General features: G+C 48.5%; 14 protein-coding genes, 2 long non-coding RNA genes, 5 other non-coding genes and 1 pseudogene across 46 annotated transcripts; 12 read left to right on the top strand and 10 right to left on the bottom strand.

Annotated features, from left to right (window-relative positions):
* Positions 1-2,481: 2,481 nt before the first annotated feature.
* On the bottom strand, positions 2,482-34,288 carry Adamtsl2 (ADAMTS like 2). Of its 3 annotated transcripts, none has more exons than XM_060389745.1 (19): positions 34,079-34,288; positions 32,224-32,314; positions 31,502-31,644; positions 30,755-30,830; positions 29,523-29,625; positions 28,688-28,833; positions 28,438-28,561; positions 25,647-25,727; positions 23,168-23,343; positions 19,126-19,483; positions 17,146-17,518; positions 12,657-12,754; positions 9,713-9,839; positions 8,546-8,657; positions 8,308-8,463; positions 7,592-7,762; positions 6,715-6,891; positions 3,958-4,102; positions 2,482-3,187 (listed from the first exon to the last, which is right to left on the bottom strand). In XM_060389745.1, exons 2-19 carry the CDS (start codon positions 32,311-32,313, stop codon positions 3,069-3,071), a joined length of 2,775 nt encoding a protein of 924 aa, XP_060245728.1. In that variant the 5' UTR covers position 32,314; positions 34,079-34,288; the 3' UTR covers positions 2,482-3,068. The 3 variants fall into 3 exon arrangements, with proteins under 3 accessions (XP_060245728.1, XP_021507621.1, XP_060245727.1); XM_021651946.2 differs by having other exon boundaries at positions 8,546-8,759; positions 34,079-34,287; XM_060389744.1 differs by having other exon boundaries at positions 8,546-8,759; positions 34,084-34,287.
* A 7,109-nt stretch (positions 34,289-41,397) lies between these two features.
* Mymk (myomaker, myoblast fusion factor) lies at positions 41,398-50,648 on the top strand. Its single transcript, XM_021651913.2, has 5 exons — positions 41,398-41,677; positions 46,135-46,249; positions 47,251-47,399; positions 49,778-49,894; positions 50,302-50,648. Exons 1-5 carry the CDS (start codon positions 41,543-41,545, stop codon positions 50,449-50,451), a joined length of 666 nt encoding a protein of 221 aa, XP_021507588.1. The 5' UTR covers positions 41,398-41,542; the 3' UTR covers positions 50,452-50,648.
* Positions 50,649-77,809: 27,161 nt separating this feature from the next.
* Cacfd1 (calcium channel flower domain containing 1) lies at positions 77,810-98,884 on the bottom strand. Of its 5 annotated transcripts, none has more exons than XM_060389743.1 (6): positions 98,675-98,884; positions 96,112-96,184; positions 94,754-94,879; positions 91,835-91,942; positions 91,320-91,411; positions 77,810-77,828 (listed from the first exon to the last, which is right to left on the bottom strand). In XM_060389743.1, exons 1-5 carry the CDS (start codon positions 98,871-98,873, stop codon positions 91,321-91,323), a joined length of 597 nt encoding a protein of 198 aa, XP_060245726.1. In that variant the 5' UTR covers positions 98,874-98,884; the 3' UTR covers positions 77,810-77,828; position 91,320. The 5 variants fall into 5 exon arrangements, with proteins under 5 accessions (XP_060245726.1, XP_060245725.1, XP_060245724.1 ...); XM_060389742.1 differs by lacking the exon at positions 77,810-77,828 and adding an exon at positions 78,644-79,519; XM_060389741.1 differs by lacking the exon at positions 77,810-77,828 and adding an exon at positions 89,565-90,949.
* On the top strand, positions 81,740-89,299 carry Slc2a6 (solute carrier family 2 member 6). 5 transcript variants are annotated; one of them, XM_060389735.1, is made up of 10 exons: positions 81,748-82,847; positions 83,355-83,517; positions 84,466-84,672; positions 85,197-85,313; positions 85,761-85,984; positions 86,223-86,370; positions 86,952-87,060; positions 87,361-87,546; positions 87,763-87,908; positions 88,595-89,299. In XM_060389735.1, the coding sequence occupies exons 1-10, from the start codon at positions 82,435-82,437 to the stop codon at positions 88,748-88,750; spliced, it is 1,869 nt and encodes a 622-aa protein (XP_060245718.1). In that variant the 5' UTR covers positions 81,748-82,434; the 3' UTR covers positions 88,751-89,299. The 5 variants fall into 5 exon arrangements, with proteins under 5 accessions (XP_060245721.1, XP_060245718.1, XP_060245720.1 ...); XM_060389737.1 differs by having other exon boundaries at positions 81,750-82,847; positions 85,218-85,313; XM_060389736.1 differs by having other exon boundaries at positions 81,751-82,847; positions 85,761-85,973; positions 86,218-86,370.
* Positions 98,885-98,895: 11 nt separating the features above from the next.
* LOC132655853 (uncharacterized) lies at positions 98,896-99,861 on the top strand. Its single transcript, XR_009593753.1, has 2 exons — positions 98,896-99,123; positions 99,674-99,861. It is a non-coding gene; the product is annotated as an uncharacterized LOC132655853 (long non-coding RNA).
* On the bottom strand, positions 99,149-128,880 carry Adamts13 (ADAM metallopeptidase with thrombospondin type 1 motif 13). 6 transcript variants are annotated; one of them, XM_060389731.1, is made up of 31 exons: positions 128,706-128,880; positions 128,374-128,443; positions 126,468-126,616; positions 124,076-124,159; positions 123,728-123,852; positions 123,463-123,609; positions 120,817-120,963; positions 120,236-120,398; positions 118,824-118,928; positions 118,426-118,467; positions 117,931-118,082; positions 117,764-117,827; positions 115,619-115,745; positions 114,353-114,501; positions 113,880-114,000; positions 113,139-113,219; positions 112,213-112,394; positions 111,224-111,359; positions 111,014-111,143; positions 110,232-110,417; positions 108,949-109,141; positions 107,962-108,082; positions 106,882-107,011; positions 106,623-106,802; positions 105,429-105,611; positions 104,117-104,321; positions 103,133-103,445; positions 102,286-102,432; positions 101,811-101,987; positions 100,118-100,302; positions 99,149-99,577 (listed from the first exon to the last, which is right to left on the bottom strand). In XM_060389731.1, the coding sequence occupies exons 1-31, from the start codon at positions 128,820-128,822 to the stop codon at positions 99,386-99,388; spliced, it is 4,503 nt and encodes a 1,500-aa protein (XP_060245714.1). In that variant the 5' UTR covers positions 128,823-128,880; the 3' UTR covers positions 99,149-99,385. The 6 variants fall into 6 exon arrangements, 5 of the variants coding, with proteins under 5 accessions (XP_060245714.1, XP_021507617.1, XP_060245716.1 ...); XM_021651942.2 differs by lacking the exon at positions 118,426-118,467; XM_060389732.1 differs by lacking the exon at positions 99,149-99,577 and having other exon boundaries at positions 100,166-100,302; positions 101,774-101,987.
* LOC132655854 (uncharacterized) lies at positions 128,756-131,661 on the top strand. The gene is made up of 2 exons (XR_009593754.1): positions 128,756-128,875; positions 129,672-131,661. It is a non-coding gene; the product is annotated as an uncharacterized LOC132655854 (long non-coding RNA).
* A 3,463-nt stretch (positions 131,662-135,124) lies between these two features.
* Rexo4 (REX4 homolog, 3'-5' exonuclease) lies at positions 135,125-146,720 on the top strand. The gene is made up of 8 exons (XM_021651941.2): positions 135,125-135,652; positions 137,669-138,012; positions 139,830-139,967; positions 140,166-140,359; positions 141,730-141,818; positions 143,895-143,969; positions 144,911-144,985; positions 145,734-146,720. Exons 1-8 carry the CDS (start codon positions 135,455-135,457, stop codon positions 145,851-145,853), a joined length of 1,233 nt encoding a protein of 410 aa, XP_021507616.1. The 5' UTR covers positions 135,125-135,454; the 3' UTR covers positions 145,854-146,720.
* Positions 146,721-146,803: 83 nt separating this feature from the next.
* Stkld1 (serine/threonine kinase like domain containing 1) lies at positions 146,804-165,612 on the bottom strand. Of its 6 annotated transcripts, XM_021651922.2 has the most exons (19): positions 165,360-165,610; positions 164,098-164,184; positions 161,972-162,016; positions 159,813-159,887; positions 158,691-158,795; positions 156,745-156,815; positions 156,011-156,126; positions 154,648-154,766; positions 154,279-154,442; positions 153,616-153,746; positions 152,988-153,071; positions 151,189-151,305; positions 150,234-150,374; positions 149,725-149,853; positions 148,769-148,897; positions 148,566-148,694; positions 147,523-147,663; positions 147,285-147,364; positions 146,804-147,054 (listed from the first exon to the last, which is right to left on the bottom strand). In XM_021651922.2, exons 1-19 carry the CDS (start codon positions 165,372-165,374, stop codon positions 146,908-146,910), a joined length of 2,025 nt encoding a protein of 674 aa, XP_021507597.1. In that variant the 5' UTR covers positions 165,375-165,610; the 3' UTR covers positions 146,804-146,907. The 6 variants fall into 6 exon arrangements, with proteins under 6 accessions (XP_021507597.1, XP_060245708.1, XP_060245707.1 ...); XM_060389725.1 differs by lacking the exon at positions 148,769-148,897 and having other exon boundaries at positions 165,360-165,612; XM_060389724.1 differs by lacking the exon at positions 158,691-158,795.
* Positions 165,613-165,990: 378 nt separating this feature from the next.
* Surf4 (surfeit 4) lies at positions 165,991-179,007 on the top strand. Its single transcript, XM_021651936.2, has 6 exons — positions 165,991-166,164; positions 172,453-172,639; positions 173,674-173,750; positions 174,339-174,382; positions 174,794-174,980; positions 176,906-179,007. The coding sequence occupies exons 1-6, from the start codon at positions 166,117-166,119 to the stop codon at positions 177,170-177,172; spliced, it is 810 nt and encodes a 269-aa protein (XP_021507611.1). The 5' UTR covers positions 165,991-166,116; the 3' UTR covers positions 177,173-179,007.
* Positions 178,876-182,835, bottom strand: Surf2 (surfeit 2). Of its 3 annotated transcripts, none has more exons than XM_021651938.2 (6): positions 182,707-182,835; positions 182,486-182,640; positions 181,668-181,771; positions 180,155-180,337; positions 179,849-180,012; positions 178,876-179,360 (listed from the first exon to the last, which is right to left on the bottom strand). In XM_021651938.2, the coding sequence occupies exons 1-6, from the start codon at positions 182,782-182,784 to the stop codon at positions 179,274-179,276; spliced, it is 771 nt and encodes a 256-aa protein (XP_021507613.1). In that variant the 5' UTR covers positions 182,785-182,835; the 3' UTR covers positions 178,876-179,273. The 3 variants fall into 3 exon arrangements, with proteins under 3 accessions (XP_021507613.1, XP_021507614.1, XP_060245713.1); XM_021651939.2 differs by having other exon boundaries at positions 178,876-179,357; XM_060389730.1 differs by lacking the exons at positions 182,486-182,640; positions 182,707-182,835 and having other exon boundaries at positions 180,155-180,345.
* On the top strand, positions 182,783-185,575 carry LOC110557508 (surfeit locus protein 1). Of its 4 annotated transcripts, none has more exons than XM_060389729.1 (9): positions 182,783-182,953; positions 183,140-183,191; positions 183,418-183,551; positions 183,631-183,713; positions 184,343-184,531; positions 184,830-184,866; positions 184,948-185,110; positions 185,283-185,364; positions 185,447-185,575. In XM_060389729.1, exons 1-9 carry the CDS (start codon positions 182,783-182,785, stop codon positions 185,511-185,513), a joined length of 978 nt encoding a protein of 325 aa, XP_060245712.1. In that variant the 3' UTR covers positions 185,514-185,575. The 4 variants fall into 4 exon arrangements, with proteins under 4 accessions (XP_060245712.1, XP_021507608.1, XP_021507609.1 ...); XM_021651933.2 differs by having other exon boundaries at positions 184,794-184,866; XM_021651935.2 differs by lacking the exon at positions 183,140-183,191 and having other exon boundaries at positions 182,847-182,953; positions 184,794-184,866.
* An 85-nt stretch (positions 185,576-185,660) lies between these two features.
* Positions 185,661-188,365, bottom strand: Rpl7a (ribosomal protein L7a). Its single transcript, XM_021651937.2, has 8 exons — positions 188,342-188,365; positions 188,015-188,135; positions 187,475-187,624; positions 186,802-186,942; positions 186,539-186,618; positions 186,172-186,302; positions 185,927-185,996; positions 185,661-185,811 (listed from the first exon to the last, which is right to left on the bottom strand). Exons 1-8 carry the CDS (start codon positions 188,342-188,344, stop codon positions 185,707-185,709), a joined length of 801 nt encoding a protein of 266 aa, XP_021507612.1. The 5' UTR covers positions 188,345-188,365; the 3' UTR covers positions 185,661-185,706.
* Positions 186,063-186,129, bottom strand: LOC132656091 (small nucleolar RNA SNORD36). The gene has a single exon (XR_009594033.1). It is a non-coding gene; the product is annotated as a small nucleolar RNA SNORD36 (small nucleolar RNA).
* Positions 186,369-186,440, bottom strand: LOC132656090 (small nucleolar RNA SNORD36). The gene has a single exon (XR_009594032.1). It is a non-coding gene; the product is annotated as a small nucleolar RNA SNORD36 (small nucleolar RNA).
* On the bottom strand, positions 186,688-186,762 carry LOC132656089 (small nucleolar RNA SNORD36). The gene has a single exon (XR_009594031.1). It is a non-coding gene; the product is annotated as a small nucleolar RNA SNORD36 (small nucleolar RNA).
* On the bottom strand, positions 187,705-187,778 carry LOC132656092 (small nucleolar RNA SNORD24). Its single transcript, XR_009594034.1, has one exon. It is a non-coding gene; the product is annotated as a small nucleolar RNA SNORD24 (small nucleolar RNA).
* A 120-nt stretch (positions 188,366-188,485) lies between the features above and the next one.
* On the top strand, positions 188,486-193,972 carry Med22 (mediator complex subunit 22). Its single transcript, XM_021651943.2, has 5 exons — positions 188,486-188,640; positions 188,754-188,884; positions 190,103-190,183; positions 190,884-191,092; positions 193,220-193,972. The coding sequence occupies exons 2-5, from the start codon at positions 188,762-188,764 to the stop codon at positions 193,407-193,409; spliced, it is 603 nt and encodes a 200-aa protein (XP_021507618.1). The 5' UTR covers positions 188,486-188,640; positions 188,754-188,761; the 3' UTR covers positions 193,410-193,972.
* A 767-nt stretch (positions 193,973-194,739) lies between these two features.
* Positions 194,740-205,381, top strand: Surf6 (surfeit 6). The gene is made up of 5 exons (XM_021651945.2): positions 194,740-194,967; positions 197,487-197,687; positions 198,044-198,132; positions 198,843-199,043; positions 199,209-205,381. Exons 1-5 carry the CDS (start codon positions 194,874-194,876, stop codon positions 199,686-199,688), a joined length of 1,065 nt encoding a protein of 354 aa, XP_021507620.1. The 5' UTR covers positions 194,740-194,873; the 3' UTR covers positions 199,689-205,381.
* Positions 205,382-220,620: 15,239 nt separating this feature from the next.
* Positions 220,621-220,750, top strand: LOC132656131 (small nucleolar RNA SNORA17). Its single transcript, XR_009594069.1, has one exon. It is a non-coding gene; the product is annotated as a small nucleolar RNA SNORA17 (small nucleolar RNA).
* A 13,347-nt stretch (positions 220,751-234,097) lies between these two features.
* On the top strand, positions 234,098-234,268 carry LOC132656137 (small nucleolar RNA SNORA17; annotated as a pseudogene).
* A 25,407-nt stretch (positions 234,269-259,675) lies between these two features.
* On the top strand, positions 259,676-262,139 carry LOC132655967 (histo-blood group ABO system transferase 2). Its single transcript, XM_060390521.1, has 2 exons — positions 259,676-259,839; positions 261,010-262,139. Exons 1-2 carry the CDS (start codon positions 259,676-259,678, stop codon positions 261,695-261,697), a joined length of 852 nt encoding a protein of 283 aa, XP_060246504.1. The 3' UTR covers positions 261,698-262,139.
* The last annotated feature ends 11,530 nt before the right edge of the window (positions 262,140-273,669 follow it).

Genomic DNA, 273,669 nt, shown 5'->3' with positions numbered 1-273,669 from the left:
GGTGTTCTTGGATGCTTGCTCTGTCCCAATCTGCTTTCTCTGGGAGAAGAGGCATAGGCACAGAGAACACAGCTCTGGGAGGGATGACACTAAAGCTTACACATCTGGCACTTATCCCTAAACCCAGTCAACCAGCAGACATCCAGTGAGGTTGCGGGGGCACTGGAGGTGGCCCAGCTATGCGCTACGGGTCTGAGACTTCGACTTGCCATGACTTTTAGGCAGGCCACCCTATCCATGTGCGTGCCTCCCCGTACAAGCAGTTTGGGTATGGGGGGCTGGCTGCAGAAAACCCTTTGAACTCTGGCCCTCAGTGGGAGCTGAGGTCCCTGGGGAGAAGCCCAGCTATAGACCATATACTTCCTGTTTCTTGCTTGGAATAAGGCCACAGGCCCAGCCAGGCAGGGCTTGTTGCCCCGGTGTGGAAGCCTCCTTTCTACCCATGCTGCTCCAAGTCCTCATCTGGCTGAGGAATTGGTGCCCCAAGCCCAGGACCCTAGCCATCAGGAGTACAGTTCTCTGCTCTGAAAGAGGCACCATTCTTGGCAGCAGAGCCTCAAGAGCCCTTTCCCCTTGGGGGCCTCTTTCATCCCCAGGCCCAGCCGTGGAGCTCCAGAGGGGAGAAGTGCCCCCGTGAAGGTGCCTTCCTATAGGACAGTGGCCACCCCCGAGCCAGATACCACAGCAGGGCCCTCCACTCTTTCTACAGGCAGCTGAACCATGCAAGTGAGGTTCAGCTGTCTTTGGCATTCTGAAGTTTTTCTCCTTTTCTTTTTCCTGCCTCAGTCTGGTCTTGCTAACAGAATCCATCCTTGGAATCACAGAAATCCTCAGCCTACCCTTTTCCCATCTAATTCCTTTGTCCCGTTCTGCCCCATGACATCTGTCCCTTGCATTGCTTGGGGTATGGGTGAGGTAGGGAGGGGTTCTCTGGGCTGTTCTGTCTTTTCCTTCTACCCCCACTTTCTTTTTTACCTTCACCATCTCTGTATAGATCCATAGACATCTTCAAAGTGAATTAAGCATCCACCTCTACCACTCACTCAACACCGCCATGGGACCTGCCAGGGACCCACACAGCACCCTGAAAAGAGTAAAAGCCAATAAATTTGTTTTCCCACAGCATGGTGTGTGGCTGCTTATCTATCCGACTTACTGGGCACCTTCAGGCACAGACCCTCCCTGGAACAAGACAGAGTCCACCTCAAGCTGCTGAACTCCAGCTATACCCGGAGGGGCTGGGAGCAGCTCTCAGGCGGGGGTGGGGTGGGGAGGTATCAGAACAAGCCGCCTTTGTTTTCCAGTGCCCTCAGTAGCTTTCATAATCACTGTTAACCAATCTGGAGAAGAGGCTGAATATGATGGGCTATGTTGCTTGAGGACAAGTGGCTGACTGTCCCTGAGCGTGCATCAGTGTAGCGGGTACTCACCTCAGAAACTAGCCACTCTGGTGGCATGCTTGACGCAGAGCCTGGCATAGGTAGGTGCATAAGAAAGGAGCGTGGGATGAAGTGAGAGGAGGAGATAAGGAAGGGAAGGAGCCTGGAAGAGAGTGGAGGGACTCAGGTGTGGCAGAGGCCCCAGCTCTTGAGACACAAGGACACTGCTCTATCTGAGCCCAGCTGGTGAGCTAAAGTACAACCATCTCCCAAACGGCTAACTTCTGGATTTGAGGGACTAAAATAAGATCTCCAGAGACAGCTGTTCTGATTCAGCCCTTGTGTACAGGCATGCACAGAAGCAACAATGCCCTGGGCTGTGTCACTGCCTCAGTTTCCCCCCAAACACTAAGCCCTTCAGGAACAGAGCTTTTTGGGCAGACTGACCCCAAAGCACAGGAGACAGCCACCAGGCTCCCTACTACTCGTCTCCAAAGGACTCCTCCAGGGTGCTGAGACTGACCGATGGTGGCCATCTCAGATTCAGCCCTATCCTCCCTGCCCTCCTGGGCGCTGTGTGCACATGTGTGTGGGGGTGCATGTGTGTGGGTGTGCGTATGAGTGCTGTTTTCTTTTCCATTCTCTTTCACCCTCCCAGTAGCCCCTTGTATGTCTGCACCCACAAGAAGCCCCCTTGATGTGGGAAGCTAGGTACGTGGCCCTGAGGATGGTCCTTGAGAGCAGTAGATGGCCTTACATGACACCTTGGTGGCCCTGTCCTGTATCTTCTAGCCTTCCTGTTCCCTCTGCTCCTCCAGCATCTCTACAGCCCTGAGTTCCATCCTGGCCGTGAGCTCCAGACCCGGGTCAGCTTAAATGGCTGGAGATTCATGCTGTTTCTACTTCAGCACTGTCCTGCTGCCCACAGTATCTCTCCTTGTGCACTCCCTGCTCTTCTGGTTGCCTTTTGTCTACTTTCTATAACCGACTGTCTTTTTCCTATCCATCCCTGCACCTGCTGTCCAGCAAAGGACCCTGTACAGCCTCAAAGCTCCTGAAACGCCCACCATTTCTTCCCAAAGTGACTGAAACCCCAGCGTGCTGCCATAAATACAGCCACTTTATTAAAATGCACCAGTGAGTAATGAGGATGCTGGCAGGGACACCACAGGAACAAGGGTCGTCCCTCCCACCTAGCACAGGAACACCAAGAGGGGAGACACAGTGGCGCTAATGTCTTAGGAAGTCTTAGGAAGGGGTACCTTCAATAATTCAAGACACAGGGCAGCCTGCACTCCTCAGATGACCCAAGGCCCCTCCTCACCCAAGGCAGCCAAAGAAGAGAGACTCTCTCCTTCCTGGGTCATCTGCAAGTCACCTTGAGAGAGTTCTGCCACCTCAGAGAAGGGCCTGGAAAATTGGGCAGGTACTGCCTACTCTGATTTCTGGACTCTGGGCCCTCTAGGGTGGACATAGACACAGGATCCTGTCTTCCTGCAGCAGGATGGCTCCACCTGAGAAGGGGCCTGTAGGCACTGGAGGCTTTCTCCTGAGGCAGAGACAAGGCCACAGTTCTTTCTTGTCAGTTATGCTTCTGTGTCACATCTTCACAGCCCAAATGCCCTGGAGGGTGGGTGTCCAAAGAGAGCCCCAGGCTGGAGTGCTCATGTCTCAGGGCTACAGCACCAGCTAGGAATGAGGAGGCCTGCAGGAGCGACAGCAGGCTTTGCTGTAGTACCAGTGGCCACAGAGGTTCACTTTGATGGCCAGTGCGCAGTTGGTGCCCGGCTGGTCCTGGCAGCTATCATCTGGGGATGGGACACAGTACAAGAAGAAAGGATGAAATGCCAGAAGACTAAAGGAGAACAGCTCCCAGGGTTCCCAACTCTTGCCATACTATCTTCCCAAAGGCAGAATCTCACTAAGGGCAGCCCAGCAGACACACTATGAACAGGTAAGCAGAAAAACCCTGCAGGCTTTGTCCAGGGCCCAGCTACTATAGATCGCCAGTCCTGTGTCTCAGCTGCCCCTTTCCTAAACCAAATCCCTCTCCAGGAAAGTATGGATCTAAGTGATTTGATCTGATCACCTGAGGGATAAAACCCTAGGATTTGGGGGTCTCCAATCCCCTCTAAAGTCCAAACACCTCCAGGGCCCAGGAGTTCCTCTCTCTTTGTCTCAGTATTACCAAAGTAGAATTCACCTTCTACATTTGGCATCCACTTTGGAGACCAGATCTTGTTTGTCTGTCTTTCCAGGTTCCCAAGCTAGAGACCATGCCTGAGACCTCCCTGCCTCCTGGGAGTTAGTACCTAATGCGCAGACCAGCTCATCTTGGTCCCTGTCCCACAGCTTCCTCCACCACATTTCAGGTCAGAGCTTTTTCCAAGACATAGGTCTCTGCGTGGGCTCCTTGAAGCCCAGCTAGTCCTCCCTCTTCAGAGAAGACCTCTCCTGTAGGCACATCTGTGTCTCTCTAGCTGTTTCCCAACAGATGCCTGTTAGTCCTCTAGACCTTGGCTCTGCCCACAACTCCTCTAGCCAGTCCCTGCCCTGTGCCCAGCCTCTCCCTTCTCACCTGGGGGCTCTGTGGGACATGGCTGCAGGTCACAGGCTTGTCTGCCAACAGGCTTTACCAGAGGGTCACATCCGCGGACAATGTCGGTTCCCTGGTAACATCTCACGTCTCGCATCCTCACACCTACCCCACAGGTCTTGGTGCACTGGTGTGGAACAGATAGACAGACAGACAAATAGGTGCATAACAAGGCTTTCCATAGCGACAGAGACAGGAAATCTCGTCGCTCAGCACTCTCCCTTCTGCACCCTAGCCATCCACAGGCTGGCCAGGACACAGCAGCTCCTTAGAACCTAAAGCCTGAGCTGGGGTTGAGTAGAGGTAAGTGGGAGAAAGGCACTGTCTGGCTTCTCTGCCTCAGTTCTCCCAGCTTCACAGTGAGGGGGTGGCCCCTCCTGTGACCTTCTGGGTGCTCAGGTTCCATCTGTCCCAAATTAGTGACACAGAGAGTTTGCCATCGGCCAATCAATGCAACTTCCAGAGCCATCACTCTGAGTCCAGATGTTCCCCTCAGAAAGCCTGAGCTACCCAGAATACCAGGGACATCTGCTGACCCCAATTACCCTGCTATCCCCCTGCCAAGATCCTGCAGGCAGTGGTTCCTGATGTGGTGGCCCCACATCACCCAGGCATGCCTGGGACCTGAGGTATGGGGAGGCCCCTGCCCCAGGCTCACCCCTAGTCTGGTTACCAGACACAGAGGAGCTGATGAAGGCTGGCAGAAGGCCACCCGCCTGCTCACCCGCCCTGAGAAGAGAGGCTGGCTTGGCACAGGCACAGAGGACACTCTGCCTTTGCAGATGCCCCTGAAGTTATTAAGTGGACTCCTGACAGGTCCTGCTCCTCTGGTGCCTGCTCCTCTGTCTCTATAGAGTGCATGGAACACAACATTAGGATAAACAAACACTGAGCTGATGTGTCATGAGGGGGCGGCCACAGAGAAGGGCACTGTCCCAGCCAGGGCCGCAGAGGACAGACTCCCACAGGTCTACCACTCGAATGTTCCAGGCTGCTCCTGCTAGCTCCTCAGGGCAATATGGGAAGCACCCCTCCCTCGTGGCTGCTTTGGGGATCCTCCTTATTCCTTCTCCTTCCCTACCATTGTCCCACACAGTCCCAGACTTACTAGGCTCTGGCTACACAGCTACCCTGAGGCCAGCGTTCTTCTTAAAGTACGTGAGTCGTTGGGCGCCCTAGACCACAGCTAGACCTCCAGATATGCTCAGCCAGTTCAGAGAAGGCCTTCATTCCAGAGACACCTGTGTGTGTCTCTGTGCCTGCTTCCCCTAAGGATGCTTACTGGCCCTCAAGCTCTGCCATGCACCCTCTAGGCAATCACAGCCCTACTTCCCTTCCTTCTTAACTTGGGGATGCTATTCATTAATGGGCACTACAGTGTGTGTGTGTGTGTGTGCGTGTGTGTGTGTGTTTCTGTGTGTACAGAAGAACCCTGGAGCTGAGACAGGCAGCTGCTGGAGCCTCACCCCACAGAGCCCTTGGACTTTGAAGTCTTGGATTTGTAGCCCACTCATCCCAGCAGCTGAGCCTGGGGGGACCTACGTATTAGAATCTTGACCATTATAGAACACCAACTCCACATTGTCCCTAAGCATCCAGAGTTAACCCAAAGCCACAGGCAGCTGGAGACCCTGGGCGGTCCAGCCTGGCCACATGAGTCCTTTCCTCAGCCTGCCCAGGAATGCTTAAAAATGGCTCTGAGTTCCTCATGTCCTTATGCAGGACAGACTGTCCCTTGCTATGGGCAGACATGGAGGAGGAAATAGTATGTAGATATTGATGTGAATTAATAAAAGCTGTCATCTAGGTGTGACTGCCTCTGTGATGTTATGATGCCTCGGGGTGCTGACAAGCCCCCGACTCTCAGGCTTGTGAAGGACTCTCAGGCAGGGTGAAGAGAACCTGAGGTTCAGTCACTGCTCTGCCAATCAGAGGCTACACAGGGAGCCCCTCCCACCCTGCTACTCACTTCCTCTCTGCCTGCTAATCACTAGCCTGTGAGCTGAGGCTACCCACACCTCAGGCTCCCTGCCCTGGGCTCCTGGGCCTCATGTCTAACACACTTCAAACTCTGCCCCCAGGTTGGAAAGCTCTCTCAGCTTCAGTTTCTTTCTCTTCATAAATGCCAATTGAAAAAGAGATCTGGGGACAAGTGCTGGGCTATAGCTGCCCTCAGTGACCTCTGTGACAATGAGTGAGGGCTCTGTTTTTGTTTCAGAGATGAGAGCTCTATCCAGCCTAACATGCTAAGGAGTCTGTAGAAGTGAACAGGGCTCAGGGCTGTGCCAGGACAGTTTGCTGCTCTGCCCACTGATTCAGCGTCCTAACCTAGGTCTCACATCTTGCCCCTGTATGCCCAAGCCTCATGTTCGTGCTTTCGCCATGCCTCAGGCAATCCTACCCTCTGTGTCCACCAGGGATTTGGGCAGCACTGTGGAGTGCACCAAATGCACTGTGGCGTACTTTCTGCCACACACACCATTAACAAGCCACTTAAGCAGGAAGTGACCAGGCCCAGGCAGGCCACGAAGAGTTGCAGAGACACCAAGGTAAGATCAGAAATGCTTCTGGCAGCTCTCTACCAGCTCATCTGTGAGGATCCAGGGACAAGCACCCTGGCTGACTGAGGCTTAGAGGAAGGCTTGACAGACATGGGCCAAGATGGATGTTCTGTGGTAGGATCAGAGCCCAGGCCTGGTTTAAAGCAGCCTCGCCAGAGCTTGTTGGGTGCTTGCTTACCTCTGACCAAGGGCTGGTGTACCACTTGAAGCAAGGTCTCTCGAAGCATGTGCTCTCCTCAGGGGGCTTTCTGGCTAACCCACACTCAGGGCCACTGCGCATCTGAGGCTTCCCATTGGCCAGCTCCATGCAGAGGACCAACCGCTTTTTCACACCACGCCCACAGGTAGTGTTGCACTAAGAGGGGCCAGACAAGATGGATCAGTGACCAGAAGGCCAGGGGAACCAGAACCCTGACCACAGTACCTCTGGTGGTAAAGGTTTGGTCAATGATATTTGGGAGAAAATATAAGCACTTTCAGCTGGAGGATTGGCTGAGAATTCTTCGGTAACCATTTGGCCCCATCCAGATTTGATCAAAAGCAATTAGGCCCCAAACCATCTGTTTTGAAACAAATTGGCTAATGTAATTTGGCCAAGGATGATCAAGCCAAAATCAATTGAAAGCAATTTGGCTCAAGATTATTTAGTTAACAGTGGCTGCCTGAAACCATTGACTGAGAGCAACTGTCTGACATGGCAAGTTGATGACAATGACAGGTTGAGAGAGAAGACAAACAGGTGATGATAGCAAAAGGTCATGAAGGTCCCCACGGGCTGGAAGTGCGTGTGACCAATACACCCTGCCTCTGGCTTTGTGTCTACCAGAACAAGGCCCCGTAAGAAGGCAAAGAGGACCTGCAGATACCACTGAGGGGGGAGACAAGAAGTGGTTTTACTTTCTTTTTGGCTTTTTTCCAAATTAATTGTAAGTCAAATGTTCTTCTTAGGGTGTTACGGATTTATCGTCGTGACCAGCCATTGACACTCAGGCAAATTCTCCCCCATTCCCTTTGTGATCCATAAGGAGGCCCTATGCAGGCTCCTGGGTACTCACCCGTTCCCAGTCCTGAGCCAGCCAGTGTGCTGGGCAGTTCTTGTCCCCACAGGGGTGGATGGCCAGAGGCTTTGTCTCCACCTGGCACTGAGACTCGGGGACCACACGTCCGTCACTGGTCTTACAGTACACGTGCCGGATAGTGCGGCCCTGCCCACAGCTTCCACTGCACTGCAAGAGAAAACAGCAGGGGACGTGCTGCAAGCCCCGACCTGCATCATCCCCAAACGAGAGAAACAGCATCCAGGGCAGTGTGTGGAAGCAGTTGCCACAGTAACCACTTTTTAAATAACCTTTTGTTGTTGTTGTTGCTCTAATTACAGAAATAACATGCTCAGTGCAAAACACACACAGAGGAAAGCGCAGCTCAAAAGGTCATCTAGGCCCACCATCAGAAAGGACCCTACCTTGCATATCAGTAGCTCTGTTCCAGATAAGAGAGACAGATGGAGACAGACACAGGGAGGGAAAACAGGCAGAGAGAGAGACAGAGAAGGACAGAGACAGAAGAGATGGAGTCAGGAGGGATGGTGATGTCCACTCTTGTCTCTGGACAGGGGTTTGAGTTCCTAAAAGACTGGAAGGGAGGTCATTTTACTCCTCTTCTCTTGCCTTTACTCCAGATAAATTAAAAAAAAAAAAAAAACAGACATAGAAAAGCAGTCCTCAGGGTCAGGGTCCCATCACCAGCCCCACACCCTGAACCTGCGCCTCACCGGTCCCCAGTCTGAGACAGTCCACTGGCGGTCACAGGGAGGCCCTGTGCAGTTCTTCTCTCCCACAGGCCTGGTGCTGGGGTCGCACAGCTCCTCGTCCTCTGAGCAGCGGATGTCCCTGGTCACAACACTGCGCTCCCCACACTTGGCTGTGCACTGTGAGGAAGCCAGGGTGCGAAGCATCATGAGGCGTCCACTCTCAGGCCCCGGCCGCCACCCCGGCGCGTTCCATGCTCACCTCTGACCACTCAGACATCTCCCACTGTGGCCCACAGGCCGGGTTGCGGCACGTCTTGCGCTCCTCGGGCCGTACAGCCTCCGTGGCTTCACACAGGTCACTGTACACGGAGCTGTCAAAGCCAGGGGACAGCATCTTCCAGCAGCGCACGATGCGAAACTGATGGCCCTCGCCACAGGTGCGTGAGCACTCACTCCAGCTGCTGGTCTCCCACCTGCCTCAGGAGCGAGGACAGCCCTCAGTGGCCCCAAATCACACAGGCCAAACCAGACTGGAAGGAGGTGAGACCCACCAGTGGGGACTGTGCCCATCATAACTTGCGTTAGATGAACTAAGTGAAATGTTGGGGGAATATCCTGCAAGTGTCCATGGCCTTCAGGAACCTGTCACTGTCACCCTCACCCCCAGGCCTTCTTCCTTTGTCCTTTCTGTCCTCTGCTCCCATGCCTTTCCCACTTGCCACTCTTCAGGTTCACTCCAGTGTCCTAGAGCCCTAGCCCAGGCCTCACTTGCCCTGCTGGGTGACATAGGTGACTGTGACCCCTCTGGATTCTGATTCTTCAAAGGCAAACGTGGAAATGAAGCAAAGGTGTGTGTCTAGCTCTATACCCAGAGAAGGGCCTGTCCAGTGCGCAGGATGACCACCCATCTCTACCTCCTCTACTGAGTGGGATTAAAAAAGAATGGAGTCCTCCATGCAGGTCCTCTGAGAAGATGAGTGCAGGTCAGCTGGCTCTGTGTTCTTTTGCTCCAGAAAGGGACAAATGCCCAGATGTAGTAGCCGGAAGTAAAAAGGGAATGCAACCATGCCAGGGATCAAGAAACACATGGCTTCCTGGAAATAACACCCAAATTCTGACTGCCTTGAGGACAAGATAAGAGACATGGGGTTTAGGAAGATAGGTTCTACTCACATCCCTGGGAAGCAATCCTTCTTAGTTTATAAAGATCCTAATTGCACAGCACAACCTTGCTAAGATGGCCATCTAGTGCAGAGACTAATGTGGAAAGTAACTATGGTAGAAAGTGTTTAGTGACCGTCCCATGTACCCGGCTATGCTCCCCACACACAGCCCCAGAGCTCAGCTCACACAGAGCCCTAATGTGAGCACACACACGCGCACACACACTCATTCTGACACCCAGTTGGTGCTCAGGGACAGGTACCTGGGCTGGCACTCCCTCCCAGCGCAGAACTCGTGGACAGGCTCAGGACGAGTCAGGGCATCACAGTAGCTGTCATCCACTTCAACACCGTCATAGCGAACACACATGGCATATGTGGACATGACTCCTAGATTGAGGGCAAGGGAAGGGTCTGTAAACTGTGTGGCTAACAGTGAGGACCTTGTACACCTGCAGGTCGGGGAGCCTTGTGATCTTGGATGGGTCACATAATCACTCAGAGAGTTGCTTCTTGGGTTAGGGATGGTAAAAGCCTGGAGTTGGGGGTCGGGAAGCTCTGTGAGCTGGAGTCTCTTTCTTTGCCCAGCCCCTCTATCCCAGCCCAGGCATCTAGCTCACCTGCCGCAAACCCAGGTGGGCCTTACAGAGGCAGAGTTGGATACTACCAGGTACCCTGATATTTACCTGTCTGATGAACCCCATTCGTGGCAGATGAGTGTGCAGGTGGGTTGAAAATACTAAACCATTGCAGTAATGCCCTGCCCCCAGACATTAGACTACGTGCCCCAGCTCTTCTTCAAGGTGCCCAACCAGCACCTTCCAAATGCCTTGACTTGTCTGTGCGGCTTTTTCTGAGATTCTTGAATTTTAAAACACCAAGGAGATAGAGACGGACACACACACACACACACACACACACACACACACACACACACGACCAGCCTTCTCTTAACCATATGGATTCCCTGTCCACACATCCTCTCCTTCCGCCCTGGGCCTACTTTGTACACCTAACAGCAAGCCTGCATGTGTGCTCTCTAAATTGTGAGCACCCCCTACTCTGGAGCACTGTGTTCCAGGATTGAGCTTTGCCAAGAAGGCCAGTATGGAGCTGTATGCGAAAGAAGCTCCTGAGGTTTTCAGTGTTTCTACCTTGCCAGGGGTGTCTGAGTGGGCCTCTAGTGCTTAAAACCCTGGCCCTGGACGGAACCATGGAGTCTGGGAAGAAACCATGCATGTGTTTTGTTTTGTTTGTTTTCCATGAGGGCCAAGCCAGGCTGCAATTACTGCTTCCTCCCCTGCCAGCACTGGGCTGTGCGGCCTTCAGCCTGCTGGAGGAGGCAGCAGCTTCCTGGCCAGGTCTACTTGGAACATTTCAGGCCTCCAAGACACTAGCTCGGGGACCCAGGGACATGCAGACAGGGTGGGGACTTGTGCAGCTGCCCAAAGTACCTGGTTATGTATTGGCTTGTCGTCATGGAATGGGAACACACAGAAGAAAATCTAAATCCCACCTAGCAGGACCACCACATTTGTTATGGCCCCAGATTGCTCATTTCCAGAAAGACTGCAAGATCAAAATGTCACTTTTCTGAGAACCTTTTCCCTACACCTGTCTTGAATGAGGAGCCTCTCAAAATTTCCTAACCACAGATCCCTTGCCTTGTATTTTGAGCCCTGATACAGGAAACAGACAAGACCAGATGTCCATCCTCAGTAATGATCCTACCAACTCCCTTTGCTCCTGAGAAACTTTGCTGTGCCCCAGGGGACTGAGCGACAGTCTGGAAGCCATCCCCTGAGACCCAAGCCAAGTCCAAGACCACCTGACAACACTGCTGTTCCAAAAAACAAACCCGACATCCTCTGCGTGGCTGTGGTTTCAGGGTGCAGAGAAGGCAGGCCCTGCAACACAGCACAGTCTCAAGAACAGATCGTAGCATGAGGGAAGGGGGAGAGAAGTGGGTGCACCCATGACTCTCGACAGAACAGCTGCAGACATTGTATCCGCAGCTGGCCAAGCCCACACACCTAGCCTCGCCTCTTCAGCAAGGTTGCAGTCGTGCACATCAAACTTAAGCCCTGAGGACAGCTCTAGGCCAGTAGGTGCTGAGGCAGTGAGGTGTTCAGTGTGGACCCTCCTCTTTCCTTTCTGCCAGTGTCACTCAGCCTCCTGAGCTGACAGGGGCTTCTCTCCTTTTGACGTCTTTGTCTAAGACAGAGCTCATCCCTTCCTCAGACCTGTACTATTTCCTTTCTTTCTATGTCCTCTGCACTGTGACCACATAGGACAGGCATCCTCTCTGTCCTAGCCACCATCTGAGTGTTAAAAGACATTGGTGTCATGTCTCCCTGGGGACATCACCTATCAGGGCTCATTCATCAGGTCCCTTGTGACTATGGCTGCTTCAACCCGGAAATATCTCAAGTGATGCCACCTCCCCAGCCTCCAGAGAGTTTACACAGTCAGAACACACACAACGTCCCACAGCCAGAATGGCTAGGAGAATCTGTAGCATGTCCATACCCAGCTTCAACAGGCTCTGGGAAGCTGAGGCCGCAGCACCTGCCATAAAGTTTGGTTCCATCAATCCATCCCTATGAAAGACAGGTCATGGGGCTACTATGTCTGGCCTAGGGCCAGCTTCAGCCTGGCCTCAGAACCCCACAGCAGAGCTGTAGCAATGGTGCTCACTGGCTGAGTTTGGACCAGGCAGATGGCTTCTTTCCATTTATCCCACAAGCACCTTTGCCATGGTACATTCTAGTCACAGGTAGAAATCAGTAGCAATTTCCTGAGAGCCTGAGGTGTGACACAGTAGGCAGTAGGCCTCAAATGCTCCCTAAGCTGTCTGTGTGCTTCCAAATTGTTAGGAAACAGGGCAGCATTGTGTGTTTGGGGGCAGGGACAGCATGGGCAGAACCTCAAAGGTGGAAAGTTCCCATCTTTAGTTTGAAGAGCCCTTCTCCTGAGAATAATTAGGGCTCACCAAAGGAGCCTGGACCTGACTGTCATCCAGCATGCCATAGGAACATGATACTTTTGTGACCCTCAGCTCCTGCCATCCCATCCTACCTCCAAGATCAAGAAGCCAGGCAAGCTTCCTGGGGTGGCTTGGGATGGCAAGTGAATGAATGGGTGAGTCTCCAGCTAAACCCCAGTCATTGTAAAGGTGACTCAGAGAAGGTGGCCCAGGCTCGGTACCTGTGGTGCATGTGGCACTGCAGGGCTCATGGGATGAGAGCTTCCACCGATACATGTCAGCCGGGCTCACACCTTGCTTGCGTGCCTTGGGTCTGGTCCTGAAACACAGTCAAACAAAGAGTATAGTGAGAAAGCTGGATGCTTCTAGGCTTCGCTATCAGGTGGCTGGGTCCCCCTGTGATGCTCCTTAAAGACACGCTTTCTTGGGCTCCAGCCAGTTCCCTCCATGAAGACCAGGATTCCCACCCTCTGGAACAGAAAGGGAGACATACATGTTGGCACTGAGCGGACACGAGCATTTCCCATTTCAGAAACTGAACAGACTGCATGGAGGCAGCTAGTTCCTTCAGAGGTGCACTGAACAACAAGGGTCTCACCAACATTGCAGCTGCTCCTTCAACACTCACAGGGTTCTCACTAGGCCAGCAGATTCCTACTTCCCACCTGAGAAGGAATCTCAGAAGGCACTTAGGGGCTGTTCATAGTTTTTCCCGGCTGCCTCCCTCAGCTGGGGTTCTGGTGAATGGGGACACCAGCCATTCAGCTTCCAATTTTCAAACTCACAAAGCCCAGCTGCAGGAGGGAGAGGGGTCTAGTCCCACACTGCAGCTCAGGTCAGTGATGGCTGCACAGGCCAGCTGACGGGAAGAGGCATGCTGGGGGCCGGCCAGCTAACAGCTCTGATTCTTGGCCAGAACTCTGGTGGCCACAGCCAAGTATTGTTAGGACTGTTAGCTTCTTTGAACCAGCCTCAACACCCGCTGTGCAGGCTATTTGGGACTCTGCAGGGGGAGGAAGTGGCCGCTGCACTTACCTCTACCCTAGGTCTGCTTCAAGACCTAGCCACTCAAATAAGAACACAGCCCCTGAGTCTCATGGCACCCTGAGCCAAGAGGAGCAGTTGAGGAGGCAAGCCCATCACAGCAGCTCCCTAAGGCTGCATAGCCTGGCTCCACTTTCCTCAGAACTAAGAGGAGCTAGCTAAGGGCTTCACAGAACTTAAATGGACCAGTCTCTTCCCTGGGGACCACAGTCACTGGAAGATTGTGGGTGTTATGGGCCATTACATTCTAAAAGTCATTCTGGCTGAGTTTATGGTAGAGACATCTGTCAGGACTGTTAGTCAAATGGGTGAGAATTGCGTCTGTGTTTTGCTCTGATTGGCTCATGTTTCCCAAGAGAGTGCTTTGGGGATGAATGCTGTCCCTGATAGCACGTCATGCTCTGAGAACCCAGGAAATGATCTACCAACAGGAGCCTCAGCCATGAGTTTATTGATGTGAGTCCATGAATTCTCAAGAGAGGGTGGCTGCAGAAAGGAGGGAGACTAGGGCTTGGGCAACCTCTCCTGGGGCTCAAACCAACCCTTGAGCTGGGTTCTATTCAGGGGAAGCTCTGCCCTCCTCCATGGTTATAAGCAAAACTTTAACATGGGGCAGGCGAGGCACCTCAAAGCAAAGAATCCTTTTCCGAGTTAGTTAGTTTGGGACCACTTAGAGCACCAAGTAAGGGTAAGCCAAACCTCTCGGGGGGAAGGATTGGGGAGAAGAACCAGTCCCCAAGGCTTAACCCAGACAACATCGGAGCCGTTGTGCCCCCCACCTTCAGCAGCCTTGAATTCCTCCCCAGAACAGAAAGAGAGAAGATGCGCTTGGTGTAGAAGCCTCCATCTTTATATAGTTACACACTTCCCAGCCACAGCCTGCATGACTCATCCTCCACTCAAGAGCTAGCCGCCAGGTTCAAAATAACCCTTTGGATTTTAAGCCCTAAAGGTATTTATGGAAGGGACTGTCTACACCCACTCTCCAGCACGTGTGGGGTGCTGGGTGCTGCTTCAATGGCAGTGCAGCATCTCTCAGGTTTTTTGGTTTGTTGTTGTTGTTGTTTTGTTTTTTCTGGAAGGTACACCAAGAAGCACCACACCCTGGAAACCATCACTGCTCCAATATGGAAGCGCCCTGCCCTCAGCTGCGATGGTTTCCAAGATACCGGTGGCCACTGTTTTTGGGTTTTTGCCCAATGCCTGGCGGGACACAGGCTCCTGAAATCCCCAGAGAGCAGAAGCTCTGAAATGACTGTGTTTGTTTATAAATGAACCAGAAATTCTCTTCCTACCCCCTTCCAGGCTTCAGAGAGGGATGTGTGCCTCTGCATCCCAGACGCCTGTTCCCAAAGCATCTGGTGACAGCCCCTCCCGGGATTGTTTGAAGCCTCTCTAGAAGATGAAAATAGCCCTTCCTTTCTGGGCTGCCCCTTTGATTTCACCCGCTCCCAGAGCAGACTCGACTTCCTGTGTTTGGACAACACGCCGAGATGTGGCTATTTCGGCTTGGTAGTTTCCCCCACGGCCTCCCTCAGTCCATTATCTTCCCAGACCATCTTTGGTCCCCACCAGCAGCATCCTTTGATGGCAGCCGGTTGGGCATCTCACTGAGCTGCACTTTTCTGAGTGCTGACAATCTGTTCTAATGACTGACTTTGGGAATCTAGTATGTCCCACAGGGATGGGGGCAGGGTTAGAACAGACACTTTGAAACATGGCTTAAGGATTCTGGACCATGGGGATTCCAGTGGGACACACAGCATCCATTCAGAATGAGCCAAACCTCTCAGAGGGAAAAACAAAACCTAAACCTTGATCCAGACAACATGGAGATGGTAGATTGGGTCCTACCCTGCTCTCAATAGCTTGTGTATGACTTTGGCCTGGTGGCACTGCTGAGCCACCAGCTAGGCCTCTGACAGACAGGGAAACTGAGATCTAGAAGAGAACTGAGATATACCCAATTCCCATGGGGTGTCCTGCTCTTTCACAAATACCACACAGTCACCCACATGACCCATGTCACAGCCAAAAAAAAGGAGAAGGCCTTTCTTTGTGATACCTGATAAACCTACATAGAGCACCACGTTGGGGTCACCACTTGAGCTGTGGGTCCTGGGAGGTTCTTCCCCCAAGCCTTGGAGGCTCAGTGACTGGGAGCATCTATACCTAGAGCCTTTGCCATGCATCATATAAGAATGTACTTTCATCCCTGTTGTCCCACAGGAAGATACAGAGAGAGGCAGCAGCGCAGAGTGACTGGCTGGACCACAAAGCAGGTACACTGCCTGTGACTTCCCTCAAACTTCGATCCTGTGCCCCTAGGATAAAATCCATCACTCATTGCCAGCCACTGGGGTTCCCCAAAGTAGGCAGCGGCCCTTAGAAGCTTTGATAGTTTCAAAGTCGTCTTAAGTGGCTAGCCATGTGTAGCCCTGGAATGAGAACAAGAATCCCATCTAGCCAGAGCTCATCAGCAGAATCCCTGGTGTGCACCCCAACCCGTGGGTTTCAGAAGACAGTCTGAGAGAAGAGGAAGCACCAGATCTTCCAGCTTTACTACTCTCAGACCCTAGAGATATGGAAGAGGTAACCTAAACTCTGTCACCTTAAGGGTGACTGTCAGATATTTCATCAACCCCATTCCAACCTCCTTTATCTAGCTAGAGTTCAGCTCGAGGTTTTGAGCAGATTCCCAGAAAACAAAACAAAAGTCAATGGACTGGTTCCTATCTTTCAGTCCCCATCCACCACCAGAGGCTAAAAATTCTGGTCCTAACTATTTCCACAAGCCTTGATGCACACCCAGGCACCTGAGAAATAATGTTAGTCACTGGATAGGTTCTCCAGTACTGGTATGGAAGGGCCAGGGTCACCTGCTCCCAAACAACACTAGTCCAGAAAGGCTGAGACCTCAGGCCCTTCTAGGCTCGTCTTGGCTGGCCGGGCATCATCAGGCCCTCCGCTAGTGGGTTTCCAGCCTCACTCTCACAGCAGGTGTCTCCCGCCCTGATTCTATAGGCACCCCAGCCACAGCAGCTGTCCGCTTGCAGCTCACTGCAGAGGCCCACTACACTAGCAGCTGCAGTCTACTTCTTACTTTGATTCAGAGTCTCCCTATGAGAGGAGGGACCCCAGATTATTCTATCATCTCTTTGATTGGGGTGAAGGCTGCTGTTCAGGATCTGCGTTCACCTGAGGGGCTGCATAGAGAACCCACCTTTAGCCTCATAGCCATATCTCAAAGGCTGTCCAGACACAGAACCCAGGATCCCAAATCCTTAGGCTCTGTGAGTTGAACATGGCTTCCCTTTCTGAACTTCCCAGGAGCCCAACGATAAGGGTAGTTGTAATCACTCCCTGATCTATGCATTAAAATGCTGAGCCCATCCCAGCACCAGGAGGCTGTTAGCAACATACCTCCAGCATGCTTCAACTCACGGTCAGCACCATGAGTAGAATCAATCATAGCTGGGGACATTTAGACCCATGAACCTACCTTTTAGAAAGATATGTTACAGTTCAGGACCATAACATAGTGTCAGGGTCACTCACCTATTCTCCCCCACTTACCTCTAGGTCCCTGTACCTTCTGTCCAGATCCCCTGTAATTCCTCCTATTCTGGAGGGCACTAAGGTAGGGCAAAGGGAAGTACCTCTTACCTAGCCTTGTGAGTCCTGTTCCCAGCCAAGGTGGGGAAGCTGGCACTGGTGTTGGGGAATGGGGCCTCAGAGGAGGTATTGTTGATCCTGTCACTGCTCAGCCCCAGGTAAGAACCATTGATCAAGTAGGCTGCAGGCCCTTCATTTTCCTCATAATCCACATAGAGGCTCTCAGCTGGGGAGCTTCTGGGGGAGCCCTGGGCAAAGATGCTATTCATGGTCTCGTTGAGAGAGAACTCTTCTGAGTCAGAGCCTGTGCCCAAGAGCTGATCGGAGATGGCGTTGGCTGAGAGGAGCTCCTGGGAGGTGAAATGGGCATCAGCCTCCTGATCATCCTTGTCCCCTGAGAGAGCTATCCCAGTGGCATTGTGGTCTGCAGAGAGACAGATGTTTTAACAGCCATGACTGCTATCGTGTTGATCTTTGTTGCCCCTCCTCCTTCTCCACATTCCTGTGTGTGAGACAGGTGAGTTACATAACAGGGATGACTTCATGGGGTAGGGAAAAAACAGGAACCCCCAGGTTCTACTCCATTAGACACAGTTGGCCAACACCATCAAGTGATAGGAAACCCAGTGGTCACTGTAGATGGTTGGGCAGTTGCTCCCAGAGCCCAGACTCAGCTGGAAGCTCAGCATAGGATCTGGTTTTGGAAAGAGGATCTTTATAGGCTCATGAAATGATATAACATGGATTTAGGGTGAGTTTTAAATGACTAGTGTCTGGCTAGGAAGAGAGAGCACAAACACATAAACCACAAGAGGTCCAGCACAGGAAAGAAGTGTATGTGAGCCAACACAGCAGAGCCACCAACAACATCCATTTATTGGGGCCCGGTGCTATCCAAGTGCTCCACAGGGCCGAAGAGCTGCCCTTGGCTTCCAGTTCCACCTGGTGGAAGAGTTAGCAGATCACCTCCTCTCTCTAATGGTATATGTTTCTCCTTCCGCAAATGTGGGGTCTACATCCTAAGAGTCATATAGTGAAGAGCTGAAATTTTTGACAAAGAATTTCATACTGGCTAAGTCTGATGATGCACAACTTTAATCTCAGCACAGGGGAGGCAGAGGCAGATGTAGCTCTATGAAACAGACCAGCCTGGTCTACATAACAAGTTTTAGTGAGATCCTGTCTCACAGGAGGAAGAGAAGGAAAGGGAAGAAGAGGAGGAGGAGGAGGAAGAATTGCATTGATATTAAACTGATTTTGACAGCTGATTTTGATTGTGGACTTGACAGGATCTAGAGACACCAAGGAGACAAACGTCTGCACTTGTCTATGAGGAATTGTCTAGATTGTGTTGGCTGAGGAGGGAAGACCCACCAGAGCTGTGGGCAGCACCATCCCATGTAAAGGAGACAGTGAACACCAGCTTCCAACCTCTCTGCTTCCTGACCACGGATACAATATGACCAGTTGCCTCAAACTCCTGCCACCATGCTGGACTGTAGCTCCTGGAATTGTGAGCCAAAACAAAACCTTCCTTCCTTCCTTCCTTCCTTCCTTCCTTCCTTCCTTCCTTCCTTCCTTCCTTCCTGAGGTTGCTTTTCTCAGGTATTCTGTCACAGCAACAAGACAAGTAACTAATCCACTGATGTATGTGTCCTGTCCCATGTTACCTTGCCATGACTTGGTGTCATTGCTATCCACAGCACACGCTGCTTCTAGCACTGTGGGTCAGCTCCAGTAATCAGTGGTACATGGAGGATAGCTTGGGTTCTGTACAAACACCACTGCATACAGTGATTTGAGAAGCTGATAATTTTGGTGTCCAGGAGGATCTTATAGTCAATCAGCAAATATTGAGCTATGAGTGTATACCTCAGACTTCACACCGTGTCTGCCAGAGAGAATGTGCAAGCAACTGGAAATTCTCCCCAGCCTCTTCTGCAGACACCAAAGGGGAACAGCACTTCTCACTTGAAGCCTCTGCCCTGGGGAGCCAGGACCTTTCCCACACCCACTGTTCCTCTTTCTCACCTTGGAAGCCCTTGCCCCTGGGAGGTCCCTCACAGACCCCACCACTGGCTCGCTTGCACACCTCGTTGGTCTCCTGGCCTCTGTTCAGTCCCAGCTCCATCTCAGGGGCTGGAGGCTGAAACAGCTGGTTGTCCAGGCCCAGCCTCTCTGAGGAGGCCTGGCGGTAGAGTGAGCCATTGTGCTGCATGAAGCCCAGCAGCCTGGCACTGTCCAGCTCCTGCCTCTCCGTGCTCTCCGTGCTCTCCGAGCCTGGTTCGGAGAAGCTGTAATAGACAGGCTGCAGGTGGTGCACGTGTGGGGGCTGCAGCAGCGTGTACTCAAAGGTGATGGAGGGGCTTTTGCCATTCTGGTTCCACACCTGGGAAAGGAAAAGAAGTTAGCTTCTTCCCTCATGCCTACGTTAGCACCAAAAGCCCCTTGAGACCCAGGGGCCCTGGTTACAGTTGAGTCTTTTCCAGGGAATCACACTTGATCCAAGAATGTGGTCTCATGAGAATGTACTACGGCAGCTGTGCCCAGAGACTACGAAATTGAGGCACACCAGAAGGGGCAGGGGGGCAGGTCACCTTGGGAGCTGGGAACTGGGGACACACTGCATGTCACTGCCATCACAGGCCAGGAATCCTAATAGCACTGGTCTCATTGCATCTACCAGGACTTCTAGGGCAGCTGATGAGGAACTAAAATCCAGACCACACCTCATTCAGGACAGCACTGGAGGGTCAGCTGGTCACAGAGTTCCTGGGCCTCTGCAGAGACCACAAGCCAGTGTGACCTCTCCCTTAGACAGACTTCAAAGGCTTTGTTCAGAGTCACCACCCTAAGATCTGGAAGCTGACAGTAGTGGATTTGGCAGCAGCATTTACTGCTCGTGGGGCCATAGAGCTGCCTGACTGGAGCACAGAGCACACCAAGGCCCCGGAAGAGTGGCAATGAACGAACCACAGAAAGCTAAGCAGTGCCAAGACAAGTCATAGTGAGACAACAAAGAAGGGGTGGCCACCACTGGGACGACAGCTCAAGGATAGCTAGGGAAAGGAGCAGGGACTATGGAAGGCACTTCACTAGAACAAGGTAGCAAAGGCAGCCAACACCACTTCAGGATAACCAGATGGCTGCAGGTGTGGTCAAGAAATTTTGATGCCTAAAGCTTCAGGGCAAAAAAGGCAGAAGAGAGAGAGAGAATGAGCCCAGGTCAGCGTCTCACCAGATAGATGTAAGCTAGGCCAGTGAGGCCTATTGCATAAAGAGATTTGGGAAAAGATACCTGGAAATGGTGACATCTCAATGGTCCTGCATGGTCTAGGACTGGGAAAGGACTGTCCTTCCCTCAGCAGCTAATACTGCCTTTGGAAAGCTGGCGTGAAAGCTTCTCTTTCTAACTTTGGCCTTTCTCTGGGCCTCATTTGGCCTCCTGACCACCAGATCAACAGCTTTGGTAAAGTCATACCCATCTCCCCTAGAGGACAGAGGATGGTTGGTCCCAGGCCTTCAGGACATCACGGGCCCCCTAGGCGTACTCTTACACTCTGGAATAACAGCTGGCCTGCTAAGAGAGAGTGGAGTGAATGAGGCCCACACTGAGCACAATTGCAAGAGGGTTAATTCAAAAGCAGGCAATTCACTCCATGACCACTTCTACCAGAAAGCCCCAGAACATACTATTCACTAGGGGGTGGCTAAGAGACACCAGTGTCATTTGGAAGGACAATGTGGGACACTCTGACATGACAGAGCTGGTGGCGAGGGGTGATGACAAATTCTGGACTCCCTGAATTAGTAAAGGTGAGTAACAGAAAATAGTAACAAAGGGCCTGGGTAGATGGCTCAGCAGGTAAGCACACTTGCTGTGTAAGCATGAGGATATGAGTTCAAAACTCTAACACCCTTGTAAACCGCTGGGTACTTGTACAACACCACTGTTGGGGTGCAGATACAGGCAGATCTCTGGAGCTCCAGACCCAGTGAGAGATCCTATCTTAAGAGAGCAGGGTAATGAGGAAGGCATCTGAAGTCTTCCTGTGGCCTCCCCGTGCATTCATGAGTCTTCCTCTCCCTCTCCTTCTCCACTCTCTGTCTCTGTCTCTGTCTCCCTCCCCCCCACACTCCAATCACAAGGCAGATTTCAGTATCTCAGTGGCAGTCAGTAAGAGTGACAAGACACAGAGACGCAGGTAACAGAAAGGAAAGCACCACACACACACACACCTTGGGAATAGCTTGAGGAGAAGGAGGCAGAAGAAGCTGTCCAAGCAAGGGTATGACCCTTTCCTCCATTTCTTGAACCAATTTCTAGACCTAGTATCCACTGAATGAGGGAGGAACCTACAGTTCTCTCCTAAAGGAACAACTGTCTACTTTCTCAACTGTTGCCTGTAAAGAAGTTTTGACATTCCAAGAGTCATGTCTGAGTTGTCATTGTTAACTGTGGACTGTACCCACCAGTGATTGCTGTCCTCAGAGCAAGCACTTGAGTAAGTAGTGACCAGAGGGGTGGCCCAGGTCTGGCCAGCAATGTGTCCCACTGGGTTTCTCACCCACAAATGTATAAATGATGGTCACAGCCCTCTATTGACAGTGCTAAGTGAACACCTCTGACATATCCAAGAGAGAAAATCTGAGATACCATTGTCTCCTGGGGTATCACAGATGGCAGTGCCGTGAGTCATGACCTCAAGGACAAAGGAGCAGAAAACACACACATTCAGTCCCACAGCTCATATTTCCCTGACAGTAATAAAATGACTACAGTGATCTGTCATCAGTGGGTATTGTAAACCCAGCCAAGTAGTGGGCCTTACTGAGGTCTGTACAGATGTGGTGATTCTCTAGAGCATGTCAACATGGCCCGGGGGTGAGCACATTGGGCTCAGATGTGGTAAATAGTCTCCTCCAAGAGCAGTTTTCATCTACCTGGGTAGACCATAGCATATGTACACATCTTTGATCCAGTTACCCTGCAATTCAAAACAACAGGACCATTCTGTCGTATAGGACACTTGCTGGTACTGCAGCTTGGAGCCTCTACGTTGAGCAGAAATCCTTGAGGTGGCTCATTCCACAGGCAGTAACCTGAGCCTAGGCTACACAGCAGGTAACTTAAAATGTTTCCTATGCTGTGTGGAACAAAGCAGAGAAGGCTCTGTGTAGACCCAGTTGGGACATACAGTCTGCCTCAGAAACAGCAGACATGCCTGTGTGGGTGGGGTGTGGAATGTGTCATGGAATTTCTGCATGTCCTAGAGATATCTCCAGCACAGCAGGGAAGCAGACAATTGGCCCATGCCCAGACAGACCTGCCTTCGCTCTCCTGCAACTTACAGGTAAATGACTGCATAAACCTTTCTAGGTTCTGTACCTCCAATGTGGGGCCACAGAGCCCTTTGTGATGAGATCCAGAAGTCTGAAGACAGATGGCAGGTCTTAGACAAGGTCAGAACTGCTCATCTTGATGGCCCTGATTTCAAAGGACAGTCACTCTGTATATCCATGAATCTAGGGTGAGAAGCCACAGTGGCTTGCATTTCTTGAGGCCAGCATGGAAAAACACTAGTCACACAACAGGTCCAAACTCTGCCCTGCCTGCTGTGCAGAGCCCTGAGACTCCAGTGGGGAAGGGGCCACAAGCAATATGAGCAGCAGAGGTAGTATGAACCCAGAGAACTTAAAGTCCCAACTGAAGAAGGGCAGTGGCTCCAGCCTGTCCTTAGCTTCCCATGAGGTTCCAAAAGATCACAGAATGGGCTGACATAGAACAGAGGAACTGAATGAATGAATGGCCAAATGGATGAATGAATGAGAGAAGTAAGCAAATGAATGAATAGATGAATTAATAAATCAGTGGTTCTGAACTAAAATCTGAGTGAGTGAATGAGAAAGCAAACAGTGAATAGATGAATGAACAACCTCCCCCCCCCACTACCACTCTAGCCTGCAGCAATACAGCTGTGTGTTCAAGGCCCCCAAGCCCCCACCTGTAGCTGGATTCTGGAAAGCCAGTGCCCACGACCCCAACTGTCTTTGAAGCCTATGGCACACACACCATGACATTCAGGCCCTGGTTGGTGGGCCCCTGTGCCACAATGTACTCGATGCCAGTCTCATAGACATCCATGGGCCGGCGGTACTTGACCACTGTACCAGCAATGTTGAAGTTCTTGGGGCTGTCCACCTTGTAGTTGCCATTGAAGAAGTAGAAACCAGCTTCATCTGCAAGAGCTGAAAGAGGAAAAAAAATCACTGAGTCACATGGGCTAGATGGGCTGAGCAGAAAGGAGAGACACAGGCAGGAGCCAGCAAACATGCTCCAAGAATGGTGGTCAGTCTTGTCCTCCCTCTCCAAAATGACCCAAAGACAGGAAATTCAATGTCACAGGGAATCAGACAGACACCGTGCCTGGGGCCAGCATGTGGCCCTGGCCAGTGAGGGCCTAAGAGACACAAACACACTTTCCTATCAGTCTAAAACAAACAACCACAGGCCTGTCTGGGTGGCTGGGAGAGCCAACAGGGAAGGCTGGCCCTGCCCTTCTGGCTGCCTCAGATGGGCCAAAGGGATTGTAAGGTAATGAACTAGAACCATGGCCAAGTGGCCAGTCTGGGCCAGGAGGGTCTGCAGCCGTGAACAACAGGTACCAGCCAGATACTAGACTAGACTGTACAACCTGACTGTGACACTGGTTGTGGTACCAACTCCAGTTTCCACAGAAAGGGACCTCAGTGCCTCATCCAGGGCCCACAGTGAGGGACACTGTAGCCTGGCCTGGCCAGTGTGGAGTGCTCTCCAGAAGGCTTTTCCTGGGACCACGCGAAGCCTGTCCATCCCTGCTCTCCTTATTACAAACTATGGCATTCAGAGGTCTGATTTCACTGTCACCTAATTAACCTGTCCATCCTGCTGAGATTAACACATACTAGGGAAGCCATCAGGCATGAGCAGGGTCTGGATACACTGTATCACCATTTCCCTCAGCCAGGTAGGACTGGCCACTTTCAGGACATGGCTGTAGGCAATTGAAAGCCAGGATCAGAGAGGAATATGCCCACAACACCCAACAGCCCATTTCCCAGCTGCCCAGGGGCTAAACGCTGCCTTGGAAGCTGGCCTTTCCTGAAGCTAAGGGGGCTAAGCAAAAGCCTTCAGAGCTCAGCTGAGGACTAGGGAAGAAAGGGAGGAGGCAGTCTCAGCACTGGGGGACATTCTGTCTTCTAGAGGGTGTCCTTAAAGCCAGTTCCAGGAATTGGCCTGCCAGAGAAGCGAATGCAGTTTCCAAAGGCCCTGATGCAATCCAAGCAGAGGAGCCGGGGCAATTAATTTATTATCAGACAGACGCAACAAGCAGGACGTGTCTGAAAAATACCCTTAACGTAATAATGTCAGAACATAGCGTCAAGTCCAAGTCCGGCTGGGGCCTGGTTGTCCCGACTCAACTTCCAGATCTGTGCCCAGGGTTCAGCTCAAGGCCCTCATCCAAAACCTGTTTCCTGACAGCGAGGACCTTCCTTCCTGCGGCTTTCCCGGCCCTTGGTATTTCCAGTGTCTGCTTCAAGAATGAGAACTTTGCAGCCAGCTCAGAAAACACAACGTCTCCTGGCCTCCTTGCAGCCCTAGTGAGCTAGCAGACAGCAGAGCCACCGGCCTGGCTGGAGGCCTTGCTCTCCATGCTCAGCCCACAGATGTCCCCAGCAGTGTGGGCCTGGGGCCAGCCATGTGCAAACTTGCTGGGGTTGGGCCTTCAAATGCCCTGAGAACCTGGCGGGGGACAGGAGAGCCTGGTGCCGAGCTCAGCCTGAGGAGCTTCAGCACACACCTCCCCTTTTCTACATCCCTGGGGCGGAGCTCAGGCCTGTTCACCTACCTGAGGTTTGGGGAGGGAAGACGTGGATGATGGGACTCTGTCAAGACTGAGGCTGATCATTTTGGAGAACTGCTCCTTAACACAGCTTGAAACCTGTCTCTGTCCCATACAGGACAAAGCCAAGGGCAGGATGGCTCAGGTACTGGTACCTGTCCATATGGAGTTTCAGCCACCAGGTCATGTCAACTCTCCAGCTCCACACACGACCCATGCGAAGACTGTCATCAATATGGGGCCTCACATCTGTGCAACATCTCCAGAATATCTAAGAAAGCCACTTCTGCTCTAGAGTACCACCTCCATAGGAAACTGGGCATGGTCAAAACTACAGATAGACCTGTGATCAAATCCTTCCTCAGCAACTCATAACCATGACTGGTTACCCACCTCTCAGCTCTGGGACTCACTCCTCAAATAGATGGATTCTTTGTGGGTCAGGCTCTCTACTGATGGGGAACTCGCTGCCTGATGTCATACCCTTTCTCTTGTCCAGCACCTCTAAGGGCAATGTCCTTCCACACAGGGTGAAGGCAGAGTCTCCCTCCTGCACAGCTGGTTGCATCTGTTCCTTGCCACCTGGCTTGTCTCACGCCCCCAAAAAGAGGTCAAATGTCAGGTGCCCTGCTCCATTCGTACACGGGCCTCTCGGTTCTACCTACGCACCTAGCACATCTGCTGACTTCTTCCTCTCCACGATCTGGATGTCTCGGGCACCAGCCGGGATATGGGTCACCAAAGAGTAACCTGTGGGCACAGGGACATCTGTGAGCAAGGCCAGGGAGGGCAGGACACAGAGGGAGCTGACATTTCCCCCCTGCAAGGCCCCTCTTGGGTGTTAGTACTGCCTCTGAGCCCTGGATGGGAAGGGGCCCCTGCCTAGGGGTTGCCTCAGCCGTAGGTATGTGCTCTCACCTGGCCCTGATGAACTTCTCATGTCATCCTGAGGAAGCCGAGCCTCTTCCAGGGCCCTTGCACCAAGGCCATTGGCCTGCCCCAGCACTGCCCACCCACAAAGGAACACAGTGGACTACAGGGACATTAAACATGCTGAAGTCCACAGACTTAGATCATACCCTGCTTTATCACTTAAGAGAACTTGGGCCTCAGTTTTCTCATCTAGTCCAGAGACATCACCAATACCAACACTATGCAGACACATGATCTTTGTCTAGTTCCATTTCATCGTAACATCTTGCTGATAGTCAAGGCTTCATGCATCCACACAGAGAGCCTCAAATGGAAGCCAACCACCTTACAAGGGCTGTAAGAGGGCACCACCAGCCGGCTCAGACCCCACAATCCAGGCCTTGATCTAGTGGGGAGGCAGCCACAGACAACTTTAACAGAGAGCAGGAGTGGGTCAGGAGACAAAGTGCTACCAGCTGCCAGTGGAGGGGACCCTGGCAGAAAAAAAGTTAATAAAAACAGAGCTATCTCCTGGCAGAAGAAAGCAGTCTCAGGACAGGTTTTGGTAGAGTTGGTGTCATGTAATCCAGAAGAAGCTGACCCTCTTTCAGGGCCCTTGCCTACCCGCACCCTTGCCCACAAAGATCACTGGCCTGTCCCAGCCCTGCCCCAAGGGACACAGTGGACCACAGGGACTGTAGTTCTTCCCTGAATTCCCCCTTTGAAGGCTACAGAGTCTACACTCAAGCCACCCAGAATAGAGGTCCCTGCCTTGGCCCTGGCTTCACCCTCACCTTACAGGCCCTTGAAGAGCCTGCCCTGACAATGTCTCCCATTGGGCTTCTTGGGAACCAGGGGAGCCCAAGGAGCTCTGATTTGTAGCACTGAACTATTTATGTGATGCTCACTGCCCCATCCATGTGGTATCTCTAGGTTTAAAGTAGGAAAGAGGCTCATGATAGCAGAGCCAGAAGACAAACTTACTAATTGAGGCCTAAATGATTGATTACTTTTCTGAGACAGGGTCTCTCTCTATGTGAGCCCGGCTGGCCTAGAATTTTCTATGTAAATCATGACAGTGATCCTCCTGCCTCTGCCTTCCAAGTGCTGGGATTACAGGCATGTGCCACCACACCTGGATTTTAATTTTTAAGTTAGCAGGTGGTTCACAAGACTCCTGAGCAGTTAACACTTGACCCCCATGAGCTTCAGGATATGGCCCAGCCTTGAACATGGTTGGGGAGCACAAACCTGTCAGGGCAGATGGAGCTCTGTAGCTAGGCCCCAGAGCCCAGCTGCCCAGGTTGAGACCCAGGGCCTTAGAATCTCAGGCATTTTAAACCTTTGCCCCCTCTGCGGGTTTGGGCAGCAGTAGCAGCAACTGCCTCATAGCAATGTCCCCAGATCTGAATGAGTTATGCTGGCCAGACCTGGCTCTGCGCCTCTTTGGGAAACACTCAGCCGTATTAAGGGGATCATTTTCACGTTAGCCCCAGCCTTCCCAGAGGGAGCTCCACTAGGAGCACAGGCCCTGTCTGATGGGTACTGCTACAGCCTGTGGCATCTGATATGAACTGAGCCCAGAAGAGGCACTCCCTGACCTCTGACCTCCAACTCTATCTCGGTCCCAAGTCCAGCAGCAAGTTGTGCAGGCAGGTGTGTGGACAAAAGGAGGGACAAGCCAAGTAGCCTATCTTCATCACATGCCCTCTTTAGCAGGCCTCCAAACCTGAGAGAGACACTTAGCATACCAATTCACCCTATACACAAGCAGCTGCTGTGGCCACCCCTCCTTTGTTAATCTCATCCCTAGGCCATATATCTGTGCTTCATTCTTGGTGGCCTCCTGCAAGGACTCTTGGAGCCCACACTAACCCAGTGATCGCTCCTCATGTGGGGGCAACCAAGACTTCTTGGCCTCCTGGGCTCTCTAGTCATCTCAATAGGACTCCCTTGCCTCCCTGAAAGAAGATGAGCAGGCATTTCCCACACTAGGCCTCAGTTTCCCCATGCTGAGTGGATTTCGAGTTGCCCTCCTCTGTAATAACTTAGTTTAGCTCCATGCACACTTCCTGGGACATAGCAATGCATTTGGTCGAGCACTGGCCAAATGCACTGACAAGGGATGCATGCAGGTCTGTCTAATGCACATATCCCAAACGCAAGGGTCAGGCTAGAGCCAGATGCAAACACAAGGTCAATAAATACAACACTAGAGAGGGAGGTCTCAGTTTGGGCCCAGAATCCAGCATGTTCAGGGTCAAGTCTCACTCCAAGACTCATGCCTCAGTTTCCCTCTTCCCAGCATTCAGCCCTCCGTGAAGGCTGCCTCAAAGGTCAAATGTGATCCCAACGCTAAGCGTCCTCTCGTGTACAAGGATGGTAAAGACCCCCTTCTCTGTGCCACTACGAAGGAGGCTTTTAGCCCTCTGCCTGGGCCTGGGCAGAGAACGAGAGGACCCAGAAGAGGAAGCAGCTGATTTTGGACACCTACCTGTCACGTGGGAGGCAGGGGTATACCCACTCACGCAGCTACACCCTCCCTTACCAAGATGATTGTTGCCCTTTCGGTAGTTGCCTGTCACGTGGGTACAGCTGCTCCCGTCCCCCTGGCAGACACCGCACTTGTCCAGCGTGTGAGTAGAGAAGAGCACTCCATCACAGCCAATGGGCTGCAGAAAGCAATGAGAGAGGCTGCTGAGAGGGCTCTGTGGCTGGCCCAGGGGCAGCACCGCCTCTGACGGGCGGGTGGCCAGCACAGTGAGAACGGCCATACTTTTGGTGCAATGTTTAACAACCTCACATTTTCCAGACACGCAAACTCCTCTCAGGTCGGTGAGCTTGCAGGAAGTGCCATCTCGGGCAGGCACCATGAGCTGCCGCTGGCCATCCACAGTGGTGCAGTGCAGATCGCAGGGCTTACTGGAGATATGGACATAGTCATCTGGGGGTGAGGTAGAGGGTCTTAGGGGAGGGGGTGCTCGATCTGCCCCTCCTACTGAGATACCTCCCTTCCCATTAAATAAATGGGGAAACTGAGGCTTGAAAAGACAGGACCTGACAAAGCATTGATAGAAGAAATGAAGTGAGGCACAGGCTCTCTGGCCCAGTTCAAGCTCTGAATTCCAAATTTTGCCTCCTTGTGAGAAGGCCTCCCTCTGAGATCCACACAAGGGTTTTCCATGATAGAGGGACTGGACACCTCAGGACTTCCATTGGGTTGGGGGAGAATAGAGCATTTACACTGTGCCTGAACAATTTGTTTTTTTCTCCCCGAGGGGAGAGGGAAGGAGGTAGAAAGGTGGGGAAGGAAAGGCAAGCATGCCCCTGGTCCGAAGGGACTTTGGCCATTCCTCATTTGGGGTTGTCTGCGCTGGTTCCTGTGCAAGCCCTGGAGACAGTGGGAGAGTCATGACCTTGGAGGGCAGCCCTGCAGGAAACTCAGCTCTATAATCTGTCCCTGTGATGTCACAGGTCATGGGAGAAGGAGAGGACAACCTCCCAGCCCTCTTCTAGAGAAGTGGGGTCTGCTCCAAACTCTAAATGACCACCATAGCCTTCAACAGGACCTGGCTCTAAGCCTCAGTTTCCCCACATGCCCACCCATAAAGCTTAATCCTGAGGCTCAGGTACCTGGGTAGAGGGGCTTCCACTGGTAGGCCTGGCCATCATACACACGGGAGTTGAAGGAGACACACTGCTCTTCACGGAAGCTCCTCCCATCCGGTGGACACTCCTGGAAGAAGAAAGCAGGCAGGCTCCAGGAGGGGCTGAGCAGGAAGTGGCTACAACCAGATGACCCTGGAGGGCCATATGCCATGTCACCACCCACTGCTCCTGGTCTCACTCCATCCCCCTCATTTTCAACTACTCAGAATGGAGCAGTGACTCTTCTTCCGACAGCACTGGGTACCAACCTCCCTCTTACTCTGGATATGACCCTTTACCGCTCTGACCTTCTCAGCCATACTGTGTGGAATGGATGGTTCTGCCCACACCCACATCTTCTGACAGACCTTGTCAGCATGTTTACGTCTCCACATATGTGCACACATCCCCAGATAGCCTACGATAATCCAGTGCATTCAGTGGCTACACATAGGGACTGAACCGGAAGGAGGGGACTCTATAACAGAACCTTGGGAGGTACAGGAGGCAACTGCCCATGCTGGAACTGGAGTCCAAACTGGCTTAGAGTCTGTCTCCTTCAGGAACTCACGGATGTCCACAGAATCCTACACCATGACTAGCTTCGGCCACTACCTTTCCTTCAGCTCTGATGCCCCACACATGTGACCACACAGACTTCGAGCAGCTCAGCCAGGCAAGCCAAGTAAGACTGGGAGAGCTGGCACCCCACCACTACACCATGGTGGCCCTTGGAAAGGCAGCTAGGTTTCAGACTGCCTTTGGTGCCACAGAGAGCACGCCCCACGACCCACACAGCCAGTGCCTCTCCCCAAGCCTCTGCCACCTTAGTGTCCAGCCAAGGCCAATGAACGGTGCACACCTGAGAGCTGGGGCAAGAGAGGCCCGCGGTGGCTGCAGCAAGACTGCCTTGTGGGTGGAAAGAGCTGTTGTGGCTGCCTGCTGTGCAGATGTCCAAGGCAGAGTGGGAATATGATAGGAGACCCCAGCTTCTGAAGCTGTGCTTAGACTTCCAGAAACAGGTAGGAGCCCTAACCCTCCTAACACCCCCAGCATGCAGGGGCCAGAACATGCAGTATCTAATGCCTGAAGGACTCAGTGTGAGCCCGGAAGTCAGTCAGCCTACTCTGGACTCTCCCTGAAGGACAGTGCCAACATAGGATGTCTGTGGTCCAGGGGCAACAGCAGGGCCTCAGGGCTGCAACAGCTGGCCTCACCTGCACTCTGCAGAGCTGGTACCGTTTGGATGTGCCCACACAGGTCCTGTTCCCTGTGCCTGGAACAGACTTCCTCCTGGTGGGAAAATGTGGTACTGAGCCAGGGCTGGAGCAACAGCCATGGGTCCTGAAACCTGCTCTGCCATGTTCTAGCCTCCAGTAGCTTCCCTGACTCCCTAGGATGACATCTGATTCCCTTCTCTATTCCCAGCATCAATAGAGTTGCACTGTACAGAACCAATAGGTAATAACCATGTTTGCAAACACCTGCACTAACATGCAAATACATGTGGTGTCACGTGTGCCCAGAAACATGAGCTAGCTTCATCATGCTTTCCACATAATGCCACAAATGAAACTGATGTTCAGAGAGGTTAAGTGACCTGTTCAAAGTCACACAATTTAGAAGTAGCAGAGGCAAGACTTGAACCCAGGTCCCTCTGAGAGTAAAGGCTCTTAACACCTTGCCTGTCTTGTGCTCTTTTCTGCTTCTGTAGCTCATGCCTCAGAAGTAAAGGGGTCTCACTCCTCAGTGGCAGAGCCCTAAAAGCAGACCTTGTTTTCCGACATTTCCTCTCTGGCACCCCAGAACACTGTTGCCAAGGATTTGTCAGAAGCCCTCTGCCCAGTGGAGGCCAATGGGGAAAGAGGTCTGTGCACATCAAATGCAAGCTCAGGAGAAAAGCCACCAGGTCACCAGCCAGGCTGCCCCTCCCCACCCACCCTTAGAAGTTTGGACAAACTCACCTCTGTTGGAGGCAGTGGCGCTCCTGGGATGTCACCCCGCCCCCACAGCTGCGGGAACATGCTGTCCACTTGGTCCACTCCCCCCACCAGTAAGCAGTGGCATCAGCACCTCCCTCCAGGCTGTTGGATGTGGGACTGTTGTCCTGGGTGAAAAGCCCCCCGATAGTGAGCAGAAGGCTCAACCACAACACAGAAGAAACCTACTTTCTGAAGATGCAGGGTACCACTGGCAGCTGAGGGGAAAAGAAGATGGTGCAGCTTCCTAAAGGGCTGCTGGTGTGTTTCTCAGATGGGGAGAACTCACTGGTGACCACGTGTGCCCCCCCCCCCCATCTTACGGGCTGAGAATCTTGGAATTCGGCCAGCATATCTAGCCTGTCAGGCTTTCTCACTCATAGCCCACACTTCACTTGCATCTGCAGGCTCACTCACACATACCTCCTGTCCTCATGCCTTCCTCTAGGCCCTTGCTGGAAAGAGAGACACCAGACACACCTCACTCTCTGGTCAGGGACTCTGGCCAGGTAAAGGGCTAGCCTGACTGGTTCTCTGAACTAGTTTCTGGAGCCAAAGGGAACACCAGGACCCCTGGCCATGTGCCCGCCTTTACTACACCACCCTCCAAAGTCAGCCCACTTGAGAGTGAGGTCAACGCCTGTCTGAGAACCCAGGGGAGGTGCAAGGCGGGGACAATGACGACTGGACAATGGCATGTTACTCACCGAGGCCTCAGTAGATGCTGTACCCCCAGCCACAACTGCCATGGCCAGCAGAGACCAAGCCCAGTGTGAATGTTGCCATCTGCCGTCCATCCTACAAAGCAAGACCCCATCACTGCCAGGCCAGGCTCTGAGGGATAAGCCCTCAGGGTTCTCCCAGCACTCTGAGTGGTAAGGTTATCTGGGATCCTATGGCAGTGGCTGGCATCTGAGAGGGACGGAACCATCTATCTGGGCTCAGTAAGCAGCTTGGTAAATGATTACAGATGTCTGCCCTGCTTAGGCACAAAGGCATGGTATAAGTGCCAAGTCTGAGCCACCCTTCATCTGAGGGCTTCTGCCAAGCTTTGCCCCTGGAGAATGGCTGAGAACAGAGACAGCTGAGGAGGTTGGAGGCCCAGCCTTGTAGAGAGGTCAGTGTGAGGAGAGATATGAACCAGTCTCAGCCATTGCCTTGGCCAGAGCACCTTGGGAGTTTTGCCTCCTTAGCATGGCCACCTGAGAGAATGACCTCCCCCTAGAGTTCATGAGCTCTAAAAAGGGTTCTCTCCTTTTTCCTCCCTGCCTTTGCTTGTCACTGCCCCGCCCCCATGGTCCTCAGGTAATGGCAGCCTTCCTTTCTCAGAGGGTTACTCTCAAAGCCAGGTATCCAGCAATCTGGTCCTAAGGTGGGGCACAATTCAGAAGTATGGGCCGTACTCTCTTGAGAGAACATGAAAGTCAGGGAGGTGCAGAAGGAGATACAGCCTATGCCTGTTTGTAAATGGCCCAGGACCCCCACTCCTGATCCCTCCCAACAAACCAGCCCCTCAAACCTAAACACCCACCGAGGGTTAAGATGAATCAAATCAAGGACAGCTTCTAGCCCCATTCTCCTAACTCTCAGAACTGGTCCCCTAAGCCAGCGTAAGCCCTGTCTTAGAAGGGAAGCTAATGGCCTCTATCCAGAGCTTCTTTCAGGTAGGTTCATCTGCCAGTGAGTTTAGACAATGGGTTTCAGAAAACATCAAGCCCGGAGGGAAGAGTCAATTTGCCCATAGCCACGCAGCAAGGCAGCCTCCTGCACCCACACCACAGAGCAAACACAAGGCTCAACCCAGAACCCCGTAATTCCACAGGAAGAAAGTCTGGAAACTGCCTGCACCCTGGAAGCCTTGATGCCGACTGTACTTCTATCATTCTCTCTCTCCCTCCTTCTTTTCTCCCTCCTTCTCTCTCTTTTCATCCTTCTTTCCCCAAGTAGCTGCAGGTGTGTGGGAACAAGGCCAGCAACATCCTTACACCCAGCTGCACCCAGACAGACTTCTTGCAATGACACTGTAGATCTTGAAATGGGGCTCTTCATCCTCAAGACCCCTCTATCTCACAAGCTTCCCTACCCCATCTGTCCGATCCTCCCCTGCAGGACTCCATCTACATCCCATTTCTACTCCAGCAGAGTCCCCATCCCATACAGTCCCATTGGCTTCCATGGTTCCCCAGTTCCTGCCGCCGCCAAAGACAGGTGCCCAGTCAGCCTCACACTTGGTTTTCATTAAGGCTCCCAGACACTGCTGGATTCCAGCCAAGTTCAGCTCAAACAGGATCCATCTCTCCCTAGGGTCCAAACCCTTCAACAGGCCCACAGCATGGGTTTGCAGCGCAGACAGCAACTGCTAGTACCAAGGCTGTAGCCTCAGGGCCACCCTGCCACTGTGTGGGACAGGTTGCTCCCCCTTTCTCTGTGGTTGAACACCCCTTACCATGAGCGAGGACATCCCCCAGCCCCATTCTAAACTGCTGGCTGGCCTGGAATGAGCTACATCTCACACCTCCCAGAGACCACAGCATGAGCCAGGACGAGTATGTGGGGGCCTACCTCACCCAGGGTCAGCAGGTTGTCCTCCCAGAAAAAGGAGTGAGAGCTAGCTGCCAGGTGCACCGTGGAGGAAGGTGAGTGCAGAGATGTGCGGGCTCTGCCTGTCTCTGGTCCTGCTTCCCCAGCTGCCTCCCTCTCCCACTTCAAAGAGCGTTCAAGGGAGGGGGTTCCCAGGAGGGGCGCTCAGCCCAGTGGCTGCTCTGTGGCCGCAGCTGCCTTTATAGCTGTCAGGCAGACGGGGAGGAACTCACACTTCCCACCGCCGCTCCCCCGCCCAGCCTGCTGGCGGCTGGCCGGGCGCACACTTTAACCCGCTCTGCGCCTCTGGAGCGCCGCCAGGCTGTCCAGCTGCCTGCTGGCTGCTGCCGCCACAGTCCAGGAGCACTAAGTGAGCCAGAGACTGGTTTGCCTGGGTCCACAGTGCCTGACCCTAATGAATCAACTACCCTGAGGTCATGTGGAGGGAGGTTGGCAGTGGTGGAGCAGAACTCTGGCCCCACCCATCTAACTTCAGCTTCCAGAGGGGTCTGGAAACCCTGGTGTGCAGGCTGCCAGCTCCTGTTCAGAGGGAAGACACAGAGGTCTGGACATTACATGTGTCCAGGCCACCCTCTGTCCTTGGAAAACAGACCTAAACAACTGAGGGACTAAGGGGCAACTGGAGAGAAACAACCAGTGGCTCCAGGGAGAGGAAGAGGTGGCTACAGCCTGCTGACCTGGGAGGATCAGGTTGAGGGGAGGCATGGGGTATTCTGCAGATGTTTGGTACCAGCCTGGCTGGACCCCACAGAAGCTGGGCAGCTACTGGCAAGCAAGATGGACTCCAGGGCTCTGGTCTTCTCCACCTTCTGAGGTGGAGCCGAAGGGCACACAGCTTCAGCCTATCTATGAATTCCAGCAGACTTTGGATTCTGGGGTGTCTGCTCTGACATATCCACCTCTGCAGAGCACCTCATTCTGGAAAACAGGCACCTTTAAAGGGCAAGTGATTACTGAAACAACATCTCATAAGATGGCTGAGCCATTTCATCCATGCCCTTGTCTCCACAATACATATGTTCAGCCCTATAATGGGGAGTGGAAGTCCTCTTCCTGTCTGTGTCCCTCCCTCCCTCCTGCCCCCTCTGTGTTAGATGGTGAGCTCCTTCAGCTGCCTCTTTTGTGCTGCTAAGAGTTGTACCCTAGGGAAGCACTGTGTCTGAGCACCACAGTCCAGAAGCAACGCAACCAGTGAAAACAACAAAGACCCAGCCTTGGCGTGAGGCTTCTGCTGGATGGCAAGCATCTTCATTATCTGTACTTTAAGGTGAGAAATTGAGGCTGGGAAATGGAGTGACCTGTCTTAAGGCCACACTTCAAAGCTGTGACAAATATGGGTTTCAGTGCTCCTCTGTCACATACCTTCTTCTGCCTGGTTATTCAAAGGTGCTGGCTGGCTCTTCCGTCTTAGACCCTGATATGGGGCTGGGGGTTGGGTCTCACTTTCCCCGTGTCCAGTAGCAACTGACCTTAGGGTATTCAGTTTCTGCTCTTTGTCACCCTGACCTCCCCTGACCCTTACTCAGGCCCACACTGCCCCCTGGAGCCAGTGAACTGAAGCACAGACATTCTGTAACCTGCCATACACTACACACACATGAACACACATTTGGGTAGGATCTCACTCACACACACAGATCAGATCTCCCTTATTAGCTGGGCATGGTGGTGCATGCCTTTAATCCTAGCATTTGGGAAGGCAGAGGGAGGTGGATCTCTGTGAGTTTGAGGCCAGCCAGGTTTACAAAGTGAGTCCAGGACAGCCTGGACTACACAGAGAAACCCTGTCTCAAAAAACAAAACCAACAAAAGAAAACAAAAAACAGATCTCCTTCATTTTAAAGCCTCTGCCACTGTTCTCCTCCACTCTGGCTGACTACCAGGCTCTGTACACCCTGGAACAGACCCAAGCTCTCCTGGCACTTCAGGCTCCCACATGCCCCAGTGCCAAGGTGACTAACAGTTTCCCTTGGGAGGGACCCCACAGCCAACTGTCACAACCACCCAGCGTCATCCCTTGGCCTGGCAATGCACAGGCCATAGCCTGGCCCCTTGGAAGACAGACGTGTGGAGGCAGTTTTGCTGGTTTTGTGATCCCCACCAGTGTGTGACCCTCTAGGCCCTGGCATTAGCTATCCTTTCATTTCCCCACACCTTACTCTTAGGAACTTTCATATTTAAGACTCAAGACACCCTGTCAGCCATGACATAACTTCCTGGTCCACAATGGGCTGAGGATTAGAGAGAGAGAAACAGATCCAAAGACACCACCCCAACCAGATTCCTCCCCTACACAGTGATACCCTCTACACTCGGAGGGTTTCCTTGCACCATGAGGGTGGATACTCAACTGTCAAGTCCCCTGAGCTGAAGAAGTATAGCATTAAACAAGTGATGATGTGTCAAGAGAAAAATACTGATAAGGAGCAAGTGCTGTCCTGCTTTCTGAATGGGGACATTTTGTACTGAGTCCCATGTAGCCCAGGAGCCACTGTGTCCCTGTTCCTCACTCAATCCATCAAGCTTCGGGAGCCTGAGGTATCCTAGAGTCACCGAAGGAGCCAGAGGCTCCAGGCCTCTGGTCTGGTCCTGTCTGATTCTTCCCCACATGCTCAGACAGCCCCCCACCACCAACATGCTCTTCTGGAGCTTCTTTTTCTGGGAAGCTCCCCACTAGGATCCATAACTTTATTTGGCTGGAATGGCCTCTCTGACTTGAGGTTGGGACTCCCTTGGAGGTTCAGCTAAATGCTGAAGGATGGACATTCTTGAGTCATTGCTCCACCCACTGCAGGCTGCCCAGGAAGTGGGTAGACTCCTGGGTGAGCAGAGGTTGACATGTAGTATGTTCTGAGCTAGACCACAAAGCAGACTTCTGGGTTTCCCACCTATGTAATTCAGGAATGCTGGTTTTTCCCACTTATCTCATTCAGGAATACTGGCTTTTCTGTGAAGCTCACACATGAAGCTCAAACTGAGGAACCCAGGCCTGTGGCTAGGCAAGACTCCTCAGGTTACTGTCTGAGTGCCTCGAGAAAGGTGGGTTTCTTTGTCCTCAAATCTAATCAAGGAGAGGATTAGAAACCTTAGTGTAGCTGGAAGTGAGCTGTTGCTGGCACTGAATAAACAGAACGCAGAGGGGCTGGACACCAAGGCTACTGCTAGCCAGGGAATGTTGGTACTGCAGCCTCCTGGGATAGCACAGCTTGCCCGTGGTTGTTCAAGACACACCAGCAAAAGCCAGAGACAGTGGACCTCCAAATTCAGGAGAAGGTCATCCCCAAAGGGCCCATGGTCATCCCCACAGACTCCTCTACCACTAGCCTGTATTCTCTAATTCAGAGATGAAGAGACATGTGATAAGGAATGACAAAAAGTAAAGTTTGATTAGGCCTTTTTGGTAGTTAGGAGTTTTGAGGTCAAATGTGAATGATTGAAAGTGGCTTTGGAACAGCTTTTTCAATTGAACTCTAGAAGCTTGAGTGCTATAGTAAAACTTAGAGTTAGACTTTTTTAGGGAAGATTTACACAGACATGTTCATGTTCCTGGGTACACAGAAGACCCAGGCTGTGGCTGTCTCCTCTGGCCACATGCAGTGGATGTCATTTGACAGACAGTCTGTGGGGTAGGTAACAGCAGGGAATCTGGAGTTCAAACCCACCCCTGCTCCATCACCCAGGTCCAGAAGGTGGCAGTTCTTCTCAGGGTGAAGCAATGATGGAGCAGATGACACAGTACTTAGTGGAGGGCTGGCCTACACTGAGCCCTCAGCCCTTTGCAGTTGTCAGCAGAAGCTCATGGGGCCATAAAGCAGCTCTGACCTCCATGCTAGGAGTGGCAGGCCTTTGCATGGCCTTCTAGCAGTGTTAAGGAGCTGGGGTATTTTGCTTGTGCTGCCAATTATAATCCCTGTGTTACGCACAGACAGAGCCCCAAATGCCTGCCTAGGCACAGACCTCAAAGCAAAGAATTAGAGAGATTTAAAACCTGTTCCTTTCCTCCAGGTAACTTCAGTAGATCCCAGACAGGAACAAGGCCTCTGTGCTCTGGAGTGACCCACTACTATGGGTTGGGTGTTCAAAATTTGGAAGAGGCCAATACAGCAGCTGGCAAGGCACTCCTGGGCTGGGCAGACAGACAGCTGTCCTGAAGGCTGAGAGCTCAGCATTCCATGCATGTCAGCACCTCTATAAAATCCAGCCACTCCCTCAGCCGAGGGGCTAGGGAAAGGGGAACCAAATTGTCAGTCCTCTAGGCTTTATGGCCTAGAGGCTAAACCTTACATGATTCCACTGGGGCTATGCCACCTGCTGGGCAGAGAAGAGATGCCACCTGGGACCCTTGGCCACTGAAACCATGTCATTCCAAGAGCTCACTGGGTCCACTCATGAACCAAGACACGAAGACAACAGCTCTGCCCCCTCTCATCTTACAGGACAAATGAGAGGAAGTGGCAGGACCAGGGAGTCTGATATGGTTGGGTAACCTTGAATGAGTTTTTGCTCTTCCCTCAGCCTCAGTTCCCTCATAAAATGGAAAAGACAGAGGTTTTCACTTGCTGGTTGCCAAGAGATCCATGAGGCACAGCACAAAGACAGCTTGGCCAATGGCTAGCCCTGGATGGACCTTGTGTGTATATGCAATTTTCAAGACCCATGTGCATATTCAGTGCCATGGAGAAACAGCCACATTCTGGACCAGGCTCCTGTTCTTCAGGACACTCATGGTTTGGGGGCACAGCTCTTGGGGTCTGTTGGGCAAAGCACAGAGCAGGTAGGGGACTGGTAGGTGGGGATTTCAAAGGTAGGAAGGACCAGGATAGCTAGCTCCTACATCTGTTGGCCTTGAAACTGCCCAGGTGGACTTGTGGCACCTTCCCTGTGTCTCCAAGGAAATGCCTCCTTCCAGGACAGCTCTCTGCCTTTTCTACTCTACTTACTCCAACCCCAGCCCCTGGGCAAATCATTTCTCCTGCTCTGGAGAGACCCAAGGGTCATTTCAGTCCTGTTCAAGACTGGATGCCTTCTCCAGAGTCAGCTGGTCTGGGGCCAGGCGGCCAGGCTGGGACGGGAGCCACACACATCCGCCCCCTCGGGGGCAGCTTGCAGTCCAGCCTGTATATGGGGCTTCTCCTGCTACCCCAGGCCCAGCCACCTGTCTCCTTGCTTTTGGATGCCCCCTCCTCAGCCCCTTCCTTTTTAATGGCTATAACATATGTACAGCCCCACTTCTTTTTCTCCCTCTCTTCCTGAAGCTTACAGCCTGGCTTGGAGTTCATAGCTGCAACACACATGCACATACCCACACATGCACACACACAGCTGTGGAATGTTTTCCTGCTTCTGGGGTTTATGGCTCTTGGGCATGTGCTCCTTGCCACCTCCCCAAGTACCTGACATCTAGTCTCCTGCTCCCCTTTTGAACACGTTTGGACTGTGGAGCAGTGAGAGGAGAAGTGAGAGTCATGAGAGAGCCCACCTGAGTTGCTCAGGGAAAACCATGGACCTCCCCAGCCCCCATCACCAGCGTTCATATAGCAAGGACTGGTTTTCCCATTTAGAAAGGGAACTGGCCCCTAGAAAGCCAGACTGAAATCAGCCCCACCTCCTTGGATTTTCATTCATTCTTTTAACAGCCATTCATTCCTCTGGTATTTTTTTGAAGACCCACAAAATACTAGGTTGGACTATGGCAGGGAGCCAGGCAGACAGATCTAACCTAAGCAGTTCAACACAAGCATCTCTATCAGAATGGTGAGTGCTGGGATAGGAAGGATGTGGAGTCGGGGGACCAGCCAGGGGAACAGCGAAGAGACCCCTTGGCTCCCTAACTGTCAAACACAGAAGGCTGCACCTCAGACACGCCATCCAGGCTGGGAGTGAACCAGGCCTTAGCTGGAACAGCAGGGAACAGGAAGGGCTGTCCTGAAGCTGCAGCCGGGCAGAAGCTGCTTCTGAGACTACATGTGCAAGGGTTGGGGTGCATGGCTAGGAGAAGCTTGGGCATCTTGTGAGTAGCCACGCTTCCTGCAGGGGCTGAGAGAACACTGGAAAAGTCCCATATTTCATTGTGAGCAGGAGAAATGGGCCTCAGCCAACTTCAGACAAGGTGCTTCCAGAAAGGGATGTGGGAGCTGACAGTTAAACAGGGACGGAACAGCCAGGCCTCACAGAGTAGGGAAGCCCACAACCTCTCCTGGAGGAAGCCTCGGAGTCTGCTACACCCCAAGGTCTAGGTGCCAGGAGGAGGGAAGTGGGGGATAGCCTTCTGACCCAGCCAGCCACCAGAGAAACTGGGCGTAACATGCCCAGAATAATAGCATGGACAGATGTCAGGGTCACTGTGCAGGTGAAAGAGGAACCAGCCCTGAGGAGTGACACTGTGTGATCTGCCACTAAGTTCCAATGACGCCAGACCCAGGCAGAAATCAGTAATGATTGATGGCTGTCTCCAGCGGGGAGTGGAGAACAGCTTACCAGAAAGGGCATAAAGGAATGGCCCATCCCAGAGCACTGGGAGTGAGCACTGAGGGTTACGCAGGTGTGCGCACCTGCCAGAACCCTTCAGGCTGTGGGTTTAAACCCTGCCCACAAGGACAGATGGCAATAGAAGCCGATCAGAAATCGACAGGAGAAAGAGTTGGCCTGAGAAGCTCAGACCACACACCCATTGTTCCTTGGCCGGGGGCTGAGGGGTCCTTGCCAGACAACTTCCTAAGACATTTTGCAACAGGAGAAGGTGATTTCCTGGAGTCAGGCCAAGGAGCTGTTGTTAAAAGAGGGAAGAAGAGCTTAACAGCCAGACAACAGCTTTAGAATGAAGAGGGGTCCTGTCTGCTAACTTACGGTAAGAAACAATGTAACCAATCAGAGAAGGCTGTGGGTAATCAGTTCCGAGTAAAAAGGGCCTGTGAAAGGGGACACTTATCTACAGGTCCTCTGAGTGTTGAGAATTGGCTAAACTTTTAAGTTTTCTCACCTCATGTGCCCCTTTGATGTATGACCCAAATAGGAGCACCCTTGACATGTTCACCCCGGGACAAGGACCCCGAGAGTAAATAACCAGAAGATGGGGGGGTCCCATTCATATGGAATTGCTCCCAGGATTATTACCTCCGAAAGAAGAAATACTGCTTGCTTTCTTGGGGGAATTCCTCTGGGAGAGAGAGAGAGAGAGAGAGAGAGAGAGAGAGGGAGGAGAGACTATCAGAGGCAAGTACATACCACATGGTACATCAGCTGTTGGACCTTCTCCATGTGTCACTGGACACATGCTGGCTCAGAGCACTTAAGCCCTCCTTGTGGGCACTGCCACAGCTGCAGTCAGGGCCGCTGAAGAAGCAAAGAAGTGGGCTTTTTCTTCTTGCCCTGGAGACCGAGGAGGCCTTCTGCACCTTCTCCCAGCCAGTGCCTTCCTCCTGGTCCATGGGGACAGTTGTAGCCAAACTGCTCCTGCCCACCCTCAGCAGCCTGGCCTTCCTCCCCACCGTGAGCATTGCTGCCAAGAGGCGCTTCTACATGGAGGCCATGGTCTATGTGTTCACCATGTTCTTCGTGGCGGTAAGCGAGGGGCCTAGGAGGGAGGCCTCACGGGCAGGGCCACCACCACTGTCAGAGAGAGAGAGGGGTGACAGAGAGAGAGCCCGCATGGAGGGGGGCGTTCCTGGTGACTGGACAGAGGGCTCCTGGAGTCTGTCTTCCTCTATGGACCTCAGTTTCTCCATCTGTGCCAGGAATTTGAGGCAGGGGTGGAGATGGTGGCTGACACTTGTGACTGAAGCTAAGCCCATGACAGTCCTGTGTGAGTTAAAGACAAGCTTTGTGCTCCCTCCACCCTCCTTTATACCAACTTTGTCTCATGAGTTGCTGAGCTGGAGAGGACAGGGGGTTAGTGAGCAAGCCCAGGAATGGACCCACTAGGCTCAGAGAAGGTAGAGGGTCTGGGTGGATCTGACTCTAGAACTTGGGACTACCCCATTGAGGGGAGCCGGCCTCTCTCTCTCTTTCTGAGTCCTCTCTCTTCCTGTTATGTGTCTGGATGGCTGCCTCTTAGTTCCCTCTCCCCTCTGTTCCCAGGCAACAGTCCTGGGGTGAGTCTTCTGTCTTTCAGGGGCATGTCTGGCACTGGGCCAGCTTTACTAAAGCCTTGTGTGTGGGCCTCTGCTTCTCCTCACCCCCATCATGTCTCTCTCCCTCTGCATCTCTCCCTGGTTCTGTATCTAATTCTCTCCCTGCCTCTGTCTTTTCCTTCTTTCTGCCCGTATCCAGCTCTTTTGATTTCTAGAGTTACACCCTGTGGGGTTTAGTAGCTCTTCTCCTTGGCCTGCTCTTCTCTGGTTTCTTCTCCTGACCCTCTCTGTCTCTACCTATCTGTCTGTCTCTTTATCTACCTATCCATCCAACTTGGTTTTGTCTCTCTTACCTATTTCATCATCTATCTAATTATATATTTATCTATCATCTATTCATTTACATTTTTCTTGTTCTATGTATCTATCCATCATCTATCTAGCCTCTATTATCTGTTACCAACCATCTCTTCCTATCCATTCATTTACCCATTTATTCTCTCTCTGTCCTATCATCCTCCACTCACTATGCTCCTAAGTCCTTCTGAGTACTCACACTGCCCCTCACTGCTCTCCTCCAACCAGAGGGTCACACCATCTTTTTTACTGTTCTGTAAGCTTTCTTTCTCTCTCCTCACACCTCTCCCTCACTAGTGTGTATGGTGTGTGACCCCCACATTGATGGGATACATGCCCAAGGTTGGCAAGTACCATGTTAGCCAAGCTTTTAGAAAACAGTATCCTGTCCCTAGGCCTGCCCTTTCTGCAGCAGGTCTCAGTCGGCAAGAGCATAGAGTATGTGAGGGTATCCAGCTGCCTCTCAGTGAGTTGAGGCCACGAGCTTATACGTATGTGCTCATATACCACCCCATATCCTGGGTCAGCTGGCATGATTTCCTAGTGGTGGGAGAAGCCACTAGGATATGTGGGCTGAGAAGAGTGGGGGAGGGGTTGGCATGCTTCTACCTCCTGGTTGTGGTGGTCCTATGGGTAACAGTGTGTTTCTCCAAGGAACTGGAGACTCTAGGGCTCTGAGTTCACTTTAGGAGAAGAGAATATTAGGCCAATGACAAGCCACAAGGTAGAAACCAGGGTGAGGTTAGACTCAGCATCACCCATAAGCCTAGGGTAGTGATTTTCATTTGCTAGAAGAGGAAACTGAAGTCTCAGAAAGGCTAGGTCATCAGTGTCACCATGAACACAACTCTGAGATCTTGGTCTACCCACAATACTTTGTCCCATATTTGTTCTTTATGAGACCTGGCCAAGGTCAGAGCCAAGATGAGACTCAAAGGTCAAGGACAGAAGCCAGGGTCTTGTCCCCAAGGTCCCTGTTAGATATAGCCCAGCAAACCACAGGCCCCAGTTAGGTCACTTCTGCCTGCCTGGGTTTGGGCTCGCCTACAGCTGTTTCTGCACTGGCCTTGGAAGCTCAGCCTGACCCACCCCACCCAGAGTGGCAGGGCCAGCTGTCTCTTATGACAAATGTCCTCTGGCCTCAAAGCCACAGTCTGTTCCTCACAGAGTTCAGCCTTCCACCTGGCTCCTCTAGAACCCTGCATGACAACTCCCACTTGCATGTGTGGTGATGTGGAATATAAGAAGAATGACTCTTGGTGTCACTTACCCAAGAGTGGGCCTGATTTACTCCAAAGAGTTCTGCTCACTCCTGCTCTAATCTGACAGTCATCTAGTCTAAAAGCAGGGTCTATAATCAAAGGATTTTGGACAACAGTATCCTATCTGTATGCAGAACAGCACAACAACAAGGTAAAAGAATGAGGGATCTGAGCCTCACAGGGAGATAGCTGTTTCTCTGGCCCTATAGACTCAACAGCTCACAAATCCACAGTCACATGTTTTCAGCCTTTACCCACATGTTGCTTTCAACATGTTTCCAGTGCCTTGCTGTTTCTAACACGCGGTCTTAGACCTATCCGGTCACCACATCTCACCCAAACGTGTATTGTTCTAAGTCAGGGGCACGAAAAAGTCACAAAGGGGAAATAGAGCATATACAATAATCAAAGTGTATGCATGCATCTGAGCCTGCAGGACTCAGTTACAATAGAAATTCAAACTGTAATAGGATTGATTTAAAGGTTTCTCTCAGAGGTGAGCTAATGCCAATCAGGGCGAGTCCATTGTTCTAAATTACCTGAAAGCACATATTAACTTGGCTTCAGGTTGGGTGAAAGTTTAATTACTAAAGGCAAACTTTAAACAGCGTTTCTCAGAAAAATCATTCCTGCAGTGTGGGGCTCTGTGCCACACACGGCTATCATTAGGTTCCCCCTGGAAGCCCTACAGAACAGGTGCTCATACTCCACTGGACAAAGGAGGCCCTGAGAGACAAGCCTGTAACTTGGTTAGAGGCTTGGATCTCCAGCCATACCCATCCTAGCCCATCCTAGCCCAGCCCCAATTGGCCAGATCCACCACCTCTGAGGAGAGAGGGTACCAATCACACTGCCTTGCCCTGCCTCCTTGAGCAGGAGATGCCCCAGGAAGTTCACAGTCACACAGGCTTTGAAAGAACGTCGGGGCCTGAGAGCAGTTAGATCCCCATTGTAAAACCCGCTTCTCTCTGCTCCTCTGGCCGGCACACACAGGCAAGTACTCTGTGTCACAATCAGGCCTAGTGAGGCTCTTCTGTTCCTCATGAGGGGAGGCATGGATGTTTCCCGGAATCTCACGGCAAATAAGTTTTGCTCATTCATGGGCCCTATACAATAGAAGGAAGCACAAATGCTACAAATGGAGGGCTCAGGTTGGCATGAGTGATATGGTTCTGTGAGGACCCAAAAGGTAGGATCCCCTCACAGAGCTGAGTCTTGTTCTTTCTCCTCTTGAGTGAGTACCTTGATCTGGCCCAACCTAAAGCTTGTCTTTCCTTGAACTGAATAGTCAGAGCTCATACCTGGTTGGTTAACCTCCTCTTGGCCAACGTCCCTTTAAAAAGGTGCAGTATCCAAATCTCAAGACAGCATCAAACCTCTGAGTGGGGCTGACCCAACACAGAGGCTAGACCACCTCATCCGTTCCCGTGGTTGCTCTTTATTGATTGACAGACAGTCCTTGCAACTGTGATCAGCAGGAGGTCCCTAAGCTTCTAAATCGGCTCTACGTGCTTGACTGACACATTCATCATCCAGGGTCTCCAGCACCCGCCCCCCATGGTGCCCCTGCTGCCTCCAAACAAGGCTGCTTTCCAGCTTGCCTGCTCCCTCCTGCTGAGCTGGGCTTACCAAGAGCCGATTGTGCTGGCTCCCGGGCTTGTTTGTGCCAGTCGCACTTGTCAAAATAATTATGTCATGTAATTAAATATTACTTAAAATGATGAAATGTGAAGCAAAGGGATAGTGAGTCGTTTTCTGTAAGAAATAAGTTGACTGCCTGGAAATACTTCATATAGAACCTTTTGCTTAAAAGCAAATCTGTTCAGGTACAAGTGGGGAACATGCCTGCTAGAGTATGGGGGAGAGAACGAGGGTATCAGGATCAGCACCTGCTTCAGGGAGCCTAAGGTCTTCCTTTTTTATGTTTTAATTGAAGAGACAGGGGTCCAGGATAAGAGGTTCACATGCAAAAATTGACAACGGAACATGTGTGCACTTCCAGTCAGCCCAGGGGCAAGAGGTGTATTTTAGAATTCCCCCTCAGCAGGCTTCATCTGAGTGACTACCAGCCTTGGACCAGTGGTAAGAGAGTCTGAAAGTGAGATTTACAAAGTCTTTTGGACTCCCTGGTAGACTAACCTGTTTAATCTCCACAAGACCTAGCAAGGAGAGTATACAGTCATATGTCCTGATACTATGGGGAGCCTGAGGCGCAAAGCCATTAAGGTCTCACAGCTAGTGAGGGACCTGAGGTTTGGGACCAGTTTCCACCCACCTCTGGGCAGCACTGATGCCCACTGCCTGATGACCTCATGTGATTTCCCTGCAGTTCTCCCATGCCTGCGAGGGGCCTGGCTTGTCTATGCTGTGCTTCATGCGCCGTGACATCCTGGAGTACTTCAGCATCTATGGGACAGCCCTGAGCATATGGGTCTCACTGATGGGTAAGTGGTCATCTCTACCAGTAGGTGGGGGATTTTCCCTCCTTTCTTCTTTGAAGAGTTTAATCTACTAAAAGACACATGAACATTTCTCAGATGTCTGCACTCTCACTTTTCCCATTCTTAAGTGACTCCTGTAATAAACACCTGTGACACCTAAAATGCAAAGACATACAAGGAAAGGGCAAAGGTATCCCCACCTTGGCCCTATGGAGACCACTGCTGCCTGCAGTTCAGGGACTTAGCCTCCCGGAGTGTCCTCCAGGCTCATGGAAGCATTTGCTGTCATGGGTCATCTCAGCTCTGGGTTTTAGGAAAGTAGACCATTCAAAATCCTCATCTTGGACCTGGTGTACAGCCCAGTGTTAGAACACTTGCCTAGTGAGCAATAGGCCCTTGGTTCCATCTTCAGCACTCCAAAACATGAAAGATAAAAAAGGAAGGAAGGAAAGAAGGGATGGAAGAAAGAAGAAATTGGGAAGCATAATGGAAAAAAGGAAGGAAAGAAAGAAAGAAGGAAGGAAGGAAGAAAGGAAGGAAGGAAAGGAAAGGAAAGGAAAGGAAAGGAAAGGAAAGGAAAGGAAAGGAAAGGAAAGGAAAGGAAAGGAAAGGAAAGGAAAGGAAAGGAAAGGAAAGGAAAGGAAAGGAAAGGAAAGGAAAGGAAAGGAAAGGAAAGGAAAGGAAACACCCTCAACCTTGTTTCTTGTGGATGCTGTCACAGGTGGTCCACGTTACCTGAGGGTCCCTCCTGAGACTTAGCCCTATGCACCACTCACTAGTCTTAATACTTTTGTCCCAAGATTCCCAGGAAATACTGATCACTCAATCTACTGTTTAATTTCACCCACCCTGCTCCAGGGAAGCAGCATTCCCATTTCCTTCAAATAACCAAAATCCAGACCTTGTGGAGACCAAGCTGGGCCTTGAGGTCCTGAGAACATCCCAATGAGTTCCCAAGGGTGGAGAGAAGGGAAGCTGCTCACCATTCCTGTGCTTCTCCCCAGCACTGGCCGACTTCGATGAACCCCAGAGATCAACCTTCACAATGCTTGGTGTCCTTACCATCGCCGTGCGGACTTTCCATGACCGCTGGGGCTATGGTGTGTACTCCGGCCCCATAGGTACAGCCATCCTCATCATTACTGTAAAGTGGGTAAGTACTGTGTGTATCTCAGCTGACAGGGCCCTGGGAACCTCAGTTCTCCCCTGACCTTGTGTTTCTCCTATATGAGGTCCTATACCTCCTATTCTTACATGCAGGTGAACTAACATAAGAATTGGCCAGTCACCTAGAATCCTTAAAGAACAGTGACTCATGTTGGAGCCCATGCCCTGCTGGCTCATCGGTAATTACTGGTCCTGGGTAAAACCAAAACTTCTTTTCTCTTGACCTCTGCCTTGTGTCCAAATACCCATACAGAATGCTTCTAAGAACAGGCACAGACATGGTTTTTAATGTATCCAGAGATGAGGAGACCATTCATCATTTTGACCATCATTGTCAGTCTTTCCATCCACATAATTTTCACCATTATCAGCAATATGGTTCTAAGAGACAACGGCTACTTACAGATACAACTTTAGTCTGGAGAGCAGCTAGATTAATCTGGAGAGCCTGTCTGAAGGAGGCCAGCTTTGGACATGGTAGGTGGACCTAGGGACTGTAGAGGCATTAGGAGCCCATATGGCAGAGTAGGTACCAAGCACCAGGCTCTGCCTTACTCATGTAACACCATTTGGGATCTTGGGGTTCCCCTAAAGAGCAGCAGCAGTGCAGATCAGGGCAGGCAGCACTTCAGGGGGATCCAATCCATCAGCAGCAAAGTAGGGACAGGTAAAATCAGGCAGGAAGCTTCCAAGTCCTACTTCTGTGGGCCCTGAGGAACTCAGGTTTATTCTGATTTCAAGATAAGAATGAAGCTAACATGAACAGGAGGCTCCTCAGCCAAACCTGGAGCCCGAATAGGCAGTGGGGGCTGCACTTGGCTTCAGGGAGATGAAAACTTCCATCTCACTCTAATTTGAGGAGCCGAAGCTGGCCCCAGCTGACCCTGGAGGCCAGGGCCCCTTTGTAGCAGAGGTGTTGGGGTTCTGCATGGCTAATTACCAAGCTGGAATGCGCAAACACAAAGGCTTCCTCTGATACCAGCCTCTTTGTCCTGTCCATGGCCCATTTGCTGCTCTTAAATGGATCTGGATCTGACTAATTTTTTTTTTTTTTAAGACAGGGTACCACTTTGCATTTCTGGCTGGCCTCCAACTCATGAAGCTCTGCCTGCCTCTGCCTCCTGAGTGCTGGGATTGAAGCTCAGCATGCCTGTCCTGACTAGATTTTAATTAGCCAGGATGGCATACATGTGCTAGTACCCCCTCAACAAATGCCAAGCTTAGGTCTCTGGTGGGAATAGGAGTGAGAGAGGCTGCAGCCACCCACATCTGGGGCATAGATCCCATAACCACAGGATATGCAGGTGGTTTGGACTTACTTTTTAGAAGGGGTTGCAATTCCGTCCCATGTCTCACCCTTTGGGGGAAGAAGTATGAAAACAACACTTGGGAAGAAGAAGCTGAGTGGAATGAAAAATAGGGGTTCCCAGGGCAAGGCAAAGTCCATGGGTGATCTTCGCTATTCTTCCTTTCTCTGGGGTCCCACTGTTAAAATTGAGAGACTGATCATCACTGCCACCTCCACTCATTGGCTGCACCTATAACACTGACACCATTCACTGAGCCCCCAACTCCTGTTAGGAATGCCAGCTACAGAATACTGAAAACAGCACTGTATCATCCCTCATTTGGTGGCAAAGTCGGCTCTGACCAACACAGGTCAGGACTGCTGTCCTGTGCCCACAGTTTATACCTGACAATGGGATGTGTAATGGTCTACCCTGCTGAAACCTGAACAATCCTGAGTTTAAAATACCTTTGGGCCCAAGGGTCTGCACTGCAGGGAGGAACCACGGGCACCCCATCTCTTCCATGTAACTCCCCATCTTATCAAGCTTGAGCACACACTAGACCCTCATGTAAGACATCAGGGCCTGAGAAATCAGGGTTAATGGAAGAAGACCCCTTAGCTGGTAAAGCTGATCATATTTGCCACTGAAGTCCCAAAGACCACCGCACAAACCGCCTAGAGAGAAGTGCAGGGCTCACAAGTGCCAAATATCCTTTCCCTGCTAACAGTCTCCATGGCTGTCCTCTCTGGCTGGGAGACAGGAGTGCGTCAACGGCCTTGCTACTTCCCCAGTAAGGGCAGTGGAGGACCCAGGGAAAACTGGTCCAGAGATTCCCAGCCCTATCACTCAGCAAAGCTCTCTCTACCAGTTTTGCTTTCTGTGTTGATGGGCAGGGGAGGGAGGTGGTGGTGGTGGCAGGCTCTGCAGAACTCCACGGAGGTACTCAGGTATACAGAGGAATAGGGATGATAGAAGATGGTAGAAGACGGCAGTGGGATTGTGCCCAGACAACTCATGGATGGATCATTAACTGTATTCTGAGAACTTTGATGTTCCCATCTTGCCCCTGCAGCTGAAAAAGATGAAGGAGAAGAAGGGCCTATATCCCGACAAGAGCATCTACACCCAGCAGATAGGCCCCGGCCTCTGCTTTGGGGCACTGGCCCTGATGCTTCGCTTCTTCTTTGAGGTACCAGGCCTGTGGGGAGTGGATCAAGTCCTCCAGAGCCCTCTGGAAATGGCTCAACTCAATGGGGAGGATAGCAGGCTATTCTCACAGGGAGGCTCTAAGGCATGAGTTCCATTCTGTTGAAGATGGTGCTCTCCATCTCCAGTGTACCAGCATCACAGCCTGTGTGGAGGGTCACAGGGAGTCAAGTCAGGCCCTGACTTTAGAAAGCCTGCACCCAAGATGCATGCCCTGGAAAGGACTAGGGCCTGGCGCCCAGCACCTGGGAGACAACAGACAGAGGAAGGCAGAGAGTCTTTCTCAGCCATATTCTCAGGGTGGGGTGGCTGGCAGAGGCACCAGATGGCTAGCAGGACTTAGTTTAGGAAAAGGGTTGAGGCCCCAGACTGACTCATTCTCCTCCACAGGAATGGGATTATACCTACGTTCACAGCTTCTACCACTGTGCCCTGGCCATGTCCTTTGTCCTGCTGCTGCCCAAGGTCAACAAGAAGGCTGGGAATGCAGGGCCCCCCGCCAAGCTGACCTTCTCCACCCTCTGCTGCACTTGTGTCTGACTACAGCCCCCTGTTCCAGGCCCCTGCCTTCCTGTCTGGCAGCCCTGCTGTCTCTCCCAAGATACTTTCTATGCTTTCCCATGTGGTGTGTCAATGAGAACTGGTCTCCTCTCCACCCTAAGAGACCAGCTGGCCTGCTGATCTCTGCTAAATGCTGCTTAGGGACCCACCGACTGTATTCACCAGTAGCTTCACTCTGTTGCAGAAAAAAAAAGAAAAATTCTCCTCCAAGGCCTCATAACCGCATGTGTACCTGGCAAAGCTCTAGGCCAGTAGATACTGGCCACAACTCCCAACCCAGCAGCATTCACAGCAGGGATTATCTGTTTCCCAGGCACTGCATGCCAGGACGGCCTGCTTTCTCTAAGAAACTGCTATTGCCATTTCTACCCCTCGTCCAGGCTCTGAAAGCTCCCCATTTAGGAAGCTGAAGCCAGGGGAATCAGCTCTGGCCTGGACCCAAGCTTTCATGCCCCTGCCTGGGTCTCATCACTTCTGCAGGTTTCAGATCAAGCTATTCCCCGCAAACTCCTGATCAGCCACTAGTCATTAGCCACACAGAACACCTTACATACATCCTGGTTCCTAGAACAAATCTGTGTGCTCTCCTGGTCTTGGGAGATCACCTGAGTTCAGAGTAGGCAGCTGGCCTAAGGCCAGGTGCTGGTAGGCACAGAGCTGAATACTGGCCTGGGTACCTGGGCTGGAGGTGGGGTACACTGCTGGTCTTTACTCAACATTGGCCCGAAGCTTACTCTGAGGTCCTGAAGGAAAAGTGGGTGCAAGCAATACCCCTGAGCCAGGCCTTACTGGGCCTATGCCATGGTGTGGGCAGTCCTGTTGGTGACAGCCTGGGGGTCAGGGCATGGCAGGGCATGGCAGTCACAACAGCAGCTTTCAGACATCACCTCACAAGTCTAAATCTCCACAACACCCCCAGCTATCCGCTTTCCCAAGGACCTAAGGCTTCCCAGATGTCAGCAGGAAGTTACCTACACCTGTCTGGGATTTGTTTATGTTTCCAGATGGTACCACTTCAAGGGAGCAGCTACCCATATGCAGCCCCCGCCCAGCAGACAGCCGACAATCTTTCCTCAGTCACCTCCTGGACTTTTTTTTTTTTTTTTTTTTTTTGACAGGGTTTCTCTGTGTAGTCTTGGCTGTCCCTGGACTCACTTTGTAGACCAGATTGCCTTGTACTCACAGAGATCTGCTTGCCTCTGCCTCCCCGAGTGCTGGGATTACTGGCATATGCCACTGTACCTGGCTCCTCCTGTACCTTTTAAGGAAGCCAGCTTCACCACTTGGCTTGAATGGTCCTCTCTTCCCAGCTGACCCCTCAGCCAAGCCTTCTGGATGCCTACCACAACAATTTAGATCATCCACAACTCTCTTTATCTCAGGCATCTTCACCTTCCATGCCCCACCACTCTAGGCCCTGGTGGTACCCATAGGCCTCATCCCATTTCTGGCCTTGGAGATTTTTAATGATAGAGCCGCCCATAATGTCACAGGGCACCTCAGAATGTTCAAACCTGGCTCCTGAAAACTAGATCTGACCTATCAGGCAAGGAAGCCAAGACCACACAGTCTGGACTCTGGGGCTCCTTTAAAGAGAAGAGAGAAGCAGAGGGCTGGAAAGATGGCTCAGTGGTTGAGAGTGCTTACTGCCCTTACGGAGGATCCAGGTTCAGTTCCCAGCACCCAGCTGGCAGCTCACAAAGATCTGTAACTTCTAGACGATCTGATCAGATCTGTATTCTAGCCTCCAAGGGGCCAGGCACATATGTGGAGCGTACATGTACTTGGAAGCAAACACACACACACACACACACACACACACACACACACACACATTAAAAATAAATAAATCTAAAAACATAAATAAAGTAAAAGAAAACCCAGAGGGGGAAGAAAAGGGACAGAGTGGGGACAAAGGCACTAAGATAAGAAGGCCTCTTTCACCTTCCTGCTACACCCTTCATCTGGTCTTCAGTCAATGCAGGCACATATCATCCAGGCATATATAAACACACACCCATCAGTGAAATATCCATATATACACGTATCGCATGAGCTCACACACCAGGAAGTCACAGGGTGTCCTGGAGCCAAGTCTTTCCTGGGTCATCACTTTCTTCCAGAGGACAGACTGCTGAATCAGAGCTGGATGTCCCAAGTGAGACAGGCCAGGTGAGACCTCTGAGGCCCACCCAGAAGTAGGTGTCTTCAGGGTGTCCCCAGCCTATCACTTCTCTGTCTTAGCCCACCCCCAGCAAGCAACCCTGCCTCCAGCTCTGCAGCTACTCTTGGAAAATTGGAGGGAGCAAGATGCCCTAGAGCAGGGAGGGGCCACACTCAAAGGCTCTCCCTGGTGGTGCTGCTGGTTTATGAGAGCCTTCTGGGCACCCGGCCGAGTCCGTAAGTCACAGAAGATTAGGAGGCACACTCCAGCTCTCAGTCTGTGCCTCTAAGGTTCCAGAAGTAGCCTTGCCCTCCGAAGCACCTCAGCTCCCATCGTTGCTGTTTGGGGTCCTGGACACAGCACTGAGCTCATTTGCAGATAAGGACACTGAGAACCAGGGATGCTAATACAAGACAGGGGCTAAAGATCTAGCAACAGCACCCCGGGCTTCCCCAGTCTCTCCAACTGTGACCTCCTCCAAGAGCTACATTGACATCTTGGGAGCCAACCTGGATCAGGAGGGGAAAACTGGAAGAGGTGAGCCACCATGCTCCCCAGTGGCCACTGGTGCTTTAAAACTAGCAAGTTGACAATGACTTTGTGCACTGGTGCCGTCCAGCCCAGGGCCTCTGTGTCCTTGGAATTTGGGAGTCATGGCATGAGGAGCCAAAGAGGGCTTCAAGGTCATCCTGCCGCTTAAGGCTCTGGACAGAACTTCCTCTCCTATCTCTCATAATGGGAGATCCAAATCATACGTACAGACACCCCTATCTGTAGAGTGCTTAGAAAAGACATTCTGGGTGCCCCTAGGAGCTGAGGAGCCATACTGCCTGGGGGAGTCTGCTGTATGAGTACAGGGCCCCGTCTTGGGGCAGGCGATCATGTGTACAGTGGTTGTTGGTAAGCCAAGTCAGGACTGTAGGTAGCACTTCAGGTTGAGATAGCCATGTGCAGGACTTCAGATGCCAGGGTGTGTCCGAATGCCGGGTACGTGGTAGAAAATTAGACCACACACACACACACACACACACACACACAGCCAAAGGCGTGGTAGGGGACCCTCTGTCTTAGCGATAGTGAGGGTGAAATGGACACAAAGCACAAACTGAGTAGGCAAAGTCTTAATGGGGGCATTCAGAGGGAGGAGAGGGGAGAAGCGCTGAGAGATATCAAGCTGCCCCTGACAAAGAAAGAGAAATTTTTCTCTATGTGCAGGAGTGGGCTAACCTAGGCAAGCGACAGATTCCGGGCGCGACTTGCAGAAGAACACCCAGCTTGTATCTGAGGAACACCCAGCATGTACCCTCCAGAGCACATGCTGTTCTTTGAAGAGAGTTAAGAAGTAGGCTGATGTGGAAAAGTGTTAGGAAATTAAGAAGAATCAGAAGGAAGAGGGCTAGGCAGATGGGCATGGGATATAGAGCAATCCAGGCAGGTTGGGAGTCAGCCCTCGCTCTGCAACACTTGTTATGTAGTAAGAGCGGGCTGCTGTGGCTGCTGAGGAAAGGCTGGTAGCCTTCCCTGAGTTAACACCTGGGCCCTCCACCTTCACTTGGTTCCTGTTCGTGTCCTAACTCCAGCACACTTACAGAAGACATACTTCAACACAAAATCTAATGCTGTACGTTGTTAACTCAGTTTGAACCTAGTGTTGTATGTTCTCGCTCCTCACCCACACCCGCTCCCGAAGCCTGTTTCTAAGTTCCCTGAATGTTCATGTTTGAGAAATCACAAGTTAAGACAAGGGGCAGAAGCAGAGAGTCTGGGACTCCCAGATCTGGCTGGGGCTTCCCTGACAGGATATGGTTGGAAGGGTGGGCCCTCCTCCCAGTCTGTCACTTCTAAATCTGGGAAGATGAGTGAGCACAGAACCGTCATAGCTGTCCTGGGCCTGGGCATGGGCATGACCACATTCATCCCAGTGTCCAGAGCACATGCGCCTTGGCCTTGGTCCCACTGTTAAGTGTGCACATATACCCTCCTGGCACATGCACTTGGGGCCCACTCAGAAGGAGAGTGTGCCCTACCTTGGACAGCAAGGCAAATGGAGAGGGATAGTGTAAACATTTACAGCAAGATAGACACAACAGTCCATTGTAGCAGCAGCCTGGCTTCCCCCAGCAGGGGAGAGGCAGTTGGGGCGCAGGAGAGCGCCTGGGCGCCCGCCAGGACCTGCACGCAGAGGTGTTTTTGTCTGAGGCAGTCTGCGTGCTGCCGCCTGCCTCTGTCAGTCTGCTACTGAAATTTCCTGTCTCTGTTATTCTCTTCTTCAGGAAGAGATCTGAAACCCAAAACTTTTATTGCTCCTTTAAAAGGGCTTTACGGCTCCCCACCCGCTCCACAGACTGTCCTGCTTGAAGAGCTGGTATTGTAGTTAGGGGCAGCATGCTGGGCACTGGGTCTCTGTGGGCAGGCCAACCACAGGGTCTTGGCTGAGGAGGCCCAGAAGGAAAGAGGAGAGGGAGGAGCTGAGGAGCTAGAGTGGCCCAGGGCAGCTGGAACGGGCTCTATGCACCATGTGTCCATCCTGCTGGCTGGTGAGCTGGGTAGGCACATGCGGGGGACCCAGGACCACATACATCACATGCCCCAATACCTCGGCTGACCTCAGCCCTTTCCTACCTCTGCTTATTTAACCTTAAAAATAGGACAGCAGCTTCAGCTCAGCCTGCTGTTCTTTGAAGAGAGTTAAGAAATAGGCTGATGTGGAAAAGTGTTAGGAAATTAAGAAGAATCAGAAGGAAGAGGGCTAGGCAGATGGACATGGGATATAGAGCAATCCAGGCAGGTTGGGAGTCAGCCCTCCCTCTGCAACCTCAAGCAAGCATCATAGGTCCTCTTAGCCTCAGTTTTCACATTTTAGCAGAATTTGACACATTTAAATCTTCTCAAGATTAAATGAGACAGGTAGGGGCTGGGAAAGGGTTCAGTGGGCTCAAGTGCAGTGTTTTCTCCATTTTTAGGATTTTTTTTTTTTTACTTTTTATTTGTGTATGTGCATGTGCATGTGTGTGTGGTGAGAGAGAGAGATTGAAAGAGAGAGAGAGGTGAGAGTGTAGGCACACAAATGCCACAGCACATGTGTAGAGATCAGAGGACAACTTTTGGGAGTTGGTTCCAGGGATTTCGGAAATTGAACTTAGGCCATTGGGCTCTCAGGGCAAGCGCTTTTACCCACTGGTCCATTTTGCAGTCCCAACACAATATTTTTAATGACTCTCTACAATGTTTTAATATCTGAGAGTGTGCGCACACGCGAGAGTACATCACTGCAGGTCATTTGGAGGTCAGAGGACGACCTCAGGTGTCGTCCTTGCTTCTACCTTGCTTGAGACGGGGCCTTTTTGTTCGTTGCTCTCCGGCCTGTGAACTCCCAGGGTTTCTCCAATCTCTACCTGATACAGTCTTACTGTGGGAGTGCTGGTCTTGCAGACAGGCACCATGTCCAGCCTTACAGTGAGCTCTGGGGATCTGGATTCAGGTACAGCAAGCACTTTGCCCACTCAGCCATCTCCATCATCCTTTAATGATGCTTTTCAGTGGTGACCATCAGCTTTTTTTTTTTTTTTTTTTATGCTCAGTGCTCCCTTGGGATTATGCATTTGAATACCGGGCCTCCAGCTGGTGGCACTGTTTAGGGGGTTTAGGAGGCAGGATTTGAGAGTGTTTAGTGACACCCTGCTTTCAGCTGCTCCCTCTGCTTTCCGTTTACTCCCTTCTCCTGCCACCATGCCTGCCACTTGCTACCCTGCCTCCACCTCATGATGCTGGATCCCCATCCCTCTGGAACCATGAGACAAAAAAACTTCTCTCTTCCTTAGGTTGCCTTTGGTCAAGGTGTTTTGTTTTGTTTTGTTTTATCACAGTGACAGAAAAGTAACTAATACAGTTGTCAAAGACCAAAATAGGGCTTGTTTATTTGTTTTAGAATTAAATAAAGGATTTTTCTTACTGGGGATCACCCCAGTAGAGCTGCCAAACGTCTCACTCCCAAGAAAGCAACATGCTCTAAATTAAGAATTGCAGACTGCGTAACTCAGGAGGGCATCTTGGAAGAGGCACGTTTGGGACTAAAGCTAGAAAAGCAAAATGACAGGTGGATGAGCTTTGGTCATGGGCTGTTCTGGGGATAGTGAATGGACTTGGTCCCAGGGTCTGAAATTTCAGGGGGCTTCTGACCTGAATGAAGACATGGACAAAGGTGGCTAGAAAGAGGTGTGGTGAGATGCGGCCAAGCAAAAAGAAGCTTGTGAGGGCAGAGAGGAAGTGAGAGCAAGAAGGCTTGCTGGCTACCCTCTGACCTGTCTATGGTGCCGAGCCCAGAGGGTCCCTAGTTGGTGATGACCCACACGGAGTCTCTCAGCTTTGGCCCCAGCCTGCCAGGACTGCCATGTACTGAGAACATTGTCGAGGCCAGTTGTTCCCAAAGCTTGTGGGGACAACTTGCTTTACAAAGCATTATGTCCATTGTCTCGTTAGTGTCTTGCTTCCCTGAACCTTTCATGGAATGGGAGGAAGAGGGAAGGGGTAGCTTATTCAACACAGAGCAGATTACAGCACTTGTCTCCCCACCAGGCCAGGGGACACCTGAAACTCGGGGATGTCTAGAAGCATGGTTGTTATGAGGACATCACCTCTAGCAACGGGGTCCCATGCTTCAGAGTGACATGTCAGGCTTAGATGATTGGGTGGTGGGAAGATAGATTCTCACCTCAGCCTTGATTAGGGTACATTTCTGCCTATGAGATGAGTCCACTCTCAGCAAATGAGCCACTGATGGCAGAGGCCATGCCTTTGGCCCATCTTGACCTCTGCACTCCCTAGCAGCAGAATGGAGACAGCGCTGAAGTGTCCACTCTGCAGCCCCCAGCACCTCCAGCAGTAGCACCTGCTATTTCTGCCAGGGCCACCCAATGAGACAGTGGAGGTACAGGGGCCAACTACCACCCCCCCCCAAAGAACATCCAGAGAATTCATCCTAACTCTGGGCCAGGCACACATGGAACATCGTGTTGCTGTCACCAAATTCTCCAGATGCGTTTTGTTGTAAACTCCACTTCTCCAACCAGCACGCATTGTGGGACATAGAAAGGATAGGGGCTCTGGCTATCCACAAGACAGCCTCTTTTGTAGGAGTTGGCGGCAAATAGCACCCCACATTCAGAGTCAAGCAGGCAGCCTGGCAAAGGCAGGAAGTTGCAAGGGGAAAAGAAATAAGCATGACACCTGGTCGGCCGGGTTGGGCCTCCCTTTCCTTTCCTGTCCCTTCCTTTTGATTCCTTTTCCTCCCAGGCGCTGAGCCTCCCTCACCTTCATTGGGTTTTGTTTTCCTAACAGTTTGGACAACTGAAGACTGATGGCCCTGGTCACAGCTGGAGCCAGGCTACTGGGTAGCTATGGCTACATCTGGAAGATGTTCTTTCGTGTGTGCACACACGCGCGCACGCGCACACACGCACACACACACACACACACACACGCACACACGCACACACACACACACGCACACACGCACACACACACACACACGCACACACACACACGCCAACAGCAGTGTCAGCCACAGAAGAGCAGCTGATAAGCACTGCCACAGCTCCAGACTCTCCTGGGAAGCAATGGCTTCAGACTAAGCTACTGGAGCCATTGACAGGAGGAGAGAGCAGGTTATCACTCTGCCTCCAAGCAGCCAGAAATCATAGGACAGGAGGGACAGAAGACACCCATACCACAGCATAACTTGGAGGACCTGGAGGTCTGGCTCATCACTCCTACAGACACATTAGGCCCCAGGAACCACACCCTGCCCTTCATCACAGTCACTCCACAGTGAACTACACTCCTGAGGGGACTCATTTCTGTAACCTTATTACGCATCTCAGCCATCACAGCTGTCCCATTTTGGTGTACCTGAGACAGTACCCTGAAAGAGCCACAAGTGTCCCTAGTTGGAGAGCATTTGTGGTCCTGTCCCTTGCCCTGGAACCCTGTTCTGGTAACACATGGAAGACATTGCTGTGACTGCAAGCTGCTGTGCATTGCTGGCTGGAGGGGGAGAAGTTGGTTGTTAGGTCCATGCCATTGTCTGGGGAATGACCTCTCCCTGCTGGACAGTGGCCCCCTCTGGCCTGGTACATGTCGGGCAGCATCCTGCAAAATCACAACTGCATAAACCAGAAAATGAACAATGAAGCCGAAGTGACCGTGGGCACATGCAACTACGGCCAGCACAAGCTCTCACCAGGCCTGTGAAGTGAGGGTGTGAGCTGTGTGGATGGTGCCGCTCGTGTCACTCAGCTCCCTAAGGGACTGTGTGGCCCTTATTTAAATGTCACTGCAATGTCTTCTTGTTTAACTTTCAGAAAAGGGGGTTTCTGAGATATTTTACCAATGTCGGTTATCACTCACTTCCAACCAGGACTTAGGGCTGAGAAGTGTCTCCAACAAGCCAGTCTCTCAAAACAGGTAACTTGCCTGAGACCCACAGGTTGACTCTCTTAAATGCCAGTGTGATACCAAGAAATGTTTGTTCTTCACACTGAAGATTTCTTGGGGGGAGGGGGGCATGTACATGCCTTATGAGGGTAGGTGCCCACAGAGGCCAGATAAGGTGTCATATTCATCCCCTGGAGCTGGAGTTATAGGCAGTTGTGTGCCCCATGATTTGGGTAATGGGGACTGAACTCACATCCTTTGGAAGAGCAGTATTGGCTCTTAACCCTAAGCTATCTCACTGGCCCCTCTGAAGATGTATGACCTCATGCATGCTAGTGTGTCTGTATGTGTGTGTGCGTGTGTATCGCTGAGTGTAAATGCCTACAGAGCCAGAAAAGGGTGTCAATTCCCACAGAGCTGTAGTTGCAACAGTTATGAACTGACTAACATGGGTGCTGAGAGCTAAATTCAGAGCCCTGTGAGAGCAGTCTGTGTTCTCAACCACTGAACCATCTCTCTTGCACCATCTTAACTGTGAAGCCTTCCCTCTAGCCCCTGTCTCTACGCTCCGGATGAGATTCTCTCATCAAGCTTTTTGTTTGTGTTGCATAAATCTTCTATATTCTCTTTATGAAAATGCTTGTTTCCTGTCAGTGACTGGGGAATGGTTTAAGACCCCCTTTTCTTGAAAAGAGACCCTTTAAAACAAAGGATGCCAGGTGTGGTGGCACTTGGGAGGTAGAATCAGTAAGATCTCTGTGAGCACAGGCCAACCTGGTCTCCACAGTGAGTTCAGGACAGCCAGGGCTACATAGAGAAACCCTGTCTCACAAAACCAAGCAAGGTGGAGAGGGCTGTGAGGCGCCACGCAAGCCTGAGCACCTGGGTTCAGGCCTCAGAAACCATTCAAAGGTGGAAGGGAGAGAACTAACTACACAGAGTTGTCCTCTGACTACCACACACAGAAGGCACACACAGGCATGCATGTGAGTACACACACACACACCACCACCAACACCAACAACAACAAAAGTAAGGTGGAGAGCCATAAAGGAAGACAATGTGGAATGCTGACTCCACACTCTCACACACTCACTCACCTGTGCACACACACTAAAAATCATTTTTAAAGAAGCAAAGACTCCTCAACTTTTACTTCACACCAAACTGTAAAATTAACTTTAAAAACTAGAACCTTCTATATGACAACACAGAGAAGAGCTTTGTAACATTAGGTTAAACAAAGAGCCCTCAACAGGATACCAAGTGTGACCTATGGTAAAATAATAATAATTATTATTAATATTAACTAATAATAATTAACTAATCTACCATGATTTAAAATGTTTTGTCCTTCAAAATACATTCTAACAAGTTTTTTTTTTTAACTTTTAAAACGTTTTAAAATTTTGTGTGTATGTGTCTGCCTTAGAATTTCCACTGCTGAGATAAAACACCATGACCACAAGCAACTTTGGAAGAAAAGAGTTTATTTCAGCTTACAGCTTGTAGTCCAACATAAAGGGAAGTCAAGGCAAAAACTAGAGGCAGGAACCTAGACACAAAGTCCATGTAGGAACACTGCTAACTGGCTTACTCCCCATGTCTTTCGAAGCCTGTTTTCTTATAAACCCCAGCAACACCTGCCCAGAAGTGGCAACACCCACAATGGGCTGGGCCCTCCCACATCAATCACTAATCAAGACAATGTTCTACAGGCTTGTCCTAGGGCCAGTCTACTGGGGACATTTTTCAACTGAGGTGCCCTCTTTTCAAATGACTCCAGCTTGTGCCAAGAAGACACCTTCAGGACCACAGAGGACAACTTTCAGGAGTTGGACCCAAAGGTTGAATTCCACTCATCAGGATTGGCAGTAGATGCTTTTGCCCACTGAGACAGCCATTTTGCTGTCCTTTACTTAAGATAGAAGAAGAAAAGGAAGAAGAAAAAGAAGGAAGAGAAAAGACAAGCACCAGAGAAAAACATGTATTCGACACACGAGTTCTATGCAGAACTCATAAGTGAATTCTCAAAAATAACAGCGAAAGATATAATAAAAATCAATTTTAAAATGGGCAAAATGTCCCAGAGGCTAACAAATGGCCCAAGGTATACATACATAGTAAAGAGCTTTCACTTTGTTCTTATGGTACTGCGGATGGAACCCAGAGCCACTCACATGCCAGGTGAGCACTCGGCCACTGAGCTACATCTCAGCTCCAGCACCCTTAGTCAGTGTGGACAGCACTGAGATGCGGTTTCACTGACACGAGTTATTTTTATGTGTTCATGTTTGTATGAGTAGGTGGTGCTCATGCCTATGTCTGTGTGTGCTCCAAGAGGCCATTGGCAGGTATTGGGTGTCCTCTACCGTTCCCTGTTCGTTTGTTTAAGAGAGGCTCTCTCTCTGAACCGGTAGCTCACCCATTCAGCTAGCCCGGCTGCCAGTGAGCTCTAGGTGTGCCGCCTCCACCTAGCCGGTGGGCTTATAGACCCCCACAGCACCCAAGCTTACACAGGTGCTGGGGACTGAACTCACATCCACGCAGCTCCCCAGCTCCTCTGTGATGAACATCTTTCTGTCGACCTTGTTAAGCCCCACGTGAAATGTTTGTTGATAGTGTCTGGAGCAATTGGCCAAGCAGAGCTTTGCTCTTGATTCATCCTACCACACGCCCTGACCTTTCGGTCTGAGGCCACCTCCCTCCTGTTTCCTGTTCTCCTGTAAAATGCCCCCCATGGAGGATTGTGGGAGACTTTGATCTTTTCCTTCCCTTGCTAGTCCTTACCCTTTTCTTGGATATCGACTTCTGGGCTCTCAGCACTTTGCAGTGCTTCCACTTTTACGGCTCCCACAGTTGCTACTGAGAAGTTAACTCTGTGAGCTTGTTTGAACGTCAGTGATAGAGTTCTTGCCTTGCTTGTGAAAAGCCCCGGGTTCTGTTTGAAATAATATCTGGGGATTGATCTTCAAAGCTGCCTCAAGGCAGCTTAGGTCCAGCTGCAAATGAACAGAAAACACCGGACCTTGCTAACACCCGCCTCTGGGAATGCAGGTATGAATAAACGCTACAGTTTTATGCAGTGTGGGGGGGCGGGATTGAACCCAGGATATCGTGTGTACTAGACAAGCCAAATCCCCAATTTTTGTCTTTATCTTACAACTCATTGAGTCCCAGTTTTTGTCTAAACTGTTGCTAGGATTGTCTTTAAAGTTTTTCGTTTTAAGTGTCATGTTTGTTTTTTTTATTATCTATCTGTCTGTCTGTCTATCTATCAATCTATTTTATTCATACGTGTACTCCACAGTGTATGTGGAGGCAGAGGACAACTTTCAGGTTCTTACTTTCCATCATTCGGTGCCCCAAGGATCGACCTCCAGTTAGCAGGCTTGGTAGCTGATGCCTCCACCCACTGAGCCATCTAACTGGCTCTATTTCTTGGACAAAATATATGCATCTCAGTTCCTGGTTCTGGTATTTCTAACATCTGAAGTTCAGCTAACTGAACCTTACCACCTGGTGTTTCTGCAGCTGTCAATCTTGATTACCTTATTTCCTCATGAATCCATTGAGTTTTAACAATGAAATTGTTTGCTGTGATACTTGGTAGTAATTGTGGGGTTTTTTAATTTTGTTTTTGATTTTTGTTAGTTTAGGCTTGAGGTGAAAGAAGATTCCTTTAGGAATGCTTGTATTTACTTCTGACAAATGATTGGGGTGCTTCGAAGGTAGGAACCCTAGCATCCTTTCTTTTAGATGTTTCAGAATAATTGAGGAAATGTAAATTCAGGCTATGCACACATACAATCACACACACACACACATACAGAGAAACATACACAACATACACACATACCCAGACAAACATACCACACACACACAGCACCCACACATACCACATACACATACACATAAATATTGCATACACAAACACCTCCACAGACACATACACACACACACATAGACTACACATACATAAGCACACGCACGTAGACCACACACATACTACACACACATACACACCTGAGGATCTGCTTATTAACCCAGAGCGAGGTTTCTTCCTCCTCTCCACAGCACCAGCCCTTGAGGCGGGCAGGGTCTATGCAGCACTCAAGGGCAGATGGATTGTGTTGTTTACCTAGACAGTAAGGTGCAGCACCGATGGAGGTGGCTCCACCACACTCCCCAACATGACCAAGCCCTGCATTTTGCCCTTTATACTTAGCCCCAAATATAGCAAAGACAAATCAGCAAAACCATGATGTTCTAATGTATATGTGAGAGTGAGTTTGGATTCTCTAGCTTCCATGAGAAAAACCTATTCCCAAGAGTAAACACAGGCCAGCTCTGAGCCCATCCCAACATGCCAGTGACAACTAGCTTAGCCACAATCTAGTCCACATGGCTACTGTCCACCGACCCCCAGACTCACCCACTGCTCTCTTTGGGGGCATGACCACTGAGCTTCCTTCTCCACATTCCTTTCTCCCCATTTCACCCTTCCTGGCCAGGGCAAGGCAGAACCAAGTATGCTGGGAACCTTTTATTCAATCTGAATGTTTCTCAGTTTTAGTGAAAGAGCTTGTATTTTGCTGTTTTGGCCAGGGAGGTAGATGCTGGGCTGTATAAGTGTTTTCCCTGCGTGCATGTATGTGTGCTACTTGCCTGCCAGCTGGGTCCTCTAAAACCAGGGTTAAGGATGGTTGTGAGCCATAGTGTTGGTGCTGGGAATTAAACCTAGATCCTCTGAAAGAAATGCAAGTAAGCCATCTCTCCAGCCCTCCACTGGGGTTTTCATTAGGGAGCCTTGGGTGGAATCCCTAAGGATAGCCATCAAGGGGGCAGATGTATATCACATTTGAAGGGCAGGATACTTCCTCTCAGTGGTTGTACCCTGAGCCCCTATAAGGCTCTTAATTTTCTATATTAATAGAAATTTTCTGGTCTTATTTCATAATCATATTTTATTAGTTCTTTGAGAATTTTATACAAAGCATTAGATAATATTTTACACACACACACACCATACACATAATTCCTCCCAGATCCACCCTCACCTTTCTTCCCTACCCACTCAACTTTGTAAACCCATTGTGTAAACATAAACCCCATTTGTATTTCCAACTACTCTCAGGATTAGAGGATTTTCTCTCTTATTTTATAGATGAAGAAACAGAGGCATGGGGCATTCTCTAATTCACTACAAGCCAGAAATGATTGGTTCAGACCTCAGAAGCCAGGCATCCTGACCCTGAGGTCTTTAGTACTGTCTACCATCCTCAAATGAGTGAGTACTGAGCCAATTGGTTCAGTCATTCTCCTGGAGGACCATCTGCATGTGGCAGCAACACTCCTTGCTATGCTTACATGCCCATGGTAGTGGACACAGGGTTGAACGGAAGGCTCCGAGGAGAAGAAGCTGCTGTTGGAACACATAGCAGTGTTCCTGGGGACCCATTGGCTACCCAGCCCGATTCTCAAGGTGGGTCCCCTCTACTAAGTCCCTGGAGACAGCCACATGGAAACCCAAAGCCCAGAGATGGCTGACTTGTGGAGGTCTGCAGCCCAGCCAAAGACTTTTCCTCTTGCCTGAAGAGAGATGCTACAAGCAAGACTCGGGGAAAATCTCTGGCCGAAAGACCCTTCTCTGTAAGCAGGAAGGATGAAGGTCACAGTGGTTTTTCTCTGTTGTAACTCGAGAGGGTAGAGACAGAGAGTGGCAGGCCTTTGATTGGCTTCATAGGCCTGAGTACCATCAAATAGAGCTGTGGACACAACTTCTGAGCCACCAGTGCTATTCCCTAAACTCTAAGCCAAAAGGTCTCAGCCTCTGTCCTGTTACTCAAGGGTCATAGCCCCCACAAAAGGGCCGGCACCTGTGGTGGGGGACTCCTTGGTCAGCAGAGCTGCTAAAGGAGACATAGAACTTTCCCACTGTCATTCAGGGAACAGCTGGGCACAGCTGCATGCAAGTACACTGCTCCAGCCCTGCCTGGAACACAGGGTCAGACACCATTCCCTTCACGGGCCCCACTCCAGCCAGCCAGGCCAGGGGACGGCGTGTCCTCAGGCTTGCCTGGCCCCATCCCAGTTTCACAAAGCAGTCCCCCAGCCTGTGGTGGGAGGACAGTTTTATCCCAGTTAGAGGAACGTGCATGCTTTTCTCTGAGGTCCTCCCAAACTGGATCTGACTGCAAAGCAGGATCAGGGTGCTGGCCTTCTCCCAAAGGGGCCGGGGGATAGCTGGGGAGGGCTTGGAAGTAGCTAGAAGTCTCACTGTGGGAATTTAAGAAAGTGGTCAAGCTGTCCCTGAATCCTGAACATGTTCCATAAAGCCCAGCCTTCTGCTTATGAGCCAGGGCTTGAGGAAGCTGCCCTCCCACCCATACCACCAGGAGACCCCAAACAACCATCCACTCTCAGCTCCTGATCCCTTCTCAGAAACTTCCGTGCAGCTCTCTGCTGGCCTCCTCAGGCCTGGATGGCGGCTCCTAGGGGTAGAATCCTCATTGGTTCCTGTTGCCGTGTCAAATACCATGACAAAAAGCAACTTGGGGAGGAAAGGGTTTATTTGACTTACAGCTTCCAGCCCATCATCATGGGAAGCCAAGGCAGGTGGAACCTGAAGGTGGGAATTGAAGCAGAGACCACGAAAGGATACAATTTACTGGCTTGCTCCACATGGCTCACCCAGTGACGTTTCTTACACTGCCCAGGCCCTGTGGCCCACATGGCTGGGCCCTCCTGCATCTATTAACAATCAAGAAAATGCCCACAGACATGCCCACAGGCCAGTCTGATGGAGGCAATTCTTCAGTTGAGGTTTTTTTTCTTCCAGGGTATGTCTAAGTTTGTTTCAAGTTCACAAAAGTGAACAGGACAGGCAGCTTCACCCACTCTGGCCTTCAGATTTCATGGCCTACCCTCCACTCAGGCGTCATGTACTCTCAACCCTCTCTCTTTCTTCTCTTCTTTCTCTCTTCTCTCTCTCTCTCTCTTTCTTTGTGGTCTGTCCATCTGTCTACATATGTGTGCAAACACAATAATCCTCACCTGATCACCTACACACACATACCTCTTGCTGTTGAAATTTTAAAGGCTCAAATGCTCCCACCCTCTTCCACCCACCCCCAGATTGCCTTGTGCAAACCCTTCCCTCTGCTATCACCCATCTCAGGAGGTGTCTCTCCACCTTGCAGAACCCTAAAAACCAGTACCCAGGGTCACAGACTCAGTTTCCCCTCCAGCTCCTCAACCCTGAGCTAGCAATCTCAGAAAACGATAGGTCAAGAACATCCAGGTCAGCTAGGCATAGTGGCACACGCCTTTAATCCTAGCACTAGGAAGGCAGAAGTGGACAGATCTCTGTGAGGTAGAGGCCAACCTGGCCTTCAAAGCAAGTTCCAGCACAGCCCAGGTTACACAGAGAAACCCTGTCTGGGGGAAAAAAAAAGAAGAAGGAGAAAGAAGAAAGAAAGAAAGAAAGAAAGAAAGAAAGAAAGAAAGAAAGAAAGAAAGAAAGAAAGGAAGGAAGGAAGGAAGGAAGGAAGGAAGGAAGGAAGGAAGGAAGGAAGGAAGGAAGGAAGGAAGGAGAAAGAAAGAAAGAAAGAAAGAAAGAAAGAAAGAAAGAAAGAAAGAAAGAAAGAAAGAAAGAAAGAAAGAAAGAAAGAAAGAGGAAATTCAGGTCTTTGTTATTTGTGTTTTTATTTTGTGTGTGCAGGCGTACTTGCCATAGCATGTAAAGGACAAAGATTAGCCCTGGATGTCTTCCTCTTTTGCTCACCACCTCATCTTTTTTCTTAAACAAGGCCCCTCACTTGACCTAGAGCTCCCAGCAAGCATCTGCTCTGCAGCAGTGAGGTTACAAACACTCCTGAACCCAGCTTATGCATGGAGTGGATCCATACTCAGGTCTTCAAGCTTCTACAGCAAGCCCTGCATCTGCTGAGTCATCCCCACAACCCACTGTCCAGGTTATGTCGTTACTTTAAATTTTGCTTCCAACTTGCAAGCAACACAGAGGTCAGTGATGATTCAGGATGAGTTCGGAAACTTGCACAGTCACCCATGTGTGGTGGAAGACTTCAGGCACACTGATAAGCCAACTATTGCAACAGTCTGCTGACCCTCATGTCTGTCTCTTTGGTCATTGCTGTTCCCAATCCACTATAGGAAATAGCCCACCCAACTTCTGACATGGCCCTTCGTGGTGGGTTGGGCTGCTACCCGATTCCACAGTTGAGGCTTTTAAAAGGCAGGGAAGTTCCCTGTTGTGTCCAAGGTCAATGGAAAGTGACTAGAGCTCCGACAGCAGGCTCTAACGCCCTTTGTCCTGACCACCACAATCCTCCTGGTGCATACCAGTGTCTATTCTAGCACCATCCCTAAAACACCCTGTGTCTCTGCAATGCTATCTCCTATGAGAACCCACCTAAGCAGCCACACATGCTTGCTTCACATCTGTCCCCTTCCAGACCACCCGATCAGCCGGAGCAAGACAAGCAGACAGGAGTTCCCAGGAGGGGGCCTGTCTTGCAGGGATGCATGCCCTGTACTGAGGCCAGCCAGCCGCCACCACACCCCAGGAATTCTTCCAGGAGGCCTGGCTGCTGCTCACCAGCGACTGGAGGAGTCAAGGGTTTCAGCTCCCGCTGGGGGGAAGGCCAAGTCAGCTGCAGCTGGGCTTCCCAGAGGCCAGGGGCTGGTTCCAGGCCATCAACTCTGCACTGGGCCAGCCAGCTTTGGGGGTGGGATGGGGGAGGAGAACTCAGGCAGATGCCAGTCCTGAGCACCAGTGTAGCATCATACGGGTTAGCTGGAGCGCTGGATCCTGGGGTTAGGGACCCCAGATATCCAATTGAGTTCCTCCTACACTTTTAAAAGGCCTCTTGGTACAGGGGCTAACCTTCATCTGAGAGCCTACATGTCCTGGGGTATCAGTTACCCAGAGGAGTGTGTGAGGCTTGCTACACTTAGATCTAGGAGAGAGGGAGCCCTTGTACATTCCAAGTACAGCTGGGATGGATTTTCAAGCCAGTGTACCAGTGAGCTGCAGGCTACTCCATGTAGCCTCTGCAGTCCAGCCCTTAGGGCCTGGAGGCCTTAATGTAGATATGTTGTCTAGACTTCTAAACAGGAGGGACGGACAAGAGCCTAGGATGGGAGGGGCAGTGTGGAGAGGGACCTATAGTACTACCTAGAGAGAAGAGGAAAGCAAGAGAGAGAAGTGGAAGAGCCTGGCCCCTCCTGCCTGGGTGCTGAGCCTGGGAGCACCAGTATCTCAGTGGCCCCTGCACATGCCAGCTGCAGAGCTCCAGGCTCAACACAGCAGCACCCCCTGCTGGCCACAACTCCTGCACAGAGCCTGCGTTGCACAGAATGTGCTACACATGCCTAAAACTCAACAGGCCCTGCACACTAAGACGCCCTTGATGGGCATGACTCTTCCTTGGCAGTAAAAGGTACCCTGTGATTTTTCTCTCCATCTGTATCTAGATTAAGAGAACTCAAGAAAACAGAGAAAGCCACAGCAGTGTCTGCATGGGAGAGTCTCTGTGACGTGCTCCTCAGTGTGGCCAGCCCGTCTTTGATACTAGGATAGTGTATTCACGTGGATGCCACTCACACAGTACCCTAGGAGACTGTGGCTGAAGGAAGAGTGCCAGGCAGCTGTGTATGCAAGCTGTTGGCTTGGTGGATGAAGGGCTGGGCTATGTCCACCGTCAAGGCAGGATTCCCAGCTTTCCAGCCCCTCTCAACACTGCTTACAGTGAGGTCTATAACTGGAAAGAGGGGACAGAAAAAGGCAAGAAGATCAGATGGAAAGGGGTGCCAGTATGGAGTGCACCCATGAGGCCAAATTCAACAAATGTTCAACAGTATGTGTACTGCAATCTAGGCTATTTAGGACCTGGACCAGCCTGGTAGTGCCATCCAGTGATGCTAAAAACTCTGTCCCAACTCCAGTGCTCCCACTAGCCCAGTGTGTCAGGTCACAGAGCAGTTCCCAGTCTCCCAGAGCCCAGATTAGAGGTGTTGAGGGTGCTGACTGAGGGGTCCCCATAGAATGACAGGGGCCCTCAGGGAAGTCTTCCCTCCCACCACTAGCCAGGAAGAATGTGCTGTACTTTTAGACCGTGGCATTTGCCCCACCACCCCCAGCAGTCCCACCAGGTGAAAGCAGGCAATGGAATCCAGCAGTGTAAACACTGAGAAGGATATGTCTGTTGCTCATCTCAGTTTGCTGCTAAGAGGGAAGCTGCCTGGGTCCTGGGTAAGGAAAATACCCAGAGGCACATCCTTGCTGGGTTCTGGAGCTTTCCAGCACCCAGCTAGTTCACTCTCAGTGGGGTCAATCCTACTCATAGGCCTTATCTCCTAAAGCAAGCCCTGGCCTTCCTGCTAAACCTCCAGGAAGGTGGCCAGATCCTGGGTATCCCAGGGTCCTCTGCTGTAGGTGGGAGGCAATGCCTCCTGCTGGTACAGGACAAAGGAGAGAGGAGTGACAGGGTGGGGTAGAGGCAGACAGGTCATACAACAGTGATAAAGAAACAGACCTCAGATGCCCTGAACATCTCCATCTCATCAACCACACATAGTCCATCCCAGGGGAGCTAGTGCGTCCACCTCTCTTCCCCTGAGGTGCCCTCAGGCCTCCCAGCAGAACATTTTTTGGCATAATCTAAACTGTCGGCAAAACAAGATGAAAATTTAGTAATTGCTTTTGGCTAGGAGTCCACAGGCCAGCTCCAGCCAAAAATAACTCAAAGGAAGTATCCCAGGCCACCTGTGGCCCCAGGGGCTCCATCTGGGCTCAGTCTGAATAAGGAGCAGGTGGGGTCTTGGCCTGACCCTGACATTAGCTGATCAGGACAGCAGAGGAGAGGCGGAATACTAAGGAAAGGGGGCAGGGCAGAGCAGTAGGGCTGTTGCTTAGCCCACTTCCGGCCAGAAATATCCGGCCATCCAAAAACTGTAATGTCATTCTTGAGCAAGAAAAGCAGCTGCTTTGCTACTTAGCAGCTGTGAAGAGTTGGCAGTGCCCAGGAAAGGCTGTTAACTGAGGCTACAAGGAGGTGGGTGCCAGGCAGGCAGACAAGTACTTAGTAGCTTTGCCCCTTTTGGGACTTCAGGCTTGGCCAGTCTCATCTTATAGATAAGGAAATTGAGGGGGAAGAGCACACTGTGAGGACTCAAGCCTGGATCACTGGGGAGGAACCCCTGGAATAAACAGGAGCTGCCCCTGGGGTCCCAGATACGATAATGGATGGGGCAGCGGAGGGGACAGAACCTGTTCCTTCTTCCTGCCCCTCTGCATGATGTCTCTAAGACTTAAGGCAGGAGTGTCCAATGTGGAGGGGGTATACAGGTAAAAAGAAGGATCTCCCAGGACAGGGCTCCCAAGCAAGTGTCTGCCTCTCAAGGATGAACATAGTCACTCACCCCTCGCCACCTGCTTCTGCCCAGTTGCCCATCTACAGTGCTGATCCCTTATCCTTCCCTATCTGTCACCCCCATCCCTATCTCCCCAGAGCCTGTGATCTTACAGCACAAGGAACTGATCTCACAGGGGATAAAGAGGATAGAAAAAGATGGAGGCTGGCCCAGGGCCCTGGAGCCGTAGATGGTGCTTGGTGGCATATGTGGATGACCTGGCACTGCTCACCACCTCCACAAAGAAGGTCTTGGCTTCCTACCCTGGGCTGTCCTCCTTTTCCCCGTCTTTCTCCTCTCAGATGACTGCTGGCCCATCTAGAGAGGCAGCCAGGCAGTAGCATAATCAGACTGTCCTGAGAGCCACCTCTGCCTGCCTCTGAAGACAGTGACACTATTTCACCCCCTTCCCTCTGGGTGCACAAATGATGGGGGGGTTACCCAGATCTGGAGAACACGACATGCAACTTAGAGTGTTCAAGCCCTTTATCTCAAGTAAGAAGGAAGCGAACAGCCCTAGTTTATCAGATAGAAAGCCCAAGATGTTTCCATCAAGGGCTAGAGCCAACCCTGCCCCAGAGCCAAGACTCCACTTCATAACTAGAAAAGGCCACAGCATATTCAGTGTCCACCTGCCTTCAGCTACCCTTCTTAACAACAGAAGCTGGACGTGGTGGCACATGCCTTTAATTCCAGCACTCAGGGAGGCAGAGGCAAGCTGATTGCCAGGCAAGGCCAGGCTGGTCTACAAAGCAAGTCCAAGACAGCCAAGGCTACACAGAGAACACCTCCCCCGGCAAAACAAACAAAAAACAAACCAACAACAGAAATCCACTTCTACCCCAAGGAGACACTGGCCTTGCCCCTCTGTGAGCCCTTGAATTCTCCCTGTAAATGTCCACCTGTGTTAGACCTGGCTGGTAGACAGTTCAGCTCTATACTCCGCTCCTAAAGAGAGTTACACATGCCCCTCCCCCTCCCCCATCCTACACCGCTTTTCTGCCCCTGCTGCTGCCACCATAGAAACACCACATGGATAAAGGCAGACACATGCATAGGTATCCACACGTGCACAGAAATGTGGGTGTGTACAGACACACTGTTACATCAACACCCTCTCTCTTCAGGCTTCTGGAGGATGACTCCAACAAGCCCTACTCTTGGACTCTCTGACACACCTGGTAAAGTCCCCGAGCCCATCCTGTCACCCTTTGTAACAGCCAGCTCACCAGAAGCACATATTTTCGTAACCTCAGGCATCTGGCTGCCTTGTGCTCCCTGGAAGAGCCGGAGGGAGGAGACAGGCAGGAAAAAAACCTGAGGCAGAACCACAATGTTTACAGAATGGGCCGCTGAATTATACAAAACAATATTTTCCCTGCAGATGCAATTTCTTCCTGGCCTGCACTCTCCCCAGGTACTTGTGCTGATCGGCTGGGCATGTGAGAATCCAGGAACAAGGCCAGATGGAGTGAGCTGGCCACTGGAAACGAGGAAACCACAAGGCATTTTCACGAGTCCTGTTCAACAATGCATGCACATGCCCTGGCCTGCACGCTTAGCTTGTTGGCGTTGGACCTGTGAGCAGAGCCTGGATTTCAGGCAGGCAAGCCGGGAAGAGCTTTGCCCACTGCCCAGCTCTCCCGAGCCTCCCCGAAGCCTGAAATCTTCATGACTTCCAGGATGATGCTGATACAAATGCCTGAAGTTTGCTCAGTGACCTCAGGCATCGAGAGAAAGGACATTCATGCTCGAGCTCCGCACCTGATCATCTCTCTATGTGGGTGGGAGAAGGTGCCAAGAGAGATGAGGGGATTGTGATCACACCTGACAGAAAGTGACAACTACCTTCACCCAAGGGCCCAGGACAGAAAACCTAGAGAACAGGAGGAAACGGGTATCTCTCTTCTCCAACAGGGATAGAGGTGAGAGAAAAAGACCAGAGGCTCCAGGAGCCATACTTGATGCTCTGTCATTTCTCACACTCAGAGCCTCACTGTGGCAGTCTGGCCCATTGTAGTCCCTTGAGAGTTCCATTTCTCTCTTTCCCTCTACTGCCCTCCTCAGCATACCAGCTCCTATCCTGCTGGTGGAAAGGCATCACCCAGCTCCCAGCCTTTGCCCTCAGTCTACCACCTGAAGTGCCTAACCGCACTGCTTCAGGGGCTACACATATACCCCTCTAAAACTCTCTGAGGCCTCCTAAATCCCCTGTCCACTTTTCACCTTGCTTGGGCAGACAGGACCCAAGTGTTGGACTAAGGCTGCTGTCATGCTCACCAGAGGAGTTTGTCCCCAGTGGGGTACACAGCCATGTGCTTTATGTTCCCAGGAGCAGCACTCTCCGCTGGGCCCCTGGCATGGCCAAAGAATTGTTCAGAAAACACACCTCAGCACTCCCCCTTGCAACTAGCCCCTCCACTCCTGCTTCCACGAATCCACCAAGACTCTGAGTTCCTTGAAGGAAAGCCAGCATCTGGGGAACAAGAACATCCCACAGTCTAAGACATCCCTCCTGGTGATACCAGCCAGTCCATAGGAGCCCCGGATTACTACTCCAGTCTCTGAAAACTTTAGTAAACCCTTGTCCAGGCTTGGTGAAGCGTGATCCTGTGGGATGTGGATACCTGCAAGGTTCTTGAGGTATGTTTGTACCACAGTCTTGCCCTTGAGACCCAACCAGCATATTCCCTACCTGAAGATCATCATGCCTGAGAGAAAAGTCCATGGGACTCAACTGAAGGCAGTGTCCTGAGAAGGGAACCACCAGCAATCCCCTTCACACAGACCTCAAGACAGAGAACTGCCTCTCTCTCTCTCTCTAGTGGCTTTTTACAACAATCACAGAGACTGAGATGGGGAGCAGACATAAGTAGCAAATGTCAAAACAGTTCTCACTGGGCAATGGAATCCATGCTCAGCCAAAACCCTCAAAATTTCATGCCTACAAAGAAAAAAGAAGAGAAAGAAAAGAAATGTCCATCCCTGGAACACCCCAAAGGGAACATCTATGCAGGTGCGATAGATCTGCATGCTTTGACCACCAGGTGGCAGCTGAGACCAGTGCATCTTTTGGAGGTGGCTCCTTTGCGCCCCCCCCCCCCCGCCCCTCCATCCTATCAATCTTCTGGGTGAGTGCTGTAGAGTCAGGGGCTATTGTACTGGGAGAGGATATATCACAGAGATGACCCACAGAGAAATCCACCCACTGGGCATCTTCTTCAAAACATCCAGAAGGCACTACCATCACACCTTGAAAAGTGGGAAACTAAGGCCTAAAGTGGAGACGTTGACTACACAATTAGCCTCACTCATTGACACAAGTGCTTGGAGTCATTCAGCTTTTATCTGAAGCCTTCAGCAAGGCTTTCCAAAGGTAGGGAACACAACTAAAGCCAGGCATCAAGAAGAGTGGACCAGGTGAACATGAGCTGCCTAAACATAGTGGTCCAGCTGTGTTCCAGGCTGTATGCGCCCCCCAACACCCCAAAGGAGTCTCCCTAGACAGGTTCACACAACATTGAGTGCATTGTCCTAGAGTGGGACTAGAAGCCCAGCTGTCCTTCTGCCCTCCACTCAGGAAACCACTTAGTAGGAAGCTTGGCAAAGTGGAAGGAGGTTTGGCAGGGTGGCCATGCCAACCAGAATGATATCAGGAGGAACAATAGGATGAGGGCTGCGGCCAGGGTGACAGAGGGCACCAAGTCTGAAGCCTCTGTCTCATGTATGTCATCACCAGGAGCATCTCCAGGGGCATCAGGAGCCCCAGACAGCTGGGTGTCAGAGACCTTCTCCTCTGGGGGTCCAGGGCGGCCCATCTGTGGGAAGGAGGAAGGGTGAGGGGTGGGACCTCTTCTGCATTTGCGAGCTCACCACTTGTTCTCTGTCCAACTCCCTGGTTGGAATTACAGACCAGAGTGGCCACTAGATACCCCACCCAGCCCTGGCAGTGACCCTGTACTCCTGTTTTCTCCTTTGTAAGGGGGCTATTGAAGGGCCCTGGGAAGGCAAGGGTCAGGTGAGCCTCCTTCCCCATCACCACTGGCTTCAATTCACCCTCCATACCTCCCCTTGAAATGCTGGAGAACTTAGCCCCAGAGTCACAGTCCCGGAATGCCACTCTGCCAGTTCCCAGGGCACTTAGAGGCTGTCAGGCTGGTCTGGAAGGAGCTGGGTGAAGCCTGGGAAGGAGATACACTTCATCCCACCAACTGACCCCCACCTACAGGTGAAGTGGCTTCCAGCTTACATCCACCCTACAGACGGGAAACCAGAGGCTCAGCCAGCAGGGAGGCTCCTACGAGGCTCCAAGCATCTACAAAGGCAATTGTGGCCGCCTCAGACTTGGATTATATCAGGTAGCTTCCAGGCAACCAGTCTTAAGAGCCCCTTTTCAGGGCAGGGAAAGACTTGAGATCTTGTGTGCTGGAAGCAGGAGGAGGTGTTTCCATTCTGAGATCTATCTCAAGCTGGGTCCCCACGTTCCTCCCTCACCTGCATGGTCCCTGTGTGGCATCTACCTTTTAGGAGTACAACCCTTAGAGTAGTTACCTTCAAGCCACAGGGGTCTCATATCCTGGGGGAGTTTGTCCCTGTACCACCTCCTCTGAGCGGTTCCAGTTGAGGCCTTTGTTCAGCAGTACCCACCTATGGATAGGGGCAGCATGCCTGGGGAAGAACTAGATAGAGCTGGGCTGTAGAAAACTGAGAGAACCAGCCAAGTGCTACGCCTCCACCCGTGTGGGTGTGTCCACAGAGAGGGGCAGCTAGCAACTCAGAGGAGGGCTGGGGCCCCTCCCAGGCCAGCCTTTATCCATTGCCTGTAACCCAGAGGCTTATACCGGGGAGTGGCAGGTTCAGGAAAAGGAGATTGTGAGTTCAAGTCAGCAAGGGGCTTCCAGATGCTGTAGTGCCCAGTGCTGTGCAGGACGCAGGGTAAGCAGAGGGGTAAAGACCTTCACACATAACCAGAGGCTAGGTCCCCAGACATCTAAGTCAGACACAAGCAAGAGAATGCAGCAAGCCCCCAGCAAGAGGGGAACGCAGCCTTAAAGATCCTTGCGGAGGTCAATAACCTTCAAAATAGATGTTCATCAAATTGTTCAGTTAAAGAAATGAAGTGTTGGGGCTGGAGAGATGGCTCAGAGGTTAAGAGCCCTGGATGTTCTTCCAAAAGTCCTGAGATCAATTCCCAGAAAACATAGGGTGGCCCATAATCATCTAAATTGAGATCTGGTGCCCACTTCTGGCCTACAGGCACACATGCAGGCAGAATATTGTATAAGAAATAAATCTCTTTAAAAATTAAATGAAGTGTTGCGGGGGGAGGGAGGTGCACGCCTTTAATCCCAGCACTCAGGAGGCAGAGGCAGGTGGATCTTTGTGAGTTTGAGGCCAGCCTGGTGTGCAGACTAAGTTCCAGGACAGCCAAGGCTCTTACACAGAGAAACCCTCTCTTGAAGAAACAAAAACAAAACAAAACAAACAAACAAACAAAAAAACCAACTCCCCCCCCAAAAAAAATGAAGTGTTAGCTGGGTAGTGATGGTGGCTGTGGTGGCAATGGCATCGGTGGCAAGTAATCCCAGCAATTCAGGAGGCAGAGGCCAGACTGGTCTACAGAGTGAGTTCCAGGACAGCCGAAGCTACACAGAAAAACCCTGTCTCAAAAAACAAACAAACAAAAAGTGTTGAAGCCACACAAATACCCACAACAGAAGGCCATTAGAAAATCAAGGTTTATTACTCAGCAGAGGCAGGACAGAGCCTGGGGCCCCTTACCAGCTTCCTGTTCTTTTCAATCCAGAAACACCTGTCCACTTAAAGGAACCGCTACACCACAAGCAAAAGGAACAAACCTCAAAACCACAGCACAGAAATGTGCACTTTCCCCCTTTCCCCACCCCACCCACAAGAAGCCTGAGCCAATGGGCACTGGACTGCTGCAAGCCTGGAAAGCCTGATCTGAATCACAGCATACAGCCTACGGGAGGGGCAGTAAGAGGAGAGAGCAGCCACCCGAAAGAACCTTCTGGGCAGTAGTGATGTGTGTCTTAGCTAGAGGCCTCTCCAAATTGTCAGAACCCATGAGTAGATAGACTGAACATGATACACCTTAATAGGGTTGGGGTTTGGGGGGTTAGTTTGGTTTGGTTTGAAACAGGGTTTTACTACATAGCCCTAGCTAACCTAGAACTCTCTATGTAGACCAGACTAGAGTCAAACTCCAAAGATCTGCCTGCCTCTGCCTGCCTCTGCCTCCCAAGTGCTGAGATTAAAGGCGTGCCCCACCATACCTTAAATCGTAGGCAGTTTAGAATGCCATTTCTCTATCCAGAGCCAAAGACAAAATCACAACCCATTCCTTTTTCTTTTTCCCTAGATCTTACTATTTTGACCAAAACAAATAAATACATAAATAAATATATAAAATCATGTAACCAAGTAGATTGAAAAAAAAAAGGAATCTAAGGGCAGTAAGATGACTCAGTGGGTTAAGACACCCGCTGCCACGCCTGATGACTTGAGTTCAGTTCTGAGGACCAACATAATGAATGGCGAGAACTGATTCCCACATTGTCTTCTGATCTCTACTCTCTGTCACACACACACACACACACACACACACACACACACACAAACATACACATCAAATAAATGTAATAATAAATAAATAGATCTATAAACTATCCCTGCTTGACCAGAAAAAAATAGTTTTCCTGTAGTAGAACACTGAATCCTGGTCCCTTAATCCACCTCCTTTTCACACCACATTTTCATTCTTAAAAATAATCAAGGGCTGGAGAGATGGCTCAGAGGTTAAGAGCACTGGCTGTTTCTTTAAAGGGTCCTGAGTTCAATTCCCAGCAACCACATGGTGGCTCACAACCACCTATAATGAGATCTTAGTGCTCTCTTCTGGCCTGCAGGTGTACATGCAGACAGAACACTGTATACATAATAAATAAATAAATAAATACATAAATAAATTTAAAAAAATAATCAAGATACTTCTCCATCCTTAAAACCGGAGTGTTGTCTGAGTAACAGAAGGTGGAGTGCAAGCTGACTGCAAGGAACCAGCCTCAATGACCAAGCCTACTAACGTCTTGACTTTTAATAGCTTCGTAACAGACCCCCTCAAGATGTAGACACTAAAATCACATAGGCGACCAGTGCTGAGTTGATCTGGCTACTTCAGGCTGAAACAGGGTGGAAGGGTTTATGTCTTCAGTGTTGCTGGACTTCAGCCCTTGGAGGAAGATCAGGGGACCCAGATAGATAGAGTTGGGTTCTCTGATCTACCCCTGAGGGTAGATCAGCTCTAAAAAAGAAGGGAAAAAATTAAGGAGGCAGCTAATTACACAGCTCCAGGGACAAATAGAACTGTACAATATTACAATAGAACCTGTTTTGAACTTTCCAGAGAACTAGGGACTTCAAGAGCAATGAAGATGCTATTTAATTCTCACAGATTTATCCATAGGCTGAGTGATCTAAGAAATAAGGGAGGTCCATAGCTTTGATGAGATCTTAGGAGATCAAATCCAGGGATAATTTTAATGGCCAGCATTGGGCTATTGCTGAGTGAGTACCAGTTAAAAGCCCATAACAGAGGAATTTAATGATCTGGGGGTAAAGTGCTACTCAGAGACAAGGCCAAAGAAATGCACTGGAGTCCTTTAATCTGCTTATAGCTGGAGTGGCTGCGATCATCCCACCTATCTTAGTAGCCTGTAATCAGGATGTGTTAAAAACACACAGAAAGGCTGTCACTGGAGTGCCACTAGTGGTCATCTTCAAGAGTCAAAGGCCAGTGTCCTCAACACAAGTGAAGAACTGACTAGAGGGGGTGCTATCAAGGAGAGAACTTAAAAGTTTACCCATGGACTAAAAAGATTACCCAGTGGTTAAAAGCACAAGCTGCTCTTCCAGAGGACCCTGGTTCAATTCCTAGCACCTATCTGTAACTCCTGCCTTAGGGAATTTGAAGCATTTTCTAACCTCCATGGGCACCAAGCATGCATATGGTGCACTGACATGCATGCAAGAAAAGACCCATATACAAATAAATAAATTTAAATAAACAAATGTACCTAAAACAAACATGATGCCTGGCCTGCAAGCCCAGCACTTGGGGGAGGGGCATATCTTAGTCAGGGTTTCTATTACTGTGATGAAACACCATGACCAGAGAGCAAGCTGAGGATGAAAAGGTTTATTTGGCTTATACTTCAGAATCACTGTTCATCACTGAAGGAAGTCAGGATAGGAACTCAAACAGGGAAGGAATCCGGAGGCAGGGCCTGATGTAGAAGCCACGGAGGGGTGCTGCTCACTGGTTTGCTCATCACAGCTTGCTCAGCCTGCTTTCTTACAGAACCCAGGACCACCTGCTCCATCGCAGTACCACCCACAATGGGCTGAGTCCTCCCCCATCGATCACTAATTAAGAAAATGCCTTCCAGCTGGGCAGAGTGGTGCCTGCCTGTAATCACGGCACTCAGGGAATCTAAAGCAGTTGGATCTCTGTGAGTTCCAGGCCAGCCTGGTCTACAAAACAAGTCCAGGGCAGCCAAGGCTACACTGAGAAACCCTGTCTCAAAACAAAACCCCACCGCCAACAAATTGCCTTACAGGGTTGTGTACAGCTGGATCTTTTAAAGGCTTTTTCTCAGTTGAGGCTTCTTCCTCTCTGATGACTCTAGCTTGTAACATAAAACTAGCCAGCACAGGAAGGCAAGCGTGATGATCAGCCATGCTTGGCCTTGACAATGGAGTGACTTCAGCCCAGCCTGAGTGACAGGAAACTGGGGGTGGGGGTTGAAAAGGTAGATCAGAGGCCAACTGGAGGCCTGGGCAGGGGCAATGTTTGGCCATGTACTGTCCCTTCCAGCCTCCCGATGGGTATAGCGTCTATCTGCCAGCTTGTTTTCTCAAGAGGAGCCCCTGGCCATCTCATGTTGCCTGTTTTTGCTCCATCTTGCTCCAATAGCTTTAGTTTCCTCTTGTCTCCTTAGAAAACAGAATTTGTTTAGTTATTTTATGTGTATAGTCACCCTAGGTTTACATACATACACACATATGCCCATGGGCCAGCTAGCCTGAAACACATCCTGAAGAAAAAAAAAAAAAGGAAACTTGCTGCCCTTGTCCCATGCAGAAGGAACAGCTAGAAAATATCACGGGAAGTACAGTCACAAAGGTACTGAGTCAGGTTAGAATGGGTATAGTAGGAGCCAAGAGGACGATGAGAGCAAAAGGAAGCGACTGGAGGTGAGTCCTACTGAAAGTGGGAAAGTGAGGGAGATTCCAGAGCCAGCAAGACTGCTAGAGTAGAGGAAGTTGTAAGCAGAGAGCAGAAGAGAGTTCCATGGTCTCAAGGGAAAGGAGTCCCCACCTTGCCATGATAGAAAAGGAGATCTGATCTCAGCTAGTGGGAACAAAAAAAAAAAAAAAAATGTCACCAGAACTTGCTTTAGATTTGTCCTGGATCCCAATCCTTGGTTTTACAAACTATCAATGGGGCAGGAGCCACTGAAAAAAAGAGCAAGAAGGGGTAGTGGTGCCCCATTTGTGACCTTGCTCTCATCTTAGGAACATATGAAGAAAGTGGATAGAGATGACCCTTTTCATGTTGGTGAGGCAGTCAGGTCCTCATAAATAAAGCTACTAAAAGCACTTAACTGTGACTTAAAGTCTTAGCTTCCTTGAAATCTTCTGAATTAGAAAAGCACTTGGCCAGTGAGCTAGATGGTTCAGTGAATAAAGACACTTGCTGGGAAGCCTGAGGGTCTGAGTTTAATCCCTCGGACCTATGTGGTAGAAAAAAAAGAGCCAATAATTGCAAGTTATCCACTGACCTTCACATGTTCTCTCTCTCTCCCTCTCTCCCTCCCTCCCTCCAGATATCCTGAGGCCTGGAATAAGGCACATGGTCAAGGCAGCACAGTGCCTCCATCTTTTGTCATGGGACAGGCTCCAGCTGCTCTGTTGCTCCCCTCCCTTCCCCTGAATTTGAGCCAGGATCACTCTTGCTTATGGTGGATGAGGGGAAGAAGAAGGCATCCCAGTGAGTCAGGAAGAGGGAAGAGGAAGTTAACTGCTTCACCCGCCTACATCACATCTGCAGCCACTGACCACATAGGAGCATGGGGGAAAAAATGGTTAGAAACAGGGAGCTTGCCTTGCCAGTAGAATACACAAACCTGCTTTGTCCACTCAGTGGAAGGAGAGAAATTGAGCGAGCGAGTACACGCGCGCGCACGCGAACACATGCAACATAAAGAGAGAAGAGTTCGGAGAACAACTTGGAGGTACGTAGTTGGTTCTCTCCTTCCACCCTTTGGGTCCTAGGGGTTGAACTCGGGTTGTCTGGTGTAGCAGCAGGCATCTTTATCCACTGAACCATTCATGAGCCCAGGACAAAGCAGGTTACTGGCAAGGCAACCTTCCTGTCTCTAACCATTTTTCCCCGTGCTCCTATGTGGTCAGTGGCTGCAGATGTGATGTAGGTGGGTGAAACCTTTAACTTCCTCTTCCCTCTTCCTGACTCACTGGGATACCTTCTTCTTCCCCTTGTCCACCATAACCAAGAGTGCTCCTGGCTCAAATTTAGGGGAAGGGAGGGGAGCAGCAGAGAAGCTGGAGCCTGTCCCAAATTGGCACTATAGGTTGGGTGCTGAGACTTTGTCTCAAAACTTTTTTTTAATTTTTCTTTTTAAGGAGCAACTAGGATACTTCCAGGATACATTGCCAGGATACATGCCAGGATACATGAAGTGGGGTTCAAAACTGATTATGTGAGAGATATCCTCAAAGACCACCAAGTTTTCTAGTGTCTGACTACCTACCTAATCACAGGTACTCGGTGGCCCTGGGACTGGAGGTACTGAGGAGGTTTGCGCAGTACTGAGGTACTGTGCTCTCAACTCCTGAGCCACCTCTCCAGCCACCAAAATAAAAATTTTAAAATATATATTCTTGAGCCGGGTGCAGTGGCACATGCCTGTAATCCCAGCACTCTGGGAGGGAGAGGAAGGTTCTGTGAGTTTGAGACCAGCCTGGTCTACAAAGGGAGTTCAGGACAGCCAAGGCCATATAGAGAAACCCTGTCTCAGAAAACATTCTCTCACACACACATTCTTGAGTTTGGATTTGGAGTGGACCACCACTGAAAATTCACCTCCCCCCCCCCCCCCCCAAGCAACAGACTTGCAAAGGAGACACGGGAAGGAAAGAAGAGGTCTGGCCAAGATGGGTGGTTTTCTGGCCTCTACTGCCCTCTGTGCAGTGTTTCTATTGTGGTGAAGGGGAACTGAGACTTCCACAACGCCCTTTACTGTTTTAATAGTCTAGTCACAACGGGTCAGCGTATAAATGTGAACAGGAAGTGAGTCCACTCCTACCTCTGAAGAAGTCCAAAGACAGAAATGGGCAGCTTGCCTGTGGCTTTCCCCACCCCCTAGAATGGACTTCCAGAGAAGTTTCTGTTACGATTTTTCTTTGTTTTGTCATTGTTATACCATTTACTGGAATGATTTTTAATAGTCCCAAGGTATTTTAATAACCAGGAAATTCCAAAGGTCAGAAATGTTGCTCAGGGATAGGTTGCTTGTCTATCTCTGGGTTCTGTCCCCAGCTATAGGTGAGACACCCCAGGGCACCTGGTGGAGTTGCCCCTGTCTCTGCTCAGGCCTCTTCCCACCTACTTCACCCACCTAAAGCTGCCCAGGTTCAACTCGGGTCAAGAGGCAAGAAGTGAGGTAGCAGCTGTAGAAGTGACATCTATGACACAGGAGAGAGCACAGAATAAAGCCTAGCAAGTGAAACAGGAAAAAAAAATTCGCCGTTCGACCTTGACAAGCTTAGACCCTCCATAAAGCCGGAACCAGACACGAAGCAGTCCACGCTCTTGACAGCCTGGCAAAATGGAGCTCAACGGACTTAGCCGTTGGGTCCCAGGCCCCTGCAGGCACAGGTGCCTGCTCCGGCCGCCAGCTGTGGGCCCTGCCCTTGGAGCGGGTTTCCCCGGCAGAACCCGGGGCCTCAGGGCACAAGCGGACGGGCGCGCCCCAGAGCCAGACCGCATCCAGCATCCGAGGCGTGCGGTCGTCCCATTGGACAGCACAGCCCTGCAGGGCCTCCCTACAGCCAATCGAAGCCCTAGGGCGGAGCTTTGCTTGCGCTTGGGGCTCCGGCGGATGCTTCAGTGCTGCGGTGGAGTCCAGCTGTACCGGCTGTCCGCACCGGCCATGCAGCAGCCTCTGCTAGGAGCCGAGGGTCCGGACTATGACACCTTTCCCGAGGCGCCCCCATCGCCGGGAGAGAGGACGCGGGCCGGGTGAGAGTCGCAGGGCGTGGGGTTGGGAGGTTGGGAAGGCCCTACCTCCAAGCAGGTTGGAGATCTTGGGCCACAACTGACTTCTGGTGAGTGGCCACCAAGAGTCATCTGACTCTTTCTTACCGCATGCTCACAAGTCCTATTTAAAGGGTTAGTCCACCATAGAGAAGAGAGCCTCCAAAGGAATACTGGGTGGGGTCCCCACCTGTCACAGATAAAGGCCAACATGAAGAGGAGGAGGGTCTTGCCTAAGATTACAGAGCAAGCTTTGATCATCACAGCAGGAGGCAGGACCCCACCCCTAGCTGACACCGTGGGGATTTCCCAAAGCTTGCTGCTCAGGCCTCAAGGAGTTAACGACTTGACTGGCCCTGGACCCAGGCTTCTCTCCCTGTTATCTGCTGAGCTGGATGGCCACGGGACTCAGGGAAGGCAGCAGTCTGGGTACCCAGGGTCCATTTAGAAGACTTGACCCTGGTCCTTTGGTTCCACCCCATCCCCCACCAGGGCCTTGCAAAACAGAAGGGTGTTCCTGGCCACCTTTGCTGCTGTACTGGGCAATTTCAGCTTTGGGTATGCCCTGGTCTACACATCCCCTGTCATCCCTGTGCTGAAGCAATCTTCTGACCCAGCACTACACCTGAACAAAATCCAGGCATCATGGTTTGGGGTGAGGCCTGTTCTCTAAGTCAGATGGGGTAGTGGGAGGGGAGCATGGACTCACTCAGACTGTTTACCACAGAGAACTAAGATCACCTAGCCTTGGAACCTCCCCTAGAGCTCCCTCACACACTCCTGTCTGCTAGTGGTGAAGACAAGACCCATGAGGAAGAGACATCCTACGGAGTTGTGGGGAATGGCTGATGCGAATATTAACCTATCCTATACCCAAAGCCAGGCTGACATCCTCTGGGTGCCTGGAGGCTGTGTAGCTTTAGAATATCAGCAGACCCTGAGTTAGACTGCGACTTGACAACCGAGCTAGAAAGAGGTTGGGTTTCCCGAGCGTTTCAAGTGGGGTGGGCGTATGCAGGGCACACGCAGCATGTACTGAGCATACGCCAGACACTTTGTGAGACATTTTCATCCTGGGGGTCAACCGTGTTCTCCCCATAACACGGCTATGAAACTGAGGCTTATACAGGCCTCTGTGTCCTGTTCCCACTGTTCATGAGTAACAGAGTCCAGGGAAATCCCTTATTCTACAGCAACTCCAATGACCCCAAAATCTTAAGGTCTCAGGACTTCAAGTCACAGGGTTCTCTTGGGTAGTGTGGGTGCCATGGAAAATGCCTTTAATCTCAGCACTTAGGAGGCTGAAGCAGGATGATCAAGTTTTTAGGCCTCCTTGGGCTAAAACAACAAAACAAACAAACAAAACCACGAGATACTGCTGGACAGAGCCACTGTGGACAGGTGGCCCTACTGCACCTCTAGAGCAGAATAGTAGTCATGGCACCCTTAACATATAGTTGTCCACAGGGTGCTGTGCACCTCTACCGACAGGGAGTTCTCTGCCAACGAGTGCCTGGTGCCTGGGGCAGCTCTAGGGAATTAACTCTAGGCTTTGATGGTGTGAGAGCACTTAAAGCTGGTACGTCTTCTTGCACCCCTGCAGTCCGTGTTCACCTTGGGTGCTGCAGCCGGGGGCCTCAGTGCTATGTTACTCAATGACCTCCTGGGCCGGAAGCTCAGCATCATGTTCTCAGCTGTCCCCTCAGCCATTGGCTATGCACTCATGGCCGGTGCCCATGGCCTCTGGATGCTCCTGTTGGGGAGGACATTGACAGGCTTTGCTGGAGGACTCACTGCTGCCTGCATCCCGGTAAGGCCAGATATCTCCACGGCCTCAGGGCCCTTCTGGGCCACCCCTACCTTGCCCAGGAAACCTCAGCTCCCTCCACCAAAGCAGCTGACATCATTGTCACCAAAAACTTCCAACCCTGTGCTTTGACTTCTGTTTAGTGCATTGCTCAACTGAAGAAAATCTGTATTGAGCAAGGGATGTGAAGGGAAGTTCCTGTCTTCCACCCCCCCCCCCCCAGCCCCAACTGCTTACCTCATGCAGTACTCCCTACACACACCTATTCTCTGGCCAAGCCCAGAAGGAAAAGGGGGTCACTAGGAGAAATACAGGCACTCTGCCAGCCCCAAGTCTGAATACCCTAGGCTTGGTTGGGTTCCCCCAATCCATATCCATCAGAGCTGAGTACTTCTGCATATGTCTCTGCTAGGGAAGGGAAGGTCAGAGGCATGGTCAGCATAAGACCCCTCGTCCCCTCTCTAGGCTCCCAAGTCCCTCTCTCACCCCAGTGGGCCCAAGAACATGCATTCCCACTAAAGTCGCAGGTTGGGGCATGTACCTTGCAGGTGTACGTGTCTGAGATTGCACCCCCTGGTGTTCGTGGGGCCCTGGGGGCCACACCGCAGCTCATGGCCGTGTTTGGATCCCTGTCTCTCTATGCCCTCGGCAAGTATCATCCTGTACTTCAGCATTCAGGTTTTGGAGATGGGGGGAATGGAACTTTCCCTTGAGGAAGCCAGTACTGACCAGCAAGACACCTGGCTTCCTAGACCCCACGGGAACCACCTCTGAGGCCTGTCCTGCTGCAGTAGCCTCAGACTGCCCTCCCACAGCTCAGGGATGTCTTGTATCCTGTCAGTTTATGAGGGAAGCCTATCAAGGAGTTTGCCTGCCTGGGCGATGGGGGTGAGAGCCCCAGGCTCAGCCTTCCCAATACTTTCCCAATATATTGAGACCATTTAAGGATCTCACAGTAGCACCAGGATCCAGACAATCCTTGCAGCCCCTCATTGCCTCTACTACAGAGACTTGGGCAATCAGGGAAAGCTAGGCTGGGAGAGTAATGAGGTTACTCAGAGGCCCCAGCCCCTCACTGAAGCCTCTCTCACCCAGGTCTTCTGCTGCCTTGGCGATGGCTTGCTGTGGCCGGGGAGGGGCCTGTGCTCGTCATGATCCTGCTGCTTAGCTTCATGCCCAACTCACCTCGCTTCCTGCTCTCAAAGGGCCGGGATGAGGAAGCCCTGCAGGCCTTGACCTGGCTGCGAGCTGACTCTGAGGTCCATTGGGAGTTTGAACAGATCCAGGACAACGTGCGGAGACAGGTGCAGCATAGGTGGGACTGGCTGAGCATGCTCTGTGTGGCCTTGAACATTCACTAGGCCTCTTTGGTCCTTGGTTGCCTTTCCTCAAACAAGAGTGGTGTTAGTATGCAGAGCCCATGCATTCTCTGTTGGCCCAGCCTCTCTTGGAAGAGAGGAGGCCTGCCCTAGACCCACAGGTGCCAAGACAGGGTGGCCAGGTCTGGAGAGCCTGGCACAGCCCCTCAGCAGCAGCTTTGTGTTCCAGAGTAGCCGAGTGTCATGGGCAGAGGCCCGGGACCCCCGTGTGTACCGGCCTATTCTCATCGCAGTCCTGATGCGCTTTCTGCAGCAGCTGACAGGCATCACACCCATCCTCGTGTACCTACAGACCATCTTCGACAGCACGGCCGTGGTGCTGGTGAGAACCCACTTGGCCAGCACTGCCCAGAGTCCTGAGGCTGCTGGGGAGAATACAGGCAGGGCAGCCAGAAAGTTAGGTGGCTGAGAGCTACACAGCGCTGATTCGCACCCTGCCTCATTACATTTTTCTCAAGTGAAGCTTAAGTGTTTTTAAAAAACATACAGAAAAACAAGGGAAAAAATTTAACAGAATATGGAACTCTTGGGACCATGGCCCCAGGCTCAGATCCCACAGGGGGGACCTGTGAGGTCTCTAGGAGCCCAATTCCACCCCAGGTTCTTCCTGCAATGAGGTTTGGAGATGAGAATGACTCAGGTCTACCATTATTGTCTAACCAGAGTCTGTGCCCAGTAGGACCAGGAGTAGGCATAGTAGATAAATAGATATGCCCCTGCTGGGAAACCCCACAGTAAAGGGTGGGATGCAGAGAAAGTACCTAGGGCTCAGTACTTATCATAGCTCATGGCAAAAAAGGATAGTGACCCTGGACTTAGGGCTGAGTGCCCTGAAGTACATTAGTTCAGGGTAGGACACAGAACATGGAGCCAGGTCTCTCAGCCCAGTGTCCTGCCCTACAGCCCTCCCAGGAGGATGCAGCCATAGTTGGTGCTGTGAGGCTCCTGTCTGTGCTGATTGCTGCTGTCACCATGGACCTGGCTGGCCGTAAAGTCCTGCTGTATGTGTCAGGTGAGTGTTCCCAGTTTGATGTGTGCCTCTTACTCCTACAGCCACTGTATGAACCACAATTTCTGGGCCATACCCAAGCCTCTCTAGCACATGGTCCAGGACATAGCAAATGGCAGCTGTACAGACAAAAGCAAAAAGCCCACCCACCCAGCTTAGAGGTGTGGCACGAGACCCTGAGCTTGCTATTCTGTGTTGTGGGGAGGGGGTGGTTGCCCTTTCACAAGGTAGCCTTGCCACCCAGAAAGAGGTGCTATGGGGCCTGGAAAGGACCTCAAGCTTGAGGTGCCCATGTGTCCACAGCATCCATCATGTTTGTTGCCAACCTGACGCTGGGACTGTATGCCCAATTTGGCCCGAAGCCTCTGACCCCCAACAGCACTGTGAGCCTGGAGATTGTGACCCTGGAGGCCACAGAACAGCCCACAGCCACAGCCTTCAATTATCTCACTCTGATACCCCTGCTGGCCACCATGCTCTTCATTATGGGTAGGAGGACCCTGGCAGTGGGGACAGTGCTGGGGTGGGCTGTTGGGAGCTGGAGGGGAGGTGGGCAGAAACACAAGGGAAGGGTTTTGTTACTGTCCTGGTTTGCCTAAGCAGTCAGGGAACCAGAGAAGAGGGCCTTTTTGCAACCCGGCAAACAGGCAAGACAGCCTGAGGGTTCCCAGGGCCTGAGCCCAACTGCTCCCCTCTTCTGGGCAGGCTATGCCATGGGCTGGGGGCCCATCACCTGGCTCCTCATGTCTGAGGTTCTGCCCCTGCGTGCCCGTGGTGTGGCCTCAGGGCTCTGCGTGCTGGTCAGCTGGCTTACAGCCTTCATCCTCACTAAGTACTTCCTGCTGGCAGTGGTGAGTGTCTGAACCCAGGACTCCCAGCAAAGTTCCTCCATTAGCATTTTCCCTTCAGCAACCCAGAGAGAGGGGCACCAGCCTTTTATGGGCTAAGAATGGCCAAGTGATAACACAACCAAGGCTATTATAAGAAACAGGAACACTGGGTGGGGGTGGGGTTTGGAGGAATCAGATTACCCCTTAGGCCCAGAGCTCTGCCCATAGCACCCCTTTACCTGCTTTGTTCCTTAACCAACTAGATGCTAGGCCTCTCTAGTATAACCCTGATACCTGACTCTAGCATGGTGTGAAGTCCATCCTAAGCATAGCTCCCAGCCCTGCAACCCAGCAGGCCCTGAAAACACCTGAATGCTGGCCAGCTCCACACTACCAGGGAAATCCAGCTAGGTCGATATAAGGCAGAGCCTGCTCTGCCCATTCAGTGGTCAAGGTTGAGAGGAGGGTTGACACAACCTGCTGCCTACCAGATCCTGTAGGCAGCCCGGAGCTTGGGTGTGGGGGTACCTAAGAGTGGAGTCTCCAACAGGATGGCTGAGGAGCAGCTTGGGAATAGTAGGGAAGGCTGGGAGGTTTCAGAGCAGAGCCAGACGAAGGCTCCACAACTCTAATACTAGCTGAACCCATGAAATTATGGCTGAGGGTTGTGTCTGCTCAGTGACTCCTTCCCCAACTCCCTACTGCAGAATGCCTTCGGCCTCCAGGTGCCTTTCTTCTTCTTCTCGGCCATCTGCCTGCTCAGCCTGCTCTTCACAGGCTGCTGTGTGCCTGAGACCAGGGGCCGCTCGCTGGAGCAGATTGAGGCCTTCTTCCATACCCAAAGGATGTCCTTCAGGCCCTAGTCAGGGGCTTGCCTGTAAGGGGCCAAACCACCCGAGCTGCCTATGCACTGGCCTCAGATTCACATCTGCAACAGGAGCAGCAGCGTCCCTGCCATCAGCCAGAGCACAGGACCAGCCAGAGCACAGGACCAGCCAGAGCACACTTCTGTTCACCAACTGTGGGCTGGTGGGCCCCAGCAGACAACCTGCTATAATACCTCAGCTGAGACCCACAGGGGGAAGAGGCAGGCCAGCCCCAGGCTGTGCCCAGGAAAAGGTTGTTGGGACCTCGGGCCTAGTTCTTCCTATATGCAGGGCCATGATGAAGACAGAAAACAGGAATGGAGGTGGCAAAGTAATTCCGTACAGGGACTTTGTCATATTCTGTTCTGATCAATCGGCTATAAGGAGGACAGGGTCCTATGCCCATAAGGGTCTGGGTACCTTGGGAACACCAGACTTGCAAAGGCCAGAGCACAGGACCCAGGCCAACCTTGGATACCTCTAGTTTGCAAACTGTTCACTGTTTTTAAAAATAAAGTAGTGGGGCCTGAAGCCTCAGGGAAGAAAGGGGAGTGGGATCTACTCCAGGAAGAAGCTCCCTACCCCAGGAGCCAGGCTACCCCAAACCTGGCCCAGACTGCCAGGGCACTTTGGATGTTACAACAGTGCAGAGAAAACAGTAGCTACTGTGGGGCTGAGTGCCAGCTCGCCCTCTACAGATAGGCTCTTTTCTTCAAGACCCTGTGAGCAGGCTCAGGCCAGGCTAGGCCCAGCTGGCATAGACAGGGTCTTTCTGTAGTTACAGGCACTGAAGACAGATAAACTACACATACCAACTACAACCTTGCTTTACTCCAAGGGTAACCCAACCAACCAACAAACCAGGGTGGTGGCAAAGAGAACCACAGAAGACACCCAGACACAGACAAGAATGGGGCTGGTCAGTGCCCATTCTCAGAGGCAAAGCAATGGGCTCCAGAGCCATTGTGCCACAGACCTGCCAAGAACCTCAGGACATAAGTGACCACCCCACACTGGTCTATATCTGAGGGCCTCTACCTTTACATCCCACCCTAGCCTGCCTAGCACAAAATGGACTTCCCTAGTAGGATACAATCTTACTATACATGTAGCCATTGAGTTCCATTGCCAGGGGCAGGAAGCCTGGACAGAAGTGACTTGAGTCTCCTGCTTACACAAGTAACCAGAGGAGCAGGTGGGGCCTTTACTCCTCCTGGGAGGTAGACAGGTCTTACTGTGAACACAGGCCCTGACACACACAATCACACACAGCCCTTGAAGCCCACCTGTCTTGAGAAAAACAGCCTCTGATAAACTGTGAAGGCACCTGTCCCACCAAGCCAGCTACACTATGACATTGGTTCAGCATGGCCAAGCTCTCTGGAGAACTGCTGCTATCCCCAAGGCCCATAGATCAAAGAGCCTCTATCCCAGAATATCCACTACTCCTTATGTGAAACACTAATGAGCTAAAGATCCCCTAGAAATGTGACAACTTCAGGCCTGAGTTCCATAGAGCAGGCCCAGCCGAAGGTCTAGCAGAGGAGGGAGGCAGGGCTCAGAATTCTCCCTATCATCTTCAGCCAGGCCACCAAATGTGCCTAATGGCCCATTTAACCAGCTACTAGTGCCAATATCACCGGACAGTAGGAAAAGATAGCAGTGAACAGGAAGGATAGGAGACAGCCAGGGCATGTCCCTGGAGCTCTCCTCCATCACAGTAGCTCTCCATGCCCTAGCCATGCAGGCATACTCTCTGTGGTCTGGTACCTGAGAAGGGGCCAGCTCTGTATGAGAGGTAGCCCTAGCTCTGCCCAGCTTTACAAAGGCTGCCAGGGGCAGGTTGGGAGGAATACCTGAGGTCAATCCCTACTAATAGGGAGCCTGCCAACCCTGACAAGGAGGGTCCCTGTGCAGGCTAGCAGAAGTACACATCCCCAATACCACACACACACACACACACATACACTTCCTAGCACTGGGACCACGGAACATCCATCCAGCCCTCTGGCTACTGCCAAGGCTGTTCTTCTGGCCAGGAAGCTGCATCCTGGGAGTGGCATGGATTCTCAAAAGACCAAGCATCTCTCCTCCTGTTGGCAGTAGCTGCCCTCAGGACACTGTTGTACTCATTCTCTGCTCTGAGGACAGGTGCATGGAACAGAACTGTAGTCCCAACTGCCAGCACGCTTGGACCTAAAAAGGATGAAGCCTGAAATGGCAGGAGCCTGGATGATCAGCCTCTTAATCAAGTGAGGACCAATGTGTTCAAGGGAGGCTGCTCTTAGGTCTGGGAAGGGTCACTAGCACAGAAATCTGCACCATAGGCTGACGGGAGTGAGTTCATCCCATTCATATCCTACGGCCCAGGCCTTCAGTACTAGTGGGGCAAGAGCTCCAGGTTTAGTAGGTCCAGAGAACAGGGTAGGCACAGGAAGACTCGAGGCATGGAGACTTGCAGGGACTCCTCTCCCAGGCCATTTCACAGAGTTGATACTCAGCCTTCTGCAGAATTCACATAGAACCCAATGGCGGTAGGCAATGAGGATAGGCGGCTGTGCCTCACCTCACAGCTCTCCCTCCAGAGTCTCAGCCAGCTTCTCCTCGTCTGCCTGCTGCCTCTGCTGCTGGATCCGAGCATAAGAAATGGCATCACCCCTGGAGAGAGAAAAGGAGGTATTCCATAGGCACAGTCCTCCCACCACCAATTCCCAGGCTGAAACCCAGGTGTGGTGTATAGTCAGATTCTCCCAGGACTGTGCTCCCCAAAGGCCACTGTCTAAGGGGCAGAGGCCTTGATACTCTGAGAAGGACACGTGTTGCCTGGCGCTGACTGAGCTAGGGAAGAGATGGCAGCTGTCTGCACTGTCTGGTGCCATACCTCACTGTGTACAACCCAAGCAAGAGGGACCACCTAGGTTATCCCTCATTGCTTGCCTCTCTTCCTGAGATTATGGATAAGTCACTTGTGGCCATTACGTAACAACTAGACAAAGGGCCCCACTTAGACCTTCCCCACATGAGATGGGGTAGCAGGGGCAACAGAGGAGGCCCCACCCTGGGACTGAAATGCAGACGCACTTTTTGCCCAGGGCAGACAGTCCGTACAGCACCCCGGTGGCAAAGGCGATGGCGTTGCCCAGCAGTGTGGTCAGGGTCAGGCTCATGACGATGGGGACGATGGCCATCCTAGGAGAAAACAGAGGTCAAAGGTGCATCCCACCCCATGCTGCCCCTGTGTTCTCCTCAAACACCCCTAAAAATCCCATCTATTCCGGGGACAGAGTCCAAAGCCATATCAGGTCTTTGTGGCAAAATCTGTGAGCCACACAGGGTTAAGTAGCAAAGATCTGGGTAAATGTCCCCATTATCCATGAAAACGGTGAGGCTAGACCCAGAGTGTCTGGGGTATAGTCCATCTGTGACCAAGTTATCCTCATAAGGCTCTACTCTGCTGTACAGTGGGGTCGAACCTGACATCAAGGTGAGGGCTGCTGGCCACTTACCTCACAACCACATCACAAGCACTGAGTGAATACTCTCATCAGTACAGCCAGCCTGGGCCAGCTGTGTTTCAACAAGCAGAGTGTGGGCCATCTCACACTCTGGGGAACACTGGACCCAGATGGGTATGGGGCTTCAGTGGCAGCCTTGCGCCACCTGGTGGTGGGTCCATTCAGCCCTAAGAACTTCTAAAGCGCAATCTTGAGGGATGGGATTTTCCAACATGAGGTGAATCCCAGAAATGCTGACCCAGGAAGATACTGGAGCCTGTAGCCCAGACCTCAGTCCAGTCACTTCTGGAAAGGGGGCTCACCAGGCAGGCAGAAGATACTCAAAGCCACCTGTTCCCCTTGGACTTCCGGTGTAGACGTCACTGAGGCAGAAGTGCTTCAAAGGGCGGAGGGTCCTCGGCTTGGGCGGTTGTGCTTGCGGCACTCAGCAGACACTGACTAGAGTGCTGAGCCCCAAGCGTTATGGGCTACCTTCTAAGATATCATCCCAAGTCACAATGCCCAGGATCAGGGCTTTAAGCATGGTGAAGGTTGGCGGCAGCTGTGTTTGGTAGGTGAGGTATGCTACCATGTTTTCAACAGAATACTGGTCTTACCAAAATGGAAACCTGCCATAAGTTGAGGATCCTCTATAATAAAATAATAGAAATCGCAAGAGAAAAGACCACAGCAGGAAAAACATTAACATTAAAGGCAAATGACAGGGTGGAAAAATCAGAATGGGAAACGTAACGAAGAAATCTGAGGTCTTTAATACTGAAAACACACAGCCTGAAAGTCAAAAATTAAGGCGCTCAAAAGAGTGGACCAGAAACCTTTTAAGAAATAAAATGAATGTGAATACACAGGAGCATGTATTACTTCTTAGACAATGAGTATAACATAGCTCTAGGCATCTGGGTGCTCTTGAGAAAGCAACTGACTCATGCGTGTTCAGAGCTTTTGAATGATCATAACCTTTGGCCTGGTAATTCCACACCTAGAAACATGCCCTAAGGATGTCATCATGGTAGTTCTGGCAGACAGATAGTAAACAAGACTTGATCGATATCAACTCACAAATTAAGACAAAGGCTCTGAATAAATGTGCTTAACATTATCATTAAAAGGAATGTCATAGTTTTTTGATTCCATAGCAAGTCATAAAAGCAGGTACAAACTTATGTATAACAGTTATAAGCATGTTGAAGGTGAGCTTCGAAAGTGTCTGGATTCAGACTGGAGGGACACATGCCAACAAATGGATAGGTAGTGAGGTCTGGAGTGATCATTTTCTACTTTACACGTGACTTTTGATAAGCATACACTACTGTCAGCATCATGACAACACATCTTAAAAATCCAAAAAGTCATATATGGTGACTAATGCCCTTAATTCCAGCACTCTAGAGGCAGAGATAGATAAACCTGTGGGTTCAAGGGCAGCTAGGTCTACATAATGAGACCATCTCAAATACAAAGGGAAAAGAAAAGGAAAGACGTGAGGAGATGGCTTGGTGGTAAAGTGCCTGCCGCACAGCCGCAAGGGCCTGCTGGGATCCCCATACAAACCCCAGTCCTTTGGGGCTGGTGAAGTAGAAACAGGAGGACTCCTAGAGCTCACTGGCCGGGCAGTCTGGCCAAATCTTGAGCTCCAGGTTCAGTGAGAGACCCTGTCTTTAAAAATAAGTAGAAATGAATGGGGAAAGTACCTGCTGTCTACATCCAATATTTTCCACACACATGTGCACCCACACGTATGCATGCATGCACACATGCACGTGTGCACATCACACCATGCTACACTGATTAGAACTGTTTGATCCTATGAGCCCTTGAGATTTAGACATATGAGAAAAGTGCCAGCAAGCACATACTCATTGTGTATTCTCACTGTAAAAGCCACCAAGCCCCTACCAAACATAGGTCTAACCTGATCATAAATATAATACTAGTGATTGTGATACATACTTCTGCCTAGCAGGGCTCTCATGCAAATACCCTTCTTTAGAGGCTCCACATATTAAGTTTACCTCAGAAGTGGTACAGTCTATGTATGCCATACTACACTTGTCAGAAATAAAGGAGAAAACATGTATTTAGAGGAAAATGATGTTTTTTGCTCTGCAGTCACCTGTCTTGACCTCTCCTCCTCAAGGCTAGCTACACTCCTCTCAAGGCTTCACAGTGCCCACACAGATCTACTACGACCTGTCTGGAAGCTCCCAAGCGAAAGAGCGAAACCCAGCTGCCTCCCTGTTCCTCCATGTATGTACTTTGTGTGGCCGTAGCTGCCACCTGAGCTCCAGGAGGTAGATACTGAGCCCCATTCTTTAGCAGTTGTTCTTGCATTGGCCAGTGGATGTATCCACAGCTATATAATAGATGCTTCTGCAGAAGAAAAGACCTCAACCTTTTCCTGCCCCATCCACCTCACCAACATCTGCTTTAACCAGTAGGATTTTTGAAGAACTATGCCATAGGCCCCCGCCCAGTAGCCCCTCACCCGCAGTAGAAGACAGCTTTCTGCCAGGAGCGCAGCCGGTCCACCTTCTCAGCTACTGTGTTTGCAAACTCCACAAACTGGCAGCAGAAGGGCGCCTCACACAACAACAGGATAAAGGCATTCATGCTGCAAGGGCAAAGGCAGAAAGGATGATAGTTGATAACCTGGGGCCCTCCACTTCTGCAAACACCTAGATACTATAGGGTACCAGTTTCTGTCAACACCCCACCCCACCCCACCCCATCCCACCTAATTGCCCAAGCATCCTGGAGGAAGAGCCTGGTGTCTGATCTCTTTATCCTTCCAACTGTAATATGAAGCACTAAGACCCGCTGCCTCGGTGTTATCTTGAGCCAGTGGCATGTTCATCCATAAAAGCTAGCCACACTACCAGTCAGTAGTACTATCACCATAGTCACTAACACTGCCATCGAGGGCTGGGTAGGCCTCACAGTCGCTGAGACCTGGGAGCATGTGGATCAAGCAGATAGATGCTCATGCTGGCAGCCTTCACTCAGTAGCCTTCAATCCTTGTCCAGCTGCTGGGAGCAACTAAGCTGTTGGTGCTGAAGACCTTTGCTCCCACAGGTGTGTAATGGTCATGAACAGACAACTGGGCCTTTGCCAGGCCCCACATCTATCTGGGAGGAAAGTGCCATTGACAGTCTGATTAACAGACACAGCTCTTGTAACTCTAACCACTGCCCATGTCCCCATCACCCACTGCCAGTCTTCCAGATACCAGCTCACTATTCCCCTAATCTGTACACAGCTTCTATACAGTGCCCATCCTTGCTGCCTTGGGCCAGCACAGGCTCTTGTACACATCACCACAAGACCCAAATCATCCTGGTCTGAAGCCTAGGGCAGGACCTCTACCTTGCCCCAGATGTGTACCCGCTGTGGCCACTAGCACATACTTATGTACAATGCTTCCCATGCGCCTAGAACAGCCCTCACTCTGGCCCCTTTCCCTGGGATCCAGCTGCGCAGGAAGAGGGTGCCAAGAACCTCACCTGTGGATGCTATAGCCACCAGTTTCACCTGCATCTGACCCGCTAACTCTAGCCCCACTAACTGCCTCGAAGCTGACCACCCTCCTCTCTTCCTCTTAGACCCTCAACTCTGACCTTACGCAACATGGCACTGAAGCTCCCAGAGGGAAAGACCCATTGTAGCAGATAAGGAGTCTATAGTGTATGGCTGGGTAGATGCTTAGCAACTGTGCCTGTGACCTTGTACCCAATAAAGGCTCAGGTGGCTGTGAGCAAACCTAAATGTGGTAGAGCAGGAAGAGGGATGAGACCTGTATCACAGGCCTCAAACCCCAGCAGGGGAGGACATTGACAGCTACTCACATCATCCATACACCAGCTGCGATGTTCAGAGGGTGGATAGTGACACAATTGAAGAGTCCAGAGATGGCACAGGCTTCAAAACAAAAGACATGGGCAGGAGTTAGCAAAGTACAAGGCAGGGCTCATAGAAGGCTGAGTTGACACTGAGAACTCATGGGTCTTCCTGTAGATGATCAGTATTTGGGCTTTCCTCAGCAACACCATCACCTGAGACAGCTGAGAATAAAACTCAGTCAGTCTACTTCTGAACCTCGAATCTAGCTACTTTCACATTTGGGGGACTGTAACAGCAACACCCTTCTCAAACCTAAGGCTCTGATGGGCCAGCCTTTGGTTCCTAGCTATTATCAAAAACCCCTTGAGAGGTCAGGCCTGTTCTGCCTTCAGTGAGAATCTCAGCAAGGGCAGCCTTGCTGAGATTTATTGTTTGTTGTTTATGCTTGCTTGGTTAGGGTTTTTTTTTTTTTTTGTTTTTTTGTTTTTTTTCTTTGAGATAGAGCCCTGCTCTATAGCCAAACTGACCTTAAACACTATGTTGCTTCCTCAGCCTCCTGGGGGCTGGGATTACAGGCATGTGTCACTACGACTACAGCTTGGATTTGGGTCAGGACAGGGATGTGTCTCAGGATACACTGATGGGCACCAGGTAAGAGCCGAATGGCACATCTAAAACCAGCCACAGGACCCTGGGCACGTTAGTTTTCTTAGCTCATTTTCTCTCCTACACATGGGCATGGTATGTCCCAATACTAGAACAGAAAATGACAGTGTGCGCTCTTCTTCCCCAGACTGCACTCCAGTGTGGAGCCTGAAGCTCCTCCCTTCTGACTGCACCTTGAGGATGTAGTCTGCCTCACCCACCCACAGCCTGAAGCTGGCTTCACCTGGAAGTCCCTCACCAGGAACTCTGGGAGCCTCTGAGGACATTCCCGGGAGCTGCCCAGCCTGGCAGGACATAAGCCCGGTTATCACCAGGGAGGGGCAGAGTGTTGGTCCTCTGAGGCTGCAATTAGCACCAACTCATTAAACTTGCAGCAGGCCTCCGGCACCTGATCCCTCCAGTGGGCCTGGAATTCCACCATTTTCCACTTTCCCGTGTTACACTACGCAAATGGAAGCTGATGCAGGAGAATGGACCAAGTGACCCACTCTGAGTGGCACAGCTTCTATGCCACAAAGCCCCCTTCTCTAACAAAGAACTCAAAGCAACACTCATCCGCATGTGGCTCTGGCAACAAAGAGTGCAGGGCCACAGAAGAGAGGGGCTATCTACCTCCTCCTGTGTGGAGCTATGCCAGGTCTCCCCTGAGAGGCCTGCACTGCTGCCATCAGCATTCATCTCCAGCTCTACTCTACCCACACGTCCCACACAGCCAGCTTCGGGAGGACCAGGTCACAGCCCCGACAAACGGGAGTCCTCTGACAACCAGGGACATCCATCCACTTGGAGTGCTAACGCTCACATCATCCATTAAATGGAGATGTCACCATACAATCCTTTCTTCTTCATAGCTATTGTCTACAGATACCTTTAGGACCAGAATAAATCCCCCCAAGATCCTTTCCTCCAAGAGAGGATAACCCTATGCCAAAGTAACCCATTAAGCCACACCTCCTGTCAAAACCCCTACTGAGTTTCTAAAGCAAACACACTTTTTTCCTTCCCCCCTATGATATGCCAGTGTTCAAATCCTTGATGCCCCCAAATCTGCAGGCTCAAAGAACAATTCAAGTTAGTGCCACAAGTCTCCCCTAAGGTTTCAACCCAGCAGGACGGTTGGGGAGGCCTTCTGGAGTTGCACCCACCTTAGGAAGCACAAGACTGGGTGGGATTTCCAAGGTCAATCTAGAAGTCACCTGGGTCACTGATTGCATGACCAAGATGGAGGGAGGGTGGCAGCCTCCAAGGTAGGGAGTAGGTGGGTCTGCCCTATCCACACAGTTCCTGCTCCTGTACAAGTTAGTTAATGGGATCCTCGGACCTTCATTTCCTGAGACCAGCACTCCCCTGGGTTTACAGGAATTCACAATGAAAGGGACAGACAGGATCTAGCAAACGCATTCGTTTCAAAGGTCTTGTTTGGAAGGCCAGCAACATAGCTGCACTTAAGAGGCCGACCTGCCTTCCTCTTTACCTTTTGAAGCTCGAGCCAGGAAAGCTTGCTGGTGAGGCACCGGGCCGTTTGGACAGCAAGAAACCGAGTAGAAGCTGTCCCTCCACCCACTGCCCAGCCATCCTGAGGGGCCATGTAGCCTCTTGCACCATCTGACCCTCAAGCAAACTTCCTAGCCTGTGGAGACCCGTCCCCGCCCACACTTATGAACAAGCTTTTGTCCAAGGCTGAGGATTTGGTAGTCCCACCCCAGCCCAGCTGAGCATCACCAGGCCGAGGAGGGGTAGGGGAGGGACAGACACGAGTCCTTCGTGAGTCTCGGCGCCTCTAGACAAGGGCAGGACGGCTCGGCTGTGGCCATCGAGCTCCAGGAGGCAGAACGCAGGCCTGAAGCTGGGAGCCATGACAACCCCGGGGACGCCCGCTCCCCGGACTGGGTACTCACACACCGCCCCTAACACGCCCGCCAGGCGGCACAGCCAGCGGTACCACCATGTCATGCCCTCCTCCTGTGCCGGCGGAGCTGGACTGGCGGGCGCTCCGGCGGCGCCCAAGCCGCTCATGCTGGAGGCTGCGCGCAGCTCCGGGCGCGCACAAAGGGACGTGGCCACCCGCGCTCGGCCTTGTGGGAGAGGAGGTGATTAGCATAGGGGCGGACCAGCAGGCCACAGCGGAAGGGGTGGGGGTCGGAGGGGGGGGGCCTGTCTACATTAGCATAAGGGGCGTGTTTACGATTCGTTAGGTGCCCCTCGCTAGCCGAGGTCCAGCCGGTGCGTGCTTCCGCACTGGCTTTTTCTCTTTCCGAGATTGGAAGACGTCGTCTAGAAGTGTCGAAAGCCCTGCTCAGACGGCCAGGAACTCCACCTTGCAGTAGAATGAGCTTTCAAGTCAGGCTAAGGTAGGTTATGGGAGGAAAACAGCAGTCAGGTTTCCTGTATCTTTTATTAGCAACAGGGGAGTGGGAGGGCGAGGGGAACAGATGCTGGGGCTGCTTTTCCGATCTTCACCTCCCAGTCCAGCCCTTCTGCACCTGGACAAGGTCACTAAAAGAGATTCCCTAAGGCTGGCAGGCGTTTAGAGCTCAAGAAGCTAGAGTTGAACACTCCAGGGACTGTCCCTTAGGTGTGGAGTTGCCTCCCTTTCGGCGGTTGGATAGAAATTTAGGACAGAGCCAGGCTGTTGTCCTGCTCCAGTTTCCTCGGTGGGATAGTCCAGTACTGACCCTGGAGCCTGGCCTGTACCTCCAGGAAGCCAGGGCTAAACTCCAGTTCAGCCTCACTGCCTTGGGACTCCCAGTAGAGCACCTGCTGTCCCCAGAATGTTGTGGTCCTCAGACTGTGGATATCTCTAATCTGGGGAAAAGCAGGTAGCCAGGACAGGCATTGAGTGATCATTATTTAGGACCTACAGACTCCTCGCTTATTCAGAATCATGTTTGATTTTTACAGGAGCCCACATGTTCTACCCAAGAAACTGAAGCTCAGAGACTTTGGGCCCCTTCCCGGGACACACAGCCTGGTGCCAGAGCTGGGCTCCTGCTCAGGACTAATTTTGGGTGATCTGATGCCCTGTAGAGCACACAAAACTTCAGCCCTACTTATACTCTTCTGAAAACAGAAAATTCCAGGCATGAAAATGATGCTTCTTCCCTGGGTCAACAAGCAATCTACTTCCCAGAAAGGTCTTCCTTCTTCCTTAATGCAGAGCAACAAGCATTTGCTAGTGAGTGAGTGGAGGGAACCCTCCTTCCCATTCTTTCAAATGATTTTGAAGTTTTGGGTGAGAAACTGAAAGGGTCCCCTCAACCCAGTACCTGCATCCTTTTTCCTAGAGATAGCTCTTCAGAATCATATCAAAAGTTACTCCATTTCTATCCATCCTGGTGGCCTCACCGAGACATATTTGGCGCTGGTCCCCTCAGAGTCAGTGCCCATGTCACTGGTCAGGGCACGGATGGCAATGCGGGCCTGTGGGGCCACGCTGATGAAGACCCGGCAGCTCCTTACATTCCTTCTGTCTGGGTTCCGTGGGGGACTCTCAATTTTACCCCGGGGTCCAAAGAGCTGCCTGTCACAATCTGCAGGCAAAAACACGGGGATAGATTAGGTGTGGGCCACCTCAGGAAGACTACTGATAGCAGGGTGGTCTCTGGCAGACTGTCCCCTCCCTCCCTGCTGCTGAGCCTTCACTGTGACCACCTCTGACAGATTAGCTTCAGGCAGGGATCTGAAGTGGGCAGGCAGGGAAGGTTGAGCTGGACACAACTTGTGTCTGATTCCTAGGACCTACATGGTGGGAAAGAACTTCTGACATCCCCTCAAAGACACACTTTTTTTTTTTTTTTAAGGGAAAGGATGACTGATGAGATGGCTCAGTGGGTAAAATATCTTGGTTCTTGCCTCACAAGCCTAGAAACCTGAGTTTAATCCCAGGAACCCATGTTAAGATTAAAGGAGAGCTGGGTAGCAGTGACATATGTCTTTAATCCCAGAACTCAGGGAGGCAGAAGCAAGTGGATCTCTGTGAGTTTGAGGCCAGCCTGGTCTATAGAATGAGTTCTAGGACAGCCATGGCTACAGAGAGAAACCTTGTCTTGAAAAACAAAAAACAACAACAATAAAAAGATAAAAGGAAAAAAATGTCCTCCATATCCACAGCATGTCATGCTCATGCTCACACACATACATCATAATAAGTAAAATAATTTTAAAGGAACTGAAAGGCTCTAAGCTTTGGTTCCCTCCACTGTGAGAAGGGAACAGTAGCATACTTTGGGCATGGGATTTTAAAACAGGATTCAATAAACTTGGACTACAAAGTACTTAAAATATGAAAGGTTGAGTTTCAGTTATGGCTGTCCACTGCTATCATCAGTAGTCTGTGGGAACCCCACTTCCTGTACCTAAGCCTTCCTCAACACGGAATATCTGCATGGGAGAAGTGAGGAGCAATGAAAACGAAGCTAGGGGCCAGCAGGACTTTGATACACCTGCACACTCAGCCAGCAGCACAGCTCACGGCTGGTGGTGGCTGCGGGAGAGGCTGGTGACGTCAAACCTTGGCAGAGACAGTGCTCCTGCTGCATGACTTTCGCATAAGGCCATGCAGAAGTGTCTGGAATCAGCAAGGGAAGACATCTTCAGTCACCTCGCACTTCTACATCAAACCCCTGAGGTGATCAAGAGGGCTCTTACCCATCAGATGCCCTCCTTCTGAGGGGTGTGTAATGTAGGCATCTTACTTGTGGGTGCTAGTATACGTATACATGTCACAGGAAGCAGGCTGAGGAGAAGTGACTCACAGACCTGAGAGGACCTTGAAAGAACTGGGGACCAGGGTCAAAGGAATGAGGCAGTGGCCCGATAAATGTGAAAAGGACATGGACCATATCTGCTTCCACCCATCTAGCTTCACGACCACAGAGGACCTCCATTCTGACCATGTGGAAGACATTGCCTGCTCCTACTTTCCATCGTGGTCAGCTGTCTCCTGCCCTGCCCATGGCCCTGTTGAAAATGCCCTGTCCACAGCAGCACAGGCATAGCTACCTGTGAGGTGTGGGGAGGCGCAGGCCCTTGGCTGTACCTCTGTTGAAGGTCCCAGGGCCTGGTTGGCTCCGGTACTGTAGCAGCACTCCATGTCCTGGCAGCACACGGTGCTGCCTCACCACCAACGTGTTGGTTTTGGTGCTGAAAGTCATGCCAGACATCTTCCAGCATATCTTCCTCCATGTAAACCTACCCCAAAGCAGCAACAGCTCCCCTAGAAAGGGTGAGGCAGTGAGCAACAAGCACCCCCACTCCAGGTAGGCAACAGTGGCTCAAGGCTGAGTTCAAATAACCACTCTCCCTCTTACTGACTAATGTGACTAAGTAGGGGACATGTCACGAGAGAGCTCATCCCCCAATTTTCTATCTTACAAATGGAGACCCCCACACTTCAGGCGTGAGACAGCCTTGAAAATAAAAAGTAGGAACATAATAGGGGCCAGAAATGGGACACACTGGAGTTGTAGGGCCAGCCCCAAGCCCAGCGGTTGCCCACGTACCCCTGGATGTACCTGTACTACACTTGAGGGAGCTCTCGAGGACTTCAATGGTCACCACCTCACCTAGAGGCCGCCCAATGGCCACCACACAGTCTACCTGCCCTTGACCTCGCATGTCAATGGTTCCTTTGGGCTCCAGGTATTGCCTTCCACAGACACCTAGAGAGGACAAAAGGGCAGTGAGGTGACCAGAACAGGGCACAGCTGGAAGTTGGGGCAGGCGGGGGGTGAGAAAGCAGTAGTCACCATCCAAGGCTCTAGGCCACTTCTGTTTGCCTCAGGAAAAGGGAGGCAGTGTGGTGTGTGGGCTTTGGGCTGCATGGACCTAAGTTTCTGACCCTGCAACTTCAGGTTATTTGAAAGGGACAGAAGTAAAAGTACAGTTTCTAAGCTGGAGAGATGGCTCAGTATGTAAAGTGTTTTGTTTTGTTTGTTGTTTTGGTTTGTTTTTTAAGCACTGGGACCTGAGTTCAATCCCCAGAACCTACATTATAAAGCACAGGTATGGAGGTGCACACTTGAAGTCCCAACACTGGGGAGGCAGAGATAAGTAGCTCCCTGGGCTCAGCCAGTCAGCCTAACCTATTTGGAGAAGCTCTAAGCCAATGAAAAACCCAGTCTAAAACAATATAGACAGTTTCTGAGAAATGACACCCAAGGTGGCCTACACACACACACACACACACACACACACACAAACATAAACATGCACATACAAAAGTGTGGCATGCACATGAAGGTATGGCTTCCCTTTGCCAGATGAGAAGGAGGCCCTGAACCCAATGGTATGTGGTCTAGTGCCTGAATGCTTGTCCTGCGAGATGCCAAACTCCCAACAGGAAGCAGGAAGGAACCTAACCAGGCTCTTCCAGGTTTTCCTTGAGCCCCAGAGACTGGGATGCTGGAAAGAGGGTGCTGGCCTGGGCTTGGGGCTGGGACCACTTCGGAGAAGCAGCAGTAACAGCAGCCTGGGTCTGGCTAGGAAGCATAGCTTCCTTGTGAGGCAGTGAGCTGGGAATTTCCTGCCCTGCACAGGGCCCAGCCCAGCAGCTCCTCACTGTCACTGGCTTGGGCAGGTGCTGGCAGAAGTTGGCTGGCACAGGCACTTGTGCCTGGGGTCCAAGACAGGTGTCATGCCGGTGCTGGATGCCATCCCCACAGGAGACGGAGCACTGTCAGAAAAGAAGTGGACGATCATGGTGGGCTTGTCAAAGAGAGGCAAGACAGAGTGACCACAGGATATTGTACTGTCTCTGCTTTACAGGAAAAGATACTGAAGCCAAAGAGATGCCTTTGTGGGGGCTCAAGTGTATATAAGAACTGAAATTCTGGTCTCAGTGCCCTGTCTCAGCCTCTCTGTTCCTCAGAGCCTTAAAGAAGGGACTAGGATGACCCTCCATGGCTCCACAGTCCTGTGTTTGCCTTGCATTTCTGCAGTTTCTACCTTTATCTGATGTCCAGAGTCTTTCTGACCAAGGTAAGGTGAGGTAGGGGAACAGGCCCCTGAGGACAGCAGTTTTTCCTATCTATCTGTATGCTGTCTACCACTTCGAATGAGCTCCTCTCAGGGGAACCAAGATCTACCCACCTTGGCCTCTCTAGTGATTTGTTGGGTGCTTGTCACAAGATGACACTAGTGTCTTTAGTAGTGAGGCTTCCAGTATACCTGCAGACCCCAGGCCTCTCACAGCCTAGCTGTCTGGGTTTCCATGGCTCCGAGTGTCCACCACAGCAGAATCCCCTCCTCCCAGGGGTCATAGTGAGTAGGGACCACAGACCCTCTTGTGCACAAAGACCCTTTGCCTTCCTTAGCTAGAAGTCCCAGGACCAGGACCACACTTACCTCTGTCCAGGTGCTGATGTGCCACCGGTAGGCACAGTCAGCAGTGAGGCAGGGGACAGTGGCCTGGGGCCGCACCAGTGCCTTACAGAAAGTTTCGTCCACCTCACTGTCATGGCCTTGGTCAAGTTGCATGCAGGCCACCATTCGTGTGGCAGTGCCAAGGCCACAGCTGGCTGAGCATGGCCCAAGGGACAGGACTTTCCATCTGCAGGAAGAAAAAAAATCCCAATGACAGCTGGGCCTCTGTGAAGACTAGGTCCCTTGTGACTCTTGAAGGATCCTCAGCTTCTTCAACAGTGCTCTGCACACATTCCCTGGCCATGGGTTTCCACTGACCTCATTGAGCTGCAATGTTGCCCTTCATGCCCATGTCATTGGTTGGCCCAGTGATGCTTTGGGACCCAGAGCAATGGTATAAACCAGACCAGGACTTCACCTCAGGGGCATATGGTCTGCATATTGCCACCACTGGCATGTGACCATTTGTCCTGGGCATGGAGTGGGGACCGTCCTGTGCATTGTGAGATGGGCATGACTAGCTTCTGCCCACTAGGAGCCAATAGCAAATATCCCTAATTGTGACTGTTAAACTGAAGTTGCCCATGTGCTCTTCAAGGCAGAATCGTGCATGGCTGGGCAACTAGTGCCCGAGAAAGAAGAGACCACAGGACAGATGAGTGCAGATTGCAACGTGGTTACACAGCACCCCAGGGGTAAACAGAACTGTGTGCATGCAGTTCCCCTTTAAAAAACAAATCTTTAGCTGTGTATGGCACATGCTTACAACCCCAACACTTGGGAGGTGAAGGCCTGAGGTTCAAGAATTCAAGGCTATCTTTAGCTGCATAAAGAGGTTAGCCTGAGCTACAGAAGATACTCTCAAAAAAAAGTAAAAAATGTAGATCATTCATAAATATGACATGCAGAAAGAAATAGGCACACAGACGGAAACTTCAGTAAAAATAAAGAAGGCAAGACACGTGCTGTCGGTCTCGAGTTCCAAGCTACAGAATTTAAAATCATGACGTATATGAAAGGAGAAGTAAACCAATCTGATAAGAAGCCTGGCAGGCTGTGGTAGCAGCTCTCCTGATTCTGCTGGGTATGGCATCCCCACTTTTTCATTCAGAGCTGCACCTATAGAACTCACTACCTGCCTGTCATTGTACTTGAACCTCAGCCTCCACATCCAGCATGGCCTGCCAAGCAGCCCTGTCTTCTACAGTGTCTCTGGGCTACCACTTGGCCTTGAAACACTCCTGCCTGGAGGAGTCTGTGCACTGGGCATGCTCCTCACCAACCCCTCCCTCACCTGGGAGGACATGGTTCTTGGCTGCAGGCCTCAAGGGGTTCAGGGCGAGGTAAGCCCTGGCACTGGACATCAGGCAGGATCTCCTCTTCATTATCCTCTCCACGAGCCTGGGCACAGTACAGGATTCTCCATGCGAGCCCTCCCCCGCAGCTCACGCTACAGGCTGCCAGCTTATGATGCCACCTGGGAAGAACTGAAGTTAGCGGGACCCAAAGGACAACAGGCCTTCCTCTTATTTCTCCAGTAAGAAGAAAGGGTTGGAAAAGGCATAAAGAGTTTTTGCTCCACCAGGAGGCAAAGCTCAGCAGACAGTCTTCAGACCAATTCACTTCACAAAAGGAGAAACTGAGGGTGATAAAAGAGGTTGGGTCCAAAAGGTGAGGGGGGCCGGGATACCATAAGGAACCTGCAGAGCTGTCTGTCTATAATGAAATCCTAGAACTGGCCTCACTCTGGAGCCTGCCTCCAGCCCTTCCAACTTCCCAACCCACTGTGGTTAGCTCTGTTGCCCCAAATACTGCTTATCATACTGACTCATTCATAATCCTCAACTATGTCAGTTCCAGGAGGATCAGAACATCTTACTTTGTCATTGCCATGTCCTCTGGCTGCAGATAGCACCTACACATAGCAGGTATTCAGTAAATTAGAACAAGCCCTGAATGAATGTTCCATTAACATATGTGCCTGACTGGGTCAGGTGACACAAGTCAAGGGTCATAAGCTAAAAGCCTTCCTGGGCTACAGAGTGAAGTTAGTGAGCATCTTACTATTATTATTTAATTTATGTTCATAAATTAAATTATATTAATAATTAATTTAAATTAATTATTATTTAATTTATGTCAAGTTAGTCTTGACATAAAAGGTAAAAGGCGGGGCTGGGAATATAGCTCTGTACTAGAGTACTTGTCTAGCATACACAAAGCCCTAGAATTAAAACACACACACACACACACACACACACACACACACACACACACGTGCACTGGCCAGGAATGGTGACACACACCTTTGAGGCCAGGGCCACAGAGTGATACCTTGTCTCATAAACATTAGATAAATCGATTTTTAAAAAATGTACCTGCATTATCACCATCCCAGACCCCACAAGTGTACTTTACATCATGTGGGGGGTGATGGCAGAGCAGAATGCAGATCTAGGGCTGCCTGTCTCTCAGGCAAGGTGCTCACCTAGCAGGACAAGGCTCAGGGCTGCAGTCCTTGAAGGGGCCTGGCCTAGGCACTGGCCAGCACTTGGAATGAGGTAGAGACACAGGGTGGCCATGGTCCATCTGCACACAACGGACAGCCAGTGGCACTCGTCCCCCTCCACAAGTCACTGGGCATGGTGCCAAAACTTGAGTCTCCCACCTGAAGGAAAAAGGCCAAGGCTATAGGACACCAACCCTGGGATCAAGTTCATTCCCTGAAATCACACTACCCGACTTACCGAGCAGGACATGGGCCAGCCCTGCAGACCTCCCACCGGCCCGGGGGCTTGCTGGCCAAGTCACATAGCTCTTCCTGGACAGGCATCTTAAGGACAGAATCCATGCACAGGAAACGTAGCTCCCTCAGACCTGCCAGGAGGAAACAGGGACGTAAGTCAAATCCATAGAAGAAACAAACACATAGGTGGCCAGGGTCTGGGAGGTGATGAATGTTAGTGTTTAATGAAGGCAGGGTCTAGTTTGGAAGGGTAGAATCTGATGGCTGCACAAGGGGGGTATGATAAATGCTACTGACTGAAACATTAAAGATGTTTAACAGTTGGAACTGGGGGCTGGAGAGGTGGCTCAGAGGTTAAGAGCACTGCCTGCTCTTCCAAAGGTCCTTCCTGAGTTTAATTCCCAGCAACCACATGGTGGTTCACAGCCATCTATAATGATATCTGGTGACCTCTTCTGGCATGCAGGGGTACATGCAGGAGAACATTGTATACATAATAAATAAATCTAAAAAAAATAAATACATAACTTATTTAAAAAAAAAGAGTTGGGGCTGGTGAGATGGCTCAGCAGTTAAGAGCTCTTACAGCTCTTGCAGAGGACATGGATTCAGTTCCTGGCACCCACATGGCAGCTCACAGCTATCAGTAACTTCATTTCTAGGGGTTCTGATGCCTCCTTTGACCTCCAAGGCTACACACACATGATGCACAGACCGACATACAGGTACAGACACACAAATAAAATAAATATTTTAAATGGCTAAGAGATCTGTGTGTGTATTTCATAATAAAGAAGACAGAAGATACCATGCATCTTTAAACTGATTGTTTTCAGCTTTGGTGGTTGGTTTGGTCCCAACTTTGTAGGACTATAAGGGACTCTGAGGTGCCAATCTTCCTGGGATTTATCTTTATCGTTCAGTCAGGGGTGGAATGCATTTAGAGGACTTATTTGGGTACCAAAGTCACACAGTTTGGCTTTCTGGTAGCCCCCTTTTCTTCAGCACAGATCTAGGCAGAATGTGGGTAGATAAAAAAAGTAATAGAATATGGGTTTCATGAATGTCCTCAGGGTCTCACCTCGCCCACAAGAGATGGAGCACAACCCCACCAGAGGAGTCCACACATGTGCAGCCTGAGCCTGTGGCTTGTCGCTGCCCACTGGGGATGGAGCCTCTTGTCCTGGAGACACGGTGTCCAGCTAAAGAGAGCAATGAGCAGATAAGTCTGGCATTTTCACTTCTGCCTCTGAGCTGCCAGCTTCCCTGTACCTCCTCAGGAGGGAAGAGGGATAACACACCAGGGTTCCCTCCCTGTTGTTCTCTAGGGAGGCCTGTATCTGACCCCTGGTGAAGCCCTCACCATGCACCTCAACTTGGCCTGTGCAGGCTCTTTATTATTCCAAGTGTTGTCTGTGGGATGGGGCTGGTAGCTAAGAAGCGGGAGGGGATTTGAAAGCACACTTGGCCCTGCAGTCCCTAGCCTGTAAGAATTCAGGGGCCTCCAGCCCGAGAGCAATGTCATCAGCCTAAAGCCCGGGCAAATGATGGAAGAATTAATTTCATAGCAGCTGGAGAACTCTTTCTTTCTGTGCCTAGTAGCACAGGCCTGTAGTTCTTACAGCTTGGGAGGCCTACACAGGAGGATTGAAAGTTCAAGGTCTACCTGGGTTGTAGACAGAGCAATTTAGTGAGACACCTGAGCAATTTAGTGAGACACTGTCTCAAAACTTAAAATCTATGAAGAAAACGACCAGGGGTATAGCTCAGTGGTAGAGTGCTTGCCTAGCATACTGACAGCCTTGGATTTGCCTCTCAGCACCCCAATGACAACAGAATGATCCCCACTCATTGTTTGATGCTTCTAACAAGCTGTATTTTCTCTCAACCTGGTTCACCCCTTTCAGAAGCACTTTAAGTGTGTACTCTGACAGAGTGTTCCTCAGACAGCACCCTGAGGATGGGGTCCTCACTCTGGCCTGCAGGAAGATGACAACCTGTGTTTTTCATCCTTACAACTAATAAAGGATCCAAGAATCCTGGCCCCTCTCTTGCCCCATCCACTCACCTGACTCAAGTCTGGAGAACATGTGGTCCTGAAACAGGGCTCCAGCAGAGGTGACGTTTCATCCATGAGGCAGGGACTTGCAGTTTCTGGCTCCTCCAGTACACCCACCCTGGGCACACATGTCACATTTCTTGGGGCAAGATCTGCTTCACAGGCGGACGACATGCAAGGGCCAGGGTCTGACACCTCCTGTCTGAAGAGAACACACGTTTATCATCAGGCCCTGCCTAGCAGAATGTGCAGCACCACTCCTGGGGTGGAATGGGGCATGGTTGATGTCTAGGATCCTAATATGTAGACCCTATTAAGCAAAATTCAGGCGCTTTCTCTGAAGCATTGGTTCATCACACCTCAGGTTTCCTCAGCAAGAACTCTGTTGGGATAGTGAAATGGCTCAGTGACCAAACACTTCTGACTCCAACCCTGACACTCTGGTCCCAGGGGTCCCATGAGGTAGAAGGAGAAAACTGACTGCTCTTAGTTGTCCTCTGACCTGCACTCTTGCACCATGGCTTGCTCATATGTGTGCACACACACTAATTAAACTGTAACTTTGTACATGCCAACCACACACTCTACCTGTGGCTAGGGGGTGAGAAGGCAGAACCCTGCTCAAGGCAGAAGCACATGTAGACCCCTCTCAAAGCCATCAACAACACACTTCATGCCCCGTTGCAGAAGATGAGAAACAGGTGCCATGTGCATTCAGAGTACCAGTTGAAGGGCAGCACATGGTTCACTGTATACCATCCATGGGCGGTGGCTGCCTAGAGCACCATGATGTCAAGAATGCTGAGGCTGGATTGCACTTTCACAGGTAAGCGAAGGCGTACAATGTAGAAGAGGAGGGAGCCAGGGCCATAGGTAAGCCACCAATAACTTAGGGCTTTCCCACTGGAGAGAGAAGCCTGAAGCCAGAAAAGGAAGAAATTCATGCCAATCATCCAGCCTGTTGGCAACAGGCAGACCAATAAGTCAAGATCAGTTTGGACATGAAGGATGTAAGACACAGCCACATGGTCACTGCAGGATACATGAAAGTGATGACTGAGGATATCAGCTTTACATTCATAGTGCCACACCATCCTCAGAGCCCTCCTCCCCACAGCACCAGGTGCTAGAAATTCAAAGATGAGCAGTCCAGTGCCTCTTGAATAGTGAGAAAGCTGGTGTTCAGTCACCAGGATGGAGCTGATGAGAGCCCTCAGGAGGAGAGAAGCCCTCTCCAAGGGTGGGTCTCAGTGCAGGGACATGCCAGGCCGAGGAACCATGCTGCAGCCTACCTGGTGGGACAGGGCTGGAGGCTGCAGCGTTCCACCTCCACTGCAGGCTGCTGGGCCAGCGCTCTGCACCGGGCTGGCGGCAGTGTCTTTAAGATGCCATCCTGGGCCTCCACACAGTGCACTGGCCGTTCCCGAAGGCCCCCGCCACAAGACACACTGCATGGGCTGAAGTCTCCAGCTATCCAGCTAAGGAGGAAAGGGACAGAACATCAGGCCTGGGGCCAGGTCCCTCACTTGGCTCAGGGCCATGAGGTGGAAGGCAAGCGAGTCTGTCTCACTGATCCTGATAACACACTTTCTCAGTCTGGTCCAGGTCCTATGTTCTCAAGCTGCTGCTCCAAGACCAGCCTCAGGCTGGAACCTCCCCTAACATACTTCTGATCCTGAGGATAGGTATTTTATAGTGTTTGCTGGGGCCTCCCTAGTGCTACACCCAGCAAGACAACCTTGCCCTAAAAGTATTCTGTTACCAGTTGACAGAAACCAGTGCCTGGCCCTCCCCTCATTCTCCATGGTAGGGTGGTCACCACCATCTTGCAATAAGAACCTGAGCTCAGAGAGACTATAGGACACTCAGACAAGGTGGCAGAAGATATGATCACACATCCGACTACCTCTATGACTGTGTGTCTCAAGTCTTGATGTCCTCAGAATGGGGACTGACAGAGCCCAGCCCACACAGTACTAGCTAAAACTGAAAAACAACACACAGAGATGCTTTCCAGCTTGCCTAGGTCACAAGAGTCACCAGAAATCAGGTGGCTATGCAATTTAGTACTTACTATGGGGGACAGGGGCCAGAGTCACAGGGCTCTTGCCATGCATGTGGCTGTGGGCTTCCTTGGCACTGGGCACTCTTCACTGACTCGTTTTGAGTTTGATCCTGGCAGCTGTAGGTCACCCATCGAAGCCCTGGAAGGGCAGAGCAAAGACTCGGCCACCTCCACACTGAGTTAAGTAGAACTGGAGGCAAGCCTCACCCGGAGGCTCACCTGCCCCACAGGTCACTGCGCAGGGCCCACGCATAGCGGTCCACACCCAGGCTGCCTGCTGCTTCGGTTGAAAGTAGGTAAAGGTAATGTCTGGGTGTGTAAGATCTCCATATTCTTCTCCATACCGTCTGTATACCTACATCAGGACAGATGAGAGCTCAGGTCCTGAACAGGGCACACCCAGGAGTCTCACACATATGTCCCCAAAGCATTCCAGTATTTCAGTTCTCTAGTCCCCATGTTCCCAGAATCCAGGAGGCAGACAGGGCTTGGGTGTCTGCCTCCTGTACTATGGGTCAGAGAAGGCATGTACCAAGGGGGTGGTAGGTCTGGGATAGGGTATGATGGGAGTGTTGATGAGGTCAGGAGTGGTGTCAGGGCAGGGAATGGTCCAGCTGAAGTGTTCTGGGCCAGGCAATTTCAGCTTTGGTCCAGCTATATACACTCTTTCCAGCACAGCACACAGGGGACATACACAGGTGAGGCACATCTTTGAGGGCAACCCTACATGCAACCTTTCAAGGCCACAGAAGAACAAGAACAACAAGAAGAAGGAAGAAGATGATGAGAAGAAGAAGAGAAGGAGGAGAAAAAGAAGCAAGAGCCTCCTTCCATTACTTGAAGAGCCCCACATGCCAGCTGGTACAAAGACTCCTTGCTTGGCCTACTCCCCATTTCAGAGGATTGCCCATGGCCAGTCCTGGTTGGGGGAGAGTCCCTGATTCGAGCATAAAGTCTACTTTCTCTTTTACTCTCAGACCTCTGAGGCTGTCTGCATGCCCTGGACACAGGCACATTTTCATACTGATTTGCAATACACTAATCCTGTGAGTGGTTTCTGTTGCATTTTATCTTCCACAGAGCCCCTCTTGTCCCCAAATGACTGCTGCAAGGATTAATGAGGGAGTGAATGAATTACACATAAGCAGATATCCAGAGCCACCAGGAGAGGCCTGCTGACTTTCCCCCCAGCTTGGCTGATTGGTGACCTGGATCTCCATGTCGTCCTGGACAGGTCCTCGGATGTGAATCTCCTCTAAGTGGGGCAGCTGGTCCTCAGTGAGGGTCACTGTGTACTCCACACGGCAGTCCTCCAGAAGGGAAGGGTATGTGACGCTAGGCGAGATGCTGGTCTTCCCCGCCACAATGTAGTGCCCCTGGATCCTCACCGCTTTGAGAACAGGGCCATTAGTACTTGGGAGTAGTCACCATGCCTCTTCACAGGCCAGCAGTCTATTTGGTGGGATAGGACCACTCTTCACAGGACAGGCTTAAAGATGACAGCAAGACAAGGAGCAGGAGGATCTCTGCCAACAGCATCTAATCCCCAGACCATGGCCTTAGCTCCTTCCAAGGTTCCAGACCTGCCCTAAAGACCTGGCCCTTCTGGTGTCTCAGTCATATGGCATCTTCATTAACAACAACCAAACCCCTTGCATGTACACCCAACCCTTGCATGCACCCAACCTTGCATGCACATACAACCCACCCAGAGGGTTTTCCCACAGTGGTGGCTCTTTCTGGTGAGGGTTGTGACCTCTGACTCCATGGAATGTGCTCACACAAGGCTCCAGGCCCTAGGACCCAGGGCTAAAATTCCCTACATGGTATCTAAGGTCAGAGGCTAGCCTTCAAGACAAAGGAGAAGCCTCATGAAACAGGATCTTCAAAAGGAATCCAGTGAAAATTCTGACACTCAAAAGGCCAGATTCCTGGGTATTCTGGGACTATGTCATGCCCTGGTACTGGAAAGCACCAGTTCCTGGAACCTGGAGCTGTCAAGCCTGCTCCCCTTCATCCACAGCAGCTCTCAGTGGGGTCTGGGTAGCTGGGGCTCCTCCCACCTTGTAGCTGGTGTCAGGAGACTAAGACATAGGTGGCTCAAGTGCAGGGAAGCATCCTTCAGTCATCTCACCCAAGTGTGTGAACAGAGGCCTGCGGTTGACGATGTGCACGTGGGTCATGTTGGGAGTAACTCTCAGAAACGTGACATATTCTGGGGACAAGCACAGCAAGAGAGCTGCTTGGGATTTGAGGTCACCTATACCACTGCCAAAGAAGATAATCCTAGCTGGACAGAAAAGAACAGGGTCATAGGGCTGGTTTCGTTGACAGTGAGTTCCCATCATAGGAACATGTCAAAACAAGAGTAGAGGGTCACCTGCAAAGACACTGCCCAGGCCAGGAACACAGACCAGACACAAGGTTCTTGGCTGCAGGCACAGTCAGAGAGGCAGGACCCAAGTTCTCCACTGATCTTACAACTCAGTGCTAACAAATGATTTTTACTCTGTATATACAGATCAAAGTCAAGTTTTCATCCCCATTGTCCACTGCATCCTCCTGCTGGGACGCCTGAGTGGGAAGAAAGATGTGACCTGACAATTACTCAGGGTCTGCTTCTTCTTCTCTCTCCTTCCCCTCCCCCCCATCACAGCTACAGTGAGGGAATTAGTGTCGTGCTATGATCCCAGTTGCAGAGGCTGGAGTTTGAGCCTGCTGTGAGAAGATGTCAGAGAAGGAAGAATGAATGGAAACACACAGTGTGTGAGGTACCCAGAGCTGAGCCAGCATATGGGTGCTATAGCCTGAAAGCCCAGGCTAATGCTTTGTTTGGGTGCTGGGAAACCCATCCTCCACGCAAGGGCAGGCCTACCTCTGGCTTTCCCAGCTGTGAAAGAACCACTCCATGAACTGCATGTGCTATTGTCTCCTCCACACACGTGGCAAGCATCCCAAACCTGCTGTGAGTCCATCCTGCCATCACAGCCAAAAGTCTATGCAAAAGGGGGAGGGTGTTAGAAGGCCTGTGTTATTGGGGTGCTGGTACCAAAGCCCTGCTGGCTGTGAGATTCTGAGATTCACATAGCTTCCCTGAAGCTCTTACTATCTGCATAGTCCCTAAGGGGCTCCCATGACGAGCTTGCCCACAGTCACAGTTTAGGCTGTAATAAAGGCGACTACCAGATCCATCCTGTTCCAACAATTCTCCCCAGCAGACACAGTGCTGCTCCATTGAGCTAGCCCCATGGATCACCTCCCCTTTGCCCTTGACCCAAGCCTTCTACTGGGACAGGAAAGCCTTTAGTCCACAAGGACAGAGGGGCACCTGGGTTGTCCTACACCTACCCTGCAGCTGCCCAACACACATAGGCTTAGGGTCCCATCCTCTTGAGGAACACTTGGCACACAGCGGGTCCCATCTAGGAAACTGTGTCCACGGCTCACAATGAAGCTCTCTCCAACAGCCCAGCACATATGATTGCACAGAGTGTCTCCTGGAAGGGAAGAGTGACAAGGTAGGCTGATGTTCAGAGATGAACAAGGAGGTCAGTGAGCTAGGTAGGAAGTTCCTCTAGGACAGGTTGTAGAGCTAGCTCTGCCAGATGGGGTCTAAGAGGGATGTCTTCCTACCAGACTCAGCCTAACTGCTTTGCATATGTGGCCAGGACGACTGTTCTGCCTCCAAGGTCATATTATATTCTGGTCTCATAAGCATGGCTACTGGATTATAAGCCAAGGATCACATGGGCATTTCCCCTGAAGTATCTCCCTGAATCCCTCTAGTAAGCCCAGAAGAAGATGCATCTAAGATAGAACCTCACTGCTTATCATCTGGGGAGGCCAGACCAAGACAGAGAGAAATACACAGCCTGTGGAATGCCAGAGCATGAATCAGATCCTGTCTAACCAGCATTGGGGTAATGTTGGCTGTAATGGTTAGTGCTGATCTTCCACTTGACAGGATCTACAGTCAGCACCTATCAGACAAGCCTCTAAACATCCTGTAAGAAACTATCTAGATTAGGTCAGCATCTGGTCATACCTGTGAGGAGCTATCTTGATTAGATTAATTGAGAGCAGACCTATCCTAAAAGTGGGCAGCATCATTACATAAGTGGATGTCCTGGACTACTGAATAAGAGGAGAAAGCAAACTAAATACAGATCTCTCTCTCTCTCTCTCTCTGTTTCTCTGTGTATCTGTCTCTGTATGGGTCTCCTCTGCCTCTCTCTGTATGTCTCTCTACCTCTCTCTGTCTGTCTGTCTCTCTCTGCATGTGTTTCTGTCTCTCTTGTGTGTATCTGTCTCTGTGTGCATGTCTCCTCTGCCTCTCTCTCTGTTTTTCTCTCTCTGCATCTCTGTCTCTCTGTCTCTCACACTCTCTTGTATAGTATGACCACCTGCCTCAGTCTTTTGATGCTGCAACTTCTCTGCCACAATGGACCACCCTGGAACCATGAATCAGAAGAAGCCCTTTCTTCTTAAAGTTGCTTTTGTTGGGTTATTTTATCTTTTATCTCAGCAGCAAGGCAAATACTTAACACACTGGTCAACCCCAGGAGCTCTGGCTGGCAGAGGGCCCTGCCCGCCCCGCCAGGCCTCACATCCCACCTTGACTATACTGCACAGCAGCATCCCAATGGTAGAAAGAAGCACTGCCTTGAGAAGGGTGCAGTGGCTGGCTGTCTGTCTGGGCACACTGCTCGGACATGAACTCCAACTGAGTCTTCTCACAAGCCTGGCCGGAGGAGGCAGAGGACAGGTACAGGTCGGGTCCTTGTCAGTGCAAGTCAGCATGCATCCTGCATGCAAGGTCAAGAGATGCGGATAACTCAGCCCCAGGTGTGGCTTATCTCCGCTCAGTAGTCTGTGGGTGACCAGATCTGCCTTTCACTTCCTATAAGGAAATTCCAGATAATCTGTAAAGGACACAACAGCCAAAGCAGAAAGAAGAAAAAACAAAACAAAAAGACAAGACAATGTGGCACTTGGGGTCTCTGATTCCAAGTCCTGAACCTGAGGAAGTGTGGTTGAGATGCATATTCACTTTACAGGTACATCTAGAGCAGGAAATGAGGAACGTGGCCCAGAGACACTGCACCAACTCACTGCACTGGGAAGAAAAGGCTTGGAGTTGACCAGCTGGGGAGAGATGACAACTACAGCTCCCTCCTCTCAAGGTCTGAGAGGCCCTGGGCCTGCAGCAGAAGAAGGCAAAGAGTAGAACAGAGGTGTGTTGCCACATGTTGAATGCTCTCATGGTCAGAAGCCAGAAAACTGCTCCAGTATAAAGAGAAACAGTTTTTTAATTTTTTTAAGCTAGGTGTGGTGATGCAGGCCTTTAATCCTAGCACTTGGGATGCAGAGCCAGGTGGGTCTCTGTGAGTTCAAGTCCAGCCTAATCTATAGTGAGTCCTGGCTACATAGTGAGACCTGGTCTCAGAAACTAAAGGACAGGCCTGGAGAGATAGCTTAGCAGGTAGAAGCAGTTGATACTTTTGTAGAGGACTCAGGTTCATTTGCCATCTCATGTTCAGTTGGCCCATGTCAAGTGACTTACCTGTAACTTCAGGTGATTCCACACCTTTTTATGGCCTTCAAAGGTACACACACACATATACATACACAGAGAGACATACACACATTCATAAACACATTTGAAAAAGTTAAGCATGACTTTTTAAAAAGAGGAAAAAGTTAAAGTTAAGCATAGAATTTCCATAAAAGCACCATTTTACTTTTAGGCATTGCTGTGGTTTTTGAAAATCCATGATGATCTCAGTGCCCTCATACAGCAGTACCAAGAGATGTGGCCTTGAGAGGTGATGAGAGCTCAGGGGCTCCAGCCATGTAATTAGAACTGGACTATTGTGAGAGAGCTGAGGGCTCTGCAGCAGGACTTCTGTCCCTTTTGTCCCCTCTGCCATGTAATCCAGTCCTCTGTAGGATGGGGCACCAGGGACATCTGGAAAGTAGATACCAAGTCTGCCAGGACATTTCTCGGTCTTCCAGACTCCAGAATCATGATAAATTAATTTCTGTGTTGTTAGCAAATTACTTTGCTTGTGGTGTTTTGTTACAGAAGGTCAAGCCAACTAATGCCAACAGGTTTACAGCAACTGGGCTTGCTGTAGCCAAAAGCACAAATGACCCAAACAATGGAAATGATAATAGAAAAAGAGAATTATCCTGTTCATAACATAGACTGTTAGTTCTTTAGCCTCAGAAGGAAGTGATATACTGAGTCATGGTACAACATAGATAATACTTGAAATGTTACATTATATCAGAGAAGCTGGCTCTTGCATAATGGTGCTTAAATGAGATGTTCAAAACAAGTATAAACATTAGAAGACAGAAAGCAGGTTGGAGCTGTGGGGGTAAGGAGGGGAGGCTGCCTCCTGGTGTGGGATGTGCCTCTGACATGAAGAAACGTTTGAAACCACACTAGAGGCAGTGTCTACACATCACTCCTGAGCACTTAACGCCTCTGCGCTGTGTACTTTGAAATGGTTGACTAAACAAGATACATTTCATATTGAAGTCTAAATGAAATGTTTCTCACTGTGCACTCACGGGGGCATGAGCCAGTTCTCATCTCAGAGATGTCATCCCAAATGTAAATAGAAACTCTAAAAGGAAAGCAGTCACATGGGGTCTTTGGTAACCACCATTTCCCTCACAAGGGAGGCCTGGGCCCATGGGTCAGACAGGGTGGCTAACTCTTATTCACACTCAGCTAGGAAACTAGCCTACCTGTGTGTTGCAAAGCTTAGCCTGGAGGTCCTCACCCACACATGCACGTCCCCCAAAGGCAGGCCTGGAAATGTCCACAAAACAAAACAGATGAGAAGTTCTCTGCTGCAAGCAGAGAATGGGATGCAACGACCTACTCTCCCTTCAGGGAGACCTTCTGTGGGTACCTTGGGTTGTTGCACCACCGTCTCCTGGTGATCACACCTCCTCCACAGGATCGGGAGCAAGGACTATGGGGACTCCAGCTAGACCAATGTCCATGTACCGCCACCACAGGAGCAAGCTCAGCTAGGGAGCGACAGCGAGCCTTGGAGCACCACTGCAAAGTAGACAACTCTGTCTCCCTCTCCCACAAGGAGCCAGCACACATAGGATGCAGCCAGCATACATAGGGATACAAACACACAGAGGGACCCCTCCAAAAAAAAAAAAAAAAAAAAAAAAGCTTCCCATCACACATGGAGACTTCCAACACAGGGACCATACCTTTCTTTAGGATCTTTCACATATAGGGATCTCACTGACAGGGTGGTCCCCAACACAGAGACCTTAGTACATAAGGGCCACACACAGGATCTTCCAATAGACATAGAGACCTCCCAAAGCATACAGTGAACCCTCCACAGAGGGATGCGGAGCATAGAGAGGGCACAATCACATACCTTGTTCTGTTTGGGAGCAAATGTTAAAGGGAAGACATCAGGCTGTCAACAGAGGAAGAGGGTCTAGGTACCCAGTGAAAAAGGAAAATTAACCCTAGGGAAGATGGCGCAGGCAACGAGGGCAAGGGCAATCTGAGTGGGGGTTCTTGGACCTTGCTGTCACTCAGTAAACTCTTCTCTGTGTATGATAGAGGGCTGGAGAAAGGAATGGATGAGAAGTGGTGCAGTGTCCTGGAGTAAGACCCTACTTGGGAAAAACATAGGGAGTGCAGAGCAGAGGCTCTGGGTGTTTTCTCCAGATTCTCATACTCACTCACCACCCCTCCCTCTCTCAGACACAAAGACATGCACACAGGCCTCCCCTCCCCTGCTAGCTTCATCCTGCCCAGTACACTAACCTTCTCCACACCACATTCTGTCCCATCCAGGAGAGGAACAAGGAGGCGGCTGCAGCTGCTTTGGTCCAGGGGGTCTGTGTGGCAGGAGAGAGCCTGGCATACATCCTAAGAGAGATGACCGGGTGGTCCACTATGAGATTGCCTGGATAGTGTCTCTTCCAGGCCAGTCAATACCCTGCTATCATAAGTGGCCCGGGAAAACAAGCTGACTGACTTGTCCATCAGGAGGAAGTATGGACCTTGCTAAAGCCTATCATTCTTCTAGAGGCCATGAAAATGTCTTAATATTTAAAATCAGAAGAGAAAAATAAGCTTTTAAATAAAAAAAAAGCATTCTAACATAGATCAACAAACATAATAATTCAGAGAATTTTATATTTTATAAAAATACTAAACATAACTTTTTAAATATAAGGTCTCTGGCCCAGGCTGGCCTTGAACTCCCTATGTAACCAAGAATAGTCCTGACTTCTGATCCTCCTGCCTCTACCTCTAGAGGGCTAGGATTACATATATGAGGTGCCACACTCAGTTTGTGTGGTCCAAGACCAATTTTGGGGCTTTAAATATGCCAGTAGAGCAAGCACTTTCCCCACTAAACTGTATCCCCAGCCCCTAGACATCATTTTTAATGCTATTGTGGAAGAAGTAAGGGGCTTATCTGGGCAAAACGGGAAGGCCCTCCCAAGGAGGAAGTCTGACTTGGGAAACCCTACCCCCTCCACTTACATTTCTCCTACTCTGTGTGGACCTTGGAATCCTCTGCCTCTTGGAAGCCCTTTATGCTGAGCCCACCCCCATAGGTTAGATGGGAAACACTATATAAATCTGGAAGGCAAGGTCAACCAAAAATGTGAGGACTTTGGTTTAAAAAAAATGTTTAATATGCTAGACGCAGTGGTGCATGTCTGTAATCCCAGCACTCGAAGAGATAGAAGCAGGCAGATCTCTGTGGATTCGAGGCCAGGTTGGTCTACAAAGTGAGTCCTGGACAGCCAAAGCTACACAGAGAAACCCTGTCTCAAAAACAAACAAACAAACAAACCAAAACAAAAACCAAATCAAAACAAACAAAAACAAAAACAAAAAAGTTTAATACTTCCAAGAGGAGGATAAAAATGATTATAACACAAGCCTAATGGCCTGAGTTCAATCCCCAGAACGTACGGGGAATGGAAAGAATCCATTCCAAAGAGTTAGTCTCTTACCCTCACAAGAGTAAGCATGCCTGTGCACACATCTCTTATTTAACAGTAAACTAAACACAAGCATTAAACAAGATCAGGCATATAACTGGTGGTTGTATGAACCCTGGAGTTGTCCTCAACTGTGCCTGGTGCCCAGCAGGTGGGGTCAGCAGGGGAAGGTGAGCTGGGCAGAGTAGACTGGGAATTAATGAAGAGTGCACTCACCAGACCCTCCCTGGAGAAGGTGCAGGCAACAGCCCCTGAGCCGAAAGCCACACGACACTGATCGTCTGCACTGTAGTAGAGGCCAGGCTGAGCAAACAGCTGGTGCCTTGTAAGTCCTGACTGCAGCCCAGGTGGGTCCCAGAAGCAGTGCATTTGCCCTGTGCTGTAACAGATCAAGCAGGGCTCAAGACCTGGGTGGACACCAGTGGGGTCAGGGTGAAGAAGCAGATGTGGGGCTAGGTTGAGGCCCAAGAGGGGTGAGTATAGAATAGAGCAGGTAGAGGGCTGAAAGAGTGATGGAGGAGAAAGCCATGGACTAATGGACAGGAAATGCCTGGCATGGAAGGGTGGAATTATGAGGTAGGGGAGGTAGAGGGATGGGTCCGGGGGTGGGACGGGATAGAGGAATGGGTTCAATAAAGTGGAAAAGAGTGACAGAGGAGGATGAGAGGGGATGGAGGAACTGATTGGGGAGTAGAGTGGGTTCTGGGACAAGAAATAAAAGCAACAGAGTGGGATGGGATAAAGGCTGCTGTGCAGGATGAGAGTGACAGCCAACCCTGTCTAGGTGGAAGGTGTACCTGAGCAGATGCCTCAGCTGCCTTTGGCTACAGGAGGACCACTCCAGGGCTCCTCCAGTAGGCACTGCACTATCAGATGCCATCACGTGGCCACTGGCTTCACAGGTGCTGCCGCTGCCTGGAGCACCATCATGGTCCAGGCCAAAGCTGTGGGCAGAAGAGACTGAGAGTAGCCAACTGGAGCTGGGCAGGGCCACCTATGTCCCCTGGACCTGGGCCCTGATACTAGCTAAGCCAGCCCAGCAGAAGTTCTGGAGGCCCTGCCTCAGTTTCCCACCTATATGAGGACGGGAGGGTTGCTGGTTCAGTGGGGTAGCTCTTTCCTCCTTTGGCTAATAAATAGCAAAAAGCTTTGATGATACACCAGATGACTTAATCCATGGCTACAAGTCTAGGGTGTAGAAGCAGGAACTGGGAGCCAGGTAGAGGCCTGGGAGCAGCAAGTTGTTCTAGCAGCTGATGGTCTGGGTGTGTTCAGCTTTGGAAAATCTACCCACACTGCAGCCATCTTGTGGATGAAAAGCCTGAGGAGATGTGGCTGTCCTTCTTGCTATTTCTAGGTGGCAGTTTTTTCAAGCAGAGCCTGAATATCTCCACAGTATCAAGCAGAACAGACCCTAGGAGCCTAAGAGGCTGAGAGTGGGGCCAGGAGCTGCTGGGGCCAGACCCTCTGAGAGAGGTGGAGAGCCTGGCTTCCACCCCTGGGAGCTTAGACCAGTTCAGAGGGTAGGGTACCAGGAGGGAAACTTATTTTTTTACTCTGCAAATTTCTATATCATTTGATTTTTTACAATTGTATATTATATTCCTAACCCAAAACAAACAACTAAAAATAAAAAGAATAGAAACATGTCACTCTAGATAAAATGATAATATGCATGAATAAAGATCTGCGCACAAGAATACATACTAAACACAGTAGCAAGGACTCAGAAACACCCTAACTGTCCAACCAGAGAGCTTCAGTTATTGTATGTATAAAACAAAACAAAATATAAGAAGTCTGTGAGCTGAGAAACATTAGAGATATACAGTTATATTAAAAGACAAGAATTATGTGGGCGGGTGGCATATCCCTGTGATTCTAGCCATCATCTGACAGATACCCCGTGTGAGATCCTGTCTTAAAAACCACAAAAGAGAACCCACATGATGATTCCGCTACAATGGGAGTAGAGGCTGTCTGGTGCCTGCCTTTGGATCTTTCCCCCTTCCTGGGCTGCCTTGACTGGCCTGAAGGAGAAGGGATGTGCTTAGCCCAGCTGCAGCTTGAGGTGCCAGGCAGGTTGGTACCCCTGGGTAGTCTCTGCTTCTCTGAGAAGAAGGAGAGGAGGGAAGGGAGAAGAGCCTGAGGGTGGGACTGAGAGGAAAGGAGAAAGGGGGGCTGGGGTGAAGTTGTAAAGTGATTAAATAAATTTTAAAAATCTGAATAACAATGACCAAAAAACCCACAATAGAATCAAAATAACAATGTATTGCAGAAGCCTTGTATGTGCATATATATAATGACAAAAATTAAATATAAATCTAAAGAGACATTTCCATAAGTTGTGTGTGGTAGTTTAAGCAAGAAAGCACTCCCCCTGCCCCCATATATCCCCAGCTGATGAACTGTTTGGAAAGATTAGGAGGTATGGCCTTTTTGGAAGAGGTGTGTCCTCGGAGGAGGTGTGTGGCTGGAGGTGGGCTTTGAGGTTCCAAAGCTCTCTGCCTGCCTGTGGATGGGGACACAAAGCTTTCTCAGCTACCGTCCAGCACCATGCCTGCCTATGTGCCACCATGCTCCCTGCTACGATGGCCATGGAATAACCCTCTGAAACTGTAAGCAAGCTCCCAGCTAAATGCTTTTTTTTTTTTTTTTACAAGAGTTACCTTAGTCTAGAACAGTAACTAAGACATTGCACAGACCTAAGATAATTTTCTTTACTGGAATTTCCTACAATATTTTCTGGATGGCTCAGTGGATAACAGAACTAGCCACACAAGCCAGATGACTTGAGTTCGATTCCCAGAACCTATGTCAATGTGAGAACCAACTCCACAAGTTGTCCTCTGGCCTCTCCATTCATGCTGTGGCATGACCCTTACCCCACATCTCAAGAGACACACACACACAGACACACACATGCATGTATGCATGCACCTATGCATGCACGTATACACACAAACAAAAATAAATTTAAAAAACTTAAATATTTGGGGCTGGAGATATGGCTTAGCAGTTAAGAGCACTGGCTACTCTTCCAGAGGCCCTGAGTGCAATTCCCAGCTACCACATGGTGGCTGTAGAATGAGATCTGGTGCCCTCTTCTGGTGTGTAGACGCACATGGAGGCAGAACATTATATACAAAATAAATAAATAGATAGATAGATAGATCTTTTTTAAGAATTTTAAAAACCTAAATATTAAATTATTGTTTTCTAATCACTGTTTGCTTATTTAGAAAAAAGAGATTATGTTTGTTACTCAGTGATCAAGGAACATCAGATTTCCTCTGCCTCAGCTTTCCCCTGCCAAGACACTTAGGCTCAAGGTATAGGCTTCTAACAGGCTCTGCAAAGATTTGCTGACCACCTAGGCCCTCCACTCTGGGGCTCAGATCAGCTCTCTGACCAGTCTGGGGATAGCTGGTGAGGCCACATACCTGTGCCCAATCTCATGGGCAATGGTGATCCCCAGGTCAAAGCCAGTGTCCTCGGTGATAAGGCAGCTCCAGGAAGGGGAGCAGGCACCCCCCAGCTGGGTGACCCCCCGAACCTGCTGGTTACCATCAGGTAACTCCAGGTCAAACCTGGATAAGAGAAAAGGAATCACATGGATGGTCCACCAGCCATGTTGCTGGTGCAGAAAGCAGGGAAGTTCATAGTGCAGCCCTCCTAAGCAAGCGCTCCTGTGGGGATCTCAGATACCTGGTTATATAAAGAATCAGGTCAGCATGACTCGGATCCCTGTCATCGTGCGGGTTGATTGTCTGGCCCCACTCACAGACACTCATCAAGGATGAGGTGATGTTGGCTGTGATATTTGGAGTACTCTAGGGAACAACCAAATAGCCTGTTTCTATGGAAGTGGTACCAAGGATGGTGCTGACTGTTGCCAGCATGCTTCTCAGCTGGACCATATTATACAAATCCTGTTGCTACCCCATATTACAGATGGAGAAATTGAGGCTCTGAGAAGCTCTGTTCAGCTGAGCCCCACAGTTACCATCCCCAGTTCTGCAGGATGAAGGGCATAGAGTCAGGGTACATACCCACCTTCAAGTCAGAGAGAATGATCAGCTTCACCAGGTGCACCTGGAACTGAGCCCCCAGGGATGGGTCCCTCAATAGTTCTGAGCCCTGCAGAAGGCAGCAGGAGAGGGAGTGAGGTGATGCAGATCTTTCAGAATGAGTCCAGGAGCCCCAGTGGCTGGGGTGGTGGTAAAGAGGGTGCCCCCTGGAGGCTAGGGGTTGGAGACTAGGGAGTGGTGGGAAGCTCAAATCTTGTCTGTGTGCTAGGCTCCAGACAGTCAGATGAGCCCCTAGGCCTTTCTCTAGCTTATGCCTTGGGAAGACCAACTAACAGAAAGAGTTGATTGCTGGCTTGAGTTTGAACCTAAGCCCTGCCTCTTCTAAGCTTTGGGCTCGGGTCACTAAGCACTGAGCCTCAGTTTTCTTACAGGCTTCTATCTTAGGAAGCAGAGATCAAGTCTTGCCTGGTTAGCAGATTAAGAGATAACTAGATAAATAAAATAGATAAATAAAAATTGATGCCCTGGTTCAGGTTCCACATGCCTAATCCTCCTCAGCCACTGTTCTGAAGCTACCTAATGCTATGACCCTTTAATGCAGTTCCTCAGGTGGTGACCCCCCAACCATAAAAGTATGTTCCTTGCTACTCCATATCTGTGATTTTGCTACTGTTATGAATAGTAAGTAAATATCTGTGATTTTCAGTGGTCTTGGGGTCATGACCCACAGGTTGAAAACCGAACCGCTGTCCTAAAGTATGTTAACAACCCTGGGAAACCCCCCCCCCCCCCCCCCCCCGCAACTTAAAGTCGGAGGGAGGGACTCCAAAATGTAAAGACAATGGTTTCTAATTGGGAGGTGGAACCATTTTTCACTGAGAAAACATCACCCCAGGGGCCTGTAGATCTAAAGCCTGCACAGGTTATTTGTACTTGGACCACACCCACAAATGGGAGGGGCGCCTGGGGTAGACAGTGTGGTCCAGGGGGAGCTCTGGCCCTGAGGCTGGGAAGACAGATGCAGAGAAGACTTTTCCTATCCCCTGAAAAGGTTGATCAGGCTGAAACTAGAGCCATTTTAGAGAGAGCTACAGTGGCTGGGACCAAGTGTTGCCCAAAAGCCATAACCGGGATCTCTTCATGACCACCACCCCTGCCTTATCTGCAGCAGACCCGTGAGAAGATGAGACTGGAACTGTCAGTCACTGGCTGGAACTAGTCCCCAGAATCAGCTGATCATATTTTTAAAAAATGGTTTTATATTTATTTATTTAGTATATGTGCACACATACGGAGGTCAAAGGGCAACTTGCAGGAATCGGCTGTCTTCCTCTACCACATGGGTTTTGGGACTGAATTCAGGTTGTCATGCTTGGTGGCAAGCACCTTCACCTGCTAGACCATCTCTTTCCTCCCTTCCTTCTTTTTTTTATTTAAGACAGCCAAATATTATGACCAAGCTGGCCTCAAACTTGTGATTTTCCTGCTCAGTCTTCTGGATGCTGGGCTTATAGGTGTGTGCCACTACACCCAGCTTAAGTCATCATTATTTTGAAGACACTGCTCCAGGAAATGGACCCACTCTCTTCATATTGGTTCTATATTTTTATTTTTATTTTTTGAGAGAGGGTTTTTCTGTGTAGCCCCTGACTGTCCTGGAACTAGCTCTGTAGGTCAACCTGTCCTTGAACTCACAGAAATTTACCTGCCTCTGCCTAGTGACACCATATAAATGCTTATGAATGCAATTTGTATAGTGTGAATTCACGATGGCCTGGAACAGTCATATTCCATGTGTGTTCTGTGTGTGCCATATGGATGTTAGTACAGTATTTAATGTCCTCTCTAGGAGAAACTTGATATTAATTTTGCCCTGACTAACATGTTGCCATTCTGACATAAGGATTAATGGTGTGAGACATCTCTGCTTGCCCAACCATTAGATCACAGGGAGGAGGAGTCTGTAGAAAAGGGAACCACACAACTTCAGCCATAATAACATCTGTTCACATCTTGAGTGCTCCTCTGCCCTGTGCCTCCCTAAGACAGAAGCAAGAGAACTGAAGAGAGAGCAGTGTGTGCAAACTGCACCCACTGTTGGCCAAAAGAACACTGGGACAGAACTGGGAGGCTATGGGGATGAGTCTGGTGTTGAGAGGGATTCCCTGTCCACCTTTGCTGCAGTAGAGAGAGGGAACTATAAAGACAGTAGTGACCTCCCTTTCTCCTCAGGGCCAGGAGCTCCAACTGACGCTCAGCTTCTATGGAACATCTCAACACAGAGTTCAAGTGTAATGACGTTTGGTCATAAGCCTTGTGAGCTCTGGGGTTTGGGAGAGGTGGGTGGGGGTGAGGGTGTCTGTGTCCAGAGGCTTGGGGGAGAGCCCACCTTCCTGCACCAGCCAACTGCCACTCACAATATTGAGGTTGGTGAGCACGTAGCGCTCTGTGTCCTCCTGGTGAGCCTGGTAGACATCGGGGCCCACAGCCACCAGCAGCTCCAGGTGTAGAATATCCCCCAAAGTCCTTCTCCATCTCAGCCTCTGGAGGTGAGAGGAAGGATGGCCTAGAGGGGAAGGAGAAAACACGCGCTGGCAGCTAACAGAGAAGGCCTAGCCAGTCCTGGAAATCAAAAAGCAGATTTCATGTCCTCTCCCAGGGCCCAGTTCTCAGCTTGTGGGAAGTGGTGAAGAAATGGACAGGAGTACCAGCTCAGGATAGAAAGGGAAGGTGAAGAGTTCTTCTAGGACCCTATAACATAGCTCCCCAATTATGTTGTTTCCTCACAGGGAGCAGGGCCTCAGTGAATTGAGGCTTTGCAAGAGACAGGATCCACCTCCCTCTCCCCTGCTCCTCCAACCTAGGACCCTTCTGCTAAAAAGGAGGAGTTCAGGATTCTTTCTTTGGTGAGAGAGAGGGAGAAATACAGACCTGGAGACAGGGTCCTCCATTAGAACCTGCTCTTCCAAGATCCAGGGTGGGCAGATTGCAAGTTGCCTACTTTAGACCTTGCCTGAAGGTCTGAATCAGTTCTTGGCAAAGCAGTTTCAGTCTTGAAATGAGTGTTCCATAAATGAGCCAACAGGAAGCAAGACACCTCTGGTCCCTTAGCCCTTCAGAAGCCCAGTGATGGGAGGACCCAGTGCTCCACACAATGTGTATCCCACCCAGGCCACAGAAAAGCTGGTTGCAAGTGGAAGAACATCCCCTAGATCCTTGGTACCCTGACTTCTAGCTCCATCTGTCTCTGGACCTTACCAACATCTATGTGGTGTCTGTATGGAAGCAGAAGTCAACTTCGCGTGTTTTAACTCAAGAGCCATCCACCTTGGTTTTTGGTTTTTGTTTTGTTTTGTTTTGTTTTCTGACACAGGGTTTCTCTGTGTAGCCTTGGCTGTTCTGGACTCACTTTGTAGAAAAGGCTGGCCTCAAACTCACATGATTCACCTGCCTCTGCCTCCCTGAGTGCTGGGATTAAAGGTGTGTGCCACCACATCCAGTTTGTCCACCTTATTTTTTAAGACAAGATTTCTCTCTGAGACCTGGGGCTCATCAATTGGGCTAGGTTGGCTGTCTCATGGATTTTCCCAGCTAGTGGTCAGAATAGAAAGGATTATGAGATACACCATTTGTGACTAGTTGTTCTGTGGTCATGGAAGGATGCACACTGGGTTCTACCTCTCCTCAGCACTGGAATAAAAAATATGTGCTACCATGCCCAGCTTCATTTTATATGAATGCTAGGACTAGAACTTGGTTCCTCGTGTTTCCACAGAAGCACTTTGCCAAGTAAGCTAGCTCCACAGTTCACTCCTAACCAGGGTTTTAATTAAAACCACCAAGTGTCCTTCTGGGAAAAGGGATGGCATCCTGAGAGGCAGGGCTATAGGTCGTGGGAAAGCCTTCACCATGAGAAAAGCTACAGGATAGGAGCCAGAGTTGCTTGGCCTGGCACCCACCTTGTTCCCAAAGAAGGAATAAATATTTACTGCTATGGCCAGAAGTGGTAGGTTCTTGAAAATCAGCCAGCCCCATGAAGGCCATCCACAGGCTGAAGAGGCAGCTGATGAACACTCCTTCACTTGTGATACTAAACAGAAGCCTGGGGTCAGGATTCCAGGGTAGCCAGAATACCCAGAACAGCTATTATCAAGTTGGCAGGAAGCAATGAAGCTAATTAACAGAGAGAAAGACGCAGCCTCTCTGACTTCCTTTTCCCATGGCCACCAGAACCCTCATGGCACTGACTCAGTGGAAACTCCCTCAGTCTCCCATCCAGGGCTCAAGAAACTCCTCTGGCTCAGAGCACACCAGGACAGCTACCTGTGAGTTCAGCAGCACGGTGGCCAAAGTGAGAAGATACCTCCATGGGTTCCAGATCTTGAAGAAAACTCTGCAAAACAAAACACATGAAAGAGGAGGAAGGAGACAAGGCAAAGGAAGAGAGGACAACGAAGATATAGGGACAGAACAAGGGAGCGGTTCCTAGGCAGGGAGCAGAGGAGAGTGGTCTACACAGCTCTGTCACGTTTACCAGAGTAAACTAGTTTCCTTATCTGCTAGCAGAAAGACCACACCCATTTCACCCAAGAGATTTGGCAGCGTCCTCTCCCAGGTGATTCCAACACCCTACACCAGATCTTATGTGATCCCACCTTCTTTAAATCAGAGAGCCCCCAGCAGCCCAGAATGAAGAAAGCACCAGTGAGGATTCTTCTGATACTGGCAGCATGAAAAGGTTGGCATGTCACCCAGAAGCAAAGCTGGCTCATCCTTAGAAAAGGCAGCCGATAGCCGGACGGGAGACCTGGTCACTAGGATTCTGGTGAGTGTGGAATGTGACAGACTTCACTTAGTAGCTGGGCAGGAAGTCAGGCAGTGTTTACTCTTGGGAACTTCCTCCCAGGGCAGGGCTATGGGGTGGGCAACAAGCAGCTGCTTCTGCTAGGAACTTGCCTGGAATGGTTCTCCGTGAAGAGCATCCCAACCATGTCCTGTACACCAGGAAAGTTTCAGCTGTGCACATCTAGCCTCCTGGGAGGGTCTGGTCTAGCAATTCAGTCTAAACAAGAGCAAACTCTAGACAGGACCCTGGAAATGTGGGCTGATGTGAAATGACAGGCCCTCTCTTTTAGAATCTCTGACTGATCAATGAGAGGATGCACTAAGGACATGACAGTTCTGCCCCTCAAGCCTCCCTCTTTTCTGGCACCTCCAGTCCTAGTCTCTCTAGATCTCCTGTCCCTTTACTCCTAGCAACGACTGTGTTCCCATGCACTGCACTGCACTTGCAGACACCCTGTGCCTTCACCTCCTTCCTCTGCCCCCAACCCTACCATTTTGAGATTGTCCATCTGGTCTGCACCTGCACCTAGTGGGAAAGTCATGGAGCAGGAAAGTGCCCCCACATCTCTGCAAGTACTGTTTCAAATTGCCTGGCATCCCACTGTACCTCCTGGGAATTTTTCATTCACTTGCTCCAAAACTCTCTCCGAAAACATAAGCATTTTGTTTTGTTTTGCTTTGCTTTGGTCTCAGGTGTGGGATGTGGGACTGATTCAAATGGTCCACAGTAGCAGACTATTTGCTTTGTGTGGGCTCTGAGAGGTTCTCTTTGCCAGTTGCAGGTAGTTCAAATTTGAGGAATCTGGAGAAAGAATAAATGCCAGAGCCCAGAGAGCAAGGAGCTCAGAGAAAGAACAAAGCTGCTGTTGCTTTCCCCTCCTGCTGTTCCTGTTGTTATTGATGCAGTGAGACAAGAAGTTAGAGATCTCCTGAAACAAGGATTGAACTGGCTCCAAGCAACCCGATGACCCTAACCAGCAGGAAGCAGATAACTGTGTCCCCTCTCCCATTAACCCTTTCTCTCTCCTGCCTTGTATTGGGGTATTGGATAGCATTGGGGTGGAGTAGGGAGAAAGAGATATAAAAAATGTAAATAAAAGAGTTTTTTTAAAGTAGGCCAATAACACTCTTGCACACCTTTCACCCTTCCAGTTCTCTAGTGCAGTGTGAATCTTTGGGAAGTTGCTCTTAGTTGTCAACAAGATGGGATCTGCAATGACTAAGAAACATACTTCGAGAAACATACCACTATGGATCTAAGGGTACTTCCTGGAAATATTAACTGAGAGAAGACCCTCCTCCATAATGGGCAATACTTCCCAGCAGCAGCCCTGCCTGCTTTCACTCTTTGCTCATGAGTATCTGCATCCTGTTGCTGCTGCTGCCAACTACCACCATCCTTTGACATCAGAACCCAGCTTCTTTGACCTAACAGAAAATAAAGACCAGTGACTCTCCGGAAATCCTCCAGGCCTTCAGTGCCAACTAGAACTTTTGGCACATCCAGACTCATGGACTGAACAGTTACCCGGTTCTCAGCCTCCTGAGTACACACAGATGACCACTGTTAGACTGCCTATCTGTAGTGGCTATTCTTGGTTGTCAACTTGACCACATTTGGTATTATCTAAAAACCCAAATGTTGCTGGGCATTCCTGGAAGGGGTTTTAGTTAACTGGATCGTTTGAAGTAGCAATCCCCCAAATCTGGGCCATACCTTCATGGTAGCCTATAAAGGACAAGGAAGAAGGAATCTTTTGCTCTTCTCTAGATTCTGATGACATATAGTGAAGACCAAGATAGGCCGAGACAGCAGCCTCATTACTAAATAACTACTGTACTCTTGGATTTTGCATTGGGAGATAGCCATTGTTGAGCTAGCTGGACCACAGCCTGCAAGCCATTTTAATAAATTACCTTTACATGGGTAGATAGATAATTGCACAGAAAGACAGACAGACAGACAGATAAATTCGTTTTATTTCTTTTTTTCCTCTAGAGAGCTCTGACTAGAACACTAGCCCATATCATGTAGGCCAATCTACTAAATTCCCTTTGTGATATATATTCATGCTATCCATTTTAGAGAACCCTGACCATACAGATTTCAAATGTACCTTGAAGGCCCATGAATTGAAGGCTTGATCACCAGCCTGTAGGAGCTGGTGGAACCTTTCAGATGTGGGACCTAGTGAGAAGACGTTAAATAATTGAAACTGTGGCCTTTAAAGATATTGGGGGCCAGTTCTTTCCTCCTCAGCTCATTGATTTTGAATGTCATGAGGTAAGCAGCTTTTCTCTGTCATATCCTTCTGTCATGGTCTTCTGCCTCCTTACGGGTCCTAAGCAACGATGACTGACTGAAACCCATAGGCTAAAAATTACCTTTCCTCCTTATAAAGTTGATTACCTCAGATATTTTGTCATAGTGACAGAAAAATTACCAAGACCCCTCAGTACTGACTACCTTTGTCTTCCCAGATAAACCTGCAGTGTCTCTTAGCCCCTGCACAGAGAGGAAATGCACCCATCTGTGCTGGGCCAGACTGGCTCTGGGTCCCTCCTACCCCCTTGCTTGTTGAGGTAAATTTTTTGTTTTGTTTTGTTTTTTCATTTTATTTTGTTTTGTTTTTTTTCCAGACAGGGTTTCTCTGTGTATCCCAGGCTGTTCTGGAATTGCTCTGTAGACCATTCTGGCCTTGAACTCACAGGGATCTGCCTGCCTCTGCCTCTTAAGTGCTGAGATTAAAGGCGTGCACCACCGTGCCCCGCTGAGTGTACTTTTTTATTAATGAAAAAAATTTGAGTTTATTTTTATTTGTTTCTGTGTGTGTGTGCCTGCTTGTCTGAATGTGCACCACCATGTGAATACAGGTGTCCATAGAGGCCAGAAGAGGGCATTAAGTGCTTGAAACCAAATACCAGTCCTCTGCAAGAGTAGCAAGAGCTTTTGACCACTGAATCACCTCTTCGACTCCTAGATTTCTGATTTCTATTTTTCAGTTATGTGCATATGTGGGGTCGTGCAGGTGAGCGCATATATCACTATGTGGGTGGGGTTGTGCAGGTGAGCGCAGTGTGGGAAGTACTCTAAACTGCTGGGCCAGGGTTTCAGTTCCTCTCTCTGATGTTTTGTTCCTTCGGCATTCCTCTTTCCTGCTTGCATTTTGCCTCTGCCCCTCCAACTACATTTACCCACTTATTTATCCATAAAACATGCATTTATCTGAGCTCCTGAAAAGGGTAAGAAAGACACTGTACTGAACTTCAAGGAAGCAGCTATGAGCCAATCAGAGAACCACTATGGCTGCTCCAACAAGAGAATCAACACAAACCAACCAAATTCACACACCATACAGAATACATAAATAACACCTTGCATTCTATCTGACCACTAAGATTAAAGCTAGATATCAACAACAAAAGAAATGAGAGAGAGTATACACATTCATGGAAGTTGAAAAGCTCATTACTGAATTAAAATTGGTTCAAGACAGAAATCAAGAAGGAAATTTAAAAACATTTTAGAATTAAATGAAATTAAAACACAATATATTCATACCTATGGGGTACAATAAAAGTGGCCATAATAGGCAAGTTCAAACTACAAAGTGCCTACATTTAAAAAAAAAAAAAAACTGAGTATATCTCATATTGGTAACTCGGTGACACATCTGAACAGCTGAAAACTATAAAACAAACAAATAAACAAAAAAATCAAAAAGAAATTATTTCTGGGTAGTGTGGTGTAAACCTTTAACCCCAGCATTTGGGGAAGAGGCAGGCACATCTCTGAGTTCAAGGCCAGCCTGGTCTATAGAGTGAGTTCCAGAACAGCAAGGGCTACACAGAGAAATGCTGCCTCTAAAAAACAAGCAAACAAAAAACAAAACAAAACAAAAACCAGCTGGGTGGTGGCGGTGGCATACACCTTTGATCCCATAACGTGGGAAGCAGATCTCTTTGAATTCCAGGCCAGCCTGGTTTACAGAGTGAGTTCCAAGACAGCCAAAGCTACACCCAGAGAAACCCTGTATCAGAAAGGAAAGAAGGAAGGAAGAAGAAATAGAAAATCAGAAGAAATATTCAAACTCAAGTTGAAACCAACAAAATAGAAACAAACAAAAATAATACAAAGAATCATAAAATGAAGAGTTGGTTCTTGGAGCTTTCTGTCTTTTTATTTGTGTTTATTTTGATTTGGGGGTTTTGTTTTCATGAGAGATGGGGAAGGGAAGGAGAAAGAATATAAAGTTGGGTGGAAAGTGAGGTGGGGAGGTGGTGGAGGGAAACATAATCAAATTGTATTGCATGAAAAAAATTTTAAGGAAGAAAATAGGATGAATATTGACATTATAGGCCACAAAAGTCAACAAATGATTTAAAATCCCAGTTCTTAGGCTAGGAATATAGAGGTAGAGAGAATACTTGTATAGTATGTGTGAAGCCTTAGGTTTGATTGCACCAACAGAAAAATTAAAATAAATAAATCCCACCTCCACTAGAATATATGTGACCTTAAACACACTATTTGAAATTTTTCTGACCTAATATTATTCTATCAGTAAAAACTAGTATTAAAACCGCCATTTCTGTAGGTGTGGTAGTACACACCTCTAATTCCAGCACTTGGGAGGTAAAGACAGACCAATTTCTTGAGTCTGATGTCAGCCTGCTCTACATAGCATTTCCAGATCAGCTGAGCTACAGTGAGATCAAGCCACTTCATGTATAATTGAGATTGAATAAACCAAAGTATGTAAAAGTGGTTGTCACATAAGTAAACATTCAATAAATGAAAGGTTTGGTTACTACCAAGAGGTCATACCAAGCAGGCATTCTGTAATGAGAAATAAGGAAATAAGTAATCGTGAAATATCTAAGAGACTGTGTTCTAGACATATAATACTTTGAGAAAACAACAACCAAAAAGCCCCTGCTTTGATTCTAGATCTCAAACTACTACAGATAACCAAGTAAGTGCTAAAAGTGCAATTTACAAAATGTATTTTCTCTCCTTTTCATTGAACTCAAGTGGATTCCCTGGGGCTGTTTTTGTTTATGGTTTTTCGAGACAGGGTTTCTCCACATAGCACTGTTCTGGAACTCCCTCTGTAGATCAGGCTGTCCTGGAACTCAGAGATTCGCCTGCCTCTGCCTCTCAAGTGTTGGGATTAAAGGCCTGTGCCACCATGCCCAGAGATTCCCTGGGTCTTTAACTTAAGAGGGAGAGGGGTGCCAAAAGTGTTTGGCTCATGTTGCCACCACTGAAGAGACTCTGGCCACCTCCGATGTGGCAAGCATGGCTCTGGCAGGCCTTGTCCTTCTCCCCTATTCCCTCTGCCTTGCTAAAAACTGTTAGATTGCATTTCTAAAGCGAGCCACCAAGGTCTATTCTCTTTATTTCACCACTTCCTCCTCATGAGGCTGATTACCAAGATCCAGCTCTCAATGTATTGAAGTCCAGCAATCAATCAAAAGCCCTCCTTGACTCATTCAATTAATATGCACAATGAAAATTAAACACCTTATCCTAACATGGAGTTTTCCCTTGTACCTTTATAAACCATTTTCCAATAGGCCATGTCTGCTTCCTCTCTATTAAGAGGCAGTCCTTTACCCCCTGGGACAAACAGCCCTTCTACCTCTCCTTTGTTCCCTTCCCCTTCTTCCTCATCCTCTACCTCCTGTCTTTTTCTCTTATTTCCTGTCCTCTGAGGCAAATAAATCTTATACCCAGAACTTGCTCTTGGGGGTCCTGAGCAACAACCACCCTTGGTTCATAACGACCGCCAAGTGGCTCCCTGCCCTTCCTAAGTGACCTGTTGGCTTGCTGCAAATCTTTATGCAGAGAAACCCAAGGTTTTTATTATGAAGGCCTCATAGAAACCCAAGATTTCTATTATGAAGGTAAATTATTATCAAGGCCTCATCTGTGTTAAGTATCGCACCATCAGGGTCAAGCATGGATTGCCGGTCTTTTATTAACACTGCCGTAAAGAAAAAAAAATATATATATATATAATCAATTAAAATCTTGTTTTATCATCATTATTGGAAACTGCTGGCGCGCCTTTGCAACCAGGAAACGGGTCTCGCAAGCCTAGGGAATGCCTGTTCCGGCTGTGTGTGGCGTGCGCACAGGGGAATATGCACAAGTCCCGCCTACGCCTCTTCCGTCCTGTCTCGGAGTGCCACACCGAGAGTAGTTCCCCCCGAGACTTTTCCGATGTCTCAGCTTCTCCTCATTCCCGCCCATCCGAGACTCCGGAACCTCGTGAGGCCTGGGCTCCCTTCTGTCAAACTCTAGGTCGTCAACCGCGGCGCTGCTAACCAGAGTGGGCAGCCTGTAGAGTGCTAAGTAGCGGTCTGGCCGCAGAGTCCGCGTACGTGCGGAACCAGAGATGCAGGCTCGGTTTCCTACAGGTCGCGAAGAGCAGAGCAACCCGGGCTGCCTCATGCCCTGCGGAGGTACGCTTGCCTCTTGGTACGCGTGCTTCCGTGGTCGCCACTGAGTCCCACTCTCTTCCCTGCTGGTCCGGCTACGAAGGGCGAGAAGATGAAGGCGAAGGCCACCGCGCCGGTGCCCCAACCTGGGCTTATCAAGAAGCTCGCTCGGAAGAAAGCCAGGAAGAGGTTCAGGAAGAGCAAAGTGCAGGGAGGGAGCAGAGCTCCGGGAAACCGCCCGGCAGCTGTCGCAGGCCGACCACCGAAGGCCCCAGAGGACTTTTCTCAGAATTGGAAGGCGCTGCAAGAGGTGAGGCGGGCAACAGACCACCTTCATCCCCATCCCGGACTTCCGGTCGGGTAGCCACAGACCCCGAAGGAGGAAGGATGCTGTGGGTGATTTTAAAACGTGTGGAAGGGCCAGTCAACACTGCACGGACTCCTTTATAGTAATTTCGGCCTCTAAACAAAGCGGTAGTGCAGTTGTGGCTGTTTAGGCCTTTTGCCATTTTCAGTAGTGGCTAATGCTTCTGTATGCCATAGAGGTTGATCTCTGTTTCACTCACAATCTTTTTCTCAATCAAATCTCACAGCTAGGTTGTCACCTTGCCAACGTCTTAAACTATGTCCTAGAGTTCTGGCCCAGACTGCTCTGGAACTCATGTAGCTCAGGGTATTCTCTCTCACACACACACGCACACAAGAGGCAATTCTCCTACAAGATGTATCCTCCCAAATCCTGGGATTATGTGTGTGAGCCACTAAACCCTCTCTCACTCATAAATTCTTAAGTTCTAGTTAGTTGCTTTTACTGTCCTGTTTCTTAGATGAGGAAATTGAGACACAGAGCTTAAGGGGTTTGGGTTAAGCATAGCATGTGAACAGCAGAACTGGGATACTAGCCATGCTTTTGCTCCATTGACCTCTAGGTAATCCTCTGGAGTGTATGTCATGGAGCCTCAGTTAATAAGAAATTGAGTAAGGAACTTCTTGAGCTCCATAACACTTTGTTCCTTCGTGTGGATTTTCCTATCTGGACACACACAACCAGCCAAACCCTGTGGACAGTCCAGGCTCTGTGAGCTGGCTCTTGTTCTTTCTCCCAAGAAACTAAAGTAAAATTAAATGGGTGGAGTGTGTATTTATTATGGGAAACTTGGAGTTGGCTCTGGTTTATACAAGAATCTAAATCCTTCAGGGTCTCTTAACTGTTAGGGGAGTGGGTAAGTAGAAACTCACTGCATCATCTCTCAGTTGGTTGCCATCTTACCATGGTCTTAACTGGAGATTTGAACACAAGGAAGAATTGCTGTCCTGGACCTCTGACTCTGCATGGATAAGATTAAATCTATCGCTGTTCTTATCAACCATCTCTCATTTCACGGGAGTTTTTCTTTCCAATGAACTCCCTTCCGGAAGGTCTTATTCAGACTCTGAGCTTTAGTCAACCTCCAGAGATAGTGTAAAGGAAGTAATCATTATGTCCCAGAGTGTTGACCGTGGAAGTCACTCTAAATTAAAGAAGTGAAAATGATGCTCCTGCCCCCAGACACAGTACAGCATTCTGGGATGTTAAGTCACTCAGTTGCATATGGTATAGAATATGGGTTTGAAGTGTAGAATGAAGAGGCAGGTACCAGAGTATGCATTGTAATAAGCAAAGGAACAATATCTCAGTGTGCAAGCAGCTGCATACACTTGTAATCCCACCACTCAGGGAGGTAGTGGCAGGCAAATCGATGTGAGTTCAAGGCCAGCCTTGTCTACAAAGTCCAGGGCAGCCAAGGATACACGGGGAAATCCTATCTGAACAAACAAACAAACAACAACAAAAAGCCTGGGGATGCACTTCCAGAGGATCCTGGTTTAATTCTTGGGCACCCATATGGCACCCCACAACTGTATGTAACTCTAGTTCCAGGGGATACTATGTCCTCTTCTGTCCTCTGTGGGCACCAGGCATACAAGTTATACATAGACACACATGCAAGCAAAACACCCATACACATAAAAATTGTTTGTTACTGGTTTTTGGAGATAGGGTTTCTCTGTGTGTAGCCCTGGCTGTCTTAGAATTTGTCTCCACCTCCCTGGGTGCAGGGATTAAAGGTGTGTGCTACCATGCCCTATAAAATAAATTTGTAAAATGAAAAAAAAATTATCTAATGTTCTATTAATGATAGTGATAAGAAGTGTGTGCATGATAGATACATGTTTGTATATTCATGTACATACAAGTTTCTTTAATCTGTAGTATGTCAGTTCAAAATTTAAATGTGGCTTTAAAAAAATAAATATGGCTTATATTTAATTTTGATTTTATTAGCTGCTGAAACAAAAGTCACAGGCCCCAGAAAAACCTCTTGTCTCTCAGATGGATGACAAAATACATCCTCAAATAATCCAGCAGAATAGAAAAGAGACCTCAGATAAATCAAAGGGAGACAAAAAGAGGACAGAAAAAGACCAGACCACTAGGGGTTCTGTTACGTCTGCATCTAAGAAGGACAGGAAGATACTAGTACCTCCCACAAATATCTCTGGAACAGAGCAGAAGAAAGGAGCAACGAAGAAGACATATAGGGACATCTCTTCTCATCAAGGGGATATCAAGCGTAAGTGGAAAGCAGAGGAGGCAGCTGTCGTCTTGAATCAGTCCACACCCTCTGAGTGAGTATCAGCTCTGCTATGGTGACTGGTACAGTACAGCCTTTGCTACTGGGGCTACAGAAATGATGGTCCTGAATGCACGTGCAGCCTGTGCTGTCTTTACCACCAAGAAGAAAGGACTGTACAGCCGTTTAGCGTTGGTGCAGCCTTCCTCACCCAGCCCTATGATGTTTGTATTGTTCACTTGTCACTTTTTTCCTCTAGAGTGTGGGTTGCTGAAGGTAGAATCTTTTGTACAGTTAATTTGTTTTTGGGCCCCAATATAGAGCTTGGCACAAGGTAAGTGCCAACAAAAACTTTGGCATAATGTGTGCTGTAACCAGAAGGACTCCTATGAAACCAAGTCATGTCTCTTGCCAGTTGATGGCTTTGGGCAGGTTTCTGCATCCTTCCTTCCTCAGTGTGATCATCTGTATAAATAGGGGACTGAAGGGTAGCACGTGTTATTTAGCACCTTTTTGCTACCTGATGAGCAATGTGGTGACACCTCACTCTGCGGGGATATGCTTATAAGGCAGGCTGGCTTCTTGCCAGTTGGACCTTTCCTTTCTTCCCTTCAGTCTAAAGAAAATCTTGGCCCTGGATTGTGCAGTGGTGGGGGTAGGCCCCAAGGGGAAGGAGAGCATCTCCTTGGGAATCAGTGTGGGAAGTGTGTTTATGACAAGCTGTGTCAAGTCAAGCTAATTGAGTCCATGACAAGCCTACAGGATGCAGTTGCTGAACGGTAAAGGGACATAGGTTTGGGTGCTGCTTCTGAGTCCTACAGGCAGGCTGGATTGGAGGGGCAGCAAGGCCTCTCCCTCCTAAGGATGATATAAGCAGGAACACATACAATGTTTTTGTTGGCATTTGTGTGGGGGATCGCGGTAGTCTAATGAAGAAGGCAAAGGAATACATAGCAGGAGGCCTATCAGTTAAGCCTTTTTGAATAATATTATTGAAGTGATAACATGGAAAGCTGGAGTTTACCAGATAACCATGAGCACCCAATATGGACTCTTTCTCACTCTTCCAAAATGTGAAGACAGTGCAAGGCACAAGTTCCTGTCTGTCATGCATCCTCCTAACTGTGTGTATCGATCAATAACTAATCTGTTATTTAATTAGGAAGTGTCATTGAAATGGGTCACATGTTTTTGAATTACGTTCTTTGTGTTTTTTATCTGTAGTTCCTAAGTCTTAGATAATAGATATATTTGCAAATTTAAAAGAACAGTGGTGAGAGGCTGGAAAGATGGCTTAGTATAGTAGTTAAGAGCACTGAGTGCTCTTTCAGAGGCCTAGGTTTAATTGCCATTTTCCACATGGAAGTGCACAACTTTCTGTAACTCTAGTCAAGGGGATCTAATTCATGCCCCCTTCTGGTGGTCACAGGCATCAAGCATGCAAGTGATAAACAGGTAAAACACCCATACAAATCAGATAATTAAGGAAAGAAAGAAAGAACAGCAGTAAAAGTAAAGTGCAGCAGCAGGTTCAGCTGGACTGAGTGTGCAGGGGGAGCAGTCCTGCCAGTTTTGATGGTGCTGCTTTCCCCTTCTCACAGCCTGCCAATTGGACAGAGGTCCTTTCACTTGGCATCTAGTAGCTCAGGTCTTTAAATTTTTTTTTAACAGTTTATTTAATTTTATTTTTATGTGCATTAGTATGAAAGTGTCAGATCCCTTGAAATTGGGGTTATAGACAATTGTGAGCTGCCATGTGGGTACTGGGAATTGAACCTGGGTCCTTTGGAAGAGCAGACAGTGTTCCTTACCATCTCTCCAGCCCCACCCCAGGTCTTTTCCCAGCCAGGTGCTTTCATCTTTGCCTCATAGGGAAGACATTTGGTTTGATGATGTGGATCCAGATGATATTGAAGCTGCCATAGGCCCAGAGGCAGCCATGCTGGTACGGAAGCGGCTGGGGCAGAGCAAGAGTGCAGTCTCCCTGGTGAAGGAACAGGCCTTTGGCGGGTAAGCTGAGCTCATGCCACTGTTGCTAGAAATGTTCTCCCTTCTGGGGCTGGAATCTCAGGGGAGGAGGAGCAAGTATTGAGCCATGACTGCCCAGCAACTCTTAGGGGTACAAAATGGTGATACATGGGCTTGGCTCACTGGCCTGGAATCCCAGCCCATAATATTTATTACACTGGGGCCTTTGGTTCCCCTCAGCTTGACAAAAGCCTTGGCCCTGGATTGTGAGATGGTAGGCGTGGGCCCTAAAGGGGAAGAGAGCATCGCAGCCCGTGTATCCATCGTGAACCAGTATGGGAAGTGTGTTTATGACAAGTACGTCAAGCCAACTGAGCCGGTGACTGACTACAGAACAGCCGTCAGTGGGATACGGCCTGAGAACTTGAAGCAGGGTATGATGACCATAAGGTTTGAGTGTAGCAATGAAAATGATAGCAGGACTCATTTCTCTCCTACTTCCCCTTTTGTGTTCCAGAATGTGGCATGGACACTTCTTACCTCTTCCCCAGAGTAGCATGCTTTGCAGATACAAAAAGTGCCTTTCCTGGCTGTTACATTGTTTGTGTCCTGTACTTCTTTGCCTCCTACTCAAGACAGTACTCTTAGGTTGCTTTTGTTGTAAGACAATGAGAAATTAAATGGAGTGTGTTAGGAATCAGGAAGGAAGCCATGAAGAACGAGTAGGCTACATGATAGGAGCTGGGTCTCTAGAGTGTGGGTTGCTGAAGGCAGACCCTTTTGTACAGTTACTGGTGTGTTTTTGGGCCCCAACATAGAGCTTGGCACAAGGTAAGTGCCAACAAAAACTTTGGCATGTGTTCTGGAACCAGAAGGACTCCTGTGAAACCCAGATATGCCTCGTGCCAGGATCTCTCTGGGAAACTCTAGTGCAGTGTTGGCAATGAGGCCTCCAGCAGGATCCCTATGGCCATGACATGAGAACAGGGTGGAGGTCAGAAGACTGGTTTTGAGGCAAGGGCTAGATAGAGGGATGGCTGGAAGAAGTGACCCAACGTAGCAGAGGCTGGATCCAATTTGTAATAGGAGAGGACATCTAGGCTGCTCAGAGCCTGCCTCCAGGAGAGACCTGGAGACCATGAGGGATGCAACCTTGTGGTCTCTTCCGCACTCCTCACCACCCATTGCCTGTTTCCTTCTCCTGGTACCCATGGCCAACAAGGTGGCTCCTTGAACCATAGACTGACCAGCAGCTCTTACTTTATCTTAGAAGGGAGGCTCTGGTCCTATTAGCTCTGAACAGAGTTGGTTTTGGAGCCCTTCCTGTTAGGAGTTGGGGCAGGGTGGTCCTCAAAGGATGTCTGCTGGGAAAGAGCAGCAGAGCAGACTCTAGGGTCCATGCAACCCTTCTTAAACTGTCTGTGGGAGAGATCGAGTCTGAGTCCCCTCGGGAAGTCATAAGTATGAGTCGTATTGAATGAGAAGCATGTTGTCAGGTGTCCCTGAGAAAGTCTAAATGTGCTTCTTCTAGGGTTAACTATAGGAGTTTGCTAACTGGTGCTAGTCCACTGACTAGTATTGGCTTTGAGTAGAGCTCTTTTTTTTTCCCATTGTCCCTAGACGTAGGAGCAGAGCACAAGGCAGTGTAGGTTTCCTTGAGGTCCAGTGAGAGACTTCTCGGGGCCTACCTCCATCACAGCTCTGTGCATCATTGACCTGTTACTATCAGTCTGGCTGGGGATGGGAGGAACTTAGAATCTTGGTGAGTTTTGTGTTGTTAACAACTTCTTTGTTTGGTTTTCAGGAGAAGAATTTGAAGTTGTGAAGAAGGAAGTGGCAGAAATGTTGAAGGGCAGAATCCTGGTGGGGCATGCACTGCACAATGATTTAAAGGTGTGGGGCTTGGAGCCATCAGCTCCTTTATGTGTCATACATAGCCTCACATACCTGTCTCCAGAAGTACCACTCTGGGGTTTTTTTCAATTTGAATTTTTATCTTGACCTGGGAATTGTCTAGAAATAGTGTCATGTACCTGAGCTCTGGCTGTTTTCAAGAGACCACATTAGGTACTTGTTTTTGGAGTCCTAACTACACTGGGGTGCCAGTGCCAGAGTGCTGACAGCTCTATGTGGTGGGCTTTGAGTGTCACCTATCTGACCTGGCAGGTGGCCTAATATCTGTGTGCATCATGACTAGACCCAAGTGTCTTTACATTGTCAAAACCTTAAGATTCTTGCTAGGTGTTCAGTTTATATGTAGGCATTGCTGTGATGCTAGAAGCCCATTCTCCTGTTCTGCCCCAGGATCTGAGGAAGACCTAGCCTGGGTTTATTATATGGGTCACTTTAAGTTCAAAAGCAAACTGCTGTCTGGTCCATTTGAGGGTGCACCAGGAAAATGGGAGCATGGTCTACCTGGCAGAAGGGACATCCCTGCTGTCATTTAATGTAGTGGACTCCCTCCCCCCCCCAAAAAAAAAAAAAACCAAACAAACAAGGTTTCTTTGTGTAGCCCTGCTGTCCTGGAACTCTTATGTAGAACAGGGTGACCTAGAACTCAAGAGATCATCTGCTTCTGCCTCCTGAGTGCTGGGATTAAAGGCATGTGCTACCACCATCTGGTTAAGATCATTACTTTTATTGGTAGTTTTGCCTGCATGTATGTCTGTGTGAGGGTGCCAGATCCCCTGGAAGTGGAGGTACAGACAGTTGTGAGCTGCCATGTGGGTGCTGGGAATCTAACCTGGGTCCTCTGGAAGAGCAGCTAGTGTGCTTAACCACTGAACCATTTCTCTAGCTCCAGGATTTCTAATGCCAGGCTTCAAAGCCTTGCTGGGTGCCACTGTGCAAGTAACAGTGTAAACAGCTCTCTTTAAATCCTTTGAGGATTAGGCTTTTGTGGGTACTAGAGTCGAGTTTTAGGGTGTTGGGAGCAGGTTCCAGGAGAGCAGTGGGTATGCCTAGGTATGCCAGGTGCCTTAACCCACTGCTCTGCAACATCCCAAGTTGGCAGAGTTGACTATTGCTGCTGCTTCAGCTGTCCCTGCAGGAGAGGAACTGGATGGGCACTTGTTTCCTCAGTGTGTCATTACAGCCAGTCACCTCCTTCAAAGGCTGGTCACACAATTAGCCAGTTAGGCTAATGAGCTCAGAGGACTCCACCCAGTGCTGGGGCATGTGACATACAGTTTTTGACCTTCTAGATTTCTGTTGATGAGACAGTGAACATTCTCCTTCCTGGGTGTGATCTGTAGTGTCACTGTATTCCTGTTTCAGGAACCGCTAGATGGGAATTTAATTACCGTTCAAATGTTTGGGGCTAGGGATGTAGCTCAGTGGCAGAATGTATGTTTTGTGTGTATAAGGCCCTGGGGTTTCATCCCAGCACTAAAAAGATAAAAATAACAAATGCTTAACAATTGAATATTAACCAAAGTCACCTGCTCAGTGATTCACTGAGTCACCTGACAGAAGACTGCCACCAGGATCATGCCTCCTCTAGTGGGTCACTTTTTAGGGTCATATTAGTCTAGAAATCTGCTAAATTGCAGGGTGAGCTACTAAATTTCATTTCTTGCTTCCTCATGAACAGAACTAGCTTAGTCAGTTGCAGGTTAATTGGCTTTTTCTCAACATCTTTGATGTCAAGATTTTTTCTTTATTTTTCATTTTTTGAAACAGAATCATTATATAGTCCTGGCTGGCCTAGAACTCACTGTATAGACCAGACTTGCTGAACTCACAGAGATCCACCTGCCTCCATCTCCAGAGGGCTGGGACTAAAAGTGTGGAGCATACCTGCCCAAGATTTTTATTAACATGGATCTGAATATTGGGGATCACCTTAAGGATGAGAAGCTCTACCTCTTTCTGAATGCTATACCCTGTGACGCCCTGTGAGATGCTTTTTGGAAAAGGGGGGCTCCATTGGTGCAGAATGAAATGAAGATAATTGTCATTTTCTTCTAGGTTCTGTTCCTTGATCATCCAAAAAAGAAAATCAGGGACACCCAAAAATTCAAACCATTCAAGAGACAAGTAAGGGTACGTAACGAATGAGTCTTGAGCCATGGCTGGTCTCTGGCCCTCTTTTGCTAAAGGGACTTAACTTTGTTTGGTTACTCATTTTAACCTTTAAGAGTGCTAGCTGCATAAATCTGGCATCTTGAGTTTGATCTCTGGAACTCACATGAAGGCAGGAGAGAACCGGCTCCACAAGGATGACCTCAGACATAGCTTAGTGGTTAAGAACACTTGCTACCCTTGCAGAGAACCTGGGTTAAATTCTCAGCACTCATGTCAGGTGACTCACAATCATCTATAACTCCAGTCCCAGAAGCCCTGACATCTCTAGCCTTTCCAGGCCCTGCAATTATATGTATACCTACGTGCAACTAGACATACCTATGTATAACTAATAAAAATTTTTAAATTGGAGCTAGAGAGTTGGCTCAGTGGTTAAGAGTACTGGCTCCTCTTCTAAGGACCTACCCACAGACAGCTTCTGGCTATCTGTAATTCCAGTTCCAGGAGACATCACATAGACATACATGGAGGCAAAACACCAATGTACATAAAATTAAATAAATACATATTAAAAATTAAGCCTGGTGTGGCAGTGCATACCTTTAATCCCAGCACTCAGGAGGCAGAGGCAGGTGGAGCCCTGTGAATTTGAATCCAGCTTGGTCTACAGCATGAGTTCCAGGACAGCCAGGGCTACAAGGAAAAACCCTGTCTCTAAACAAAACAAAACAAAAATTAAATTAAATTGAAGCACTCCACTATGTGGTACATCTCCAGTCCCCAACTCCTCCTCTATGAGCAATGTTGTAAGCCACAGCAGGCTAATGGTTGCATCCCTAAGTGCCACAGACATTCCTCATGAAGGGGAAACTGCAGGTTACCTGTGCTCAGTAGCTAGCTGTGTCCTCCTTGGGCAGAGCCTGTGGAAGCAGCACATTCAATGGTATCCTTCTCTGCAGAGTGGAAGACCATCTCTGAAACAACTTTCTGAGAAAATTCTGGGGATCAGGGTCCAGCAGGCCGAGCATTGTTCAGTAAGTATCACTAGGTAAGAGCCCAGACTTAACACCTAGGCACATGTCACTTGACCATAGAAACAGAAGAGAGGACCCTAGGCAGAGTAGGCTTACAAAATGTTATTGTAGCTTAAATATTTACATTTAACTTGAACTTAATACAGAGAATAATAGACAGTAAGAAATTGGAACAAAATTCACCAGTCGAATTGAAGACTGTTTGTGTACTTCCAGTTTTTTACTAAATACCTGAGATTGGGGACTTTGTGGTAATAAGGCTTAGCTGATTGGAGAGATGGCAAGGAGGAAGGAGCAACAGTTCACTCTTCGTAGAACTGACTGATGCCTCAAGAATTACCTCGTGTTTCTGGAAGCCAGCTCTGAAAGGTCCCACTGCCCCTACACTGCCACACTGATGACCTAGGCTCCAGCACTTGAGGCATGAGGGATAGAGCATTTCCAAAATGTAGCAAAGGTGCTTTAGGGCTTTGTGGCTTGGGGTTCTCAGTTCCAACAGGTCCTCCTGGTCAGGCAATCTTTCAGGAGAACAGGTTCCCCTACAGTGTAGCCTCTGACTCTCTCTTGTGCCTGACTCAGCTCTCTCTGCTGTGAAGCTCTAGCTTCCTTCTGCTGTGGGGTTTCCCTTTCTGCTCCTGTTTATAGAGTGACTGAGTCTGAAGCATAGGAGTGAGCTTGTGCTCCGGTGCTTCTGTGGCCTGTGGCCATGTGTTCTGCTGGATGGTCAATATTGCTGTCTGTCACCCAGGTCCAGGATGCCCAGGCAGCAATGAGGCTTTACATCATGGTAAAACGTGAATGGGAGAGCATTATTGCAGACCGACGCCCCCCAGCTACCACTCCAGACCACAACAACGAGTATGCTTAGCACCATCCTGCTACGGTCACCACCACCCCTGTCCTTCAGTGACTCCTCAATCCAGTGGCAGTTGGGATGGGGTTATGGAGGCCTGTCTGGTCTCTGTACTCCCTCTGGTGAACATTCTCAGCCATGGCTGCAGGGGTTTGGCATGTGAGCTGCTAGAACTTCTGCCTCAACTCTGCTATCGAGGCCTGGTCCTGCACCTGTGTGTTGAGGTAGACTGGTCAGATAGGGGCCAGAAATCAGGGATGTGTTGTAGGTTTAGAGGAAGGAGAGCATTGGGTGAGTGTGCTACAGAGTCCCTGCTGACCTCCTGTGCTACCACTTAACAATGTGCATAGCGGGATTCAGCCTGTGCACTCAACACTTTCCCTAAGGAGCAAGCAGCATTTTCTCCTCTTTCCGGGAAGGGGATAAGCTTTGTTGGACCTAAGGGATCCAGGCTAAGGGCTTTCCGTTTGCTGCAAACCAATCTGGCCAGCACAGGAACTGCTCATTGAGAACTTTCGTCAAGCTACTGGGGTGGAGGTACTTTCTCCTTTGTCCTTTGCTTTGCCCATAATCATCTAAATTGCCAATGTCCAGTACGGTGTTCTCCACACAGCCCTTGTGGTGAGACTTGGGGCACAGGTATACCTGGAGGATGAAGATCCTACCACCCGGGGCAGTGTGAGCAGAAAGGCTATCTGCCCACTGTCTGGCTAGCAACACATACAGAGTGACCAGTGAACTTAATGAACGTGACAACTCTTTGAACAGGTGTACCCATGCACATGATGATAGATGTCTGACTCAGAGCACTTGTCTACTATGTGCAAGACCCTGGGTTCCATTTCCAGTACTGTCAAAAATAAATGGATGGCTAAAAATGGAGTTTGTGGAAGCTCAGTTTCTTCCCATCATCTAGAATTTTCTGAAGCCCTGCAAGGCAGGATCACAGATACCACGGCCAGACATGGGCCAGGAACAGCCTAGGGCTTTATTAGTCACTGTGGAGTGCAAAATACAACCCTGGTCCTGGTGAGACTTTCCCTTACCCCAGGCCTGGAAGGGCAACGTTTCAGGTCTGGAAGATAGGATCTTCCTGCAGTTGCGGGGAGACCTCAGAGGATTCCGGCTCTTCATCAGGTTTAAGCTCCTCCTCAGGGCTGGGTGGTGCAGCTGCCTCTAGTGCCTGAAGTACCAGGTCAGCATAAGAAATCAGCTCCTGGAAGGAGGAAACTAGTGAACCATTTGTTCAGGTAGCTTTAGGATACAGGAGCAATTACTTTGATGACATAACCCTCTGACTGATAGAATCTTTGAGGTGGTCTCACTGTACTTGCCATTTGGGATTGGATTCAGTGTGATCAAGAGTAGTAGAAAAGCATCATGTAGAGCTCTGGGTTGGTGCCATGCAAGTGTTCTGGCTTGATAAGAGTTATCACTCTGACTTACTAGGCTGGAGGTAAAGCGCTCCACAATCACCCGGAGTAGGTCTTTGATGCCTGCAGATTCCAGCTCTGGCAGGATCTCCTCTGCAGTGGAGATGATGATGAGGCTCAGAATTCCTTCCCACCCGCCAGTTAAGGTTGATAAGTTACCACTTTGGCTTGGAGTGAATGAGTGGGAAGTTAAAGGGGCTCTGGGGCTCCTTCCCTTCCTGTCAGAGAGAGAACGAAGTAAGGGTCTTTACTGTAGGAGGCCAGGTGGGCCAACAGCATGCAGATGTTCTCCACCACCTCAGGGTCATCGTTGTAGAGCTGGTAGATATCTTGCAGGAGGTAGAGGCCACTGCTGCCCTCTTCTAGTACTGCCACTCGGAAGGCTGCCAGTTCTGGAGAAAGGAGTTAAGGGAATTTGTGTATATGATGCAGTCTATTACAGCCACATTGCGCCTGTCCTTCTCAGCCCCCTGTACCCCTATCCCTGGGAAGTAACATGACTATGGTCATAGGGTTTCTGGAAGAGTTCTCTTCTGCCAGGAATCCTAGCTTTCTGTGAAGGAAGCTCCTGAAGTCAGAGCTATACCTTGCTCTGTATAAAATGTTGGAAGAGGTAGTTTCACCACTTTGCATTTCTACAGCATAGCTTTGCACCTGTTGGCAATGAGCACCATACCAAGGGAAATAGAGCACTTGGTTCCTCTTTTCCCCCTCCCCCCAAGAAAAGGAGGCCCTGGTGTGACGCTGAGGGGATGGGCCTCCTCTGCAGGTGGCCCTCTCACCTTGTAGCAGTTAACAGGACCTCACAGGGCCTGAACCCTCTCTCACAGGGTACTTTGTATAAAGGTGTCAGGGATATGTGAGGAAAAGCTAAGATTCCAAACTACTTCCAGGAGGCCCCACCAGTTTGGCTAGCCCAGTAGACTGGCATGAATAGAGCTGAGCAAGAGTGAAGCCAAAGAGACAGCTCTTGGAGCAAGGGAGGTGGGTCATTACAGACCATATTCTGCTGGTAATCATTGCCTGGGCCTGGGCCTGGGCCCGGGGTTCTCTATAAAGGACTGTGCCAGTGCTTAGTATGAGAACTGACTTAAGTCTGGACTTGGAGACAGACCTATATGTAGGAAACCTATGCAGCTGTGGGATAGGTGGAGAGGTGGTCCTAAGACACCAAACAGAGAAATTCCTGGAGGCTGGTTTTCCTGTTCCAGTTTGGGGTCACGAGGTGGACATCGCTGGAGGGAACTAGCTTTGTTCCACCTGCAGCTAGCAGCCTGTCCTTTCCCAGACTTACCGGATACCTTTGCAAGGCTGGCCAAGCCACGGCATACATTGTTCACCAGTAGAACGCTGGTAGGGAACAGCTGGATGCTCTTCAGGAACAGCGCTGCCACCTGCTCAAACTGACTGTCCTTTATGCAGCCTACAGAATACAAGCCTTGTTGTCATATGTCTCCAGAGTCACCCTCCCTATTACCAAGGCCTTAGGCTGCTCACCCAACAAGGACAGCAGCCAGAGCACTGCACTGCCAGCCTCAGCTATTTCCACGTCCTCCAGATAAGTGGTCAGCACCCAGGTGGCTATGGCTGAGAGCTTCTCCAAAGGCTCTTTGTTCACAGGGACAACTAGACCCAGGAAAAGGATGAACACCAGGCCAGGTATGAACAGAAGCACCTGCTATATATGTGCCCCTCTGAACTCCCACCAAGAACAGGAAAATCAAGGGGACAGTTGTCCTCAGAGATAGAAAATGGGGCTTTCTACTGCCAGAGTCTGTAGCAGAGTGATCAATAGAAATGGGGAATTTTTGCATTTGTGGTGTTAGCAGGGTCTCTGTGGTATTCTGGGGTTGCTGTGGCTTGGAGCCCTCATCCAATGGACAAGACAGTATCTAGAAGAGGGGAAGAGCAGGCCTGGGAATCCCCATTCTAAACTAAAAACCAGGATAGGACATCAAGTTCCCTCGTTGACCTCTGGAGCCATAGGCTGCCTACTCAATGGACAAGGTATCCTGAAGGCCTTCCTCTCTCACCCTACTTGTGCCTCACTGTGCTTATGTGCTAGGCTCCCAGAAGAGCCCTATAGGGCCTGTGGTTGCCCTCCAGTGCTTAAGGGACAAGATAGAGAGCAGCAATTCTCAAAACTGTGGGTCTTGAGAACTGCTGCTATAGAGGCTCTAGCACCGTGGATCTAAGCCTTCCTAATGCTGCCCTTTTAATATAGTTCATGTTGTGGTGAACCCCTCCCTAACCATAAAATCATTTTTTTTTTTGTTACTTCATAACTGCAATTTTGCTACTGTTATAAATTATAGTGTAAATAACTTTTCTGGTGGCCTTAGGCAACTCCTGTGAAAGGGTCGTTTGACCCTCAAAGGGGTCAAGACACACAGGTTGAGAACTGCTGCTCTAACAGGTCTCATGCAGTGGGGCTTTTGGAGGGAGGGCCTTACCATCCACCAGGAGGGACCAGAGCAGGGTCAGGACAGCGAGGCAGATGTCCCTGTCCTCCATGAAGTGGTCCAGGTGCTCTTGGGCAAGCTGAAGCAAACCCTCCTCCTCCAGCTCTTCGGAGACCAACCCTGTGGGTTCAATAAGCACTTGAAGGAAAAGTCTCCAAGAAGCCTTCCCCAGCATTGCCTTTTCCCCTGTGGGCTGATGCCACAGCTAGTTTGCCTGGTTGGTCTATTTATGACTTCTCCTAATACCTTTCTCACCCAAGTGGGCTTAGTGTGAGTGAGAAGTCAGAGTGGTCCTGTGCCTAACCTTGACTTGACGCACTAACCAGCCATTCTTGGCAAGTGGCTCCAGCTTCCAAGCAGTGCCCATGGCTGCCATTGAGAACAGAGAACAGTTTGGCTATCCATCTTGGGAATGAGCCCTTCTGCTGCCTATCCCCAAGCCCTCTGTTCTGTCTCTGGCTTTTTAGAGCAGAAAGGAAGGGCAGAAGGCCAACAGTCACCTTGGCTAGAGATAATGGTGAGCAGGTTGTAGACCATGGTGATGAGTCTCTCAGAGTCGGGGTGGTTCCGCAAGATATTCACCAGGAAAGAGATGATGTAATTGCTCCTTGGGATCTCAGTTTCTGAGTCTTGTGCCAGTGCTAGATTGGGCCAGAGAAAAAACATGGGCTAACCCCACAGCTAGGGCTCTAGGGTGGACAAGTGCCCTCCCTCTGTAGCTGGGGACAGCATCACCTCTTCAAATTAAAGAAACAGGTCCACCTATTCTTTAGGCACTAGGCAGGTCTTTGTAAACATGAGGGCCTTTCTTACCAACACAGCTAGCTTATAGCATCCTGTTCTAGTTCTAGTCTCCAAGATATTGCTGGGTCCTTCACAATGACTAGCCGAGAACATTGAGTATAAGGTATTCATGAGCTTTTGCCCAGTAGAATGTTTGCCCACCATACAAGATGCCTGGATTTGATACACACAGACCCTGGAAAAAAGACACAATCTGTGTGGTGGTTAGGCCCTCAGTATTAAGACTAGAAAAGTAAAGGGTTTAACTAGATGCTTCAAGTATAAAGATGGAGTTGGTTTTCTTCCTATTTTGAAGAGCTGGGGGAGCTCAGCAGCAGAGGCTTCTACTAAGGACTTCAGTTTGGTGCAGTTTCCTGCTGGCAATCACACTTCCCAGGCCTCTCCTGGTCAGGAAAGCCCAGAAGACCATCCTTCCCAGCTTCTGTGACATAGCTAGGGAACTTATCCAGGATCCCAGCAGGCTGGGTCAGTCCCCATGCAGACCCATGAATTTGTAACTATGCCCGCTATCGCTCTGGAATGGAGTCACATAGGCACAGAAGGGAACAACACCCTGAAGAGGCAGATGCTGGGCATGGGTGGGAAGTTGAAAGAGCTGGTGAGGCAGAGGACCTGAGAGGAAGGGGCTCCCCCCCCCAGTCTGGTACCCACCTTGGCCTAGAATACGCAGCAGCAGAAGGCAAGTGCTGAGCATAATGTCCAGGATCCTCTCGTGCTGTGTCATGATGCTGATCACCTCCTCCACCAGCTCTTCAGGCCATGGCAGGCCTGAGGAGTATACAGCACAATTGAGTCATAGGAGCAGCTGGGCTGTGTGACCCAGATGTGGTGCCCAGAGGCTACTGGGAGCCCACAAGTAAAGACAGATGATCAGGTAGGCAAACACAAGGGCAAAAAAGGATGACTAGCCCATATGTTCATAGTGTGTGAAGTTGACCATCTGCCAAGTCTATATTCTGGGTTGTCTAAGCTAATTTGGAGTTCGTGGGCGCTAGGGGCTCTCCTGCCTCAGCAGCCTGAGTAACAAACCACAACACTCACAACACCATGCCCAGCTCTTCCAAGGTACATACTTGGAACCGCTTCATGAAGCAGGTCTTTCTTAGCAGCCCTCCCTTTTAGATGACAAAGCTGAGAGTCAATGATGAGCATTTGGCATTGAATGCTGTGTAAACCCAGCTTGTTTGACCCCAGGGCCTGTGGCTGTGACTTGAGTTGAGACTTGGCTTGTGATAAGGATGTCATTCAGAACACTGGTACCCAGGAAACCAAGCTCACTCTGATGAGGAAGAGGCAACACTAGGTGGTGGATGAGGCCCACTGTTGGGCATAATATCCCGCTTCACAAAAAGGCAAAATCTGCCTTGTCCTGGGCTTTATCTTGGTTACAGTTTAACTATGAAAGGAACTTTGGGAGAGTAATGGCCAATATGAGGAGTCTATTAAACTCACTAAGGGTCACAACTCAGCCTCCATGTAACAACTTCCACTGTCCTAGTCACTGGAACAGTGCTTTGGTGCCCTTCAGATGTACAGTTGGGTAGATGGAGGAATGGATAGATGGGTGTGTGAACAGATGGAAGGTTGCAGAAAAGGAGAGTGTATGGGCGGCATACAAGTGTGATATTTGAGCAGGAGACAAGAAAGCATGCCTGCAGAATTTCTTATTAAGAAACTTAATACCCATCATCAAAGGTAATGCTGGGAAAGAGCTGCTCTCAAAGGTTCTGGTAGAAGGGCAAGTTGGTGTACCTATGAAGGAGGGCGGATATAGCAATTGCCCTCTGATATCCAGAGGTACATCTGGCAAGTACCTATGGGCAGTATGCCAGTGGGCAGTATGCCAGGTGATCAATCATGGTGTTGTTTATAAAAGTGGAAAATGAGAAGCAACTCAGATACCCATTATAGAGATGGTGGGACCGATGGAAGAATCTATTCAGCCAGGTGTGATGGTGCACACTTGTAATTGCAGGTACAGTTACCTGCAGAAGGATCACAAGTGCAAGGAATTCTGGACTACACAGCGAGTGTGAAATCGGCATGGGCAACTTATCAAGACCCCTTCTCAAACTAAAACAAAGATAGCAGAGCTGGGGAGATAGCTCAGTCAAACATTGCAAAGGCCCTGGGTTCAATCCCTAGTACCACCACAACCTCCAAGAAATGGAGGTTTTAAACAAAGCTTCATCTCCCTATAGATCAGGCTAGCCAGCTCTCAATCTTCTTGTCTCAACCTCCCTAATGCTAAATAGATTTCCTTTTGACCCATTAAAATCATGCCTCTCTCCCGCCCTCCTTTGCATAAGCATAAGATCAAAGAGAATTCCAGTTAGTTGCACTGTCCAGAAGAGCCTGGACAGTTGGCAGTTCCTACCTCCATCTACACAGCTCCCTTCCCATTTCCCAGCCTTTCCCAGGAGCCTCTGGGGAAGGTGCAGGATCTTTACCTAGATCTTCCTCTGGCATTGTCAGAAGCTTGTCAAGGGCCCGGAGCTGGACCTCTGGTCGGGTGGAGAAACTCTGCATGACATCTGCAGGAACAAGGATATGGAGAACCCTACTGGGGATCAAGCCATGTGGCCACAGGCCCTAGCCTTGTAGCAATCCGGCCACAAAGGCAGCACTCCTGTTCTTACTTTCCAAAGGAGGGTGCTCAGGTCCAGGGACTCGCCTAAAATCAAATCCAGGTCTCTGGGAGCCTGTCCCTGAGCCATAGTGCCTACTGTCGTGCACTCTGGCATGTAGTAGACACACGGCTTCAGTGAGGAAGATACCTAGTGTCTAGGGTGTAAAGCCAAAGTCCTAGGAGTATGGAGAACATGGACAGGGAACAGGCCTTAACCGGCTTAACCACACAGGATATGTCCAATGAGAACAGGGGAAAATAGGCAGGGTCAGGCTACTGAGAGCAAAGGAGGCTATACATCAGGTACAGGGGAGAAACCTGGAAACTGTTCCCACTCACTAATCATGCACAAGCAGCAGATGTAAGACCAGGTTGTGGGAGAGAGACACTAAGCCTCTGAAACGAATGCCAAGACAGCTCCCAGCACTGTCTCATGTCCCCACCATTACCTAAGATGTTGGCCATGTTGCCTTCTAGCAGCACATCAGTAATGAAAATGGGAATTGCCTGCCGGTGAATGTTCCGAGTATCACTGAAGTTTCTGAAGGAGGTGCTCGTGAAGATTATTCCGATCACATCCCTGGCAGGGGGGGCAGAGGAATACAGGTGGTTTCCCATAGGGCCCTTCCTCTGCCTTGAGCTGTGGGTGACCCATAATGGCAGACACCAGCCTTCCTGATGGTTCGGGGCTGTGTTCCATGTGTATCTAGTAACTGTCTTTGTAGTTCCACTTCTAGGGACCTACTCTACTCTGTGAAGTCACAGGCCTCATAGTCACTTCCCACCATGACAGAGATCCCAAGGATGTTCCTGAGTCCAGCATGTTTGCCCTCATGATACCGTCTTTAAAAACATATGAACAGGTTTTCTGAAATTCCAGCAGTCAAGAAGCTGAGGCAGAAGGATCACTATGGATTCACAGCTAGCCTGGACCACAGAGTGAGACCCAATCTAAAAAAAGCAAAAACTCCACCCTATGTTTAAGATTAATGGCTGCCAGGTAGTTGAGGAATGTGTGTGGACAAACCAGGACAGCTGTCCATGTGGGAAGGTGGGGAGATGCCCAAAGGTATATTGATAGGTTAAAGGAAGGCCCTGCCCTGAGAGCTCACCTGATGGCCAGTCGATCCGAGGGGTTGATGTGTAGCATGAAGGGCAGAAGGAAACCAAACATCTCTGCACCGGGGAGCTGCCTCTCCTCTATGTTCTTCAGGATGGGCTTCAGGCTGCCTGGGTGATGTCGGATGGCCTTCCGCAGGTGCATTGCTTCTGTGTCCTTTGAAGAAAGAGGGCATCTGACCTGGGCTCTTCCCAGCCATGAAGGTGAAATGCTGCTATCAGTGCTCCCTCACCAGGCTGAGCAAGAGCTGAGACAGGGGCCCGAGGAGAGTGAGCATGCGGTAGCCTACATGGAACAGAAAGGATCAGGGTGGCATGGTAGGTAGGATGAGGGCAGGTGGCTTCCCCCACAAGAAGCTCACATTCAGGAAGGAGCAAGTGGCCATGTCTAGAATGATGCAGCCCAGAGACCAGATGTCGGATTTGCAGGAGAAGGAGAATTTAAGACATTCAGGAGCCATCCAGGACTTTTGGCATGGGTCTGTTGACACAATCAAGGTGGGAGAACTACTGAGTCCTATGCCTCCTCAGGGACAGGGAAGAGGACAGAGCCAGCCTGCCCCACCCCCCAGCACTACCACTCCCCTTTTGAGTGTTTTGAGAGAGGGTCACCTGTTTGCCATATTGGCCTTGAATTCTTGCTCTTCCCGCTTCCACCTCCCAGTGCTGAGACTGCAGGTATGCCCCACCACACTTAGCTACATTGTCCTCATTTTAGTATTCCTTTCCAAGGGCTTAAGACAGGAACCCTTCATTCACCCTCTTTGGGTGAGATGAGAAGTGCAAGCTGTAGGTAGTGAGGTCACTGTCCTGACAGACCTTAATCTCTACTAGGGAGGCTTGTCCATGTAGGCAGGTTTTTGCCAGGCTGGCCCTAGTACCTACCTATCTGATGTATGGCAACAGGCAGGAGATGAGACAGGCATATTCCAGAAAAGCTGAAATATGGCCCTCTTTGAACAGTTTATCCTCTATAAATGGTAGGATCTTAGGGCAAGGTTCTGGCTGAGTTGCCTTAGTCCTAACCCTAAACTCTACAGAAAGAACCAAAATTGCAGGGCCCTTTCCCTGTTATATTAATGTACCTGAACTCAGGTCGTCACTCCATTTCCAAACTTCCAATCCCCAGTCAAACAGCAAAGGGTCAGACTCCAAGGACACACACCATTGATACTTCCATGTGCCCCCTTAATCACCAACCCACACACCCATCTGTCCACCCGTTTATCTACTCACCCATCCATCCTTTGTGTGCCAACGACAACCACTGCTACCACAGAACTCTGAATTTTCTTCCTGGGTTGCTCTGTCTATCTGGGATAGCTGTTACAGGCGTGGTATACTCCACTCCTTTCATCCTACCACCTTTCCATCCCCTGGGTTATTTCAGGTCTTTGTCTAACATGCATGCTCAGTACCTACATCCCAGAGGACTGTACCCTCACGTGCAGCTTCTGTCCTTCTTGGATGCTCTCTTCCCCGCAAGAATTGATATCTTTAGGGTACCACAGCCATTGCTTTGTTTCCCAAGGCTCTCTCTCACATGTTGGGTGTCCTTTGGACCCTGCACCTTACCCACAGTGGCATGTCTACTGTTGTTATGCCCTAGGTTGGTCTCTGGACCTTCTGAGTCAAAGAGCCCAGTCCCAAGAATAGCTACTGTCCTCTGGATATCAAAAGCCACTGCTTCCCTTGTCAGTTATTCCTGGATCCCTCCCCAGCCACCTTCTTCTGCTCGAACATTCCACTTGGCTTCGTGGGTCATCAGTGCCTGTGAGCTCAAGTCCTGGAGTTTACAGTAGTTGCTGCTGATGAGGGCAATGTTGGAAGGCTTGATGTTCCTGCAACCAAGAGCAGGGGCCTCTGGTGCCGTGCAGCTGCCTGGGGTAGGGCTAGCACATGCCTGAGCCTGAAGCCTGCTCTCCCAACCTAGTTCCAGCCCTCTTCACTCCTCAAGAAAGTGCTCTGCTCAGCCCACTTATTAAATAATTGCTTCCTAAAACATATCTACTCAGTTTTTGTACATTAGGGAAGACCCCACTGTAAGTAATGACACTCATTAGAGAAGGTATTCACCATTCTTTACATCTGTTAACATTAACATGGGCATTCTATTCTCTTTATTCGTATGACCCATGTTGATGGAAGCCATTTCCCAGATACTTCCCAGATCTTAGACCTGAAGCTGGGTACAGTGGTCAAAGGCTAGGCTTGGGTTGCAGCAACTCTTACTTGCCTGTCCAGAAACTGTGCCACCACAGCCAATCTCACCTCCCCTCCTTGGCATCTTATTTCTGTGTTTCCTTGCCATTTAGAACCACCCTGCCTGGCTCCCACACTGCCTTTGGGGTAAGTCAGACACTCAGGAAGGGGGGGGATCACAGTAGATGCCCCATACTGCCCACATCTGGTCCCCCAGGCTTTGGCATCTGGCCAGTCTCCAGAGGAGGCCTCATCACCTGTGAGTGATGTCCAGCTGATGTAGGTACTCGACGGCATCCAACACCTGGCTTAGCATGGTATGCATCCACTGAGGAAGAAGCAAGGGACATGGCATTGGAAGGGGACTCTGCTGAGCTGCATATGATCACACAAAGAAGTCCATGGAACTGTTGACATGCTGGAGAGCTTGGTGCCCTGGGGCTGCCAGGGGCCCACTCTGTGAACCATGCTATTCTTGTTCTTGGAAGGTGACCCCTGTGCGTATTACTGATACTGAAGCCCCTGCAGTGCCTGCCAGGGCTTGCACTTCCTGCCACCAGAGTGAAAAGAGCCTGTGAGAGAACACTATGGGAGCAACAAAACGCAATCTAGCGCTCAGGGCTGCCATTTTCAAACCATGTACCTAGGAGTCCTGAATCTCACATCAGGATTAAGAGACATGTTGAGGTACCAGAGATTGGCTAGGTAGCAGAATACCCTCATCCTCCTGCTGTGGCCCCTGTCCTGATAGAGGAGCTCACTTTAATGGCTTCTGTGAACATTTCTGTTTCCAAGATGTCTACCAGTGATGGAGTGTGTGAGCCCACTCTAGAGCCTGACCCTGTGGTGTGAGCAATAAAATGAGCTACATGCTCTCTTTTGTGCCTCTTGGGGAGATGGTGCCTGGCCCATGAAATCACAGAGGAACACTTGCTCAGATGCTCCCTTTTGGGGTGTGTGTGTGTGTGCTGGATCCAAAGGTAAAAGTGAAAGTTTATAAACTCCTAGAAGAAAACTGAGGACAGCCCTGCCTAAGCCAGTACCAAAGGCCCTGGCCACAGGGGGTCATCCATCAACTGGCCTCCATTACACCAAGAACTGCCTTTTATAAGGCAGTATTAAATAAGTGAACTGGAAAGCCCCAGACTGAATAGAGACAAATGGACCCTGTATGTCTAACTATATGTAAAGAATGTCTACAAATCAACCAGAAAACAATTTGAATGGACAGAGGAGTTAAACAGCTAAAGAATAATTCCAAATGGCCAAAATTTTGCTGAGTGTTGTAAAAGAGGCTTATAATCCCAGTGGTGAGAAGATGGAGGAAGGAGTGTCAAGTTCAAGGTCATCCTTAGTTAGTGAGTACATGGTCACCTCAAAATTAAATAAGCAAAACCACAGCATAACAAAAACATACCCAAAATGTGCTTACCAGGACTGCTGATAGGGAATTGCAAATTAAAATCATAACAAAATGTCACTATCTCTTGAACACTTGACAGGGAAAAGACAGGCCAAAGGGCCATATAGAGGGGAGACCCTCTCTGCTTTCTGGGAGAGTAAACTCTGACCAGCCAGCTTCTGCTAGAATGCCTACTGAAGCCACATCCCCTACTCTATGACCCAGCATGCCAGCCAGTCCTCCATGATTAGACAAGAAAGACTAGGCCTTCCAGTGCTCCTGGCAGCCTTACTCTACTGCCCTGCACTGGAGGTGATGGTACGCTCATCAATGCAGGAGAGGCAGACCCACTGAGCACTTCCTCGCCATGAACAATGGCAGCTAGCTGACCACAGGAGAGCATTAAGGCATGGCAAGGCCTCAGAGGCAGGGGGCTGAGTGGACAGTGTGTGTTCAGATTTGAGCCACACACACTGAACTCATCTGAATCTTAGGAATTGCATTACAGTCTCTGGAGGCAGAACCCCATCTGTTGCTTTTGCCTTGTAACCTTCTAGGTCCTAAGCATGCCTAAGCCTTAGCACAGGATTGGTGGCTGGGGCTGCTGATGGTGTGCACACTTGCAGCACATCAAGATATGCAACTGAGATATGTGCACAGAGGATGTAATGACCCCACACTTGGAAGAGAAGCCTAAGCCAGACCCTTCAGTTCCTCCAGTTCCTCTGTCTCCTACTGCAGGGACTTTTAGGAGTATAAGTTTAGGTGGCTCCCAAACTTGGTGTTCCAAATGCCTCCTACCTCACAGTCAAAGGTCTCTTTTGTTTTCCTCTTATTCTCAATGATATTCTGGAATGTTCCATGGGGGGTATAGTCCATCACCAGGCAGAGGAACAGAGAGGAGATCTGTCAGAACACAAGGCCCTTAATAAATAACCAACTGTCCAAAGCCTAGGCCTGGGGTTTATGTAGGAGATCTTGCTTCAGGGCATATTTCAATGGTCTGTGGTGGCAATCCTAACACTGCCCAGTGGTAACCCCTTACTTGCATTGTCCCCATTCCTATGCCCTATGCCTTGTTAGTTGGCCTTTCCTAAAAATTGCAGTTGTTCCTGGCCTCTGCACATGCAGAGTCCTTATGGAACTGTCTTTACCCCTCAACTATTGCAGAATAGTTCCTCTATTAAGACTCTGGGAGCTCCTCTGAGAATGCCGCCCTCTTCAGGTCCCAGTATGTGGCCAGTGGCCAGCTCTGTTTCTTCCAATGAAACGTCGTCCTCCCTGAAACCATCAGGGTGATTTGGGAACTCCAGAGGGTACGTGCAGTGAGAGCCCTCCTCCAGCCCTGAGTTATCAGCCCAGCAGGGAAGCTGATGTGGAGATGGGACACAGTGGAGGCCACTGGGCCTGTCCCTCTATCCCCTTTTGAGGTGTGACTTCGGAAAGTTCCACTCATTGAAAAAACAAGAAATCTTGTTGCCAAAAGGACACAGGCCTGGGAAGCCCCACTCAGGATTCACTAACTGTGAGGTACTTGGGCCTTAGACCTGAAAATAGCGTCCCCACCCTGCTATCCTATGGCCATGGGAGTAAGAGGTCCACAGCTTTGGGACAACATGGGGAGGCTAGAAGGGCAGCTTCTGAGTATCAGCTCCTTCTACAGGAGCCAACACCCCACAATTAAAGATGCAGTCTGAAGCCTAGCACCTGGCCTCCTGCTTCAGCTGTGTTATACCTGAAGAACCCCAAAGTGATTGCTCTTAGCCTCAGCTTCCTACTTCGTGAAATGAGCTGTTAGGCCTCCTAACGATGATGAGGTTGTTGGGGGATCATTAGAGATCACACACAGGACCCAGGCAATGCCTGCCTGTCAGAGTGTTCCATGCTGTTAGCTGCTGGGCTATGGGTGCTCCAAAGACCTACCTCATCATTCCACATGATGAACATCTCATGGTACACAGAGATGTTGGGGTGCTGGAGCTTCAGCAAAGGCATCAGCTGTAGAGAGAGCAGAGTGTCTCAGCTAGTACTGCCCTGCTACATATTTCAACCAAGAGCTGGGCTAACAGCTCTGGGCAGGACAGGGCATGGGTGCAAGGAGGCCTGCTGGAGAGAGGCCAGGAGACTGGTGTGGGTTTCCAGAATGGGGTGATTGTGCTACATGACCAAGCCTTTCCTTTAACCTTTCTGAGCCTCACAAGCACATATAAAAATAGTAACAGGCTGGGGTCTAAGTTCAGGAATAGAATCCTTTTTCTAGCATGCATTTGAGCCCTGGGTTTGGTACCCAGAACAACCTCCAACCCCCAATGAACTGGTGAAGACCCAGGGGGTTGCCAGGAGACAGGCTGGGCTGCAGAAGGTGCTGCGCCCAAAGGCATAGTGAGAAAATACTTAGGAAACAAACCCAATCAAGCAGCAGACATGGCCACCTGGCACTATAGCCAGATGGGCAAATGCTTTGATTGGAAGCTGGGTGGGAAAACGCCTGGCCTGGTAGGGGTCAATGGGAAAGGACAGCATAGTGGTGTGATGGTGGAACCTCCCATGCTCTTTTCACATATCAGAGTATGACTGGGTCCATATCTGACCCAGTGACACTGTATGTGACATAAGAAATATTGACTAGCAATGTGCAAGGGCAGGCAACTCCAGAAGGAAACCAACCCACAAGTGGCCATCATGGAGGAGAAGACACCTTTCACCTGGTTGAAATTTCTAGAGCGGCCCAAAGAAACTGCTCACAGCTGCTATCTACAAAGCTGGCAGCTGCTGTCACCTGCGGCTCTGTGAAGGCCATTTACAGCCCACCATCCTCCCAGCCTAACCCTTTGCTGTCTTCTCCCTTTTCCTTGCTTCTTTCCCTCTGTTCTACGCTGAGAATCAAATCCAGGGCCAGCACATCAGAGGCTGGCGCTCTACCACACAGTCACCTCTCAGCATCTTGTCAGGATCTCGCAGTGCAGTCCAGGCTGGCCTCAAACTCGATCAGTCAACGCTGGGACTATAGGTGTGCACTAGCACACTCAACTCATTGACTAATGCACAATTTCTTTGTAAACATTTTTCCTGCGAATCTCCCAAGCCTTGTTTTGCCTGAATGTCTGTCTATCCATGTACCATGTCTATACCTGCTGCCCAGGGGCCAGAAGAGGGTGTCAGAGCCCCTTTAACTGTAGTTACAGAGAAGAATGGCTAGGGCTGTGTGCCACTGAGCCACCTCTCCAGTGCCATACTGTTCTTCTTTTATAACTAGAAGAAAAAACTGAAGCACATTCCCCATCACTCAACTACAGCCCCAACTCTGAAGAAAAACATCTTCAGAAAATGTGAGATGGCTCAGTGAGTAAAGGCACAAGGAGAGAAATAACTCCATAATGCTGTCTTCTTACCTCCACATATATGCCACGAGCCATGCCTCTGTGTGTGTGTGTGTGTGTGTGTGTGTACATACAAACTAAACAAATGTAAAGAAAACAAGACCAGCCTTAAAAAAATGCTTATTGGGGCTCTACAAGATGGCTTAGTGGGTTAAAATGCTTTCCTTGAAAACTTGACAGTCAAGCCAGGTGTAGTGGCACATGCCTTTAATCTCAGCACGCAGGAGAAAGCAGAGGCAGGTGGATCTCTGTGAGTTTGATGTCAGCCTGGTCTACAGAGTGAATTCCAGGACACTGAGAGCTACATAGTGAGATCCTGTCTGAAAACAAACAATAAAGGAAGAGAAAACAAATCATGACAGTGAGTGCAAACCCCTGAACACACATAAAGGTGGGAAGAGAGAACTGACTTCACAAAGTTGTCCTCTAACTGCCACACATGGCTGTGTTATGTGGTTTTTGTCCTCCTCCAACAACAATAATAAGTAAATACAATTCTAAAAGATGGTTACTGGTAGATTAGCCCTCAGGGGACAGATGTCCCAGGTGGTAATTAAGAAGTGATGTTCTGAGCATAGAGTCCCTTTATGACCTTTATGTCCCATGCCTTCCTTCACCCAGCCACTCAGCAACTGGGCACAAAACACAGTTCCTCTGTCTGTTGAGTCCTGATCCTCTCAGAGGAAAAAAACTGATCATTACCTCCTCCAGGGCCCGATTGGCATGGTGCTCATCAATACACTCCACCTGGAGGGCACAGGAAGACAAGCTCAATTAGTACATGTGTCTTGAACAATGGCTCCTTTCTCCTATTACCACTGTTGTCATCACCCCCTCCCTTACCTCCAATACCACCACCTCCATTACCACCAGCTGTAACACTTCCACTTTGGCCTTTACCTCCTCCTCCTCCTCCACCACCACTGTCACCACCTCATCAGCTACCATTTTCAACACTAGTATTACCATTGCTACCACCATCATTGATAGGAAACTTAGCCAAACATAGTAAAATCCTTCAGTGGGCATGGTGGCTTGTGCTTATAATCCCAGTGCTTAGGAGGTAGAGGCAGAAGGATCTCTGTGAGCTTGAGGCCTCGCTGGCCTCATAAAAAACCTAGTGTAATATTGTCTCAAGAAAAAAAAAAAAAGCTAAAACACTTATTCTAAAGTAACATAAAGAACAAAATGGCTGGTGGTGGCGGCACACACCTTTAATACTAGAACTTGGGGGGCAGAGGGAGGTGGATCTCTGAGTTTGAGGCCAGTCTGGTCTACAAAGCAAGTTCCAAGACAGCCAGGGCTACACAGAGAAACCCTGTCTCAAGAAAAAAGAAAAAAGGAAAGGAAGAAACAAAGAAAAAACAAACAAAGAAAGAAGGAAATAAAAAGAAGGAAAGGCAGAGTTGAACCAGTAACGTTAGTGATGGGATGTAGCTCAGTGGTGGAGTGGCAGGTACATGTGTTTAATCCTAGCACTCCGGAAAAAGAGGCAGGTAGATAGAGCTCTGTGAGTTTGAAGCCAGTCTGGTCTACATAGTGAGTTCCAGGATAGCCAGGGTACATAGAAAGGTCCTCCAATAAATAAATAAAGATAAATAAGAATAAATTGAAGAAAATCTTTCATTATTATTTCATGGATTTTTTCCTCCTAAGGAAGTCATTTATGCTTAAGTGGGGAAGGCCCTATAAAGATCTCTAAAGATATTTATCACAGTTGTTTATACTGGTGAAAACAAAGCAAGCTAAAGCTGTATTAGAGGACAGGCTGCCCAGCTACAGTGCAGGAAGCTCGTTGGGAGGAGACACAGCTGTCAGATAGGAGAGGAGGAAACTGTGGTGACGACATGTGACAGTGTCAATAGATGAGATGTTATCAACCTCAGCACCATTCTTATGAACACGTAAGAGAAAAAGACACACAGACTCCTGCCTATAACCCCTCACCTGATTTTCATTTGGAGAAACCAAATGTTTAGTTTTGCTTGTGTTTGCTTGTTCAGACAAGGTGTTACTGTGTAGCCCAGGCTGGCCTTGAACTCTAGGTCTACTTGCCTTCCTCCCAAATGCTGAGAGTATAGTAGTGTGCCTTCATGCTTGGTATGGCTAGCTTAAACAAAAACTCAGGCAGCCACTCTGGCAGCACTGGCCTGTGATATAAGGCAGCTGACCCCACGACTGATTAGCAATAGAGTAGATAAAACCTCCAGGGCCAGTCCCTGGGCTGAGGCTGCTTGGGAGGCCTAGCAGAATGCGGTCAGACTCCATCCCCAAGGTTCCTGTCACCACCCCAGAGGAAGGTGTACAAGGGACTTGCACAGCAGTGCTCCTCTCTAGAGTACGCTTGTGGGCTGGCACCCCACACCAGCTGTGTAGTTATGTGCTTTGTGCTCAGCTTCTGTGACCCCCCTCAGGGCCTTGTCCTCCCCCCCATTTTCTCTTTTGATAAGACCAGTGGCCCTGTACTAAGCAGTACCATGCTACCCCTTATCAAATTCAAATCCTCTTGGAAACTGCAACGTTAGTGACGATGAGACTCCTGAGTTTCACAGTCTGGCTGTGAAACTGGGGTTGTTGTTCTGGGCTGGCAGGGTTGATGGGTTCAGTGATGGGTGGCAAGCATGCAGATGAGCGTTGTGGTTAGCAGAGTAAAACTTTGGCAAAGAGGGAACTCCAGGAAGTCTCATGCTACAGCCTGCCCCAACGGGGGGGGGGGGGTTCTTTCTGGGAATTTGAGAAAGCTCTCTAACCTGGGATGGTGAGCTTGGGTTTGGGAGAACCACTGCTACAAAACTGTACCCCTTGGCTCACCGGGCTCAGCATCTTACCTGTTTTATCAAGTACCTGGTTTCCGTTTCTATTTCCTCCACCACCAGGTTCACCCCTAAGGCTCCAGGTCTGAGCGTTTTCAAAACCTACCTCAAGGAAGAGAGAGACTTTGAGGAAGTGCACACAACGGCTGTGTATTTCCCACATGGGCTACCTCCACAGTGGGCCGCCCAAAGGCAGGCATCTTTGCTCACTTTTGCTGTAGAGGAAATGGCCTCAGGTGACCGACCGAGAAGGCCTCCACTGTGGAACCAATACAATTTTCCTTGAAACCCATTCTGGAGCCCATATTTTATAGCCTCATGACCCTGCCCCAGCCTGCAGGGCTGACAATTAAAAAGTACATTCGGACAGGGGCTTAGTGGTTATAAACTCCAGTGATACCAACTTCCAGCATCCTTCCAAAGAGAACATCCACACAAGGCCCTTTAACTGATATAAGTGGTGTTGTTACAGGCAGGGCTCAGCATTGCAGGAAGTGCTACCCAGCCGCCCTCTGTGACTGCCACCGGTGCTACCTATTGAGAGATACTGAGGTCTGGGGAACAAGGTCCTTTTCTGAAACTATGGCACTCTGGAGTCTGAGCTGGAGCTTGTGAGGAAGCCACACCTTCAGAACTGGCCTGCAGAACAGAACTTTGCAAGGTCAGGGCTGTGGATTAGATGGCTGAGATCTCTGAGTGCTGAGATGGTTATCAGGGTGAAAAGGGGACACAAAAGCAGTACAGGAAGGATAGAATCAGGGAGTTCAGGAGTGAGTCTATCTCAGGCCGGGCCAGTGAGCTGTGAATTTATTTATTTATTTATTTATTTATTTAATTTCTGGCCACAGGAAGTGCATCTGTTTGGCTAAGGCCTGTAAACCTTCTCTCAGAGAATCCTGCAAAAGGGAGGAAAATCTAACGGTAGCAAAGTGAAGCGTTTATAAGCTGACTCTAACATTTAATGACGCTAATGCGTCAAGAAAAAACAGCAGTTAAAAATAAAAATATCCATTCAGGCTTTTGTTCCCAGTGTTCTGCCTCTAAACCCCAGCATACACGGAAAAAGGGCACTTGCACCATTCTCCAACCACAGGTCAGATTGGGTATTGGTCATCATTTCAGAGAGGGAGACTGAGGCCCTTGGAGGTGAAGTGGCTAGGACACTTCGGGGATTATGGGGTTAGCCTGTCAGGGAGGCTGGCCCTGCCTGTGTAGCCTTTGGACCTGTCCCCGCTGCCCACGAACCCTGGATCTTGGGAGTGGGGACATCGCAGCACCTGATAGTTTTCCATGGTATCTCGAGGAGACACTCTGCCTCCCTGTCCGACTGCCGGATATAGGGAAGTAATCCCTCGAGCCAGACCGGTAGTCGAACCCTCGACTGAGCATGCTCGATAGTGACTGCTCCTTGCGCCTACTCCAACTCCTCAGCCTCACCACCTGACCACGACGACCCTCAAACCCGGGGCGTGTCTGCCTAGCCCTCTGGCTCGCACGCGGCGTCCTGGCACTCCGCCCCTTAAAGAAGCCGCAGAGAATAGGTCTCCGCGGATTAGAAGAAGGGCGGGGCCTGGTGTGTTAGGTCGGATGGGGGCTGGGCAGGTGGTATGACGACACGGCAGGCGGGGCCTCAAGCGCAACGGGCGGGTGACGAGGGTGGCAGGAAGTCTACTAGCATGGTGGACTGGATGTGCTGCTTGGTGAGGGTGTAAGGTGGGCAAGGCTCCGGGTTCTAGGGGCGGCCGCAGAAACTTGAGGGGGCGGGGCCTGGGCGTGGGGGCGGGGTATGCTCGTGGGAGGCGGTGCTTCGGCTGAAGGCCCCCGAGCGTGGCGGGCGGGGTCTGGAGCGTGAGGGCGCGCAGCAGGCGGGGCGGGGCGGGGCGCGGCGGGCGGCGCGGCCCCTTTAAGGCTTGGCCTACGTGGCAGCTGCTAGAGCCGCCGCGGCGCAGCGAGGCCGGCCGCCGGGTACTTCCTGTGGAGGCCGCAGCAGGCGCGAGCGCCGAGGACCAGCCAGCTGAGCCTGCCGCCGCCGCCATGGGCCAGAACGACCTGATGGGCACGGCCGAGGACTTCGCCGACCAGGTGCGGCCCGCCCCACAGCCCGCTGGCCCTCCGGGCCCCACGGACGCCCGCCCTCGCCGTCCTGCCTGCCTCCACGGCGAGATCCGCGGGACTCTGGGCCGGGGGCGGCTCGGGAGGCTTCTCTGGGCCCGCGGTGCTGCGCTCTGCCCTCTGCCCTCGGAACCGTGGCGGACCGTGGGGGGAACCTCCGGGGAAGGGAGTACTCGGTGCGCCCCGCTGCGTGGCCCCTCCGCTCTCTGTCCGGGACCGTCCTGCCCCTCCCTCCTCGCGTGGACTCTGCTCCGGCTGCCCGGTATGCGTCCACGCTGCCGGAGGAGAGGAGCCTGCCTCACGGCCCTCCTTCCTAGTGTACAGGTGGCATGTGAGCCGCAGGGAAGGCCTGGGACGAACTTGGGCCCGAGCGACTAGCCGGGCAGGGTTAGAGCCCGAAAGAAGCTCAGGTGGCACCCACTTTTTAGAATTAAGTTAGACAGCAACGGGGTGGGTGGCTGTTGTGTAGGTGTGAGCCTTTGCCTTCTGAAATTGCCCCGTTAGGTCTGCGAAGTAATAATGGAGCCTGAACTATCCCTGTAGGCTGAGTGGTGCCAGGCCCACCGCCAGCCTGTTCTGGTTCGCTTAGTGTGTTCGTGGCTGTCGGGAATACGAGGAAGGATTTTGTAGCCTGGAGTGCTGGAGGACTTGGGTGTGTGTGAGCATCTTCAAATGAGCCGTGGGTCGAATGAACTCTGTTCCTCCTTTTGAGGGGTGTCATCTCCCATGTTTTCACTTGGTTCTGTTGAACTAATTTTCTGTGAGCTGCTATTTTTAAAGTCATTTTCACCCTCTTTGTAAAAGTTTTTCTAAGGTCATGATTTTGCATTAAAGACACAATTTTAAAATTTGTTCTCAAGGACCAAGGTCTTCCTCATGTGCTGGGTTTCATTGACATAATTTTCATTGACCCAGTTTTATCTTGCTTAGTACCAGCTCTCTAAGAAGATGGCTCCAATAGCCAAGGGAAGTTTGTGAGCTGCTCACCTCACGATCTTCAGCTGGAAAACCCTCCATTTTGCAAGTGGATTTCACAACCTGACCCAGATAAAATATCTCCAAGAAGCTGCCAACTATCGAATGGTAGATTTCAACCAGAGAAAGAGCTTATTTATTTTTTAGGAAGTCCTCCATGCATTTTGTTTTGCTTTAAGTGAAATAAATGAATTTTTGGACTGGACAGGCTTTTGTGGGAAACACAGTGTCCACCTCCACCAAGTGACTGGTTTTGGCTCCTGGAATTGCCAGTGGCCACCACCCAGGAAGAAACCCTGGGTCTTCCACTGCAAGGCAGGTGTCCAGGGCAGCTTTCCTTTAGGGTCTGGAGTTATGTTTCAGCGGAGTTATGTTTCAGCTCCACATCAGTGGGAGGATACCAGTGCTGCAGACAGCCTGTTGCCTAAAACCGGAATTCCCAGTGAAGGTTGCTGCTGGCAGGGATGAGCCTCAGAGTGCACCTGGAAGAGAGCAGAGGCTACCACAGGAGCTTCTGTGAGGCTGCCAGATGTGACTCCTGCTCTTCTGAACCAGTGTCAGGGCCTTTTGATGGCCCCAGTGTGACCAGTCCTGCGAACTTTTGTGTTGAATATTCAACTGCTGCAGCATTGAAAACAAATTGGCTAATGAGGAAGGTGCTGATAGTCTAGCTTTCTAAATGGAAGGCTCTAATGTGTTACGAAGTGAATTGCTGCCTCTAAGGTATTGTCAGGTATTGTTACACATCCCTCTCGACTTTAGAAAACAAAAGTAGAACTGACATTGCAAAAATAGATTTGCCCAGAAAGTTGGCCTTTCCAATTGAGACCTGGAAAGGTGTTTCTGACAGTGATGACAACAACACTGAGCCATTAACTGGGCATCCTGTGAGGCTGGCCGTCTTCCCAGGGACACAGAGAAGTTTGTCATGATCTGCATAGTCCTAGTCTTGTTACCCAGGGTCAGCATTTCCCTGTTTTGGTAGAACTATAGTCTTTCCTTTTAGTGTGGTGGAGGCTGGTGCCCTGGGCTGTACACTGCTGTGCCCCTGCTGGCAGGCTCCTGTGAGCTACATCTCTGACCTGGCATCAAGTGCCTTGCCCTTTTGCAGCCAGGGATGGTGTCCTCTCCCTGAAGTGATGAGATGCAGGAAGTAGGCCTGCAGAAAGCCATCAGAAACCAGGTGGGAAAGAACCGGGAACTCAAAATCTCGCCTGTGTCCTGTGTCCACTACTTGATTCGAGCTAAACAGATTGTAGGGTAGCTTCCAGGTGAATTCACACCAGGAACCAGGAACATTAGGGCTTAATGGATTCTGCCTGATGGCTGTTACCAGGGTGACAGGAAGGCTACAGGAGGCCTTACTTTTCCCAGTGTGGACTTTGGTGTGTTGACATGTCCTTAAGAGAGGCAGAACTATGGGCAGTGGTGGCACAAGTCTTTAATCCCAGCACTTGGGAGGCAGGCGGATCTCTGTGAGTTTGAGACCAGCCTAGTCTACAGAGCAAGTTCCAGAACAGCCAGGAACACACAGAGAAACTCTGTCTTGAGGAAACAAGAACAAAAACAACAAAATAGTGGCAGAACTAGACCGAGGAGCTGGTGTGTGCTTTTTCTGAAGTAGTGCCAGAGTGGACCTGATACGGGCTGGATAGGGCTTGGTATTGGGCCCCTGAGCCTTTCATTTTCCAGTGCTTTGTCATCTTGTACCTCTACCTTAAGGATTGGGAAGCTGACTCACTTCTCTGCTAGTCTTGACTGGAGGTTGCACAGTGCCCCCTTCTGGAAAAGTGAGGTAGAGACGCTAGGGACTGGTTAGCCCCTGGCAGATGAGCCCCAGTCCTCATAGACTGCAGCCTCTTAACTGCTCATTTTAGAAAAGGAAGGTGGTCTTGGAGCTCCTACACCCATGATGCATTGGAGACATGCTTGGACGATACTTTCTGGGGGTCCTAGAGTCCACCAAACTGTTGAGGTGACCCTGCCTATCTGTTCCTATGCTTATGGATGGGGTCCACCAAGGCAGGAAATCTAACCTTCCATTTCCTTAAAGATCTCCCAAATTGAGATCCATTTTTGTCCTAAACACAAAAGAGGAGGTTGGTGTTTCTACTCTGCATGTTGACAGCAACACTCCCTGGGTGAGCCTGACCTATTTCCTGGGTTCCTATCATAGGAAAGATAGTATTATGTCCTAAATCCCCTCAGTCCTTTCAGATGATGGATAACCCTCTGAGACAGATGTAGCCTTCCTCATTTTTTATGTATGTGTATTGAGTGTTTAGCCCTAATGCATGACTGTGTACCACTTGGGTGCCTGATGCCCAAAGATACTGAAAGGGCAACGGACAGTTGTGAGCTATCATTTGGGTGCCGGGCACCAAACTTGGGTCCTTTGAACTCTTTCCTTCTGAACCATTTCTCCAGGCCCTCTTATTCTCATTTCTTAGCTACTGGGATGCTTCACTGCCTGTGAGCATTTTGTGCTTGTTGCAAAGCTTATGAGAAGCCTATTTATCCAAGTGGGTTGGCTTGATTGTCTTCTCTTCTCACAAGCTTTTCTCATCAGCATCCACCACTGGCTTTTCCAGGCTCTGTAATGAGAACCATGGTTATGGAGTTTCTCTGTTCTTGGTATTCATGGCCGGCATGAGGTAGGACACTGGTAGTAGCTTGCAAGCACAGAGGAGATGTGGCTGTGGGAACACTTTGCAGTAGTATAACATGAACCTGAGGCTGTGAACAACATGCATGTGCAGGATCTGTCTTTGTTGCTAAATGTAGCTTTTCTCCTGTGTTCAGAGGTCCATGAAAGGAGGGCTCTGTGCCCACTTGACAGAAACTTGTCTTTGGAAAGCAGAGTCCAGCAGCTGTGCTTAGTTCAGTATATACTGCCTGCAGTTCTGTACTTTTTTCTCCCAGAAGTAAATCACTGCACTAGTCTCCTAGCCATGGTGCTATGGAAGGGACCATTACTGTCTTCTACTCTTTAATCCTCTTGATCCAGACACTCCAATTAAGAGTAGCAGACTTGTCAGGACACTTTAGCTACATCTAGTGGATTGTGCTAGACTGTGTGCGTAGCAATTGAGCATCTGTGGTGAGCTTCTTTGAGGGAGTAGCTGACTGCAGCAAGGCTGGGCTGGTGCACCCAGTGGGTGCAGCCCCAGTGTAATTGTGTCGGGGAACAGTTCTCATTTGGAAGCAAGTCAGAACTCCTCCAGTGTCTGGCTGCCTGAGTGTGCACACCCTCCTTTGGTCTGCACAGCTCCCTTTAGGTGTGTGACGAGATGAGGGGCATTTCCCATATTCTCCATGGTGGTGATGGAGATCCATGGTGCTGCTCTTTATCTCTTCCGTAGAATGTTGGTGATTGTGTCGCTGCTGGCTATTTCTAAACATTAGAGCCATGAGGAAGAACCTGGAAGGGTGAGTGGTGTCACCTGTCCCCTCACCTAGTAGGATGTAGTATGTGTGTTCTCTTCCAGGGCCCTAAAACTCAAGCATATTTGAACCTCTTTTCCTTTTGTATTTACTGTGAGATTGAGTCCTGTGTTGCCAAACATAGCCTTGAAATAAATACTAGGCTAAGTGAAACTCTTGCCTCAGCCTCTCTAGAAGCTGATATCACTGGCCTTGTGTCTCCATGCCTGGCTGCTTTTCCTATTTTAAAGCATGTCTTCTTTTTCTTTTCTTTTTTTCTTTTCTTTTTTTTTTTTTTTTTTTTTTTTTTTGACTCTGCAAGTTGGGAAGGAATCTAAGCAGCCAGTAATTGCATGGTCTTACTTGTTGAAGGGTGGCAACCCCTCCCACCCCACAAAGTAACTGGTTCACCATGTGTGGAGCACATTGCTGGCCAGGGTTAGACAAAGTCAGACAGGGTGAAAGCATGTGGCCTGAGTGCTTGTGCCTGGTTCCCGGAGCTGCTAGCTGGTCTCTAATGATAAGCCATCTCTTCAGTGGGGCTTAGAAAGCATGTGCAGATACACACCAGGGGTACAGGCAGTTCGTCTGAAGAATGTGGGCATCAGCGCTGTGACTTTTTCTATTCCCTGCTGTAGGTAGAACCTGTCTGCACTGCTGAGAGGGCCAAGCCTGGGCACTACTTCCTGGGCTGAAGGCTGATTGGAATACCCAGGTGCTTTGAAGCTGAGATGGCAGCTTTCGTAGGATCTTGGGAAGCAGCTTTTAAAGTGCTGAGAATTCGGCCATATTCCTTATGTACATCCTCATCTATTCCAACAGCAGATTTATCAGCCCTGGGAGGGCCTGCACAGCCCATGTTCTCTCTGCTGCCCTACTGGGGTCAGACTCTGCCCTTCAGACTCTTCTTGACACGTCAGTCCATGGGTGGCTCCTTGATCTTTCTCCTGGGCCTCCTTGATATCCTTGGTTTTTTTTTTTTTTTTTTTTTTTTTTTTTTTTTTTACCTTGCGACTCAGCTCTGAGACTAGTATGAGAGTCCACCTAGCTTCAATAGGGTGTGCTGGCCTCCTAATCAAGTCATCAAATGCTGTCTGCATGGGGACAGAAGGGAGCCATGAGCATGCATTTCACAACTGCCCTTTGCTGGTGATTTGCACGCTTGATTGTCACTACACTCATTATCAGTCTCATATTTGGCAGTTTTTGCTTTGCTTTGGGTCCTCAGTGGTGAGAACATCCCAGTGTTGTCTTTGTATTCCATAGCCCAGCTGTTCATCTGTACCACAGTTGCCTCATAGGATATTAAACTTTCCAGAGGGATTTTCTTGGGGCAAAAATAGAGGCATTTATTTTGGTGCCACAGTTGGAAATGCTGCTTGTGGCATCTTGTGGGTGGGGGTCAGGGTGCTCTGCTGTATTCTTCAGTGCTGGGGATAGCCCTGGATGTGAGGGAGCTGAAGTGAGAGAATCCCTGGGCTAGAAGATATCTGAGAGCCTCCCACTACTGTGCCTCCCACTTGTTAATGTACCTCACTGGGCATGGAAACTGTGTGTCTTGTGGCATTTTTGCCTTGATGGCTGTGGAGGTGGAGCAAAGGTACTACATGTCTCCTTGTGGTTCTGGGCCACATGCATGAGACATTGGCTTTGTCTCTGGGACTGAGTGTTAGGTCATCACAGGTGTCCAAACTTAGGAGGGGGCCACCTAAAGCAGGTACTGAATCCTACATCTGCCCTGGGAGGACACTGGAGGTGCTGAAGGCCTCTGCCTTGCAGAGAGCTGGCTTGTCTCCTCTCACCTGTTATCCTTAAAATGAGGTTGCAGCCATGTCATCAGTGTGTTCTGTGGTCTTACAGTTCCTTCGAGTCACCAAGCAGTACCTGCCTCATGTGGCACGCCTCTGCCTGATTAGCACCTTCCTGGAGGATGGCATTCGAATGTGGTTCCAGTGGAGTGAGCAACGTGACTATATTGACACCACCTGGAGCTGTGGCTACCTGTTGGCCTCATCCTTTGTTTTCCTCAACCTGCTGGGACAGTTGAGTAAGTGGCTCTGAAGCCTCTCTAGGATACTTCTGGGGCATCCTGAACCCCAAACTTAAGATTGTTGGCCATTGAGAAGCTGTGTGAGCTTGAGGCCTGGGTGAACAAATACTTAGGAGCTTGTCAGCTGAGATTATAGCCCTGGGCTTTGAAACATGCCAGCCATGGTTTGGTTCTTTGAGCTTTCAGATGGATGGTCCATACCCAGTTCCCTTGTACTCATTTATTTAAAATTACTATAGAAATTGGACACAAGCCTGGTGTGACTGACATCTTATTTATTTATTTGTTTGTTTGTTTTTGGTTTTTTGAAACAAGGTTTCTCTGTATAGCCTTGGCTGTCTTAGACTTACTTTTTAGACCAGGCTGGCCTTGAACTCAGAGAGATCTGCCTGTCTGAGTGCTGGGATTACAGGCGTGTGCCACCAGACCTGGCTTGTGACTCATGCCTTTCATTGTAGGTAGAGGCTATCTCTGAGTTCAAGGCCGACTTGGCCAATGTAATAAAAAAAGTTTCAGGCAGCTGGGTCTATATAGTGAGACTCTGCCTATAAACAAAAAAGAAGTTGGTCACAGTCTCTGCTTATAAATACAGGAGGAGATGCTATGGCCTGGGCAGTTAAGGAAGTCAAAGACAATGTCCAGAAAGTACAAAAGGTTTCAGTTGGCACAGAACCAGGGCATTTGGACTCAAATTGATCTTCTGACAGCCCATCTTCTGGTGGCAGCTTTCTTGCCTTTGCATGTTAGGAGGTGAGAAAGAACTTATGCTCCTAAGCATTGTTGGATTGCTCCATAGTAGAACATTTAATCCTGCCCTGATAGACCCTGGCACGAGGAGCTATGGCTCTCCACAGCAAAATATGGTCTAGACTAGTGTTCTTCAGAAGCTGGGCAAGCTCCAGGGCCATGCCTTGTGTGCCATTAAAGCCCTGGGAAGGTGCTTTGCTTGGGGTGCAGCAGCTCAGCAGCACTGGAATAGAGGTGTCTTGTTGCCTGGACACACCGTAGCCCTAACTCTGTCCTCTTTCTAGCTGGCTGTGTTTTGGTGCTGAGCAGGAACTTCGTGCAGTATGCCTGCTTTGGGCTGTTTGGAATCATCGCACTGCAGGTACACAGTTCTCACTTGGGGTACATAGGGTGTGGGGTAGGTCTTGCTTTGCTTTGATGGAGCTATATTGGATCTGGCATCCTCCCTCTTCAGCCCTTCTGTGTATCTGCCATGCAGAGCTGCTTTTTGTTTAGGGGAAGTGGCTAGTCTTCTCTCCTAGCTAGGACTTAGGAGCAGATGGCTCCAAGCAGGTGCTAGCCATAGGTACTGAGCCATCATTCTTTTTTTCATGAACTTTCTGTGACAGAGACATAGGCCACAGATTAGGTGGAGCTCTGTGTGATCTGGGAGTCAATGCATTTGACAAATAAGAGTGCCTAATAATCCAGAATGGCATAAGCAGGATAGTTTGACCAGTACTGGTGGTCTTGCAGTCACTTTGTGCTCTAGGATATCACAGCACACCTCTGATAATCAGACCCAGAGTCCTCACTGTGCTCTCTTGGAAATACTGAGCTAAGTGGTCCTACTGATCTGCCCTCAGCACATCTTATGTTCTTATTCTGTTGGGCGATCTGCTTCATGCTGCTATGAAATCTTTAGCTATGGGTGTGAAATGCTGATTCATTTTTTTCTCTGTTCCTTTAGACAATCGCCTACAGCATTTTGTGGGACTTGAAATTTCTGATGAGGTAGGTGCATTTTGTAAGAACAGAGTCTTAGGCCCTCTCACCTGAGCACCTGTTGGCTAGTGCCTTCCAACTTCTGTAGTCCACAGTGTGCCTCTGAGAAGCAGGTTTTCCCCCACAACCAGAATCCTGGCTTGATAGAGAGGGGTCCTGTCTTCTAGCCCCATATTGCATGGGTGTGTGCAGTGACGGTCTGAGTAGAAAGGGGCAAAGACCAGTGCATCCAGGTTCCATGTGATCATGTTGGTTCAACTTGGAAGGCCCTTTGTACTCAGCTTGGCCTGGTCCCTTTGAGTGGTGGTTTGTTTTGGAGAAAGGAAAGGGTGGGCCTTGATGTGTTCATGCTAGGCTCTCTCTTGCTCTGGCCTGGTAGACAGTTGCCTGGTAAATGTAGCTGACATTTCTGTTCCTCAGGAACCTGGCTTTAGGAGGAGGTTTGCTGCTGCTCTTGGCAGAGTCCCGCTCGGAAGGGAAGAGCATGTTTGCTGGTGTTCCCACCATGCGTGAGAGCTCCCCCAAGCAGTACATGCAGCTTGGAGGAAGGGTCCTCCTGGTCCTGATGTTCATGACCCTTCTTCACTTTGATGCCAGCTTCTTTTCTGTGAGTACCCCTGAGCCATGTGCTACCTGTTGTCATAGCTGTGCCTGAGTACAGCCTGAGGAGACAAGCTCATGCTTGTAAAATGAGCCTATCCAGCTCTGCTAGGGAGAGAGGCCAGTGCCCTCTCTGTAGACTCCTGACTTTTTTTCTTCAGAGTTCAATTCACACTGTTGACTAATACATTCTGGTTTTTATATGTCACATGTTAGAAGCAGAGATGGCAGAAGGGCATTGTTGGAGAGGTGTTTCCAGCATGGGTGGTGAGGTGGGTGTAGATGAACAGAACCCTAATAGAGTTCTATATAGCACTTAAGCTGTTACTCATCTTCCCCAATGCTTTTTTTTTTTTTTTTTCCATTGGTTGTCCTGGACTCCCTTTGTGGACTAGGCTGGCCTGGAACTCAACAGCAATCCACCTACCTCTGTCTGCCTAGGTGCTGGGATCACAGGCACATGCTACTGTGCCCAGCTCTCAAATCTTTGACACTGAAATAAGGTGCTTAGGAACTGAGAGATGGCTTATCTGTAATCATGAGGACCAGAATTCAAATCTTAGCATGAAAGTAGCCAACTAGGTATTTAGCAAATGCCTATAAACTGGCCTTAGAGGGGAGAAGAGGCAGGAGGATTATTCAGATTCCTCCTTCCACCCTAGCTGAGATGAGCCCTAGGTTCAGGGAGACCCTTCTTCAAAAAGGAATGTCTGGAAAGTGATAGAGGATATCCGGCACCCTCTTCTGACCTCTGCCCTCTTACACAGACACACATACAAACAGTTTTTCTTAAATTCATTATTTTTTTTAATGTTGCTTGGCCAGATATGGCATAGGTCTGAAATCCTAGTGACTGGGAGGCAGAGGCAGGAGGATTATAAGTTCAAGGGCAGTCTGGGTTTCATAGAGAGACCCTGGCAAAGGCATCTTTCATTCTCTACCACATGGCCAAAGAACTTCCCACGTTTTTCACATTTCCTTTGTTATGAATTCAGTCTTTGCACCCTTGTTTGTCTCACTGTTAGCGGTCCGAATCCAAAGTATTTATGTGTCAACTTGAATGCTTTGCTGCAGATAGATTTCTTCTGCCAGATATATAAATTCTGTATTCTGCAAGGTCCCTAGGCCATGGGCACAAGCAGCTGAGTTCATTGCAGCTTTCTGTCCCCCCATTCCCCTTTTTGGTTTTTCAAGACAGGGTTTCCGTCTGTGTGACCCTGCCTATACTGGAAGACTAGGCTAGCCTCGAATTCAGAGTGCAGGATTAAAGGCATGTGCCACAAACCCTGGCCTTCATTGTAGTTTTCTAACAAAAATGGCCTTTGCTGTGCTTTACAGACCCTTGTTTCATGTTTACTGTTCATACTGTAGCAGGATGCTGGCTCAGGCAATTGAATACTACAAAGTCCCTGTCTTTCCTTTGTCTTATCTTCTCAGCTCTTCCTAGAATGGCCTTCACTGCTCTCTTCATGACAATATGTTCCTCTAAATGCCTCCAAGTCTGACCATTACCCATTCCACAGTCAGGTGCTTCTTTAGCAATAATCTTTGTTCATTTTCTATTGCTGTAACTGAATACCACAGAAGGGGCAATTTATAGAGAATGATGTCTTATTCAGCTTATAGTTCTGGAGACAAAGAAGGTCAAGAGGACACATCTGGTGAGGATCTTGTGGTATGGACTCTGTAGAGTACCAAGAGAACACAGGGTATCACATGGTGAAACCTAAGAAGCAAGTGTCCTTTCATGGCCTAATCACTCACCGAAGTCCTAACTGGAAAACACCACTGATAGATTTGGGACTGTAAAGCCACGGCATCTTTTTATTCACCAAGTCCTCGTGAGAGTTATGTGAGCCTGACTCAGATACAGGTGTGCACAGCTTTCTTCCTGACCTTTACTCTGAATGTCTTTTCTTTGAATCTGTGCAGATCGTCCAGAACATTGTGGGTACAGCTCTGATGATCTTAGTAGCCATTGGCTTTAAAACCAAGCTAGCAGCTTTGACTCTCGTCGTCTGGCTGTTTGCCATCAACGTGTATTTCAACGCCTTCTGGACAATCCCGGTCTATAAACCCATGCATGATTTCCTGAAATATGACTTCTTCCAGACCATGTCAGTGATTGGAGGCCTGCTCCTGGTGGTGGCTCTTGGCCCAGGAGGTGTCTCCATGGATGAGAAGAAGAAGGAGTGGTAACATACAGACCCCTCCCCTCCTTGGCTGAGGCACAAGGCCCTGGACTGATTCAGGGTAGAGTCAACAAACTGCCAGCGTTTTATGTGTCCTCTTCCCTTCCCCCTCCCTTGGTAAAGGCACAGATGTTTTGAGAACTTTATTTGCAGACAACTGAAAATTGAAGGTAAAATCTTTGGAAACAGTCTGGAGTCTGACTGTCCAGGGCTGGCCAGCTGGACAGTCATTCCTTAGCCAAGGCTTGGAGTAGACAGTGTGGTGGGCTATGGTCTCAGTCCTGTCTTTGAGTTCCTTTTTGGGGGTGAGGGACTTCAAGTTGTACTGAACTGTACTTTATCATTCAAAGCGGTTTCCCTTTTTAGTTTTAAGTTTACATCCTTAGCTCAAACTACTAAATGATTTAGGATGGTCCAGCCAAACACCAGTTAAACCTCCAGAGTTCAGAATCTTACCAGTGGCCCCAGCATTGCTTTTGCCATGTATTATAGGATCAGTGAAAATGTTAGAGAAACACCAAGCCTAGAGAACAGTTCAGTATTGGAGAGGTGGGTGCTACTGCTGGCCCAAGTCCTTGATGTCAGTGGGTTGGATGCCGTTTACTGGGTGAAAGGTACCCTGGGAGTTTTCATGGCTTCAAACAGGGATGGGGTGGAGTCAGGCAGGAAGTTCTTGGTTTGGGTACTGCTATTCCTCAAGCTTGGTTGTGGGAGGGCAGGAGAGCAAGGTGCTCACAGGTGACCCTCAACCACCACGGAACCAGCCTGGGAAGCAGTAATGCCTTGGGGCACAGAAGTAAGGAGCCCCAGGACTCAAGACACCCAGGCTCAACCCAGTTACCTCACACTTGACCTTCTCAGAGCAAGGCCTGGACCTCACAGGCCATGCTCCAACCTCCCTAAAAGCCCCAGCTTGACTCCCTGTTCTAGGCTGAATTCACCCATTGACAGCCCTGATGCCACCTGATGCTTGCTCAGATTTTTGTCAACTTCCTCTGCTGGATGCAGCCAAGATACTTTTTACAATGTGTGATGCCTTACCAATTTGATCTCAGTCCTGTATTTAAAGTTTTCTAACATTGCCTTACACCGTGTTTCTCTTTTTGGGGGTGGGGTGGCTGATGGTGTGATCCTGCTCATTTGCATGGTAGTGCCATGAGGGTAGGTTAGGCTTCTTCTGGACCTCCCCCAGCTGTATTGGAGGGAACATAGACAGGCTTAGAACCCCTGCAGGGAAGCTGGCAGCTCACACCACCGTTGGTACAGTCTGGGAGGCTGTCCTTTCTGGGATCAGCTGGATAGGCAGGACTGTATCTTCTGAGTCACCTTGAGTCAATCCTCTTTCCCTTGCCTTGCCGGCTCTGCAGTCTGAATCCCCCTTCTCAACACCTAGCCCATGTTCTACTGCAGCCTTACAGCCTGCCTACTCCCACTTATGTGAGTTCCAGCCAGTGGCCTAGGCCACGGTACTTCTTTATCACTCGGCTGCTTGACAAGCAGAGCTGCCTCAGTGTACACCCATCTGCTCCTGTTACCTGCTATGGCCACCCCATGACATTCCGGTTTGGCATGGGGCAGACCGTTGGAGGCAAGCACATGCCTTGCAGCAGCAGCCCTCATCCCAAGGGTGCCCTGGCCCATCCACCAGCTTTCTGTGGGCAGAGCTGGGGATGGGAGATAAAATGATCTACACATTGGTTTGGCAAAAGGTTTCTGAAAATGCTTTAGCTTTATGTGGGAATAGGTATAAACCTCATTTTTATGCTGTATTTTATATCTTAGTTGTGTTTGGAAATGTTTTGATCTTTGGAAACATCAAAATAAATAATGGCATTTGTGGTATATAGTGTGATCCTATGTGGTGACCAGCCAGGGTGGGGACCTGGCCAGGCTCAGGATGCTACAGCGAGCTACAGCAAGGATCACTGAAGACTACCAAACAAACAAACAAACAAACAAACAAACAAAAACGTCATGCTTGGAGAAGAATCTTCAAGTCACTGCTGCTGCTGTCTTCTGAGCAGAGCCTCCAGGTCCACTCCGGGCAACAGCCAATGTCAGGACATCAGTAGCCAGTTCCAAGCTACCCAAAGGCTTCTTTGCAGGTTTCATCTCCCCAGCTGCTTAAAGACACTGAAATTCTTGGGCTTGTGATGACTGCTCTTAAACTTCTTGGTCAACGAGGTAGGCTGCTTCTAAGTGAAGGCAGAAAATCCAGACCAGACCCTCTACAGGCTCACAGGGAAGGCGCTGCCTGTGTGTCTAAGGAGGCTCACAGGGAAGGCGCTGCCTGTGTGTCTAAGGCTAAAGATTCCTTTGTTGCCAGTTAGCCCTTCTATGGAGCCCAGGAGAGGGCAGCATAGTTACTACAGACTACCCACCCTGTTCCTCTAGGACAGAATCCTCACTCCTGACCCATAGAGAAGGAGCTGTGCCCAGCAGATGAGCCCCTGAGTCCTGTGTTGTAGGGCAGGGCCACCCAGCTCAGAGCTGAGAAGCCAGCGGTTAGGACCTACTCCTGGAGATCTTCTGAAGTGGCCTTGGCTTCCATATTTATAGGCTATGACCTGACAGTGTACTTGGAGAATTTGCCAAAACCATGGGGGAATACTAGCTATCCAGCTTCACTTAGCTTGGGCTGTGTAGCCCTCCTGACCTCAGCACTTTGCAGCACACTGCTCACCTTGAGTTTACGGCCCCTCTTGTGGTCCACCTTGGCTTCTCCCCCCTTTCCAGTGGCCTTCTCTTTTGAATGCTTTGGTTTCTCATCCTCTCCGTCTGTCAGAAAGTCTTCAGGAGTGTTACTGTTCTCAGGCTTGCCCAGATCTCTTTTTGTGAACAGCTCAGCTGGAAGGAGCAAACACCTAGATGAGCTACACCACAGGTAAAAAAAACATCACTTTCCTGGGAAAAGTGGCTAACAGAGCAGGATCACAAGATACCTAGTAGGAGACACACATGAGGCAGGGATTGGGCTGTGCCTGCTTACGTGGGTATAGGTCTGCCATGCTGTCATCACTCAAGGCTCCTCCCTCGTCACTGGAAGCTGGCTCCCAGAAAGCTGTTCTCTGGCTGGGTAGCTCATCTCCATCCATGTGGTCCTCCCTCTTCTTCCTCTTGTGCAGTAGGCAGGCAGGGACATACTCCACACCTTGTTTCTGACACTCTTCATCTAGGAGACTAGCAAGATCATACTGGTGCCCTCTTGGTGCAGAGATAAGTTATGGGTTGTACTGTGCCAGGATTCTATTATTTTACTCTACTGGATGGGGCTGAGCAACCCAGAGGCTGTGGAGCTCAGGGGAGGGTCCATGCTAGGGTCACCACTGAGGTACTGACTAGTCTGAGCTTGGACTTCCCACTTGGTCTAGCACCATTGCTGATGGAGTGACAGTCTTGACTGGGACCTGGCATCTGATGGAACTGCCTGCTCTGCTATCTCCAGGGCCTTTTTCCTACTTTACCTCTGCCATTTGCTTTTAGGATCACTGTGGCTTCCTCATGAAAGCAGCATGAAGTCTCCTCCCAGTGCTCTCAGCAGGCCACTTAGCCACAGTGACTTCTAGCCCACCACCCTGAAGTGGCCTCACTGCATTTTCATTTTGGCCCCATCTCAGCTCTTTGGTACATTTTTATAATTCTCCAGCCTGGCACCTGTGTCATAATCCAGCAGATGACAAAGCTAACAAATGCACACCCAAGCCTTAGCTGCCATCTGTCAGTACAGCCCAGGTGCCAATTCCAGGAGCTCCAAGATGTGTGGCAGGATCTGGCTGTGCCATGCCAGGATACAGCCTGTATATTCCTTACCTTCCCACCCCAACTGAAATCTACATAAAAGGGCAGGACAATCCCTGAAGCCTCCATCCTCCCTGTCAAGGCCTGCCTCTGCCTAACTCCCCCAAGTCTCATAGTCACTTTCTTCATATTCTCGTGATGGCATGGATGGGAGACCTTTGCCTCCCTTATTGCTTAAGTTGACCTCATCTCTTCTCTCCTGGCCTGGCACCACCCTCCCTCTCTAACCCATCTGGAAGTTAACCACAGGAGTCTCCACTCTCAACTATTTAGGATGCCTTCCCACCAGTGGCTTCAACTAACAGATACCTTCCCTGCTCAAAATACCAACCCTTCAACAGCAAGTCCCCTCTTCCTCTGCAGTCTACAGGACTGTTTGCACCAATACTGGGCTTGATAACAGTTCGAAAGACTCTCCTGATGACTTTCAGATGATTATGGACCTGTCCTATAACTAGAGCACTGTGGCTTCAGGCTGGGAATCATCTTACGATTGTCCCTACTATGTATGGGAAGGCCTCCATATCACTCCTTCCCACCTACTTCTGGCTTTGCAGTGGTGAGGTCAGGAGCCACTGACCTTACTGTGCAAGACCAAGGAATTACATCAACAAAGGATTAAAGAAGAATGGCCAAGGTACCTTTGTGGCTTCATGGGGCAGGGGGCATGCACCCTAAGGCCTGAGCCTCTGGAGGTGACTTACACTGCTGAAGTGCTCTCTGATACCGCCGGCCCTGGGTGTGCCTCAGTACATGTTCTGGGATCTTGTTGATGTGTCTCAGTGTGAGTTTGCAGAACAGTTGGTGCCTACAAGACAAACAGATGGGTATGCCAAGGACTCAAGCCTGTGGGCTACCACCATGGCTACATGCTGTAAACAAATAAGATCTGCTGGGGATGCTCTGCTTTTATTCTCAGTTGCTGGACTTTGAAAACGGCATGGTGGCCTTTAATCCCAGCACTCAGGAGGCAGACACAGGCTTTGATGTCAGTTTTGAGCTATATAGTAAGTTGCAGGCTAATCAAGTTACACAGGCTTACTTTCCTCCCCCTTTCCCTTTTTTTTTTTTTTTTGGTTTTTCAAGACAGGGTTTCTCTGTGAAGCCTTGGCTGTCCCGGACTCATCTGTAGATCAGTCTGGCCTCGAACTCACAGCGATTTGTCTCTGCCTCCCTTAGTGCTGGGATTAAAGGCTTACTTTCATTTCAAAAACAGCTTCCCAAACAATTCCACTCAGTATCTGGGATTAAGGACCAGCTGGACCCATATTGTCACCCAAGGAAAAGAAACTGCAGTTTCACACTGTTCCGAGGTGCATGCTTTGGGAGATAGCTAAGAAAGTTCCATATGAGGATATATCAACCACACAACCATAAATAGGCCCCAAAACGGTGAAATTGGCACTGCCTAGCCTGGCCCTCAGGTGACTACATTGCAAGAGTCACAAGCCCTAGTCAGGAAGTGTCAGAGTGGGAGGCAGAGGCTCTGCATCTAGTTGGCACTGGCTAGCCAACTACGTACGGATTCTTTGTGCTGGGCACGATGTGTGGCTCGAAGGCTGTGTAATCGAAGACAGAGGAGGTACCCGACAACCGCTGGTACTTCTTGCCGCTGGTGTAGACCTGAAGCTCCGGCAGACGGCAGGGCAGCTCATGGCCGGTTAGAGAGCAGCGCACCTGTGGATGGACCGCCTGTTAGGAGGTGGTTCTTGTCAGCCCCGACCCTCCCGGTTTTCTAACGACCTTTTGAGTGTTGGGCAGCAGCCTCAGGCTGGGGTGCTGGCGCAGGAAGGCCTGCACATCGGCAGGAGGCTCGCCCATGGTGGCAAACGCTCTTCTGACGCCGCTGCCACCGCGTGAGGCAGAGCGCCGTTCGGGAAGGAAGCAGATTTCTTGGCCCCGGAAGTGTTCAAAGATGGCTGCTGTGAAAGCTTTGGCTGTGCTGCGGGGACGGATGACGCTGTGGCCGAAATGGTCCTCCGGGGGGCGGGTAAGAGCGGGCCCTTGGAGGATCCTGCCCAAGAGAACTTAGCCCAGGGTAGAATAGTGGCAGGGAGGATCCTTGTTCAAGAGGACCTAGCACGAAGTTGAACAAGGCTGGGTTGGATCGTGCCAGGTGCTCGCGCTTGGCAGGCATGGGGTTCCTGAGCTTAGCCCCGCGGCCTGTTTCCCGCAGGCCCCGTTCTGCGCCGCCAAAAGGAGCCTCCTTGGGCTTTCTGCCCGGTCAGGTGAGAAGGGCTCAGACCCGGATGCGGTTGTGACACCTGTCTTCATTCAGCCCGTACCCGTGGTCTACTGGGTGTGTTATGCTGGGAGAGGGTTGGGCACAGGTGCTGTTTAATTGCCCTATTTCCCTACATTCTCTGGCGCATAACTGAATTCCTCTCGAGGAATTTGCCACCCAGTTTTTCTAGGGCTTCTGACCCCATGCCATTACTGTAAAACTCCTTCCAGGTATGGTCTGGAAGCCAAGCAGGTGCTGCAGTTCTACTGCTGAAGCAGCCTCCGGTAAAGCAGAGGACGACTCTTTTCTGCAGTGGTTCCTGCTTCTCATCCCTGCTACTGCTTTTGGCCTGGGGACTTGGCAGGTGAAGACTGGGGTCTAATTTGGGGTCTGAGCCTTGGCCCCCACTGAAACAACCTGCTTAGCTCATGTTGTTTCTGTAGGTCCAGCGTCGGAAATGGAAGCTGAAACTGATTGCAGAATTAGAGTCTCGAGTCATGGCTGAGCCCATCCCTCTACCCGCAGAGTGAGTGTGACTGCTCGTCCTGCCCATGCCACTGAAGAGCAGCAGTGGGGCTCTTCTTCTGTTCCGTGTCAGTGATTTCTCTGTCCTTTAGCAGGAGCTTTCAGAGTTTCCCCTCTAGACAAGCTGCTGACTGCCTTTATGAAGCTGCCCTAACGGGCACAGAACATTAATAGAAAAGATTTTTTTTTTGTGCCAGATTTCCCTTTTTCAGGTCTTTAGAATCCCCCATAGTGGTGACAGTTCCTTGTACCACTGGTGGATGATAATGTAGATTTCAACATGAAGGTGACGGTTTTTAAAGTGTCCTTACTGTACTACTCTCTCGAATTTTAAAGTCCTGTCCTGCAGGGTAGGTAACAAGTGGCATTTGGACTCACATTGTTATTTTATGTAGTCATATAGAAACCCACACTTCCTTGAAAAAAAAAAAATTGGGCTCTGGTAGCATAGATTTGTATTTTCATTTGACATCAAAGGCTGCTGCTGAGAGCACCCACAGTACAATCTGATTTTCTTCCCTGGGTCTTTCTTACCCTCTCTGCCTGGTGCTCGTTACCTTGCAACCTGCTTAGCTGATTGATTCTGACAAGCTGGGCTTGCCCACAGCCCTCCCCCCTTTCTCCTTGTAGCCCAATGGAACTGAAAAATCTGGAGTATAGGCCAGTGAAGGTCAGGGGTCATTTTGACCACGCCAAAGAATTGTACATGATGCCTCGGACCATGGTGGACCCTGTCCGAGAGGCCCGTGATGCTGGCAGAATGTCCTCAACTGAAAGTGGAGCCTATGTAGTTACTCCTTTCCACTGCTCTGACTTAGGGTGAGTAGACCATGGCTGGCCTGGTCAGCTTTCACTGCGAACCTTATGACCCTGGGGAATTCATGAGATCCAACTAATACTGCCTGATAATATCCAAGCAACTGTCTTAGCTAGTTTATTGATAGGGGTTGAGTCACTGAGGCTTAGCAGTGAAGACTACTAGATCATCTTCAACTAGCACCATTTCTGTTGAACTGCCCATATTGACGATCCACTTTGGAACCGTTCCTCACTCAAAGGGACACTTTTATTATTGCTCCAGAGTCACCATCCTGGTTAACAGAGGGTTTGTCCCTAGGAAGAAAGTGAATCCTGAGACCAGACAGAAAGGCCAGGTAAATCTTCAGCCTGGGAGATACACAATTAAGCCACCCAGTCCCCATGCAGGACTCTTACAATCTCCCCTTCATTTGTAGGTTCCAGGAGAAGTAGACCTTGTTGGCATAGTGAGGCTGGCAGAAACCCGGAAGCCCTTTGTTCCTGAGAACAGTCCAGAGAAGAATCATTGGCATTATCGGGACCTGGAGGCTATGGCCAAGATAACAGGCGCAGATCCTATTTTCATCGATGCAGACTTCCGTATGTTGTAGTCAGCGTGCACTGGAAGAGCAAGCACTGTTGGATATTGTCATTACTGTCTACCTCTCCTTCCCTCGCCAGGTTTCCATCCTGGCATTTAGTATGGGGACAGAAGGCCTGACAGGAGTGACCCATCCCCGTAGATGTGCACTAAATCCCATTGTTTCTGCAGAGAGCACAATCCCTGGAGGACCCGTAGGAGGACAAACGAGAGTGACGTTGCGGAACGAGCACATGCAGTACATTATTACCTGGTCAGTCCTGCTGTCCCTCGATACCTGACCTTCCCCATGGTTCTCCCCTCCCCAGTATAAGCTGAATTCCTTTTAATCACAGGTATGGACTGTGTGCAGCCACATCATACTTGTGGTTCCAAAAATTTGTGCGGCGGACACATCTATGAAGTTAACGAACCTGCTCCTAATCCAGAGATTGCCACAGAATAAAGATTCCAATTTGTAAAAACCTGGCTTGGTCTGAGAACATTTTACAGGGGACAGGGCCAATTTGAACACATCTTTGCAGCAATACAAATAACCAAAGGCACAGACAATTTTGTAATTATATTTATGTACAGAAAACTTAGCAGTGTACATTTAACCCAGTTTAGTGGCGAGTTCTTTAGCCTTTGCCTTTTCCAGCTTTGCAATGCGAGCCACAGATTTAGGGCCCAGGACGTTGCCTCCCCAGTGGCGACGGATCTGAAATGACAAAAGCAGCAGTCAGTTTGGCCTGACTCTCTAATGTACCAATATTCTGGACTCTGGACACCCAAATGCAACCAGCCGATGCCAGGTTCTGCATAGAGCTGCTCACCTCATCATATCTGTCGTTGTAATTGGTCCTGATGGCCTCCACCAGCTTAGCAAGAGCACCCTTATCTTCCCTGGGAAGGCAGGGAGAAAAATTGTTACTCTTTGGGAGGCAAGAGTAGAAAGTTCCTAATTATTTATTTGCCTCAGACACAGTATAACCACATAGTTGATTCAGGTGAAGAAATTCGTAACCATCATTGGCAAATGGTCTCAAAGAAAAATTTACAGATAAGTCCAAATACTCACGAGTTAACCTGTGTGAAAGCAACAGTGGTGCAAGTCTTCCTGTGAACCAGCCGCCCCAGCCTGGCCTTCCCTTTGATGATGCAGTAGGGGACGCCCATCTTTCGACACAGGGCAGGTAGGAAAACCACCAGCTAGAAGCAAGCATGAGCTGTAGGTGTTTGGGGCAGAAGCAGTAGCTGCCCTGCTACTCTGTGGCAACTGCTCAGGGTTAAAAAGCTCACTTAATTGCACTTCAAGGTCACTTCAGTCAAAGATTCACATCATTGCAGGAGCCACACAAATCCAATCCTTCAAACTTAGCAAAATGGACCCCACCCTTCCAGAAGCAACAGGATCCCAGTTCTGCTTAAAAACCTGCCAGACCTACCTCAATGGGGTCTACATCATGGGCAATCACCACCAGCTGAGCCTTCTTGTTCTCCACCAAGGTGGTGACTGTATTGACCCCTGTAACACATAACCACTTTGCCTGAGTGCTTGGCCCACTACAGCTACAAAAGGACAGTTCCATCAAGCTGTGACTCAGGGTTAAAAAGCTCGATTTTACTCTTCACAGTAATATCAGGTGAAGAAATTCACACATCATTGCACAGCCTTCCCTACCCTCCCCCTTTTCCAGGGGCCACCAACCTGCTCGAAGGACAGGTGGTCTCTTAGTTGGGACGTCTCCTTTCCCAGCAGCTTTCTTCTCAGCACGGGCCAGTAGCCTCTGCTTCTTCTCCTGCTTTGTCTCTGGCCTGTACTTGTGGGCAAGCTTAAGCAGCTGGGTAGCTGGGAAAATATTCAGTTAAGACTCTTACCAACTTCCCTTAAGATTCTAACCTAGCATTCAACACCAGCAGCAAATTAAAGTTAAAAATAGAAATCATGCTGGTGGCACATGCCTTTAATCCCAGCAACTTGGAGCCAGGTGGAACCCAACCAGTTAGTTCAAAGCACACCTGGCCTGCACATTGAGCTCCAGAACAGGAGACCCTGTTTTCACCACAAAAACTACCCTTGTTTCATAAGGGCACAGATGAGGCCATAGGTCAACGTTAGGAACCTTCCTCAATTGCTTCCCACCATCACTAGACAATTTCTGGTATTACCAAGAACCCCCTTCAATCTCTCCCTGCCAGTCATATCCGGGTGCTGAGCCTCCTCAGCTCTCATTCACCCACACAGCAAGCGTACCATTCCTACTGAAGCCGCACCTCCCAGCCTCGTTATTACTGTTTTAAAGTGCCATGCACTGTAAAAAGGACGTACCGAAGACCATACTCTGAAAACACTAAACCGACTACATGCCACAGAACTTCACCTGTTTGCCGGTCCAGGGCCTGCGTGAACTGGTTAATGGCAGGAGGTACCTTGAGCCGCTTATAGAGGATGGCCCTTTGCCGCTGCAGCCTAATGTAGCGGGGCCATTTGACGAAGCGCGTGAGATCTCTTTTGGGCTGGATATCCTGCCCTGGGAAGCAAAGAGGGACAGTGCAAATGAGGTACCTCCACCGAGCCGGCTTGCATCTGAGGCAGTCAGAAAGGTACTGGTGCATCAGCGATCTTGGTGGTTCAAATGTCATCACCATTTTTCTGATAGCAAATATTCTTTCACATCATCTGCACACAAACACCGCTTCCCTTCCACGGAAGAGCCACTGGGCCGGCAAGCACAACAGACGAACCCGCACTGGCTGTCTGAAAGCCAGGGTGGCCCTCTAAGGCCACTATCCGCGTCTGTTTACGAACCGAACCCAGTTTTCAAGGATTAGCTCCAATCCCCACCCTTACAAAAGGCCTGACTCAGGGCTCTGAAGCCACGGCCTTGTCCTCGGGAAGGCACTCTGACTCCACTTCTTACCAATGCCGAAGTTCTTGGGCCTTTTCTCAAACAAAGGATTGACCACCTTTTTGGCCTCCTGTTTTTTCACGACGGCGGGGGCCGGGGCCACCTTCTTCCCCTTGGCCTTCTTTCCTTTCGGCTGGGTAAAAGAGACAAACCCCGTGAGGCTCTATCTCCCGCCGTCAGATCGGACAGCAGAATCACTCCCTGTGCGCCGCTCGCTGCCGCTCCCTTCCTGTGAAGGGCCCCGAAACGACAGGGGCGGCCAAGGACTGCGCGCGGCGGCAGCAAGTGGCGGATGGAGGCGGATGGAGGCGGACAACGCACGGGACCACAATCACTCACCATCTTGCTGGGATAGAGAAGAGAGAAAGAAAATGGAATTGTGGGTAATATGTAAGCGTCCTCGGAAATCGCGAGAGCTGGAGCCGGCGCGGGATTTCGAATTTAAAGCGACAGGACCCACTCCTCACTCTGTCAGCGGGGGCGGGGCCTGATAGCTGGCTTATGTAACCCCGGGTGCGCGTTCTTTGAGGCCCGCGCGACCAGACGCGGTACGGCGAGTTGGAAGAGGTTGCGGGCGGCGGCCAGCGGGAGGAGGAGACAAAAACCGCGCCCGGGAGTAGGTGCTTTACTCCTGAGCGGTAAGGGCCCGCAGTGGGCATGTGTTCGCGGAGAGAGCTGTTCTAGCGACTCCCCCTTCCTTCCAGCTCTGAGTGCTGGGTTCAGGTCAGATCGGACTGTCGTTCTCACCCAGGTCCCGCCATGGCCCAGCAGAGAGCCCTGCCCCAGAGCAAGGAAACGCTGTTGCAGTCTTACAACAAGCGGCTCAAGGACGACATCAAGTCCATCATGGACAACTTCACCGAGATCATCAAGACCGCCAAGGTTCGTGGTTGCTGTTCGAGGTGGGAGAAGGCAGGAACTGGTTTTCCCTGAGGCTTGGATCCGTGGGTCTAGACTCTGCTACGGGGATGGGCATTCAATGTGACAGACCTGCTTGGTGCGGGTAGGAACGATGATGCGTTAAACAGAAGAGCCAAATAATGACAGACACAGGTAGAGCGGAGTAGCGGACTCTAGCCCAATTGCCAGGGCTCTACTTTAGTTACTGGGCACTAGGCACCTGGGCTGAGTTTCCTCCATCCATAGATTGTTCTGATGACTAAGGAATTTGACCGTTTAATACAGTTCCTCATGTTGTGCTGAACCCCAGCCATAAAATTATTTTTGTTGCTCCTACATAACTAATTTTGCTACTCTTAGGAAATGGAAATGTGTTTTCTGATGGTTTTAGGCAACCCCGTGAAAGGAGACCTGTAAGTTGAGAGCTGCTGCTCTAGTTAAATACTTTGTAAGATGCATCAAGCCCACTGAGGTCTTCGTTATTCTCCAGCTGGTCCATCTGTAAGCTAAGAGCAGCAGTTCAGACTTTGTGAGAGAACTTTGCTTAGTCAACTGCTCAACATGGTGCCTGCCCAGGAAGGGTCACTTGAAAAGACACTTTCTGGCTGGGGATGTTGTTGAGGTGGCAAAGTGCTTGCCTACCAGCCACAAAGCCCTGTGCTCAGTCCCTAGCACTGAACAAACCAGACGTTTGCACAGCGCTTTAATGCTAGGATGTAGGAGGTAGAGGCAGGAGGATCAGAAGTTCATGGCCATACTCAGCTACATAATTGAGGCCAGCATGGGTTACAAGAGACCCTGCCTTAAAAACAAAGATCACACATTTTTTTTGCTGGGCATGGTGGAGCACGCCTGTAATCTCAGCACTCAGGAGGCAGAGGGAAGCGGATCTCTGAGGCCAGCCTGTTCTACAAAAAAAGGGCTCTAGGACAGCCAGGACTATTACGCAGAGAAACCCTGTCTTGAAAAACAAACAAACAAAAAAGTCAATTTTGGCATGAAGTCACCTATTGTCACCCATAAAACGAAAGGGGGTTGGAGTGGACATTGCCAGCTCTCTAGATAGGAACTGGGGTGCCGGGTCTTCAGGAAGCCCTGATAGACAGGCAGTGTAGTGGCTGTTAGCTGTTGGGGTCCTGTGAGCCAGGCTCAGCCAGATGGCTGCCTGTATTGATTCTAGGCTTTCTCTTTTGCCCTCAGGTCGAGGATGAGACACAGGTGTCACGGGCTGCTCAGGGTGAACAGGACAATTACGAGATGCACGTTCGAGCTGCCAACCTCGTGAGTGACCGGGGTGGGGGACACCCGTGTAGGGTTATGGATGGGGTCGAGGGCAGCAAAGGAAAACAAGGGGACGTTGGAGTGGGGCAGAGCACATCGTAGGAGATTGCCCCTAGTGGGCAGTGGGAGGAGGGCCAGACAGATGGCCGTGTTCTGTGTGGCAGTCGCAAGGCAGCCATTCTTGCTGACGTGAAAATTCCCCAAGGTTGGTTGTGAATGGAAAAACAAATGGCTGAATGAATCCTGTGTGAAATGTGAGCCCCTCTCTATGTTGCAGGGAAAGCCTCGTAGGCTAGTGTCTGTGCAGTGGGTACCGGCAGATGACAATGTGTGTGGCACAGACCCCAGTGAATCCTGCCCAACTTGCAGTTGTGCCATTTTTGGGAAAGAATGAGTCGGGAGGAAAGTCAGGGCACAGTCTTCTGTTGGCTTTGAGTGGAATGCACAGGTGTGAGCAGTGTGCTTGGGGAGGGAAAGCTTCTGGAAGTGAGCAAACTTACCCCAGCTGTGGTTGGGATAGGTGCTGACCTTTCCTCCCCAGCTCCTCTGTCCTCTCAGAAGGCTCTATGCAGAATAGGACTTTCTCTGCAGACCATGAAACTGAGACTTCCAGGGAGCCTACTGTTGGACCAGCAGCAGTTCCACGTAGCCGGGCTACTGCCTGCCTCCTCTCATATTTACCCTGATCACAATGGTGCAGGTCCGCGCCGGCGAGTCACTGATGAAGCTGGTATCAGATCTCAAGCAGTTCCTGATCCTCAATGACTTCCCGTCTGTGAATGAAGCCATCGACCAGCGTAATCAGCAGCTTCGCTCCCTGCAGGAGGAGTGTGACCGCAAGCTCATCACGCTGCGGGACGAGGTCTCCATTGACCTGTATGAGCTGGAGGAGGAGTACTACTCGTCCAGGTACAAATAGGGCTGGACTCCCATGCTGCCTGTCCAGACCAGCTAGGGCCTGCAAGGGCCTTGTGTTTCTCCAAGTCTTCCTTGGCAGCAGAGCCCCTGACTAGAGTGTTTGATGGACAGACAGTCACACCAGCCACTAGCTGGTGCTCAGACCTTGCCCTCAATGAAGAGGGATGAAAACACAGGACTCGTGGCCAGCGGCTGAGGCCAGCAAAGGGCATCCCCCCGGGGTTGAGGAAGCCCTCCTGGGCAGCACAGTCTCTGCCTTACTGCTTTAAATCTGTCTGTCTAGACATTTCAGCCAAGGCTGGATTAGCACCTTGTTGCCTTCCGGGTCTATAACTGTGCCCACTCTCTGGGACATCACTGCCTGCTGCTTGCTCAGAGATTCCATGTGGATGCCATCAAACCTCACATTGTAGAGGCAGGAAACCCTGGGAAGGAGCAGGAAGGAAGGAGCTCAAGCAGAGTGGCTTTGAATACTGGGCCTGGGATACTTGATGTCCTGTTTCTGGTCAGCTTAGCCTTATTCATGGAGCCGGAGCCTCCTGATTCATGGAGCCGGAGCCTCCTGGGGTCATAGCAGCAGGTAGGAGCTGTCACCTAGCCCTCCTCAGTACCACTTAGAATCTGAAACCTGAGACTTGCCCATCCAGAGAGGCCTTGAGAAAGTCAGAGTCCAATGTGAAATATGAGGGAGACTGAGGCTGGAGAATGGAGACCTTGCTCCCACCCCCTTAGCTTGAAGTTGAGGTTTTGTCCAGAGCACCCTGTCCTAGGCAAACCTATATTCCCCTGGTGGTAGATTTGCTGCTACTGCACAGAAGCTACAGCAGGAACCGCAGATGTCCAAGCTGCTGTGGTGTGTGCTCTAAGGCTTGTTTTTCCCATCTTAGACTCAGTGTCACTGCCCAGCTGGAGCAGTTCTAAAGTTTTCCAGAGAGTTCTGGGGCTGTCCTTGGTCCCAGTATTCATCAGCTTAGCATACAAGTGGGAGCATCTTCTGTACCCCAAGAAGTCAGAGACTTAGACCCACCCCGGGTGAGTTCTTGTCACTGCCCTTTAGACAGCTACCAATTCAAGGGCATTTAGGTGGATAAGGGCATTGGGACAATGTCTTGCCCCTGCTACAGTGGTTGAGGGAGGAGGGGATGAAATTGCTAAGACAGGAACCCAGAGTGCCTGCCAGGTTTCCAAAGCCTCAGTGCCTCTATCATCTGCATGAGTTTTTGGGACAACCTGTGTCCCCTTTGGATAGTTATCTCTCCCATATTCCTCATGGTAAAGTAGCTGCCCCTCTGCCTATAAATTACTTTAAATGACAGGGCTCTTCTGTGTGGGGACCAGTGGGCTTCATCTGACCCTATTAGCCTCATGCCCACAATACCACCAGCTGCCTAGCTTCCCCTCTGCATGGCTATTCTTGCCTATAAACTCACTGCTTGCTCCTTCTGCTTTGCCTTCCCTCCACTCTCCTGGGGATGGTACTCTTTTTGTCTTGGCTAGTTCTGGGAGGGATTGCTGGGGACAGGCATGTGAGAAGGCCAGGGTCTTGTACATATTAGACAGCTGTGGAAACAGATGTGCTCCAGGTAACCACTACCATGCCTACTGAGGCATAATCCTTGCCTCTTCTCACCTCTGGTCTTCCCTGTGTAACACAGGGAAATGAAGTGCATGGAGCTTGGGGCTTGAAACTCTAGGGCTAGAGCAGTGGTGTGTAGAGAAATGCCCAGACATCTGTTCCTGTTATCCACTTAGGTCAAGACTCTGGTAGGGACAGACATAGTCTCTGTCACCAAGAGCTCTCTGTAAAATTTTATCCCTGCTAGTAAGGGGTGGGTGGGCAGTCAGGATAGGAGGAGACCTACAGGGACAAGGAAAGGTCCCATGTGTCAGGAAGGACATGTGGTTCATGAGATGAGCTTGCCTCAGTCACATGGCCTGTTGGTGCCATCTTTGGATGCAAGGGTGGCCAGAACTGCTTAGAGGGGCCAGCACAGGGGAGAGGAAGGGGAGGCAGTCTGGTGTTGTTCATTTCTTAACTCTGCATCTGTCTTGCTTTCCCCTCCCTGGCTTTTCTCTGCCTGCTCCTGTCACTCCTGGGGGTTTCTTGTGGTGGCAAAGCTCAAGTCTCTGCGAAGCTAATGACCTGCCTCTATGTGAAGCTTACTGGAGGCTGGACCTCGACACAGATTCTGCTGATGGCCTCTCAGCCCCTCTTCTGGCGTCCCCGGAGATTGGTGCTGGTCCCTTGCAGTCTGCAGCCTCTGCCCACTCCCATGGTGGTGTCCCTGGCCCCACGGAACACACCTGAGCCTCTTGGGGTAACTTCTCAGGGCAGCCCTCCCTAGGACCTGAGTTCATCAGAAAGGAAGGCCTGTGGATGCCCTCCACAGCGTAGCTTTTTTCAGTCCTTGGCTCCCACTTGGGGACTTTGGGATGAGGAGCCATTGTAGCCACAGGAATGAGGCCAGTTCCCCATGATAGTTGGGGAATGTTGTTTAATTATTTATGGGCAGTTGGCCTTTCATCTGTAATAGCTACCTTCCTGATTGTCAGGGGAACTTTGTCCCATTGAGGACCTTGAGTGAGGAGGGTAACTGGTGATAGAAAGACAGCTTCAGCTCATTGTTTAGAATTGAGGTGCTCAATGGACCTTAGTCAAGTCCAGCCACCCATCCTTAGGCTCAGGTTCCTATATAAAGCCCTGTCCACTGCTGCCTGGAACACGAATGTCTGTGCCACAGCTGACAGTGCTAGCAAAATTGTGTGAGAGGCAGCTAGCCAGGGCATCTCTCTGGATTCTGCCACCATTTCCATTTTGCTATTTTTACAATGAAGACTTTTGAATAAAACATCACGTTTTTGTGTTGCTCATCTTTCTTTCCCAATCAGTCCAAGATTGCCATGGGTTTCTTGGGTAGTTACGCCCCTTGAGTTCCCAGGTATCCCTCCCCCCACCCCACTAGCATCTATTAAGTCCTTGATATTTGGTAAATGAATAAAAAAATCTGACTTTGCTGTAAGCTGTGTAACTGCAGCACCTATACCTCTGGTGCCACCTGTTTTTGCCATCCCAACTTAGCGCTATCTTGAGGGATTGCTCATAGGCTTGAAGTTACGTGGCAGAAACAACTAGGAACTCAGACCCCACTGCCTCTCAGTACTAGGCTCATCACCGACATGCAGAAACCATGGTTCTGGGCCAGGTGTATGCTTTCAGCCACTTACTCCTAACTACAATCAGCAGGCTTCCATCATGAAAGTAGTCATTCTGGGTCTACGGGGAACATGGGCTAGTGAAGTGTGGCGGGAGTGGCTCTGGGGGCTGGGTATCCCCTACCAGCCGGGCTATAGGCTTCAAGCTGATAGTAGGGAAAGGGCAAAAATGGCCGGGCGCGGAGGGCGGGATGGGGTCCTGAAGCTTGGCGGAACCTGTACGCTTTTGCGGTACAGACTGCCTCTGGAGGAACGCCTCCAGGTTTGGGACTAGCCGGCCCCTCAGGCCTGGCTAATCGAGCTCAGGATTGACAGCGGCTGCGTATTCTGTGGCTTCCGGGGCTGGCTGCCTAAGCCTGCCACAAATACTTGGGTGGTGGCTTCCGGTGCTCCCCAGCAAATAGCGACCATTGGCCAGGCGCCTGCGCATGAGGTACTTCCGGTTTGATCAGGCCTGGCAATCGGTCGCCGGGCTGGTGGTGTCTGCGCACACGGTGCTTCTGCTTGGGCTCAGGGCCGTGGAATCCGGCGACTGTGTCGCCAGTCCTGGTTGCCAGCCATGGCCTCTCTGCTGGCCAAGGATGCCTATCTTCAGGACTTGGCCAAGAAGATCTGCGCGCAGCCTGGCCCTGAGCGGCAATGGAACAAGTGTGGTAAGGGAGCTTTTGGAAGTGGACGCTTAGGTCGGGCCCTGGACCCTCCACTCGGGTTACTAGAGTGAGCGGGTACTGGTGGGGACAGCTACGGTTTCTGAGGGCGCTGGGCCCGGATGGAGGGAAAAGTAGTTAGGGAACTACCACACTCGAACGGAAAGAAAAACGTGCTTGCAAGTTTGAAGAGGTAGCTGAGTTTTCTCACTGCTTGTCTTTCAGTTCTTGCCTGTATGTGTTCCGTGTTGAAAGAACGCACACTCCATTTTTCACCCTTTAGTTTAAAATGCTAACGTTTCCTCATCGTTGTAAGTGGAAGTCTTAGATCATGAAGAGTTCATTGCAGCTGGGCCATTAGTGGAGAGGCTGAGGAGAAGAACCTCGAGGTCAAGGCCCGCCGGCCTCCCAGGGCTACAATGATAGATTACCTCTGCGTGGGCAATTTCAGGAAATCCTTCCAAAAAGTAAAGAGAGGGGTTGGAGAGATGGCTCAACGGTTAAGAGCACTTGTTACTCTTGCATAGGAGCCAGGTTCGGTTCCCAGGTCCCACGTGGCAGCTTACAACAGTCTCTAATTCCAGTTCCAGGGCCTCTTACATCCTCTTCAGTGATACCTGATACATAGGCACTGTCTTGATGCACAGACATACATAGTTACAACACTTATAAAAAAGTAAACGAATTTTTGGGGCTGGCAGTGATGGTCCACGTGCCTTTAATACCAGCGGTTGGCAAACAGAAGCAATGCTGATCATTCTGAATTTCAGGTGACCAGGACTGCATAGTGAGACTCTTTGTCTTTTTGTTGTTTTTTTGAGGCAGGGTTTTTCTGTAGCTCTGTCTGGCCTGGAACTTGGCTCTGTAGACCAGGCAGGCCTTGAAATCAGATTCACCTGCTTCTGTCTCCAGCCTGCTGGGATTAAAGGTGTGTGCTAACCGCCCAGCTTGAGATACTACCTAAACAAACAAGAGGAGGAAGCTAGAGAGATGGCCCAACAGTTACCTCTACCTACAGCTGTGAGAGTGCCAGACTGGTTCCAGCATCCACCCCTTTTTGGATTCCACGGACACCTTCATTTATTGTGCACATGAGTAAAATATAATAAAAAATAAACTTATAAAAAGGAAAAAGAAGGCTGGAAGTGTGATTTATTGTGAGAGCACTTGAGTAATGTGAGTGAGGCCTGTTGTATGGTACCTTGTAGGAAGACACAAACAAGCATCCAATCGGCCAAGATAACCAGAAACCCACAGCCCTCATCCAAAGCAGAATAAGTAGCTTACTCTGGAGCCCATTTTAAATGATCTTTGCCTGGGAACATGGATTCAGGTTGCCCCACATTTCATTTTCCAAGGGAAAATTATTTTGTTTTTACAAAGAAGACGCTTCTTTGTAGCTTTGGCTGTCCAGAGCCACACTGATGAAACTCAGAGATCCACCTGCCTCTGCCTCTGGAGTGGAGTGCTGGGATTAAAGGTGTGCTCTACCACACCTGGTGCTGATGACATTCTTAACTTTTAGATTGCTCTACCAAGTTAATAGATTCCAAAAAGCTAATAGATTCCAAACTTTTAGGTTGCTCTACGAAGTTAATAGATTCCAAAAGTCACATAGAGGTGGCAAGGAATGGATTGTTCATGGGGCTAAAGCTAACCTGAGGTAAGGTGATTAGCCTTCAGACTTGCAACATTCCAACCTCTCCACATCACTGCAGTTCTAAAGAGTCAGTCTTCTTTCAAGGAGTTCTTATTATGAATACTGCCAAAGTTAAGCTTGGTAAACCACTGAGCTTTATCAAAGTGATTTACAGGAACAGAAATAATTAAAAAACAGCTGTATCACCAAAGCCCACCACAGCTAGGCTGATGGATCACAAAAGCGGGAAACCTGGAGTGCGGGACACAACCTGAGGCAGCCCAACAGGTTGGAGAGTGTCTATGCCGTGTGCTTCTGCTTGACTAAGTGTTGCTGAGCCTTCCTCTTATGCACTTAGGGATGGGGCAGGGCTAGTGAGTCGGGTCAGTTTCAGGGACTTCCTGAAGCCTTGGTGTTTACTTCCTAAGTTTAAAGAGCTTGCCTCAAGATAGGAAGTTTTATTTAGGAAGCGATTGCTGCACATGGGCCCAGTGTTCGGTTGAGGGCAGTGAGGAGAAAATGTTGTGGGAGTGCCATCATTTATTCCTGGAAGTGGGTGTTTATGTTGAGATAATGTGATAGCCTGAAGCCAGACTTTGTGTGTCTCAAATCTGTGAGTGCATTTTGGGTTTTTGTTAAAAAATGTTAATGTCTTGAGGCAGCATTTCACCGTGTAGCCCAGCCTAGCCTCCTAGTGTCTTAGCCTCCAAATGCTGGGATTACAGATGTGTGGCCACCTGCTGTCTAGGCAGTTGGTGGCTCTAAGCTTGGAATAGGTGTCACTGGCTTAGCCAGTTGGTCCTTTGCATCACTGGGATTAGTACCTTGCAGGACTTCTTTACTGAGTTAGCCAGAGAGAAGGGCTTCAGCTTGTCTTGCATTTCAGCTGTCAGAACAAAAGGCTCAGAAGCTGCCAGGCCCCCCAAAAAGAAAAGGAAGAAAACACAAAAGAAATCTTGGGAACAGGAACAGAAAGCTACAGAGCAAAAGACTAAATCCTTGGTGAAGAAGTCTCCCACCTCTTCAAGGGCCAAGCAACCAGTGGAATCCAAAGAAGAGAACTCCAGCTTTCTGGAGTCCTCTAAAGGTAAGGGTCTCCAGGACATATGTGGTCAGGGCCAGGATGGGCTTATATACAGATGTCCCCACTGCTCAAAAGTACAAGCAGGCTTACAGTAATGACACAGGACTTTTTAGTGAGGGGCAAGATAGCAAACAGGGAATAAGAGCTTATGGTCCTATGCTGCATGACAGCCAGATGACAGGGTTCTGTTTGCTTTTCTAATATAGGGACCAATCTCACAATGCAGTTGTTGGTAACCTGTTTTAAGTAGCTGGGGTAGAATTTACTGGTGGCCTGGTAAATCCGAGAGTGGCCCTTGGAAGGAGAGAGAAGTGGTGGTGGGGGCAACTCCCCTTTCAGCCTAGTTTCCTTCCCTGCAGATAGCCAAGGCACAGCACCTGATTCTGTCTTTGCATTGGATTTCCTGCGACAGCGGCTACATGAGAAGATCCAGCTGGCCCGGGGCCAGGTAAATGGGCAGTCCTCCTGAGCACCTGGAACAGGCTTGTAGCATGTTTTCCCTTCCTACTTCTGTGCTCAGGTGGGATGTGGGGCACACTTTTTGGCTGACGTAGTATGTATAGTTCCTTTCTTGGAGTAAGGTCTCCTGCCTCCTGGAAGCTCTGTGTTCCTCAGAAGAGTGGCCTCCTTCCTTTGGGGAGCTGACTCTACAGATGCCACATGGATATGGTGCAGCCTGAATTGTCGCTCTAAACCTCAGTGTCCAGGGGTGAGGTGACCCGACAAGCCTCGACTCTGTGCTGTACTGTGCTGGCTTCCCTGCCCACCTTTCTAAGGCTCTTTTCTTGAGCTCTAGCTCCTCATCCTCCCAGGATATGCCAGTCACTCTCTCCAGAATCCTAAGTGGATTGGAAATAAAGGCTCAAGGCCCTCTCTCCTGTAGCACAGGCCTGGGTTGGTCAGATACCCAGCAGTCTCTCTTGCTGTGGCACAGGAAGGGATGCAGAGAGCATTTAACCTGTGAGTGTCGTGAGCAGAATACATAGGGTGGGCACTCTAGCTGAACTCTAGGACATTGGGTGACCATGTGCAAGATGAAGTGGGAAACATGATGGTATGGACTTGTGGCCTGCATTTCAAGCCATATTGCAGACAGGGACTTTGAGGTTGAAAGAACCCTGATGGCTGAACCCTCCACCTTTTATCTTTCATCCTCAGGGCAGTGCCAAGGAGTTGTCTGCTGCCACTCTAGAGAAAAGACAGCGGAGAAAGCAGGAGAGGGAACGGAAGAAGAGGAAGCGGAAGGAGCTTCAAGCTAAGGTGAAGGCTGAAACAGCTGAGAAAAAAGAGGAACCAGCCAAGATGCCCCCACAAGTGGCCTGCAAGGAGCTACAGGAGTCGGGGCTGATCTTTAATAAGGTAGGGGCTGTCTGGGCTGAGGACCTTTGGCCCAACTTTGCCTCTTGCTGATGGTATTGATGACTCCCGTCTAAGGGGACAAAAGCTTTGTCATTGGTCTGTGTCACTGGTGAGATGGGGTGGGGGTGCTGTGTGCCATCTCATTGATACGCTTCTTACCTGTAGGTGGAAGTGACTGAAGAGGAGCCGACCAGCAAGGCCCAGCGCAGGAAGGAGAAGCGGCAGAAGGTGAAAGGGAACTTGACACCACTGACAGGCAGGAATTACAGGCAGCTGCTGGAGCGTCTGCAGGCGCGGCAGGGCCGCCTGGAGGAGCTTCGCGATCAGGATGCAGGCAAGGCCCAGGAGCTGGAGGCCAAGATGAAGTGGACCAATTTGCTGTACAAGGCTGAGGGTGTGAAGATCCGTGACAATGAACACCTGCTGCAGGAGGCCCTGAAGCGCAAGGAGAAGCGCCGGGCACAGCGGCAGCGCAAGTGGGAGAAGCGCTCAGAGCATGTGGTGGAGAAGATGCAGCAGCGTCAGGACAAGCGGCGCCAGAACCTGCGAAAGAAGAAGGCGGCTCGAGCTGAGCGGCGGCTGCAGAAGGCCCGTAAGAAGGGCCGAGTGCTGCCACAGGACCTGGAGCGTGCCGGCCTTTCCTGAGCAGCTTGCTACCTGCCAGATTCCTGGCCAGGCACCCTCCCCACCTGGATGCTATGTACATCCTTGAGGGCTGAAGTGGTATGCAGTGCTGGTTCACATTTAGGTGACAAACTGTGTCTCCTGTGTGAGGTCGACCCTTGTACCCCACAGCCATAGTGCCAAGATATTTCAGCAGCATCTTTAAGCAGAACAGTGTTCTCCAGTCCCTGATAGGGGTGAAGGGGATCTGTGCTCAGAGTGCTGTGAAGGGTGTGTGTGTACATGTGAGTCAGGAAGAGGTTGGGATGGGGCACCCCATTGACCTCGGCCTGCCCACCTGTATTTCCAGTAACCATTAGAACAAAAAGCCTTGACTACTGGTTCTGTATCCACAAGTCCCTGGGAACAGAAGAGACTATGGAGCTCTTGGAAAATCGGCTCCTGTCATTCATGTCTCTGGGCCAGAGCTGTCTTGATCTGCCTGCTTCTTCCAATTTCAGTCTTGTTTTCCTGGGAACCTCAGTGGTCTTAGGCTAGCATCCAACTCAAAGCCCAGAGTCCTTCCTGAGTCCACAGGCTGTGCATTAGGTCACACGGCCACCTGTGATCCAGTTCGTGGCCGAGGCTTTGGTTGTAGTGGTGTGCTGGTTAGTTTTATGTCAGTTTGACACAAGCTAGACTTACCTGAGAAGGTGGAGCCTCAACTGAGAACCCCCCCTGGATTGGCCTGTGGGTGGCATGTGGTGCATTTTTACTGGTGAGTGGTGTAGGGCAGTGCCACTCTGGGCTGGTGGTCCTGAGTTGTGTAAGAAAGCAGGCCAAGGTAGCCAGGGGGACAAGCCAGGAAGCAGCACTCCTCTCTGGCTTTTGCTTTAGTTTCTGCCTCCAGGTTTCTGCTCTGGCTTTCCTTGGTGATGCAGTGTTATAAATACATAAATGTAATAATGAGGTAAACCCTTTCCTCCGCCAAGTTTTTGGTCATGGTGTTTTATCTCAGCAGTAGAAACCCTAAGACAAGTTAGTGTGCTTTCAGAGGCAAGGAGGGAGACCCTGTTCTAAAAAATGGAAACAGCTGGGGAGATGCCTCAGCTGGTAAAAGCAAGTAACTGCAAGCCAAAGTGCAAAACTTTAGTTTTTGAAACCCTTTTTAAAATCCAGATGTGGTGTGTACCTATAATCCCAGCACTCACTAAAAACTGTGAGGTGGAGAGTCAGAATTGCCTGGGAGCAGCTAGGCCCAACTAACCAGGAGTACAGTAGCAGAAGAGAAGTCCCTGTATCAGTAAGATGGAAGTCACAGCCAGCTGTGGACGTAGCCAGGCACACATATACCCCCACCCCAACAAACAAACCAAAAACAGCTGGTGAGATATCTCAGTGGGTAAAGCACTTCCTAGTGAGCCTGATGACCCAAGCTTGATCTTCAGAGCCTGCAGTGGAAGGAGAGCACTGGCCTTAAGACAGTACGGTGGCATGGCTCTCATACACGGAAAAAAAAGATCTAGGTAATTGGGCAGATACAGTTAGGCAAGTGGCTAGATTTTTAAGTTATGAAGGAGTTGAAAAATTATAAAATATTCCAAGAAAACCACTGGTTATGGTTTAAATCCATAATGTCCTGGAAGGCTGTGCCTGAATGGCTGATATCCTAGCAGTGCAGGTACTTTGTGGGAGGTTCCCTTGTGAAAGCTTTTCCCCCCTTACCAGGTTATCCTGGCAACTTACTCTCTCCTGAGCCAATTAGCCAATCAGAGTGTGAAGTTAGCCCACCAACGGGATCAGACATAGTCACCACCTGAGCTGAGGAGAAAAGACTGGCCAGCTTGGCCATGTGTACTCACAGCCTCATTTGGGTTCCAGTGTACCTGTTTTTACTAAAAGTGCATTGTTGAGTTACTTTCACTGTGAGTTTCTTTGTAGACAGTGAAGTTATTTTCTAATAGTTTGGCTGGCAGAGACACTTGATGGACCCAAGGGCAGGTAGCCTACCTTGCTTCCATCTAGTTCTGTTTCCTGAACTTTTGCCATGTGACCACCAACTACCTCAAACCCACGATGGATTACAGGTTTCCTCTACCCAGTCTGGCAAAACAAAATGTATATCAGGAGCTCACAACTAGGTCTGGAGAAATGGTGTCAGTGTTCTGAGTCTCACAGGTTGATTGGAGAAAGAGACACTGCAGGAGGTTAAGGCCTTGCTGGTAGCTGGGAGATCAGCCTCTGGACTGAATCTTTGTCAAAAGCCCCACAGAAGCTTATTTATTGATAGCTTTTGTGTAAAGTAAGTTCCTCATACCCAAGTCCCTGATCTAATTTATATGTTTCCTGAAGGAAAGCATTTCACCCTTGTGGCCTCAGTCCTTATTATCCAATGCAAGATATTCCAGGTGTGCCAGGATTATCTTGTGACCAAACACATGCAAAGACTGTAGAGCTCCTTGAGAAAAACTACTCTATAGATAACAGAAAACAATCACTGTTTTCTACAAAGTTTTTTTTTTTTTCAAGGTCTAAGTGCCATGGACCGACCCAGCTGGGTCCCACAATTGCGGGAGAATCAGGGATTTTGGATATTAGGAAGGCACCGAGATAGCTTTGACTCTGCTGCAATTTTACTGAAGTCAGGCTAATAATTTTATAGTGATTACAAAGGGAAACACCTTAAAGTTGGCATACTTCCCAGAATACTTAGATTTTTACCAAGAATACAAAGTTTACATTTTAAAAGTGTAGCCAAACATAAAGCAGTGCCCACAAGAAATCTTGGCCTGAGAACTTCTTGACCAAAGCAAACAAAGGACAAAAAAACCTCAAACTGCAGTTTCATTATTGCTAACCAGTGGAGAGGAAAGTCAGGGGCTAAATCAGATACCTGCCAAAATCTTTTTCTGCATCAAAGTCTAAATACACCTTTGTTTTGTTAACCATCCTCCCATATGTCTTGCTAAAGATTTATAATCTTCCTTAGAAACAAGACGCCAAAGGGAGGCATGCTCGAGCCAGCTGTACTTTCCTATGCTCTCTCTTCCTAAGGAGGAGCCCATTATTTTTTCACTATTCTTGTAATGTTTTCTGATACTGAATTTGATTCATTACTTCTTTTAAAATTTTATTTTTCTTTCATTCTATTCTAGTTAAAGCTTTTAGTAATCTATCAAAAATGTTTCCTTGAATAGTTAATTGTGCTGTTCCAAGAATCATAGAGAAAGATCAAAAGACTCGTTAATCGAACCCCACAACCGCAACCGAGAAAGCGTAGAAATCTCAGAATATGTCTTTTTAGCTTAAGTGGTCGCTAGGGACCTCCAGGGAGAGTATTTCCGAAGAAAGCGGATCTCCCGTCTAGTAGCACAATCTATTGATATGCTACTCTGACGATGTTGGAGTGGGTGTAGCATCTAAGTACTTAAAAAAAAAAAAGCTTTTCATTCTGATAGTTACCCTAGATACAGGAAAACCACTATTTCATTCTACTGTCTATCCTAAATACAGTGATTCTAGAATTCCGTTTACAAATGGCTTCTCAACACCTATTTTTGCAGAGGACCAAACAAATAGCTCAAAAGTAACCCACTCCTATGATAATTAGCTATTATTGCTAACAGGGTGGGCCCCCTCTGGAGAGTGGAAGACTTTGTTTGAACAGGGCTTTTGACATGTTGCCTAGCTTGGTCTTGAACTTGCTCAGCCTCCTGAATGTTGTTGACTATCAGTGTGTGCCACCACACCTGAGTCCTACTTCTTTTTTTTGTTGTTGCTTTGTTTTTTGTGTTGGCATACTTTTTTAAAAGCTTTTGCTTCTTGTATCTTTCTATTCCACCCCAATCCCTTCCAGCACCCCAGCACCAGAATAGGAGAGGGTTACTGGCACAATTCTCTCAGCTACTTCCTGCTGGTTGGGGTCCTCAGGTTCTTCGGCAGCTGCTCTTGTCTACACTGACACATACTTTTTGCTGTTGAGCCTCGAGCTAGGTTCCAGCCAGAAGTTAACCAGATGTTCTTGCCAGAAATGGCTCATTTGCTTCTCTGGCAGAGCCGTACCGTATCTGAGTTAATGCACTGGCCGTCTTATGCTCTGAGGCTGCATCGAGCATTTCGAGATCTAAAACTTTCAGCGGCTACTGGGAAAGCTAATGGTGTTAATGTTTTAACCTGAGGCTGCTCCTCTGGCACCTCAGTTTGCTCAAGATTAACGTGTTTTCTTGAAACAGGCCTTTTGCCTTTAACCTTTCGCCTGTACAGTCTTCTGCTCCTCTTGGCTCCCCAGCCTGTCCAGAGGCTGTGGGACCTTGACACTGAAAGTGCACGGAGCAGAGCTGGGCAGCAGTTGTGGAGCATTCAGGTATTCTCCCTTTACCAATGATGCTTTTTGTTTTCCAAACATTTCAGCCTCTACCTGCTAATTTCCTACTCTCATTGCCAATTCTGCAATGAAACAAAACCAAAGAATCCCCTCTGGGAGAAAAGTGGGAATAAAACCAGCGGTGGCAGCCTCCGTTCTGCTCGTGTCCTGAAACGGCCTAGTTTCTCTGTGCCCTACTGTCTCCTGTATGGCGTGACTCATTATTTTAAGTCCAATATCTGGGCACCATTTGTTGGTGAACTCTTAAAAAACTTTGTTTCTTATCTTTTTCTCCCTACTCCACCCCAATCCCTTCCAACACCAGGTAGGAGAGAGAGAGGGTTAGTGGGAGAGGGCGCAGTTCTTTCTTAGCTGCTTCCTGCTGGTTAGGGTTGTCAGGTTCCTTGGAGCCAGTACGATCCTCATTTCAGGAGATCTCCAACCTCTTGTCTCACAGCAGCAAGGGGGAGCAAAATTGTTCTTTCTCTGATCTCCTCTCTGGGCTCTGGTATTTATTTTCTCTCCAGAGTCCTCAGATTGAAACTATCTGCAGCTGGCAAAGAGCTCCTCTCAGAGCCCACATGAAGCAAAGAGTTTGCTGCTGTGGACCATCTGAATCAGTCCCCCCTCCCACACCTGGAACCAAAACAAAAACATGTTTATATCCACAACATTTTTGTTTTTTAGAATTGCTGTCTCTGCATAACTTTGGCTGTCACAGAACTCACCCTGTAGACCAGGCTGGCCTTGAACTCAGAGATCTACCTGCTTCTGCTGCTTCCTTAGGGCTATGATTAAAGGCTTCTTACCACTACTCCTTAACACACAGGCACACATTTGTGCAGCTGAATCCTAAGTGTGGGTGGAGGAGGGACACTCAAAACAATCACTTAAGGACAAAATGGCTCCACTAGGTGTGGGCAGAACATCAGTCCTCAAGGACATCAGGAGCAGGTTTTCACAGCCCTTTTCACAAAAGCAGGAAATGCTGCCGGGGAAAACCAGACAAAGACATGGAAGCTCAGGTTTGGGGGCATGGAACATCTGAGAGCTGAAAGTAAGAATGTATATTCTTGGGCCTGGCACATGCCTTTAACCCCATAGAACTCACTGTGCAGACCAGGCTGACCTCAGTCTCTCAGAGACCGATCTGTCTTCTAAGTGCTGGAGTTTAAGGTGTGCACCAACCTGGTCTAGTGATTAACTCATTAAAAAAAAAATCCTACTAGGTTTTTATTTTTTGAAATTAAAGTGTAATTACATCATTTCCCTATTTATGTAACAACCCTGGCTGTCTCTCAAATTTATGGCCTGTTTCTCTGTTTCAAATGTAAGTGCATATATAAATACAACAAGCCCAGTTTGTATGTTACTTGTATGATTTCATGACTGACTACTTGGTATTGAATATCTAATTTGGGGGTATGTCTCTGAGGAAAAATATCACTCATCATTCCATAGTTTCTAAGGCACCATGAGATTTCCCCCCTTCCCTGTTAGCATATCTATTGCTGTTCATTTTGGGAGTGGTTTCCAAGACTGGGATTCTCTCTATATCCCTGGCTGTCCTGGACTTACTTTGTAGACCAGGCTGGCCTCAAACTCAGATCCGCTTGTGTCTGCTTCCCAAGTGCAGGGATTAAAGGCCTACACCACCACACCCAGCTCTATTGCTCTTACTCAGATCTTGTTTAGGCAGCCAGGTTGATGAGGCTTTAGGGGTGGAGCTTCTAGGAGATGAAACCTCATTACAAACTTCTGGTCCTCTAACAATTTTGCCTCTTCTGTGATCCCTGAGCCTCAGGTGCAGAAGTTGTGTAGCAGCTGGAGTCTCATATACTTGTCCTCCGCAATTTGATCAGTTATGTTTTTGTTACAGCCTCTTGCAAGGAGAGGTTTCTGTGATGAGTTGGGTTTTTTTTTTAATTATTATTTTTGCTTGTCCCTCCTCCCAAGATGTATTTATTTTTACCATAGATGAGTGTTTTACCTGCATGTAAGTGCACACAGGTCCATCGATCCCCAAGCTGCCTTCAGGGTAACCACGGTAAGGTTTGATTTGAGCAGATGACACCGTGAAGCCCCACTGACCAAGGTGTAGCCCCACCCAACATCATCTCGGCTCCAGTGCTGTGAAGAGGTCTGGATTGTTACTTTGTTGCAAGCTATCTTACTCTTTCTACAAGATGCTTACTTTTGTTCCAGAGTAATTGTGCCCCTCTGTGACTTTGGGGGTATTTGCTTTTCCTGTAATCCAAAGTATCTCTAGAGGGAAAGGTTAATGACAGCTTTATGCCAGACATGGTGGTGCACACACAGGCAGAAGCAGGTGGATCTTAATGAGTACAAGGCCAGCCTGGTCTGCATAGTGTGTTCTAGGACAGCCAGGACTACATATAAATCCTGTCTCAACAAACACAGCAACAACTCCAAAACCAAACTAACAAAAAAGACGATCTATCTCTATCCCTTCAGCCCAAGTGAGGGAGATAAATGTCAGGACAGGCAGAGGCACCAGTTTCGTCTTGTGTTTAGTCTTCTTGTGTGTGCCCAAAAGCATGGCCAGCACTTTTAGCAAAAACAGCACACATTTTGGTTCAGTACTGTTCAGTCAGTTGCATGGTCCTGGGACAACACGGCTCTGAGGTGATAGCCATTGGCCAGCTAACAGGTTGCTTTTCTTCATATGCCTATTGTCACAGCTAATTTTCAACTTGATTTTGTGGGAAATGAAATGTGATGCTTATCCATCACAGATAGCTTTGCCTTTAAAGAGTCAAGTACGGCTTTCAAGAACCAGCCCTAGTGTTATTCTTAACAACAACAAAAACAGTGTTGTTATTAACAAAATCCCAATCATTTGATTTTACCAATAAAGACTCAGGAGCCAGATGCTGGGGTGAAAGCCTACTAGCTCAGGCAGAGAAAGCATCCAGCTCATCTTCCCCACTGTCTCCAAAATAAAACATCAACACCCTCAAAGTCAATGCACCTTTCTTCTTTATCCTCCTGACTTCCTTTTTTTCCTTTTTTATTTTTTCTTGAAACAGGGTTTCCTTGTGTAGCCTTGGCTGCCAAGGACTTGCTTTGTAGACTGGGCTGGCCTTGAACTCAGAGATCAGCCCACCTCTGCCTCCCCAAGTGCTGGAATTACAGGCATGTGCCACTGCACCTGGCTTCTGCACCTTGACTTATGGTTGACTTTATTTCATCTTGTTCAAGCAGAAAGCTCTTGGAATTAAAAGTGTGTGCTAGGGCTGAGACACACCACAACTAGAAACAGGTTTTTTCTAGTAAACAACACAAATTTGGGGTTCACAGTATGATCACATATCGTGCAACATTTCTCCCTTTTTGTCTAAATAAAAAGGATTTTTAACTCTTAACACAGAAATTTTTCTTCACTATTTACAATAATGAAGCTATTTCTGCCAAGCTTTCCACAATGTCCAGCTTGGCAATTTTTGGCAGTTTTAGGAGTAAGCATTCTTTAAAAAAATTATATCTGCATGTAAGCCTGTATGACAGAGAGAGCATCAGATCCCATTACAGATGGTTTGTGATTGCTGGGAATTGAACTCAGGACCTCTGGAAGAGCAGACAGTCTGCTTAATCACTGAGCCATCTCTCCAGCCCCAGGATTATGTAATTTTGTTTTGTACAATGTTCATGTCAGTGTCCTATGAACTCAGCAATTTGAATGTCCTGAACAGTTTGTAGCCCAAAGCTGATCTTTGGGTGGTATTTGTCAGCTTAGTGGCAATCCCGGCTAGGTAGGACACAGCAGTCCAGTTTGCACAGGACCGGTGGCAGAAGAGACATGGGGCAGTTTTGTCCAGTGCTTAGTGTTACCACAATCCAGGTAGATTGATCATTGCAGGGCCCCATCATCATGGAGACCTCGAAGATTACTGTTAGGACTGGTAGAAAACTTAAACATTATAAATGCCATAAAGCTTATTTCTACAATTAATGAGTACTCTGTATAACTACTAGTAAAATGACAATTTATACATACATAATAATCTTACAGATCTTGAGATAATATTTATACCTTAAGAAAGGTTTTAAAGAGTCAAAACCAAAAGATTATGAGATTGGGAGCAATAGAATAGTCCTTTATTTTTTGTTTTCCCCTGTCCCATACCAGGTGGCTTTTCTGATGTGAGACAGAGATTTTGGATTTTTCCTTTAACGGGCATGCTCCAACCCTAAGGCTGGCTTTAAATTTTAGTGGGATTGGGACCACATAAAGACCATTTGGCCTTTATGTTGTCGAAGACAGCAAAGATAAGCTGGCTGCTGGCGATACCACTATGGCAATTTACTTTTTCTTGGGACATTTTCTCTTGATGATCCATGCTTTTTCTTCAGATGTTTTATTTGTCCATTTATCCCTGGGCTCCTTAGTTGGATGCTTTTATTCTCCTGGAAAGATAAAAACAAAACTCTGTTGGCATACTTTTTAAAACTTTTATTTACATTTTTTTATTTCTCTTTTTCCCTACTCCACCTCAGTCCCTTCCAAAATCCCATCGCTGGTAGCGAGAGAGAAAGGGCTAGTGGGAGAGGAGGCGCGGTTCTCTTTTCTGCTTCCTGCTGGTTAGGGCCATCGGGTTCCTTGCCGCTAGTCCAGTCCTCTTTTCAGATCGCCAAATTCTTGTCTCACTGCATCAATGACAGACGCCGAAGCGGGGAAGCAGCAGTAGCCTTAGTCTCTCTCAGAGCTGCCCAACACTCTCCGGGCTCGGCATTTGTCTCTCTCCAGAGTCCTCAGATTTAAACTCTGCCGCTGGCAATGAGCTCCTCTCAGAGCCTCCATGGGCCAAATAGTTGGCTGCTATGGACCGTCTGAATCAATCCCACACCTCACACCTGGGATTAAAACAAAAACATGTTTATAGCCACATCAAAACCCTGTCCTAAGTCTAACTCTGGGGGGTTCATTTTTTGGCAGGTTATATATTTCCTAGGGCAAAATATTTTTTGGCAAAAGTATTGCCTTTCAATTAATACTAAAAAAAATATTTTGAAAACTTGAAACTAAATGTGTATTATTATGTATGGATAAAATAGCTATATTCCTTTTTCTCTTTATATATAAATTCAAGGTTTAAGTTTTATTTTTAGATCACAAAGGACATTCACTTTGAATTTCAGACCGCCTTTTTCAACTGGCTTTTACATTTAAATCAGTGTAGTTCTTATGTTCCTGTCTGCCTCCCAAGGGCTGGCATTTAAGGTGTGAACCACAGCCTGACTATGGATTCTTTATAATAGTTATTCTCATAGGGTTGTCCTGGTTTAATTTGAGATATTTGTTCTTAATCTGCCCCCCCCAAATTACTGCAATTTCTTTGCCAGTGTTTATTTTCTGCCCATAATTAGGCAATTTCAGCATTAGTAAAAAGTATGATAATTTCTGTTGGATCTATTTCTGCTAGTTCATGAAGTCTCGTTTTTCCTTTCAGAATCAACCCAAGAAACCTTTTCTACATAGATCTTTATTTTTTTACTCTTTTTGTGTGCTAAAAATATCTATTCTAATCTTCCTTCTGCATAAGAATTCCCGTGGGAGCTGGATGTGTTGGTGCATTCCTGTAATCCCAGCACTCCAGGAGGCAGAAGCAGGGGAGATCTCTGTGAGTTCAAGGCCAGCATGGTCTACAAAGACAGGCAGGACTACACAGAGAAACCCTGTCCTGGAAAAAAAAACAAAACAACCCAAACAATAATAACAAAAAGCAAGAAGAATTCCTGTGGGAGAATGAGTAGAGTCTGAATAACCAAAATACAATCCAGCAGCTTTGGATCCAAGGGATCCACGTGCGCATCCTGTAGTCTCTTTTCCGCCAGAGCAAATTCTCTCAGCCTCAGCTGATAGTTTTCTTCAACTGTTTAAGTCCTTATCACCTTGCAAAGTTTGAAATAAATTGGTTAGCTCTTGAAGTTAATCCAGGCCCATATTTGTTGACTCTGTTGGTTTTCTTATGGAGCTCTTGTCCCCTCTGGGTCTTTCTATTCCTCCACTCTTTCCTACTCTCTGCACTCTGCCCAAAGTTTGGCTGTGAGTCTTAGCACCTGCTGGGTAGAGTCTTTCAGATGGCATCTATGGTGGGTTCCCATCCTGTTTCCTCTCTTCAACTGCTTCTATTTGCCCCTCTGAATCTTCCCTAGGGTCCTCCTTGTTGATTTGTACTTTCTGTGGTTGAAATTTCTATAAACCTATTTTATATCCTAGATAATTGAGAAAATCCCCTCTTTATATTTTTTTCAGGAGCAATTTGTAATTCCCAGCAAGGCATAATTCTCTTTACCTTATTAGGCATTTTTCCCTCTAAGGTATCTGCTTCTGAGCCAGCCAATAAGATATCATTTATATAATAATAAATTACAGATTGAGGAAATTGTTTATGTATTATTTCTAATGACTGTTGTACAAAATAATGGTATAGTGACATTCCATTTGGTAAGACTTTCTAATATCTTTTTATTGGACAACTATTATTATAAGTAGGTACTGAGAAAGCAAACCTCTCCCTATCGTGCTCATGCAAAGGGATTGGGAAAAATCAATCCTTTAAATCAATTACTATCAAAGGACATGATTAAGTAATAAAAAAGGCAATGGGGTTCCATGCTTTAAAGAGCCCACTGGCTGAATCATCTTATTTTTGGCTCTTAAATCTGTTAACATCATCCATTTTCATGATTTCTTTTTTATAACAAGTACTAGGGAATTCCATGAGCTGGTAGATTCTTCAGTATGTTGAGCATTTAGCTGCTTCTGTGCCAGCTGTTTTAGTATCCGTAATTTTTCCTTTCTCATAGGCTTTTGTTTTACCCCAATAGGTTTGTCAGTTAGCCATTTTAAACGCAGGGCATTGGTAACTTTGAAAGACCAACAGCTGTTTTGTCCTGAATGGTTTGTGACTTCTTAATAATACCTCTTCATATTTTTCTCAGAAGCATTCTTTATTTTATGATTTTTTTTTCTGCGATTGGAGGAATGTTACTCTGTGCTTTCCATTGTTGCAGCAATCACGTCCCCATAAATTCATGGCTATATTAGCCACATATGGCTCTGATCATTTATAACAGTTTGCCAAAAATGCTTGTTTTGTGGTCTTTCCTGAATTTTTTGTTTCATCTACTAAAGCTGTTTTGTCTGTTTTCATCCAGAGCAGTGTTGTTTTTAAAAACAGGGATTAAATCTTGTAATTGCTCTGTGTATGAGTTTCTTTAATGCTGACAGAGAATGGTTGAATCAAATTTATATCGGGGCCTATGGGAGGCTCCCTAGGGTGTTTCCAGATGGCAAAGGGTTACCTGCCTGTCCCTTGTTGATCTGCATTCAGTAGTCCAGTGCTGGCCTTTGCCACACTTCCTGTATACACCAGAAAGCTGGGGCCTTCTTTTTGGGCTACCTCTAGAAGTAACATCTCTTACAAATGCCTTGCCTACAAACCCTTTTCAAACGACCTGGCTTGCCACAATTAAAACATCTGACATTTTGATTTTTCTTAAAACCTTTCGATATTATTCCTTCTATCAGAGTGGCATTGTAAATGTGAGATCCAATGTCAGTTGTATTTTTAATCCATTCATCTATTTGGTGGTGATCTTGTCTTTAAAGTCCTGATCACCCTTTTGCATTCTGAATTAACATTATCTGACTTCTGAATCTGATACTATTTTATTTACATCTGAAGTCAATCTTTGCAAAAAAAATTAGTGAAGGCTTCTTTTGAGCCTTGTGTAATTTTAGTAAATGACTCAGACCTCTTTCCTGAGTCTTCAATTTTGTCTCAAGCATTTACAGCTTCTAAATGGCATAGTGCCAATGTGTGATTATCAAGTTCAAGTTGCCTTTTTAACTTTTCAAGTCTTCAATTTTTGTCTCAAACATTTAAAGATTCTAAGTGGCATAGTGCCAAGATATGATTATCAAGTTCAAGTTGCCTTTATAACTCAGCATATTGAGCTTCACTTAGCAACTGATCCTGGGAAATATTAATTCCTCTAGCCTTATGTCATTGTTCTATGGCCCTAGCTTCCTCTTTCCACAATGTTCACCATTGTAACTGAGGATCAGCTTCCAATATTGCTGTTGCCAAATCTTTCTAGTCTTAAGGGATAATTCTGTTCCGAGTTCCCCTTGAATTTAATATCTGCTTCACATAGGATGAATGCATACTATATGAAATGATTGCTTCCTTAAATCTCCTCAAATCTAATCTGTCTATAAGGTTCCATTTAAATTCATTATAACCTTGGGGATACCTGTTGTCTCCTGGTAGATCTTATATGGTAACTGGATAAACTAAGATTGGTTTTCAAACAACCATGGACAACCCCTTTTCAGTTTCATCATGTGGTGGCATGGTAGGTTCTTGTCTAAATTCCTCTGTGTCTGAGTGTTTTTCTCATTTTTTATTAATAAGTCTAAGTTTTCTTCTAAGACTTGTATCTTACCAATTCATTTTTCATATTTTTCTTTTTCCTGTATCTATAAAGCTTTTTTTTTGAGGGTACAGAAAACCACTGTGGCTATTAAGGATAAAATATGACATGTCAAAATGATAATAATCATAATTGTTATTGAGCCAATTTCAGTTGAGTCATTTAGGTTTTCATTTTCTGCTTCTATTTTCAAGCTGTCTAACTTAGCACTATACAGGCTCCTAATGCTTTGTATTATGGTATTTCCCAACCTTAACTCTCTCCTTGAGGACTTCCAAGGTGACTTACTAAATCTAATGGCTTCTCAATTTGTCTTAATTCTCAGCTGTCATAATTTCTGTCTGTGTGGCCATGCCACATGTTGGAATGCCAAAATGTTGCTTTTAACAGAATTCCAATCATTTGATTTTACCAGTAAAGACTTGGGAACCAGATGCTGGCATGAAAGCATAGAGACAGCACCCAGCTGACCATCCTCCTCAGCTGATGTCACAGGAGAAGAAAGCATCCTTCCCCATGCTATCTCAATCTGTGGATTGTACTATGGATATTCTGTACTATAAGTCTATTATCCACTTATAAGTGAGTACACACCATGTGCATCTTTCTGGGTCTGGGTTACCTCATTTAGAGTGATCTTTTCTAGTTCCATCCATTTGCTTGCAAATTTCATGGTTTCTTTGTTTTTAATAGATGAGTAGTGTTCCATTGCAGAAATGTACTACAATTTCTGTATTCATTCTTCAGTTGAGGGACATCTAGGTTGTTTTCAGTTTCTGGCTATCATAAATAAAGCTGCAATGAACATAGTTGAGCAATTGTCCTTGATGTATGGTGGAGCGTCTTTCAGGTATATGCCCCGGAGTGGTATAGGTGAGTCTTGAGGTAGCACTATTCCCAATCTTCTGAGAAAGCACCAGATTGATTTCCAGAGAGGTTGTACAAGTTTGCACTCCCACCAACAATGGAAGAGTGTTCCCCTTTCTCCACATCCTCTCCAGTATGTTTTGTCACTTGAGTTTTTGGTCTTAGCCATTCTGACTGGTGTAAGATGGAATCTTAGAGTTCTTTTGGTTTGCTTCCCTGATGGCTAAGGATATTGAAATTTTTTTTCAGTGTTTCTCAGCCATTCGAGATTCCTTTGTTGTGAATTCTTGGTTTAACTCTGTACCTCATTTTAAAATTGGATTATTTGATTTGTTGGTGTTTAATTTCTGAAGTTCTTTGCATATTTTAGATATTAGCTCTCTGTCTGATGTAGGGCTGGTGAAGATCTTTTCCCAGTCTGTAGGCTGCTGTTTTATTTTATTGACAGTGTCCTTTGACTTACAGAAGCTTCTCAGTTTCATTAGATCCCATTTATTTATTGTTGATCTCAGAGCCTGTGCTGTTCAGGAAGTTGACTCCTATACCAATGAGTTTCAGACTTTTCCCTACTTTGTCTTCTAATAGGTTTAGAATCTCTGGTTTTATGTCAATGTCTTTGATCCACTTGGACTTGAGTTTTGTACAGGATGATAAGTATGGGTCTTTGCATTTTTCTATATGCAGACATCCAGTTCAACCAGCACCATTTGTTGAAGATGCTTTCTTTTTTCCATTGTATGGTTTTGGCTTCTTTGTAAAAAATCAAGTGCTGGTAGGAGTGTTGATTTATTTCTGAGCCTTCAATTTGGTTCCATTGATCAACTTGTCTTTTTCTATGCCAATACCATGCAGTTTTTATTACTATTGTTTTGTAGTATAGCTTGAGTTTAGGGATGTTGATACCACCAGAAGTTCTTTTGTTGTACAGATTTGTTTTGGCCATCCTGGGCCTATTATATTTCCAGATGAAATTAATGGTTGCTCTTTCTAGGTCTGTAAATAATTGTGTTGGAATTTTTTGATGGGAATTGCATTGAATCAGTATACGGCTTTTGGCAGGATGGACATTTTCACATGTTAATCCTACCAATTCATGAGGATGGAAGATATTTCCATCTTCTAAAATCTTCTTCAGTTTCTTTTTTAAAGACTTGAAGTTCTTGTCATATAGGTCTTTCACTTACTTGGTTAGAATTATGCCAAGATATTTTATACTATTTGTTGCTACTGTGAAGGGTGGTGTTTCCCTAATTTCTTTCTCAGCCCTTTTGTCATTCATATAATGAAGGGCTACTGACTTTTTTCAGTTAATTTTGTACCTAGACAGTTTGCTGAAGGTGTTTATAAGGTGTTAATCTGGTAGAAACTTGGGGGTCACTTACATATACTATCATATCATCTGAGAATAGTGATACTTTGACTTCTGTCCCCTTGATCTCTTCTACTTGTCTTATTACTCTAGCTAGAACTGCAAGTACTATATTGAAGATATATGGTGAGAGTGGGCAGCTTTATCTTGTGTCTGTTTTTAGCAGGAATGCTTTAAGTTTTTTTTTTTTTTTTTTTCCCATTTAACTTGATGTTGGCTATTGGCTTGCTGTATATTGCCTTTATCATGTTTAGGTATGTGCCTTGAATCCCTGGTCTCTCCAAGACTTTAAACATGAAGGGGTACTGGATTTTGTCAAAGGCCTTTCAGCATCTAATGAGATGATCATGTAATTTTTTTCAGTTTGTTTATATGTTGTATTACATTGATGCATTTTTATATGTTGAACCATCCCTGTATTCCTTGGATGAAGCCTACTTGATCATGGTAGATGATATTTTTGATGTGTTCCTAGATTAGGTTTTCAGGTATTTTATTGAGTGTTTTTGCATCAATGTTCATAAGGGAGATTGGTCTGAAATTCTTTCTTTGTTGGGTCTTTGTGTGGTCTAGGTATCAGGGTAACTGTGGCCTCATAGAATGAGTTTGGCAATGTTCCTTCTGTTTCTAGTTTGTGGAAAAGTTTGAGGAGTATTGGTATTAGTTCTTCTTTGAAAGTCTGGTAGAATTCTTTGCTAAAACCATCTGGCCCAGGGCTCTTTTTGGTTGGGAGGCTTTTGATGACTGCTTCTATTTCCTTGTGGGTTATAGATTTATGTAAACTGTTAACCTGATCTTGATTTAACTTTGGTAAGTGGTATCTATCAAGAAAATCATCAATTTTATTTGGATTTTTCAATTTTGTGGCACGCAGGTTTTTGAAATACTACCTAATGATTCTTTGGATTTCCTTGGTGTCTGTTGTTACATACCCCCTTTCATTTCTGATTTTATTAACTTGTATACTCTTCCTTTGTCTTTTAGTTGTTTTGGCTAAGGGTTTGTCTATCCTGTTGATTTTCTCAAAAAAAACAAAACAACAAACAAACAAACAAACAAACAAACAAAAAAACCCCTGAAAAAACAGCTCTCGATTTTGTTGATTCTCTGTATTGTTCTCTTTGTTTCCAGGTTATTGATTTCAGCTCTGAGTTTGATTATTTCCTGCCATCAATGCCTCTTGTGTATGTTTGCTTCCTTTTTTTCTAGAGCTTTCAGGTGAGCTATTAAATTGCTAGTTGGAGTTTTCTCCACATTGTTTATGGAGGCGCTTAGTGCTATGAACTTTCCTCTTAGCGCTGCAGTTTGGGTATGTTGCCTTCATTTTCATTGAAATCTACAAAGTATTTAATTTTTTTTTCTTTATTTCCTCCCTGACCTAGTGGAGGTAGAGTAAGTAGAGAGTTTTTCAGTTTCCATGAGTTTGTAGACATTCTATTGTTTCTGTTGTTGTTGGAGTCTAGCTTTCATCCATGGTAGTCTGATGGAATACAAGTTATTGTTTAAATTTTCTTGTATTTTTTGAGGCTTGCTTTGTGTCCGAGTATGTGCTCAATTTTGGAGAAGGTTCCATGTCGTGCAGATAGAAGGTATATTGTTTTGTGTTTGAATGGAAGGTTTTGTAAATATCTGTTAGGTTCAGTTGACTCATAACATTGGTTAGTTTTGTTATTTCTGGATGATCTGTCCATTGGTGAGAGAGGTGTGTTGATGTCTTCTATTAAGGTGTGGGGTTCAATGTGTGATTTAAGTTTTAGTAATGTTTCTTTTACAAATGTGGGTACCCTTGCATTTGGGGCCTATGTTCAGAATTGAAATGTCATCTTGGTGGATTTGTCCTTTGATGAGTATGAAGTGCCCTTCCCCATCTCTTTTAATGAATTTTGGTTGGAAGTCTATTTTGTTAGATATTAGAATAGCTACTCCAGCTTGTTTCTTTGTGTCCATTTGCTTGGAAAACCTTTTTCTATCCCTTTATTCTGAGGTAATGTCTGTCATTATTACAAGATATCACCATACCTTGTATGATATGCTTCTTGTATCCAACAGAATGATGGGTCCTGTTTTTATGCATTCATTCTGTTAGCCTGTGTCTTTTTTGGGGGGAGTTGAGGCCATTGATGTTGAGAGATAGTAATGACCAGTTGTTGTTACTTCCTGTTGTTTTGATGTTTGTGGTGGTAGAGTTGTGGGCATGCTTCTTTTCTTTTGGTTTTGAGGCTCTGAGGTTGTTTCCTGTGCTTTCATGGGTGTAGTGAGCCTCCTTCAGTTGGAATTTTCCTTCTGGTATCTTCTGTAGGGCTGAGTTTGTGGCTAGCTACTGTGTAAACTTGGTTTTGTTGTGGAATATCTTGTTTTCTCCATCTATGGTGATTGAAAATTCTGCTGGGTATAGTAGTCTGGGTTGACATCTGAGCTGTCTTAGTGTCTGCATGACATCTGCCCAGACCCTTCTGGCTTTCATAGTCTCTGTTGAGAAGTCAAGTGTGTGTGTGTGTGTGTGTGTGTGTGTGTGTATGAAACTGGTCCCTCTCCCCTAGGTTAGCCAAACAAGGGAAGCCAGACTATTAATGGTTTTGGTGGCCTTCCTATAGCCAATCAATTCAAAATGCAACATCCCCTTTTGTGTTTCAACCAATAGACGCTTGCCAGGCAGGAATTCCCCTGCTTTGGGAGTGCTGGGAGGGACTGGACTCTTTAAATCACTCACCTAACCTGAGCATGAGGCTCTTTGCTCTCAACCACTGTGTCGGTGAGCTATAGCTTGTAATGAAAAGATCCTCCTGTATTTTGCAACATACTTGACTTCTGGTGGCCTTTTGGGGTCTCACAAATTGGGCACAACACCAATTTATTAAGTATATGTGATTTTAGGCTTTAGGCTTAACTTTGAAAATGTTTACAGAAGGCTAAATAAAACTTGTCATTAAATGAGAAATTTATGCATTAGTTAGGATTTTAGAGCTTTATCCCTGCTAAGTTTGAGCCATAAAAATTTGAGTTGAAAACTTAATTGAATTACCAACCCTAAAATATTATTATCTATACAAAAAATCCATACCAACCCACAATATTTTAAAGACCTGTTGTTTTCTTAGTCTAAAAACAAGACACATTCATAAGCAGAGGGCTCACTAAGACTAAGAAATTGTATAATTGTTGCTTTATGCTATGCATTCTCTTAAAATGGTGAAGTCACATGACATATACTCTTTAACCTTAGCAAATATGGCTGCCAGCCACGTGGCTGCTTTCACCTTGATGAAATTTGCCAAGATGGAGAACTGCTGTTCAGTTGGGATCTCCGGTTACCCTCCCCTCCTCCACATCATCCGGTAAACCCCGCTTTCTCTTTTCAACCCTGACCCCTTTGAGAAAAGCCTTCACACTCCTGGCATTTCTGAAGAGTGCCCCAACCCCCTCACCTGGAGCCACCAGCCCCCTAAGGCCAGCAAGTGCAGACAACTCATCTTTCTTTGTGCCTACAATCCTTAAAAACCCCGCCCACCATAGCTGGGGCACAACATCCTATGACCTTGTCCCCTCAGGCGCTGAACTCACCCAAGAGCTTCAGTTCCCAAATAAACCTGCCCTTTTTATACTTTTAATCTGGCTTGGATTGGCTTATTTCATAGGTGGAGATAACCCATTAGCTACATGGTTGCTACTTAAAAATTGTGTGGAGCTGTTTGACTTCTGCCTGCTTGGAATCTATGATGCACATTGTGTCTTGCGTGGTACAGTGAGTTTCCATCCCTGGACCGCAGGTGCTGCTTTGAGCTTTGCAGAGGTTTGTTCAACTGTTTAGACTTGGCAAGGTGTGCATATGAGAACTTGCCTCCTGCTTACCTGAGAACTGTCCTCCCGCTTTTTAGAATTTCCTTGAGAGTATCCTGCTTTGCGATTTTCACTGAAACTAGTTTCTCCCCCCGAGTTGCCCATTCTTACTCTTTATAAGCTGTAACCTAAAGTACAATAAACCGAGACTTGATCAGAATTCTGTCTTGTCTCCATTCTTCGAATCTCCTGTTCCATCTCATTCCCACACCCCCTCCAGGTTCCACGCTGACAGTCCTGCGGGTCAGGACAAAAAATATCCAATCCCCCAGTTTCAGCTCATCTCCTAAATGGTTCTAGGGGCAAGTCTGGAATGAGGAATGTTACAGTAGTTTTGGGGACTACTGAAGAGGGATTTCAGGGCTCTGGTGAAGCTGATTAAAGAAAAGCTTTTCCTCCTGGTTAAAAAACAACAACAAAAACTCACGCCTTGAGTGGAGACACGACATTCTGATCTGCATCCGAGATTAAAACATCAAATACCATTGTCTCTTCCTTCCAGAATTAATTTAGCTGGGCCTGTCAGTCACCTGACTAAGAGACTAGCCCTCAGGAAGACTAACTTACCCAAAGCTGTGCTAAGGAGAGAGGAGAAATAATTATCTTTTAAATGACAGAATGTTTTTGTTTTCCCTAGAAAACATGTCTTCCATACTGTGATTACAGTTTCTCCAACATGTGATGTTGTGGAGCCTTTTCTTTGCTATTTATTTATTTTATTTATTTATTTATTTATTCATGGTTTTTCAAGACAGGGTTTCTCTGTGTAGTCCCGGCTGTCCTGGAACTCACTATGTAGACCAGGCTGGTCTCAAACTCAGAGGCATCTGCCTGTCTCTGCCTCCTGAGTGCTGGGATTACCACCACGACCTGGCTTTTCTCTTTCATTCAAACAAAGATTTATTTTTCTGAATGCACACATGTTTGGGTACCCACAGAGGCCAGAAGAAGGCATCAGATGTCTGTGAGTTACAGGTCACTGTGAGGTGCCAGGCATGAGAGCTGTGAGCTGGGTTCAGGTTCTCTGCAAGATCAGCAGGCCCTCTTACCTGAGGAGCAGTCTCTCCAGCCTCCTGCTTTTCCTCACTCAGGGAAGCAGAACCTTTTCTTTTTTGTGCTTTTCCTGAGCTTTGGGGTTGCTACTCTTCTTTGGTCTTGCTCAACCCTAACCGCTTTGCTCACCACAGGGTGCTTACAAATAACATGGCTTTCTCTCTTCTTCTGCATCTTTCTTCTCTGCTCAGCCATGAGTGGATGTCCATTGAGCCATCTTCTCAGCCCCAAAGGTCATTCTTTAGACATGTCAGTGGTTTTGGCAGCTTGAAGCAGATAAAGCTATCACAAATCTCTCCAGTTAGTCGTTGGCAGGAGGCAGTACATCCACAGTGCCAGCGATAGCATGGCTAGTATGTGTGTCACTTCTCCTTTGCCTAAGCAGCTTCTGAAGCCATCACTGAAGTGGCTGGAAGCTGGGGAGGTGGATGCTGGATCAGGATGTCTCAAGAGAAGGAACAATACTCTTTGCTTTTATACTTCTGGAAAGAGGAGAGAACTGTCCAGGCTTCTTATTAGATAAACAGATGTATTAGTTTCATTGTGGTTACTACGGTGGTTTGAAGGAGAAATGCAGGCATTTGAACACTTGGTCCCTAGTTGGTGGTACTGTGTGTGTGAGGTTTAGGAAGTATAGCCTTGCTGGAGGAAGTATGTCACAGTGGGTGGGCTTTGAGAGTATAGAGTCTCACCCTGCTTCTAGTTCACTCACTCTGCTTTGTGGGTGTTTCTGCTACCATGTCTGGCACTTGCTGCTATGCTTTTCCTGCCATGATGGGTTCATTCCTCTGGGTCTAAATGCTAAAATTAACACCTTCCTTAAGTTGCTTTTGGCCACAGTGTTTTATCACGGAACATAAAAGTAACCAATACAGCTGTAAATACATTATTGTTTCTGAACATTTGAGTTGGGGAATGGAGTGCTGCAATCATTCCATCAGACCTCGTTAGCTGAGTCACAAAGCAGAAGTTGTAAAGACAGAGATGACTGAAGAAACAAGACCCAAAGAACAAGAGATTTCCCTGCCCCTAAGGCAGTGCCGGTGTGGCTGCTGCGTCACATGTGCGTCAGTGGGTGGCAGAGAGGAAAGAGGCTATGTTAATGCTCACTCTTCTGACCCTGAACATCTGAATGATTAGTAACTTCACACTTGATGGAAAAGGCGAGTTTGATAAGACCATCAGTTCGGTGCCATGCAAGCCAGGATGTGGGGAGTGAGCCAGAGCTGAGATAAACCTGTCTGGGGCGCACTTGGGCAGGCCTGGGTGAGGGGTGATCCCAAGATGATGACCAGATGGGCACCGTGGGGCCCAGACAGGGAGCTACCCTGAGATGACCATTAGTCCAGCATTTTGTAGGTCTAGATGGCACACCATATCCAAGACACCCCTGCCTGGTGCCATAATACACAAGTGGGGCATACCACTCCTGAGACCATGCCTGAGACAACAAAAGTAAGTGGTAGAGAAATGGAAGAGAAAGAGAAACAGAAGGATGGGGGCACAATGAAGAGAGGCAGAACTGGAGACTCAGGGTGGTGAGGAACAGCCTGATGTGAGTAGCTGGTGATGCCACCTGGGACCATGGTGAGATCCTGCCTTGTGCTGCCAAGGGTTGGCCATGTTGTGGGGGAGCTGGCCCTGGGGTGTGAGAACAGGAGATATGACCCCACCTTTAGCCATCTGCAGTATAGGGATATCACAATCATGACATCTTTATTAATTATTATGTGTTCCCTTCCTGGGAACATGTATGTCGCTATGTTGCATCTTCTTAGAAAAAAATCTCTCACACAACATGTAACTTTGTTCCCTAAACTCTTTAGAGATTTAGAGGTACAGAAATGGGGCTGGAGACAAGGCTCAGTGGTTAAGAGCACTTAATACTCTTGAGAGCACGTGGGATTGGCTCTCAACACCCATACATCAGACAGCTCACAACTGATCATAACTCCAGCTCCAGGGGATCTAATGCTCACACACACACACACACACACACACACAGAGTCAAACAATCAAACCTCTCTGTTAGGTTTTGCAGGCAATTCAACTGGCCTTCCCTTAGGGAACTTTAGGGTCCTGACAATGTCCTATGTCAATACCTATGTCCTATGGCATCATCTGGGCCAGGTACACCTGTCCGCCTCTCCCACTCTCTCTTATTCTGGCCCTTTCTCTCTCCCACTCTCCTGCTCTCTCTGTGGGGGTGCCCCCTCCTCCACCATGCCCAACCGCCATCTCCATCTAATAAGCCTCTTTCATATAACATCGGTTGTGTGCATGGCATTTCTATATAAACACTAACATTCTCAAAACAAAAACAATGAAAAATGAGGTTAAAAATTTAAAAGAGATCAGGAGCGTTGTAAAAATGGCTAGAGGCTGGAGATTTGGCTCAGTGGAAAAGGACATGTACTGCTTCTGTAGAGGACCCTGGTTTTATCCCCGGAACTTAAAATCTCTCTGACCTCCTTGGGCAGAAGGCACGCAAGTGGTACACATACGTACTGTTGTGGGCTGGCTACCAGAGAGGACTGCTCAGACATATGTTTAAGCCACTAGAGAATCTTTATTAGCTGGCTGGAAACTACACTGGGTGTTCAGGATCCCAGTACAGCGCTGAGAGTTCCTCAGGGTGAGCTTTTAACCAAAAAAGCATGTTCTGGGTGGACACACTTCAGTTAACAAGAACAGTTAGCCAGAAGCAGAACTACAAATGCCAAAAAGCAAAGTTAAGTCATTTAAAGACTTCCAGAACTATGGACTTTGATAGATTAGGTCTTTGTTTTTTGTTTCCCGAGTGGTGCTGTGTATATGCTGAGTTTTATGGCTGGAATGGTACTCCCATAATGGAGTCAGTAGACCTCATTGTTCTCAGTAAATGAGTAAATTTGTAGACTCCTCCTGCTCTAAAAAGGTCTAGTTGGTCCTAAGGGCCATGAATTTTACTGAACTGATACACAATTGTTTACATAGTTTAAGATTCAGGGCTCCACCAGAGTTCTATCAGAATGAGAATTAAACACCCAGCAAGAGCTGCTAGCAGAGTAATTAGCCAGGGGGGGCCAGAAAACAGAGACTTGTACCAAATATCTGATTAATGTCATTGCTCTCTTTGAGGTATTTTTTGAAATTACTCCTAATCATTTAGCACAGAAGCAACAGGTTTTCCATAGAGCCAGACTAAGTTTCCTTCATCTCGTGAGTGTAAGTCTCTCCAATTTTGTCTGACCATTTCTGCAATTTTGTCTGACCATTAACTGCTGTGTTAATAGCTCTATGTCCTGATCAACCTGTCTAGTTTGGAAAGCACCGGAAGAAGCACATTTAGTCAAACCATTAGTACATGGCCACCAAGTGGTCTCAGGGTATTGGTAATACGGCTGTCATCCAGATGAAAAGCCCATAGGCAGAAGAGCGGGCATCGGAATGAGAAGTGGCCAGGTGACAGGCTCTGAATAAAGACAAGTTTTAGCCTCTTGTAAGTCCGCTAACGTTAATTCCGGCTGCTCCTGGGCACAGGACGTCTTGTCAGCTAATGGGCTGGCAGTCTGGTTAGTTCTACCCCATGTAGCATGGGGGCTGGGTGTCTAAGCATAACCAGCAATCCTGGCCAGTTTCTGGCTGGCAGTGTTTAGCCCTATCCCCAAGGTTCCTTCCTGTAGCACAGAGACTGACTACCCAGGTTTCCCCTGCTTTCCAAAGGCCAGACTATTCTTCAAGAAATTCCCAGGTATTTATTTTGTGGCCATTGGATTACATGGTGGGGGACTTTCTTTGTATATATTCATCTGTGTGTGGTTTTAGGAAGCCTCTGTTTTACAATCTCAGTGTTGCAATGGAAAGTCCCTTGTTCCTGTCAGGTAGGGGCCCAGCTGCAGGGCAGGCATAGAATTGTTAGCGCTTTACTCCTATCTCAAATGATAAATTCCCACATCTTTTTTTCCAGGACAACCAGACACTTAAAGTGGCAGCAGTAAGCAGGGGTCAAGGAGGAATACAGGTTGCTGGCCTTTAACCATATTACCTAGCCCCTCCCCTGTATCTGTCTTCCTCAGCTCCCAGGTCCAGCTTGAGGGTGGTGGGGCGGCACCATGACCCTGTGTTCATAACCAAATACCAGAGGAGGAAGTGGGCAGAGAATGGGATCCCCTGGGGTCTCAGTGAAACTGTAACTTCTAAAAGGCCCACAGTCTGGCGATAGGCCATTTGGCAGCATTCATGGCTTCTGCTTTCTTGACCTGGGTGTGGTGGGTATAATGCCAGCTGCCTTCACCGCTATAGCAGTGGGGAGAACCATTATGGGGGGCCCTTTCCAGTTGGTTCCAGTGCCCCTTTGGCTACCTCTTTTTCTCAGACAGTATCACCAGACTCAAGCAAGCTGAAACTGATGATGGACTCTAAGGTCAGCTGGGTTTCTCAGATAAATAGACTTCATGAAGAACTGGAGGGCCTGTCATGACTTGAGAGGAATGGCTAGAGAGTTCTGCCAGCTCTGATCTCCAGTTGGGAGATCAACAGCTGCCTCTAAGCTGGGAAGCAGTGGGAAAGCAGCTGGTAAATCCCTTTCTATACGGAGTGCAATGGCCCAAAGCAAAGCAAAGAAGAAGGTCTGTCCTTTGCTGGGCTCTAGTGAGAGTTTTGTTAGAATTTCTTTTAACGTCATTATTATTATTATTTATTTATTTTTCTTACCTGTCCAGAACTCTTATGTCTATATGCACAGTGATGTTTTTTACTTTAGGTCTAAAGCTTTAGTGAGGTTTTGGCTATGAAAGCCAGGCCATTGTAGGACTCATTGCTAAGGGAGGTCAAATCGAAAGACCACTTTCTGTAGGGAGTTTCTACTTACTATTTGAGCAGTTTCCGTCCAGGTGGTGATGTTTTGCTCACTTGGAAAAGGTACCTACAAAAGCTAGGAAGTGATCGCACCCTCCCCTGGCAGGCCAGATCTTGGTGAAGTCAGTTTTTTCAGAGACTGCCAGGATGTTGGTCTTTTATTTGGACCTAGTCCTGGGCAAGGGCTCTCTGTTTGGATTTGCTTGAGTATAAACCCAGCATCTGGCTGAGACATCCTCCACCATACTGTCCAGTCTAGATCTAACACACTTTGTTCTGAGGAACTTGGAGTTTTTTGTGGACTCCAGATAAGTACCCTGGTGAAGGTCAGTTATCAGAGGCCTGCCAGGGGTTTGTGGAAAGATGATTTTCCCTCTGGTTCCTCCATCAACCTGTGGCTATCTTCTTTACCATGGTCTCAGAAAGAACTTGGTTAGGGAATGTCATCAGCATATTAATTGGCCCCACTGCTCTTATGGCCATTTATCATTTGTCAGGCAGCCAAGTCAGCATTCTGGCAATTTGTAGGCAAAGCCAAATAGCCTATAGGAGGGCCAAGACTTTTCTTCAATTTTAATGATTTTTACCCAGAAGTGAGAAGCCATATTTTTTAATAGGTCATGCTATGAACATTCCCACTGGTAAAAACATAGCAACTATCCATGTGCATGGTGGTGCACTTTTCCTTTCCCCACCGGAAAGCTTGGGTGAGATTAATCAGTTGTGTTGCCTGGGCTGAGGTACCTGGCTGGGCCCAAATTGTTTCAGCTAAAGTAACTACTGCAATTGCTATGTACCTGGTTTCATCTTTCATCTTGTGACAGTCATGGATGAGCACATGTGTCATCAGGCAAAAGGGTAGCAAGATTTGATGGCAGCTGGTTTCTCAGACTGGACTCAAGTTGGTCCAGGAGTAGAGCTTGGTGCTGGGTCACACTGTCATTACACAGCCAGTCTTGGTTGTAGTGTTCCCCGGAGGAGGGCCTCAGCTATGTCATGGGGGTGGCTAGGGTATAAGATTCTCATCCAGAATACTTATTTAGTTTTTTAAAATTATTTTTAGACTAGCAGTAGCTGCCACAGCTTTTAGACAAGTGGGCCATTCTGTGGCTACAGGGTCCTGTCATTTGGGCAGCTATGTCCCAAGGTGTTTCCATGTCCCCAAAGTTTGGGTGAAAAGCCTTTTTGTCTTTTGTTTTGTAGTCAAACATAAGGAAAGGTTTTGAGACACCAAGAAGTATGAGGGCTGGAGCCAAAGTCAGAGCTGTTTTTAAAGCTTCAAATGTCTTTGGTTTAGACTCAGGTCAGATTAGGGCTCACTCCCTCCTCACCTTGCTGGTATCTACAGGCTCTTGTTCCCACAAACTCTAGTATCCAGAGGCCCCAATATCCAGCTGTGCCTAGGAACTCCTGAACCTGTTTCTTAGTCTTTAGAGTTGGGATCTGAAGGATGATGGCAGCAATCCTACTCTGAGACAGGCTCCTTTTGCCTCCCCTCAGCAGGTAGCCAAGATAGGCGGCCTCCAATGTACAAAGTTGGGCTTCCTTAGCCGACATTTTGTAGTCCAAGCTTGTAACTCTGGCAGCGGCTCCTCACTGTCCCCTTTATAATCCATTTTCCAGGAAAACCTCTCCCAGAAAAGCTGGAGGCCAGTATTTAGTGTCTCATCAAGTAGTGTTGGGAATTTTTAAATGTCTGGGACAACCTGTCCCATGTAAGTTGCCTCCTGTAACCTCCCCTCTGGGTCTGTCCCCTTATAAGCCATGATGGGTTAATTCACCTCTGCTGATGGGAGGCTGAAGAACACATCTTTCAGACACTGTACAGGTTTCTCTGGAAGAATCAGGCTCATGAGAATCAGAGGTCCCAGGTTTCTTCACAGGTAGGAGCAGTGTATTTCAAGGTGACTGGAAGGACACCAGAATGCCTGTCTCTTTGAGCTAAGCAATATGGACTGTAATTTCCCCTTTCATTTCTAGGGTCATTAGGTATTGTTTAATGTGGATGGAGGTAACTGAACTGGTTATTTGAACAATTGTGGGAGCTTGGTGTTAGGCCAGTCCTGGGCTTGGTTTCTGCCCATACCTTGGGAATCTTTGTTGTCACTCTGAGAGACTCTGACTGTATCTTTTGATTAGAGGCAGACCTTTTAGTTCAGAGACCATCTTCTGACAGAAGGTCAGACACCAAAATTTTGCTGGTTATCTGTAAGTCTAACTGAGTCTCATTATCAGAAAAGGTGACAGTAACTTCAATAAGGTCTTATCTCAATCAGTTTTATGTTAAACACCTTTTGAGCTTTCTTCAGCAACTGGGACCTACTTATGCCTTTAAAATAGTCCAACTTTTGAGCCAAACATAGTGGCACATGCCTGTAACTGTAGCACTGAAGGAGGCAGAGGCAGGCAGATCACTGTGAGTGTGGGGCCAGCCTGGTCTACAAAGAGAGTCCATGACAACCAGGGCTACACAGCGAAACCCTGTCTCAGAAAACCAAAGGGAAAAAAGGTCTACTTTTTATCTTTTTCCTTTCTTTTTTCTTTTTCTTTTTTCAAGATTTTATGTATTTATTAATTATTCAGTATTCTGCCTGCATGTGTGCCTACACACCAGAAGAGGGCACCAGATCACATTATAGATGGTTATGAGCCACCATGTGGTTGCTGGGAATTGAACTCAGGACCTTTGGAAGAGCAGCCAGTGCTCTTAACCTCTGAGCCATCACCAGCCCCAGTAACTTTTTTCTAATGTCTGGGTCTGACTGGGTGACAAAGGAAATCTTTTTAGCACCTGTCTTTAATCCTTCTGAAAAGGACCTTGTGTAAAAACACATTCTTGGTCAGTATTGAACAGAAGGAAAACCTGTTGTTTAGGCTGCACTCTCTGACAGTGATTCCCCCTTACAGACCAGGAGAGGTGTTTCTCTTTTTCAGAGAATGTTCAGTTTGTATTTTTCAATTATATGGATCATTGGTCAAAAAATGACATAAATCATGAAAGCAGAGCTTTCTCTTTTCCTATGGGCTCAGCCTAAGGAAACTTTTCTCTTTCCCTGGGGCTGCTTGGAGCAGGTAAGCAGAGGAACAGAATGAGTGAGAAGCTTGGGGAACAACTTTCCCCTCCCTTTGTGCTTTCTGCTTAGGTGGCAGGGGCCCTGGATGAGCCACCCAGCCCCTCCCATCTTCACAAGGGACCAACTCTGACCAAGACCAGGAGTCAAGCAACAAAACAAACAAGCCCTCCTGCTTCTGGAGTGGGACAGGTGAAGATTTCTTTTTCTTTCTTTTTTTTTGTGGGGGGGGGGGAAGACATACCTCTGGGCAACCTGGCAGGTACAAAACTATTTGGGTCCTCAATAGGAGGGGAGCTAAATTTTAAGCAAGGGGATTCTCACACCACAGAAAGCCACTATTCAATATAGAGAAACAGAACCTACAAAAACACACAGAAACACACACATGCAGAGAGAGAGAGAGAGAGAGAGAGAGAGAGAGAGAGAGAGTAAAGACAGCCAAGGCTGCTGGCACACATTCATCCACTTGAACAGGGGAACCAGGGATGTCCCACACCTTGATCGCACTAATCAGACACTGGATCAGTGGCCTCATCTGAGCTCTCCTGTGTGTCAAACAGAAGGCACCTCAACCAGATGTACCTCGGGAGGTGATGGACCAGGTGACTTTCTAATTTATATCCTTTTGGGGTGGAGCTATCAGAGCTCTCCAAAGCTGAGGCAGCAATTAATTAAAGGGAGTCACGGAAACCTGGAATGTCTCAGGTTGCACACCCTGTAGGAGTCCCCTGACAAACACACTTTTCCTGGGTCCAAGGTGATCTGAGACCCGTGTTGTCTTGAGGTCTGGTCTCTGGGATCATGGCAGGACTCCCAGAAGTGTTGTGTACTCACTAGAAAAGACGGCTCAGACATGGGTTTAAGCCAAGGGGAAATCTTATTAGCCAGCAGGGGACTACACGGGGTATTCAGGATCCCAGTGCAGCACCAAGCCTTTCTCAGGGTGAGCTTTTAGGCATGAAAACCATGTTCTGGCTTGACATGTTTCAGTTAACAAGAGCAGTTACTGGGAGGTGGAACTACATACCCCAAAAGCATGGTTAGCACATGTAAAGACTTTTTCACAACTATGGGCTTCTATGGCTTAGGTATTTGTTTTCCTTTTGGCAAGTGGTGCTGTGTATATGCTGAGTTTCATGGCTTGAATGGTGCTCCCAGCATGGAGTCAGTAGGCTCAGGGCACCTACTATGGTCTGAGGACCTGATACACATACACAGGCAAAACTGTCATAATCATAAAATCACAAAATAAGCCTAATTTTAAAATGGTCAGTCATGATGGCATAAGTCTGTAATTTCAGCACTTTGGAGGCAGAGGGAGGAGGATCTCTGTGAGTTCAAGATCACCTGGTCTACATAGTGAGTTCCAGGCCAGCCAAGGTTCCATAGTAGGACTTTGTCTTCAAAAATACTCACAAATAAACAAATGAAGAAATGCCCCCATAAAAAATGAGGAGCAGGACCAGCTTGTTTCCGGGTCCTAGCGAATTAGAAACTTCCAGCTGTATGAATGGGAGGTAAGGTAAGAATGGGCAGATTCTCCTACCCCCTGGACACTCCCCCCATCTCACCGCTATTCCAGGTGAGGCATCTTCTACTTTATCAGGAGTGTGGGATGCAACTCAACACTGAAGACATTCAGTACTGAGATGAATACAGCACTGAGTAGGTAAGCTACTTTGTAGCACTGAGTAGATACATACAGTTCTGAGATGAAAACAGTACTGAGATGGATAGAGCACTGAGTAGGTAAAGCACTGAGTAGATACAGTACTAAGTTGGTATAGCACTGAGTAGGTACAGTACTGAGTATGTACAGTACTGAGTATATACAGTACTAAGTAGATATAGTGCTAAGTAGATACAGTACTGAGTAAACACAGTATTAAGTAGGTACAGTACTGAGTTGGTAACAGTACTGAGTTGGTACAGTACTGTGTAGATACAGTACTAAGTACATATAGTACTGAGTAGGTACAGTGCTAAGTAGGTACAGACTGAGATGGATACAGGGCTTGACTATATTTTTAAGACCTCCTGAGCCTTAACCCTGCTACTACAGGGATGTAGCTCTTGGCATCCTGTGCACCTCTGGAACTTTAGAGTTCCTGGGCTCTACAGCAGGAAATGGCAGATAGACAGCCCTAGAATAGACCCCTGTGCTGGCCCGGGGCTCAGAGCTGTCTAAGTCTAGGTTTATACGCAGGTGATGAGATCTGTTGCTGGCCCTGCTGTGGGACACGCTTGGCCTACGCACTTCCCAGCTTGAGCCTAGCTCCTTGCTGCACATAGCCCTTGCTTGTCAGTGTCTGACTCTCCTCCTTTCCACAACTGAGGCTCCTATCCTGTGCACAGTCCTGGATTCAGACCCTGGGGTAGCTCAGTTTTCAACGACAGACTGCACTAAAGATGGCACCTAGCCAGCCAGGCCTGGTGGTGTTCCTTTAATCCCAGCACTCAGGGAGGCAGAGGCAGGTAAATTGTTGAGTTTGAGGTCAGCCTGGTCTATAAAGTGAGTCCAGGACAGCCAAGGCTACACAGAGAAAGCCTTCACCCCTCCTGCCCCCCAAAAGAAAGAAGGAAAGAAAGAAAGAAAGAAAGAAAGAAAGAAAGAAAGAGGAAGGAGGAAGGAAGGAAGAAAGGAAAGAAGGAAGGAAGGAAGGAAGGAAGGAAGGAAGGAAGGAAGGAAGGAAGGAAGGAAGGAAGGAAAGATAGATGGCACCTAGTCATGGCCTTCTGAGTCAGAGTGGCAATGTGGCGTTTTCCTCTACCACTGACCTGAAAACTGGAGGAATCACTGTCTCACCAAAATCCCAAACTGGATTTGAAGCTTGTTAGGATTGGAAGCCTCTCCTGAGGGCAGGACTCCTGACCTTCATGTGGCTTTCCTTTTGGAAGTGGTTTCTGTTTCCTTTACCCCTGTCAGTGGGCAGCCAGGCTGAGGCTAATCAGATTGCTTCTCTCTTAGCACATCTTTCCCCAACCCTCCTCCCTACCCTTTGTCCTTTTCCCGCATCCTTTCATGAACTTCCATAGTTCTTTCTCTTTGTTTCTTGGGATAAAGTTTATTTTTATTCTGACCCTCTCATTTATTGGCTCACACAGAAGAGCCTGAAGTACATGGAAGTACTTCACTTCTGCCATCTTACATGGAAGTCTTCACTTCTTCCTTTTTCCTGCGTGTGGAACCCCAGCCCATGAAATGGTGCACTGGGGAGAATGGAGCTAGATTTTTAACCAGAATGTATCACAGGTGGCCTCCAGGCTAGTCTTGGCCCTCTGAAACCTGCTAGGCTGGGCTTCCACTGGCCACATTTCTCTTCATATTCTTGATCTTCTGAATTTTGACCAAAATGGCTCACCAAACTCTATGTAAAGAATTCTAGGGATTTTCTAATCCACATCTCCACTCTCTTCCACTATTCTCATTCAAATTAGTTCCAAAGACTTTCAAACCATATGGTCAGGTTGATTACAAGGACTCATGTTTTCTTTGAGTTCTAGTCAGATGGAGAGATACAATGATCTTTCAGTGATTTGTCTCAGTCTTGCTAAACAGACTCCTTGCAAGAGCCAAGTGAGAAACAAAACCAGAAATCTATGCTTGATTAACAGTTTTGTACCTGTCAGGCAAGGACTTCCTGGAACCTGTTATTAGCTTTTCATGAAAAACCTTCTCCACTGTTTTCTCAGCTCCCATGGAAACCCTAGCATCTAAAATGAGAGTGTGACTGTTTGCTTTAGTGACCCTTTGGTCTGTGGAGAGTGAAGAAATCTTTTGCTTGCCCATTACTGCTACAATGTCAGGCTCTCATGACTAGGGCATCAGTTCTCCCAAACACTCAGTATTGATTTTTGTGTTAGTTACTTTGAAGTTGCTGTGGCTAACTACTTGACAGAAGCACCTTGAGTCTTCACAGCTTGTGGTTTGAGGGTCCTGTCCATCTTGGCCAGGAAGACATGACAGCAGGAGGCTGATCACATGGCATGCACATTCTGGAAGCGGAAAGAGATGCATGCTGGTGTTCAACTCACTTATTCCTTTGTATTCAAGATCCAACTCATGGGATGGCTGTGCTCACATTAACAGTGGGGCTTCTCTCCTCCATTAAGCCTCTGTGGAAAGATCTTCATGGATACACCCAGAGGTTTCTTTCCATGATGGTTCTAAATCCTGGCAAGCTGACAATGGAGAGAAACCATCACGGTGTGAGACCCGCTTGAAATTAAAGCCCCATTTGAGACTCCGCTAGAATCTAACATAAGATCTGGCTTACTCAATGACAGGCCTCAGTTCACTGTCAAAAGGAGCAGGCCTACGTTTCCATTTCCTTGAAGTGAGTTAACATTTACTCAAAAAAACCTCAGAAAACGGGCAGCCAATCAGAGGCCACCTGACCCTCTGCTGGACCCTCTGCCGGACCATTTGACAAGGCAGACACAGTTGCTTGACTGCTGACCAGCCCAAGAGTTGCCTGCACTTTTTGTTTTGTTATACCCAGTTCGTGAGCCCCCAAAAGATCTCCAGGAATCGACTCCGTTGCAAAACACATGAGGGTCTTTTTATTGAAAATTAGAAGCTGCAGCTTGGGCTACACAGCCCCACCGCACCGTGCCCAGGTTAGTTGGGTGATATATAGATTCTGGTTCCTCCCAGCATGCCCAAGGCAGGGGCAATTCCTGCCTGGCAAGCATCTATTGGTCAAAATGCTACATTTTGAATTGATTGGCTATAGGAAGGTCCCCAGACCATAATGACCTGGTGTCCCTCCCTAGAGGGATGGGCCAGTTTCCTAGCAACTCTAGTAGGTGGGGAAAGAATGCAGTAAGGCGGTCCTTCCCCTCAGGGCATCAACAGACTTCTCCACCCACATAGTTCAGCCCTTAATAATAGCTGCTAATTTTGAATCATTTTTGGTCTCTCAGTTTTTGCCTCTGCTTATAAGTTTGCATGCTCCAATCACACTAAAGAGTACCTAACCCACCCTGAAATTCCCCCTTGAGTACCTATAAAAGAAACCTGTCAGGTCAATTTGCGATTCTTTGCCATTTTGCTTTCCACAGGCCGGGACCCCAGTGCACTGGAGTTCTGCAGAATAAAACTGTCTTTGCTGTTTGCATACTATTTGAGTTTGGGGTGTTTTCTTTACCGAACTCTGGACTCTAACATAGGTGCCCAACTGGATTTACTGTAGAAAGGCAAGTGTGTTAGTCACCTTCCTCACTCCTGTAACAAAAGCAGAAGCACTTTAAGGGCACCCGTGTATTTAGTGTAGGGAGGGCATGGAACTGTCTTGTTTTAGCTTCTCTGAGGAAACCCTACCCTCCTCACTAGAGGCACGTATAGAAGTATTCACAAATGAACCGAGACTAAAAGTGATACAAAGGTGCTCACTGTCGCCAGGATTAGCTTTGTTCTGGAGGGGTCAGCTGACATCAGATCTGGACAGATGAGTTGTGGGGCCTGACAGATGAGTTGACCTGTGGGCCTGACATTTGCAGTTTCTCCAGCTGAGGGCCGTATGGCTCAGTATGTGAGGAACTCCCCAAGAACAGGGAGGAGCTTGGCTGCAGGTTAGCCAGAGGGATGACTGGAGCCCAGCACCTGGGGTCCAGGAAACAGGATTTCATTCAGGAGGAAGTCACCAGTCACCTCATTGTTTTGCCCTCCCAAACAAGGGAACAGAAGGTCCCAGAAGTACATTTTGAAGAGACTTTGAGTTCCTGATTTTTTATTCCATGAGTTTAATCAAATCAGATGATATTTCATCTTCTGGCAGTATAGATTATGGTGAGTTTGTAATAAATGCATAGGAAATTAAATATGAGCTGGGGGTGTGGCATATGCCTTTAATTCCAGCACTCAGGAGAACAGAGGCAGTGGATTTTTATGAATTCTGGTCTACATAGTGAGTCCCAGGATAGCCAGAGCTATGTAGCAAGACTCTGTTTTTTTAAAAAAAAAAGCTAAATATGAAAAATTAAAATTCCACAATTGACAGATGTGTTACAGGTATATTTATATGTGTGTTACAAAAGCCTTTCTATGTCTCAGCTGTGAAATGTATTTGTACTTTCACAAAAATTCAGTACATAATGTTGAACTAAAATGTGGAATGAGGGCTTGGAATATCATTCAATATGTTAGAGCACTGGCTGCCAAGCATGAGGGAGCACCTGAGTTCAAACCCTCAGCTCTGTGGAGGGCAGAGACAAGACAATTGCTGGAACTGCTGGCTGCCAGCCTAGATCCAAGTTCAGTGGGAGAAACCATTGCAAGGGAGTAAGGTTGAGAATGATAGAGCAGGATACTGGTCCTTCTCTGGCCTCTGTACGTGTGTGGGCATGTGCACTTTCCGACACATGTGCATACCCGCCACCCACATGGCATGGAATAAGAAAGCTAAGGCCTTAACATTCTGATAGAAGTCACTGGGTGATCCCCAGCATGCCACTTGGGCAACACTTTTTTGAGGAGCAATGTTTTGGTGCACACTGTTTCCAATTTGATGTCGATCACCTATTCAAAAGTACAGAAATTGAGAAAGGAAAAGATGTTTGTACAAGTTATTAGACCGTGGAAGCAACTGCCCCTAGAGGCAGATACCTTTCAGGCCAAGATCTGACTAGTCAAGGCTGCCATGGAAGGACTTGAACGCTGTGTCACGTGTGTCAGTGGGTGGCTGAGAGGAGAGAGCCTGTGTCTGCTCTCAGCGTTCTGACCTCTGAGCCTCTGAATGATTAGTAGCCTAACCCTCCCTGAACAAGCTGGCCTGAGATGACCACCAGTCTGGTGCCAGGGGTCCAGATAGGGAGCTAGCGTGATATGACTGCCAATCTGGCACCACATAGTCCCAGATGGGTTCCCAGGGCAGGGAGTGAGCCAGAGACAAGATGAACCCCACCTGTGACCCCAGGCCCTGGGTGAGGAGCGAACCTGGGATAACCACCAGACCAGCGCCATGGGGCCAGACAGGGAGCAAGCCTGAGATGACCACCAGTCTGTTGCTTTGCAGGCCCTGGGGTTGGGGGCAGGCCATGCGTGAGATGACCTTTGCTTGGTGCCATCATGCATGGACAGGTGGTAGCTCTCCTGAGACTACTGCTGAGATGACTCCAGACACTCAGAGCCCCAAGTGCCACTAAGAGGAAAAAGTAATTGGTGGAGAAATGGAAGAGAAAGAGAAACAGAAGGACGGGGGCATGATGAAGAGAGGCAGCACTGGAGACTCGAGGGTGGTGAGGAGCAACCCGACATGAGTGGCTGGTGATGCCACCTGGACCAGCGATGGGTTACCAGCCTGTGCTCTCCCCGCCCCCCCCCCCCCCGGGGCCAAGGCTGTACCCACGCTCCTGCAGCAGCAGAGCAGAGTTTTGTTACCACCGAGGCCGGGTGGAGGGCCCCACCGGGAAACACGGTGATGCCTGAGGGCTGTCCAGAACTGTTTCTACCCCTCACCTGGGCATCACGAGAGAGATGGCCCTTGGGCATGAGAGCTGACCCTGCCTTGAACCAGCTGTAATACATGGGAGAGGGGGCTGGGCACATTGTAGGCTGTGGGTAAGCCGGCCTGAGGATATGAGCATGAGAGAGCTGTCCCTGCCACTCATCTCCCGTGTGGTAGAGGTGGGAGACCTGGCCCTGGGGTCATGATAGCAAGAGAGCACTCCCCGAGCCTCACCAACTGCAGCACTGCAGAGAGAAGGCCCTGTGCCCCTTTTGGACAGCTCAGTAGAGCTGACCCTGGTGGTGCAGGTGAGAGCAAGCTGGCCCTGCCACTTGTCTGCTCTGTGGTGACATAGGGAAGGGAGAGGTTCTCTCATTGCCTCTAGGCATCTATGCTAGGCAGGAAATGTGGCTCAGAGGTCATCAGAGCAGGAGAGCTGTCTCTGCCCCTTACCAGTATATTCCAGCACTTGGGAGAGTGGCCCTGCACTTTGCCTGGGTAGCATAGTGGAGCTGGCCCTGGATGTGGGGATTGGGGGTGGACTGGCCTTGAGGGCATGAGTATGGGAGAGTCAGCCCTGCCGCTTGTTTACTGGGTTGTGGTGGAGGTGAGGGAGAGATTCTCCTCCCCTCCCTTTTACTCAGGGTGTGAAAGAGCTGGACCTGAGGGAGTCAGGAGAGCTGTCCTGCCTTCACCTACTGCTGCACTTGGGGGAGTACTCAGTGTTGTCAGGGCAGCATAGCAGAGTTGGGCCTGGATGTGGGGGTTGTAGGTGAGCCAGCCCAGTGGGCATATAGGAGAGCAGGCCCTGTCTCTTGTCTGCTGTACCATGGAAGAAGAGGGAGAGACCCTCTCCTTTCCTTCCTTGTCCCTTGCCATCTATAGCAGGAGGAAGAGCTAGCCCTGGGGGCATGAGAGGGGAGAACTGGTCATGTTCCTCACCAGCTACAACACTAGGGGGAGTGTGTCCTGCACTCACTTGGACAGCAGGGTAGACCTGGCCCTGGTTGCAGAGGCTGCTTGCTGGCAAGCTGGCCTCAAGGGCATGAGAGTGGGTGAGCGGAGCAGCTCAGATACCTTTCAGGCCAAGATCCAGGGCTTTGAGTTGGCCCACCCTAACATCTACCCCATTAATGAACTGCTGGAGTGCATGAAGGGTCTGGTCCTACAGATCCAAAACTACAGCATCTCCACGACACAGAGTAACAACAGGGTTTCTAAAAGGCATCCCACTGAACTTCCACTATTGATAGAGTAGCAGAAGCCAGAGGTCTCCTACATCAGCGAGTGTTTACAATGGATATTTGCAAGCAAAGAAGTGTGGACAAGAGGATATACTGTGGGACACATTGTGACACACTACAGCTTTCACAATGAGATTTTTTAATTCACTATTGCAGGGGAGGTTGCAAGGGAGGATGGAGGGTACTAGAGAAGAGAGAGACGAGTGGAATTGGAATGCATGATGTGAAATTCACAGAAAAGCAACAAATAAAAATTAAATAAAATAATTTAAAAATAATGTGGATGCAAATGCTAGCATAACTTGGAAAAATAAAATTTCTCTTTCTAGAATGTTCATGAAGAGTAGTGTTGATCTTTAAAGTGATGCATCTGCATTTCTTTGATTAAAGAATGAAACAGAAATATGGGTGGAAGGAGGGCCTGTGGAGGCACCTGTCATATGAGAGCTCTGGAGGTAGGGTGGACCTGGGAGACCTGGGACAGGGTCAGAGAGAAGCTTCTCATGAGGAGCTGAATAGGACCATGGTGGCCATTGTGGTCTGCTTTCTTCTTGAGGCAGCCAGAGGGGGTCTGTTTTTCATGTTCTGGACACGTTTGGAATCCATCTCATCTCCTTCTGTCAGTCTCCAAGGCTTTAGCCTGGGATAACGGAGTGAAAGAAGATCTTGCTTTCCTGAGTGTTTAGAGCAGTCCATAACCCCAAAACTGTGCAGATGCGCTGTGGGAGTTGAGGACAGTGCTGTCTAAGTTCCATGGCAAGTCCAAGGCTGGTGGAAGAGATGAACAAGGAAGGCATGTTGGCAGGAGGCTGAGGTGGCTGGTCACATGCATCCAAGTCAGAAAGCAGAGAGAGGAATGCTGGTGCTCACCCCTCAGCCCAGGGACAGGTGGCACCCTTATCCAGGGAAGGTCTTCCATTCTGAGTTGAACTTCCATGAAATGCCTAGTAGAGGTTTGTTTCCCACCGTTCACTTTAAAAATATGGCTTTTGCTTCAAGGGGGAAATGACAGAGTTCATTCTGGAGCCAAATACGAGTGATCATGGCTCAGGAACACAGACTTGAGGTACCCCACTTTCCATATTCCAATGTGACAACAGTTTGATGAGGGTTTCATAGAAATAGAACAAGGAAAGTCACCCATCAAGGCACTTTCAAACATCAGCTAGGTGCAGTAAATCCCAGTGGGGATCACTGCTGCAAGCCTCTGATACTATCTGATGACATTCTTAGCCTTTTGATTGGTAGAGAGAATGGTATGTTAGTTAATACATATTTTATTTTATTTGACTTGTTAGTCTCCAATATATCAGGTTATACACAGAAGTGGGCAAGTAATGGCTATTAAGGATGGTGAAGATAGCCCAAGGTTAAGTGTAATTAGACTCTTGTATGGCAACAGTCCAGCTTCTCTATAATCAGTTAATCAGCCTTGTGGAAGGTATTTGGAAGGTTTAGCTACTTTTGAGGAACTTTAGTTCACATTATGTTTTTCTAAATTAAGTTAACAAGATTAGCTAGAACTTTGGAGTTGGAGACAGGAAGATCTTTGTGAGTTTAAGGCCAGTATGATCTACATAATGAAGTCTAGGCTAGCCTGGGATACATAACATCCTTCAGAGACATTCAGAGAAAAAAATATGGGGTGAGAAACATGAGAAAAGGAATTGAGAGAGATAAGAGGAGGAAGAGGAAGGAGAGGAAGAAATGAGAGGGAGAGGAAGGAGAGAAAAGAGAGGGAAGGAAGGAAGAGAATGGGAGAAAGGAAGAGAAAAAATGAGAAAAGAAGGAGAGATAGGAAGGAGTAGGAGGGAAAAAGATGAGAGAGACAGGGAGAGAAAGAGAGAGAGAAAGCCAACACCCTAAAACAAAACAGTCAGATGGGGAGAGCTTGGGGAGGCTGCTAGCTTAAGGAAGAAACGTAAGCTGAAGAAGACAGTGGGACAGATTTGGGGGACCACAGCAAAGGCAGGCTAGAGCATGACAGGAGGGAGAAGCACCCGCAATCCCTGGGATATGAGGTGTGGATAGATACTGCCCGTGGCCCTGGGGTAGCTGGCTGAGGACACCTGCTTCCCTTAGACACACTGGGCAAATCAGGAGCCTGCCAGAGTTTTACCCCGCCCACAGGTGTTCAGAACTGTGTATTGTCTCTCCTGAGGGTGAGTCCTGCTGTGTGCCTGAGGTCTGAGCTGTGACTAACAACTAGCTGCACAGAAACAGAACCATCCTGGGCCCTGCCATGGACTTCAGAGGTGAGCTGAGGGGTGAGGAAAGGGGCTGTGAGTGCTCTCCATTGATTGCTAACTATCTGGTTGGGCCTTCATTGCTGCTGGGGCAGGGCTAGGAGTGCTGCATGGTCAGGAACCCCAAGAATCCCTGGATCTGCGTGTTTGTGCATGTGAACTGCTGAGGGGCGAGGGAGTGGGGCAGAGTTCTGTCAGAGTGGGAAGTGCTGATCTGACTAGTCAAGGCGCCATGGAAGGACTTGAATGCAAGTGACCTGTCCGTCCCTCTACTGGGTATCCCCTTCTCCACCTGCCTCGGTATTCCAGGACAGAAGTGGGGTCAGTGGCCATGAAGCTGGCCTTCCAGGTGCTCTGAGGAGTCCCGATCACCTGTGGGGAAAAGGGGAGGAAGAGGGCCAAGGAGAGGAGTCTCCAGGTGGCTGAGTGGCAGTAATCCTGCATGGCTGGAGAGGGGGGGTGATGGTTGGGAGGGTGGGTCTGGCTCTCCAGCCCTCAGTTGGTACAGCCAGGATTGTTTGGTTACAAAAGAATATTCTTGGTGTTACACAAAGATACACACAAAGCAAAATTAATCCAGGAAGAGGATTTCTTTTTGCCAGAGGTGCTTGTTATGTGTGAGCACATAGCTCATGAGAGTACAAGGCCCACTTAGATTTTACTGTGGCTCAAGGGGTGACTGTGTCTTGTCCCATTGGTGGGATCTGGACCTTCCAATCTGATGTCATTTGCTTAATCCTAATCAACATAAAGGGTAAGGGTGTGCTAGAATCAACAGGCAAGTACAGGAGAGTTTTACAAGATGGGGGAGATTATGGAGTATTCCCTCTTGACAGCCATCTGCCTTAGATATAAAAACTCATTTCTCACTCTCCCTCCTTTCTCTCTGTGTAAAATGCATACAACAAAATTATTATGTTAACCATTTTTCCCCATAACAAAGGAGACAGAATTTTCTTATTCACGTGGGCTTTGTGAGGAAGTCAGAAGGCAACTCTGTGAAGATGCTTCTCTTTTACCTCAATTCTATTAGAAAAAATAGTAACTTCCATGTGAGACAACAGATCTCATTCCCTTATATTTTCAGGTATGCCTGCCACAAAGAGCTGTCTAGATTCTCTATGTCCTTTAGGGCCTCTCCATTTTAGCATCTCAGAGCTCTTTGTTTTTACCTAGTTTGGGATTCAAGACCAATCAAAGTGGAGGATGGTGACTGAGTAGGCCTCATTTTTGTGCCCAAATATTATCAATAATAGTGACATCAGCACCAGTATTGATAAGCCCAGAAAAGTTTTCATGACTTAAGTAAAGAGTAAAAAAGAAGGTTTTTCCTGGTAATGAAATGTGACCACATGATGTGACACTTTCAGTGCTTCCAAATCTCTGGAATCCTATCTAAAGTCTTTGTTTCATGGTCACATAAAGTAGTAACAGCAATTGAGGAAAAGAGCGTTCCTTGTCAATAGACAACATTCCTCTTGAAGACATTAGTACCTGAAGTTCTCAATACAATCTTCAGCAACTACACCAGGAACATTCCTTTAAGTTTACATTACCTTCCCCCAAACCTCGAGGAATGGGTCCTCAAACTCCTGTAGATACTGTTTGTATGCCCATGGCAATTATAAGAACTACATTTCCAGGTGCTTGTAGGTCTAATTCTGTACTTTTGAGGTTGCTGCTGGGATGAGTATGCCTTTTGGTGTCAGAAGTATAGAAAAAAGGGAGCTGTCAATCTTTATCAAACTTGTTCTCCATTAACGGACACATATAGAATGTGGCATATTAAAATTACCATCAGTCTGCAGGTGTCCAGGCTTCCCACAGCTAAAGCACATTGGCCTAGCTGGCCTCAGTGCTTGCCCTCGATGGACAAAACTTTGTTTTTTGACTGAGTAACAACCTGTGTTTTTACTGCTTTTGTAAGGCAACCAAGAAAGTCAGCAGAAGATTCTGAGAGGCCCAGTAATATTTTGAGGAAAGCCAGGGTAGGTTTCAGACAGTTTTTGCCATGCTCACAGTGCAGCCAGGAAATACGTTTCTTTCTCAGATGAGGCTGTTGACAACAGGCTGTGATGGTAGTGTGGCAGCCATGAGAGAGGCACATGTACCAGGAAGAACCTAAGGGAGGCAAGCATGCAGCAAGGCTCCTCCCTGGACCCTCAGTATCTGGGCCACAGAAAGGCCTTGTCCACTCAGTTAATGCTTCCCGAAAAGGCCTTTCCAGAGATGTGCCTTAGTTGCTTATAGATCTTACCAAATTGACAGTTAAAGCTAAACTACCATGGTAGGGTTGGCTGGTTTTATATGGTTGGATTATATGAATTTTTTTATATACTGTGGATGATATTTCATCAGATAATTTTTTTTCTGTCAGTTCATGCCTGTCTTTTTTTTCCCCCTCTATGTTAGAGCAGAAAATATAATTTTAAGGAATGGTAGCGTTTAATCATTTTTTTTCCATGTATCTATCATTGGTATTGTATCTAAAAGATCATCACCAAAACTCTCATGGTCTCCATTTCCTCCTGTGGGATCCCCTGGGAACTCATTTGCATTTAAGTGTGTGAGCTGCACTGAAGTGCTTGTGAAGGCTGGGCAATGTCTTGCTTGTGTGCTTTGCATGTGAGCATTCAGTGGCTCCAGAACTGTCATTTCTCTACTGTGCTGGGCCTCACTCTTTGCTAATGAGCAGTGAATGGGTAACTGTGGGTATATTTCTGGGCTCCTTGTCCTGCTCTTCTGACCTATTGTCTAGTCTTTCAAATACCTTGCTGTCTCAGGAAGTGTGAGTCCTCAGGCTTTACCTCTCAGCAATGTGTTGGCTGTCCTGGGGACATCTTTTGCATCTCCACATAAATTCTAAAATCAGTCTGTTGTTGAGACAGAATCTCTTATCTCAGGCTGATGTTAGACTCACTATGTAGCCAAGGATGACACTGAAATCTTGATTCTCCTGCTTCCGTCTGCAAAGTGCTGGAATCTAACTCCAGCTTTGTGGATGCCAGGAAAGCCACTCTACCAACTGAGACAAACTCTCAGTTCTAAATGAGCCTTTTGATAGTCACAAAATAACTTACTGGGGTTTTGATGGTGCTCTATTGATTCTATATCATATGCTGGGACAGGCAGGTAGCTTCGAGTCTTCCTGTAAATCACCTGTGATTTCTTTCTCCTAATGGGCCAAGTGATGAGAGGAGGGAGAGTGGAACTTTGCAATTTGCTTGGGTGGTTTCCAAGTTCCCTGGAGAGCAGGCCAGCTAGCTCTCAGCCAGGTAGTGGAAACTTGACAAGTGGCTAGGAGAAAAAATGGATCCGTGATGCGATATGATATGGCCCTAATGTTCCAGGTTTCTTGCACACAGTGCACTTCTATGCAGTGTAAGACTGAGTCCCTGGGTCACATGTCCAATGGTAGTGGGAGGATGAAAGCTGACGACGATTAGACGACAGGGGAAAAAGAAATATGAATTAAAATGTTAATACGTTGTGGGGGCACAGACTCCATTCTGCTCTATCCTGTCAACTCTGGGTGATTCTGTGTTCTCATCTACTAAAAGTGGATTAGGAGAGCACTGCCAAGAAGCGGTGTGAAGAGGTCTCTAACGGTCCTGGAAGTATCCTCCAGAATAGGGCTCCTCCCTGTAGAGTATGGTGTCCCTTGCCGGCCTTGGCCTCCAGGCCTCACCAGCCACAGGACAAAGCCTAGGGCTTGGGGTAGGACCATGGGACTTGGGACGGGGAGGGGTGCTGCCGAGTCCTGAGAACTGGAGTTGCAGTGCGTAACCAGCCACTAGTGTTAACTTGCAGGGAGCTGAGGGTCCCTAGGCAGGAACTGCTCAGGACATGGCGGGTGGGACTAATGCGAGGGGCACGGGTGTGTGTCCCTAGGCTGAGCAGGTGCCCCTGGATGATGGTCTGGACTTCACATGCCGGGAGGGGCGGGGCTTCTCAGCACCAAACCTGGAGTCGCCACCTTCGGTCTGCGGAACGGTGGTCATTAGGAGGCTCGGGCATCAGAGGGTCTGTGTTCCTGGGTGCATCCCTACCAGCCTGCATCCTTGGGGCGTTGAACTCGGATGCTGCGGTGAAGGAGTGGGCTGGAGCAGGTGCGGCAGAGCAATGACGGAGACCCGGTTAGGTGAGTGACCCCTTTCGGGCAGCCTTAGGCAGCATGATCTGCCACACTATGGTCAGAGCCTCAGACGTATCTGATCCTCCCCAGATATTCCTCTCCATCTGATCTTCTCTTTTCTAGTCTCACCATGCAGTGGCATAGTCGCAGGTAGCCTTCTAGAACAGCTTCTGGTGTCTACAGGGAAATGGGAGCTTACACCTGGAGTGGGCACAGAGGAAGGGAGAGGGACTTAGAGGTTCCCTGCAGGTGGGTGAGTACCCGCCCCTGCCGAGGTGCCTCAGGGTTTTCTTTCAACTTTTTACCTCCTTGAGTACTGGACTTCGCTCCATCACACCTTGTACTTCCTTTCTCCTCACACTGAACATTTTGTATTTCTTCTTGTCCAGTTTGCCTCTTTTCATTATAGATCTGCACAAGCCTTTTCTATTAATCGTACCACACAGTCAATACTAGGCTGTCTTGAAATCTCTTCGGTACTAAAACTCTTCAATTTAGCCTCAATTTACATTTTGGACAAGGGCAGAAATCAGCCACGTTCTTTGCCAAAATATCATAACAATGGTCGTTAGGCCACTAACTAATATTCTTCCCCTCTGAAGCTTGAGCTGAGTCCTCATAATTTATATCACTCTCAGCACTGCTGTCTTCCATGCTCCTACTAGGTAGGATGCATATTCAATCTCCCTTAAAGAGTTCAACCACTTTTCTACTCCAAAGTCAGAGTTTACATTCTGCCAACAAACAACAAGGTCAGGCCTGTCACAGCTCGTTCCCTGGTATGAATTTCTGTCTTAGTCACTGTTCTATCGCTGTGAAGAGACACCATGACAGTAACTCTTTTTTTTTTTAAAAAAAAGTCTGTATTTATTTATGTATATGAGAGCTTTAGCTGAATGTATACATGCATGACAGAACAGAGCATCAGATCCAATTATAGATGGTTATGAGCCATCATGTGGTTGCTGGGAATTGAACTCAGGACCTCTGGAAGAGCATCCAGTGCTTTTAACCTCTGAGCCATCTCTCCAGCCTTCTCCTCCCCTTCCCTCCCTCCCCCCCCCACAGTAACTCTTATAAAAGAAAGCATTTAATTGGGGTTTGTTTACAGTTTCCGAGCTGTATAGTTCATTATCATCATGGCGGCATGCATGACACTGGAGCAGTAGCTGAGAGCAACATCCTCATTCCCAGAGGTCAAGGGAGAGGGAGACAGATAGAGACAGAGAGACAGAGAAAGAGACAGACAGACAGAGACACAGAGAGAGAAAAGAATGAGACAGACACAGAGACACACACAAAGAGAGACAGAGACAAAGAAAGAGGCAGAGACAGACAGAGACACAGAGACAGAGACAGACAGACACAGAGAGAGCAAGAGAGAGTGCTTGGCATCAGCTTTTGAACCTTAAGGGCCAACCTCAGTAACCTACTTCTCCAACAAGGCTACACCTAATCTTTCTCAAATAGTGCCCCTCCCTGGTGACTAAGCATTCAAATATATGAGCCTTGGGGCTATTCTTATTCAAACTACCACAGTCCACTTTTGCTGATATAATTTTAATATGACCACATGTTCCTACAGTCTCGACTCACACCCATACCCTTTTAGGGTGAATCCCTTTTTATTCCCAAGAATAAGTCATTTATCATTCTGTGCTGGATGAACCCAGATGATGGAGCCTCTTATGGCAAAGCCTAGGGTGAAGAAAACAGATTTCTAGCATATGGAATTACTCAGAGCAGGGCATTCCAACACTCACTCCAGCACTCAGTGTTAGTGTTCACTCAGCCATGCTGTGTTTAGGCTCACTGACCTCTCCTTGGAGTATGAAGGGGTGAGCTGTTCTCTTTTTGCTGTGGGAGAGAGGTTTGGAGAAAGACAGTGGACGGGGTGAATGGAGTTGGGGTGGTACAACTGCCATCTCTGCTCCTGTCACTGGGAATTACTTCCTGGACTGTTTTGTCCTTTCTTTATCCCTCTATCCTGTCCTTTATTTGTTATCTTTTCTTTCCAATGAATGTTCACACTTATTATGTAGTAAAACATACAGTGTGTACAGTTTGGTAATTTTGATATCTGTGGCACAGTCTCCATTCAAGATAAGGAGGAAACCAATTCTTTAGTTCCTCCTGCCCTCAGGTCAGAGACTAGTCATTTGACTAATTCTGGGACCCTCAGAGGACTGGGTTTTTCAGTGGGTGTTCATACCCTTGAGACACCAGTTCAGGGTCTGGTCCACGCCTGAACCTGAGACAAAAGTCTGGAACCTGACAAACTAGTGTCTGTTCTTAGGCTACTCACATTGTTTCATATCTGTTCGTCCCCAGTGAAGTTTGTTGAACACTGATGGTATCAGGAAGCCAGGTTCTGGGAAGTGTGCCTGTCACAGTGAGCAGGAATAGGAGCTAGGCCTGGAGACACGAGTCTCCATGTAAATGAGAGGCCTGGTGTGTGGGAGTCTGGGAAGTAGTGTGCCCTGAGAAGAGCCACTGCAGGGGAGACCCAGGGCTAGAAGCTGGTGGGGTGTGCTGGAGGTAGAGAGGGTCCCACCAGAGAAAGTAAACCTGGAGTTTAGATGCAGTGATGGCTGGTGAGCTGGTTAGGCATGGTTGCTGTGTGGAATGGCTTCTTAGAAAGTGCTGGCTCCAGGAGAACTTCTGGAACATGAAGTGCATGTGGGGTTTCTCTCTCTGCTGTGGGTTTCCTCAGTGCTTGACATGAATGCTTATTGAACATCTTGGAAGTGATCATGTCCTGAAGAGACCTCTTGTCCAAAGCCTGACTGAACACACTTACCAACTCTTCATTCCACATAGAAATAGTGACTGACAATTGATGATACAAAACAACTCGTAGCGTAGCGCTGGCCAGTGTGCAACTCAGAGACCCACACCTGGCTCTTACTGTGGTTTTGATTTGTGCTTCCCTAATAGCAAGCAATGCTGAGCTGTTTGTGTTTCCGTGGTAAAATGCCTGATAAGTTTTTTTTCCCTTTCAAAGAAGTTAAAGCACCCCCTTTTGTATTTCCTCAGTTTTGAGAATTCTTTATATGTGTGTGTAATTTTTTTTTTGAGACAGGACTGTGTAATGCTGACCAACCTTGAACTCACAGAGATTTTCAGGCCTCTGCCTCCTGAGTTCTTGAATTAAAGGCCTGTGCCAATATGCCCAGCTCTTCATATATTGTTAATGTACATAAAGTGTGTATGAAAGCACATTACATTACTGAGAAATTGTTCCTGCCTTCCCACAGTGTGTTTTGCTCCTGGAGGCTAGACATTTCAAGTCCTTATTGATTGCATATCTTCCCCTTTCTGCTTATGCCTGTGGGGTCATATCTGGGCTTCAATCAGTGTTTCTGAGGTTCAGACTCATGTTTTTTCCTCAGCGTTTTCTATTGGTGTCAGCGCTGCTCTTTCATTTTGATTTTAGTCACTTGTTTCCCAGTATCTTTTTTGTTTTTGTTTTTTGAGACAAGGTTTCTTTGTATAGCCCTAGCTCTCCTGGAGTTCACTTTGTAGACCAGGCTGCCTAGAACCCACTAGCCTCTGCTCCAAAGTGCTGGAATTAAAGGTGTGAGCCATCTCTGCTCCATCTTAATCTCTACAGTATTTGGAGGGAGGACAAATTTGGGGTTGAAGGTTTTATGGGTGGGTTGGTGTCCCCTCCCTCCCCTGGAAGTCCCACCTGGCTACAGGAGGTTGTGACTTCAGGCTCTTTAACCCTGCTGCTAGTAGTCTCAGCTAGGGTCACCCCCATAGACTCTTGGGAGCCTCCCCTGTTCCAGAGATGCCCCCCCCACTGATTTCCATTCTTTTTTCCTAACCTCCTTTACCCCACCACTCCTGTTACCGTTCCCACCCTCTCCCCCACCTACTTCCCTCCCTCCATCTACTTTAGATGTCTATTCTATTTCCTCTTCTGAGTGAGAGTCGAGCATCCTCCCTTGATCCTCCTTGGCTTCTTTGGGTCTGTGGATTGTAGCATGGTTAACCTGTACTTCATGGCTAATATCCACTCATAAATGAGTACATACCATGCATGTTTTTTTGGGTCTGGGTTGCCTCACTCAGGATGATATTTTCTAGTTCCATCCATTTGCTTGCAAATTGCATGATGTTTTTGTTTTCAATAGCTGAGTAGTGTTCCATTTTGTAAAAGTACCACATTTTTTTTTTATCCATTCTTTGGTTGATGGACATCTAGGTTGTTTCAAGTTTCTGGCTATTAAGAATTAAATTGCTTATAAGTGAGTATATACCATATGTGTCTTTCTACTTCTGGGTTACCTCACTCAGGATGATCTTTTCTAGTTCCATCCATTTGCCTGCAAATTTCATGATTTCCTTGTTATTAATTGTTGAGTAGTATTCCATTGTGTAAATGTACCACAATTTCTGTATCCATTCCTCAACTGAGGGATATTTAGGTTGTTTTCCAGATTCTGGCTATTATGAATAAAGCTGCTACAAGCATGGTTGATTTTAGACAAGTAAAATAGGATAATCATACTAAAATTTGTACACCTAAAGAAGCTCAGCAAGAAGGAGAACCCGGGGTAAGATGTTCAATCCTCATTCAGAAAGGCAAACAGGTTAGACATTGAAGAGGGAGAAAACAGGGAACAGGACAGGAACCTACCACAGAGGGCCTCTGAAAGACTCTACCCAGCAGGCTATCCAAAGCAGATGCTGAGACTCATAGTCAAACTTTGGGCAGAGTGCAGGGAATCTTATGAAAGAAGGGAGAGATAGAAAGACCTGGAGGGAACAGGAGCTCAACAAGTAGAGCAACAGAACCAAAAAATCTGGGTCCAAGGTCTTTTCTGAGATTGATACTCCAACCAAGGACCATTCATGGAGATAACCTAGAACCCCTGCATAGTTGTAGCCCAAGGCAGCTCAGTGTCCAAGTGGGTTCCCTAGTAAGGGGAATAGGGACTGTCTCTATGTAGGTAGATCTATTTCCAATTTTCTGAGAGACAGCCAGATTGATTTCCACAGTGATTGTTCAAGTTGGCTCTCCTATCAGCAATGGAGGAGTGTTCTCTTGTTTTACATCCTTGCCAGCATGTGCTGTCACTTGAGGTTTTTGTTTGTTTGTTTTTATTTTTAAATTAAGACCATTTATTCAGCATTATTTAAAATTTTTGAAATTTTAATTAATTAATTAATTTATGGACTTTACATCCTAATCGTAGCCCCTCCCTTCTTTCCTGCTAGCCACACTCTTCTTTCTCCTTCCTGTATTCCTCCTCTCCTCCTTCTCAGAAAAGGGGAACTCCCCCACCTACCTATCCCAGCACATCAAGTTGTATCAGGACTGAACACATCCTCTACCACAGTAGCCTGGCAAGGCAGCCCCACTAGGGGGATATGATTGAAAAGCATGTAAGGGAGTCCCTGTCGAGATAGCCACACGCCCACATGAAAACCACACTGTCCACGGGGTACCTATGTGTAGAGAGGGTAGGTCCAGTCCATACCTAGTCCTTGGTTAAGTGTTTCAGCCTCCACAATCCCCCCTTGAATCTGTAGATGGCTTTGGGTAAGATGGCCTTTTTACTATGTTAATCCTACTGAACCATGAGTGAGCATGGGAGATCTTTTCATCTTCTGATATCTTCTTCAATTTTCTTCAGAGACTTGAAGTTCTTGTCATACAGGTCTTTCACTTGCTTGATTAGAGTTATACCAAGATACTTTATATTATTTGTGGCTATTGTGAAGATGTTGTTTTCATAACACCTTCTTAGCTGGTTTTTTGCTTGTATACAGGAGGGCTAATGATTTTTCATTTTTTATTTTTTTGAGTTAATTTTGTATTCAGTCATTTTGTTGAAGGTGTTTATCAGCTGTAGGAGTTCCCTGGTAGAATTTTTGGGGTTACTTGTGCATACTGTCAATCATCTGTGAATAGTGATACTGTAATTTGTATTCCCTTGATCTCCTTTAGTTGTCTTATTGCTGTAGATATGCGAGATGGTGGAGAGTGGGAATCCTTGTCTTGTCCCTGATTTCAGTGGAACTGCCTAAGTTTCTCTCCATTTAACTTGGTATTGGCTATTGGCTTGCTATATATTGCTTTTATTGTGTTTCGGTATGTACCTTGTATCCCTTGTATCTTTAAGACTTTAAACATGAAGTGGTGGATTTTGTCAAAAGCTTTTTCAGTGTCTAATGAGATGATCATATTTTTTTTCTTTCTTTCAGTTTGTTTTTATGGTGGATTACATTGATTGATTTTCATATGTTGAACCATTCCTACCTCCCTGGGTGAGGCTTACTTGATCATGGTGAATAGTATTTTTGATGTATTCCTGGATTTGGTTTGCAAGTATTTTATTGAGTATTTTTGCATCCATAAGGAAATTTGGACTGAAATTCCTTTTCTTTGTTGGGTCTTTGTGTAGTTTAGGTATCAGCGTAGCTGTGGCCTAATAGATTGAGCTTGTCAATATTCCTTCTGTTTCTATTTTTTGGAATGGTTTGAGGAATATTGATGTTAGCTTTTCTTTGAAAGTCTGGTAGATTTCTGTACTGAAACTGTTTGGCCTTGGGCTTTTTTTTTAATTTCTTGGGTGTCTGTTGTTATGTCCCCTTTTTCATTTCTAATTTTGTTAATTTGAATAGTCCTTCTATGCCTTTTAGTTTCACTGAGGGTTGCCTATCTTGTTGATTTTCTCAAAGAACCAGCTCTTTGTTTTGTTGAATTTTTGTATTGTTCTCCTTTTTTCTATGTTATTGGTTTTAGCCTTGGGCTTGATTATTTCCTGCCGTCTACTCCTTTTGGGTGTGTTTGCTTATTTTTGTTCTAGAGCTTTCAAGTTTGCCTTTAGATAGCTTATTTGAGATCTAAGTTCTTTTTAAAGGCATTTACTGCTGTGAACTTTCCTCTTAATACTGCTTTCACTGTGACCCATAAGTTTGGGTATGTTGTGCCTTCATTTTCATTGAACTATAGAAAAATTTTAATTTTTTTCTTTATTTTCTCCCTGACCCAGTTGTCAATGAGTAAAGAGTTGTTCGGTTTCCATGAGTTTGTAGGCATTCTGTTGTTTCTGTTGTTGTTGAAGTCCAGCTTTAATCCATGGTGGTCTGATAGAAGGTGTTATTTCAATTTTCTTGTATCTGTTGAGGCTTGCTTTGTGGCTGAATATGTGGTCAGTTTTGGAGAAGGTTCCATCAAGTGCTGAGAAGAAGGTATATTCTTTTGTGTTTGGATGGAATGTTCTATAAATATCTGTTAGGTGTAATTGACTCATAACATTGCTAAGTTTTGTTATTTCTCTGTTTAGTTTCTCTCTGGATGATCCGTCCATTGGTGAGAGAGGGGTGTTGAAGTCTCCTACTATTAATGTGTGGGGTTCAATGTGTGATTTAAGCTTTAGTAATGTTTCTTTTATGAATGTGGGTGCCCTTGTATTTGGGGCCCAGATGTTCAGAATTGAGACATCATCTTGGTGGATTTTTCCTTTGATGAATATGAAGTGCCCTTCCCCATCTCTTTTGATTAATTTTGGTTGAAAGTCTATTTTATTAGATATTAGAATAGCTACTTCAGCTTGTTTTTTTTTTCCAGCCCTTTATTCTGAGGTAATGTTTATTTTTTGTTGCTGAGGTGTGTTTCTTGTATGCAACAGAAAGATGCATACAACCTGCTTTTGCAACCATTATGTTAGTCTGTGTCTTTTTATTGGTGAATTGAGAATATTGCTGTTAAGAGATAGTAATGACAAATTATTGTTAATTCCTGCTATTTTGATGTTAGTATTGTTAGTGTGAGTGTGTTTATGAGTGCTTCCCTTCTTTTTATTTTGCTGGTGTGGAATTATTTCTTTCCTGTGTTTTCTTGGATGGGATGGAGTTTTCCTTCTAGTATTTTCTGTAGGGCTGGATATGTGGCTAGATAACTGTTTAAATTTGTTTTGTCTTGTAATATCTTGTTTTCTCCATCTATGGTGACTGAGAGTTTTGCTGGGTATAGTAATCTGGGATGAAATCTGTGATCTCTTAGGGTTTAGAAGACATCTGTCCAAACCCTCCTGGCTTTTAGAGTCTCTGGTGAGAAGTCAGGTATAATTCTGACAGATCTGTCTTTGTATGTCTTTTCCCTTGCAGCTCTTAATATTCTTTCTTTGTTCTGTAGATTTAGTGTTTTAATTGTTACGTGGCGAGAGAATTTTCTTTTCTAGTCCAATCTGATTGGTGTTCTGTAGGCTTCTTGAATGTTTATAGGCATCTCTTTCTTTAGGTTGGGGAAATTTTCTTCTATGATTTTGTTGAAAATATTTTCTGGTCCTTGAAGCTGGGACTCTTCATCTTTTTTATTCTTATTATTTGTAGGTTATGTCTTTTCATAGTATTCCAGATTTCCTGGATGTTTTGTATCAGGGATTTTTAGCTTTAACATTTTCTTTGACTAATGTGCCAGTTTCTTCTATTGTGTCTTCTATACCTGAGATTCTTTCTTCCATCTCTTAGATTCTGTTGGAGATATTTGTGTGTTATTTCTGTTCTCTGACCTAGGAAGGAATCCATCTTCAGGATTCCTTCAGATTGTGCTTTCTTTATTGCTTCTACTTTCATTTTTATGTCTTAGACAGTTTTATTCATTTCCTCTACCTGTTTAATTGTGTTTTATTGTATTTCTTTAAGGGATTTATTCATTTCTTCTTTAAAGGCCTCTGTCATCTTCATGAGACTGGATTTAAGGTCATTTTCTTGTTTTTCACCTGTGTTTTTCACCTGTGCTGAGGGCCTCCAGGTATGGGGTGCTGGACCTGGAATGGGGTGTGCAGGCCACTTGAGTTTTTGATCTTAGCCATTCTGACAGGTGTAAGATGGAATCTCAGAGTCATTCTGATTGGCATGTTCCTGATGACTAAGGAAGTTGAACAATTCTTTAAGTGCTTCTTGGCCATTAGATATTCCAGAGATTGAAGGAATGGCAAATCAATGACTGGCCCAACTTGAGAACCACCCCATGGAAGAAAGCCACCCTTGTCACTGTTCATGATTCTCTGCTTTGCTTGCCGACAGGAGCCTAGCATAACTGTTTTCTGAGAGGCTTCATCAAGCAGCTGATTGAAACAGATCCAGAGACCCACAGCCAAACAATAGGCTGAGCACCGGGAATTTTGTGGAAGAGTGGGAGGAAGGATAGAAGGAGCCGGAGGGTCAAGGACACCACAAAAGGACCTACAGAGTCAACTAACCTGGGCCCATGGAGACTCATGGAGATTGAACCACCAACCAAAGAGTATGCACAGGCTGGACTAGAACTCCTACACAAATGTAGCCAATGTGCAGCTTGGTCAACATTGGGGTTTCCTAGCAATGGGAGTAGGGGCTGTCTCTGATTCTGTTGTTTGCATTTGGATCCTTTCCCCCAGCTAGGTTGCCCTGTCAGGTCTCAGTGGATGCACTTAGTCCTGCTGCGACTTGAGGTGCAAGGGTGGGTGGTACCCCTAGGTGCCTCCCCTTCCCTGAGAAGGAGAGGGGAGGAATAGGGGCTGGGGGCCTGTAGAGGAAGGAGGGGGATGGGATCAGGCTGTAAAGTGAATAAATAAATAGATAAATAAGTTAATGAAAAAATCTTTAAACGAACATCTTGATTTAAAAAAAAAATCACTGTACATTCCAATCGTAGCCCCCCCATCACATCATCCTCCCCTCTTTCCCATATCCCCCTACCTCCTCCCCTTAGAAAAGGGGAGCACCCCCACCTACCCATCCTAGCACATCACGTTATACCAGGGCTGAGCGAATCCTCTACCACAGTGGCCTGGCCAGGCAGCCCCACCAAGGGGAAGTGACCATAAAGCAGGCAAGACAGTTCTTGCCAGAGACAGCTTCCACTCCCCTTGCTAGGGACCCACTTGAAGACCAAGGTATCCATCAGGTATATATTTATAAGGGCCTATGTCAAGTTCATATATGGTCATTGGTTGGTGTTTCAGTCTCTGCGGGCCCCCTGGGCCCAGGTTAGTTGGTTCTGTTGGTCTTCTTGTGGAGATTCTGTTCCCTCCAGGTCTTTCTATCCTTCCTCCCACTTTTCCACAAGGCTCCCTAGGCTCTGCCCAATGTTTGGCTGTGAGTCTCAGCATCTGTTTTGATCCGCTTCTGGGTGGAGCCTCTCAGCAGACAGCTATGCTAGGCATAGCAGAGTGTCCTGAATAGTGTTAGGAGTTGGCTCTCTCGAATGGTGTGGCCAGGTGATATTGGTTGGATATTCCCTCAGTCTTTGTTCTAGCTTTATACCTTAACATCTTGTAGACAGGGTAAATTTTGGGTAGAAGTTTTTGTAGGTGGATTGGCGTTCCTTCCCTTTCCTTTACTTGGAGTCCTGTCTGGTTAGAGGCTGGTCTCTTCAGTCTCCATGGCCCCCTTGTAAGGGTCTACGCTAGAGTCACCCTCAAATCCTCCCATAAGCTTGCCCTGCTGTAGGTCTCCAGCTTGTATCAGAGATGCCCCAGGCCATGGTTTCTCTTCTCTCTTCATGGCCTCTGTCTTCCTTCCTTCCCTCTCCTGCCCTCCCAACATCATATCCCCACCCTCATTTCCTTCAGCACTCCCTCTCTTATCCTGTTCCTCTCTTTTCGAGCACTTCCTCTGTCTTGTGAAAAACAAAATCTTAAAAAAAAAAAAAAAAAGATGTGAAGAAGCAGGTGAACCTCTGTGAGTTCGAAGCTACCATGGTCTGCAGAGTGAGCTCCAGGACAGCCAGGGCCACACAGAGAAACTCTCAAAAACAAAACAAAACAAAACAAAACAAAACAAAACAAGGTGTGAGACACCACTGCATGCTTGTTTCTTAGTATCTTATCAGCTGAACTATTTCTGATTTTGTTAATGTTTTCAAAAAATTAACCTTTAGTGTTTTTGATTTTGCCTCTGTTTTTTTCCTCTGGTTTGTTTAGTTCCACTCTTTTCTTTATTTTCTGTTTCTTTCACTTTGGGTATAATTTTCTCTCTTTTCTGTTTGTAGTGATATCAGAAAGGAGCTTAGATATTCAACGAATACTTTTTTTGTTTTATTTTGTTTTTTTGGTCCTGAGTCGTTGTCCCTCCCAGGCCTTTAACTTGGCTGTAGCTACCCACATCCATATTTCTCTTGTCTGCATCAGTTTCTTCTGTCCTCAATTTTACCAAAAATGTTTATCTATGGTCTTAGTATTATGAATGTTCATTTATATATGTTACACTATTATCACATCTTACCAAATCTACTTCTTTTAAATTAAATAGGACAAATTAAGAAAAAATAATACACTGGAGTCGTAAATTAAACTGTGTACCCACTGTTTAATTTTTTTGGTTTCTTCTCTCCAGGCTCCTGACTGCTGGCTTTGCCACTCTGTGGTGTACCCTCAGTTTCCTCTGATCCTTTATAGTTCTATTTTCATGCCTCATCTCTTTACGCATTACATGCTCAGTGAGTAAGTCAGCTGAACAAGGTTTCAGGAGCCAAAGTCGATGCCTAGACTGCTCTTTTTAGTATAACACTTTTAATAATCCATTCATTATCAAAATAAAAATTACCATTTTCAGTAACATCTGAAAACATGAAGTATTTAGGAGCAAATTTGTCTAGTTAACACTGAAGCCTATACAGTTAAATATTGCTCACAGAAAGGAGGACATAGATACCTGTGCATTGGAAGATCTGATGGTGCTAAGATGCCCTCTGCCTGGTGGGTGTAGCGTGTCTAACGCCAAGCATAACTCCAGAACAATTTTTATAGAAATCAACAAACTTATTCTAAATTTCCCCCAGAATAGCCAGAACAATTTTGAGAAATAAAACCACAGCTGGAGGACTGCCCTCCCAAAGTGTATTATGTTGTCAGAGCTGTCAGTGTAGGTTTGGAGTTAGGGTAGACCTACAGGTCCATACTCTGGATGCTGAGTCCAGAAATGGACCCACACGTGTCTAGTTAAGTGGTTTGTTCTTAAAGATTTAATTAAAAATTTAAATGTGAATGTGTCTGTGTCTCTGTGTGGGTATGTGCACAGGCGCCTGTGGAGACCAGAGGTCCAGTGAGCCTCCTTAGAGCAAGAATTTCAGGAGTGTGTGAGCCGCCTAATGTGGGTGTTGAGAATTGAACTTGGGCCCTCTGCTAGTGCAGTGTGCTTTCTGAACTGCTGGGCTGTCTCATCAGCTTGATTGGTTGTTTACAGAAAATAATTTTTCTTACCTTAGATTTAGTTTTTATTGTTTGAAAATTTTATACATACATATATATGTTTTGATCAAATCTACCCCACATCCCTCCAGTTCCTCCCTAATCTCCCTTCCCCTGCTGTCCCCCTCGGCTATTTTCTCCACCAGAGTGTTTCTTTTAAGACCCTCTTAATGTTATTTGTGTGTGTTTGGGTGTAGAGTGATCTGCTAGAGCAGGACTAGCTTCTCAGGGGCTGCATTCCTGAAGAAAGTGGACTCTTCCCTCTTCCGAAGCTATGAATTACCAAAGTTCCTTAGATAGGAGTGGGACTTCCTGAGCCCTTCTCTGTCCATGCTGGGATTTTGAGTCAGAGGTTTTTAGGAAAGTTGTGCGTGTGTCTGTGTGTGTGTGCGCATGCGCGTGCGCATGAACGCCAGTACAAAGGCCAGAAGAGGGCATCAAATGTCCTCCTTTTTCTCTCCTTACCTATTCCTTTGAGGTAGAGTTTCTCTCTGACCCTGAGGCTCAGTTTGCTCAGTTAGGCTGGAAGCCAGCAAACCCCAGAGATCCCCCAAGAATTCACACAATACCCTGTGGTGAATCTCCACAGCATCGTGCTGTGTAAGCAGCCAAACACGAGGGTACAAGTGTTTTGTGCTTCCTATGTAGATGAGGAGGGACTTGTGGGAGCATAGAAAGCAAGGGGAGGGCATTCCTTGTTCAAAGTTTATCAAACTCTATCTAAAATGAACACATTTTAGATATAAATTATATCGAAAAGAAGTTATTTATTTATTTATTTACTTATTTTTTTAATCTGGGTGGTGGTGTCTTATGTCTTTAATTCTAGTACTTGGGTGACAGAGGCAGGTAGATCTCTGAGCTTGAGGCCAGCCTCCTCTACAGAGGAAGTTCCAAGACAGCTAGGGCTACACATAGAAATGCTGTCTCAAAAACAAAACAAAACACCAAAACCCAAACCAAACCAAAAACAAAAACAAAAAAGAAAACGAAGTTCAAATGTCATTTTCTCACTGTTTGTTTCTCATTGTTTGTTTTCTCACTGTTTAGAAATCAGTTGTTCCATTGTGGGAGGATTTGGAGACATGGAGAGAAAACATAAGAAGTGACAAATGAGATGGCTCAGTGGGTAAAGGTCCTTGGTGACCAGAGTTCAATCCCCAGACCCCACATCATAGCAGGAGAGAGCTGACCCCTGAAGGTTGTCCTGTGACCTCCGCTTGTGCTCTGTGACATGCACAGATGTACACACATATAACTAAATAAACAAATAAAATGTAAAACAAAACAAAACAAAAAACCCACAAAGTATCACATCAAGCAGTTGAAAAGGGAAAGTAACTGGCTGGAACAGGGAGAGGTAAGCCTTTTTAGGTATGAGCCTTAAAAAAGATCCTCTGAGTGTGAGTGTGCCTGTGAGGGTCAGAGGACAACAGTGGGTGTCCACCTTGCCTTTCACTTCGTTGAGACTGGGTCTTTTTTGTTGGTCTTCACTGTGTATGCCAGGCCACCTGCCCTGTGGGCTTCCCCTCCTATCTCATCACAGGAGTGCTGGGGTTACAGATGTCTTGCTTTTACATAGGCTCTAAGGATTTGAACTGAAATCCTGATGCTTGTGTGGCTGTGGCAAAAGCTTGGACCCACTGAGCTCTTTCTCCAATTTGGATATATGTCTTTTAAGACTATCTGGTCTTGATTATGAGTTAAGTCATGTTTTACATAACTTCTACAGACAAAAAAATCATCTGAGCTATTAGGGGCATATCTCAGTGGTGGAACACTTACCTAGGTACAAGTCAGCCTTGCATTTCAACCCCGGCATGAGAAAAATTCACTAGAAAAGACCAGTTGCTGTCCCTGTGGAGATACGCGTACAGGGGCTGGGGGGAAGCTGGACCTAGCCTCCTGAGATGGAGCCAGCAGAGAGCCCAAGGTATTCATTTTGGTTATTTCAGTTTACCATGGGAGGGAGTGCTCAGTGACCTGAGGACATGGGCACCCAAGGAGACCCTGAGGGCCTAGGGAGCCACTGGAGTCATGAGCTGGAAGGGAACAACCTTCTCTCCCCTCTGAGTGCGCAGTGGGGCTGGAGCTCCAGCCAGGATTGGGGCTGGCTGAGATGGAGTGGTGGCTGCAGGCACAGGATGACCTCTGACTCTCAGGAGAGGCCTGGAGGGGTGTCAGGCCTGAGAAGGGCAGAGTAACTGGATCCTGTGCTGCTGTTTTTCAGGAAGACCAAACTGCTACTTGACTCACCTTGGAATCCTTCCTCTCCTAGTGCTTGTCTTAGTCTTCTTTAGGTAAGAATCCAGGCTGGTGGGTGACAGTTGAGACCCTGATGGGGACCCTGAGCTGTGTATTAATGAGGGTGCTCTTGGCTTGGCACCCACAGTGGCATGTCCAGCTTTGGCTTGCCCACATAGTGAAGCCTCTGATTCCACAGAAGGGATCTGGGGCTGGATGCCCAGTCATTTGGCTCTAGCTGTGAGGGTGGGCCTGGGGAAGGAGAGGAAGTCAGGCCTAGAGCCTGGAGTTCAGCCCTTTCTCTGTGTGGATGGTCTGTAAACCTCCACAGAGCAGTAGACTGCCATGTCTACTGGGGCTTCTGTAGACATACAGGAAATAGGTCCTGATGTGGCCTTGGCTTATAGGACCTGGCACAGAGTAGGGGCTGTCCACAGCTGCTGCAGGTGTCCAGAGGAGGGCCTTGTTTCCAGGGCCTTTCCTCTTGCCACCTTTTCTTCCACTGCTTAGTCCTGTCACTTGGCCTTACATCTTCACTGGGAACTTCTGTGCTCACTGTGCTGGCTATAGTAGTGCATTTGGAGGGAAGGTCAGACTGCTGGTCTTACATCTGTGTCCTGAACAGCTGCCGCTGTGCCTGTCCTTCCCATAGCTACCGCTTCCTGAGCCTCAGAAGCCCGGAACTGGAGGACTCAGGAGCTGTGACTAGGTGAGTGGGCATTGAAGTGTGTGTGTGTGTGTGTGTGTGTGTGTGTGTGTGTGTGATCCATGTGTGGGGAAATGGGATACTGGCTGGATAAACTTTCTGCTGCATGCTGCCTTGTGGCCTCTGCCTGTACCTCTCTACATGGATGGCTCTAGGCTTTCTTTAGGCTGCCAAGAGCAGTTTCTACTGGCCTCTTCTGTCTTTAATGGGCATGTGTGTTCTTCTCTGGCTTCAGCCTTATTTTCCCTTTTGTTCCTGCCTGAGAAGCCCCACGAACAGCTTCTGTTTCCCCCACAGCTCCCAGCAGCCTGCTGAGTGCAAGGTCTTTTGCCTTCTATGATCAGACCCAAGTTGGAGGCCCCTCCATCCCTACTGTCCCCACATCCTGTCAGGCTGCCTTTCAGGAAAGCATCTCCTGGCTTTGCTCTGCTTTCCTGAGCCTGCTATGGGCTTGTATCAGCAACATGCTCGTCTTTCTGTCTCAACTCTACTTTGCTTACAATAGCTAATGATCCTTCAGAACAGAAGGTAGGAGGTGCTCCAAGACTGGATCCTGCCTGTTGACCCTGTCTAGCAGCCTGCCCCTCTGTGTGCCCTCACCAGCCATGCATGCCTTTGAGCTGGGGCTCTGGGCTTGGTCTTTTCTGTGCTGTGCTTCCCACTAGATTATACAGCCTCCCAGCTGCTTTTTGTTCCCACAAGCTCCCTCTTGTCTTAGTTTTCCACTGTGCAGAGCACTCTGCTCTGCTCTCATTTGTGTGGGGAGGCAGTCACAACTTTGATGACTGGCTCTTCAGAGGGCTCTGGTGTGTGAGTGTTTGCCTTCATGTATACCACACTTGTGCCTGCCCAAAAGGCCTGAAAAGAGCCTTACATCCCCTGGAACTGGAGTTATGGACTGTTGTGTGTCTCCAAGTGGGTTCTGGGAACTGAATCCAGTTGTTCTACAAGCCTTGCTCTCTGCTTTACAAGTCTTTATAGGGCGTACAGCTTACTAACAGAAGTGGTTCTTGTCCCTTGGGGCTTGGCATCCTTTGTGGGGACAGCCCACTGCTGCACATTGCTCCAGGCTTTGTGGGAAGCACTTTACCCCACATGTTGGGGCTGGTCTCTAACAGATAGAAAGCCAAGATTCCGTGTGCCACCAGCCAGGAGAGAAACAAAGCAGGCTGCAGGCCCAGGTGGGCTGGTGGTCATCTGTAGACATGTTCAGTCTCATGCAGCTTGTGATTTAAAGTAGTCCTTAGACTAGTTTAGATATCCCAGGCTTAAGGGTGTCCACCAATGTAAAGTTAGAATGTGATCTTCCTCCTTAGATCCCAGGATCATGGGCAGGCAGGGTGGCTTGGTTGCCACTTCTCATGCAGGTCTGTCTGTCTGGTGCATGGCTGCCTGTGACATGCATCCAAATGACCATCCTGTCAACTTGAGTTCTGGTGTTTTCTTTTCCAGGATGACCTATCCCCAGCCAAAGGTGCTAATACCCAGGTGAGTAGATTAGGTCACCTCCTGGGCAGTGCAAGAGTCCTAAAGGCTTGAAAGGCACCAAACTATTGTCCTGGGGGAAGAGTGAGCAGCACACTTGAGGCTCCATGTCAGTCTCCAACACTGGGAAGAACTAAACTCAGAGAAACACAAAGACCTGAATAATTCTCATTGACCTCAGTTCACAAACCCTTTCATATTCTTGGGGCTGTCTGATTTCAGAACTGGAGCCCCAGAGCATCTTCTCTGTCTCCTTTCTCACTTGGGCTTCCACTCCTTGTCTCCTGTCCCTCTCACTATGGATTTGGGACATGGTGGTTGTGGTGGTAATAAACTCAATTGCTTTTATGGCTGGGGTGTAGTCAATGAGAGCTGCTTCTGATTGGCCCAGGCCCTCGTGATCATCCCTGGGGGAAGCTGAGGGTGTGGCATCTGAGAAGGGCTCCTGCAGGCACCTTTGGTCACATGTCGCCTCTGGCTCTCTCTCCATGCAGTAGGAAAGACGTTCTCGTCCTGACTCCTTGGCTGGCTCCCATCATCTGGGAGGGAACCTTCAATATCGACATACTGAATGAGCAGTTCAGGCTTCAGAATACCACGATTGGACTGACTGTGTTTGCCATCAAAAAGTAAGCAGTGGGGCTGGAGCGATGGCTAGTGGGTAAAGCACTTGCTTCCAGGCATGAAGATCTGAGTGTGATCCCTACCATCCATCTGGGCATGGTGGCATTCGACTGTAGTCAAATCAGGTAGAGGAGAGAAATGAGTGGATCCAGGCAGCTTGTTGGACAGGCTAGCAAAACAGTGAGCTTCAGAGTCAATGAAGAGCCCTGTCTGAAGAACTAAAAGGTGAATAACAGAAGAAGACACCCACAGCCAACTTCTGGCCTTCACACATGCACACAGGCACGTAAACATGGATACATACAATCTGCACACATACACACACATGTGCACGCACAAGGGTCAAGGTGGAGGTGTAGGTATAACAAGCTCCATGGCTGTGTTTAGGATGCAGTGGGGGTGGGGCTTGTGGCACCTTCCTGAGCTCTGGTGGGCTCACAGGTGAATGAACCAGCTCTGCCTCCTCCCAAAGCCCCAGGCCAGCGTCCTTTGTGCTCTCAGTGAGGTGTCATTTGCAACCCTCAGCATACACTTCAGGTGAGACTGGTACTTGCTCTGGTGGAGTTCACAGGAGATGACGCTTAGGGACCTAAGAGAGTTACTGAGTCCCCTGTCCACAGGCCCCTTCTAGCCTCTGAGGAGGAAGGTCTAGGATACAGAGACCCTTTGCTTTCCTGAGACAGCCCTGGAGAGTGTCCAAAGTGGGCACACAGATACCAGGCCCTTGAGGAGCCACCTAGTTCCCCCGGGGTTGAGAAAGTGTGGCCTTAGGAGCCCAGGCGCTATTCAGGCCACTGCAAGGGCTCAAGGTGTGGAATGTCTTGGGATGGAGCTGTCATTAGTAAAGGGAGGATGACAGACCCATGGGCAAGTGGCCTGCTGAGGAGTCGCCAAGACAAGAGAGACCTTCGGGGGATCTGCCTGGAACTCCAGGTCTGGAGTCAGCCTGCTCCCTGGCTGAAAGCATCCAGGATTCTACCTCAATGTTCCTTGCTAAGATGGGGTGCTGATGTTGCATCCTTCTGCTGCAAAGGAGGGTAAAGTGAGGTACAGACTATGGACTGGTCAGGAGAACTGTAAAGTTGGGGGATCAAGCCTCCAGGTAGCCATGGTTTCTGCAGCCTGGACCTCTGTCTTGGTAAGTTTTGTTCATACCTCTTTGTCCTCCCTCCCAGGTATGTGGTATTCCTGAAGCTGTTCCTGGAGACGGCAGAGCAGCACTTCATGGTGGGACACAAGGTCACCTACTATGTCTTCACTGACCGGCCAGGTGATGTTCCACAGGTGCACCTGGGGACAGGACGGCATCTGGTTGTGCTAACTGTGCGCAATTACAGCCGCTGGCAGGACGTGTCCATGCATCGGATGGAGATGATCAGCCACTTCTCAGAGCGGCGCTTTCTGCATGAGGTGGATTACCTGGTCTGTGCAGATGTGGACATGAAGTTCCGTGACCACGTGGGCGTGGAGATTCTCTCAGCGCTCTTCGGCACCCTGCATCCTAGCTTCTACAATAGCAACAGGGGGGCTTTTACCTATGAGCGCCGGCCAAAGTCCCAGGCCTACATCCCCTGGGATGAGGGAGACTTTTACTACATGGGGGCCTTCTTTGGGGGGTCAGTGGTGGAGGTGCACCATCTCACCAAGGCCTGTCATGAGGCTATGGTGGAGGACAAGGCCAATGGCATTGAGGCTGTGTGGCATGATGAGAGCCATTTGAACAAGTACCTGCTCTACCATAAGCCTACAAAAGTGCTGTCCCCAGAGTACATGTGGGACCAGCAGCTGATGGGCTGGCCATCCATCATGAAGAAGCTGAGATATGTAGCTGTGCCCAAGAACCATCAGGCAATCAGGAACTGATAGCTGAGTTCCTATTGGAGAGGCCAGGCCTATAGCCAGGGCACGTGAGGCTGGGTTGGAACTGGAAGGATTTGAGAGACATTGCTAAGTGTCACCCTCCACCCCACCCCAGAGTCCAGCAGGCCCAGTGCCACTTGGCTAACCACACACTTGCATCCGTCCCTGGAATATCAACCACCTTCAGCTCCCTCTGTGTGCCTAAGCTCCTTGTATTCAATGATATGGTAGACACAGACTTCAGAACGTGGGCAAAACTCTACTCTGTCATGCAGTTACCTGAGGGCCTGTGCATCCTCACTTAGGCTTGTCCCTTCCTCTGCTGGGAGCTTTGACAGAGGGCCAGATGTGGGGGGGCCAACTCAAAGTCCTGGATCTGGGCCCAGGTGGTAGCTGAGTTGTGTAACACTCAGCTCTCCAGCCCTGCTCTGGAGAGGGACAGGGCCACCCCTCCCATGCTCATGCTGCCAGGGCAGCTCTCCCTCTTCCCCGCCAGGGACCGCTCTCCTGAGTGCTGGATCTGGGGAGAGGCAGGATGAGTTCTGAGCAGCCCTCAGACGTCAACATGGTCCCAGGATATAGCCAAGACCAGGGATGTCTACGTAGCCTTTGGTGGTAACATGGGTCATGGACATTGTCATAGATCCCTGCTGCTTCAGAGCTAGGGACTGAACATGGCCCTCAGTGGCAGCATGGGCTGGGGCATCACCACTGGCCAATTTCTTTTCTCTCTCTCTATCAAAGGTGGATAAACTACCAATGGGTAATATTCTATAAGCTTCCCTGTGTGCTGTTTGCCAAGCCCTGGATGCTCCTGAGACTTGACTTCTTAGCACACTCTTCCATTTCTCAGCATTTATGAATTAGCCAACCACATCACTTCTGAGGTCCAGCTCCCACCAATGGGATAAAGCACATTCATGACCTTTGTTACCATAAAACCAGTAAACATCTTGCCTAGTGTGCTTGTTTACTAGTTTGTAGGGTGGGACACTGTTTTGTAAAAGGAGTTTCCTTAATAGGTTGGTTTCAATTCTTGGTGTATTTGCGAGACACCTAGAATATTCTCCAACAGTGTGCAAAGTAGAGCATAGTGGTTTTTTTTTTCAGTTCATTCTTTTTTTTTTAAATTTTTATTAATTACACTTTACTCACTTTGTATCCCCCCATAAACCCCTCCCTCCTCCCCTCCTAATCCCACCTTCCCTCCTCCTTTTCCACCCATGCCCCTACCAAATCCACTAATAGGGGAGGTCTTCCTCTCCTTCCTTCTGATCCTAGTCTATCAAATCTCATCAGGAGTGGATGCATTGTCATCTTCTGTGGCCTGGTAAGGCTGCTCCCCTCTCAGGGGGAGGTGATCAAAGAGCAGGCCAATCGGTTCCTATCAGAGGCAGTCCTTGTTCCCATTACTATGGAACCCACTTAGACACTGAACTGCCATGGGCTATATCTGTGCAGGGGTTCTAGGTCATCTCCATGCATGGTACTTGGTTGGAGTATGAGTCTCAGGAAAGACCCCCGTGCTCAGATTTTTTGGAGCATAGTGTTTTACCTTCTCTTCTGTGCTTGGTAAATTTCTTGAGTGCTGGGAACATTCTGATGGATCTCCAAAAATGAAAAGATCCAGGGTGCAGACAGAATTCCTTGAGGCCAGAAGTGTCATTTAACCTCAGAAATTATGGTAATTAAGGAAGGGTGGGGGACAAAGGGAGATGGGGTATGGGGGGAGGGGGTTATGCACTGTGGAGAAGTGAGAAAGGCATCTAGAGTCCATGATGGAGGTGTGAGGGAAAGGCACCTTAGGTGTCCCTCCTTGGGGTTGGAGGAAATTTGCTCTTTGATGTCTGAACTCTAATTTTCTAGGTGTCTGCCATTTTCCTGACTCTGCCCACCTAAGGACCAGCTGTTCCTTCTCCATAAAGCCTCAGGGAAGGGAAGTAGGGGAGGAGGAGAGGGAGAGAGAGAACATGAGCTGTGGGAGAGCAGGGAGTGCCCAGGAAGCCTGTCACAGCCTCATCTAGGAACTCCTGGTGTAGTGCCTGCCAGTTTCTGCCAGACTGCAGGGAAACATGGTCTGCTTAGCTCTAGCTCAGAACTAAGATTTCATGTGTAAGATGTTCTGACACTGTGAGCATGCTTTTCTGTCCATGTCAGGCAGCTCTGTTCATACAAGAACAACCCAGGGAAATGTTTTCTCTAATTAAGAATGAATCCTGCCTACTCATGGGAGAGACCTGTGGTCAGCCCCAGCAGGAAATCAGAGTCTGGTGCCTAACCTTGTGAGAGGTTAAAAAACTTAGAGTTAATTCCTGGGGCTGAGGTAAAATCACCAGACCACATTCCACCAGACCTGGGAGATACCGCTGCTTAGCAACCAGACCAGAGAGCCAGCAGCAGTCCCCGCACCTGATAGTCCTGCCTAATCAGCACCATAACAGGACACTCCAGGCACTGCTCATGATAAGATAACCCCCAGATAGTCGACCGGACCACCGTGGCCTTGGCGCCTAAAACAGACCTATTATTTTAAAGGTCAACTTCCCTAAAGACCCTCTTACCCAATCCTGTAATGCCAAGGCTTGGACTTCCCTGCTTGCGTTTTTTCCCTTTAAAAACCTTGTTCCCCTAGACTGCTGGGCCGCATTCCTCTCCTGCTTCCACAGGAAGTTTTGCGACCAGGCTAGAGTTTATAATAAAAGATCCTCATGTGTTTTGCAGCAAAGTCGATTCCTGGTGGTCTTTGAGGGGTCTCATGAACTGGGCATAACACTTGCTTCTAGTTCCCAAGGCCCTGTTGGCTCCTAACCAGGTTACTAATCTGGTGGAGGATTTTAGGTCAAACAATGACTCAACTCTTTCAGTTTCCATAGCCAGATGCATCGGACATGACCTTCCCTGAGTTCAGCCCTGAGAATCATAATGGCTGAGTGTTCTCTGTTTTCTTGATAGGTGTCTCTCTACTTTTTCTGAAGTGCTGACCAGTTAGTCTTTGTCCTCCTGGGATGGCTCATGGTCTCTTTCCTTAGAGCATTTCTCATGGGGCTCTTTGGGCTTTCATAAAAAACAAACAAATGAACAAACAAATAAATAAAAGCCTAGTTTTTAGGGCCATTTGCTATTGTTCCATGGTGGGGTCTCTGGAAGAACAGGGTGGAATGAACAAAGAAACCTTGGGCAGGTCTCAGCTGATGGTGTCTTTGTGAGGTCTGGGTGGGTGCCCAGCCTCTGCTCTTTACTCTGGATCCAGGCAGGAGCAACCTCAGAGGATAGGGCTGACACTCTTGGCTTCCCTGTGGCAGATCTTGTCTCTCTTTGCTGAGTCTTCTTGGTCACCTTCTGGCTTCATTATGAGACCCCTGAGCTCAGGATGTTTTTCTGAGCCCTATTCTGTCTGTATGTGAAGGCTAATTCCATGCCCTCTGTGCTTTGGGCCAGAAGCAGAGCTCTTGTCCTACCCCTTCAGAGGTGGGGTAGGACATGCATGCATGCATCTACTCTGGCCCCGATGATCCCTGTCTCTGTTAGGTTCCTGCCCTTAAACTCTCCCATCCACTGTCCTGGCTCCTTTCCTTTGTCCCAGTTCAAGACAAGACATTTGCATGATCCAGCATTCCTTGTGAATTTCCTCTGCCACCACCTCCAATACAGTTCACCAATCCTGCCTGCTTGGCACATCTCAGCCCCACTTCTACCAGCCTGTTCTGGGCCAGTGTCATGTTTGCCTGGATGGTGGATAGTGGCTTTCTGGCTGTGCCGTGTCTACCATGATGCCTGCCATGGCACCTGCAGGGTGTTCTTTCCACTGTGGTTAGAGTAGTTTCTTGAGTTGCTCCTCTGTTGGGGCCTTAGGGGACCCCTATAGCCATCTAGGGGCTTCTCTGTGTTTTCTTCAATACCTCTCTGTTTTCATCCACACCCAGGGTTGGGATATGTGGGGCTGGAAACTGAGGCCTGGGGGTGTTTAAGGGAATAGGTAAAGTAAGGGTCAGATCTGAATGTTAGGATGGAAAACATCGAATGCACCTTTCTGTAGGTGCTTTTTGGGTGCCTTTCTTCTCTTATTTTCTCAAAGCCTCATACAAGATTACACCTCCATTTTGAGAAGAACCAAAATGTCTCTATCGGGATGCTATCAGTGAGGACATGCCCAGGGCCCCTTGTCCACTCTACTGTCCTGATGCTTCACCTTCCACTTGAGAGGTGCATACCCAACCACACTAGGGTGGAATTCATATTTATGAGACAGATATATGTGTTTCTTTTTCCATGTGGGGTCACAGTTAATCCAACATAACTGTGGAAAAGACTGTCCTTTTCCATTGGGTGAATTTACTCTTGTGAGCAAACACATTGGCTGTACATCTGCTGTTTTTCCTTTTCTCTTCTCTATCCTGTTTCACTATGTTCTGTGTCTCCCTCTGCCCATACCACGTACTCTCAATGCCTAATTGTGTAGTGTCATAAAATCATCAAGAGATTCCAATTCTGTAGACTACTCCTGTTAAAGTGTTGGAGTTGAAAACTCTGAAAGTCTGGTCCTCTCCCCAAGACACAGTAAAATGAAAAACTCCCTGAAGTGACACTTCTGTCTTTGCTCTCAGTGTTTAGTGGAGCAAATGGGGTCAGGTAATAGCATGTGAGGACATTGTGTGTTTCAGCTCCTTACCCGTTATCTCCCTCAGGAGCTCATTCACATGATGCTGATAGGGTGTAGTGTGCCTGAGCCTTTGCTGGCTGGGACACAGCTTACACCTGTGTTAACGTTCCCACCAGTATCTGAAAACCTAGGACCATTGGAAGTGTCAGTTTGTAAGGAGGAAACACATGAGGAAAAGTGGCAGTGGAAAAGCCTAGGATAAGGAAGAATGGTGCCCACTTCACCAGGCAAGCAGGACTGTGTTAGTCAGAGTTGAGAAAAGGTCATTTCAGCAGCGAAATCAAGACCTGGACAGAGCTGTAGTGGCTTTGATGAAAGCCATCATGCTGGCTGTGGAGGAAAAAGCTCTCACAGTGGAATACACAATAGCCATTTTCCTAATGGCATGTCTAAGAGTCCTCAGGCGTGGACCATGCAGGGTGACTGGAAGTCACATGTTTAATTACTGATTTGTAGTCTTTATAAATGTGACAAATAGTTGGGCGTGGGTAAATGTCTCATGTACAGGGAGCCATATACAGTGGATTTTGGTGCTTCTGAGAAATGTCAGAGGCAATGAACTTCAGCCCATAGAGATATTGTGGTTACAGGTAGAAACAATGAAGTGTGACTTCTCTGAACATGCCCTGTGACTTTCTCTTCTGAAGCTCATATTCCCCACTAGGGGTCCTTTTAGCAGCCAGGTATGGCTGATGGAAATCATCCGGGGACTGGAGGTGCATGCAATGGCAGTCAGGAATCTTTAATCCTCAAGCAGGTGGGCTTCTGGTAGCTACTGGTAGGCACAACAAGCTATTCTGTATCCTTTTGTTCTTAGGTATAGCCAAGCAACATGACCTGGCTTCACTGAGTTCATCAAGGAAGTAGAGATACACAGAGGCCCCATGGGAACAACCCCAGGGCAAGGAAGTTGGATAGCCTGGGAAGAATGAGTGTGAATTACAGAAAACTAATAAGGGGTGCTCCTATCCACACTGCTGTAGCCACACTGATCTCCTGAGGAAGTGACTGGGACAGCTGGGGGATCTGTCCATGCTGCATCAGCCTTTGCTAACACATTACTCTAATATCTTCTTAGTACTGACTCCTGATTGGATGGGTTGCAATGTAATCCTCACAGCCCCACTACTTGTCCTGGTCATGGATGGTGGTCCAGGCCCTCACATTCTAACCATGCTCATCGTCTGTAAAAAGTGTTCACTATGTGGATGGTATCATGTTTTTTTTTATTTTTTTAACTCTTTATTAATTACACTTTATTCACTTTGTATCCCCCCCCTGTGGTTCCCTCCCTCCTCCCGTCCCAATCCCTCCCTTCCTCCATCCTCTGCATGCATGTCCCTCCCCAAGTCCACTGATAGGGGAGGTCTTTTTTTCCTTCCTTCTGATCCTAGTCAATTAGGTATCATCAGGAGTGGCTGCATTGTCTTCTTCTGTGGCCTGGTAATGTTGCATCCCCCTCAGGGGGAGGTAACTAAAGAGTGGGCCAATCAGTTCATGTCAGAAGCAGTCCCTGTTCCTATTACAGTGGAACCCACTTGGACACTGAACTGCCATGGGCTACATCTGTGTAGGTGTCTTAGGTTATCTCCATGCATAGTCCTTGGTTGGAGTATCAGTCTCGGGAAAGACCCCTGTGCTCAGATTTTTTGGTTCTGTTGCTCTCCTTATGGAGTTCCTGTCCTCTCCAGATGTTACTGTTTCCCACTTCTTTCCTAAGATTCCCTGCACTCTGCCCAAAGGTTGCCCATAAGTCTCAGCATCTGCATTGATAGTCTGCAGGGCAGAGCCTTTCAGAGGTCCTCTGTGTCAGGCTTCTGACTTGTTCCCTCTTTTCTCCTTCTGATGTCCATCCTCTTTGCCTTTCTGGATAGGAATTGAACATTTTAGCCAGAGTCCTCCCTCTTGATTAGTTTCTTTAGGTGTACAGATTTTAGTAGGTTTATCCTATATTATGTCTATATGAGTGAGTATATACCATGTGCATCTATATCTGACAGAGGACTAATACCCAGTATACATAAAGAACTAAAGAAGTTAAACAGCAAAAAATCAAGTAATCCAATTAAAAAATGGAGTACAGAGCTAAACAGAGAATTCTCAATAGAGGAATATCGAATGGCAGAGAAACACTTAAAGAAATGCTCAACCTCATTAGCCATCAGGGAAATGCAAATCAAAACAACCCTAAGATTTCACCTTACACCAATCAGAATGGCTAAGATCAAAAACTCAAGAGACAACACATGCTGGAGAGGTTGTGGAGAAAGGGGAACCCTCCTCCACTGCTGGTGGGAATGTAAACTTGCACAACCACTCTGGAAAGCAATCTGGTGCTTTCTTAGACAACTAGGAATAGCTCTTCCTCAAGATCCACTCCTAGGCATATATCCAAAAGATTCTCAAGTAGACAATAAGGACATTTGCTCAACCATGTTTGTAGCAGCCTTATTTGCAATAGCCAGAAGCTGGAAACAGCCCAGATGTCCCTCAGTGGAGGAATGGATGCACAAATTGTGGTGTATCTACACAATGGAATATTACTCAGCAATAAAAAACAAGAAAATCATGGAATTTGCAGGTAAATGGTGGGATCTAGAAAATATCTTCCTGAGTGGGATGGTATCATGTTAACTTGGAGTGTTTAACAGATTTGCAAACTCATTTGAGAGACATGCAATTGTCCCTGGAGGTGCAAAGAAGGTAGACAGAAAACTTGAGGAAAAGGATGGCAGCCGATGGCTGAACTGCACAATATTCACCTTTTCCCCTTACAGGAGAATGGCTGCCGGACACTCAAGGCATTAGGGATCAAGGATTTCATTCCCACAATCCTTCAGAGCTGGTAGGTTGGATTCTGGAGATTCTTCTAGTAAATTTCTGCTTCAAAGCTCTGCAGAGACTGAGTTTGCAGAATGATCGACAGGGGGTGCAAAGACACCAGGAGAAGGCTGTTCAGACCCTGCATATAGACACAGTGAAATCCCACTGTCTACTTGGCATTTGTTTCCTCCCTACCCTATGCGCCTCATACTCCTATGACTTCTCATTATTTGGCTTTCATTTGTACAGCTTAGCCCTTGCAAGGCCGACATCTGAGTGAATCTCATACACACAGTGCCTATCTGTGCCATTTCACCTGTGTGGCTCCATCTCATACACACAATGCCTATCTGTGTGACATTTCACCTGTGTGGCTCCACCTGGTGGTTTCTCTCCGATCTGCAGCTGTGATCTGCAGCTGTCTGTGGCATACCTGTGTGATTCCTCAGGTCTGCGGCTCCTGTCTGTTCACATGACTCCTTTATACTTCATGTCTGTAGGGCGCCGACTTTCTCCCACTGTGCAAGCTGTGATGTGAAGCCCCTGAGACCCCAGCGTCACTGCTACTACTTCAGCCTTCACTACCCTGCACCGGTGGCTTCAAACATTCTCCCTGTTTTCTGGTCACAAATGACCATGGCTCCACACAGCCCAGGGAACCATGACTGGAGCATCTTTTTTTATGGGACAGCAAATGAGCCCCCTTATTGGCCCATTACTCTAATCCTATTCTCCTCACTTTCTTTTTTTCTTTTTTCTTTCCCGAGACAGGATTTTTCTGTGTGTAGCCTTGGCTGTCCTGGATTCGCTTTCTAGAATAGGCTGGCCTCAGTCTGCCTGCCTCTGCCTCCCTGAGTGATGGGATTACAGGTGTACACCAGGGCACCTGGCCCTCCACATTTCTATAAAGAACTTCAGCACTTCCCGTGTCTCCATGGTGCGTGGCATCATGTACCTTTGGATCTTTTGAGGATTGGCTGGGGAGCAGGCAGGAAGAGTGGGAAGATAGACCAGGATTCTTCCTGGCTCTCTTGTGGTGCTGCTGGGCAAAATGCAGGAGGCTCCAGATATTAGGGGTTGGAATTGGCCTTAGCAGTGACACAGGACTAAAGACATGCTTGGGAGACTGGATTACATTGCCCTGCTATGGGAGATAAGACATCTAGCCCAGACTGGGGACAGAGGCAGGAGCCCTTGACTGTGGCCATGTTATTGGACAAAGCTCTTAGTCATCATGCTGCACAGCTCAGTGTTAGGGTGCTCCTTCTTTGAAGCCGTGGATGAAAAGTTCCATCTGGGGTGATTGACAAGCTCACATGTCTACTGTTTCTGATACAGTCTGACATGTTTTGGTGTCATTGCTGATTGTCACAAAGAAATCTCTCACAAGATTGTGGCTCCAGCTGTGCTGGCAGAGGGAGGTTAACTTGTGAAAGCAAGATGTGGAGTCAATCTTTCTTGAAAAATTTTCTCAAAATGGGGTAATTCAGTTCAAGGCAGTGACTGTGAAATAGATTAACTCAAGGCTAGACCCACCCTGAAAGCTGATATTGCCTGCAACATGGAGGAGCTTGGAGCATCCCTGCCTGGTGTCCTCATCAGGCTGCAGCCTGAATGCAGAGCTGTCTTGAAATTTCTACCAAACAAGTGGGCCCATAACTGTTCAATTCAGCCTCACTCATACTGCTAAGACATCAGCAGAATATAGCTAAATTCTTTACCATGGTGTGACATGTGTAGCTAGCTCTGGTCCTGATAGCATCCTTACTCCCATTCTAAACCTCAGAAGCCTGGTCTTTCCTGCCAGTAGATTCCAATCTTCTGAACACTCTGGAAGGATCCACTGATCTGTGTGTACAGTGTTGGAGAGATCAGGTATACCAAACACAAATACTGAAACATAACCAAGGCAATATACAGCAAGCCAATAACCATCATCAGATTAAATGGAGAGACACTTAAAGCAAATCCAGTAAAATCAGAAACAAGGCAAGGCGGTCCACCTTCTCTATAGAGCAATGAGACAATTTAGCTAGAGTAAGGAGATCAAGGAGATACAAGCTGAAAAGAAAGAAGTAAGTGTATTATTATTATTTGTAGATGATTTGATAATATACATAAGCAACCCCAAAAATTCCTACCTGGGAACTTCTAATGTTGTTAAACAACTTTGATGACGTGGCTAGATACAAAAATTAACTTAAAAAAATAAAGCCCTCCTATATACAAATGATAAGCAGGCTGAAGAGAAAACTAGGGAAGCAACACTCTTAACAATTGCCACAAATAATATAAAAGATCTTAGTGTAATTCTAACCAAGCAAGTGAAAGACCTGTATGACAAGAACTTCATGTATTTTGAGGAATGAAATTGGAGAAGACATCAGAAGTTGGAAATATCTTCCATGTTCCTGGATCAGTAGGATTAATGTGGTAAAAGGGACTATCTTACCAAAAGCAATCTACAGATTTAACAAAATACCCATCAAAATTCCACACAATTCTTTATAGACCCTAAAAGAGTAATACTCAACTTCATACAGAAAAACAAAACAAAACAAAACAAAACAAAACAAAACAAAACAAAACACCCAGACTAGGGGCTGGAGAGATGTCTCAGAGGTTAAGAGCACTGGTTGCTCTTCCAAAGGTTCTGAGTTCAATTACTAGCAACCACATGGTGGCTCACCACTATCTAAAATGAGATCTGGTGCCCTCTTCTGGCATGCAGGTATACATGTAGGCAACACATTGTATACATAATCAATCAATCAATCAATCAATCAATCAATCAATCAATCTTTTAAAAAAATCCCCAGTGTAGGTAAAACAATCCTGTACAATAAAAGATCTTCTGGAGATAGCACCATTCCTGATTTCAAGCTGTGCTACGGAGCAATAAAGTAATAAAAACCATGTGATATTGGTATAGAAATAGACAGTTTGATCAATGGAATTGAATCAAAAACACAAAAGTAAACCCACACACCTATGGACACTTGACTTTTGACAAAGAAGCCAAAACCATATAATGGATAAAAGAAGACATCTTCAACAATTTGTGCTGGTCTAACTGGATGTCTATTGAAGAATGTGAACTGATCCATATTTATTATCCTGCACAAAGCTCAAGTCCAAGTGGATAAAAAAAAAAAACTCAACATAAAACCATATATACTAAAATTGATAGATGAAACAGTGGGAAATAGCCTTGAATGCATTGACACAGGAGAGAACTTCCTGAACAGAACACCAATTACACATGTAGTAAGATTAACAATTAAGAAATGGGACCTTATGAAACTGAAAAGTCTCTGTAAGGTAAATGACACCATCAAAAGGAGAAAATAGTAGTCAATAGAATAGGAAAAATTTTCACTAATCCTACATCCAACAGAGGACTGATATCCAAAATACATAAAGAACCCAAGAAACTAAACATCAACAAACCAAACAATCCAGTTGAAAATGGGGTACAGAGCGAAACAGAGAATTGAAAACATGAATCTCAAATGGCTGAGAAGCACTTAAATGTTCATCATTGCTATTCATCAGGGAAATAGAAATCAAGACAACTCTGAGATTCCATCTTAGACTGATTCAATGGGTAAAATTAAAAACACATGTGGCAGCTCATGCTGGTGAGGATGTGGAGCAAGGGGAACACTACTCCATTGCTGGTGGGAGGGCAAAGTTGCACAGTCACTTTGGAAATCAGTATGGTTGTTCCTGAGAAAACTGGGAATTGATTTAACTCAAGACCTAGTTATACCGATCCTGGGAATACACCCAAAGGACACTCCATCATACCATAAGGACACTTTCTCAGCTATGTTCATGGCAACTTTATTTATAATAGCCTGAAACTGGAAGCAGCCTAGATGTCCTTCAGTGGAAAAACAGATAAAAAAGTGATACATTTACACAATGGAATAGTACTCAAGGAAGCCACAATTGTGTTTGGGGAGCATGATTATCTAGCAGTGACTTCACTGTAACTGTAGGAAGGAAGTTCTCTGATTGACATCTGCCTCCCATGTAGCTACTCTCCAACTGCTACCCTCATGTCAGAAGAAAGACTCCCACATTACCTCAGACACCTAGTCCAAGGTAACGGCCCCAAACCCCATATCCCACTTGAGCACTCCCAGGGCTCTCACCTTGTCAACAGTGGCAGGAATCATTAAATCCCTTTCATCTGCTGGTGCTACAGAGAGTAGAGTCAGGCCCACAGTCAGCAGAAGCAGTTGCATGGTGCTCTGTGCTCTCCTGGACTCTCTTCAGCATGTATGTCCAGAACAGGCTGCACCCAGCCTCACCTACAAAGGCTCTTCCATATGGGGGCCACAGCACAGGGAAAATTTCCTGACATATACCACAGACCTGCCACATAAATGCACAGAGATACAGATGCACACAGAGAAAAAGAAGTGCACGGTCACATTTACAAAATATGTTCCCCCAATGCCTCAGGTTCACATATAGACACATA

Source organism: Meriones unguiculatus, chromosome 8 (assembly GCF_030254825.1).
Source record: "Meriones unguiculatus strain TT.TT164.6M chromosome 8, Bangor_MerUng_6.1, whole genome shotgun sequence".
In the NCBI taxonomy this organism is placed as follows: domain Eukaryota; kingdom Metazoa; phylum Chordata; class Mammalia; order Rodentia; family Muridae; genus Meriones; species Meriones unguiculatus.
This window is presented reverse-complemented; position numbering and strand designations above follow the sequence as displayed.

Excerpts from the sequence above, each read along its gene's own strand:
- Rpl7a (XM_021651937.2), bottom strand. Across the intron at positions 186,943-187,474 it reads GGCCCTGGACCGGCAAACAG|CTACCCAGCTGCTTAAGCTT; the intron begins GTGAAGTTCTGT and ends ATATTTTCCCAG. Across the intron at positions 185,997-186,171 it reads GCTTTCACACAGGTTAACTC|GGAAGATAAGGGTGCTCTTG; the intron begins GTGAGTATTTGG and ends CTGCCTTCCCAG.
- Rexo4 (XM_021651941.2), top strand. The coding sequence starts at position 135,455 with ATGAAGGCGAAGGCCACCGCGCCGGTGCCCCAACCTGGGCTTATCAAG. Across the intron at positions 140,360-141,729 it reads GCCTGAGAACTTGAAGCAGG|GAGAAGAATTTGAAGTTGTG; the intron begins GTATGATGACCA and ends TTTGGTTTTCAG. Across the intron at positions 143,970-144,910 it reads CATTCAAGAGACAAGTAAGG|AGTGGAAGACCATCTCTGAA; the intron begins GTACGTAACGAA and ends CCTTCTCTGCAG.
- LOC110557508 (XM_021651933.2), top strand. The coding sequence starts at position 182,783 with ATGGTGGCAAACGCTCTTCTGACGCCGCTGCCACCGCGTGAGGCAGAG. Across the intron at positions 182,954-183,139 it reads AATGGTCCTCCGGGGGGCGG|GCCCCGTTCTGCGCCGCCAA; the intron begins GTAAGAGCGGGC and ends TGTTTCCCGCAG. Across the intron at positions 185,365-185,446 it reads ATGCAGTACATTATTACCTG|GTATGGACTGTGTGCAGCCA; the intron begins GTCAGTCCTGCT and ends TTTTAATCACAG.
- Slc2a6 (XM_060389735.1), top strand. The coding sequence starts at position 82,435 with ATGGAGCTCAACGGACTTAGCCGTTGGGTCCCAGGCCCCTGCAGGCAC. Across the intron at positions 87,547-87,762 it reads CACCATGCTCTTCATTATGG|GCTATGCCATGGGCTGGGGG; the intron begins GTAGGAGGACCC and ends TCTTCTGGGCAG. Across the intron at positions 87,909-88,594 it reads AGTACTTCCTGCTGGCAGTG|AATGCCTTCGGCCTCCAGGT; the intron begins GTGAGTGTCTGA and ends TCCCTACTGCAG.
- Med22 (XM_021651943.2), top strand. The coding sequence starts at position 188,762 with ATGGCCCAGCAGAGAGCCCTGCCCCAGAGCAAGGAAACGCTGTTGCAG. Across the intron at positions 190,184-190,883 it reads ACGTTCGAGCTGCCAACCTC|GTCCGCGCCGGCGAGTCACT; the intron begins GTGAGTGACCGG and ends ACAATGGTGCAG. Across the intron at positions 191,093-193,219 it reads GAGGAGTACTACTCGTCCAG|CTCAAGTCTCTGCGAAGCTA; the intron begins GTACAAATAGGG and ends GTGGTGGCAAAG.
- Adamts13 (XM_060389731.1), bottom strand. The coding sequence starts at position 128,822 with ATGAGCCAGCTTTGCTTCTGGGTGACATGCCAACCTTTTCATGCTGCC. Across the intron at positions 115,746-117,763 it reads CTAAGCTTTGCAACACACAG|GCTTGTGAGAAGACTCAGTT; the intron begins GTAGGCTAGTTT and ends TCCTCCGGCCAG. Across the intron at positions 111,360-112,212 it reads AGGACGACATGGAGATCCAG|GTATACAGACGGTATGGAGA; the intron begins GTCACCAATCAG and ends GTCCTGATGTAG.
- Surf2 (XM_021651938.2), bottom strand. The coding sequence starts at position 182,784 with ATGGGCGAGCCTCCTGCCGATGTGCAGGCCTTCCTGCGCCAGCACCCC. Across the intron at positions 181,772-182,485 it reads GTGCCCAGCACAAAGAATCC|GCACCAACTGTTCTGCAAAC; the intron begins GTACGTAGTTGG and ends TTTGTCTTGTAG. Across the intron at positions 179,361-179,848 it reads AGAGGGGCCGTAAACTCAAG|AAGCAGCCTACCTCGTTGAC; the intron begins GTGAGCAGTGTG and ends GCCTTCACTTAG.
- LOC132655967 (XM_060390521.1), top strand. The coding sequence starts at position 259,676 with ATGTCGCCTCTGGCTCTCTCTCCATGCAGTAGGAAAGACGTTCTCGTC. Across the intron at positions 259,840-261,009 it reads ACTGTGTTTGCCATCAAAAA|GTATGTGGTATTCCTGAAGC; the intron begins GTAAGCAGTGGG and ends CCTCCCTCCCAG.
- Mymk (XM_021651913.2), top strand. The coding sequence starts at position 41,543 with ATGGGGACAGTTGTAGCCAAACTGCTCCTGCCCACCCTCAGCAGCCTG. Across the intron at positions 46,250-47,250 it reads CATATGGGTCTCACTGATGG|CACTGGCCGACTTCGATGAA; the intron begins GTAAGTGGTCAT and ends GCTTCTCCCCAG. Across the intron at positions 47,400-49,777 it reads TCATCATTACTGTAAAGTGG|CTGAAAAAGATGAAGGAGAA; the intron begins GTAAGTACTGTG and ends TTGCCCCTGCAG.
- Surf6 (XM_021651945.2), top strand. The coding sequence starts at position 194,874 with ATGGCCTCTCTGCTGGCCAAGGATGCCTATCTTCAGGACTTGGCCAAG. Across the intron at positions 194,968-197,486 it reads GCGGCAATGGAACAAGTGTG|CTGTCAGAACAAAAGGCTCA; the intron begins GTAAGGGAGCTT and ends CTTGCATTTCAG. Across the intron at positions 199,044-199,208 it reads CGGGGCTGATCTTTAATAAG|GTGGAAGTGACTGAAGAGGA; the intron begins GTAGGGGCTGTC and ends TCTTACCTGTAG.
- Surf4 (XM_021651936.2), top strand. The coding sequence starts at position 166,117 with ATGGGCCAGAACGACCTGATGGGCACGGCCGAGGACTTCGCCGACCAG. Across the intron at positions 172,640-173,673 it reads CAACCTGCTGGGACAGTTGA|CTGGCTGTGTTTTGGTGCTG; the intron begins GTAAGTGGCTCT and ends TCCTCTTTCTAG. Across the intron at positions 174,383-174,793 it reads GACTTGAAATTTCTGATGAG|GAACCTGGCTTTAGGAGGAG; the intron begins GTAGGTGCATTT and ends TCTGTTCCTCAG.
- Adamtsl2 (XM_021651946.2), bottom strand. The coding sequence starts at position 32,313 with ATGGACGGCAGATGGCAACATTCACACTGGGCTTGGTCTCTGCTGGCC. Across the intron at positions 31,645-32,223 it reads CAGCATCTACTGAGGCCTCG|GACAACAGTCCCACATCCAA; the intron begins GTGAGTAACATG and ends CTTTTCACCCAG. Across the intron at positions 30,831-31,501 it reads CGCCACTGCCTCCAACAGAG|GAGGAAGTCTGTTCCAGGCA; the intron begins GTGAGTTTGTCC and ends TTTTCCCACCAG.
- Cacfd1 (XM_060389743.1), bottom strand. The coding sequence starts at position 98,873 with ATGCTAATCACCTCCTCTCCCACAAGGCCGAGCGCGGGTGGCCACGTC. Across the intron at positions 94,880-96,111 it reads GCAGCTGGTGTATGGATGAT|CATGAATGCCTTTATCCTGT; the intron begins GTGAGTAGCTGT and ends TTGCCCTTGCAG. Across the intron at positions 91,412-91,834 it reads CTGTCTGCCCTGGGCAAAAA|GGGTGATGCCATTTCTTATG; the intron begins GTGCGTCTGCAT and ends TTCTCTCTCCAG.
- Stkld1 (XM_021651922.2), bottom strand. Across the intron at positions 154,443-154,647 it reads CCACTTGCTCCTTCCTGAAT|GACACAGAAGCAATGCACCT; the intron begins GTGAGCTTCTTG and ends CTTTCTTCAAAG. Across the intron at positions 150,375-151,188 it reads GCTGCGTATTCTAGGCCAAG|CACTGGCACAAGACTCAGAA; the intron begins GTGGGTACCAGA and ends GGCCCAATCTAG.